The sequence below is a fragment of the Rhopalosiphum padi genome, chromosome 4 (assembly GCF_020882245.1).
Source record: "Rhopalosiphum padi isolate XX-2018 chromosome 4, ASM2088224v1, whole genome shotgun sequence".
NCBI classification, from domain to species: Eukaryota; Metazoa; Arthropoda; class Insecta; order Hemiptera; family Aphididae; genus Rhopalosiphum; species Rhopalosiphum padi.
The window spans coordinates 37,819,923-38,099,378 of NC_083600.1; the positions used below are offsets into that span (position 1 = coordinate 37,819,923).

Below are 279,456 nucleotides of genomic sequence, written 5' to 3' on the forward strand. Positions count from 1 at the left end.
AGATTATTAGTAGGTAGGTGTACCTACATATCGGTCTACATTAACTAATTAACTATGACCTAACTTGATAATTGTTTACATTTAAAAATGTTAAATGCATATTTCAGTACACTTATTGTAGTTTATATTAAGGATTATTTAAATTATATTATAATTTTTAAGGATTTTAAGCGAATTATTTGAGGTTTGAGAATGCATTAAATGTTTTGAGCTTTAATGTTACTATATTATTATTATTATGAGAAAACGGCTGTAATCGAATGAAATTATGATGAATATTGTTATAAACTTACTAAAATGTTGTATTATATAATATTATAATATACATATTATGTAGATTCGAGAGGTTTGACTTTATCATAAATACTATACTCAGAATTCGGACGGACGGTTCGTTCTCGAAGACGCAAATTCGCGTGAACTGAAAAAAATCACAATTTTGTACCAGGTTCGTAAGCACACAATATATTACATAATAAATTTATCATAATAAGTACTTATATACATATTTATATTATTATAATAATACTTCAAATATTGTTTTTGAAATCAAAAATAAACGTTGTGAGCGATAGACCTTGAACCCGCGATACCATGTACAAACGTTCGAAATGTAACATAAATATCATTAATATCTAATAACGATGAAATATAATATTATATTATACATATGATATAAACACATGTGCATCTACATAAAACCGGTATTTTGATAACATCGTATCAATCAAATATTTGTTAACTCAGTGATTGATTATACATGACTATAATAATTGGTGTGAAATTTTTTTGGGAGCGGAAGTAAATAAAGTCTAAACAAATAAAGCGATTAAAAGACAGTGCACGATGGAAAATACGAAATTGAACCTTAGATCTTATATCGTCATATGTCTGTGATTTTGCATCAAAAATGTAGGAAGGGATGCCTGCATCTGTAGTTTAGAACAAACTACATATACCACAATGCTGAAAATCGTCCGACAGAAAATGTAATTCTTAATTGTATTCTTGTTTAGCCAAATACATTTTTATTAATTGAAAAAAAAATGCAATGTAAAATATATTTAAAACAATTAACAAAGTAGCAGACTAATTTTAGCTAAGAAAAAAATTAAAAATAAAAGATAATTTATTGGAGAACAAAATAAATGAAAAAATCGAATAACCGTCAAGTTACGGTGAATGCATAAAAGTTGTTATGGTTGTGTGGTTTATGGACTCAAAAACTACCATACTGATTTTGATGAAAATTTCAGGGATATTTTAAAGATTGAGATACCAATAAGTTACTGAAAACACGCAGTTTAAGCCACGTCTGATAGGTGATACTAAATACATTTTTTTGTTGATTACATGTGCCGAATTATAAACTTTATTATTGATATAAATAAAAATAAAAAGTATTTTAAAATTGTCCATTTTAGCGGGTGAAGGTATATAAACTTTCCCGATTAGCTCATGGAGTCATTATACTTAAACCGAAATACATCAATTGCACATTATTCATTGACCATCCCAGTCAAATTTGTTATAGACATCAATATGCCCGTAAACTGAGGTAGGTTTAGGTACCTACACTAAAACCAAAATATACTGAGCTCCGTTTTTTATAATTATAACCGGACGAAATCAAGTATAACACAGTTAGTATATAGGTAATATATATAAAAAATTATACTTAAATATTCCAGTAGGTATTTAAAGTTATTATATTAAAATTAACTATACCTATCACATCACCTGTGGGTAAATTAATTGATACAATTTTTTTTTTTTTTGCTGTAATGTGGTTTGAAAACAAGTCAAAAATGTGTATCCCCTACTCTGAACATGCCATTGACTTGACTTTTATGATATACGCGTATAGTAATAAACCAATAAAATTGTAATGTGTGTTAGTTGATGATAATCGCGTTTAGATCGGCGAATAATTACAAGACTCGTGAGGTCACTATATTGCTATGTACAGGTTTATTTTAATAAATTCGCTACCAATATATTATAATATTATGAATTTATTATTATACGGCGCGTTATGCGCGACAGCTAGCCTGCTATAAAGTGGGTCGCGCGGGAGAATAATATTATGTTATTCTCATTAACAAACAATAATTTATACCGTCGTTTGTGTTCACAGCGCACACCGTCACCTGCAATGGAATTTGAGTATTCCACATACCTATTATAATAAATATTATTATATGACCTAAACCTACGCGCCGCCAGTGGCGTATACATGATTTTTTTTTATAGTTATTTATTTTCTTTCCCCGAACGCGTAAAAAACAAAAGTAATAATAATTCATTGATGCGCAAAACACGCGCGTCGCCTGTTTAAATATGCGAATTCGTCGTACACATTAAACACTGGTCGACGGACAATAATATTGCGCACGATTAAAATTACGACATTATCGGGGAAAGGTGCTATAATAATATTATATGTAGTGGTATATTGGTACGTATAAATTACACGCAAGTTGTTCGAAAACAAACATCAGTACATCACTATTTAATATTTATACAAATAAATGAGATTTTTTGGCGATTAGGCACGACAAACGAATATTATAGAGTTCAATATCAATGAAAATTATACAATATATTATATTATTATGTTAAAAATATGCAGTGTTTTAAATAGTATTTAGTAAATAAGCACATGTCTGTGTGATATAATTTACGATTATATGTCGTAGGTTGTATGAAAAATTCGTCTTTGCGAGAAGAGACTATAAAAAATGTCCATTGCAATGAAGCAGTCTGTTAGGGAGTTATTAGTTTTTTATCCAATAGATCGGCTTATTTTCAGGATCATTGCATAAAGACTGAAAGCCCTTACTGATGTTTTTGTGAACGTACTTACTGCCTTAAAACTTAGAAATTTAAATTTGATTCGAGTTTAATATACCAATATATTTATTATTTTACACTGATAAGCGTATATCATTGTACGCAGCGTCCTTCGATGTGTATTTTCTAAAAATTTTAAGCACACGTTGGGAAAATGGAAAGATTAATTAATAAAAGTTTACCAATTCATTTTGAAAAGCTGGGTAACTTAAAAAATTAGGATTATCAATATTATATTGAATGTGTCTAGTATTCTAGTATATCTCGTCATTGAGTAGATCATTAGGATAAGGAAAATTTAATTTGAATTCAAATTCAATCACTGAAAAATACGAAAAATCATTCTAGACCTATCAGCTTATATTTCTAAGTATATTTTATAACATATTTATATTTATTGTTCTTTTAGTAATACGAGGTAGGTTAAATTATTTTTTCCCAGCAAAAAATCGCATACATTGTAATTAAGCAATTATTATTATTATAATATTACTATTTGTTATTATCGTTCAAGTAAATACAGGTGCATCGTTGAATGATATGAATAAGTTCGTCGTATAAATAGGTTAAAATTAATATTAACATTTTGTAATTTATTACATATAATAAATAATATTGTATAGAGTGGTGAAAAGTTTCAAGTCCTTGTGAAAAATATTTTTTGATTCCAACAAGGCAACAAAATAACTAAAAGTGTTATATTTAATTTAAATATCTAATTTCGTTAAAATTTGAACTTGAAATGAATAAAAAAAAAATATGTGCTCAATATTGTTTATTTTTAATATTTTTTAATAGCAAAACTAATGACTAAAATAAATAATAAGAAATGATATCATACATAAATCGAAAATGAAATCTTTAAAAAGTTGAGCATTTAAATTTAAAATATCTAAACGTAACACACAATAGTATACAATATTATACATAACGATATATATATATTATTAATTAATATTATAACAAATCGTTGAATTAGAGCTTTTATAATATAATATATATTATAATGTACAGAGTGTTACTATAAAGTGGCCTAAAACAAAAATTGTTTAGTTTTATTTTCATTAATTCGACTAAAAATATAAAATAAAATATTTTTATTTTTATTCTTAAAATAACGACTATAAAAAAAAAAAATCTTATAGGTATTCATAACAAACGTCAAGCTTCGAATGTGAAACTATATATACAATATAATATGTCATATGATGTTTGCCCTATTTTGTCATTTGGTGCTGTAATGGAAAAGAATTTTTAGAACCATGCATAATAGGTATTGTTTTTCATCGTTCAATATAGACACCTGCAACAAGTGCTTGTTATTTATCAACATTTAGCAGTTGTTGACAGATATCGTTAGCAAGTACGATTAATGAAAACACTGTTATAGGTAGTAATTACAGTGGAAGTAATTTTATTTGTTTTTTTTTTGTCTAACATTGTTGACAAAAATCTTAGTTTTCTAGGTCAAAAAGCTTGCAAATATAATATAAAAGGTTTATGGGTTAATTATTCTCATATAATTAAAAATATTGAAAATACGTGGACACAAATTCAGTATAGGTAAATTGACATTTAAAGTTCAACATTCGAAAAAATTGTATAATAAAACGAAAAATAAGGATATTTTTTCTAACAGTTTTAGCTTTTTTTGTTGTTTTTTAAAAATATTAATCGTAAAGACTAGAGATTTATTTTTAAATTTATGAACATATTTTATTATTATTTCTTTATGTTAGGTACTTATGCAATTTTTAAAATATTTAGAATAATTTAGAACTTAAATCCTATTTACACCGTTTTAAAATTCATCTGTATTGGCTTATAAAGTTATAACTTATAGCAACAATATATAATAATTATTCAATATATGCGTAAGTTATACTAAGAGAACAAAATGTATACATAATAATTAATAGTGTTGCTACTTAATAAGTGTTCTTTTCAGTTCTGGTTTGCAAATCATATATTATCTCACATCGAAACAGTATTATAATGACATAATGTTATACTGTAGAGAGCTTAATATGTAAGGTTTAAATGATACGCACCTTAAGACAGTTCAAGCAGTCAATCTCATTCAGTATTCTGTGTTCAATACTGTGCTCTGTTCTATTGTTCACTGTTTACAAGAGTATGTGACGTGCAGTAATTTGTAACTTATTCTGTAAGTAAATTTAAAATCTACTAATATACAACATAATATGAGCGATAAAATGCACAGCTAAAGATGTATATCCCAGCTGTAGCGGATATGGATGAATAGTGAGCCTGCAGTTTTATATTCATCCGGAAGCCGATAGATGAAAAGTTTCGACGTTCGTTATATTTTCTTATTTTATTATAAGCTTTTTGTCGTTTCTATTCATGAGATATTAATTATTGATAAAAACCATTCCGTTGATTGTATGATATACGTTAAGGCGATGAGAACCTTAATGTATATATATATATATATATATATATATATAAATATATTTTGTTTATTTAATTGAGATAAAAAACAATAATATTACCTACATAAAATATTTGACAAGATCACATTAATTAATATTTTGTGCGATACCTACTTCCTTTAACCAAAGCTTGTATTGAAAGCAGGGAAATAATTTGTAATAATTATTAAATATTATATTATATTGTATATAAACCAATATAATTAATTATTTTATACCTTTTCAATTAAGGTTTCGTTTTTCTGAAAATGTCCGTCATTTTTTTTTTAAATTGTACTATTGGGCATTATAAAGTTCGTTGAATAAATAAGAATATCTTTAGAAATAGAGGTTGACGCCCTGTTCAGAATCATATTTTTCATATGCTATAATGACTTATTAAACATTTAATACATCCATATTTATAGCAATGACTATCCTGTATAATTAATAAGATGAACTTTATGGTATTTAAATTTTGTTAAAAATATTTTTAAAAAGTATTCAGAATACTTATAAATATTTCAAAAAGTATTTAAATACAAGAATATAATAATACTATTCTTAATACTATTAACCAAATACTTGTATTCGAATAATTTACAAGACTGATTATTTATATAATCTATGCATATTTTATGGATTGGAAATATTTCGTAGTAATTCTTATAGACATTTTCGGTAGAAACTCGTGACGAACGTCCGTTTTCGCGGTAGCAGTACAAACTCTACAGTCACTCGAATTTTTTCTGTACTTACCTACTTATATGAGTTTTTCTGTCCGGAATTGTATTTTGAATGCGTGAAGATTAATCATGGTTTTCAAATAATATTATATTATACAAAAGACGCTCGCCCCCTCCCTTGTCACTAGGCCTGTCTAACTTTTGGATTACTTACGTTATATGACGCGTATACGCAGGATGCCGGCGAATTATTAATACGGCGCGTTTCGATGTTGCACAATAAATTCGAGCCATGACAGTAATATTGCAATGTATATACATCATTGGGGTTGTTACGTTGTCCAGCTAGTACAGAATGATAACTCGTAAGTTTATCTTTTACGGTGATTAATTGCGCTGCACAACCATTGGTCATCGTCCGCGTTTTATTTTTATGACGATCAGAGACGTTCTTGGTCAACGGGTGCAATAACGATCACGATAACAGCGGACTTGGGCACCTATTAATCTATAGGTATCTTCCTTAGTCCTTACTATCGGCTACTGGAGGAAACGAGAAAAAGAGGCCAAAGGAAGAAAATCACAGAAAATAATTCATTAGTAAATTATATGACGTGTAACCTATTATAATATTATATTATACAGTAATAATGTAAACTTCTCGACGCTTATCATCATCATTACTGTTGTTACTGTTTACACAACAGTATAACACGCAGCACATATGGTACGCGTTTATATATATATATATACATAAACTAAATATTATATTAAAATTAAATAGTAGGTAGCTTAAAATGTTAATATATTATAGTGCAATACGATAATACTATTAAACAATATGTTAATCACATTTGCATTAGATTAATTTTGTAGGCTGTTCTCATTCATACATCGTACTATAATATTATACGAGTACGTAACCTACAGGAAAATTCACTAAACATGATCATCCTAATTTTTTCATTTAAAGATGAATTAATTTAAATCCTGATTTTTGCGATTTTTAATATACTAAGATATTATTTTCCATATTTTCTAATCCTCAACGTTTTTAGTATTAAATACTTACCTACTTAAGAAGTGTTCGGTGAAACAAATTTTTGTTTTTCAAGTGAGAAAAATCTCTTTTTTATAGTAAATTTTGTAGTAAACAATTTTTTTTTAAATCATTGAAGTTTACTAATTCTTCATTAGTAGTGTTTTTAAAATATTTATATTAAGGATTATAACCCTTAAAAATAGTCTTACAAAAATATTAAACAGATGTAATGTAGGATATAATATTTATTATACTTGGACAAATTTTACAAATTATAAGTGTTGCTGGATTAATATTAATTACTAAAATGGTTCATATTTAAGCATTACCTATTGTATCTTTACCAATTCTTCCAAACCCGATATCATGAATATATTATCCTTAGTAAACAAATTTTATTTTTATAGATACTAAGATAGCTCAACCTATTACAGTATATTAATAAAGTAAAAATATATTAACAAAGTTAAATGACTAAAAAATTACTCGTTTAAATTTTGATTTTGATACTCAAAATGCTGTAAAAATATACGTAGGAAATAAGGCTTCTCATTTAAAAAACAGAAGTTTGTATTTCCACAGAACAATCATTTTTAATAAATTACTAAAGAAAAAAAGGGGAAATGCTTGGTAAATCTCCTTACTTATATTATATTATATTTACATATATTAGTATCTATATACCTATATACATGCTCGTATTTAAACATGAGCATTTTAATATTTAAAATTTTGATATATCTACTTAATAATATTTTGCAATTTATATTTTAAAATAAAAAAGCACAAAAAAGAGTATGTATAAATGTATGTTAAATATTATTAAAGGGATTCATCTGTTGACTTTGTTTTTACTCGATTAAAAAAATAATTTTTATGTAAAAAACTCACCTAGCCTGTATAATTTAAAGAGCTCTTGTATGTAGACATATAAACCTTTTCTTAATATAATAATAAAGGTATTTAAATAATTGTTAAAAAAATATACTTCAATAAATATTTGGAATAAATTTCATATTATGTGTAATATATTGTCGTCCTGCTGCCACTATTTCAACAGTGCTTTACTTCAGTCACTGTAACTACCTGTACATCTAGCCTATATATACAAGTATTATATAAATATATAAATTATAATGTCGTTAAACCTAATATTTATATCATTAAAACATAATTAAGTCGTATACAAAAATATGAGACTCGTGTTAACAATCATTGACAGCGATGATATTTATATTATGTACCTAATACATTAATATACACATTATATTATTATATATTAAATATTAAATAGGTATTGGTCATTTATTTAATAATTTACTACAAATAATAGACACCTGATTTCATAGTTCACGGTACAATGTATCTATATTAAAATAAGCAAATGATAACGCGCAGAATCAAAATAAACGCTGAAAACCGAAAAACACATTTTCCCTTCACGATAAACATAGTAGATTAATTGTATATAATATAATATAATACTATGATATGCTACAAATAATATTGGTAGTGATTTCGTTTCAAATCGGTAAAATTTGTAAATCATTAAGTAATTTTGCGTTCAGTGTACAAACCGACTGTAAAATTTCATATAGCCATATAGGTAATGTAAATGTCGCATAAAATATCACGCACTAAGAATTTTATCCCGATGCAATTATGCGTTATCATAATATAAAAATATTTTACAGACCATCATCTTACGAATTTTAAAGAAACCACACCTAAAACATTGGATGATTATAATTGTATAACATATTATCATGTAGTATATTATACTACATAATTTCAATTATACGTCGATTTAATATTTTTAAAATTAAATATCTATTCGATTCTGCAGCGGCATTTGATTATTAAAAATAAGTACTCGTTTGTGTTTTTAATGATATTTTTAATTAAAAACAATTTCTAGTGTAGACATATATAACATCATACGGAAATACAACATAGAGTGATTATTTTAACAGTTAACACTAATTTTATTGAGTCTTAACGTGAATAATAATATGTATGTATTGTATTTTTTATACAATACATACATATTAACATTACATTTTTATACATAATTTAAAGTCATTATAAAATAAAATTTTTGAAAAATAATTGTTACTCAAAAAATTATAATACTTCATTATCGAAAATATGATAAAAAGATAGAAAATAGTAAAAATGTCTTATAATATAGTGAGTTAAAATTATTAAAGAAAAGATATGTTTAAAACGTTAATATTTTTTGGTATAATGAGTGTTTACTGTTTAAAAGAATCACGCAATTTAATATGTTGTACCTAAATGTAGTAAAAATAATTAGTTACATGAATAATTTATAATATAATTATCTTATATTGCAAGTACTATAAGTATTATCACATCACATAATACTCATAAAATGCGTTTCATTTATCTGGTAATTGGTACGATTGTATTTATTTTTCGATGCAAATCAATTTTTATACGCCAAAACTTCTTGTTTGTACCTACATAATATACCTTGTAGATTCTAAAACAGACGCTTTAGAAATTGTGTAACCTTCATGGAAGGCCAGTGCAAGAAAAAAACGAGACACAGCGGTGGCTTACTTTTTATTTAGGTCAGCATTTGTTGGATAAGTTGATTAGCAAAATATCATGTTATAAATTGTCTTTAATTTTCCAGTTTCTCGATTTCAAACTAGGTCCTTTAATAATTTTTGTATACAAATACTCAAAACTAATTACGCTCTGAATGTTTATGTAAATAGACGTATGAGGTAAGTTAATGATGCCCAAATTGATTTATTTAATTTTAACTCTGTTGAATCTTTTTGAAATTAAATTATTCAACTTTATGTGTGAATTATTTTTTATTATATTCAATATTTTTTTATTTTGATATTAATTATCTATCTCTTCTCTTTTAAATGCACCTTGTTATAGTATTTAGGTATATTAGCCTATTTAAATAAATAAATAAATATAATATTATGCAGTTACCCACATAAATATGTTAATATTGAACTAAACACTTTATTAATTATTTAGCTACAAGAAAATTAAAAACGTGTTATACAATAATAATAATTGAATCTACTTTTCAATTGTATATAATATCCGGTAATCATTTAAACAATACAGATTTGAGTTCTAAAATAGTTCAACAATGACAAAAAAAAAAAAACAGATAAATAAATTAAAACATCGGTAACAAATTGTTATTAAGTATTAACTGTGACTTAAATATATATTATTTAACTAGGTTTATATATAATAATGCATGTAACATGCGGTGTACTCGAGTGTGTCGCAACGTTGCTAATGATTTTTTAATTATCCTCGTGCTAGGAATAAAAAATACGTTAACCAAGAAAAAAAATTCAAATTATATATTACGTTTCCGATATCTATGCTGAAAATAAGTTATTACGCGTTGAGTTGGCCCCGAGCCGTTTTATTTTAGAGTGAGATATTATGTTTATTTTTTGTAAACGAATTTACTATTTAATATTGTACAAAATAATTCGACTCTCAAAGGTATATTACATCACTACCGTGTCGGTTAGAATTATCGAGGTTAATATTATTTACTCAATAGGTATTTAATAACGATTATCACGATAATATTCCACCGTAGTGAATTTTTGAAGATAGTATAATAGAAAAGAATCGCGTGTGGAAAGAACAGTATCTGTAATCTCGACGATGTTATGTCGAGCTCATCGCTGCTAGACCACAATGTAATTAATAATATACATAATATTATAGTAAAGTATTTATCTTTTCGTTTAGAATTCATAACACTTTCGTTTCGTGTACATATTGTTTTATAAAGCAATCAGACAAACAAACATAATGTATAATATATATATATTATATATATATATATATATATAATACAGGAGCACACTCGTTTACACGTACACACGCATATTTAAATATATAATCACTGTGTGCGTGCTCAGCGGAAACTGTGCGTTTTCCAAATCAGTATTTTGTACTTTCAAATAGATAAGAAGATTCTAACAACGAGCTAATCAAGGCACCTAAATTCCAATTATTACTATTCATAAAATTATACAAATTAAAAAAGAAAAATTAAATAATATTTCAATAACAAATATCATACTAAATCTATGTTGTACGTCATTTTCCTTATCGTCTAATTACGTAATCTAAACATGATTAGGTCTAACATAACATATTTTTGTAAAAAAAACAACAAAAATTTGTTAAAATGTTTTTGAAAAAAAGAGAACATCACAAGTTCATTGCGAAATTTGTACAATTCAATTACTCTCAGCCGTCAACTAGCTTATAAATTCATTTTAAATTAATACAAATCAAAATTATTATTATTAAGTATTCATTTATTTATTATAATTTTTTTTTCATATAAACGTAAAACTATTATCACAATCAGTCGATTTGCCCCTCATAATATTTGAAAAATAAACATCATAATATTATAATTAATTATATTTATTGTTAACTCCCGTGCAGTGGGTACGGGCATTATCTATACTGTGTAGGTGTACGCTGCGATGTACGGGGTCTCGCAGGTGGTCAAATCACGCGTATTACAAAATCAATAAAAAATATTATATTATTATTTATTATAATACCGATTTAAAGAAGCTAGAATAATGAATAGAGTGAACGAGACGAAAAAAATAGCGCAACGCCAAACTTTTCCGGAAAATTACAATTACGGTTAAAGAAATAATATCGCGTTCATTTTGAGATAAGAGGTGGCGTACCTACCTATATTTCTAGTATTTGTCTAATATATTATATATAAATATAAATATATAATATCACTATACTAAAACGTTCTGAACATATTATATTTTTATTATTACCTACTAAGACAGAGCTCATTTACACGTTCGATTAGAATGTATAATATTAAAAATGTATAGTAATCATTGATTGATACCAAACGTGGCAACAAAGAATTATCATAGTATGAGCATGGGAAAGAAAAATATTATAACATCAACGGAACAAATAGTGAATACGGTGTTGAAGATACTTGAATGTACGTTGCGAATGTTTTTCGAGTAGAGATTATTATGATATTAATGTATGGATTCCGAGTATGCGTTATCAGGTCGTAAATGTTGAACAAACATAAAATAAATAATCGAAATATGTATTAATATGTAATAACCGGCTGCTGTATTCGACTGAAGAGTCTAACACTCTTTTACTAAAAAAAAAAAAAAACACGATAACCTCGCCGACCTGGGGTTAGCTCACCCGAGTATAAGTTTACCGAAACATAATAATAGTAATAAAAATGAAAATAATAACGCGCTGGGATATTACAATGTTATACATTTATATATTTTAACTTAGTTTTAAAACGATACGAAAATTAACAAAATCACGATGAATTACAACATTATTGCTATATTATAGTGGACACGATATTATGTTATTATTATTATGATTATAACACGTTGTGGACATGTTTATATATTATATATCATAAGTAGTAGTATAATATATAAGTGACATATTAAACATTATGCACGTAGGAGAGACGAGACAGATTAAGTCATCGCGAAACGTACGTATTATAACGCCGTGTTTTAATAATAATAATAATATAACATAACAATACGTATACACGCGTTCAATAAATTATCACTAAGTTTTAACATGTAACATACTGTTATGATTATTACACTTGTAATAATCATATTACATAGTATTATATTATCTACAAAAATATTATTGCCCGCGTTTCCATTACACATTTTTTTCGAGACGAATATAAAACAAAACATAAAAAACCATTAACATACGCGTTGCTTATATAATACTATTATATATTATATTGTATTTTAATAATTGCCTATATAGTTATACAATAATAATAGTGTCTTAAACTCGACGCGCGTCAGGCAATCTTTTTCTCCTACAGAGTTTTCCGGTTGGAAAATATGATAGCCGTAGACTGTAGTACGTCACGCGCGCTCCGTATCCGTTTCCGCCGACGAATGCGAGTTCTCGAAATAATTTTCATCGACAACGATCTATATAGGTAATATTATTATAACTGCGCGGAACAAAACGGCTCCACACTTGAAAACTCTGTTTTTTCTGCGCTGCCTTCCTCCAATCACTGCTGTATATTATTAAAATATAATGTTATATAATGCGTGCCACGTTCGAGTGCGTTCTCCTCATCGTCGACCCTTTTTACACCCCTGTCGTGGACCATATCATAACATCGTCGTCTCGATAACGAAGAGCGGTAGAACCTCTATTTGTATAATGTACATAGTACATACAAAGATGTTCCTATCTACATACGATATAGCGCTGATAAAATTATGTTATAATAGTATACTATGCATGATTGCAGGAATTTTTTTTTTATTTATTAGAACGCGGTACTCGACCGTCGAGTGAATTCATCCCGTCGAAACGGCCACGTACAAAAATGTTATGCCACGTCCTTCGTTTTTTTGCACACAACCCCCCCGAACCCACAAATTCGAACTGAACAAAATGCGTCTACGGAAAGGTATGAAAACGGCGATCAGTCTTATATACGTATACACTATTCACCATCATATTATACGTACATATTATTATTATGAAACAAAAAAAGCGGTTGATTACATCATTACGTAAATTTTTTTCTCAAAATATAATTATCTCAAATAGCATCACAAAATATGTTTCATTTTTGTCCGTCTCTACATGTCATGAACTATTATAGAAATAATCGCTCGCGCGTTCGCATGTGTGTTAGTATAATATTATTTACACTATTTAGAAAAAAAATAAAGTTTTGTCAAAATGCATTTGCTATAAGGAAACAACGAAACAATGACGTATACACACAATATTTTCGGCGGTGGTATTATGGTTTTGAGATTTAGCACGATTTAATACGAAAATCATCTATCGGCCGACTGCCGCAGGAAGAGTAGACCGACGGTGACCAATATCACGGTCAAGGTGGCTCTGACGACCGTCGACTCGTTGACCTCGTTACACGGTTTTTCGCCTGCAATATTGAAATAATATACATTATAATAAAATAACATTGCAATAATAAAACATTACAAGTATAATATGGGTAGGTTGGATCACAATTAATAATATAATTATTTTGATGGCCTATAACGGCATAATTTTAAATATCGATAACGATGTCAAAAAATATCGACCTAATCAATCAATATAACTTTATACCTATGAAATATAGGTAATATCATGTGTGTTTAAACATTTTTTTTTTTTTGTAATAGCATGTACAATATGCTGAAACATTTTAATTTTTAATAAATAAAAAAAAAAAAAAACATTTTTTTTAAATTTCGTAATTTTTGAATACCTTAATAGTTATTTATTTTATTTATACATAAATATGAATAAGCCCAATTAACAATGGAGTAATCTGTCATCTGTGAACAGTTAATAAACAGGATAAATAGTATTTATTAGATAAAAATATTATAGTCCACGAAACCTATGAAATCGACAAAATAGTATTGAATTAATATAATATAATCTACCTATTATTATTATAAGACGGTATCAGTATGAAATATTTGTCACGATATCGTTTTTTTATTCGGTGAAGTTAAATAGATCGAGAATTTTACGACCTGAGTAAAATGAATAAAAATTACTTTTTATCACATTTTTGGGTAAACAAATACCTGGTGAATAAAACCGTCTCTGTTTTTAACGTCATGGAAAATCGTCGTAAGTCGTAATGTTATTAAAATATTATATATTAGCTAGTGGTTTAGAGCGGAAGCATAAAAGGTGATAATACTAGTACCTAATAATAATAGTAAAAAAAAAAAGAAGAGAGATAAGAGTTGCGACTAAAAAAAACGAAAAAAGAACGCCTCACGCAGGTTATTACACTCAGTGTAGCATATATGTACATACGACGAGAACGAGGAATAAGAATAATCGGCTTTGGGGTTTAAAACGGGATAATATAGGTCGTCGGGTCCAGCAAGAATTCACCATTCGTATATGTGGGCTATTTCAGTATAGTATATTATTATACGCGACGCGTGGTTAGGAGGTATCTATACTGTACTAAAACCGTAATGGATCCTTTTTTTCGTCTGGTTCTCTTCCCGAAAGGCGAAGATACGTGCGGTTACGAAACGACGGCTCTAGCCAACAGACAGCACGAGATTATTTGAATGAAAATATTATGGTACACCCACGGTATATAATATTATATCATAATATCTATAATAACCAACGTTGTGAATTGAAAAAAACCCATAAAGTATGCAAGCATTTTTGCATTAAAAAATAGGTAAATGTGTATCAAAGTTCTGAAATTTGCATCACACTCTTAAATAGAAATGTTTTTTTAAATTTGTAAACAATTATAAATTAATAAATTAAAAATATATCAATTTATATGTAAACTATTACAAATACACTTAAGCAATTTATTTATATTATATTATTATGAAGAAACAAAATATATAACCTTTAAAAAATGTATTAATAAAATGTTTGATACTTACTTAAAATTGTATTATTTATAAATTTTTTTATATTTAAATATTATATTTTAGTGTGAAATGCCAAATTCATAATTTTTAGCAGAGTAAGCAATAATAAAAAAAAACGTTATATAGATTTATAATTCTGTCTAAAATATGCAAAATACAATTTAATATTTAGAATATTATAAAATGTTTTAAATACAATTTGTATCTCACTTTTTTTAATTCATTGATGATAATATGCAAATTAACATCCTAGTCGATATTATCGTATAATCACACGTATAAAGATCTATTACCGTGTCTGAGTCAAGATATTTTATTAAATCATTCATTTTTTTCCTAATACAAATTAATGAGAGGAACAATTATTATTGTTAATTCATTTATTTTGGCATCTTGGTAATAAGTTTTTTCGATTAAAAAAGATAAAAAAGTGCAGCTTGACAGCACTTTTAAAAATAATATAAGAAATAATTATAGACAATGAAAACAAACGCCTTGCAGCGTATAAACTCTCATGCAGTTAATGTTATTTGGAATACGGTAATGTGACTGATATTTTAATAAATTATAATTATGTATAAAATGTTCTTTTAGAATATTTTCTGAAACATTATACGATAATGACGTGATAGTCTAATAATATACACAAACTGGACTTACCAGATGGTGATAATGAAATGTTAAATGACAAAAGGAGCCCTTCGTCGGGCCCAATTACCGTGGTACGGTTGTTGTTTGGGTTACAGTTATCTGCGTATACGAACACTTGCAGGCGGTCCGGAGGCCATTTGACGTACGCAAGGCAGTACAGCTTCTTCCAGCCGGCCGCCGACGGTAAGTCGCTGCTGATTATCTGGTACGTCGTGCTGTTATCTTTCCAACTCCCGTGACACTTGTAGGCTGTAAAGTAAGATATAAATGTTTTTAGAATAGGCATTCGTGAACGGCGTGAAACGTGTCTCGTTCCACTATTACAGAGGTCTTAAAACTTTTTAATTGAATATCATAACCAAATTAATAACTAATATTAAAACAAATATTAAATCATATTTATAATTTTTAGTTTTGTATAAAGTATAAATGCATTGCAAATAAGTACATGTTTTTAACGGTTACAAAATGTCGTTGTTTAGAAAGGTTTAAAACTTTAAAGAGTAATTTAAAAATTGTTTTCCACGAACTTGTAAAAATGTACTTGGGTTTTGTTAATATAGAATATTCATTGTTCATTTTTAGATTATTGCTTCACTAAAATAAATGGGCCAGTAAAAACTTGTCGTTTGATCGAATGCGTCCTACAGGCTATGGGTAGTAGCAGAATTCTGCACTATTTGATAGTACGGATAAATTATAGAAAATGAGAACAAAAGCATCCCCTCTTGCACCCTTAACCATTACTCTTTCTTTTTTGTCTTATCGCTACGAGATACCAGTTATAGCATTGTGTTTTGTAACGAAAATCCGTTCGACGGTGTACTACAATAACTTACACGATAACAGTAATTTAAGTAATTATTGTGTTCACATCGGATGAAAAGTTATTTAAGACGAATACGTATAAAAAGTATATGTGTACAATCATACAAATGTATACAATTTAACGATTATGGTATATTTTTTTAAGTATATAATTAATTAGTATATTACAGTAGAAATCAACTATATGATTGTTGTATACTTATAATATGTATGACCAATAAAACATGTGTATTATAAAATTATAAATTACAAATTAAATCAGGACCGATTTAAAATCATAATAAATTATGTTCCATAAAAAAAAAACCAATCATTTTTATAAAAGCAAATAATTTTATTAGTCAATATTAATGCATATGGTTGAACTGAATTAAAAAGATCTTTAATTTTTATTTTTGATATGTTTTTAGTGTTTAAATGAATATGATGATTTATCAAGCATGTTTATCTCATTTTATCATTTAATAATGCATTTATTGAAATTTTGATCTTTGAATTTTTAATATATACTTAAATACTATATTATTTTAAATACTTTTTTTTTAACGTTTAAGAAGTATCCTATTATTGTGAAGTTGATTAATTTAGAAAACTACTCGTTCAAATTTCAATTTGTATTCATAAACATTTAAATAAAAATCATCTCTTTAACAATTTATAATAAAAAAAATTCAATACCTATCAATATTGAGTAAGAGAAAGGGGTCTATTTTATTCATTTGTACCGCAAAGAGCCTGGACAGATTACGTAGAATTTCAGACTAGGAAATAGGATAGAGATGTTTAATCAGGGCGTATACCAAATGAATCGGCCATATCCATAATCGTTTAACCTTTAGAACTACAACTACTAAGCTTAGGTCAGTTCTATTATAACCGTAATACTCGTAAATATATTAAATTAGTTAAAACCATAAATAATACAAGAATTGATAGGACTTGTACTCATAATTTTAGTTTTAACGATAAATTAAAACTAAAACTATTTTAGCGTGGATAACTGAAAACTATTATACTGGATTGATAATTCGTTTTAGTTGACCTCGCTATCCCGGAAAATTTGTTTCACATGATATTAATATGAGAATGTCCTATCCATTCTTATATTGTCTATGGTTAATACTAAACTGAGCATAATAAGTCGAGAATGATAACCAAGTTTCAAAGGATAAAAATAATAAGATCACATTGATCAACATTCAATAGCTAATTATATATAGTTAAACATTATAATACAAATCAAAGAATCGATCTCAATTTCAATCTGCCTAAAAACTGTTATTGTATATGCCTACGTTTATTCAAACTTAATTAAGTGATAAATATCGTTCGTTTTTTTTCTCGCGATTACTGGTACAATTTTTTGATATGCCCTTTTCCGTTAGCCATTATTATATTATTTTTATTATTATCATATTATCGTCCAATTAGCTGACGACTCTGTAAGAGTACTGAAGAATTATATTGGTTTGCTTTGTGATCGGTAAAAATCCACATTAGTTTAAATTTGATTCGAAAGCATTTGATAGCATTATATTTTATAGAGTAGGTAGTTGAAACTTTATTGAGGTGTTGTACTGTAGATCATTTACCAAAAATTAAGCAAATATCGTTGTGACGTCATAGGATTCAATAACAATATAACACATTGTATTTTCTTAAAGTAGAGCTAGAAGATATTTTTTCCAGTGGAAATTCAAATGACAATAATATATGGGCTGTCTAAATTTTCGTTAATATAATACAATTATTTTTGGCGATCTTCATAAATTTAATACGTAATTATATGCGGTTCGTATGGTAGTATTATTTTAAATTTAGAATTTAGATTAACGATACCTATTAGTTACCATTATTATGGATGTTTTTAATTTTAGTTTAACTTTGTTTACTATTTAATTTATTCATAACAGTAGTAGGTATAATTTACAACCGTATAATAAATACAGAATTATGCATGAAGACGATATTTCGAAATATTTATACGAATCAAATATTACGACCATCCCAGGTTCTTTTGTCTGATACGATGACAATATGTGTAAATTATAAATGATTAACCCATGAATAGTACTTACTATTATTGAATAACATATTAAACTGATCACCAAACATCAATAATATAAGTAACATAGTTTATTCGTACGTAATATTTCATTAATTATATAGAGCATAAAATAGTAAAAACAATTACATGGTGAGAAAATACAATTTATTCATTCTGTATACATAATATATACAGCATACCTACGTCTTATAGTAATATAATAATTTATGAGCTCACAATTACCTATATAGAAATAACTAAACTTCTGACTCAGTTATAGAGTACCACAATGATAATAAATAATAATATTACGGCCGTCATAATGAGTTGGTTAAAATCACTTAAGATTCATTAATAAGTGATTGGTTGACAGTGTTCAATACATTTAACCACCTAAGATTCGTGGTAGACGCAGGTGTCTACCTGCATAGATATTATTATATTATAATATTATGTGCATACATATTTTATGGAGTCTGTAGGTAGTATAATTGTATAATATAGTAGGAGCTATAACGATGAGTACGTTGGCCGGGTGGAGGTTTGCAACTGCAAATGTCGATAAACTGTCTTTGCACGACCATCTCAAATAAATAGCGTTTATAAATTTCGCTAAGAAGCCCCAAATACCAAAACAATACCAATTCTGAAGTTTCGACCAATTTTCGTCGGGAACAAGAATGGATATACGACACGACAGTGCTGTAGTAATTTCGCAAAATCCCCTTATGTCCACATCTCGCTTAAAAAATCTGAATTCTGCGTGGTTTAACTTGAATACTGTTTTGTTTGAAATTGAGCTCCATAAAGCGACCACGTTGTCAAATATAAGTAGGTAGTTGTAGTAGTTATTATTTTAACAGGATGTCATATCGAAGTTGGTTCGTTTTGCCTGTGTTGTCCATATTATAATATATCGTACATTATATTTGCTTAATAACTAATAACGATACCTACCTACTGAGATTTTTGCAAATACCGCCGTGATAACCGTGAGAGTTATGTTTATTAAATATGAAATCGGTTAAAATTGGTTTTTAATTAAATCGGTACTACATGCCTACATTGCATACACAATTACAAAGTATCAACGTTTGATTGACTGGTTTGATTATTTAATGTTTTACACGTAATCGTGATAATAATAAATTAATTATTATTATTATAATATCCCGATGGCTGATTAAAATGATAACGAAAACCTATATCGTTAAGGTCATTTCGATACGTTGCAAAATATAAATCTGTTTAATAATAATGCTTATAATAATAGGCCAATTCATACGGCGATGGTAACCACTTACCAGACTAACGGGGAGGTTAATAATTGATGACAAATTATGTTTCAAACATTTTTGTAACTATAGGTTTGTATATAGATATATGTATAAAGTCCCTGCTACTATATCACACTAAACTACCTTAGTAAGGGTTTATCAAATAATATATTGAGTATATGTGTGCCTTATAGTATTATATTAGTATATTATAATAATATATATATACAGGGTGTAACAGATAGAATTGAATTTTGGAATAACTTTTGTTCAAATTAATATTTTCAGTTTTTTTTTTGTTATCATTAAGAGACCCTAGCGCTACATGTATTATTTAATTTTTTTTATGTTTATTTCTTAGTACTGATAATAAAAAAATTCAAATTTAATTCAAATTTTGTTGGATAAATTTAAAATAACCAATTTATGAATCTGATTATAAGAACAATTTTGATGGTAAAAAGATTTATCTAAGTCAAGTAGTTTATTTTTTTGAATTTTTTTAAAATATCAATATTTTTTGATTAAATTAATTTGGAACGTAGTAAGTTTTTTAAAAATATGATTTTTGACAATTTGCTGACATGAGTATATTTCTTTAATTATTTGCTCATCATATAATATTAACAATTTTTGTCATACGTTTAAATGGCATATTTTTTTTTTTTGTCAACTCTATCTGTTACACCCTGTATATATATATACATAAATATTACGTACACACGACACATGGGTATACCTAATTTAGGTATTGTATTACAAATTTTACTTGCAAGCAGAAAAGATAATACTCGTTAAACAAAATGAGTTTGTTTGCCAAAAGTGTCGATAAATTATTCAAAACGTTATGAAATTCTAACGACCGCGAGTAGCTCATTAAATCACACACAGTAAAAATGTAATATAATAATTTTTTTTCTGAAAACACATCAAATGTAATGAAATAACTATTTATTTAAACATCTTATTTTATTATTATTAAATCTATTGTTACGTTTTCATGTAATATATACAGGGTGATTGACTAAGTACAGTTTTATTTTTTAACTATGGATTATTTTATTTGAACACGGAATATTATGGACTTTTGAAATTTTTAAATAGATATACTAGATGACCATATTTTGTATGTCATATTCATATATCCTGTGTTCTATGATGATACAAAATTATTTTTTTTTTAAATGAGAACCTCCATTTTTTAAAACTTTGATGTATTTGTATTCAATTTTTAAGAATTATGCAAAACGCTTCTATACAAGTATAATATATTTATAATAATTTAAATAATTATTATTTATATTTTGTAAATAATAACAACAATGCGCATACTCTTATCCACCAATATTAAGTTAAACCACACATTTATAACGTAAGTCACTCATTTTCCCAGTCAATTTATGTATTTTTTTTTCAATAAATAAATTATAAAAATACTTTTTATTTATATTATTATTTGAAAAATATTTTATAATTCTACACATTTATAACATTCATAACAACAAAATATGTACTTAACGCAGTTTTATGATAGTGATTTTTACTTTTTCTTAAAAAAAAAAATATAAATAAAACTATTTTTGAAGTAAAATATTTTACTAAATGTTTTTATTTACAAAATATAATGTAAGCAATGTTAAAAGAACTATAGTAGTCGATTATTTATAAGCATTCAAAGTTTGGATAAGATGAGTGGAATTACATTATAATATCATATAGCTGGGGATATCCCACATATTTTTCCCCGCTTTATCATACTGCTCTAGTGCTCTTTTAAAAATATAAATGCCTTATAAATATTTAACTATTGCAGGTTCAATATTTATACATGGATGTTTTCAAAATATTACTGAATCAAAATAATATTTGTCGACGTTTACGAAAAATGTATAGACCCACGTAATCACCAAGGTATAAAATTCGAATATTTTTCGAAAAAACGTAGTTTAGATACTAAAAGACTGAAAATACTCCAAATAAGTAATAATCGTGCACAAATAAAATATTCTTTTGAAAACCTCAAAAGTCGACCGGGAAAATGAATGTGTTAAACTTAGACAGTGTAGAAAAATGAAAAAAAAATCCCCCTACTAGCTGTGTACATGGCTTACGCGTAATATAATAATAATGATAATGTATTTATGTATCTGTCGAAAATATTTTTCAATCGAACGTAGTCTGGTAAAATGTGACATAACTGTCAGCCATGATTGTTTTTATTCACACAGCCGAGACAGCCGTCATAAATACCTGATGACGTCCAAAGTGTGATTTCTCGTTTTTTGTTCACGCTCCGGGTGTCACCGTGACGACGATTTTGATTCCGTTCTTGATGGGTTTGTGGTTGTTGTGTGTGTGTATGTGTATGTGTATTTTTTTTGGCAAGAACACAAATTCGACGATTATCACAATATATATATATTATTATTATGGTATAATTACGAAAACCGTCAATGTTTACGTAACTGAACTCGAAACCCGCCACCGATGAGATTTATTTAAATACCACATTCATTTTTAAACGTGAAATTTTCACGAAATACCTACTCGTACGTCAATGACTGATTTTAAACATTTTTTTATTTTCCCCATTAAATATTTGTTGCAGTAAACTAGTAACATTATGCCAAGTGAAAAGTTGATAATAAATAATCCATCTGGTAATTAGTTGAAACTATAATTATTAAAAACGTCGATTAACAGTGGGACACACCAATAATAGTATTGTATACCTATTTAAAATTTACCGTTATTTCTTTATTATTAGCCGCTGAGCAGTTAATTATTTATTTATTCATTTTTTTTATTTTGTAATATTGGAAGTAATAAATTATTATTGTAAGAAGATAGTTAACAGTTCTACATAAATACGTTAAAATAGAAGAATTTTATTTCAAAACATCATCAACATATTTAAAAATTTAAAATTGTTTGACTAGACAGTCTTAAAATATAAATTATTATCTGTACGACAAAAATATGTCGATAACGTATTGCGTATAACCTAAAATATTTTTATCTTTAGATTCATCAATAAATTGTTTTGCTTATCAATGAACGTCTGCCAGCAAACTTTTGTATTCGCCACAGTTCAAAATTATCTATTATAATTTTTCGTTGACATTGTTATAGACGTTTCTAAAATTTAACTATACATTTTAGAAATTTATAAAGCAGAATAATAATGGAAAATAAACGAATATTGTTTGTTACTTATAGCATAATATTGATTTTGTTAGAAATCAATACATTTTTTTTTCTGTATTTTCAACTGAAACATAAAATGTGAAACTTAATTTTGTTATCGAAGAATTAATTGTATGTTTTTAACAGTAAATAATAAAAGATAAATAAACAAAATCACGTTATTTCTCTTCCTGAAATTGTCACAGTATAATAATACATAATTATTGTTTAAAGTTAAACGATTATAATTTAATGAATATGAAATGTTATCACTGCAGTGGTGTAATAATATTATTTATCGTAACTAAAACCATTCGATTTCAAGGACATACGAAATATACAACTATAAATCATTTATGAAATAATAATATATTCTTACCTCTCTGTCTAGAGACGGAAGAGAAAGCGTTTTTGTGGATATTTTCAAGAACGATATTACGTTAGTATCAAATATTTTTAAGGTTATAACGAACAGTATAAAATATATCAAGCACCTATTGTGTAAATTAAATACGAATATAAGTATTGCTGCCCCTAATCCCGTTCAAGGATGATAGCAGGTACAGAGCAAGCGATAAATTTGTAAATGTAATTTACATTTCTCCATTCCACAAAAAAAAAAAAATAAAAAATCAAACAAAACATTGTTATTCAAAACAATTTCTTTATTTTTATATGGCATTGTAACATCTCCATTTACTTTGAGTTAAAAAAATAAAATACCAAGGTCGGCGTTACTATAAAAGTGCAATAGTTTTTTTTTTTTTTTTTTTAATGGAAAACAACAAAATACTGCAGTTATTTTAATGTTTTACCGTGACCATTAATATCATCTAACACATAAAATACAACACTTTTATTAGTAGTTATTGTCAAAAGAGCAATTACTATATTTGGACGTATTAAATTGTTATGGTTTTTAATTTAAAACTTCCAATGTCGGCTATTAAATTCTCCGGTTTTGTTTATTATATGGACACTACAATCGCGTAGTTTTAATTGTTGCATAAACTATGTTACTCAAATACTATATATATATATATATATATATATATATATATAAGTATGTAAATGTATACATAATATAAATTAAGGAAAATCCACTTTTACATAATACCTAATACACTTATATTTATTGAGTAAAATCTTCAGGAAATCAATGAGAACTAGTACGCGTTTTGCGGTAATTCCAAAATGTATACAGACAAATAACGCAATTACTGAAATTGTAAAACATATATACTAAATAAATGAACGGAGATTGGATAAAATCATCAATGCCTTTAGATAGAAGAGTTGTTTGATAAAAAAAAAAAAACAGAACCTAGTACATGTGGCGTAAAATTATATTATAATATGACGTGTCTATTAAATAGTCACGTATAGTCTATATTGTATTGACAATAACAGTTAATGTTTTGTTTATGTTTGGTTTGGTTATTAATCATTATAGTAACATAAAGTATTAGTTATACATTTACAATAAATATGGAAAAGTGTTATTTAAGTGTAAAATAAATGTAAATTTTATTAAAATTTAAAGTTGGTGCATACATTCTTTTTTACAGCCTATAATTATTTTTACACTGTTTACTACACAATTATGTGCATTGATAAGCATAAAGAGATATAACGTAAAATATAATAATAATATAATATATGGATAATGGGAATAGTACAAATTATGTAGATATCTGTGATAAAAAAGTTATTTGAAATAGGTTAAGCTAAAAAATAAAATATCTTAATAATCTATCTATGAAATTATTATTATTATTATAGGCTCTTCTAATATATACATTTATACTGTTTATAATTTTGTAATTAGTATTTTATTCAAAAAGTAATTATAGAAGTAACTACATAACAAATAGTTTTTTATCATTGTTAATCTGGCTGTAAGTATCTATAAACATTTTTTAAGTATTTGTATATAACACGCGTATAGTAAAGTTAATTTTACAATGACAAGTGTGAGATTTTATTTTATATGAGTAAAGAACATAATTGATAAAATTAAAAAAACCTTCATTGTGATTTAGAGTTTATAACCATTATTATTTATTAGCTAATGTTCTAATAAACTATTCAATGAATACATCATATTTTTATGATTATGATAGACAATATAATTCGTATACAGTACCAAAAATTGATTTAATTTCATGTCTACGAGAAAATAATGCATAATGCATATTATATTGTATGTTTTACACATTTATATGTTATACTTATGTAATTTATTTATTTAAAGTGTATTTAAACAAATTTTGGTTTATGTTTATTGAAAATATTATTATTTTCTGATTAAAAAAAAAACAAACTATTATCATGGGATATTGCGTTTAGTATTGGCACTTATTCTCATCTACATAATCATTACGATTTTAGAATTTTATATTATCTTCACTGCAAGATATGTCAACTGATGACTGACGATCTTCACGCACATTTATTTAATACGTTTGTAAGATTATTATTTCAAAAAAAGAATAACAGTATTTGCATACAAATTTAATCCATCTTTTTGTTGAAAACTTTACGCTCGTTTCACACAAGTTTCGAGTAGATTACGAGAAAAAAATATATAACAAAACGAAAAAAGTGAATTTTTTGACATTTTTTTACAGACATGAACAGACAAACCCACGCATCTTTGTCGTAGTTCAATCGCCAAACAATCTGAGCGTTAAATCGATAGGCGAACGAAATATACATAATTTGAATACAAAACGAGCTGTGTTATTATTTTGGCGGTTTTTCGGTTGAATTGATCGTTCACTGAGCGTGTGCGTGGAAGGACACACATACACATACACTCACTTACGCTTAGTAATAGTCCCCAGACCCGGATCAACTCGTGTCACACGGTCCGTACGCAATTTCGACGTCACGACCAAGTTTTCCGTTATATATTTCTTCGTTTAACCCAGTAGGCCCTTCCCTCACTATTCGCGCAAGCCATGGGGTCACTTACCGGAAATTTCAAACGGACTTCCGGTATACGTCTCACCGGAGGGATAGCCCCCCACTCACTCACCATTAGCCCAAATGCTCCCTACGTCAGCCGACGCGGCATTGTTGCAGCTAGAAACTACAGTTTTACAACAATCACCTCTGAAACTGACCACCGTTCTAGGATGATATTAATAATAATAATAATAATGGAAAATATTTCGTAGAAATTAAACCATTCAATATGTATTGGTTTGTGCGGAATTAACAGTGAGTTATAAGCTTTCCAAAAATTTGTTTAAACGCCGCTCGTTTTTTTTACTTTTCCAAATCGTAATGCAGTATATTGTTATATAACATAGCGTGTTCAATGAGTACGGAAATTCGTGTTGTTTATACAGTTTTTCCTCCCTCGGAAAGTATGTATGTGACGTGGTCAGGAAGAAAAGTTTCAGTATTTTGCGCCAAACAATGACGTTAATATTTTTCAACTAAAAGTACCCTATACATAGCTACCCAGCAAAAACCCACCGTCTAATTCATAACATTTGAAACTTGATACTTGGAAAAAAAAGCTTATAAACCGGAGCGAATTAACGGGAAGTCGAAAAAATATTTATCGATACCAATTAATTTGAAAGCGTTTGACGTTTTTAACAAATTATGAGTTAGCACACAATAGTATGAAAACAATTATCCTGTTAATATATTTTAATATTTTAAAATAACACAGTTAATCCAAACAAAATTAAAAACAATATTTTTTTATTATTTAAGTAAAATCTGAAAATGAATTTTACATAACATTTTTTAATATTCCGTTAACAATTGAAATGGTAGTTACCAAGCAAAATAATTATTTTTATTTTTTCTAAGCTATAAAAAAAAAAATAGCATATAATAATAAAATATAACACTTAATTTATTTTTCAGAAAATACGTTTTAAAGCAACTGGCATTATGTTTTATATTCATGTAACATAATAATTATACTGGATTTTATTTTATAAAAAAAGTAACACGGGGTACTGTATCGGCAAATTTGATACACTACTGTCACCTGACAAAAATTAAGTGATGTTCATAATATTATTATTATTAGCTATTAAATAATAATTAATATTTCCAATTAATTATTTTTAAGGAATATACCTAAAAATACATTTATGTTATGTAATATTAACAAAAAATGTTTTCTAATATAAAATATAAGATATAAAGACATAGTGGCAACGAACATTCGTTTAGTGAATACAATTTTATGTTTAGTTATTTAGATTCTTTAATTAAGGATACTAAGAATATATATTTTGATGTGGCTATCACAGAAAAATATTATAATGCCAATTTTGGGTGTAAATGAATATTAATGTACAAAATTAGTTGCATAATAATTAGCTACGAATGGAACACTTTGGTATAATAACATATTTTTGTACACTATAATATTATAATTTACTATTTAGTGTTAATGATATAATATTTAAAATAACGGGTAGAATTATATAATCTAGTTAAATTTGTTTTTGTGAATTAGGTAAAAATAATTAAACACGGTATTTAAAAATAAAACATATCATAACTTAAAAATGATAAATAGTTGTATTGATTTGTATTTGTATAACTAAATAATAAATAAACTAAAAAAATTACATTTTACATAAACCACGTTTAAAAAAAATATATTCGTTGAAAAAAATTGTTTTTCAAAATGTCATAATTTATTACATACAAAAGATTCTAGTGTATTAAAATTAATTTATATTTATGAACATGAAATGTGATCACAGAGTACGGTAGAAAAAAATTATTTTACGTAAAAAATGTATTGTAAACTGAAAGTAGAAGAAAAATTTAAAATTGTATACATTTTACATCAGGGATAAGCTTCAGAGTCCGAATTAATCCTACTAAAATGAATAGCTTTGCCATTGCAAAGTACATTATGTATCATAATATGCATTTACGATTTTATGTATACGATTTCTGCGGGACTGATGATAACATGAAAAAGTTATATACGATTTTCGTCTACCAATTAAAACCATCAAAACCATAAACTTCGTTTGGAGAGTCATGAAAAAAAAAACATCTTGACATGACAAATAAAAGTAAAATTGTTGGTGAACAATACGGTTCGTTTTGTTCCGGCTTGTTTTTGTAACAAAATTATGCACTTATATTATTATATAATATATAGATAGAGTATCCGGTTAAAAAAAACTTTAAAAAAAAGTGTTAACATGTTTATTGTTTTAAGTTGTATTGTCTTTTGTTTGATTCTAAAAGTTATGTCATGATATGTTTTGTTAATGTAAATACTACTACAGACAAGGGTTTAAAAAAACAAAAATATTTATTGCTAAATTTATTTTAGATATAAATGCACAAAGAGCAACAGTAATTTTTGCGCATCTATTGAATGAATGAAATTATCTATAATAATTAACTAAATAAATTCGTTTAATATAATAAATGTATAAATAAAATTATATAAATAATTACATAATTAATTATATTTATTATTTTTTTTAGTTACATTGAATGATTTAAAAACTTTGGTAATTCAATTATTTTTCATTTTGATAAAAAATCGTTAATTTATTTATTGTTAAATTTACTATGTACTTCAACAATTTTTAAATATTATTATGTCGATTTAAAAAAAATGATAACTTCATTATTGTTTATTGATACTTATATAAAATGGATTAAATTATAAATTTTATTAATAAATAAGTGTTTTATGTTTTTTTTTTTTTTATAATCAAGACATTAATACATTTTATTTCAGTATAACTAATGACAATTTAACCTCTAAAAGTCTAAACAGTATTATAGATAAACATATTATTATTTTTTATAATTTAAATTTAGAAACTATGAAAAGTTGTATTGAATGCTAATAATTATAAATGCGTTTTATCAAGCGTATTCTAGTGGTAATAATAATTACAAAAACTGTAAGAGAAAAACTTTAATAACATTTCACTCTTGACCTCGTTGAAAATAAAATTAACAACATGGAAACTATAAAATTCAAGAGTAGTCTACATAAAATAAATAAATTATGGACATCACAATATTAAAAATAACAAAATTGTTATTAGTTATAAAGACGTTTGCCGCAACTATCAATTTATACAAATAAATTTAATAATGTATTATCAAGATAAGAATCATATAGTAGTATATTATATTATTGGAATATTTATTTTCTTGAATTTGAAATATTTTAAATACAACGTATCTATAAGCTATGTCTTGAAAAGTTATATTGATTAAAATGGACGTTTTACGAATTTAAAAAGCTATTTCTTTAGCGTTGAGAAGTACAGTTGAAGTTTATTAAACTATAATCAATAAATTACTTGAAAAGTTATCGCTAAGCTGAATTTCTTTTACAGAAATTGCAGATTTTACAGAATTATTTCATTGCTGTCAAATTACATGTTGATATAATAACTATTAATGCATTAAAATATAATATAATAAAAAAGGTTTATCTATAATCGAAATTTATGTTTATACACCATAAAACTAATTTACAGAAAATATGTTTATGCTTCAAGGAAATAAGTTTATTTGGTCGTTTATAAAACATAACAATTTTCAGATATTAAAAAACTTTAATCAAACATAAAATGTTTTAAATAGAAAAAAATAAAAACTTATTTAACCACGCTATAAAGAATAAATCAAAAAATAATTAAATCGAAAATTGTGTTTCTAGTACCTATCAGAGTTATATGCACTACGTTATTTATTTGGTATCATTTATATGTAACGTAGTACATTGGAATAAGTATAAATAAATGTGTACAAATACTCGTACCTTTGACTATTTTAGAATCTAAATTATCATGATTTTATACAGACTACGGTGAATTTAGTCACTAAACGCAGTGGATTTTAATATGGTTGTAGCTAATATAATATGTATACAATTATTTTTGTCAGTATAAAGAGCTGACATACTGATTTGTATCGTACCTAATAAAACACCTTTTAGATTGTAAAATAATAATCGATTTTATTATTGTTTTTTCCACATTTTTTAGATTTTTGATTAAAAAACATTGAATATAATTTATTTTCAATAAATTATTTTAATCTCAATTATTATTGAGTAGATCAAGATTAGCTGAAAATATTTGTTAGAATGATGTACTTCTTACGTTTAAATAGAACATAGTTATGCATTAAACTTCTATGCGCTTAAGCAATCGAATTAATACTTAAAACCTATAATAATTTTATATTTTAAAAAGAATCACACCGATCAGTTTTCCAAGATTTTTTTAATAGGTAAAAGCAAATTATGATATAAAATGATATTGTTGTAGTTCATCAAAAGATACAACAATAGATTTTGGTAAAATATAATTTAAAATATATTTTATTTCGATATTATAATTTGTTATATTAATTAACATTACATAATTAGACCACGGTCCATGGTAATGTAAACATTTTGTCTGAATATATTTTAGGGTTGTTTAAGTTTCCATTTACACTGATGTATAATAAATTAATAACTGATGTGTTTTAATTTTTCGTAAATATGATGTAAATTTAGATTTATCAGTATTAATTGAAACATTGGTATTTTGTTGAAAACCATGAAAGTAAATATAAATCTATAATTCATCTATATTCATATTTGAATATTTTGTAAAATAATAAAATAGGTATTACAGTTATTTGTTTATTACAATGTTTATCAATAAATCATAGTAATTGTGTATGCAAGTTATGTAAAGATATAAAGACAAAATTACCATGAACCACAAATAACAAATTATCAAACCTACGATTATGTATTAAATCTATACGAGAATGACCGATTGGAAGCTAATTAAATTAATATTACTTGTACCTGATCGTATGTGTGTCAATCGAGGACACTCTGCTACTAGTTCTATTGAGTCAGTAGATCCACAGGAGAACACAATCGAAGTCAAGTTCAATTTGCATTCTTCGTCGGCGATTGTTTTGCTGCTCAAAATCCGTCGGCCTTTTCTTTTAACTCTACGCAATATTGCCTCATCGTCATCGTCGTATTCTGATAGTCGTTCGAATTCCTTGCTTATGTTTTTTCTGGACCTCACAAGACTTGGTAAGTCGGGCTGTAATTTCTTGTACGTTACACTCCAATCGTCCGATGATTTCTCGTAGTGTTCGGATGAGTGACGTTTGGGCGAAGGCGGTGAAGTCGTAGTTAACACAATAGACGGATGATTGTCAGAAGTTAACAAGTCCACCGGTAACTAAAGTCAAATGTAGATATTTAATAGTAGTAATTAAAGAAATGCTAAAAATTTAGAGAAATATCTTTTTTTTTTTTATTTAAACACCCGAAAAATATGAAAAAATTACAGAATTTAAAAATTATAAAATTTCAAAAAACTTTGATTCTCAGAAAATTTAATAAGGAATTTTAAGAAATTAAAATAACTCATTTATACTTAAAATTATTTTAAAAGTATAAAAAGTCACAGTTAAAAAAAAAACAAAAACAAAATGTTATTTTAAATTAAAACAATTTTTAGTAATAAATTAAGCTAAATATGACCTATATAACTTGAAATTGCTTTAGCTTTAAAACTAACGCTGAGCGTTGAATTATGATTGCATTAACGTTTTCAGCATAAAAAAATACCCAAGCTAGAAAAAGAACCCATCACAAAAAAAGGTGTTCACTAAAGTAGAAAATTGAAATGTATTGGTATACTGTATAATATTATATTATGTGCCTATTCTTTTCTGTTCTTTCCTATTAAAATTCCATATCAATGGAATTATCAATACGAACAATTGTAATAAAAATATCTTGATTATATATTTCTCTCATTTTCTGTGTATTTATTTTTAATTGTTACTTAAATCGATACTAATGATAAATGCAGGTAATTTTTTTTCAGGACATTTATGTATACTTTAAACAAAATTTCTCATTTTTACCTGAAAAATCCCGATTTTCCTCATTTTGTTTAGGAAATGTTTATTTATGTCCCTATAACGTATATTGGCTGTTTATATTGTACTTACATTTAGATTTTTTTTACTCGGTAAAATTGAAGATGCATCGTTCCACGACATACTTTTACTGACTCTTTTTATCGTGTAAATTCCTTTATAAGGGCAATTTCGAAAGTCCGACTTGGAAGCTATAAACAAAATGTAATATACAGTTACGCAGTTTTAATACAGGAATAAAATGTAATAAAAAAAAATACATTCTCAAATAAACTTGGAAGTGTTTTTTTTTAAACCATTAAAAATAACTAATATTATTATATTAACATGGATAAAAAAACAATTTATATTGAGATTGGAAATTTGAGATTTACACGAAAATTGGACGTATATACAAGTAATATAAATATATTTAATATTATAGCAAAAATAATTAATTATTTTTATTTTGAATATACTACTAGAATGTAATTAATTAGATAAAAAAAACTCAACGTTACTTAATAAAATTATGTTTTATGTTATTTTTTTTTGTACAAAATAATATCATGTCCTATTAAATTTGTAAAAAATTCATTTTATCGGAAGCTGCTAAATAAATAACGTTATAACACGTCAAATCAGAGAAAACTTGGTAGAAAACAAACTGTTGTCTATTGTTTGTATAAAATTACTACTTTAAAAAATATAATAAAAATATTTATTTATTTCCACGTTATCACAATAGAATAACAACAGTATAAATAATGTTGAAATTAAATTCAAATACAGATGATTCGATTTAATATGTAATATTTATATACATAAATAAATGTTTAATACGATAGTTGAAACAGTTTGTTTTTAGAATATTAATACTAAGTAAAATAATAATATTAGAAAAAAAACAGTAGGTTAACTAGATTTTGAACTACGATGCTTGATATTCATCGTGCGTACTGTATTTGTAAACACCGCATTCCCTGCAGTCTATCAGTATTTGTTTTAGAAGGTTAACGTGAAATTGCACTCGGTCTCTCGGCAAACACTTGAAATATTTTTGCAATCAACGACTTACCCACTAGCGTAATTGAATCCGTAGCGTGTGCATCAAAGTTCGGAGAGTTACACGCGTCTTCGGGTCTCCTGCTTGGCTGGCCTGATTTTATACGAAAAAATAAAAATAAATACTGTATTATTATTATATTGTTATTGTGCCGACCCACATGTAACCGTGTCCGTAAGGGTGGCGGTGACTTACCCATTTGAAGTTCTGCCAAGTCATATGCTCTCCGGTGGAAGTCTAAACAAATATATCCGCTTTGGCTGCACATACGGAAAAAACCAAATAAAACAACAAAAACACGATTTACCGGTTGAACGTGAGAAACGTACGAATAACATGACAAAAAATTGAATATTATTAGCGATGATAAGTTATACCAAAATATTGTTTGTACATACAACATACATTTATAAAAAAAACGCTAAATAAATAAATATTTCTATACACATTATAAGAATGTAATTATATTTCTTAAGCGACTGGTAATGTTGAGAAATGGAAAAATTACTATCGATGTGTTTTTTTTTTAATTTACTAAAATATGTATTATCTTAAAAAATTAATAAAACGGATATTTAGCAAATTGAATTGTAAATAGAAGACACAAAAATAAATATGTATGTAAATCATCCTGATACTACATATCATCCCTAATATTATTATATTATTGTTTACCATCCAGTAACGTAGTGCGCCATCACCCTGAACTGGTGTGGTAACTCTTCTATTTCTTGCTGACAAGAGAATTTCATCTCGTGTCCGGGTAGAGGTGCCACCAATGGCTGATTGTAGAAGAATTGGTGTGAAGCCTGTATGGTCTGCGCAGCGAATACGCGATCCAACGAGCTGGACACCAGTTTTAGCGTGTTGTTGTTGTGGTGATGCAGGAACGTGAACGTTTTACCGTGATCCAACGTTCGCCACCTTTGGTTTTCAGTTAGCCATAATGGAAAGCTACATTTTGTCTCAAATATTTCTGCGTAAAAGTTAAAAAATAAATCGATTTTAGGTACAGAAAATTCTGTCAACGTGTTATGTTATCCACCGTTATCGTTACAATACTCCAACCAGAATAATTAAATTCATGCTATCTAATATCTAATTCATACTTAATATTAAAATTCTAAATATTGATAAGGACCTACCCTTTTTCAATATCATAGTCCTGGATCCTTCAAGGGGACTGAAAAGACCACTACATGTGGCGTCGCCAGACTGAGCCACTCTGTACTCGATGTCTCCAGAACCACCGGAACCTTTCAGTTGTCTCTGAGATGTCGTTCGTTCATATATGAAACACTTGAACCGGTCTTCAGTCGACATTGGTATCCCATTGCTATGGTGAACCCTACCCACGAGGAAACGGTATGATCCTTCTTTCCAACCGGCAATGCATTCAACTTCTTCGACTAAACATTTTTTGTATTATTTAATAATATGTGTTGAACTTTCACACATTTGTAACATATTATTATTTCTAAAAAATACTATCAATAAGTACCAATTCGAAGTTATTTTTTATATTTATTACTAGTTACCCGAACTTCCTCCGAAAGAAATTATTTTTTTATAATTTAATTTAAAAATATATGACTATTTTTGGCTAAACAAATAATATAATATAATTACATATTGTAATTATTGTTATTGCTAATAATTTCTGAAAAATCTATATCCTACATTTTGAATTCAACCACTCGAGTGGTAAATTTTATCCTTTTTATTATAGAATAAAGATAAGGTAGAAAAAAATGTAACAATAAATTATTTGTCCAATGGGCAATGAATAATATATATTTCGAATGGAAAAATGCAAGTGTAAACAAATAAATAATTAATAATAATAATAACAATAATAAATAAATAAACAAATAGAATATTTAGATTGAATTTCAATAAATTACAGAAGATAATATAGACAATAATAAAATTAATAATCAATGTCTTATTGTCTTCTACTAATAATTCTATTTTCTACTGCTTGACGTTCGAGATTTAATCTGATTTCATTAAATGTAAAAAAAAAAGACATACCGCTATCGGTGAATATATGAAAATAATTGATAATTAGGTAATCTATATATATAATAATTATCATTATGAGAGGAAGCGATAAACTCAGAGACGTTCAAAACCGGTTTCCTTCGTCTCCAAAATCAGGTTAGATTTTTATATATATATATAATATACTTATATAGTTACTATTTAATTTAACATATTTTGGAACCCTATTAAAAAATGTTTTCATTTATTGATTCATAAAACATATATATGTTATTATTATAAATTAATTAAGTTTAAATTTAACAAAAAATAACGTATTAAAATTAATAAGTGCATTATATTTGCTTTATATTATTTTAATAAATAAATATACATTTTTTTGAATGTGATATAATCACATTACAAAAATCTAAGAGAATTATTTAAAAAATCACATTTATGGGAAAATAATATATTGTTTGATTTTTAAAATATTCCTTTACATAATAATAATAGTCTTAAGGTATATTTAAATTATAAGAGTAGTAATTTAGCCCGTTGAGTCTTTATTAAAGACCTTAATATAGTAATCAAATACTTAAATTTAGTTCGCATTATTATAGTAGATTGTAGTAATATAGGAAGTCGATACTAAAAGTGGATTGCTACCTATCACGACATTGGCGGGGAAGTCTACATAATATTCAGAATTAAGTATAGTGGTCATTTGGTAATTATTAACATTTTTGAGGTTTTTGCCGTCATTAAAGCGTGGTTTCAGGTAATTTTCACGGAAACAATAATAATTATATAATAATGTTCAAGGAAATGAAAGTTCGTGAACACGTGGGTCCTGGAGTAGCAGGGTTAAAATGCTTCTTATGTCGTGTTTTTCTTGTGCGGTTTCAGAACCTAAACTCGCCACAAAACGCGGTAAGAGTGGTGACAAGTTAAAATATGCGAATAGTCTCAAAACTCAAAAGATAGAGCGAACAAGAGAAAATAATAATAATATAATAATAAAGTATAAATACTTGTTTAACCAAAATATAGCAAGTCTAGATACTTTACTTACTACCTTCGAGGCTATGAAGTGTGTTACGAGAAAATTTGAAAATTTGGACATTCTTGTTTAATTCGTGAAGTAATAAATTATACTTTAATATTCACTTTAATATTAATTAAATTTGAATTATTTTTAGAAATAAAATAATATTCTCTTTTTATATTATTCATCATAATATTATGTTTAGTTTTGTATGAAAAATGTTATCAAGGATAGGTGTCTATTATGAAAATATTGGTCAGTTGACATTTGATAGTACATAATAATTGTGTATGCAAATATTTTCGGTCAACGAAATTTGATGGTTTTGTGACAATGGCAATATCTTGTCAATTGAATTATTTGTAAACTATCTAAGAACATGATTTAATAAACTAATAAAGGTAATGAATTGCTGTAAAAGTTATAAATACATAAATATTTTATAATAAATAAAAATTGATAAAGCAGTAGAAGTTTTTGTTCACAAATGCCTCATATTCTATGGAATCAATATTATGAGAATTTAATAGAATAATATGTGATTCATGTAATACAACATTAATATAAATTTCAATTGCAAGTATAATATATTATATATATATAGGTGTATTATATAATTATAAAGTTTTATCTTTTTTGTTGTGTATACATTGATTTTCCTAGTTTTAAATATCTTGTTCATATTATTTCTACATTTACATTATAAATAGTTTTACTCGCTAAAGGTCAACAAAATAAAAGAAATAATCAGCAAGAAATATTTTTTTGTCAAATAATGTCCACCGTAAATGAACCAGTTATTACTTAAAAAGTTAAATCTTATATCGATAATATTTATTGTTTGAACAATTTTTGTTCAATAATTGACCATTGTAACTTGCTTCGATTATAGACATTGTTATTGTATTACTGTAAAATGTCATAATATCAAATTGTATTATAAATACTCACGAGCACTCTCCGATCCTTCAACATCTGGACACGCCTGGTACCGGATCAACAGCCTCGATTCTTGAGTACAAGCCTCTACTGTGGAAACGGGATTCTTGCAGTCACCGTGACCACGGTTGTACGTGAACGTGTACGGTGGCTTGAACGGACACGGCATGGGATTTCCGGACTCCCGGAACATAGAGTACAGGAGCGCGTCGCCGGTAATCAGTGGGCAGATGGTCTTCAGCGTTCCCATTTCGTTGCAAAAGGCTGTAAATCGTCATTGAACGTGCAATGAGATTGTAATAACTGCTATGTGTTTACTACACCCAAGCCAGTAGTTAAATATAGTGGAAAATGTCGGACGGTGTAAAGGACCCCCTCACTATAATTAAAGATTTTTTTTTACTTTTGACATCTTATAAATAGTCGATAAATTATCAAAAAACTTCATTCTTTATAACTAGTTTAAATGTCCATTGTTATAACTGTTCGTGATTAAAATTAGTAATTAGTAATTTCTATTTTAGTCGCGCTGTATATTGTTATTTCATCAATTTTTAAATTAAAAAATGTAAATTTTTTAACTTTATTTTTTTCCTAACTAATCATTATTTAAAAAAATTGAGTCAAACACAAAAAATCTGTTATGGTAAACGATTTTGTTCATTCTTTCTCTTTCTCTCTCTCTTTTTATTTATATACATGAATAATTACTAATAATTTATTAACACCGAATTGAGACAGCGATCTATAACGTTTTACAACGACAGTATTACCTTATGTGATTTATATAATTTCGTTCACATTAATACGTTCTCAAACATTTTTACCGGTTACCTCACAAACGCCCACCAAATATTGTATACATTTAGCCAATGCTACTCCTACTCGGTTTCTTCCCACCAAGATCCCTTCAGCCGCATCGCCTATAATCACAGCGATCGCGTACCCACAAATATAAATTGAATCGCTTGTCCGGTTTAACGGTCCAATAAACATTGTCTTCATTGATTGTTTCGCGTATATAATAAACACAGGGGCTAGTAAACCAAAACATATAATATATATTATAAACATATATAGATACCTACGGGACTAAACGGCCAGATTTTTCTTGGCAGCGATGTTTCCCCGGGACCACCTAAACCCGTCTCCTAGCCTCAAACAATACATATGTCAATATAATATCTCGGCGACTTACTTTCTTTGTATTGGAGAACGTTGTGATGTTTCTCGTGAATGACCACACACCGGTAACATGGCTTTTTCCTGTGAAAAACACAATAAACAGATAGCTTCAATATGTATTATATAATATTAAATGTATTATTGTTGTCGTGGGCTATATTTTTCGTCGTACCATATCGCACAATATAATCGCCGCGCACAATGACTATGTACTATGTATTATAGTCGTCCGTCATCCTACGATGCAATTCACAACGCGTAAATCGCTGGAATACGTATATGTTATAGGTACATTCTCGGGGATTGCGATAGCGTTCAATTGAAAAAGGAACAAGCAACATAATAGTTTGTTCTCGTAGTTTACGGCAGTATTATCTGATTTTCTCGCCGCACGGAATCATGAAATACTATTGTTTATTATAATATTATCATCATCGAATTGGTACGATATTTTCTCCAATGCATTTCATTGATAATAAACGTGTGTATAAAATAAGAACATCCACCAAAAAGCTTATAAAAAAATTCGATTTCGATCGGCTTTATAAGTATTAATAAAAATGCACTTATAGTGATTTTAAAATCAGTTTCAATCAAATGCCCACGGCGGCATGTATTCGATTTTAAAATCATTAACGCACGTGTACCCCGGAACAAACGTATCGGAATCGATGGATGGGATTTTTATAGCAGATTGAATTTTTATCGAGTGAAAAAGCAACATAAGGACCTTATACTAAAATCCCCTCCGCGTGTCTTACGATGACTACACGACGCACGTATATGCAATATGCATAATATCAATATGTTATATAAATATATATAGTTTTTATATGTATATAATAAAAATATACGGTGTAACTAAAATAACTGATAATATTGTGTGTTCTTATAATAATATATTTTGAAAAACAAAATGTTTTGCTCGTATTAATGATAATAATTAATATCTACTTAAACTAAAAAAGATAAGCTAGTGGGTACCGCTCTGCTGCACATAGTGGATCACTATTGCGGGTATGTTAAATTTGAATTCAATTATAAATCATTGTATATGAAAAACAATTCTGAATGGGGACGATCTGTCAGTCTATATTACTATTTATATTTTATGACATGGTTTTTTGATATAGCAATATTACGGCTGTTTATTTTACTTTAAGTAATTTAGATTATGAGCGAAGCGATGGATGTATGCGGTGTATCGATTTTACAATAATATGTGCTTTTATTTTTGTTTCTGTAAACATAATAAGTAATTGACAAAATGTTTAGATTTTTATCCTTGAAAGATTTTAGATAGAAAATAGGTTCTAGTTGATACATCTAGTCAAAATTAAAAATTCCCAGTATTTTTTCTAATAACTGGAAAGAACAATCAAAAAATTAAGGAAAAATAATAATTTTTAAGCAATTTGAATATTATTATTAATATATCTAACTATTTATACCATGGATTTGTTCAAAAGTTAATAACAATAATATAATAATTAATTATATATACAAATATATAATATATAATATATTCTATTTTAACTACATAAAAAAAACATATCATGCAATATTTTTAGTGATATAGGCTGTCTGACTGTGTCACCGCTCAAAATCGTTTTTCGTTTACAGTGATGTATCGTATTGAATTCGAATTAAACACACTTACATTGATAATAGTGAACCACTCGACACCTAATATACAGCTGAACGTTACCCACTTACCTACCTTTATAAGTATTAAACCATTATAATAATATATATTTATACCATATTATATCAATTTGTGTATATAAATAACAATATAAAAACATTTTTCTGTGAATATCGTAAAACAGTAAAAATAGATACCTAGTATAAATATAATACATAATAATATCTTAAATTAAATCAGAAATATCATTATGTTTAGTAAAATGTATAATTATATAATTAAAGTGAAAGTTTAAGGTTTCTATTAATGCTTTTAAATTATAACAAAATAATTAACATCGTTACTTATTGTTTAAATAACTTAAAATTGTATAAAAATAATTACCTTTATCATTCTTTAGATTTTATGGTTTTAGTATGAATTACTTAAAAATCTTGTAATAAATTTTCAAAACCTGAATATTAAAATTAAAGTTCTTATGCATTTATAAATATAAAAAAGTTTAATTTTTTTACGAAATCCGTGAACCTACCTAAATGCATATGATAAAAAATTATGCCCACGTATTCTTATGAATTTTGATAAAATTCTAACTTGTAACGCTTAAAATAAAATATTGTGAATATAGATCATTGAAATTTTTAATTTAGAGATTAACAACTTATGAGGAGCTTATTTGTATTACATTTTTAAGCATTTCTACCTATAGTAAATATGTTTTAACCTATATTTATAGAGATAAAACTAAATAGTTTCTCATGGCTATAAATAGCTCAGAAAATATGAAAAATTTATTGTAAATTGTAATTAGAAAATAATAATATTACATATAAAATTTTATGAAATGTCAAATATCTACTGTAATTAATTTTTGATTGAATAACAAAACAAAATACCTAATAAAATCGATTTTTTTAAAACTACATAAAAATTCTCATTTTTCCTTATTGTTTATTTTTTTGTTTTTCTTGATTATATAAAAAAACAATATTTGCAATTTTTCACCTCCCAAAGTACCAATTAGATCCAATTTTCAACCAGAAACCAGTCTTATTTTTAAAAATCAAAGTATTTTGAGTATCACAAAAGGTAATTATAGACAAAATAACACATAATAATGAGTCATGGTGTCCCAGGGTTCTAGTATCCTCAAATGTTTTTACCCCCGAGGGTAAAATTATTCGTAAGGGAGGTAAAAATATGACCCCTATGGCTCTGCTTAGAATCCAATAAAGTTTCAAAATATTGATTATAACTTATAAAATTAATTATTGATTATATTTCTAAATGTTTTCAGTTATATCCGTGATATACTCTATAATATTATAGGGTATTACAAGATTCAGATTTATATTATTATATTATATAAATGCAAATTCTTTTATTAAAATAAATTTATCACATTCGACTTAGTACGTTTCAAAATTATTATATACAAAGTACATTCAAATAATATTTCATAATAAATACAATACATGTTTTTCCATATTTCATTATTTCTCCACGTGTACAAAAATATTAAATGAAATGGTGTTTTCTATGTAAGTACAACGATATAAACACGAATTTTTCATATTTCAAATTATTATTTGTGGTGATTTTAACCCGCCTCCATATAATATTATACGACTAAACGAGTACATAGCAAAAGATTGTAAATCCATATTTGTTCTAATACTGTTTTTACGCTCGGCTAATAAATTGTTAAGTAGGTTGCAATTTACGATTTTATTTGATCTACTGTTGATATATTTTTATTTTTTAATAATAATAAAAATGTTATTTACATTTAGAGATTTTGAATTCGTCTAACTTAAGATTTTTTTTTCAATTTACCTAAATATTTCAACATTTTTATTACAGATTATTTATTTATGTATTTTGGATTTTTAATTGTATATACATCTGAGCTATACCTATATGGATATATATATATAGTACTACTATTATTATTTTAAGGTTAGATGAGGTAATCATATAAATATATATATATTACGTAGTTACGTGTTGGTGTATATATTTAAGGGCTAAAAAGTAACGATGGGACGGGAGACAATCCGTTTTACGATTATCGTTTTCCATACTCGACACGCCATGTACTGTGCGCAACCCGATTCATCTTATAACACTATTGACTTCTCCATAAATAATGTAATGCTCCAATGAACATAAAATCCTTTTGGCGTCAATCCACCTAAGTATATTATTTTTATTATTTTTTTTTTCAATAAAACCAAGCTTAGTATAATATTATATTTCAAGGGCCTTAACTCTCTACCGATTTAGCTTTAAAAATACTAAATAGTAAAAATTGGGTTAAAAATATATATTATTATTGTTAGTACTCAAGTTACATTTTATGACCATGTGTTTGTTTATTATTATTTCGCATTACAATATTCGCGTGATTATATAGAAATAACATAACTTTGTAATGTTTGTTCATAATTTATTATTATTTGTATTAAACTTAAACCCCCAAATGTGAATGTTTGCTAAAAGTCTCAAGTTGTGACAAATTAAAATCAGTATTTAAATAACAGGAATCTTTTAATCTCCGTGGATATATCCTTTCTATCAACAAATTGTAAACATAACTGTAATCCAATACCATATCCTTATAATATTGCGAAATGTGTGAACCAGTACCGCCAATATGGTGAATTACGAAAAATAATAGCCGCAGGGAAATTATCGATGTCTTGCCGGGACATATTCAACAAACAAGTTTTTGGTTACTGTGCTTGGATTTCGTTATGACAACAACTTTGAGTTCAAAAAAGTTAATACTGAGTACAGTAGTGCGCCTGTGGCACTTACGTACATATCTCGCCTGGTACAAAGGGAACTGTGTTCTTTGAATCCCTTACAAGTCAATAGATAAAGAAAACTTTATCGCCTTCGATGACATTTACGGAGAATATAACGAACACATTATATTAATATGGGACTTGGAGGTTTTCAAGAATGGTGCTTCAAGATACTTTGTACAAATATTTAATGAGAGCGTTTCACACTAAATCCTTAATATATTGGTGCTATTCTATAATTTGTTCGATTTAGAGAAAAGCGTCCTTGTTGTTAACATCAGAATAATACATTATTTTGTTTAAATGATCATAGCTATTATTATTAATACGATTAAATCTAATATTACACTATATTAAAGAGTTAAAAATTATTATAAATTACATCTATTGAGGGCATACATTATATAATAATAATATATCAGATTATAATATATACATTATGAAATTATTTAATTAATTTGCATACCTACAAATTTATATGCATATTGTATATTACTATAGTCATGTTAAGCATTAAGGTAATATTTGTTTTATAAATTTTCATGTTAAATATAATGGGTTTTTAATTGCTATAATAATATTTCAGTTTATAATATCGTTATAGCTATGGTATTTATAAAGAATTTTCATTGAATGTATATGATTTAAATTTGAATAAACTTATATAAAATTGTGATTACTTATTTTAACTATTAACTCGTTAAAATAAATGTGAGTTAGTTAAGCTTCAAAACATAAAGAAAATTACCAAAATAAAATTAATATACTCGTATATGCACAAAATATATACATATTTATATATCAATTTTTGAATTGAAAAATATAATATTTTATTATACAATAAATACAAATAAATAGATTAGATATAATGAAGGTACCAAGAATGTATTAATGATCTAAAAAAAATAAAATATTTATAGTTATAATAATTATTATGTTCTACATGTTTAATACATTTTGAATCAAAAATAGAAAATTTTAAACGTGTTTATAATAATTATTAGTGAACTACAAATTTTAATCGTGATTTAAATACAAATCGATTAAAACAAGTTTCATGTAATTTATATTTTCTTTTTAATTTTTTGTACATTTTATGAAGTTATAATCGAGATATATGACTATAGGTACTAGGTTAATAAAAATCACAGCACCACTATTAAAAAGTAAATACTATGAATTCAAATTGACCAAAGCGAAGAGCGTTAATAGCGCGATGAATCTATTTTGGAATAAAGTATGTTAATCTGTTATTGTAGATTTATCTATGTTCACTATTTTTACAGTTTGAAGTTAGTTTTTTTGTCCCCAAATAGTCAAGAGATGATTGATCAAAAAAATTACAGTTGTTAACAAATTATTACAATAATATTATGACTAGTTAAATTTTTCCGTTATACAGATAACATTGATTAACTACAGTTTTCGCGGTAACTTCATTTAGAAAGATTAAACGTTGACCTGATTCAATGAACAGATTTTAACTCAAATATTATAATATATATAACTAAGATTCAACACAAAAAAAAAATAAAATAAAATTGAGTGTGAGTATGATTGATATTTTTATAACTTTTTAAAATCTGCATTGTATTCTTATTTTGTTTTTAGTCTTAACTAATCTAATCTATCCAATCTTCTAACATTTTATTTTTATGTTTTCATAAAATAATTTAATCTGATTTATGATTACGCCCACGTCATATTTAACTAAATCAAAAATTATATCATCATATCATTCTGAAGCAGAATATCTTTTGAAGTAGTTTGATACATAAATATCAAAATCTGGATGAGTATTATATGAGATATTTATTATATTATAAGTTTTTAAAGATTAGGTGAACAGAATAATAGCAGTTCAACATGTTGCAGTATATCCCCTCGTACTACTCCACTCTGTCTACCAATAAATATTTTGTATTTAACCTAATTTAACCTTACTTTAAGTATTTATAATTCATAAACTACTAGTCCGAATTTCGATTTTTATGCGTTTAGAAATACTCCAAAAATATTCTATTTCAGAATATTAAATTAAAAATATATGTTGTCATTCAAAAAAGTTATGAAAAAAGTTATACGATTAAAATAATAACAAATAATAAATATATATATATATATTTTTTTTTTAAATGTTATTTTATTTAAACTAAACATTTTGTAAAAATAATATTCACAACGTTAATAAACTTTATATTTAATAATGATTGTTATTTGATAATAAGACCACCTATATAGTGGGAAATTTAGTAAAATAATAAAGGCCACTACTTAGAAGGTAAGAAAAATTTATAGGTGTATACATATGCTGAATTATATAAATTATATGATATGCTTATTACTATAAGTATTGCAAACAGTTATTTTTCATTCTTCGTTGTGGATTTGTAAATTGTCTACCATGCAATTAAATCCTCTATATTGTTAAACTATATTATTTTAATTTTTTATCATATTCTTTATTGGTGTGGTTGGTTTATCTTTATCTCTCTAAGTCTTATGTTAAAAATATTTACTATTTAGAGGTTATAGCTTCTGTCGTATGTTGTATTATAATGTGTATAATGTGTATTTTTCTGGATAATTTAGAATTGTTTACTTTTGAGAGCAATTTTTTCACAGCAAATTACTGTCTTATTATGAGTATAAAATAGACGTATCAAGTTATATCAGGTATTATAATATTTAAAAGTAGGTTTTGAATTTAATTTTTCTTTAAAACTATTAGTTTTAACGATTATTAAATATTTTTAATCGACCAATGACCACTATGGTTCTATGATTTAAACTGTAGCTTAATTTTTTCTTTGAAATATTTTTTTAAACATAATATATGATATTATTTTTAATTTATTATAATATGTAATAATTATATATTAAATAGGCACAGCGGGAAACTAGTAGGATAAGTACTTGGAATAGGTTTTTGATGAATATTATAGATACAGAAATCACGTAACTATTCGATAAAATGTGTACAATATCAAACAAATATTTGTATCACGTTATAATGGAATAATACAATTCATGATTGATAATTTCTTCATTTCTAGAATCTGTAACCTAAGTTATATAATATACTCAAATGATAATTTATATCTGACAGAGTACAACGGTTTTTATGTCAGTGTATTAACACGAGTAACAACACAAACATTATTATGGTTTAATAGTAATAAATAATAAAAGTTACATCATCACCGTCGTACAATAAAACAATAATAATAACAACTACAGCTACAGCAGCGGTACCTATGTATATAGTTTACCTAATTTATTATAACATGCATAATATTACGTAATATGAGCATTAAGTTTCTTGACTTACTCGTCCGAAAGTAGATACTTGTCACCGTCTGAGTCCACGCACTTGCCTTTGATGCTGAACCGGTTGGCCTGCACGACGATTGACTGTCGGATACCGGACTGGAACCATACACCCTCCCATTTGGGCGGGAACTTGCAACCCTCTACGAAACGCCATAGATTTTTAATTATAGATAGTTATATAATAATAATATTATATAAAGGAAGTTTTTGTTTTGTTATTTTTTATTTAATTAGCGTAATGGCAGCTTTGGGTCTACCACAGGTCGGTATCGCAGCGCACGCACAGCCCTTTCCCCATAGTCGCTGTCACTAAATCCCCCAAAAATGTATCTCGCCTGCTGTCATTTTTCCGAGGAAATTATTTCCGGATCTGTTTTTCCGTTTTTGGTGTGCATCTTTGAGTCGGGATAGGAATAAAGAGTATAAATGCAGGTGGCATCAATGACGATGGTCTATTAAAAGTTTTTGTGTCAGCGACTACATGCGCGATATTGAGGACACGTAAAATAGTTAAAAAATAATAGGAAAACCCACCCCATCTAAATAGAGTCACTAATGTCATTGAGTAGTCTTATCTGAAACAAACTGTCAAGAACACACGAGTCGTCCAGTGGCATTGAAAAAATACTCACTACCACCGTATCGCCATTGCAGTATACATGTATATATATATATATATTATATATATTTATATGTGTATTTGTATATATATTACATCATACACAATAAATTGAAACTTAATCTATATTTTATTATATGCTTTTATATAATACTATATTTATATATATATATATTATATATGTATTATTTCGGTGTTGGTTTTCTGGAGATTTTGGGTATACCTCATTCTTGTTCACGACTGTATCAGATAAGTAATTCAATTCAATAAAACTAATGGAAAAACTCCCCTCAATCGTATTCTCTTTTTGACTGACAGACCGACAGCCCCTTTTCGTGAACGGGTCACGTCCTGAATAGTCTTACCAGAAGAGAGTCTGTGTTAGGTTAAAAAAAAGTACCGCTAAAACCAATTGGCATTCCGTGCTCGCTATAATAACGACCGTTTCAGTAAAAATTTAAATTAATTTAATAAAATACGACCAAGTTATAAATGCTAAATATACTCCTTTGAGTTGTGTACAATTAAGCACACCACAACATTTGGATGAAGTTGAGTATATTTTAGGCATCGAAGATATTTTTCACATCTAAAGAAGAGCTATCTAGAAAAGGGTGCACGTTAGGCTATATTATATATCTCATTATTCGATGTAGGGGGTTGATTTTGTCTGTACGAATGTAGACGTGGGGTTCTTGTTGGATAAATCGGTATCTCAGCCGAATTTCATTAAAGAGGGTTGTATATTCCCTCGTCAACCTGATTGATCATAAGCTCCATGGGAAAGAGCATAAACCTTTTATATATGGTTTGACTACTTCTAAAAGTGGGCAGTTTATCACTGATTTCTAAACATTGCTTTCAAAAAATAAATAAACAACCTACACCGATGGGATATATTTCATATTTTTAAACACATTTGTAACACATATAACATATATAATATAAATATATATCAATATTTAAAGGGATTTTTTCCGAAAGCAAAATATATATTCAATACTTTTAGCTACATACTTTCTTTTATCTTCAAATTTTCAAAGGGAACTTTATAATGAAAATTGTATGTACGTTAAACTAACACAAGATCAATGGTTAAACGCAATTCAATCGTTTATTAATGATTAGAACTGTTTAATAGTTTATATTAGAGAAGTATAGAAGAGTAATGTGAGAATAGTATTGAAATTTATACCACTTCTCAATTCACCAAGTCTTTAAGCTACAAGATAAGAGGTAAGCTTCAAACATATATCGGTGTTCTGTATTTATTTTGTGGTTGAAAATCAATATTGTAATGTATCAAATGTCTTAAATATGTTTTATTTACTTAAAGTTATTTTATTAAATGTATAGCTGAGACCTCATAATTATATTATAAGTATTCTTAAATTGTTTAAATTGATGTTTAAATATTTATATTAAAAAAAAAAAAAATAATAAATATTTAAACCATTTATCGGAGGCGTAATATTTTTCATAATTTATTTAACAATTATATATCATATACATTATTTATTTATTTTAATGCTATATTACTATGGATATAACAGAATTTAAAAATTGGGTACGTATGTGATACAGATCCAAACTACTCCCAAAATTTAATCCCCACTACATTTTGAACTTAAATCATAATAGTACTTACTATTCTATATTATTATATTGTTTTCATTTATTTGCCTTTTTTTATGCCATTATTTAAGAATCCTTTAGCTAGCTGGCATACTAATACGATTCTCTTTTTATAATATATTCTGGGTTGAATAATTTTATTTTCATACATAATAAAGTACCCACTAACCTCTTCAAATTATAATTTCGTGTTCTCCACTTTTACTTATTATTTACAAAAATTACAACAATTACAACAATAAACATCATTGTTAATTATTCAAATTATACATATATTTTCAAGAAATTTGGGGGAAAAATTATTGATTTTTAACCTATTCTGATTGTAATAATTTTTTAAAACGCTATTTTCAATTTTTATTTTTTCAATAATATACATGCAAGACTTACAATATATTTTATAACAATGTTGCATTTTTAAAGTTTAACTAACTTAAAACTGGAATTGTGAAAGGTGAAATTACATTTTAAAAAGATATGATGATAGCATAACATAGTATGATTTAAGCAATTTTTGCCATTTATGGGATCAGAGATAAGAACAAAATATTGTTTATTTCTATGGATATTTTTATTTGTATCATGTAAGGTATAATAATACTAAATTACTAACAAGTAAAACAAATTTCTTAAATTATATTTATAAGTTTTTAGAAACAGTTATTTAATATGTGATGATAAACTATTTTCATGAGTAATGTAAAACTATTTTCTGTTTAAAATTGTTAGATAAAGTTAAGAAATTAAATAGTTAGGTATAGTAGCAAACAACAATAAAACAACGTATTTATCGATATATATTTAAATTATTTATTGTTTTCAAATTAATTAATGTTCTCATTTTTGGAATAACGCCAATGTTGGATTGTGCAAGTGCAATCTGTATACAAGATAAATATTAATATTATATGATTTATCAGTTTATTTATGTATTTATTATTTTAATTTATATCATCTTTTATTAATTTAATTAATTAAAATTAAAAGAAAAATCGTCTAACTTCAAAGCGTAGTCCTTAATGAAATCCAAAAATTAATGACGTTACAAAAAATTAATGAATAATAAGTTGCTAAATATTATTTACAGAAATTATGAATTATAATAATTTTGTTATCTTATAATATTAATTTCAAACATTAATTACTATAATATTTTTTTCTAACAAACTGTTGTGTATTATACTGTGATTCACCAAGTATGCTCAAAATTATTTTTATTTAATGACAAAATCCGTCATATTTTGATTGTTTTAAATTTTTAAATATATTTAAAAACCCTAATTTCAAATGCTTTATTATTAATTTTTACTCTTCACTTGAATTTTAATTTTTATAAAACAAAATACTCAGAAAAATTAGCGCTATATATTTAGTGTAACAAAAAGGGATTTATATGAAAAATGGAAGTTCATATCGTTACAAGGTACTTCTCAATCTGTATAAAAAAGTCTCAGGTATTTGAAACATTTCAAGTATATTAAAAATGTCTAAGTAATATTTGAAAAAAAAAATTATTATTAAATTAGAAAATGTAATAAGTATGCTATTGGTAAATCACCATTTAAATATAAATATTTAATGTTTCATAACTTAAACCATACATTTTATTAAGTACTGACTATATTTAACTAGATAAAATTGTATATAATATACATTTTGGTAATTTTATATTTTTAATTTAAAAGTAAAACAATATTATGTCCATTATATGACATAAAGAAAGTTTGCAGCTGCCTTAAAACATTATTTATAAAGATATATTATAGGAATCACCTGAACTATATTCAAAACCTCTGGTTGAAATTGCGTAGATTAGGTCTCTGCTCGCATAAACACATTTAAAAAATGTAATAGTGTTTGTACAAGGATTACTATACTATAGTCCGTCATTGCAGTTAATTCTGAATAAAACCCACGTTATATAATATTATAATATAACGTAAACAAAACGGACTTTAATCAAGGTTTACTAGGAAATGACCGAATTAAATTTATAAGTGAGCTTCAATAAATTTTTTTATATTTCTATACGAATATAATTTATAACATATCATATCATATACATGAGAAATAGAGATGAAAATATATGATTTCGTTATAATTTTAATTTTAATTCAATTTTATTATTTTGTCATTTTTACATAGAATTTATGGTAAATATTAGATTAAAATTTGTTTTAACTTTAAGTAAACAAATCATACGAAAAATTATACAGCGTAAATAATATATTTTTTTTTATTTTATAATAATTAAATCTGTTTTTTAAGGATTAAATTAAATCTATAAAATATATATATATATATATATATTATGAATTTATGTATTTCTCACAGACATGATAAAATCCTTTAAAGCAAAATATATACTTTGATGAGTAATTATACTTTATAAACGTATTGCAAAAAATTGTACGTGTTCGTTTAAATAGATGAAAGGAATAAAAAGCTTGTCTTTTGTTCGCGTTATCTTTCCAAGGTCTTGATCCTTATACTCCGTATATAAAAACTTAAGTAAAAGTATTCTTACATATTATATTACTACACATTATACTATACTATACTATACTAAATGTTTATGGTAATTGAAGTCAGTCTATTTTTACTCTTGACAAAGCAAAATAATAACAATACCACGAATTACTTATTTGGATAAATTTTTAGCAGGCGGTAGCTCAACATAATAAATGTATTTAAATGAAAAAAAACCAACTAATATTCATAACAATCATAACAATAATATATTAAATTATGTTGCATGTGGTTGGTCTTTCCCGAGACATTCTTCGCGCTCAGAACCTAATGCATTATGATACAAACACATAATTAACGTATGTAATATTTAATAGAATAACGCAACACTGTGTATTAAGGTGATTAAAATATTATGCTGCAGAGTAATTTTCCTATATAAATAAGGAAAATAAAGAAAAATGTATAGTTTATGCTTAAAAGTTGTAAAATATAATAATCGAAAATTATTTGCTATGTAATTTCCCTATATTTATCAAAAAATATTATTGAATATTTTAATGTATACCAATAATATAATATTTTATTCAATTTTTGGGCTTAAAAAAATTTGTTACAGAGTAGATCATGAATATACAACTTTATTTTTTACTAAAATTTAACTTTTATCATTTTATATTCTTAGTGATTTTTAATGTAAATTTGTTATTGACATTTTTTATTTTGTAAATCGAAGCAAAATTACTTTCTTAAACTGTTGATGCAGAATGATTGATATTTTACAATATTTAGTATTATATAATATTTTATTATTTTAACAAATTGTTTAATTATTAATTTTTAGTTTTTTAAGTTTAGATGGTTTGGGTAGCAAATTAAAAAAAAAAATGTTTTAATGTTTCCATTTATTAATGTAAATAATGTTTATCAATTTTGTATATTTATAGTGCCAACATAATACAAGTATTAAGTAGGTATAAGAGAATTTATTACCGTAAGATGATTTTTGATCAATAATACACTATAATATTAAATTATTATATTATCGTCGGCCTTGAAAGAAACGCACTCCAATAATGTATTATTTATAGGAATTAATACATAAATGTAACAGCTTACACGTCACGCGTTCAAGTGTCATTTCAATTGGGCTCTTAATTTCGGGCCATATATCAGTATAATATCACGCACATAAAAACGAATAAAACACACTCACGCTACCTACTGAGCGACAGTGGATAGTGTACCGAAGATAGATATTGCTCGGCCACGCGATGACATCAAACACCATCATACATATAATATTAATATTTTGTGAAATTTATATCATTGAGTCGTGTGTTGTTCTTGAGTCCCTTGTCTGGTGGTCACGTCACATAAACGTATTCTTAGGTACGGGAAGACTTTAGACTACACGACACACGAATATGTATACATCATATTGTTCCGACGACGACTTTAATAATCTTGTATTCACGAGTGTCAGACAATCTGAGAAGGGGTTTGTGGCGTCCCACCTATCCTTATTTTATGTCATATATATTATATGTATATAAGTTAAACACTTACTGTGGTGTCGTCTATACCACGCATATTATCATGATGAAGCCGAACGTGGGTTCGAAAGAATCGCGTTTACAAGATACGATAGGTATTTATGTTACAACTATAATGAATACATGTCATATGTGGCGAGTGTACATCACGATAATACTTATATATATATATATATATATACCTCAACTTCTATACGCATTTATAATATAATAATAGTTGTATAATTTATACTCGTGGAATATGCGATGGTGTAACTGGAAACCGTTGTTAACGAATAATAATAATAATAATAATAATAATAATAATAGTATAATCCCTTGGGGGGATAAGTGCGCCGGGACTTTGGACGGTGGCGGAGGATCCTGGGAATCGGATAGCGCCGTGCTACGTCTATACAAGGAAATTCAATTAACCGCGGCAAGACGTTTTAACGAACGAAAATGCCCGTCTAATTCGTCTTCGTCGATGATATTCGCAAGCGTATACCATATATGGGCACGTGCATGCATATATCGTTTAATTAGGTTTATATGCTATACCTGTGTGTGTGTGTGGATATATACATATATATTTATACATTATACGGGAAATTATTTCAAAGTTTGTTGCGCCCAGGTAATCTCATTAGACCCGTTGGGGGATGTGTATACCCACCTATATAACATAGGTAATAATAATATACTGCTGCGTAACATTAACCGTATAATGGTCCGGACGGATATTCTTGATAGGTACTAGCTTTTTGGCCGGTATTTTTACTGTGTATAGCGAGTGTTGTGTGTATGTGTAAGCGTGTCCTTCATCGCGTTGTCAACAAATCGTCCTTACAAATCGAACGGCCGTGCGTCCACGTGTCTTGACAAGGCTATTGTTTTTGGCTTTTATGGATGGCACCTTTTCCCCCTCTTTTTCTTTTTTTTTGTTAGAAAAGTCTGTGCATGTGTGAGTATGTATAGTAAACGGTCGTTTGCTATAGCGATGAGTGATGATGGAGAGGGTTGGGTTGATTTAGGAGAGGGCTGAGAGAGCGGCGTAAAAGAGCAAAAAAGTATAGACTAGCGGTGCCGCGGACGACGGCCCTTGAGAGAGAGAGATGGATGAGTTCTAATGATGAACTAGCGGTGGTGTAAAGCAGAAATTATTAGACGATGAGTCATCGTTATATATAAAAAAAAATCCCCGTATCACGAACTTGTGATACATTTAAAAATCCGTCATATTTACGCACACGAAATATATTGCTGAGTGCGCCATTTTTTTTCACTCACGTGATAATCGACGACCACTGACGTGCTATCTACGGATACTGTTATTTGATCACCGATTTCCGTAATCACAGTTGAGGGATGAAAATATTATATTAGAATTTCCTGCTTCTAACGTGAGAAATAGAGTAGACACGTACTTAGAATTTTTGTTTCTTGATATTAATTTTATTTTGCCTCTACCCAATATGGTAAATGTAAATATTACAGAACAAAATATAATTTATCGTTTAATAAAATAGTAAAACCAATTCAAAAAAAAAAAAAAAACATATTTTATTATCAAGAAACATTATTTTATTCATGAAATCGAAGCACGTTGCTTTTTAATTTGTCGTTACAATATGATCGGTGCATAATAATAACGATAAAATAAATTATGTATTCTAACAAGATTACAATGTTTGGTACAAAAAATTATAAATGCAAATATGAGAATGTAAAAAGTGTCGTCCAGCACAATAGCCTGCAGGGTGAACCCATCACCTCATCGCCCCCTCTTCATAAATACGTCTATGGCCTTCGTAATACGTATACAGATTAAAAACGATTTCTTAAGCATGCTCGACCAATTGTTATGCTTTCACACTGCGTAGATTCAAGATCTAATTTTTAACATTTTTAAGTACTTGCTATATTATGCAGTCAATTAAAAAAATAAAAACTTTTTTTATGGCACTTAAGGTTTAGCGATCACGCAACCATCTTTTCAAAGTTCTTAATTTTACAAACCTTCATAAGTTTACACTTAATTTAATAAAGTTTATTATGTGCAACTACCATAAATTCTATTTAACCATCGTAGATACATCCTAGTTGTAATAAGCTATACTGCGTTTTAGTGCGAAAAACCTATGAATAATATAGAATAATACAATATAATATGATGTAACCGGTGTATGACTTACTTAAACACCCAACAAACCGTTATTCTAGAGAAATAGGTATCACGTCGAATCGAAATATAAAACTAACTATAAATTCGTTTTGCCAGAATTTAATCGAACTCCTCGACATTTTAGTATTTTACGCACTCACCAACAGCGACGCAAAAACGATCGACTAAGCGGATATAATAGAAAAAAACAATTGACAATTGGCGACTATCGTTTTCTTTTAAGACCACTAGTTACCCAATACCAAGTAACTTAAACCATACGGACATTGATCACCTTGATTGTGGTATAATACTATTTACCGCATTAACCGTTGACCATATTGCATAATATGGTAAAATAATTATGAGTTGGTAACTGCGATATTTTCCATCGCCAGTGAGTCAGTCATGGAAAAAACGCAATCGCCGCTGTCTTTTTCCTCCACATCCACTGTGTTGTTTAATTCTCGATAAAACCATTTTTGTGTTATCATCCATGAGTGCGTATTTAATTATGGTATGCACATCGATGAAATTCCGAGGAAACGACTCTTGTTTGTATATTTAGAGTCATTTATGGTTAGAAAAACTACGTCATCCATTTTTCAGGAATTTAAACCGAAATCAGCACGTCAAGGTAAACGTTTTCACAATAATGTGATCTATACAATAGAATTATTTAAATGCCTCTTTTGTGGTTAGTTTATTAATCATACTCTTCTACGACCGTTAATTGCGCATTATAAATTATTTATAGTTTAATGTGTATTTCAATTTATAAACATAGTATATCTAGATAAGTTAGTAAAATACGAGTTAAATCTTATTTGTTATTATAATTATTATAGAAAAATATAAAATATCATATGTGTACCTACTTAATAAATTACGTTTTTTTTAGAGTATCGTCGTTTCGTTAATAGTGTTTACATATTTTAATAAATATGTGTACTATAAAGGTTAGTAACTTTGTAAAGTTCTATGGGAAATAATGGCGATATACACCATATGACGATTTTTAATGACTTCATAAAATAGTATTTAATAAATGTGTAGTTTAAGCATAAAATAGAGTGAGCGTGCTTAAATAATCATTCTATGTGTATTTATAAAAAGTATTATTATTTTAACCTTGTTAGAGTACATATGAAAAAATACATACCTATAGTACCCTGAAAATTACACATAAAGTTACCCAGAAAAACCCATGATAATTAGTAATAACCAGTGCTATATAAACGTATTCAGAATTTCTCTACCCCGGTGGCCTGGTTATGATTTTTTTAAAAAAAAGCAATTCACTGAAATATTTGTAATAGATTAACTTAATTATTTTTTTCTTCACAGGTTATATAATTTATCACCTAAATTATTTGCCTAAAGAGTATAATATACATATATATATATATATATATATTATATTATTATAAGCTTCCATAAGTAGATAATAATATGTTATGTAGATACATAGATACCTAAAATAAAAGTGTTGGTGCATTTTATAAATAATTACTTGATTATACAGACTATACCTAACCCAGGCAGAGTGATAAACAGTTCGCACTTCAATCAGAATTCTTAATCGAATGCTCGAGATAAAAACGAACTTTGGTTTTGTTTAGCTAATAAATTAGGTATTTTTAGTCCGTAATTTTTTTATGATTACCTATACCCTTCACCCGCCATCCAAAAATTTCGTGACGTAGGACGGCAGATTGGTATAATTTAATAACATACCGTCCTATACAATTTGGCGGCGGACCGTCGTTTTGCAACGTTACCGACAACGCCGTCGCCGTCGCCGTTGCCGCTGAGTTTACGTTTTAGCGGTTTGTCGGCGCAAACGACCGACCGCCCGTCAGCGAGTGTGTGGGTGTTTGCGCGGCCGCGCTATAGACAGAGAGAGAGGTGATCGATACGCGCGCGCGCGCCGCTCGTCGTCGTCATCGCCTCCGCCGTCGCTGTAGTCGCCTCGCGCCGCGAGTACACATAGACACCCATCGCCGCTGCTGCTGCCACCGAATCATACGTCTCTCGAACACAGCTAGTCGCTACCCTTAAGTCCGCGTTTAATTCTTATACATTATAATACATTCGTAAGCATATATAATATATATGCATCCCCTTCCAGCTCGAAAACCTTTTATTTGGGAGGGGGGGCGGAAATTAAATATTAATTCGGTTAGAACGCTCGAGCGGCCGCGCTAAAACGATTAATACGTTTCATTTAAGCCGATTAACAGCGGCGGTGGGGTGCCGGGTTTTTCTCGCCCCATCGCCACCGCTGCCGATGTCGTTGCTGCAGCCGTCTCCGCGTGGGGTCCACCGATAGCGCACGTCGATGGAGGTTGTGCTGGCGTGAGCGGAAGGACGTTCAGATTTTCGGCGAGCTATAGAGCGCGGACCCATCGCGATTTTCCTAGCCACGACTTCCGGTCGTAATCACGTAGTTCGGTCACCCCTCACGACAAGCCCCTGCCGACCCCCGATGATGACGACTTACGCACTGTACGTACAACTTTAACCCAGTACTAGGTGTAAAATGTAATATATATATATTCGAGTTATTATTACTGGTCTTATATTATATACGTATATATAATGATAATTTTTGTTATCATCGTTATCGTCATCGGTCATTGTCTCGAGCGTTATCCGACGTGTTAAGCACCGATCTGTTGGAATTTTTTAAAGCATTTATTTTTTTGGACGTGAGAGACCCTAACGGTTTCACCTATTTCTCCTCACTCATCCACCTTCGATAACCACTGCACTACATCCACATCTTACAATAATATTAATGGTTATCATCTTTATCCTGTTTCGTAATTTATTCTATGGTTCATAGTCAATTTTTCACTTAACCTAAAAAACCACCCTGTATAATGCGTGAAATGCGAAAAATGGCAGTACATACTACATAGTTTAATATAATAAGATAAGATTGAAAACGCCCACAAAACAAAATTTATCTGGTAAACAACTATTTTACAATAAAGACACCCATGGGTAAGGGCATATTATTATATTACCAGCATGAAAACTTTATAAAAAAAAAATGTATAGGTATTGATATGTAACTGTTATAATTTAAATTTTAGTTTAATAACGTATTAATTTTAAAGTTTATTGAAATCATGCTATTATAAATTATAAGTAAATAAAATTAACGTTTTCAGAGAACGCATTAAGAAATATTCGATAAAATGCTAATATGATATTAAAATAATACATTATCAAAAAATGTCCAATTATAAATATATTTTATATTTTCTTTTTTTATGAAATTTTTATAATTGATAAATTTGCTAAACTTCACAGCAGAGAACAATTTATTAAACACATTAATTAGAAAATTGTTGTTCAACACTTTCTCATTTCTAAAAGTGAAACGTCAAAGACGGACATGTTTACGTGTCCCCGAGTTCGTAGCTGAATTAATTAGAACAACTTTGAGATTCATTTCATAATTGTAACTAGAGAATATTATAGAAAATAATTATGCTTAAACATACATTTACGGTGTGCATTTTTATGTGAATTTATATATATATACATATTATTTCTTTAAAAAATTGCATTTTTAATTGTAACTATTAAACCGTATTTAAAACATGGAACTGTTTTCCGTTATTAAAATATATATATTACTTGCGTACCTATATAATACATATTTACTTTAACAGTAACGTTATTAAATATTACACTTTATTTTAGTTAATAATGAATGTTTATTTTTGTTAAAATGAGAATTTGACCTATATGTGCTTGTAAAAACTTCATAATATAGTTCTTGTTATACCTTTATTTTTTTATTAACTGTTTGTGTTTATTTTTACCTTAAAATACCATTTCTAAATAACAGTGGGAAGGAAGATCTATTCAAGACTAAATTCGTTATATTTAAAAAAAAATTGCTTGAACTATTGCACCGTGTGCTTTTAGAGAATTAGCTTTACTATATAACTGCACTTTAGTCGAATTAATTCGTCTGAATATTCCGTCTGGCATAATGAGTGTTCGAAAATATCTAGTATAGGTACCTACCTGCTTTCATTTTATGGAAAATTAAATTCCATTAAGGGGAAGATTTTAATGGGTCGTATAAAAATCGAATAATAAATGAACGAGTGAAATGAAGTCTTTTATTTGCTTATTTTCTTATTGAAGCGGCGTCTATACGCGGGTGATATAAATGCGTTCAAATTTGTAGAATGAATTTCAAGTAGATAAAAAGAGTACCGTGTAGGGCCATTAAACTCCGTACTACGCTGTCTATTAGCAGAATACAAAATAACAAGAATATGAATCAGTTTATACGATGCAAAGGAATATAACTTATACGAATATTATTATTATTTGCATAAAATACGACTTTTGGCATCGTCTCGGGAGGGCATCGGATATAAACACAAAATGGTAGAGTATATTATTATGCGAGTATATACCATAATTAAGTGCTGCGTTATGGATAGGGAAGTAATATAAACTTGTATAGGTAGTACAAGGTCGTATAAAAAACTGCAAACCCTTAAAAAGGTAATGCCACCAAAGTCCCTGTCATTTAAATAAATTAAGAGCTACGCTCCAATGAAATTAATTGGCATGAAAATTTGCAAAGACAACAAGAGTACAACTTTATTGTGAACTATATTAAGAACATCAAACCTACTATTTGTATGCCTTTCCCGTCTTCTTGAAACTAAATCTATAGCTCAAATTATCTAATAATATCTAATTATCTAATATTATCTAATTATCTAATCAAACAATAAAAATGTACACACTTTACATATTATAATGAATCTTAACTTTTTAATTTAGACGTCAGTAGTTAATGTATTTCCCCCAAAAAAATAGTTTATAATTTTTTATATTATTGTTTTTATAATTGTAAATGGGATACAAATAAATAATCATTTTGTTGTTAATAAGAGAGGTTAGCATGATAAAACAGTAAAGTATAAAATATTTACTAAAAATAATTTATTATTAAAAAAACAAACGTTTTAATTGAATATTTTGATTTGAAGGCAATTATAAGTATATTGATTAATGATTAAATAATAAAAATGATCTTAATTATTATAATGTATGATTATCATTTATCTTATATGTTTTTGGTACTGTCAAAATGGGTTTTTTGTCGAAAATATGATATAATCTGATTTTTAAACTAAATAATACTAAAAAACACTATTAATGTATATTGTAACAAAAATATAAATCTAAATTGATTTTCAAAAAACAAAACAAATTAAGTTACAATTTCCACTCTTTTTTTTCTACTAATTTATGACAAAGATTGAAATTTGTAACCAACCTGACTGTTATTGAGAAAATGACTGTTATATTTTTATTATATTCGAGAAACCTTTTAATTATTTAATGAACTCAGCTAGATATAATTACAAACATTAAAATTAAAATTATGAATTTTGTAATATGCAATAAAATGTATTGAATTATGTGAAAATTTTTTTGAGAATATTTAAGGTTCAAAAAAAAATACTATATATAGTTACTAGTTAGTATAGTTAGTATAATCAACATATAATGCCTGTTAGCCAACGGTTATAATAGAATAAGAATAAAAAAAAGCATTATAAAGCATTACTTTACTGTTTGAAATGAGATGGGTCAGCTTAATACACAAACGAATAAAAAAATATAGTGGATTATTTGACTAGCTAAGATTATTAAATTTTCTCAGATTACATTGTATTAAATTTAATATTGAAATAATCCGCACTTTTATTGTAAGTAACTACGCTGCTTCATACAAAGAATTAATTTTTAAGTATCTCAACAATAGTGATATAATATATAAATGAAAAAAAAAACATATTAATATTTGTATAACAATTAATTTAATTTATTTTATTGATACTCAGTTAAGATAAATATAAAAAATCAGTTAATTTAATGTATACATTTAATTTTTAGTTTTTTTAAAAAGTTATTCTGAGTTAAATGATAAAAAAGGGTGTTTTGATTTTTTTTGTGTTAGTAAAATAGTATAGTATACTATTGAAGTAAACTTCACAAATTTTTTGAGGCACTTTTTTAGATTTTTAAATAAATAATTATAATAAAATTGTATAAATAAATAAACAATATAAGTAAATTCAATGTTTTTTTTTGAAATACGCCAGAATCAAAAAATAAATAAATAAATGATAAAAAATAATCACATAAATTAAAAAAAAAATGTTGACCATTTTTTGGATAAAAGAATATATTATCTGTTTATTTATTCTGATTTCGTGATAATTTTATTACTTGCAACAAACCTAATATAATAGAACACCAGATAACATTTTTAATATTTCATTTTAATTTAATTAAAGTTTTAAATGTATAAGTTGTGTATACTGTTGTTATGTTTAAAAGTTAAAATATATATTTTAATTTTAATTTTGGGATGTCCAGATGAATGAATTTTAATATAATGAAATATTTGTTACAATCTCAGTAGTGGTGTAACTGCGATATCAACTTTTTAGTGAATAGGGTGGGAAAGGTAGTAAAATCGTCTCTTATCTCATTGTTCATTTTCATGTTAACGTTCTCTTTTCCCAAACATTAAACAACATTATATTACAGACTGCTTATTGTAAATTCAATTCCTATAGAAAAATATCAATAATATATTTAAATATTCGCAGCAGGTAAAAATAATGACTTTTAACTAAAAATAAAAATTAATAATTAATAATCATTTTCTAACTTGCCTATAAAATAATAAAATACTTTATCATCACTAATAAATATCATTAAAATAGAATATTTTAATATATTTAATATTATTAGATTATATTCAGGAGCAAGATAACGTGATGTAATCGTATTTTTGTCTCTACCTTAAACACAATAAATTAATATTAAACTTACATTGACCTATAGAGTTTTTATATAATTTCTATATGTACCTATTATTGTACATTTTTCTTTTATTAAAATGTATGTCAGGTACATTATTTATGTTCTTTAATAGTTATACAGCAAAAAAATTCTATTAAATAAGTATGAAAGCATAAAAGTTTTCTTAAAAGGTTGAAAAAACCAACAAGAAGATTATGTTTCCGTGTAGATAGTTGGCAATAGATTTAATTAACATTAAAAATAACAAAAATATTTATAGATGATTCTAAACGTTAGTCGTTAATCGATTACAACAGTATTCGTAAACATATAAGATGAGTAAAGATACTAAACATAGATGTCACGTCCTGTGAATAAAAACATACCTAATACATTTAGGTTTTTACATACAAATTTAAAAAATATGGTAAGTATAACCTCGGATTTTTTTTTAAACTTACAAGTATGCAATCTAACAAATTGTTTTTCTTAAATAAAAATTCTATTAATAATTATACGAATTGCAATTATTAATTAATCGTGTTAATTATGTATTGACGGAGAATATTATTGAAATTGATTAATAAAATTAAAATATTTTGTAATGAATTAAAAATGCTATTAGGTGCGTTGAAATATAACTTAAATCGCCAAGTTATGATGAAAAAAATGATTTCAATAATTACTATTAATATTTTTAAAAATGTTTATATCTATCTATTTATTATATGACGTTATGTTTGGAACTGAAATATATTATTGTTTAAAACCTTAAATAACGATGCAAATGTTATTATTTGGTCAGTAAACACAGAGGGCTTTAAGTCAGTAAAAACGGTCATTCACCCGGGTCCCCTAAGTATCGTTATAAACTATTGTTACTATAAATGCCCCATACAGAAGAGCAAAAGCTGCAGATGTTACTACCAGGTGTTGACCAAGTTAGTGAATAACCCTAAGTTTTTGAGTCCCTGATTTAAAATTAATTGACAATCTATATGGATTTTTGTGTGGTCAATGAAATTACAAACTTTATATTATTCAATTGTATACTTAGTAGATATTAAGTAAACAAATAACGTTCTATCAAAATGAGTTGACTATGGGTTTAGAATTTTAGATACCAATGTCAAATGGCCATCAGACGCAAATACATCAAATGAATAATCTTAGAAAACCGCAAGTTTGTAACCAGATTTCTTAATATTACATAGTGTTGTTTCATCACGTATTCATGGTATAGCTGGTAATTCTATTTCAGTCTTTTAATTTATTTAAAAAATAGAAATTTGTTTATTTCCTTAAAAATTATTTTACCCAATCAGCTTATTGTATAATATGTAGCGAAAAAAGGTATTTTAAGTGGGTGATTTCTGCGAAGAGTAAAATTTAATAACTTAGCAACTAAGCATTATATAACATAATAAAATGTAAAAGAAATGCTAAGGTATAAATTCAATTTTATAATCTTATAAAATTCATCTCTTAATATAATTTATGTCTCCCCGTACTAACAAATTCTTAACTCTTTTATTATATTTATTACATTTACAATATAATATAACTTGGGTGATTTTTTTAAGAATATTCTCTTTAATTTGGCCATGACTTGAAGGAAAATATCCACTTAATTTCCGTCATCTAACGACTAGATTCAAAGAATAAGGTTTACGAACGTTAATGTTATTCGGTAATTTTCCAATGAATTTTAACATTATTAATGTTTAGAGTTGCAATGCTTGTTGTTGACTGTATAAGGTATTGCTTAATACAAACTACAAATTATAAAAGTAAACGTATTATCATATTATATACATAAATATTATATGGTATACTTATAAGTTAAACGATGCGTTAGATAAAGTTACAATATTGATTTATATCCAATAAATATTGTATTGTAAATAAAAACCATCATACATTGTAAATTTTTATTAAAATAAAGGAAGTATAATATAAATGCATATTGATATATATTTCAAATTATGAATGTCCACATGAAAATTATAATACTCGTAATTTGTAATTGTATATGAATATATGTATATATATATATATATATATATATATTAAGATTTATAGTTATAGCTAATTATTTATAATCCAATTAAACTTGTAGGTGATGTTAATATTATATTGTATGAAAATAGATATTTTTTTCAAAATGTATATAATAATATTATGTTAATCTTAAATTTTACATTTTTATAAATAATTAATTTCTTGAAAAGTTTATCTTGAATGGAAAGTTATAATCTAAAAGAACATTTCTTATTTAAGGTCATTTAAAGCTACACTAACTAACCTCCATAATGTAAATATATTAATTTAATACATTGTATTTAACTTGATTAAAAAAAGAAAGTACTGCAAAAAATAATTACATTAAATAAATATAAATCCATCTCTGTTTACAGATATAAAAATTAGCGTTCAAACATAAAAATAAATATTCACACACTTACAAATTATGAAGTATAGGTACTTTACTCATTCCTTTGATTTTTTAGAACAACTTAATTTATAAAAAAAAATTTAAATATTTATAAGTTATATTGTAATATTATAATACGTTTTATTTATATTGTTTTCAGAAATAATAATATTTAGACACATATTTGCATTTCAATAATTAATTTATAAAATAATATAAAAACTAAAAACACTATACAATCAATTACTTATTTAATATCAGTTTCAATTATCGGAATTAAACATTATATACATAAAGTTTATTTTTATTTCTAGACATCAAGATGTCAAGTTTTTATTTTGTATCAAAAAATATTATAACTTCAGATAAAGATAACTATCAAGACTGTTACTCTTACAAAATTAAATAAAATTACTACATATTTTCAGTTTGGTAATAATTTAAATCCAGTGAATGAAATAAAAAAAACATAGGTATCAGTGGAAAAAATAACAAGTATAAACCATGTACTCTACTTTTTGTTTCTGTGGCAGACACATCACACATACATATAAATACGCCCTTGAGCGCCTATTGTTAATTGTTTTTTTTTCAGTTAAGTAAATTATTATTCTTTGATGATTATGAAATAATTCAAATTAAGAAAGTATTAAAATAAATGTAATTAAAGATTAAATACCAAGGTAAAACTATGTATATAACATTAAAAAATATTGGTAAAACTTGGAATTTTACAACAAAACATCGGATGATAGGTTTGAAAAAATATAGTTACATAAAACATATTATAAATAGTACCTAGTATACCTGCACATATTATGTTATTGATATCATTAAAACGTATATCATAATATTTAGAAGAAAATTCATTAAAAATAGAAATGATTATTTTGATAACTAGGGATTAATAAGTACTATACTGGGATAAAATACAGTAAATATAATTTAACTTAAATTGAACACATTAAATATATATCACCAACGTCCAACTCAATGGAAATATTTTTTAAAACTCTCCGAACAATAATACGGAAATATTTTATTTTACCCAATCACTAAATTGAAACAATTACTGGCATTTCAATTTAATTTCATTAAAATTAATAATTTTAAAAAAGGTCATTAATCAAAAAAAGAATGTTAAATTTAATAATAAACATTTTACAAAATACAATCAGTACGTGTGCCAACTATTTAACTACGGTTTATTTAAAAACTGAAAGGTTCAGAATATTATTATTAATAAATAAATTGATATACATATTAATATTAATTTATATATTTATTATTATCACCTTTTATTTTTATATTATTATTATTAAATTTAATATTATAGTTTTTATATCAGTGTTAGTAAAAATAATCTAATGATTTTATAGAATACAATTTATATATTTTTTAATTTTCCTTTTGTGACTTGAACACATTTGGTATAAAATAAGTTTTTCATTTATAATAAATTATTTTTATAGTTATAATCATTATCGTCAAGTACCTATACACTAAAGCACAACTGTACATTATTTAGTTCGGTAAGCAGTTCATATATATTCGCACGAAAGTGTTTCATCGAAAATTTATTTATTAACACTGTCGTTAATATGGCCATTAAAACGGTGACATTTTTACACTTTAAATGCGTTCATGATGTTAATTTAATACATTTTTGTGCATATTTTTAAAAAGATATATTTTAGCGTTTTGAAATTTACAGTTTCTCTAATAAACGAAAATAATATGTTTTATCCAAGATTTCTCTCCTTATTTTCTATTATAGTTTTCAGTAAAAATCTGCAGAATTAAAATAACTAATAATATTTATATTTAAAAAGTCAATTAATAATGATAGGATAAAATATTTTACAAGTAAGATAACAAATTATATATTTTGTTGAAAATTATGTATTTCATTATAATATGTATACCTATCAATTTAAAGTTAAAATTATTATCGCTTTTTGTATTATACATTAATTTAAGTGACTCATTGCAACCAACTAAGAATAATTAAGACTGTGTTAAAACCCCTACCAGTATATACTTATCTTATGATGTACTATAAATAAATCTAAGTCATCTATATTAGTGATTTAAAGCTTAGTTATTTGTTTTTAATATATTAACAAAAAACACTTCTGCATTAATTATACTTAGATTTTTTTTTACTATTAACAGATAATATAGAAATGATAATAATCATCATTACCTGACGAGACTGCAACAGGCCAGATGGACAGCATTAACATCAGCCAATACGTCATGCTTGTTTTTATATTTAACGTCGTTTGCTAGTCGTCTGTTTCGGTATCATTATCATAACGCTGTACCTGAAAGAAAAAAATTATAGGTACTTTAATTTATTTTTTTTTAAACTGAAAATTGTTTGCATTAGATATTATGTATTATTATGGATGCGATGATTCGATGAGCATTTACTTTCCGTGTCATCTAGTTTTACATTAACGTAAACAATAATTTTAAACTTATATTTTTTTCATCAAATGAATATACATTTTTATATACTCTGATGAACTGGTCGGTGTACGGTCCAGTTATTGTCGGTAAATATAGTAAGTAATTACGCGTTTTATTTTATATTAAAAAAAAAAATATTATAATATCGAGTTATGCCGCTTCCGTCTTGAAACAATGAAATTAATGAACAACAGACATCATCATCTGAACTAAATATATAGTTGCACGCAGTCTGCTGCAGCTGCCAGCAACTGTGAAAACTTCCCTCTGCTGGATCGAGACAATTAAAATAATATTTTATGCAAGAATTCTTGATCTTTTGATAGAAACTCGATTTAAAAAATTATTTTCTTCGATATAATATATTATTGTCGTTATAGCCGTTGTAGCCGAAGCAACTTTTAGCGAATCTGTTGCATCCGAATTAATATTAAGCCGATATACATAGTATAAAGAAACCAGCACCCCACTCCACCACCACCGAGTTGGTATAATTAATTTCAGTACATTTTTTGCTTTTCCCCTTCAACTTTTACCCCTTTGGTGTTTCTGACCAATCGACCAATCAACCGAATCGAAATTCATTTTACGAAATAATATTCTCCGGGTCCACGTTAATTGAGTTACACGAGCTTATATAAAGCCATATATAATATACACGCGCGCAGCGCATTACTCGCCGACAGCCACATAAAGAATAATCATCGGCCGCCGTTTTTGGCAAATGTTCGCGATCGTGTGTGTGCGTGTTCGAGAGTATTCGCGTATTATAGTCGTTGCCTTTTCCTTTACCCCGCTGCCGTCGTTATAAACGCCGCCAACACGCCTCGGGAATCCAATGGAATGTCAATTAAGCCGAATTAAACGTGGTAGACCGCTCGGCTGACGGGTCACGCACTACAGGCACATACACTCGACGCATTTACCCTCTCCGCTGGCATAAATTCAATGAAAGACAATACCGTCATGCAATGACTGACGAGCTCGATCGGAAGTGTGCACGCGGCTTTGGCGTATCTATATGCATTGGCAAATCTTGGATATATATTTAAGCAAAATTTATTATGATATTTTAATATTATATCGTATCATATCATTTTATTAACACATTATTTAGGATTTAATGTTAGGCCTTTAAAATATAATATAATGACTAAGTGGGGAGGGGCCCGAGGGCCTCCTCCTTGAATGCGCCATTGCGACACTACATTGTATAATATGAGTACAAGCATCTGTCGTAAACAGTAATAAACAATAATAATATGAACTATATACCTAGGTACGTCATTTATTAGGTTAAGGTGTGAATGGTGAAACATTTATTTTGATTACTCTAAAATACTCTCTTTGAATCAATCAAGTTTTTGAAAACATGTTTTCGTGTATAGTTCAGAATGCGTATTAATAAGCCATTCATTGTTTTCCTATATTTTATGTTTATATATGTACAATATACATCAATATTTTTGAATAAAATAAAATATGTTTGACCAAAATCATATTATTATCATTATGAAGATGTATGATCACGAATGAGTTGATTGAATTCAGGTTACAACCTGGTTTGTTCAGTGCGAAATGGTGGTGTAAACAATTTTTTGGCCAAACTGTAAAAGTTTAAGAAAAATAAAATTACGCGACAAAATGGATTTATAAATCTCTCATGTATGCTTAAGCACAAGAAGAGATCTTGGCAGTCAAATAAAGTAAGATAATATTGTATTGAACTGATTTATTTAATTAATAAAAGAGAAAAGGAACCCACCCTAATGTCACGTGGAAATAAAATATATAGGGTTCTAACACCCATGTTAATTTTACTCTATTTACACCCGTGATGGCTAAATCATTGTGGCAAAACTCGATGGAATATAATAACGCACTTCGTACGGAAATTAGTCTTGTGTGTCACTTGTATTATAGGATACATAATAGACTCGTCAATTATAGGTCGGTACGTCGCAGCAAAACGATAATTATTATCGGAAACGAGACAATCGTGGTTAATATACGAAATTCGTTTACGATGCAGAACGATATAGGCGGTATTTATTATAATATAATCAATCGCAACGATTGGTTTTTTTTCTAGACTGTCAACTACAGGTCTTATGTACAGTTATATACAGTTATATACAGTTATATATAAAATATCAATTATATCTATCAGATTTTTTTCGTTTGTAATGTTGGGTCGAAATTATTACATGAGATATATATTGTATGTATATTAACAGTCGGATTGGTGACGAGTTTTGAAAAATGAAAATTAATTCGCTACCCAATTATAGTATTATATAATATACAGTTGACGGTTACGTATTGTAGTGCATCTTATTATAAATGGAATTACTGTACAACAGACGAATTGTATATTGGAGTGGTATTAAAAAAAAAAAAAAAAAACATCGATCAAATTTATCATATTATATAGAGCATAACAAGGAAATAAATTAAAAAGGAACGGCGAAGACGATAGCGGTAATAATAAGTAATAAATCGAATGAAAATTGGTGAAATAGCCGCTTATTATTATTCATGATTAGTGAGGTGTAGTATGTAGATGACGCGCGCAGCGTAGTATTGTAATGCGAATATGGTAGGTGTTTGTGGTAGTATGGCGTAATATACAATATAATACATATTATGATATTATAAGAATTTCAGATTTTTTCTTATAATAAAATTTAAAATAGAGAACAGTTTACAATTAAAATTTAAAACGTAATAAATAATAATAAATTAGGTTAATTTTATACATGATTATTTTTTTTTTAGAGGGGGAGAGTAAGTTATTGAAAACCAAATGAGATATTTTTTAATAGATTTTGGTATTAAAAAACCATATTTTAACTGTTTGTTCATTACCTCATTATTCCAAAGCAAATAGCATGAGAGTTATACCAGACATTTAAATAAAACAATTATGTTTATATGTTGATAAAAAAGGTAGGTAAACAAATTGTTAATTTGAACAATAAATTATCAACCTTGTAATAAATTAATAACGCTAAACTACTTAGATACCTACAACCTACGTATATTTAATACAAATATATATATATATATATATATACATAAAATATACGTAAAATATATTTGGGGGGGGCTTGGGTGTGCTTAGCACCCCCAAGTTGTTTCATGTTAATTTAGATTTTAATAGTAACAGGTATCCATAACCTTAAGATGCTTAAGATAATATCATAAAAAAAGATAGAGAAGCTTCAGCATCCCCAGTATTTTCATTGAAATTGTACCCCTGTATATATAAATTGTAATTATTATTATGTATTTAAATATAATTGAATAATATATTCAGATATCTCAGTCACTGTTATTTTCTTATTAATTCTTCAGATTCCTTACTTCATTTTAACACCTGTAACCGGAGATATGCGTGGGTTATAACCCGTTGTTGTGTGATAAGTGCGATATATTTGTTCATTTAATATGTCTAATTACGAGATACATCAGCAGATGCGCACGGGCGAGAGACCGTGTCGTGCATGTGTGCAACAAGTCTTTCACTCAAAATGGCACTCAGATAGTGGCACATGAGTAGGCATAACCTGGTTGTGTCTTCAGTGTATGATTGAAAGACCGTATAAACGGAAGTTTAGTCAATTTATCGCTGTTAATATTGTAATTTATCGTTTATCAATAATATAATATATAATTATAAATGCTTTTCAATACCTGAGACAACAATGACGTTTTTTTAAAACATTTTTCTATTTAAATGATTTAATATTAACATTGTGTATTGAACAATTTAATAATACCATCAAGTTAAAAATGTTTGAAAGATCATTGCGCCGGAAGATATGATGTACGAGACGATGTTGTACGAAGCCACCGTTTCTAGAATGAACATTAACGTGTGACATAAATGCATTGTTTTTATGAATTTTTATATTTCATAGTATTGTATCCATATTGTATTTTATTCATGTAAATTTTTACCTATTTTGTCATTTTATTAAGCCTAAAATCGGATTATTTAATTTATTGGAATTAAAAAGAATGTTTATGACTCATATATTGAGCATATTTTAAAATAACGTCGAAACAATGAATCAACTGAAACATGTATGACTTAATGAATTGATTTTAAAATACATTTTTAACATTTTGATTTCTGTCAATAGTATATTATACACAAATAAAATATTTCCATAAATGTTTATTATTTTCGAGAATAAAAGAATCATTCTGTATACATATATAATATATATCATATACTGATATACTACTGGCAGATAGGGCCGTATAATAATAATTACTCCACGGAGGCTTTTCGTGTCAGCCGTGACAACCGTCGTAGTATTATTATACATAAATATAGCAGCAGCATACCTTCTTCTGCTGGTGGTTGGACCTCCAGAGGGACCATCTTCTGCATCATCCCACGCCCGCAGGCAGTAGTAGTGGTCTTGGAGTGGGTGGAAAGAGGGCCAAAGGCGAGATAAATAATTCATAGACACCTTTGAGTAGAGATGATGGCCTCAAGAGTTAGTATGAGTTACTACTATAACTATATGTATAATATACCTACTCGTATATATCAAAAACGTCACATGATTCGGTTGACGTGTGATTTGTGTTGAGATTACGGACTTGGTAAATCGATTAACAATCTACAAAAATGTTTGTTTTCAATTGGTCACGACCAGTGGATAATTACGTGAAATAAATTTACAACTGTAGAAAATAAAATAACTAAAAATATCACAATATACATTTTATTGGGGGTGATTATTATTACTTATTATTTTACCATAATTTGAATATAATTACTTATATAGTCCACACCATTTTGATACAGTGCAACGGTGCAACAAATTTGCGTTTAGGTTCATTATTATAAGTATACAACCATATGCTATATCCTATATTATAAAGTAAGTCAAAAATTATACTATTATAGTTAACTGAGGTAACTGAGATAGTGCCTTAGATAGTGATTATTTTCTGATGATACGGGCTAAGTTAAATTATAATTTCTACATTAGCCAGCCACCGGGTATTAAATCCATAAAATATATCAACCTGTTTGATGAATTGCATGATTAATAATACATTATTCAAAAAAATAATTTTGTCAAAAATTCGTAGATTATACTTTAGACTAGAATACTTCAACTATCGATATCAATAATAACATTTATTATTTTAAAAATACAAATAAGACAATAATAAATTGGTCATTGAAGTTACTGACTATACATACTTATAGAAATGTGTCTATAAAATATTATTATTATATTGTGGATTGTTACTTACAGATCATTTAATTTTAACTTATACAAGTTGTGTACGTATAACTCTCTATCACTCACACAAGTTTCCTTTACCTACGAAGTTAGATATTCTTATCTTAATCAATATTTCTTATACAATTATATCTGTAATTATTTTGCATGTAATGTTATCACGACAATATGTTTAATACAAAATATATATAATGAATATATCAGTATGTGTTTTTGTATTTTTGGTTTTATTGAACTAAATTGCATGGAACATTCTACATTTTAATTAAAAACATAATAATAATAATAATAATTATTATTATTATTATATTTTACAATGGAACACGTATTACATATAATATGGTAACTACCTACTTATAAGGTGAAATGTAAGCATTTAATAATTATATACATATATATATTTTAAATAATGAATAAATATATTTCAGAAATACCATAGATTAATTTGATTTATTGATCCAAACGTATACTTGCGTTGGTGCATCTTATTCATAAAAACATTATATTATGTTGTTAGAACATTAAAATTGTTTTTTGAAAACGAAAAATATTAATACTAGTTAATGGATAAGGCGTATGACATGCCATAATATTATTTATTGCTGATTTTATTACAATTATAAAACCCAATTATTATTATTTTTATTTTTTAATAATATATTTATTCGTAATATTATTTACTAAATAATGAAACGAAACTGAATCTCTTTTAAATACATTATTGAGATTTACGACATTGCATCGTGTAAAAATTATTATAAATTAATGTTACAATATTGATGTGTACATTTTATATAGTTTTTAATTTTTTATATTTACTACACAATTAAATATTGTAAACACACTATATTTTCACATCAATAATTATTAATGTATTTAATATCTAAAAAAAAATATGTATAAATATGTTTTTATATATAAACAAAACTTTAAATCAAATTCAGTTTTACAATAATTGACTAGTATAAAATCACTTTCACATGTAGGTCCAATGAAATATAAGACTGCAAGACTCTCAACATGTTTGGTGAAATAAATCGGATTAAGATTTCAAAGAAATAAAAACAGTGATACACCAAATGCCGTCAATAAAATAAGACGTGCAGACACGATTGGACTGTCAAATTTATTGAGACCGATTTCAATAAGCTTAATAATAATACATAACATTTCCCCCTTAACATGATTGACGTTCGTCAAATTGATTAGTCTGTAGACTGTACCAAAATACGTAATAATGATCGGGCTTTAGAAATGTTTAAACACAAGCGTTTAAATATTTATCGATACTAAACCAATAATGTAATTATTATTTATTATGCGCTACCGCATACTTATATGCACATAATATAGGAAATGTAAATATTGAAAGCACATACACAGAGGATAATGCAAGTGTAGCCAATTAAATATGTTTTATTTAACTAACTAACTAACTGTAGATAAAAACGTACAGAAATTTAAAAGTAAACAATATAATTATGTAATATCATAGTAGTACAAATTATTCAGTGATTTTCGTTACATAATTATTATTAGGTAATAAGAATGAATTTATTGCTTATTGATTTGATTTTGAAATAAAATTGATAATTACTATATTTTTAAGAAATAAAGGACGTTTATGTCTTTGAAATAATATTATATTATTTATATTTATATTTATTTATTTAGTTCTATGAGGAAATTCACATAGTGAATTAATTGTAATATTTTCTGCTTTATTGGGCGAATTTCAATACCTATTTTATTCAAAGAGCTATATAAAAATCGTTACTCGTTTAAAATTTGATAAAACGGATGGTAAAAAATCAAGTATCTACATCAATGATTAAGTATACCTAATCAATGACTACATAATATAATTTCTTTATGAAAATAAAATGTAATCAAATATTATTGTTTGCGTGCTAAAAACGGAGCACAAAAATTGTATTAATAGTGTTTTTTTTTTTTTTAATAATGCAATTAAAATTAAAATTTTTAAATATTCATTTTTCTTACATAACTATGTAAAAATAATATACTTATGAACATTAAATTCAAAACTAGTGACACGCCCAGGAATTTTCGATGGGGGGGAGGTATATGTTATAAGAAAAGGCCGGATTTAATTCCATTAAAAACACACAAAAATTGTATAATTATACCAAAAAATACATACAAATTGAATAATAAATTGCACTGTAAAAATACAAGTCATATAAAAAAACTTAATTATAATTCAATTAATTTAAAAAAAAAAATTTATGAATGTATTACTTTTTTGAATTAAAATTAATAATTAAATATATTTCCAAATTATGTTCATTAAAATTAAATCTTTTATTACTTAAAATATGTTTGTACAAAGAAAAAATACGTTCTACTTCTATTAAACTAGTTATTGGTGCATATTAAAAAACCTTAATAATTTAGGCGTTATATCTAAATAAATATCTGCTTTACACGACATGACTTCATAGTAAGATTTAATAATTTTATATCCTTTATTTTTTTTCAATTATATATACATACATTTGAAGGGCTACGGGGAAAAACGATTATAGTCAAAATAATTTTTTTTCTCATAAAATCTAAAATGTAAATTTAATATTTTTTTTGTTCATTGTATCCAAAATAAATATTGTTTAACTACAATAAATTTTTTTGAATTATTTCGTTCTCGATCTCTTGGTTGTTTTGAGATCTAAAATTTTAAAATTGCAACACTGAACATTTTAGGAATATTGACTATTATCGTTTTTCTCTGTAACCCTTCATTTATCTTTAGTTTTTTTTTGTCCATTTGGACCAGGAATATTTGTTAAAATATCTTCAGTTTTTCTAAACCTATTCATACTTTAAGTAACTCACTATACTATTTGATTTATCATTTAATATTATGTATTGCATAATTATTAATTACATATTATATATCTATAAATAGGAAATGGTAAAAACAAATAGTATAAACAAAATACACAATTTTTAATTATACTTATTTCTATGGAAAAAAAAAATTTTATCCAAGGATATTCATTCGTAAATGCATAATAGTTACTATATTTATTTTATTACTTCACATAAAAAAAATTTCATTGCAATTAACTTTATATTTAGATACAAGATTGTACAATACTACACGCAACTTATGTACAATATAATGACCTGTATACCATAGTATAACAGCTAGTGTACTCGTTTATTTACGTTTTTATTTGAAAAACATTCGTAATAAGAACTATCTATGGGATATTATTGTACTAATCAAACCCGATTGTAATAGTACATACGATTCACTTAATATGAACATAAAAACCATTAGGTACTTCCTATTTGATTTTTTTAACAGATGCTAAATTTATTCACCTATTTCTAAAGATTTTTTTTTATTGATCTAAAATTAACATCGGCAGCAGTGGCCATTAGTTTTTATATTGATTACAATATGACATGTCAGCACTTTATTTTACAATGAAAAACATAGTATAAGTTGAACTATTTTTTGATAAAAATAACCCATTATAATATTAATATATTAATATCTAATTTAGATATATTATTTTTTTTTTACTTATATAACTCACAAATTAATTTACAAAATATCAAATAGTAAAAATAGGTATAAATTAATCTTAATATTTAAAAAAACTTCTTTGTGTTCATAAAATGACAATTTAAATAATAGTGGAGTATTTTAAGTTTCTACGATTCATGTTTAATCAAACTACTTAAACAATAACATTTGATGAAAAATAAATTACCAATATATTTTCGGTATTTCGTTACTGTTAAAATGATTACTAATGAATAATAATAAGATTAAGAAGCATTTTGTATTTTTATCTAAAATCATAACAATTGTATTATTCTAAATCGAAAAAAAAATCTGAAACGTTCAATACCAATAAATAATTAAAAACAAAAAATTTAAATATTTTTAAAATTAGATCATATTTAGAAAATATTAAAATAAATATCTCTTAGAGTTTCTACTGTTATATTTTTTTTGCAACAAATAAAAAAATGAAATAGATTCTATCAAAAACTAATATTGGATAAATTGTCTCGTTTTCCCACTATTTTTCAATTGTACCTAGAGAAGTATACTATTAACTACCCTTAAATTTTAAGGTTTAAGCATTTTTTTCTGTTCCAAATACTCCAAAAATGTTACAAAAGACATAAGTACACGCTAATAAAATAACATCATTATTGTATTATAAACATAATCATTGATCTACTCAGCACCGACAGTACCTAAGATCCATCCCGATGCGGTTAAAATAACAATAGCATAGAAAATGACTTTTTAAATTGTTATATATTGGTTTATATCAAAAAGAAAAACGTTAAATTTTGTATTAATTTAATAATAATTAAAAATAAACATTTTTTTTATTATTATTAGTTTAATGGAAAGTCTACAACAATGGAGGATTTTAATTACAAAATTACAATATTAAAGAGTTAATACTATTAGTAAAATTATAAAAAGATATTTATACGATAATTATTAATAATTATCACAACAGACCTTTAAAAATAATATTTTGGAGTAAAAGATAAAAAAAATAGTTTATAAACAAAGCATGCTACCATTTATTAGATAAAGAATTGAATTATTATTACATAATTATTTTATAATAAGGTGAAAACCAATTAATTAATTTGCGTTCAATCTAATTATTAGTAGGTACAATCAATAAAGTTAAATTTCCAATGTAAACAATTTAATACTCAGCGTCAAACTTAAGATGTTTTTTTTTTAAATAATATATTTTTAAGTATTATGTATAATCACAACAATTGTCAATTGTATATTTGTATTAATTTATATTGTCAATTTTGATCCAGTATACTGTATTAAATTATATTTAAATTTTAATATAGTATATTATTGACTCTAAGCACTTAATGAATAACATTTAAAGCAATATTTATCTACTATTAGCTGTGCCATACAATAGATATTTCAAAATCTCATTATGTTTTTACAAAATAAAAATATCATCTTCTTTATATGTTTTTAAGAACGTAAATAATCGAATTACTTTTTAACATACGATTACTTCGAGTGCCTATGCAATTTTATATTATAGTGAATCGGAGTTAAATTAAATTGTAAATCACCTTAAAAATTAGGGAAATAGGAAAAAAATTAAAAATTAAAAATCTAATACGTAGTTGATTATTTTTTTGTAAGACACTTATTTAGCTTATTTTTCTTCTTATATAAATATTATCAAAATGTTGTTAATATATGTAAATTCTAAAATCCGAGCACTTGAATTTTAAGTATAGTTATTTAAACTAAATCATTGTTATTTTTCAAGTGATTTTTTAGATTGTATAGTGTTTGCCAATATATATTTCTATAAAATGAATTTTACTTCGACTGTTCTTTTTCTGTTTCTTTAATTTCATCTTCTTGAAAACCTTTCATTACCTTCTCTTTCTTCAACAAAAATTTATGTCAATACTGATAAAACTATTATCATATCGCTTTTGTCAACTATACCTAAATCTATATTGTTGAATGTTTAATTATTCTATTTTGTTATAATACATTATACATACATATATTTACGCTTACTGTTGTACCTATTATAGTGTTTAATATAATACGTCTTTTATTTTAAACATTTCACATTTAGTTATTTTCATTAATAAAATATGACAGTACTATATAATACTAAGATAAGTTTATTTTTATTATTCATTTAATTATAATACACGCCATTCATAAATAGCATACAAACATAAAATATAAATAAATTTATATTTATCAACTTTCAATAATGTTTCCATTGATGAAAATTTAGTTATACATTTAGGACCAGCCACTACAAATAGTTTCCGTTATTAAGAGAACGGTATACCTGCATGTGTTGTCTCTGTCTTACTAATGTAGATCATAGCAAATTTTCGTTCAGCAGAACACATTTTGTGATGTTAGCTTTAATATTAGAGCCAATTTACCTATTATCAAACTTAAACGTAATAATGTTATCTAGGGCACCTCATAGACTTTTATTGGTATTTTAATTTTTAAGCGAATTGCGAGCATTTTAAAGTTTTAATATTTTACATAACCATAACTCACTTAAAAATTAATAAATATCAATAAAAACCTATGAGATTCCCTAGATAATATTCTTACCTTTAAATTTAATAATAGGTAAATTTACTCTAATATTAAAGCTAACATCAGAAAATGTGTTTTGCTGAACGAAAATTTGTTAAGAATCATAAATTATGATCTACATTAGTAAGACAGAGACAACACATGCGGGTATAGCGTCCTCTTAAAAGGTTATATTATTTACATTACGTACTGTATGTGTATTCTTATGCAATTTAAAGTGTCTAACATTAAGAATATCTCTACTTTTTAGTGGTGTCCATTTATAGAAGTTTCGCTGTACTTATATTATGGTAAGCGACTTTAACTTAATGTAAAGCGTAGTGTGTACCGAAATAAATGTTCAAATGCCATGAACTTTACGTGAAGACTGCCATTCCATGAGACTTAAAAAAATATCGCTTTCAACGTTTCAGCGACACTCGGTTGCGAAAAGTATGTTCGACCGGAACGTGAAAGGGAGGAAAAAGAGTGTTATTATAGGTCACAACTGCCGTCGGTCGTATATGTATAGTATACCTATATATTATATAAAAAACAAAACGAAAATGAACAATAATAATAATAAATATCAACCGAAAATCGATAAATTATAAACGGCCGGTAGGGTATATATTTTCATCTCTTAATTCCGAATGGACGTTCGTGAGTCAAAAAGTATTGACTACGATTCGAAACAAAGCCAGTGGCGCGGCAACAAACGACAAAGAGCTAGTATCCATTATTATTGTTTGCAACTGCAGTATAGCTACTGTTGTGATGGTGGCGTTGAGGGAGGTTTAGAAGAGCATTTGTCTCCATAAATTAATGATTCAACTTGTTTTCAAAAGTGTGTGGAACGGATGGAAAATATATATATATTATAGAAATAAAGTAAAAATACCCTTTCTATATAATCACGTGGATACGACCTGGACACGAGTTTGGAAATACTCGTCTTTCCGCCGAGTTCCGACCGGAATTTTCACATAAATAAAACTTCTTGACCATCTGAATAAATTATACGGAATGTTTATATACATATAAATATTGCGAAAGGCTAGTGGGGGGAGGAAAAAAGTTTCCACGCTGATAATATATATATGTGTGTGTGTGCGTGAGAGAGAGAGAGACCATAAATCACTGTAAAGTGGACTTTTTTTCGTATTTATTATATATAATATATTACTCTTACTTTTTTGTTACAGACAGAGAAAATCCGTAGTTTCCGACGACGTATGAAACTATATCTAGTCGCGAAAGCGCCTATACGGACCGACTCGGACGTCTCGGCCCCGACCTACCGCTTAATGCTACGCGCTGCAGTCCGCCGATGTGCAAAATCGTGTGAAAAGTGTGAAGTGTGGGAAGTGCAAATATAAATCGAAGGAGATGGTATCGCAGGATTCCCGGGCAATTTCCTGTGCGACGGGAGAGAAAACAAAACCCGAGACAGTGTTCGCATAACTTAGTATCGGCGCAGATTTGGCGTGAGCGCGTGGAAAAAAAACGAACATTCAGTACGTATTTTATAATTTATATTATACTGTATGTAGCGAAGAGATAATGGAAGAAACGATTATTCGATCCCAGTAGAAAAATGCCATCGAAGGGCCATCGAAGGTGGATTCTGTCACCATAAAAGTTTTAAAGAATGACCGGGTAAGCATCCCCCCATGTCTCTCTAACAAATACGATGATTATTTATTGATATTTTTACTGCATAGATTATAAACAGTCCCACGCAGTTTATTCATGATTTCATATTATTAAATTATTGATGGTACTGGACGAAGATTTTGATTAATTAATTTGTGTACGTTCACATAACTGACTAGTGAATATAGCAGTGTTTCTCAACCGGTGTTCCGCGGTACATAAGTGTGCCGCGAACTAGCTGTAACTAGCGAGTCGCGGCCATGGTACACGCGTATAGTATTATTAGGTGTTAAAAACAGAAATTTTCCAGTACTTAATTTTCTTAGTTCTCCGTCAAAATGTATTGTTATAAAAAACGTGCCGTGAGCATAAAAAGGTTGAGAACTACTGGAATATAGAATTAAAAAAAAACGTCATTATTGCGCAGATTACCAATAACAACTTAACGTAATGTTACTTATGCTATTCATCACTGTGTGAAATATATTTTTAGAAATAAACGAATTGACAACATTAATATTTTTCAATAGTTCTCATTATAAATATTTCCCTTAACAAATAATTTATAAAGAACTTTCAAAACTTGACCACGTCAATTTTTAAATATTTGCAAGTGCAAATTTAAAATTTGTAAGACAATTCATTCTACGATTAAACAATTAATTAATTCAACGCATTTTTGCTAATCAATTTTGTATGCCTACATATTTAACTAATTTAAAATTAGCCAAAAGTTTTGATTAAACCAAAAGAATAAGGTAGATTTAGCTATATTAAATAGAAAATGAATACGTACGTACTTCATCTATTAAATATGTATGCATAATGCATATTCACCAAAAACCCGTTGTGAATTTGACAGCGTAACATTAGCAGACATAATTCCTACTCATCCAATAAATTTGTTGGTACATTGTTGTTTGGCATTGTTGAACAACTATAAAAATTGTCTAAACTTTATTTTCGCCAGTGGGCTAATTTGAACTTTTGCACTGCAAAGTTCACGATGCCATCGCAACTGTTTTCTAGAACATTTTTTTAAGCCATATAATATGTTGTTCGATTAAGTTTAAAAAAGCTCTATGAAGCATTTTTTTTATATAAATGAGAGAAAGGTGAATTATTTATTTTAAATTTATGCTTACAATTAATTCTACACATTTTGCACGAAATCTCAGCACAATTAATAACTTGAAAATTAAAAACCCCCGAGTATCAAACTAGTTTGTCGAAATATATACAAATTACCAATTTTTGTGCTTACAAATACATACAATAATTAATTAATGACTTAGTATAATTATTGAGAAAACTCAAATTAAAAAAATGTGAGCTGGGACCCTAAGCATCACTGCTGTACAGTAAATATAAAGTTGGATTCATTGTAATAAATGTATTGAATTCAGTGATATAGGTCTATAATTGTATACGAAAAATTATTTTGAACAGTTAAACTAAACTAAGTATAGTATACTTAGTATACTGTACTTAGTAATTCATAATATTTGTATTATATTATTGTTATTTTTTTTGACTCAATACTACTTCACGTTAAGACAGTATGAATAGGTTATGAATTAGGTTATAAATAGGTATAAATAGGTAATTTCTAAAAATTAAATATCTACATATTTTCAAAATTAAATTGAGAAAAAACGGTACTTCTCGGTTATCGCGACTACCGTTAAAATTATAAAAAAAACTATTATAAAATGGAAAAATTGTATAAAACTAGAAATAATTAATAATTCACTCTAGGAGGAAAATGCTCAGACATACAATTTAAAATTCCTATACATGGACTTTCATGCTTTTGACGCCACATGAATTCAACCAAATAACTATCCAAATGTTGACGAGCAGTGCCTCTATGTTTTTTGTTGCGCTATTTAGAGGATCCCCATAACCTTTCGATATTTTGTGAGTGAGCACCAGTTTGAGGATCCACAAAATTATAAGTGTGGTTAACGGTTAAATGCTGAAACCCAGCATTCTGTAGTTCATCTGTTTTATAACCACGCCAACAATCAGAATAAATAGTTGTACCTTGGTTTATATTATCTTTTATTGCTTGTAGCAGTGTAGACGCAGACCGATCTTTGACTTCAACTAAAAAACATTCCATCGTTTCCCGACAAATGCCTCCAAAAATCCATTGTTGAGGTAAAACTCTACCAGCATTATTTTTACGTCTTGTAAAAAGACTTTCGTCGATTTCTACTATTTTTCCTGGACCACCAATTTTCATGTTACGACTTTTTAGGCTTAAAACACATATTTCTCGCATTAATTAATCCTCACAGCAATGCTAATAATAACCACCATTGAATACGTCTCGCTAGGTAGTCGCGATAACCGATAAGTACCGAAAAACCTAATCATGATATATGTATTAGTAGTCTTAGGTCTAAAAATAATGTTTTTAAACTAAAACAAAATAATGAACATTATTCATGTAAATTATTCTTATTTTAACTTAAAATATCTATAAAAAATATATATGTTTAAATATTTTTTAGTTTGTATAATTATTATAGTATTAACTATAGCTGAAGATATTGGGTTAAATTTCAAACCATGGCAATAATTTTTAATGTCTATAAATACCTTAAAAACATTCAAAATATTTTTAAAACTGTATTATGTATAGAAAATGATAATATAAACATTTGGTAACAATTCAAGTACGGTTATTTGTTTTTGAATCATTTTTTTGAATGCTAGTTTTGCGTAAACATTCCTGTTTTTCTTTAATTTTTTTCTTGTATTTTCTGATTACTAAAAGTGCAGAACATTATTCCATTTTGACCTTTTATAGCACTCGTTATATTCAATTCTATTCTAGAAACAAACTCAAATTTTAAAATTATAGCACTTTTACTGCCCCAAAACCCCCGACTGAAAACATACATCGATATAAAATCAATACATTTATCGTTTTGTTAAGAATCTTAAAATGTAATTGAAAAACGGATTAGTTGTATTTTATAACTATCACAGTAATTAATTATTGATATATAAATATAATCAAGCTTATTATTTGTTTTTAATATAGTCAGACATACTAGTATGAATACACTTGTGTAAAAACTGTATAATATGCTTTATCCTTTGACCCATTAAGATGGTATTCTATTTCTATCTATAACCTGGTTTAAAACAAATTGTTCACAGATATTAAAATATATATGTACCTAAATTACCAGGTACGTATTACGTATATGGTTTTAAAGCTCAAATACTATACATTAAAATTGTTATTTTAAGAAGAACATTCGCAATCGTGAAAAATATATGTTGCACAAATATAACTGAAGTTATTAATTATTTATCTGATTAATGATGTGTGAACTAAATTGAAGTTTTGTTCAAAACGTGTTCCACGTAAACCAGAAGTTTGTAAAGAAAACGATGGGATCACTCATAATAATATATGTATTAGGATTAGGAAGTATATACACTTATACGTTACACGAAACAACTACTCAATTATATACTAATATGTATTTGAGGATTCTGAATCTACTTCTACATAGGAATAAAATTAATTTTACCTCTAAAGGCCCTCTATGTTAAGTACAATGATTATCACATACACTTGAAAGGAAATTATACGATTTTAGACTAACAATTTGTTCCGTACACAATAATATTTATCATGTATACATTTTGGTAAACCTTTTTGTAAACAGAATAAAATTATTTTTCAAGTTATATTATTGAATACAATTTAATGAAATAAAAACAAGAGCTAAAAGCCTAAAAAAATATGATTTTTAATCTTTTAATTATTGTTATTATTATTTTTTTTTTTTTTATCAATTGAAACATAAAAAAATTATATTTCTTTTCTATAGAAAAATGTATACAATATTCTACAATATCTATTATCAAACATTTTATACAGTTCAATATAAAACTTGATATATTTATATATTATAATTATTACCTAATTATGATCTCGCCAAATTGCATTCTATTATAACTTAAAAAATGATTTAGTCTTTATACAAAAAAAGGTTACAAAAATTGTGCGACCAAAAGTTTTTTTGTGTGAGTGACAAATTGCATTTGGTCAGGACCTGCGTAACGTTTCCCCGGAAATGTACAAGGTAATCGATGGACCTATAAGTGGAACTTTACTACGCGTAAAACTTTTTTTCATCTCTTCGTAAAAGTGGACTCAGAATCCCTGATTACACGTGTTCTATTATAATACTTAATACTATAATACACCATATTACATGTCTGTTATTGAATAAATGTAAAACGACTTGTAACACGAAAAATGATCGAGCCAATTATATCTTAAATGTTATTCGAATATATTTAAAGATAATATACAAATATCTCTAGGAATAAATTTTAGAATTATTATTATTTATTTTGATATAAAGCTGTTAGTTTACATACCACCAAAATTAATATAAAATACCTGTTCGTATATAAACAATTTTAAAAAACAGTCAATATAATATTTTACAGCCACATTCATTCTGCAGTTTTTGTTACTCGATGCTTATATTGTGAGTTAGTGTGTGTTAACCCACTGTAAATAATCAAATATACGTGAAAAGTTTAAACCTATATATTGTTTAAAAATAATTATGTATTCATAGCATTTCGTTAATAATAAAATTAATCATATTAGTATACGATATTACGATCATTATTTTAATTGAACACACAACTCATAACTCGGTCTTTCGTGAAGAGGTACTGACATCCACAATAATAGAGAGAATTTCACGCTCATAAAAATGTCTAATGCCCAATCGATTGACCGACAGTACACCGATGAAACTGCGTTCTGACCATGTTTTGGTAAGTGTTGGTCTGTATTTAAAAGCTGCGGGTATCATCTGGATGAGCATTGACGATGATTTGGTAAAAAACAATTCAGATAGCTAAACTTACAAAACTACTAAGAAACATAGCAATGTATCTGTCAAGTATTTGTTCTTCCTGTATAGCTCGTTTTCGATGTCCATATTCTGTTGGTGAAAGCTTTGTATTAGGTTTGACATTTTGTGGTTCTTCTCCGAAAACTCTATTCATCGCTGCATTTATCTTCATAGGCTACTAATCCGCAATTTAAAAATCGACCTGAAAAAATGGATCGAAGACACTAGGAGTCCCCATAGTGCGACTTATTCTTCTTATACTATTCCACAAAACATTGAAACGGCCTACCTCACACCACTTATACGTTATCACACGTTTTCACTCGTCTGTAGTATTAATGCGCTATTAAGACAATATTGCATATTTTTAAGTATTACTGTTGAGTGACTGAAACGACGGAAGAAAGAAAAAATATGGATAGATTTTCAGTATTATTTATATTATATGCATTAAAATAAAATATTGTTAATAAAACTTCTCCGATTTTATTATATTATTATAATATTATGTTGTTTTTATTATAACATATTATTGTATCCACGAAAAATTCAAAAATAAATACTGACTGATATTTTTATGATATAATAAAGTAATTATTCTAAAAGTAAACATACATTTTCCCGAAAAAGTATTAATATTTTGTAATTTAATCTAAATATTACATCTTTTTTTTTTATATTGAAATTCTCATAAAAATATTCTGTTTAAAAATATACAATTAAAAATATCTGTGATTATAGAAAAATGTAAACAACTTAATCAATTATAATGAAAATTATTTATGTTGTTTTGTAATGAATTAAAATTATTTAAACAAAAAATAACCATATTTTAAAACCATTTATTCTTTATGAAATAGCGAGTGCATTTACTGTTTAAAGGTTAAATATCGTAAAAATAAATAAGTGTTATAAGTGTGGTGATCAAAGATATACGTTTAAATATCAGAAAATCAATATTTATTATAACTACGATTGAATTGGCATATATTGTTTATTATTTATTTTTAGCTTCTATCGAAACTTAGTATTTAAATAATTAATAATCATATATTCGAACATTTTCGATAAAGCAATCAGTTGAATAAACATGCTTTAGTAATAGTCTAAACACACACACACTTACTAAACAGATTCCAGTATAGGGTTCCGACACGATGTGGTTTCAAGTATCGTTAGTCATACGGTACATATTTAGATAAAACAATATGTACATTGTCATTGGCCATCGTAATCACGTCACATATTATATTGTATATGTGTTTAATTTTGGCACAATTTAATATTATCAATTGCGCTGTTCAGTGGCACATTTTATAAAATTCAAATTCACGTACAGAGTGATTATCTGTGCTTGTTTAACCCCATTTTTCTCTCCGTTAACAAATTTATTAGAATTCTTTTTTTTTAATTGTCAAGTGTACTTACTCGATGAAATTCGTATTTTGTGTTTTGAGTTTTTCACCATTTATTTGAAAGTGACCTGTCGTGTTGCTAACTTATTACTTTTTTTTTGATAATGTGACGATCTATTTAAATCGAAATTCAAACGAATAGTTTTTGAGCGAATCACCCTGTATACATTACATATAATATATTGAAATAACGATTATTCATCAAGTGCAAATTTATGTACGTATAATATATAATATATATAGTATACAGCGTAGACGGCTGTGGAGTAATATATTACGTACATGATTAATGACACGGAATGGATTCGTTCAGAGTGTTTGGTTTTGACTTAAAACGACTTTATGTGCGCAGTAAATAATAGTTGTCTGCGATCTCGGCGATCGAACAGACTATATAATATTATTAGCATACGTTTTCAATGCATTTTTATTTTTTATACAAATATATTTTATTATTGTATAAGAGCAAAATTCGCATAAATGACAAAATCAAAAAATAATAATAATAATAATAATATTAATAATAATTGTGATGATAATTTAGTGAAAAAATATACGATTTACGATCGTTTTGGCTTAACATAACTTCAATGTATTATATTATTATATGCGCAACATGAGTAACATACTTTGGTTCCACCTGATGTCTGACAATTTTAGATTTAATTTAATGTAACGATGAAGATAATTAACAATAGCTATTAAAGAAAAATTATGAAGGAAAAACGTGTACAAGGATCATGGGAAATTTTTTATCTTCGATAAACATGAGGAAGAAACTTTATAGGACTAGGTACTCCTTATTTTTAAAGCACAGGTTTAGATAGATATCAGCATTTATAATGCCAAAAATGCCAAATGGTAAGCATACAACATTTTAAAGAATCATGAATTTACATACATAAAACTGTAAATGATTAAAAAAATATTTTATTGATCCTGTATCGTAAGTATATACACAGATTATTGAACAATTTTAGCGAATAATAATAAAAAAAACGTGACCAAAAATACTTATTATCTAGTCAACTTCGAGGGAAAATGGTGGCATCCTACTCAGACCAACGGAAAAACTATAATCTAAGATTATGGCCAAAAAATGTATTTTATATATAATATAAAAACGGTTTGAACATTATACAATCCATGGTGAGCTCGAAAATAAAATACATAAAGTTGGTAGATCATTGTAATGTATTTTGTAGATCACATATTGGATCACTACCAAAAATAATGTTCCTATTATATCAAGAAGATTTTCGTGTCAATTAGGTACAAACGCATTATATTATTGGTAGAGTACCTTTAATAACGGGTCGAAGCCGGTGGGATTATCATAACGAACGGTGGAAAATCCGAAAATGCGTGTGCGCTTGTTCAAATACCACGTGGAATAAGGTTTCGGACGGGGAGTTTGAAAAGTCAACATAGGTATATTAGGTTTTTTTCTTCTTGTTTTCGTGTAAAAGAGATAAACACGCAAACAACCAATTATTGTTATACGTTTACTTTGCCGTGCACTTTTTTTCCCATATTATAAAATAAACAGATATCCGTATTTATGAACGTCAAAAGGAACAACGAAAAACTCGACCATGCTGCTCATTATAATATCATGTATCGTATTATTATAATATTGTTTATTACGGTCATGATTACCTACAGTGATATTTATAATCCATTAGTCGTGGCAAAAGACATAATAATTCAGTAACACCGGAAGAATAATGCGACTAAACCGTGAAACGACGACGATTCACTTAATATATCATCCGACCACACATCATGATATTTGATTTAATTATAATTTGTGCCTGCTCTAAAAAATATAATATTATGTATTATAATAGACATGTCATCTCGTACAAACATAATAATATTGTGCCAAACATCAGTGATTTATCAATAACAAAATATATAATTCCTCATAATATTTGTATGATTAATATGCTAAAAAATAAATAAATTAGAAACGTGAACACTGAACATAAATACACTGCAATTAATCACACAATACCCAAGTAAAATTACTTAAATATCGAAAAAAACATATTCTACAATTATTTTATTTGTATCATAAATTCATAACTTTTAATTAGTTTAATATACTTTATTACCTCATGATATCAAACATTCTTTTTTTCAAAAAAAAGTGTATCATTAATATTTTAGTATTTTTTACATCACAAAGTTCTAGGAAATGAATTGGAATATAAAAAATTCCCGAGGGATGTATACTCTTATTTGTCAAGAACTTAAAATTGAAAATAGATATGTCAAACTCTAGATAGCATTGTTATTTACAATACTTTTGTAATATATTAAGTTTTTGCTCAAAAATAATTTTGGACAGATATTTTAATAATAATAATAAAAAGAGTAAGCATATTTTCACAATTAGTTTTTTTATATAATTTCTTTATCACACAAAAATACACAGATAACCGTATAGAAACAAACACTCATAAATCACTTTAAAAAAGCCTTATTTAAATAATTTTATAGGCAAGTTTTTATTTAATATTTAAAAATTTTAATAAAAACTTTTCTAAATTACCTACATTTAACTCCTTAGAGTCACGCTTGTGCTGAAATATTTTATTAAAATCTAAAACAACCAGTTGCAATAAAGTATATATTAGTTTAACACAATTATATTATTATAATATATCGTTTTTGTTGTTCAAATGTGTGTTCATAGGTATAATGCGTTAAGCTAACAGATTCGTAGATGATTGAGATGAGTTTAATCAGGAACAAAAAAAAAAACACGATTCCATATTTCGTATGTACACATTCATGGTGTAGTGTATAAGCTATTAAAAACAAATATAGACGACTCAAAGGAATGTGTCACACACCGGCAAAATATCGACTAAACGCAAGTTGACACATAATAATATGATATTACAAACACACACACACACACACACACACACAAGCACACTGTGCGTGTTCGCCGTCCTGCAATAATTCGTCTGACTAATAATATCGTTTTTGGACATTGTATATTATGTACATATAATAATATGTAACGTGGTGGCAGCGGGTGCGACTCATGAGTAGGAGTGGTTTGGGGGTGAAAAGACATCAAGCCCGCGTCGTTTGACACGGGTTTCTCTGCGGGTAGGGAAATATGACTTGTATTATAATGATAGATATATATACACGAGTGTATAATAATAATAATAATAAAATGTGAAAAGTATAATGCGATATTGCTATATATTAAAAAAAAACCGAAAATGGAAAAAAACGAACGGCGAAAGAAAGAAAGTCGAGCGCGTATGTACCTCCGTATTATAAATGATATAATAATATATTATATAAATATTACATACTATCGTTTCATTTTTTTGTGTTTTCTGAACGAGTCACCAAATACTAGGTCTGGCCCCGGGTCGGCGGGGGAGAGGAGAGTAGGATAAAACGGTACCCGCCGTGTCGCCCTGGTGAAAAATGACGTTATATCGCGCATGTGTATTACACGGATAGATGGTCGGGGGCGTACGAACATACATACATATTATTATTATTTATTTTCCCCCTTACCTCTCTAATGCGTTTTGCGGTGGCGGCGGAGACGCTATTTCCGTCGATTACCCTCCGCAGTTTGGCAGCGACGCGGCGGCTGCCGCTGTCATCGTCGTCACCACCGCCGCCGCCGTGTCAACCGTAAATGAGCAAAGTAATCCGTCTCGCACGGGTTGTTGGCACACACACTGATTATCGTCTATATATAAGCCTGTGTGAGAGTGAGATTGCGTATGTGTGTGTGTGTGTGTGGACTATATAGTTGCTATACAAAACGGCTGGAAACAACACAATTGTGTTGTAACAAAAAAAACATAGACGATGTTTCCGAAAGATGTACCTAATAATATTAAATACATTGTTATCAAGATAGCATGTTAGTTCGATGACTGGAAACATTAAGATTTTTTTCGATTCGAAATAATCAAAATTTGTTTCGATTGGTGTGTACTGATTTTAAACCATTTCCGATAAAATTATCGTGATATTAAAGAAAACATTAGAGTGTATTGATACGTGGATGATTCAATATGATGTTGAACATCCAAGAAGTTACGTCATGTGCGATATTCCGGCCTGTATCATACTTAGGCTTAGTAAGATTTGGTATTTAACTATATACTTCGTATCGATAGGCATTGCATTTTTCTTCTTGGAAATATTGATGTATATACGGCTTAACAAAAAATAAGCGTCTCACGAATATTGCATTATTTCAGATGGACACACTTAGTCTGTAGAAGACATATTCTCGTTTAAAAAAAAAAATAAAATAGAATTGGAACGTTCAAAACCATCAACGTGGAAAATGCCTTTATATACACTTAGAATTTTGGTTTCTAAATTAGTTTGTATTTCCGGTTCCAATATTACCAAATGTTTTTATCCAAGACCTGTGATCTCATCTGTACTCGATTTCTGTTAGTAATTTAGTATTACGATATTATCATGAGACGAATAAAATCTAGATTGAATGTCATCGTTGTCGAGACTTTCAAAGACAACTGCCGTTATTAAAGTTGACCGTGATACTCTGCGAATATTTTTAAAACGCTAGTAATAGTAGTTTTTTAAGACTTGTTGGATTAAAAACTGCATATTATATTTACGGTAATCAAGTTTACGGTATTTACGGTAAACAAAATAGTTTTACATTTGCTGAACAATTTACAAATAAAACATGAACTTTGTTTGCAGAAACACATAATAAACATTATAGAAAAATTACAAATTAATAATTATAGTTGTTGAAAATTATAAAATATAATTAATTTACCATCGATTTTATTAACAATTAACATACCATTAGTACACGACGTGTACTACACGTGTCAATAAACACAATATATTCAAATTATACTTATTAGAATTTATTATGTGGCTTTTAACGTGCATTTATTATTGACTTTACCTTAAATGATTCATCACAATCATTACACAGTGATTACATGCACCCGATATTGTTAAGTCATGTATTGGTCCCGAGCAATCTCCAGCGTTCTTGATGTAATTATAAGTCAATTAGTAGCCACCGACGATAAGTGATAAGACAAGTCATTTCCTATACGATTATTCAACTATGACGTAGCGTAAAAAAAGCGGAAGGAAATATTTCTAGAAAACTTTGGTCGAAAAAAAACTGTATTGTCTTTCCGGCTGAACAAGTTGGGAAGCAAGTATTCAAAATAAAACGAAAAAAACCGACCGTAATATGATATCATAAATCATTTCGATATATATTATAGTTGATAACTAAAAATATATTTATTATCATTTTACATCGTTTTCCCCCCACCGTTCGAGCAGTTTAAAGCCACGTCTTTATTGTATCGCTGTGCGGGAGAAGAAGCTTTAAGTTTGGATATAGTGTTATTATTTTTAGACGGTGAAAAAAAAATATTTTTTAAATAATTCATTCTGTTTTTACGACAAGGATTATAGATGATACCGCTGAACATTAAGATTATTCCTCGACGGCGATTAAAAGCCTGTGAAAGTTTATTTTTATTATTATTAATATTTTTTTTTTGTCAAAATAATTTTCTTCTCTTCGTAAAATATTGATTATATTCGGAGTTTTTGATATCAATTCGTTTCGCATTAAGGCGGAAATAGTTTAAAACAAAACTGTTTTAAAATTAAAATTGTTTTATGTTAAAACGTGGTTTCTGGCAAGGAACTTGAAACATCAGGAAGTCTTAGTAATCACCAATGAGACAATACAGCTTGGAAACACATATTATACAACTATAATATTAGAAAATAATCATTGTGTTATAATAATAGGTACAAATGTCGTATTACTGAGTATTATACGGTTTACTTAAAGATAATTATAACATAACTTTTACATTTGTCATTAAATTACTTTTAACGATTAAATTGAAGGCAAGTATAAATAATATGTGTGCCATAATTCAAATATAGTATGAACTTTTTTTTTTTACATTTTTATGCGAATTATATCGTGTATTGTCAGCTGACTTTATACATTTTTCGTAGATTAAAAATAACTTGCCTCTAAAAAAAAATTGATAAAATGGGTTGAATCACTTGAATCGAGTTAAAAATAATATATTAAATTGTATTGAAGAACGAGAACAAGTGTTTATTTATACTATGATTTTAATTTAATAAAGTATAATATGTTAAATTAATATTTTTACCGTGATGAAAATTGTATTGAAAGTCAGTTTTAGTTGTTTTATTTATAGATAAGTATATAATTTTGAATTCATAACGTAACGTATGCGATTATAGTGTTAATTATATATATTTTTTTATTTCACATCGTAAAATGATGTACCAACATTTGACAAATTCTTTCTTAAAATAATTTTATCAGTATATTTATATTATCTAAAGTTTGAAATTTACAGACCATACATTGCCATAATATTAAAAGAAAAGATTTTGTATGAGGTTCGAGTTTTATGCTACACACAATGTACCTATGTAAATTACGAATTTAAACACATCATTTAAAAAAATGTAATGTAATTTATAAACTTAATAAATAAAATTTGATCGCACACATAATAAATTAGTCTTCTATAAAATTATAAAAAAAATACATGTCTTAATAGGTACTAAATCTACAAATTATACTTATTATACAATAATAATAAAACTAAGACATTAATTATTGTATTATATTGAAATTTTATTAAATTTAATGGTATAGCAGATTAACAGCAATGCCGTTTAAGTTTTTATATTACACATCATAATAAATGTATTAAATTAATAACAAAAAAACCTTAATTATTTTAACTGTTGCTAATTTGATAAATTATAATTTATAAAAAATAATTATTTTAATGTGGAATAGAATACAGTGAAGTCTTTGCTATAATTTTTGACATCATAGATTATTATTTTTAATCCATAAGTGAACGAAAACTTTACGTATAAAAATATTGAAAAAGCATTAAACGTTCAAACATTTTTGTTTATAGTAATTATACAAAATGGAGTTTCTATAAATTTATACTTTTTTAACTTCTTCTAAAACATTTTATCGCACATACTTGAAAAACTAAACATTATGTATTTATGAAGTTTTTTTTTATATACTCTTATACCTGAAGTTTGTGTGTATAATGTATATGGATACATTTTCAATGGAAAAGGTTTTAAAAATATGTCCCTTTACAAACTCCACACAATATTACAATAGGATAAAAGTTTTTCAACAAGAGGATAATATCAACGAAGAAAATAATAAAATCCAAGTAATTTCATATAAGTAATGCAATCTAAAATGATTAAATTAAACTTCCACCGAGTGAAATTAAACGCATATATTATAATGATGTTCTTCCGGTTTATCAAAAGTCATTTTTGTCAAAATTGTTTTAAACAATTATTTCGACCACACAGTAGTTATTACCTCTGAAAAACATTCTTTGTTTAGTTTAACAAAAAAAAAAATAAGTTTTACGATAAAATATGCTACGTGTTCAAAGTACGAGATGCTGGGTTTAAAATTTAAATCTAAAATTTAATATTGCGAGATAGCCCTTTGCTAAAACCCGTATACCTCTATTGTGCACTACTTGGTTATTCAAACTTCATTTCCACGTCGTGGTTGTTCGTTTTAAACTCTGCCTCGTCCGTGGGCCGTCAAGAGAGAAGGGGGGGGGGGGGGTGAGAGTTTGGATATTTCTATTGCCGTTTTTGATTTATTTAAATTCGTTCGCTTTTTTCGCCGGTTTATATCCGTCCGAATATTATATAATATGTATTATATGTAGTCACGTTTATTTTCGACAAACCCATTTCAATACAGGAAAACGTAACGAATAAACAAATGAAAAAACAAAACAAAACGTAAACGTAAAAATAACACCATTATTATGTTGTAAGCACTAAACAAGTCATTTAAAAGTTCGAAACGATTTTACGCGTATTTTAATTGCCAACAAAACAAAAACGTACACGTTCGACTATTATATATTATACAAAATGCGAAGTGAATATTTAAATCGGTTTTGTACAATACATTTTCGATGTTATATTAATTTTATAACATTAACAATATTATCATCAATATTATTGCCTTGGTACATTATGTTTGTTGAATGTTTTAAAATGTACATAGTATAGCAAATAAGTGTAATAATATATAAATATATATAATATAATATAATATATAAACATTGAATAAACATAAATACAATGCATATTATATTATTATAAACAATACGAACAAAAAATAATACTTGTTTGCTATTTATTATTATCATATTAAAATAAATGTACTGATTAAACACATATTTCGTATTTATATGATGTGTGTTTTGTATGGTAAATTATATTATATTTGAGTTCCATAAAAAAATAACCGAACAAAAACAGTGACGTAAAATCCATATACGTGAATAACAAAATTACAAAAACAACTATATAATGAAATAATAGCGCAAGTAAATATAACGTCAGTTTTGTCGTGCAAATGTTTAATTATAAATAAATCAATAATGTCTATGTATATATCATATATGTATACGAATTTTAATGTTTATGGTATTATATTATTATATAAATTTAAAATGTTCGTATGAACTGTTATATCGCTGGTTTTTGACACACAATAAAACTGTGACACCGTCATGGGGTTCGATTTAGATTAAACACTATCCTCTGAATAGTGGTGCTGCGTGAAAGAATGATGTATATTCTTGCACAGCAATATTTTTAATCATTTTAATATTTTATTATGTACAATATTATGCTTTTTCTCGGTTTACAGGGTCAATGTTTTCTCTACGAATAAAGCCGTTATGCTCGACTAATGGTTTCCCCAAAACGGCTGTTCACATTATAACACGTAATGTATAACTGTCTAATACATATTATATGCCTATTGGTATTATATCCTGTTAATAGGTCGGTATACCTATACAATGCAGAGGGTACATCATGATTCGTTATTAATTAATTAAACACAAAAACCACACGTCAGACCCTGATACAATCAGCATCATAACATGCGTAACTATATGAAATTGAATTTAATCGTTTTGTGATATTCATGATAATAATTATTTTGTATAATAGTATAATATAGTAGTCCAATGATTTGTTCCTTTGTAATTTCATAAAACTTTGGGTTTTGTTAAATATATTGGTCATTTTTGTTCTACTTCACGTTTTAATAAATTGAACAGAACACTTTGTACTCACTACTCTTTTATAAACATATTATTTTAAGCCATATTACATAGTATTTCAAATGTTGACAATTTTAAAAATATAATTTACAAAATGTGGTATGCATACTATTAAACATTAAAATCCGTTAATAAATGATAAATAGTAAATACTATGACTATATGATTATGAATAAGCATTATTCAATTTAGGTTCATGTATTATAGATCAAATATTCATCTTATATATTTTAATATAGTTTTAATATTCTAGTTATTTTTAAATTAACCGAAAAAGTTAAGTTATTATAACGGCCAATTAATCTAGTTCAGTAATTGTAGGATATAGAATTAACTAGAACTAACTAATTAAGTTAAAAAGTTTGAAAAAAAAGTTTAAATTCACCTTTGAATTCATATTTAATTTAGAAAACTAGCGTAATAACGTGTAGGTTTTGTATTTATTATGATAATTAATAATTACGATTTCACTGTTAATACTAATATTTATTATTTTGTTGTACTATAATAATAATGTGCACATGATAGATTCAGGAAAATAGGGACTTAAATAATTTATAACACAAGTTTTTATATTTAAAATTAATGAGAAATATTTTATATTATATGCGTTTATTGCGTGACACATTACATAATGGTTTTGTATTAATCTTTTTAGTTTTTATACTTCCATTTCCAGAGATTGATTTTCTTAATATTTTCGTTTGATTATTTTCTTATTGTTAGCAATATCGATCTATAGTTTATCTGGACTTTTAATAAGAACGAAGCGGTGAATATAATCATAATCATTCGTTCGGCGACGAATATGGCGCGCGGACAATGGAATTTTGATGGTCGTACAAAATAAAATAACTGGATTATATATTATATTTTTATTTTTAATAAATAATATTCCATTTACCTAGTCATTTCATTCGTATGATCCAACCTGACGCCCAACTAAATTATCACCATTAAAACATTAAAAGGCTATGTTCATGTTGCTTTAACATTTGACTGATCTATCCCGAGAATATCAAGTAGAAAACCATCAGTATTAAGTAATATATTATGTTACAGACAATGATGATAATATTAAAAACTGTCATTAATAAATATAAGCAACAATTAATTTCCTTTTTATATAGCATTATTTTTATTTCTACTCCTTTTTGATAATGTCTAATAAATAAATTATTTAGGAAATTATACTTAAAATATGAATATTAATTAGGCAATATGATCAATGTCTAATGTTTCTTAAACATTACGTGATAATAAAGGTGCACATTTTTTTTATACAAAATAAATTCATGCAGGAAATATTATTATAGTTAAAATTAATTTTTACATAGCACATTATACTAAATATAGCATATTTTAAATTGTATATATTTTGCAATAAATTTTTTAAAATATTGTGATCATGCTGTGATACTATCTAAAACCGCTATTTCCAAAATAGTTATCCCATTTCGTACTAAACAAATATTTGCGTAAACATATTCATTGAATATCGAAATAGTTAAGAGATTACATAGAAACGTTGATAAAATTTGTTATATAATAGCAGAGGCTTTGACAATTTACATAATTCCTAGAAAATATTTATATTTTATAATATAATGATTCTTCCACAATATTGTAATAAATGTAAAATTATATATTTTTATCCTAACTCGAATAGGGCTAACGTCTCAGCCTTTCTAGACACTTTCCACGAAGAGTATTTATTTCCAAAATATTATCATCATTGGCGGTAAGATAACGATATATAATATCATATAAAACGTACGTAAATCTAACCCATGTGAACTTTAGATACCAGTAAATTGATTTTTCGATAGTATATTATTATGTACATATTTATAAATAAAATTAACCATAGATAAGATACTTAGAAAATGTTATTTCCGAGATTATTTAAATAAACAAACTACAATCAACGTTAAAGTTTTTACATTTTTCGTTTCCTTTGTTAAAAAAATTCTTAATAATCAGTTAACTATAACTGCATATACCTAAGTATTTTGTTAGACTTACCAATGGACACTACTCAGATTTACTTTTAATGATTAGTAATTAAACTTTATAGCCTAATGAGAAAAGTTTAAATTTATCGTTACGTTAATAAACAACAATATCAACAAAATCCAAAATTCGATTACAAATCTTTTGTTACTTAAAAAATAATATATATTATAATATGATACTATACCTGCATCATGTATTTAAAACAATATGAAAGTAATACCACTTTCAATGTTACAATATAATATAATGTCTCTTTGATCGATAACTTTTTATTATTAAAATGTTGACCATAACGTTTCTGTATTTTTATCCAACCAATAAATTACTAAATTATTTATTCGAATTTAATAAAAACAAAATTAAAACGAAATAGTAATCATATTCTTTGTTTTAAGTTCAAACGATTTTTAACAACGGCATATTTCAAGTTTTATTTCTCGTATTAAAATCCTGGGTACTTATAATACATGGTATATATGTCGTTTATGATGGCATTTGATATCTCGTAGAACAATTTTCCAATGGTTTGTGTTAAATTGCTATTGCGTGTTCACTATTCTTGCAGGGAAGATAAAACGCATTCTTTTTTATGACAACTTTATTACATATCCAGCATTATTTATTAAGCTTGTGAGTAAATACACCAAGAATAAAATAAAATTTCGGAGCTTTGATAATTCGATCACTTTAATATTATATTTTAATCACCAGTCACACTAACATTGAAACTAATTTCTAGAGTTTTTAAAATAAACTTCAACCGTCGACCAATCAACTAAGACATTTAAATTATAACGCGCTTAGCAAAATTAATATTATATCGAGTAGATTTATTCACGGTATTCATAATACCGTTTTTTTAATGTTTGAAATTAATCACACTTCAAGTATATAGTTTTTATTAAGGTTTTATTGAATTCATCTTAAAATGCTGTTAATAATTAAAACTAATTAACTAATAAACTAGTATACTTATAAGTCAAACGGCAACATCGTTCGTTGTTGGTTCATTTTTAATACTATACGTACAAAATAAATAATAAATTAATTCACAATTATATAGATATTTTTTAAATATGGCATACTATATTACTATGCTTAGATTAAAAACTAGCGATTTATAATACCTATTATATTTTGTAGTTGAAAATCATAAATTTAATTAAAAACACAGTGTGTCTTGTGAAGATTTACTGTGGTTTAAAACGGTGGATTAGTCACTTTATTCTACCACTTTATAGTTGATTTTATAATATATACCAGGGTAGTTTAATTTAACAATAAACGGGTTAAAGAAATAATTTTACCCGAAAAAAACATAACAGTATTTAGAGTAAATACAAAAGTTAAGATTTTCTTTTGGTAGTAAGTTTGTAATAATTGTTCGTTTGTATCGATTCATATTAAAACGAATTTTCTATGCACGCGTCTATAATAATTCAATGATGTAATTTATCTATGTGAAATCTACTCATTTATGAACAAATTACAAATATCATGGGCTCTGAGCCAAAAGGTGTTTTTGAATTTATAAAATTGTTCAGGGTAGAAATACAGTTAAAACTTCAAACAGTAATATTATATTATTTCCCAATGAATGATTTATAATGATATAAACATTAACAAAGTTGTTCTGCGTTGAGTATTAAAATTTATTTTTGTTTTGAAAAAAACTTAATTTAAAAGTAAAAGTAAAAATGTTAGCTAAGAACCAAAAAGTTCTATAGGTAGAACTTATAGTTGTTAATATATTGTATTCCCTTGGAATTTTTTTGTTCTGAATTAATAAAATTGTATGTTTATAGTATGACGAATACGTCAACTTTAAAATAATAATTTATACGGTACTGGCTACCGTTAATTATACTTATTTAAAATTTATAAATTATGAACCAAATATAGCATTTTTGTTTTTAGGTGGCAAATAAAACTATAAGTCTTCAACGTTATATGAAAAAAAATAGGTAAGTAATGAAGTAATAACTAATAAGTAAATTGTGAGAACTAAATGAAGATGTGAGTGATATGATGTTAAATGTTAAAATCAAATCATATTATAATTTATAGTACCTAGGTACTATTAATATTTATAAAATTTGTTACTTTGTTTATATATGTATTTTGATTAGTAATAACTAGTGTACTATCATATTATAAGTAGTGTATATGACACGGTCAATACGTAATAGTACTGTTTGGTTATCAATAATTTATTTTGTCTCTAAATAAAACTTTTCTGGTTTAACCGTATAGTTAGAACTAAAAGATGCTATTTAGCCACTAGATCAACAAGTTAGTAAATTGTATTAATTTAGCACGTTTTAGTTCTAACTATACGGTTAAACCAGAAAAGTTTTAGTTATAATTGGCTTACATACCTAGTTATTATTACTTGTTTGTGAGCTTGGATTATAGAGTATTGATAACTAAACCTATTAGATTTTAAAACCAATTAAGAATTTTTTTTTTTCTAGTTTTGATATTATTATAGCCTACGCCATGAATATATTATGCGTTTTAATAAATGTTACTGTGGTTAGTACGCGACAATGAAATTATAACGTGAAATAAGCCTTAAGATATCGATTTTTACACTCTTGCAACTTTTTTCACTCAACTTGCGGCGTGATATTTTTTACGGTACGTGGTAATTGTACCCACAACGTCAAGAAATTATTTATTGTGATTTTTTTTTTTTTTAATATAAAAATCTGGTATTTATTACAGCCCACTTGGTAAGGATTATATAAGTCCCAGGAGATTAGTACCAAGTATTTTGCTACTAAAATGAATTTATTTTGATTTATTGCTTTGAAAATATGTGCGAAGTATTATTAATAAACGTTTATAGCTGTTTAAAAAAAAACCCCATAAATTCTATCATTTCTATACATAGGTACACAATACCCGTACAGTATCTATATATAATAATATAGTATCGTTTTCGTCGAGGTAGCAAAACTCAAGTGATTAATTTTATAAATCATTTTTCAATGAAATCTTAAATTATTGTGATATTAATTGCTATAGTCCACTGATAACCTTGCAATTATTGTGTAGACTGTGTAGAGATTTCGGTTAAAATTGTCGGGAGTAAAAGAGGGTCGACTTTCATAATATTTATTACAATATTTTTAAACATTACACAATTTGTAATATATCAGTAAGTTATGTAAGTAATATATTATATTATAAAGATAATAGTGATTCTACACCGTCAATTATTACCGTTTTTGGCACGTAAAAATATTTATTTATTTATTTTTATTTTTGTTTTAAACCACTTAGTTATTAGTATACAATCATGATGATTGAAGACTAAATAAATAAATAAATAATAATTAGTGACCTACAAGGCACGGAATTTAGGACTTAAACGATTACAGAGAAATTCAAAATATGAAATTTTATTCAACAAATTTGAAAGACACATAATTGCAAATATTTAGTTAGAATGGGATGAATAATCGCCGAATATTTCTGTAAAGGAGTGGGGTCACGAACACTTTCTAAAACTTTTGGCTGGACGAAGTTCTCATAGCCAGACACCTCTCCCCCAACATCCCCGCGCCACCCGATAACCGCATACGGACAAGTCGCAATACGCGGTCACGTGTTTAGTATAATAATAATAATATATTATACCTGGTAATATTTTAATTCGATTTCAAACCGCGATGCCATCGATGGAACGCTAGCGTGTCCCTGTGCAGCAGACCGCGGAACGTCGAAACGTGTACCTAGTACTTACACCTACCTACCAACTACCCCCAAATATGCGCTCGCTTACGATCGTCGGTATAAATTATAGGAGATATTACAACAACAGTAATAATAATAATAATAATAATAATAATAATAACAATAATAATAATATACCGCAGTGTACGATATGCGTACACGTACACTAGTATACGTAGGTAATATACGTCTACCTCGGGCGCATAAACATTTCTCATAAATTAACGTATATTTCACGCTCGCGCGCGCGTGGTAGTCAAAATAAACAAGTTTAAATAATTAATACGTGTCCCGCCGAGAGCATAGATACAATAATAATATAATAGAAATAATAGAAATATAATACAATATCGTATTATCGTATGTGCTGAATTATTATATAGGTATCGTAGCCGTGATGATATCGTGACGTGTTTTCGTACCGGTAATGCCAGAAATTCGAAAAATTTGACAAATGAATCCCTCACGTATATATCATAATACAATCTCACATTATATTATAATATAATAGTAAAAAATAATAATAATATGTCGCCCCACGGGAAACGCGTAAATCTAAAACGAAAAAAAAACCTATTGTCATCGAGTCGCGTCCGTTCCAATTCGAAAAATATAATAACAATATTACTATAACATAATAATATATACGCGCATATAGGTATACCAATATATTATACGCAGAGTGTCGGATACCATTATGCGATATATTATTTTTATAATATAAAACACACATATACTTCGTGCGTTATTATTATTATTATTATTTTTTTTTTGTTGTTGTTCGTTCCCTTCTCGTTCACGTTTTGTTTTTCGGTCGTTTATTAATTGCACATAAGTACCAAACTCCCAAACATACATACATACATACATATATATATATTCATATACTATATAGGTACTGTATAATAATATAATATCTATATAACTGCGCGCGCTCACACACATATTATATTAAGTATGCGGGTAAAAAAAAGTATCAAAAAAAAAAAAAAGGTCGCATAACCGTTTTCCACGGGACGTTGGTCGCCAAATGGTTCGCCGTGTCGCCGTCGTCGTAGTCGTCGGTCCCGAGTCTTGAACCGTAAACCGTATTCAATTAGCGGTATTAAAAGCGCACGGGAAATAAAAGGGTCCGTCCCCGGCCAACTATAACGTGTGTGTATTGTGTGTGTGTATATATTTATATATATATGATATACATTCGCGTATATGACACACGCCTAAAATACGATTTCGGGGTGGAATTTAACACACACACACACACGATGTTTATTACGTACAATACGAGCTTTTAATTCGGACCGGCTGCTGCGGCGTACATGTTGGTATATTATGCCTAAGCTCTCCCGATCCATTCACGTCCTTTGTATAATAAATATCAGTGCGGAATGATTAATAATAATCTATAATAATGTGGGTAAACATGGTTTTTTGTTTTTCTTTCTCCTGCAAGTTGATTTTAAGTATTAATTTATTATTTTATATTAACCGATAATCATTTTTATTCAATAAAAAGATGGTTTTTTAACTATTGGGTATATTATAGTGATACTGTGATATGTATTAACATAACGAACTTTTGGATCTCAATGAAATTTATGGATTTAATGATTCTTCAAGTTGATAAAAATAATGGTAGAAATATTTCATTTCAACTTCATTGGTTAACATATACATATAGGTACAAGTGGTTGCCATAATACTTGTTTCACTTAAACAAAGAGGGTCTTGTAAAGGCTGTGTAATTTCTCAAAAAAAAAAATTAGCCGTTAAATTCATTGTAAAAATTGTGTTAAAAACATTCTTATTGAATAGTAAAAAAATAAATTATTAAGTTTAAGTATGGTAAGTAAATTTTTAAATTTTTTTAAAAAAATCATTCTATATACTTGTAAATTAGTAAAACGCTTAAAAATAATTTGATATGTTAATCATTAAACAATAAATAAGTTAAAATCTTGATAAATAATTGCATGATATAGTATAATTTCTATTATTATTATTATGAGACAAATTTTGTATTAATGTAGAAAAAAATATCGTGTAATATATACATCGTGTACTTATATGTATACTAATTGATTCTAATTTAGTACTTATTTACTATACTCTTATAGCTTCTATAGTTAACGTACATTTATATAATGATACTTTCTAAGTTTTCAATTATCTCCGCCCCTATTTAAAAATGCTGTCTACGCTTATCATATTATTCAATAAATTATTGTATAAACGATCTCTACTACAGAGTCTCAACGGCAGTTTAGAGAAACTAACGGTTCAAGTACTTATACAGACGGTCTCTTGACTGAATTTTTAATCGCTCTGGTCGGAGTTTCTCACCGGAAGTACGTTTTTCTAAATCTATGTGTTTGTTGTTCAAACTTTCCTCACCAGAAAATTTACAGAAGTCATCTCCGCAGGCAGAGGAGATTAAATGTTAAATATTATACACTCGCTATAGACACGTATATAACGCGCCTGCCATCAGAGAACGTCTTGTTAGCGAGGCACGTAAAAGTCGTAACATTTCGAATCTGGAGAACGGCCAAATGCTGATCCAAGTAGCGCTTGAAAAAAAACATCTTATGGTTAAATTTACAATCAATATATTTTCGCCTGAAATTAAATACTGATATTATATGAAACGCGAGATAGGTGGTGCAGTTTATATTATATCGAACTTTTTAATTTATTTTTTAACCCGACTTTGATTAAATGAAATAAATTATTTTCATTTTCCCCTCTAATATATTATTGCATAATTTTATATTATCATTGACGTAATGTAGAAATATTGTTTTATTGTTTAATTAAATACAATATTATGAATAATTATGATGAACGCTATTGTATTTAGAATGATAGAAGGTGAACAAATCTAGAATAAAATATTCATGGAAATAATATCGGTCTTCAAGGACGCTATATATTTCTTTATGCCCGTGTCTCACAACCTGAATGATGTAACCGTACTAAATTGACCTATAATTTATTTTTTCCAAATTTGTATTTACTTTTTATATAATTGTATAATTATATTTTTTAATTATTATATTATTTAATTATTGTACTCATACATATATATATTGTAAAAAAAAGTATATATAATAAAAACAACAAAACCGTTCTTTTTTTCAGAAATTTAAAATGTGAATTTAGTAATTTAAGAGTGTACGACTATTGTAGAGATAACGCATATTATAATCTGCAGTGGTTTCGTAATAATTATATTATAAATTATAATGTTTTGGTTTATAATATTCTCTGATATTTTTATATATAAAAATTTAACAAATGATTTATCACGTTCAGACAAACCGCATAAACTTGAAATATTCAAGACAACCAAGGCATTCACTCAAAAAATAACAAAAAAACATAATAAATTCGAGAAGATAGTGCAGTATAATATCTATAGAGTTTAATATAGACACGGTATCCACGAAAAACACTATTATTTATTGTTTTTACTTTTAAATTTAGCTTTAGTTTTTATGAAGACATTTTTTTTTTACACATCAAGAATCTCGACTTTTCCCATACATTTTATTGAGAAATATTAACAACAAGGTCGTTTTTTATGTCTTTTCGGAAAAATGTTTGTTATGCTCGAATCGTCGACAAAGTTTTTTTCTTAAAATAAAACTTTCAGTTCTATGTCCTATAAATTTTTTTCTACCAACGTATACTCAGAATAGTAAATTATAAGAAAACTATAACAAGTCATAATAACGTCCTTAAAATAACATCGAAACTAACTAATACAAATGATGATATACGGTTGGATTTAATTATTTTCAAAAATATTTTGAAACAAAAATCAGAAAAATAAAATGATTGTTTACTAAAATCTACTGAAGTTGGATTTGACTGAGGCGCAAATAAACTCGGAGTAATGAAATATTTATTTAACTCAAGTAATTTTATAATAACACGACTGATGGTTTTTTAGACCTTTTTAAGACACTGCAACAGCGAGTGTGACAGTTACACTTTCAATGACTTTATGCACTGCACGTGTTAAACAAATTCTCTCTGTTCGTCTTTGACGGCTTCGGGCAAGCTCCTAATGAGTTTGAATAATTCAAAATTCTGACGCTATTTTTCACCCTTTCATTCGAAGCGCATTCCGACGTCACCGTAGGGTGTTCGCTCTCGTTGACGAGCTTAAACAATGACCAATAACAATAATACCTCCCCTCCCTCTTGTCGTTCAGAGACTTGTTTCAGAACTGCGGACAGGCTAAATCAAATAAATTATACGAAAGTGGAGAATCTGACCTTTTCTGACGGCAATGATATAATAATACATGACTGCTGGGTTTTGTAAAGTATTCGAAATGTCAAATCGTTAGTTTCGATTACAAAGAGCACTTGGGTTTTTGTTCCACGTTATACATATTGTGCGAACATCATTTAAAAACTAACGGCTGATGGTTGTTTTTTCATAAAATATCCGTCCCTTCAGCTTGTTACGGTATGAAACACACGATTTGTGTCGAGTTAAAATTAAGTCGAACACGTGTCAGGGACTGATGTTCATAGGTGGACCCTTTTAAACCGACAATAATCATAATTTTATTGCATTGACATCAAAGGGACCGCGTAGTTTGGTAACATCGACCAATAGACTGTACAAAACGATACAAAAAAAAAAAAAAAAATTGCTAAAAATAATAAAACATACTATTATGCATAATATGTATATAATATTATAAAATTGAAACTATACTTGTAGGATGATTTAATTACACATCTAACCTTAATTAATTAATATTTATAAAAAGTACGAAAAATATTGAAATTAACTTATATATATTGAATTAAAAATAATATATAATATTCAAAAATGAATAAGTTTTCGTTTTACATTCATTTTAAAATCAGCACGTTTTAATAACCACGTCTTTTTTACAAACAATACATAATAAAATATTAACAAACAATAAAGGATTCAATGCTACTGAATAAAAATATAATTTTAATAATATAATGAAATAGTGTAATCTTTAAAGCTGGTTGCATTAACAGATAAAAATGTCTGTATGGAGTCTATCTACTTAAGTTGTTTTTATATAGTTGTTTCTTATTTATAAATAAGCTCAGGAAATTCAGCTTGGACTTAAGATGTGCGCATTAACTGAAGTGACGTATAAACGATTTCTACTGTATGGTGTATATAAAAGATGCATATCAACTTTTCGCTTCGGAAAACTGCACCATAATAGTGACGAAATAGACGTTGATGTCTGACTGCATGGATGACGATAGTGGTTTAAATAAAAAGTAGGTACTACTAAATCAAAAATGCAGCAATAAGTCGACAGGTAAAAATCTGCCAAGGATTAAAAACAATTATTTGGACCATTTGATTTTAATGGTTTTTTTCGTATTTCGATTACCGCAATACATAATAATAATACTCGTATATCACATTTATATGCATTATGAAAGTTTGAGCGCACATCTTTTTTTCACGGGGCGAGAGATGCGCGCAAACGACAGACGCTCTTAAGTTTTTTGCCTTAATAGTGTTCATTCGTTGTGGTACAATAAATACGCGAAGGCGACGATATAAACAGAATCTTTAAAGTTGTCATGTCCTAAATACGGGAAATTTATCTGGTGAAGCTGTTAAACTTTTTTCCGTCTATATTCTTGTGAAATTCAATCCCAGGTTATTTTCTAATCCTTAACATTTCAAAGTTATTATATATTATTATTATTAATGTATATGTGGTGCACATCATCGTTAATTTCACAGCAGTTTTCAGAGTATATCGATTTACAAAAACAGACGATGTTCCACTTGATTGTAGAAATCAACGTCGGAAACAAATCAAATGCTGGTCATGACGCAATCGCGCTGAGTGATGCATATATCGAAATCGTACAAAAGCAATAGTAAATACTTAAGCCGATTCTGTTAAACGATCTTGCCCCTTTGCACCCTTTGCTGCATTGGCATGTTTTGCTGGAAAACGGGGATTATCAAACAACAATCAAATCAAGTATAATATCTCAGAGGTCGAGATATGGTGCTCAAACATTCTTAAACTACACGCCATGGTAATGAAATTATGAAATTCTTTTGGTCTAACTTATTGTGGTTATTATATTAGTATAAATTCATAATATGTAACATTCAAATATATACTATACATAATACTGTGTACAGATTTATACAACTATATAAAAATAATATACTTGGAACATGAAAATATTTAAGAGGCCATCATTTGGTCTTCAATTGTAAAATATTATGTTGGAAGTTATTTTGGTTAAAATGTTAACTTCGAATGCGTATTTTCATCAAAATAGCAGTAAAATTATCAGCGACTTAAAATCATATACTTATACCTCAATAAATCATTAGCCTTCTTAAAATTGTAAATTCTCTTAACTCGTTAAAAAAAAATAAAATGTATATATATTGTATAATCCTTTAGCAGCGCCTATTTAAGGAAATTGAGCCACATATTAAGATTACAATTAAATTGTTTCAATCAAAATTCAAAAATAAATTCAAATGCTTAAGAACTTACCATCGACTTTGGAGGTAGCTCCAATTAAACAATATATTAATAAACTTTCAACAAATCATTCGACCGAATGAAACATGCAAACGTGTGAATCTCTATCATCTTTTAACAATAAGCTTACCCTTCATCAGCTCAAATTTAAACTCACAAGAAAAATGTATATACAAAATAAGAAAAAAGAAACTAATAGGTGTCAATCATTACTTCTATCGGATAACTTTTATTTTAATTTAATAATAATCATATTATGATTATTATAAGTAGTAGTATTAGTAGTTATAATAGTGTTATAATCTCAATTAATTACCCATTGATTATTATCATACAATAAATTTTGATGAGATAAGAAATATATTATTACATTCTATAACTAAATTTAGTTGACCAACTCTCGGAAACTTTAAATTTATGGTAACGAGAAAAAAAATCGTAATAAGGTTCAATAAATATGCATGAAAATTGGTAGTTCATAACTTAACTATAGACTCCATTCAATCATAATATTACTATTATATCAAATAATTATGTATAAGAATTCAAAAGAATACCTTCTAATATGTACCTGTTTTGCCTATATAATACGCCGCATTACTCATTAAGTTACCAAGTAAAACGAATTATTATGACGGTCGAACGAAAATTGACTACGCTTTTTGATAAATTTAAATAATGTACGTCGGTATAAGATGAATTTATTCTAGCCGTTTTTGGAATACATACATACCACGTCCCCAAAACTCTTGTCGACAAGCACTTCAGTTATTTCGACTCGAGTTATTGTGAATATATGAACTCACGCTTTCGACGACGATTGAAGACAAAAATGAATATTGCATTCGAAAGTACACCATCCGTAATATTATAATCATATTACTATTATGTGCCGGAGGAGTTTTAACTTCGTATGATTTGCACGGAAAAATAAGCCATACTAACATAATACATCCAACAAGGAATACCAGTTGACATATTTTCTCAAAACCTCCTAGGCATTTTTTCGGGACGACTATTATGAGCACGGCATACGCGTACATAATATTATTATTATATAATCTATAAGAATAAAAAATTTGATTATAATATACATATGAATATATGATCATAACAAAAAAGGGTTGTGAGTTAGTTTGGATACGTTTGTTGCTGTAAACTTTTAACGGTTTTAATCTCGCCGCGATTCAATCTCATAACATGATAGTATATTATATTTTTAAATAAGCGTGACATGTGTGGGTATTTTTGTTAATTTATGGTGTCATAAAATTCAAGAACTTTGAATGCTTACAAAAAAAAAAAATATGTGAATAGTCTTTCCTATATTTTTAAATAAATGTAAGTAAAACATACGAGGATCCATCAATTTTGAAAAGTTTCATTGTATAAGTATAACCTTTTTCCTACTGTTTTTCTTGGAATTTACAGATTTTTACCAATCCAAAGTAAAAACTAGATTGAATAGCGGAGTTCATTTTCCGTTACGAAATGTGATGACAAAACACACTACACACCATTGTAACACCTATACGTAACGGACTTACCGACTATAATAATAATGTATGATCATTACATTTTTGCTGAGTAATAAATATTATCACAATGTGTGTACGGTTTTGCTTCATTTATTTTTCTAATAACTTATAAAGCACTGAATAACTTTTAATGTTCAATAGATGAATTTCAATACAATAGTACAAAAATATTCGTATTCATTATTGGAATGTATATGGCGTTTGATTTTCTTTTTTTCATTATTTTTTGATACTAATATAAATATTACAGAACGAAAAAAATGTAATTTCAACAATTATTACTCTGGTTTTTATCTAATGGAAAATATTATCCGCTCCAATTCGAATCTTGTCTGATTGTAAACGGAATACATGGTCTACCAAAATATTGTAAATAACATAAATATTGAATAACAGAATGGAATCTATTATTATACGCACATATTGATCACTATTTGGATTTCAAATTATTATGTCTTTTTTTTTCTTTTGGCGTATTCGGAATAAACGCATATATAATATGTGGGATGCAAGCTTGTTTGTATTTTTGATCGGGAATCTATCGAATATAAAATTAAATATGACCATCGCATATATTATAGGTTCACATGCATGGAGTTCAATAAAATTCGAAATTGAGGAAAAACGTTTACATATTATTGGAAAGTGTTTTGTCTCATCATGCATACTAGCATACTATTTTAAAACAAATACTTTACTCTTATTATATATAACGCATGTCTTTCATAGTGATGCTAAAAGGTACCTAAAAAGTTATTTAATAAAATGGTCTTACAACAATAAATTATGATCGTAGTAAAAGAAAAATTATAAAAATTCGATATGTCAAAAGTGTAACAACTAACTCCGCTCTCCCTTATATGTCAATTTATTGAATATTTATAAATATAAATAATAATGTGATAATGTTTAAATAATAAATATATTATATTAATTTGAAATATTTAATAACGAAGTATATTGTACTAATGCTTTGTGAATTATTTAAAAAGAAACTATATTTTATAAAGTATTAAAATATAACTAAAGTTCTATGACTAATTTTTATTTGTTTTAAAATAATATTCGACGAAAAATGCATTCATCTGTGCTTTTCGTGAATATTTAAAAAAATACTAACTCTTTTAAAATTAACAGTTTTGGTTTTTGATTGAGGAAGTATTTTAAATTATAATATATTTACTGAAAATATAATATTTAGGCATAGAATTGTTAATATTGTTATTAGTTTTGGTATTTCATCAATTTTAGACATACTCGTAATACAATTCTGCATGTTATTCAGCGTTTTATACAATTTAATTATCTTAATTATATTATTTTATATTATATTAGCTATATTGTATACAATAGTTAATAGCACACTCTTTGATAAAATATATTTTAGTTACTTAAATAGCAGAGTCCATGGATTCGGTTTACTCGTCTTGGCCGAAATCCAAAAGTTAAATAATTATTTTTTTTTTTTTGTAATTTCAGCGTTCAGACTTAAATCAGTTATACGGGGACATACGACAACATTGGTTATTTTTCGTAAACTAAGTAAATTTATAATTTGTCTCCGATGTATTTATAGCAATATAAATTAATAATTTTTTTAATTATTATTGCGTCTTGTATTTTAATTTTTAACTAGTAATTCGACGAAGTGGAAGGAAAGAAGACATGCGATAGCTAAATGACTTGTTTAATATATTTTTTTTTAAACAAATAAATATACTCAAAATACCACAAGTTGTGTATCTATGTTATTATAAAAGTTATAATATCATTATCTGATATTTATGCTCATATCTTTAGAAATAAGCAACAAAATTATTTTTTGATTTGTCTTCAACTATAAAAGTGTTATTACAATGTTTGCAATATTCTTATTTCTCGATTTCATGTCACCTATATCAGTAAAATTATGGGTTTTAATCAACGTTTTCATTCTTAAAACTAAAGATATGAGGATATCTGTACTCCAATAACTGTGCACAGAATAAGAAGATCTTTTGTGTTTTTGTTATTGTTATGAAAACTCTCTCGGGGCAAATAATTCATTGGGACACGGTAGCGCACAAGACCTACTACATACAAAAAAACATACTCTCTCTACACACACACACACATACACACACATATATATATATTTAGGTATATATATTATATACATTATACAGATTCAACAAAGTGAGAAAATACGAGTGAGAAAGAAAGAAGAGAGCGCAGTAGAATAAGTAGCAAAAGCCGGATTTTGCACGAATTTGTTTCATGCACCATCTTTCTCCTCTCATTCACCCCCTTAACTAACCACCACCCGATGCTCCCTTCTGCCATCGATAAGAACGTAACGGTCAGATTTTATCCCTGGCCCCACCGCCCCCGAGGGTACTTCCCCCTTCCCAGACAACTTCATCCTACCTCTCGTCTCCTCGAAGTTCACTACCTCTTTTCCCTTACTCACTTCCAGCCATCCATAGTGTTGAACTTATTTTATGACTTTATCGATTCCACAAGCTCTCTGTGTGTCGTTTTGCGCCACACTCCACCGTTTCTTCTCTAGACCCCCCCCTCACCAACCCTTCACGATCTTCTCTCCTACGGATACAGCTTTATACTTCCATACACGATTACTTTCGACACACAATTGCACTTACACATACAATCACCCTTCTCTTCTACCCTATGACCATTCTATATTTTCGAAAGACGTTAATGGCCATCGTTTACAGAACGTGTGTAGACCAGAAAAAACAGAGAAACACCAGATTATGATCGGGCAAGATGATCTTTGGGAATAAATTCGTTCATATTGCTTGTTGTTTTTCGTTTCTATTGCTGAATTCTTATTTTTAATCTAAAAATACCAAGCTTATAATAATAATAATAATAATAATACCTTTATTAATGATACGTATAAATCAGATAGATTTTTTTTAACGAATCAAGATATTTTATGTTGACTAATATAAAGCTATTAAATTATAATGAACTTGTTAATCTAAAATTGAATATATATGGAGAGTTGAGAATTATTTTTCCCGGTGGCTACCATAAAATGAGAGCGTATTTAATAATTTAGACTTAATCGGGAAATATGTCTACACATATATTAAATTACTGAAACTTATTAACAGTATCGTATGCGTACAACTCAAAAATACTATATTATTATATTTTCTATTACCTATCGTTTACCGAATAAAATTAGCATAATCAAACGTAGGTAATTATACATTACTGTAGGTATTTATATACATTTATAATGTAATTATTTTATTCATTTGTCCTTTGCTTTGTATTATATTTCCTGAAAACTTTAGGAACATCAGATTTCCATAATTTATTGTTGTATGGATAAAGGCATGCTGAGATCATTCTAATTATATTTCACTCATATTAAAATATAACATATAATTGAGTTATAAACTATAGTATTATGTAATATGTAAAATATAATGTTATTGTAGTTGACAATATATGAAATTCGATTTTAATGAGTTGACTATAATGTATAATAATAATTGTATTTAATAAAAACATTTAAATTAAATAAAAAATAAATAATAAGAATATATCTGGGTTGTATGTATTTTATGATCATATTGTATCTTCTACATCATTTTCTATTATATTATTTTAATGTTTGTAATGTCAATATTTTATTATTTGTCGGTATAACGTCAGTCGGACATTTTACCTAAATAAATGAAAACATGATTTTAGTATACAGGTCATGCGTATATTGTCTAAACGAATCGTTTTTTGTAGTATAAAAAATTTGAAAGAGAAAAAGGAAGATCTTGATGGGAGAGAAAACCCATGGGTATAATTCAGTTGGAGAATATATACTTGGGAGACCACGCTCAAGTTCCCTACATTGGAGTACCTGCCAGGACTTATTTCACCAAATAGGCCCCATTTCTATTCCGTTCCAGACACTTAATGCTGTTCCTGGTCAGACTAGATATCTACTTTAGTACTCAGCTAGTACGGAATAATATATATTTGCAACGGTACCCGAAAAAAACGTATGCACAACACGTAGGATTAAACGATAAAACTCTTAACATTGAATTATATTTATAATTATCCGGAAAACAATTTGACGTACTATTTCAGGCAACTAAAATATTCGTTACTATTGTATATATAATCTTTTCAAAATTAAAACTCTATGTTATTCTTATAACTATTATTTCTATTAAATAATAATAATTCAATAATACCCCATTAAAATAGAATAAGTCTTTAAACAAATATCGAAATAAAAATAGTTTTTTGACTACCCTGTCATAAATGTCGAATTGGAAAAAAGTTTACTTAATCACAGTTTTAGAATAGATTTCCTTTTAAAATAATTCTCATGAAAAACTTAAAATAAGCGTGCCATTTAAAGTTTAATAATTAATCTTGCAATTTCACAATGATTAAATAATTTTAATCCATAATTTTAAATTTAAAACAAAATTTATAGTTTTTATACTATACACATATGGAGAATAAAAATATATGATATTATTTAATATTTAAAAATAGATAATATTATATTTGTAAAGTGATATTGAGTTGAAAAAAATACGTTTTTCTTTCTGAACAAATCAGCGTTACCTTTTAAATTAAGTTTATACTTTAATGCTTAAAAATCGAAGTAATATATTTAATGTGTACCAAACTTATCGGTTAGGTTAATTTAAAGCTAAGTTTTTTATTCATTATACTTAAATTGTATCCTAATATGTCTGGACAAAAATAAGTCACATTTATGGTTTTTTTGCTGTGTTATCGATAACCCAGTAAACACATCAATTGGAAATGTCTGATTGTAAATTATTTATGTACACTTATTTTTTATGAAAATACGTTGATAGTTAGTTATCGTGAAAAGTAAATACGTTTCGACATTTTTTTGTTGAAATGACTGAATACAATCTTTCAATAAGTGACTTTATCAAATCAAATTTCCGTATAATTTTTGTGTATCTCGACAGGATTACAAATAAATCCTATAGTACAGTTCTTTTTTTAAGCACGGTTTAATCCTTAATGTTTACTTCAGGGTTTTACTATCGTCAAATATTATGCATAGTCAACTTGAATTATATTGTTTAAATCATTTTCGCAATAATATTGTAAACTACGTATAATTTGTACTATTATATTGAGATAAAAAGAATATTGGAAACGGCATTTTTATTGAGACTTTGCCGTACAAAGTTATTTTTTTGTTAACATACACTAATATTATATATAATTTCGGGTGATCATAAATGATTCATGAATGAGATAAGTTCATTAAGATGTATAACTGCAGGTATGGTATGGATGATATAAAATACAATTTTAGTAACCAAACGCAATATTAATAATTAACTTATTATATTTTTTTATCTAAACCTACAGCCATTCGGAACGAAAAAAAAATAAATGATTTGTGAATCTGTCGCCTTGCCAGATCCGGGGACGAGGGCAATAAAATATCCTTTGGCAAAGCGCAATCTGGGTCGGCGTCATCGCCGCCACCTATGCCACCATATTATAACCGCCGAACCAAAAATCCATATCCACCGTCACCCGGTGCGTTGTATGTACTGGTGTGTTTTCATCTTTGTCCTAGTACCATCTGTGCACGAGCGGTAAAAATGGTAAAAAGAAATATACAAATTGCCAAAAATCAACATTTTGTTGTGAAATTCCGTGTATTATTGAAACGAATATGCATATGGACGATCAGCGAGCGAGTAAATGCAATAGTGTAAGTGTAGGTAGGAACTATTTCCCATTACTTCCCAGAAAAGTCAGGCATGCTGAATAAAATAATTTTGCAGGTATGCCGCAGTATAGTTTATGAGATTAAATGAAACATGTATTCACGTGGTTATTAAACATGTATTGTTGGTTTTTTAAATTAAAAAATAAGTTTTGTTATTATGCGTACAATTCGAGTAGATATTTAATAAATTTAACTTAGTAGTTATGTTTTGATTAAAACTGAATGTATATACTATATAGGTAGTAGGTACCCAATATTCTCGCGTAATGTATGTTTCATATGATTATATTATAATGAAATCTCAAACAACATACAAATTAGAGAAGTCATGAAAAATATCCATTGTAGCTACCTACTTATTTTTAAAGGTTAAATAAAAATATACCTAAAATACAAGCATACTTAACAATACCTTACATATTGGACAATGGATATTTCAATTTTAGCGATATGCAATTTTTAATAAGTATAACCATTTTATTTTATGTATTAAAAATTTAACCAATCCTATTGCCCATTTCAATCCATCTCATCAGTAAGCAAAATTTGAAATTTTTTTATAATGAAATATTTTTATAAATACTTAATAATTTAGTTTTGTATATTGTATTACATAAACTTACCTTACAAATAGTTCTTTTCGTAGTTCATAAAAATGTTCTAAAATTAAAATAAAAACATAATTATTAGTTTCAAATGTTACAAAATTTGCCATCAAGTGATAAAACAGAATCTTTGTATGCTAATTTAAAATAATAACTGTTATTATTATAATATAGTTAACACTTATAATAATATAATGAGTAATGACACACTCATATGTAACGCAACTAGTAATGGTGATTTGAAAATTATGTTCAGACTCTTTTTATAATGTATTCAATCTAATTATAATTTTAAGATTACTTTTCGCTGTTAACTATATAATACATTTTGAAAATTTTGACGAGTCCAAATCAAAATTCAAACGAGTAATTAAGTAACTTCTAAGTTATTAATGTATATGTGTTAAGTTTAATAGTTATTTATAAATTATAATGGATGTACATAAAATATAAAAAAAGACCCCTAAAACTATTTTATAACATATCATCCTTAGTATTAATATTTAATAAAATATTCCGTAGACCTATAATTTATATATTAACATTAACATTTTCAGCACACTCGTTAATATTTTATAATATAGGTACCTAATAAAAGGGTGGTTCTCAATCGAAACAAATGAAATAATGTATTTCTACAGAAAACGCATTAGATTATAGGAAAAATCTAAGTACTTGAAATTCCTTTGATATACTTCAAAATTCAAAAAAATTAAAGTTCATTTGAAAAATTCCATTGTTAATCGAATACAATATGGTGGTTTTCATATTTGGTAAATCACTGTGCATAGGCGTTATGATCTTATAATATTATACAATTATATATGTACATCAATAACACTTTAATCAGACTACGATGATAGTGATAACAAAAATCTATTTACTATTATTATTATTATCATGGAGAATTAAAATAATAAATAGGAACACAATAATATAATATGGAATACGTAGATATTTAGGTTGGATATCCAAAAAACTTTTTTTTTTAAACTGACTTATTAAATTTTGAATTTGAATTCTTTATACGGTTATTACTTCTCTAACCGTATTTTGACAGACAAAATAAATAATAATAATATAACATAGTAAATGTAATGTCCTATTGTCATTTGGAAAAATGGTTTTCTCATCTGCCACCGACTGGGAGTTTTCGAGTATAAGGTCGGGTCGATTTGAAATCGATCATGTATACATAAAACATAAATGCTATATACGTATAGTATATACAAATCAAAAATGTTGATATATTTTTTTTTTTTTTGAGAACCTTATTTGTATTTGATACCGGGAAAAAAAATATGGTAAAATATATAAAAACAAAAGTTTTTTTTTTATTTTCTCGTGCGATTATTATTGAAAACAATAAGAAACAACGAATAATATTAAAATACAATATATTTTCTACGAACTAAAACTGGATTTACAGATAACATTTGTTTCGTCAAGGCGATGAAGTTTTTCAACTTGTATATTATAGAAGCTATTATCTAAACAATAACTATTGCATTTCCCACGAGACTATTTGTACTTAAAATACTTATGTGTGTATTTAATAAATGTGTATCAAAAATTCAGACATTATTTTAGTATATTTTTTTTTTTTAGTCACGGGAAAAACTAGATTTGTTTAAATTAATATGATTTAGTTGGCTAATAATTATTCATCATTAAGTCTTTGCTAACTTTTTTTACAGAAAGGTGGAATATACACCTGTATCCGTGTGACATAATTATTATTAAAACGAGTAAAATTAATGTTTAAAGTATTAACAATTAACATTAAAAAGTTATAAACAGTAGATTGTCATTATAATTATTTATTATTAAGAAGTAGGTAGAAATTATATTATATCTTTTACAAAATGATATTTTAGTTTATGTTATACTAATCAATGATCACTCAATAAGATAAATGAATAGTTGACTTATTTTGGTCAACGTTTGGTTACTGTCCAGGAAAAATACAATATTATAAAGTAATAAGCTAAGAACCATTTACCAATAAATACAATTTTTAAAAACCGTTTTTCACATATTTACATTTTTCAATTATAAAAATGTTTAAAAAATACATTTAAAAAAAAAAAAACATAATTAACTTTTCAGCCAAGTAATGCATTTTCAATAGAATGATAATATTAAAGAAATTTCAGCAATTTATAGATCAAACATATTCATTCAATTGAATTATATTTTATACTAATGAGACACTTTGCCCGCTTTTATCCGTGTGCATATTATTTTTCATTCGTACCAGAAAACTTTTCAACAGATTGAATTTATCGAAACTGTCCGTGAGTCATGACATGAAGATTGGACCAAAGTATAAATAAGTTGAAAAAATCAATTCATTCGAAAAATAGAAAACGGCAGGTGCCGCAGTAAGAGGTTCGAAGTGGCAAATGTAATCAAAAAGGAAAATTACTTGAAGTCTGATCTGCAGCTATAGTATACAACAAGCCCGGCCGAATCTTAAACAGTCCCTTTCGGTTTTATTTTGTCAGTTGTATTCATATAGTATATATGGTTATCGATTACACTCGTGGCACACCCGTCCATCGACCATCTCATATTATTATAAAACTTCAATGTTACGAGTGTATAAATTATAGCCCATTTAAACGACGAAAATGTTTTATTTTTATATTTTCTTTACACACGATAATGCGATGCCTTCGACGATCATTCAGTATGGCGTGTCCGTGTACGGGCGTGAATTTTTTACGCGTAATTTTTATACTATACGTCGTATTATTGTAGTGTGTTATACAATAATATAATACCCGAACACTCGGAATAATAATATACAACAATATTAACGCGTGTCGTATGCAGATTTGGCCCGACGCGTACTTACCCACCCACAAACCCATCCACCACTAATACGAGCGACTTTTACGCAATAATCGTGAAACGCGATTCGGGTGCAATTTATACGATAATCGCTGTATACACCACCGAGTGAGTGCGAGAAAGGGAGAGAGAGAGAGAGAGAGAGAGAGACATTATCTCGCCCCATGTTGTTGTTATACTTAACCTTTTCCCGATGATTCCGGGTCAGCCTTGGGGTAGGTGGTCGGGGCACTATTTACCTGGACGCGAACATGCTACAGAGTTGGTTTTTATCCGTGTGCCCACTGCCCGCCGTTAAATTAAACGGTAATCAAGCAAGATGGATCGCTCACGGCAAGCAGTCATATATTATATTATATTATTATTATTATATACCTAATATATATATATATATTATATATGTATATGTGTATGTGTGTGGGCGTGCGCGCGCGCGCGTGTGTGTATGTGTATGTGTGTGTGCAAGTCCGGACACGCCCGCATAATGTCTTAATCGTTAAAAAGTCGCCTGGCCGCAAACTAACGCGTATTTGCACGCGCGCGGTCGGCTGCCCCAACGGTACATGCTATTATTACATGATATTATTATAAATAATACGCAGCACACGTATTGGATTATAATATTACAATATATTATGGTATAGGTGCGACGCCAACGCCGCCGCGTTGTATTATATCGGTCACACGCAATCAGATCGGCCGCGGCAAAGGAGTAGAAGAGCGTGCGGACTATGATGATGAAATATACGCGGTCACTCACCGTATAATAATAATAATATATTACAATACAATATAATGTGTGTGTGTGTGTGTGTGTGTGTGCACTCGGTATATATTTAAATTTCCGCACACCTATTACGACGACCGACGATGACGACGACGCATGTGTACAGGTATATTATGGTCACACGCCGGAGGTACGACCCTCGAACACACAGGCACGGGGGGCGTGGAGGTTTGGGTTGGAGGTGACGGGGGAGGAAAGCGTATATTATATACGTACACGAATGTATATGTATATGTATATTATAATGTATGTACGGTATGGCGTGACCGGAGGCGTGCGATTTATCATGTCCCGTTACACACTACCACCGCAGACCGCGATCACAGTGGTGCACGGTAGTGGCGGAGGTGGCGTGATGTGCGTGCGGCGCGGCAGCAGCGGCGGAGATATACGCGCGCGCGCTAGTTTTGTTCTTTTTTTCGAAAATTTTCCGGTTTTTCATAAACACACAAACATATATATATATATATATATATACTATTTATACGCGCACGAAAAACGGTGGGACGCGGGTGATAGTAATATTTTATGAGGGCCTAGGGTGGCGAATGAAAACGGTATAAAATAAAAAAAATAATAAAACCAGAACCCAATTCCACGCACATATTATTATTATTATTATTATATACCTAAACCTATACCACATAATACCTATCGTACACTCCTACTTACAATAATACTAATCATAATAATTACGATAACAACGACAACACGATATGAGCGTACCTATAAATATAACATCGTATTTTAATATTATAATGTGTATAATAGGATTCATGCGATCATCGTCTGCACCGCTGCCGCTGTGGGATTCCATCGAAAACGCCCCCACGGATTCATTAAGTTCACGCGGCCCGTTGTCGTACCATCGTATTGTTATTCCACCACGCCACGCCCTTACAAATCGTTCGTTCGCCTTTTGAATTATTACAACAGTATCGAGAATGACGAGTAAGAAGAGCTGTGCGTTTATGGCAGGGAATTTTTTTCGTCTTACCGCGGAGAAATCGCTCGCTGTCTCTGTCGTTGTAGTATCGCGGCTGGTTAGGCACTTGTCGAAAATATTCACGATGTATTATTACGAAATGGCATGTTTTGTTTTCGCGATGCGATAGCAATGACGATAACGTTGTCTCGCATAAACCGACCGGGGAATCGATATCATCCGGAAGTAACGAAATCCCGGTTACAAACTCATGGGCACCGCCGCCGCCACCACTGCCAAAACCGCCGAACGTAAACTGAGGTACACGAAGAGAGGTAATGCCGAATTTCGGGCTTTTATGTTAGATTCGGTAACGGTGGTAAACGGATCCCGAGCGAGTTATATAATAATGATATAATGCTATACGATGAGTTATTGTAATTAATATCAATTAAGTATTACCATCGGTTGACGATTTTGGCTGCTCTTAAAATAAATAATTTATTCACATATAATATTTATTTTTATTTTTTTTGTTTCATGTATAATTAATAATATTATAGTCGATGCGTTTTGACACTAAAGTAGTGATATATGTTTTACAATAGATATCCGAACGCACGTAAGCCAAAATTAAGTGTACGATAAAGGATTATCTTTTATACACAATAGTCAATAACGATAAAATGTCATTAAGTTGACCGACACAACGTATGTTTATATATTTTGTAAACATAACAAATTTGCATTCAGTAGAACCAATCTTGTGTTGTTACCTAGCTTTAACCTTATTTTAATCAATTGACCTGATATCAAGTTTGAAGATAAGAATATTATTAAAGCAAATTGAAGGATTTAATTGATATATTATAATATTAAAGTGATTCGTGAACATTTTTGTAATATTTAAAATATATTTAACTTTCTATGATCAAAATAATAAAAATATCAATAAAAGTTTACGATATGGGAACTTGGATAATTTTCTTACCTTTAAATTCGATAAAAGATTATTTGACTCTAATTCATCAGCTAATATCATAAAATTGATTCTATTGAACCAAAATTGTCTCTATTGTACGTTTGTATAAGATGGAAATAATACATCCCCATGCCGCTTTGTCTTTATTATTACGCACGCTGCTTTAATATCATGACGCTAAAAAAATTCAAATCAAGGTTAACATTAATAATTCATCGAATTCTTTGCTAATGATAATATCCATAAATTACCAAGTCAACATTACACAAAACGGTCGTATTGTATTTTATATATTAAAATAAAAATATATTAATTTTTTTTTATATATGTTTTTATATTTTTATTTTATTTTGTTTTAATCGGTTGTACGAACAACGGAAAAACAAAATATGTATCGATAACACTCTAGGTGACTGCCAGCTGAAAAAATAAAACAATTTTGCATCGGATCAATTTAAGCCATTTAAGGAAATCGATAACCAATAGTATTTTGTGAACAATTATTTTTAAGTCATGATAGTTCGTTTTTGTTTTTAAAACTTTTTCAACATATTCCATATCACCAATTAATAAGACAAAAACTGTCTAAAAATAATAACAATTTTATCGGAAAACATAAATTATTACCTTCGTTTCTAACACAACGCTTATTATTTAATATGAAATATCCGAGAATAGACTGTTGCGTGAATACTTAACGAAACAATATAGCATTACTGTATACTGAGAAATATCATAATACACTCATCGTGGAAATCGCATATATTTACGCATTATTGGGTTCAAATTCATAAATTTTAAGTAAATGAAAAATATTATTCCTATGACCTAAGATCAAATTTACAAAATCGAAACGACTACGATGATATCAAGACGTATTTTAATTTATAAAATTGTAATGTATATCATAATATTTACGTGTACAAGAAATTATGTTTTCTTTACTGTGTCATTTGTATACGCGGAATACAAAAATGTATAGAAAAATAAAAACGAACAATATTTATCTAATTATAATTTCGTCATTATAATGCAAATGGCATACATGGGGCATGTACACTAGGAAATATAATGTATTTTAGAATAATATATGATTTACCACAGTGTTTGATAGCTGCACGAAAATCTATGGGTTGGTCGGCCCAAACACCACCCCTATAATTTTCTCCGGGGAGGAAGTCACTGCTTCTTATCGCTGCAGCGCCCAGCGATCGTGTAGATTCGTATCACACACAAAAAAGTACTACTCACGTCGGCCAAATTATATACAAGAGCCTATACGTAATATGCGTGGCGTCCAATTTATTATATTTAACTTTAGTTAACAACTACTGTACGGCTGCCAGACAGCACATAATATACAGAGAATTAAAATTGCAATTCATTGAAACGGATTTTGTAAAACGTTCATGAAATAATCTTAAAATATTGTAGTATAGTGATCATCCAATACGAAAGTATTGAAAATTTAATACAACATAATTATAAACGAAAGTATTTCGAAAATAATATACAATATACGTGTCCCTTTAACATTTTTAAACAGATCATATTATAATATATAATTATAAATCTAAGCCCGAGAGGACGGTCTTAAACAAATGTAAAATATAACTTTTTGAGCACAACTTTATTACCCGTATGTTTATGCTATGCTTACAAAATCGATTGGAAATTTAAATTTGACTATTAATAGAATGTTATATTGACATTATTGGTAATTTTTTATTTTTATTTGAGGTATATCAGCGGTGACTACGAGGGTACAAGGAGGGATTTTGGTTACACAATATATTATAATAATATAAAGTAATCCGAAAATATAAAAATAATATACTATTATTTTAAAATACCAAAACAATTAATCCACGTTAATGTTAAGGCTATATTTTCTACCACATGATCGTATGATAAAAAAATAAAAATAAATATAGAAATCAAATCAGAAAAATAAATTAGTGATCGATCTAATGATAGAACTAAAACTTCATATCCAGACTCTAAATCAAATATTGATATTATACCCAGGGTAGTTTTTAGGGAATTAAAAGTTGTATAAAATAATAAAAGAATTTGAACATAATAAATTGATACGTATTTGTATACGCATAATATATTTTTTGTGTAAGTGTGGGTGTGTGTGTGTGTGTGTATGTGTGTGTTGTGTGTGTTTGTATCACACTTATATTATATGAATGACGACATTTTATCCACAATTTGTACACCATCCCCTTCCCATTTTAGGGCTTGTTATGTCTACGGAGATACAATATAAAGGTGGACACTTTAGTTTACAAATTTAATGAAAAAAGTATCATAATATGACTACAATACGATAGTAGTAAATATTAAATGTCTTAACACCATTAATCATAATAACAATGCGTTTCACCGTAGTGAAAAACTATTGCTTAAAATATTATTACGTTTTCATTTCACTTGCAGTCGTGATAATCGAATAGAAATACACACCGTCAATCATGTGTTGTATGGTTACACACAAATTGTTGTTGGAACGTGATTGAACTTGAAGTTTATTAGTTTCCCGGTTATTGTTATTATCACCGTTCATAAATCATTACGAGTATAACGATTAAAATAATAAAAGTAATCGTACATACCAAACCGTCGTGACAAAGGACCAGCCGCTGTCATACCAATACTATAATAATTTACGAAAACGACGATCGATTTACTTGTCTCCGCTATGATTATTTTGATAATTATTGTGTTAGAACTATAGCAGATGAAGCTAATTCATACAAGTTAATGATAGACGTTATTATACAATATCGTCACCTAAGTATGTACTCTAAGTATGAATTAAAACGATTTTGAGAAACAGACTTTTTGTTAGAAGTATAAATAAACATTAATCTCATAAACTTATTATAGTCTCATTTATATAAGTGTGTGGAGAGAAATGTATATATATACACACGGCTACGCTGTGAAAAAAGAATACGACAGATATAAAAAACTTGACGAAAACAAGAAGCTTTTTTCTTTACGCCTTTTGTTTTTTTGCGTTTCCTCTGCATCCGTGCCCAGTGCTACCAACGTATTTGTTAAATGTACCAACTACAATAGAAATAATGACATTTTTTTATAATATCTTAGAAATGTTCGAAGTATATTTTAATTGTCAAAAAAAAACTGATATCAATTGATATTTTTGAGTTTATAGTAAGAATCTGATTATAAAACTAATTTACACACAGCTTCACAGAAAAATGATAATCGATAAATAATATATATTGTAAAGTTATACGGACTTTTATAGTAATAATAATTGCTGTTTCACGATTTAGAAGTCGTGATTAAAAAAAAACTTTTTGAGTACCGTGATTTAAAAACAGAAATTCGATTTTATGTAGGTACAGAAAATAGAAGAATAATTGAAAGTATCCAACCTATACATAAAACGGAACGGATATCATTAAGATGGGGTGGACCGTGATTTGCGTATAACATTAAACTCACTGATTTAAACGAGACTAAAATGTTACGTGGTGCAAAATATACTGTGTAGAACGTGTAGGCACAACTCTGGTAAATGTAAATTGCGACGAAGGGGAAAAATTGAAAATCGTTCCCCAAAGATTACATGCTGTAAAAAGAGTAAAATATAGTGGCCGTAATTTCAGAGCAGGTACAAGAATATACGAATTATTTTTGGACGTAGTTAAAGTGTCCATTACAGCTATTACGAGCGATAAAAAACTTTAATTATGAAACTTGAAAATAATATTATAATATATAATACAAACTATGAAAGCCATTTAGGATACCCGCGGGATAATTACATAGCTTTCACTATTCTGAAAAATCACGGGATTTGGTAAGCTTCAATAAATAACTATGTAATGTACCTACATGTAATATGTAAAACATACATATGAATTTTAAATTATATATTTTTATTAATGTTTATAACGTGAAAAATATTTATTATAGATATTATACAGCTTAAAAAATATAAAAATAAATAATTGTGTTATTGTGTAATACAATTGAAATTGAAAAATTATTAATCATTATAACCGGATGCCAACTTGTATATATTGCCTAATAATTGTATTATAACTTAAATGTGATTGGAGCAAATTACTAAACAAATATTTCAGTCACAATGTGATGAACACTATTAATTCTGTTAAATTATGATATCGCATGTGCATAATATAGAAATTAAGGGTAAAATTGTAAGAGACAACTTACTGGAATTGACCGGTTATTCTCCCCTTTAAAGTAACTCCGACACAAATTGACACAATATCTCTCCAAATCTCGTTCGAATTTGGCAGTCAATTTAACAACCATTTTGGATAATAACTGTAAGCCCAGACCACAGTGACAAGGATCTACCGATTTAAAACTTTCAATGTATTTTAGCTATTGTTACAACTACCACTAAATTACTACCTCATTCAAACAGCGGGTGCATGGTAATCTGGACGCGCGTTGTTTGACTTTTCAGGTGTGATATAGCTATTATTTGTTGAATAGTATCGGCTGTTACGTAGCTTTTCTGAATACATATGGCTTTTCTTGTGCCATAAAAACGATTGTAAGTATTTTAGATTCACACCACTTCATACATATAATATTAATCACGTAGATCAATCGCTAATAATTTATGTCTATTTATATAGGTTTAGAATAATACGATTATTTTTTTGAGGCAGAACACTCGATGAAATAATAATATACAAACGTAGTTTTCTACATTTTTTTAATGGCTTTCCAATTAAAGTGTATAACTTCAAACAAACAATTTGAGGATTATTGGCTCACGAAAATTCGTTCATTTGAATAAAGTAAAAAAAAAAACTGATCATTAAATTTGAGTCAAAAGTTCAAAAACTATGTGAACTGATAAGTGCATATTCTATTTCATTACGAATAAGAAAAATAGACAGCATTTCACCAGGGTATGATATTTTTTTTTATTAATTGAATTATATTGAGATGTTGATTTTGAACTATAACAATAATTTATAAAGAAAACTAAATAATACGTAAATACAAGTCAATTCTTAGTAATAACTTACTATTCATGAATTACGTAAGTAGTTAATTAACTTTAAGTTAACCTAACCTAAGTATTAAGGATTAAGGTGTTTATACCATCATTTTGACAAAGTTATTATAAATTTTGATTATATAAATCGGTTTAAACATTATGTATTCGTCGTTAAGGACGTAGTAAAAACATAAAAAGCGCCATTTACCATCTATACTCTAAATAGTAATTTATTATAATATTATAGCATGTTTTGTTTTTAAATATTAATACTGTAGATCAGGAATTAGTTATATTATATTATGGTAAACAATTTTAAAGACGGGATCTGTCATCAGAAATGAAGGTACGATGAAATATTTGTCTTGATAAATACTAACGGGTAAATGATATAAACCTGTGATAGAAATTGATCACAAAAATAGATTTAATTTACACCAGCGGTCGTAATATTAGTGGAATGAATCTAGCGTATGCGCATACTCCACGTTATAGTTTATACAACAAAAGAAATCGTGGTTAATAATATTCTCCCCTAACGTGTATATGTTTGAATAAAAAAATCGAATTTTTCATTTTCAGAAAATAATAAAATAATGACAAACAATAATCTGATATTATAAATTATAATATATTATTTTTGTCCTGAAAATCATAATCTATAAACATTCACGGGGTGTGACTAATGCGAACGTATACATAGGAACCGATTTTTATTGTCCACCAAAAGTCGAACAATAGCTGATAATAGTATACAACGCGGCAATTGTGGCCAACCGACCAGCACGACTGGCAAAACTTTCAAAGGTCCAATATCATATAATTTGTTTTTTTTTTTTATTTACCTTCAGCGGCTTTCATATAAAAACCAATACGGCTGATATAAATATATAATAATATATAAATTCCATCTCTCTTGTACTATACTATGTATAATATATAGTATATATTATTGTGTACACGATTATTCTTTTAAATTATATTTTTATCGTTCACCCTTTAAAAAGGTCACGAACCTTTCGAATACATAACACTACTACAGCAGCAGTACAAAAGTTAATTGTGCCAAGGGATACATAGTGTATATTTTGTCAAAAACAGATAAATTATTTGCACTGGCTATACAATTCTACGTATACTGCAAACCATAGTTACATATTATAGTTATAGGCTTATAATATTATAACATGATAAATATTTTTTGTCACGAAAGAAAGGGTCGATAAAAAAATAAATTGACTAAATATTATAGAAACATATTTCAATTTGATTGTGTTTCCCAAACACAATTAAAATAATATTTTGGTATGATAAGTATTTGTGATGAGAGTAATAATTTTTATTCATTTCAGTCTATTCTAAAAACAGAAAAAACAAAATAAATTGTAATAATACATAATATTATTATAAGCGAGTCATAAAATGTTTTACAATTTATAAACATACGTATGCGTTGTCGTATGAACTTTTAAAATACCACCCACTACAATGTATTAAAATTAAAATAACAAAAACTGTGTTTATAAAATATTTTTATTTTCAAAATATGTTTTGAAAATATTCAAAATATTTTTAATACATAATTCTTATAGTAACACATACATAGATAAAATGATATATTATTTATGATCAGTTTCTTGTCGGTGTCTATTTATATCCAAAAGCTTTGAAAAAAAGTAATTGAAAAATACTTTCGTGGTCAAGACTTTTACTTGCTTACGATTTATTCAACAGTTCGCCGTTTTCTCAAAAAATACTCAGCGATTCAAGGAAAAAAAATACCTGTGCGTATTAAAGTACAATCTGCGTTCGATATTGTAAAATATATATTATATTGCGGAGGTACTGCATAATATAAAACTTTTGTACATCCTACGGCGAGAAAAAATAATAATATTTTCTACACTAGAAGAAAAAAATATGACTACAAATAATGGATAAAATAAAATTTCGATTGGGATCAGAATTATTATACATAGATTAACATAGACTTTCAATTTGGAACTCTGTTAGATATAATATCTACTGATTGATGATAATAATTTTTGTGGATAAATAAATGTTAATACCAAATTGTCGATTAATTCATCGTACTGAACTAAAATTCTGAGAACACGATTTGAACGTGCACAAAAACTAATGTGCGTAACGAGTGTTTCGACGCGGGTAAATATTTGCGTAACAATAATAATAATACATATCCAAACGCACAATATTATGATTCATTTCAACGTAATCGGCGATGATGGTAAACGAGATATAATTGTTGTGGTTAAATTTTAATTTCCCATCGGTTTTACCGTGTCGATGAGCTGTGGCAGTTTTAACGGCAAATAAAGAACAAATCGATTTAGTGCGATTCAAATATGTATAATATATACATAAATACATAATAGATAATATCATATTGTGCAAACAGTTATCGTAAAATATCGAGAGACATGACAGTCGTGGTACCATTATCAGCGTCGACAAGGGTGTTGTTGTGGACGGGTTATAAAACAATAGCAAATTGTCAGTGAAAATAATAATAATAATAACAAATCAGGGGGGGTTATGGTTGATTGAAGCCTTAAATACAATTTTAAAGATACTGTCTGCTGCTGCTTTATTGGTTAATTATAAAATTATGTGCGTAATACTTCATTTGTTAGCTTTCATTACCTAGCTACTTATCAGAATTTATATTATGTCCAATATGTTGATAGTTTATCATATTTTGTACTTGGATATGAAACATAATAATTATTTTTAAAACGCATTATTTTAAATTTTATCATTTTAGTTTAATATATTATATTATCGAAGTACTGTCGCTAGATGGTTTCTCCATCAACTGAACATGTATTTTAATTATTCTACTAACCCTCATACTTATTGTACATTCATAGTACATTCATATTTAATATATTCTATGTTTTAAAAAAATGTATTTATTATATTTAGCATCTATATTTTAGCTACTTCAGTTCATACTTTATAGTAATTTGTGATTTTATACTGGTATATTTTTATTATTAAAAAAAAAAGTATAAATAATCAAACGGAAATATCATGTTTCCTATATCTTATATAGTGTTGTAGTATAAATAAAATATATCGATCTGTTTTAATTTGGTCAATAGACAATAGTATATATATAAATCTATTCATATAATATCTAAACTACTCTATTTATTACTTTTTGGAAACTATATATCTCATATTACTGACACTATCAGTAACATAATATGGTCAGGACACTAATATGTATACTTATCTAGTCAACATACTTTATTAATTAGAAATAAATGTACATACCTTATATATGTCTCTTAATTTATGAACGTTCGTGACAGCAATAACATTCGACTATAACAATAAAAAATGCCAATAAAAATACAATTTGGTATCAATATAACGATGGATGTGCAAAAGAGAAACTATATACCATAGATAATAGTTTGTAATACATATATTATATCATCTATACGCCATATACACATTCAATACTATGACTCAACATGTGTTACAGTGTCAGCGACCGCATGACTGACAGTGGCTATACTAATATTATTGTAAATAATAATTATTATGATATGACTTAAAGGGGATCAGTACATTTTCCCGACATTTAATTGCCCGATACTACACTTGCCTGACTTAAAGGTGCATAATATTCTATGTAAAATTCTCTTTTTTTGTCGTTCCTAAAAACACCCATTGAAATAATAATAATATGCGATATTTTCGTAGGCCTACATTTTCAACCTACATTTTTGGGGGTAGTTATGACAATTGATTATTGCAATAATGATAAAAACCGCGTCATCTGCACCAACAAAGGTTTTCCAGAGACGTTTAATTGGAACCTGGCCATTAAACGTGCTGATAGTTGATGCGTGGGAGAATGAACGAGAATGAGATGTTCCGCATAATATGAAAAATTACATTTGAATAATACTAATCGGCCATCCCCGCGTATACGATGCCATTATTCGTGTTTTCCAATACTATAGTCGATTTATAATGTATTGTATTATTCGAGTGTTTTGATGTACCCACCTAACTGAGAAATATATTAATACAGTGTGCATGAAGTTGTATACAGATTTGTCGATAAAACTAAGTATATATATCATAGCCGGAAAGCTGTAAAGTAAAATGTATTATTAACAATATCGTAGTTGTCGTTCGCATATTTCTCGGGGCTGAATAATTACTATAATACATATTATATAGAATCTCTCTCATTGATCACAATTAATACTTCACGTATATATTATTATTATTATTATAAGGAAATACTCTGAGTAACAAATAATTTTTAACTATATACAATTTATACCTGAAGACCGACAGCATAGAAAACAAATATATAAATTTATTTTAAAATAATGAAAAAAATAATGACTCATACGCATGATCGTTTATAATTATTACTATATATATACTACCTAGCTGTTATCTGTTAATTTATAAAATCTAAAATATTTCATAATTTTATTTTTTATGAAATTTTTAACCACTAGTTATAAATTATTATGATTATGTTTATATAAATTTGAAATATAACAGGACGATATTTAATACAAAAAATAAATTTTAAATCTATGATCCTTCATAAATATAAAAATATCTATATGCCTATCCTTGTGGCTGACGAACAAATTTCACTAATACAAGTTTCTTTCCTACAATGCATTTTAACTTTCCCAATACGATTTTAATCGAATTTATCAATAGAAAAAGCAGTTTATAAAATACAAATTTTCATTAAAATAAAATGTGCTTTGTACTTAATTCATGTGTATTATGATCTACAAATTTTGGGGTGAAGTCTGCACACACTAGAGTACCTATGTAGTACGCATACACTGCGGTATGTTTACAGCACATTTAATGGAATTACGTAGCATTTTAATCTATGTGTAAATAAACTTTTAAATTTATTTTTTTTTTCAAATAAAATTATCTCAATGTTTTAGTTATACGCAGACAATATAACCATATAGGTGCATGCTGCCAAAAACGAAATTGAAAGTTTTCCTTATTTATATCTTTTCTCTTGATTATATTCTGTTTTAATACATATTAAAACTGAAATGTCTTAGTTTAATTTTTAATAATGATATAGAATACGTTGATACAATTATATGGTTTAATGACAATAGAAATGTATAGAGCACATAAAACAGAAAACATATTAGTAAGCACTATGACTGCGATATAATATGTAAAGATATATTATATGACGGTACACAATATAATATACTTTTAGGTTTCTTTATTATAAGCTCAAAACTGTGAAACAGGTAATATTTGAGTTCAGAATATTGTTCTACCACAGTTCATTACCTACCTACTGTGTATACGAATGCATGATCATCCGTAAACAACGATAGTATTAAATATTTACGCTTTAGTATGAATAGAATATATACTATGATATAATATATATCTCATAAGAACTCACATTTAACAACAACAAAAAAGTATACATTATACTTATAAAATTTCTACTTATAAAAATAAACGTTTAATAATTTATTCTTTACGAAAAGAATATTGATATTTGAGAAAAAAAAATCAACGGTTTTTGCTTAAGTTTTAACTATTATATACTCAATTATTAATACAGGAAAAAATATTTAAAAAAAAAATAATAGTAATAAACGTTTTTTAATCCTTATATCTATATGTTTATCGTTTCTAACTAACGTTATTTATAATTTCTATTTAAATAATAATTATTCTACCGCAAGAATATTCTCGAATTAGAGCCGATGATTCAATTTACTTATAAAAAGATAGGCTACATGTAATTTTTTAGTAGTACATACCTACCAAATTAATTTTCATTGATAATAATTGAACAATAGCGGTAAATTAACAGAAATTACATAACTATATATATATAGTATATACTTATAACTTATAGGTACATCCAAAAGTTTGATATTAATTTATATTCGTAATGTAACTCCAAGAACATGATAATATTATATTGAACATGACAATATATATTGACCCCATGTCAATGTCATTTATAGAGCGGTTTCTTGTCATTTCAGTTTGACCAATTATATGGCGAAGTTGATGATAAATAGAAGAAAAAAAAGATTAATTTTCTAAAATCCTCTATCTAAAACATTGTTAACTGCTTAATTTCCTATCAGCTGAGTTATAGCAGACTCTGACTGTAAAAATCGTTTTCCTGGAGTTATTTATTTAATTAGTATATTTTAAACAAAATATTTTTCCAATCAAAACTGTTATAGTTTTTAAATATAGATAGGCGAAAATGTAAAAAAATAATATGAATAGAAAATAAATTGCTTCTTTGCAATAAAACCAAAAATCTGTAACAATTATTTGAGCCAGACCAAAAAATAATATAAATAATATGTAATAATATAAAAAATCTATTTTACTTTAAAAACAATACAAATAATTTTAACTTCAATACATTATTTTTTTTTAAATACTTAATAATAAATTAAATGATATCTTTTTTTATCTTTCTGATAAATAGGTTTTGTTTATAAGTTATATTTCATCTTTAAAAATATAACTACCGGAATTTTTCGATTTATTCATTTTGTGAAATCGTTATTAGAATAATATGTTTTATTACAGTCAGAAATAAAATATTGGCCATTAATATATTGACACAATATTATAAATCATTCATGTTTATATATAAGTAAACTGCAATATTATAATAGCAATATATAGAAGACGCCGCTAATAAGACTCGCGGATTTAAGGTTCAGTCGCTTATTAGACCCAAAATCGTCTAGAACGGTCCGGACGTGTCCAAATACATTATATAAAACATTCGGTTATAAGACTCCCCACTTCTTTTATAAGACGTAAATTTCGTAAAAAAAAATGTTAAAAAATAAATATTGTTGGTTAAAATTTATAAATAAATTGGTTTTCAAAAATTACATATTTTTGGATTATTTCTGGTTTTGATTCATGCTTTATATAAATATAATGTGTATATGTACAACCAATTTATCGAATTTCACATTGTTTGCAATTATCGTATAAAATAGGTATGTAATAAATATTAAAGTAGATCAAAATTAAAGCAAAATATATAGTAAAATAAAATTCATAAATATGCAATTGAACAATTTTTTTCCTTATAAGATTCATTCGGTAATAAGACTCACTTTGTGCTGGTCCCAAAGTGAGTCTTATAAGCGGCGTTTACTGTATTCATAAACTACTACACTTTGTGACATTTATGCATGTAATAATCTCATACATAAACTCTCATACCATTAATTTTCAAAACGCTGTGTTTAATTCAACATAATTGTATTTTATTCTTGGTAAAGTAGACAATTGAAAATACAATTGAAAAAGTAAAATATTAAAAGCGTAGTTATGTACGACAAGTCCCATAAACCTATTTTTTATATTAAATTTTCTTAAGTATGGGCTTAGAATAGAAATATATTTTAATGATTATTAACGTGTCCATGATCAAATTTTTTGTATTGTCTAATACTTTTAAAGTTAAAAACAATTTCAAATTTCAAGTTATATACCATTAATATTTCCATCAAAATTTAAATTTAAAAAAAGCTAATCACCTGATAAAATATTGTAACCAAGTGTGGTGTGTAATTGAAAGGATTTCGGACGAATAAGTTAAAAAAATAAATAAATAAACGAAACAAAGCAAAAACTTCATAGAATAATAGATCAAGTAGTTTGGTGCTTTTATTAAAAATAAAAGATAAGGATTGTAACATTTACTTAATTTTCATGCGAATAAAGCATTAAAACTCAAATATTATACATAAATGCTAGCTGCAACCATTTCTAGAGTTTAATCAATTTTAAAGTATCGATATTATTATTTTATCATCGGGAATTAAGATACCAATCAGTAAATGATCTTGCAAACATAATTTTCAATTTAATAGCTTATCGAGTAATTAATAATAATAATATAGTGATTTCTATAATAATTTCTTATAGCTGGATTTTAAAATTAATAATATTCTAATACCTAACTAACATACTTTATAAAAATTATTGTAGCTTAGTTGGTCAAATAGTTTATTAATGCTGTTTCTCCATAGTGAATTAATTTAATATGTATGATGTTAGTACTTAGGCCATACAAATTAATTCAAACATGAATGTATAAAATACACAATTAAATAAATTATTATACTGCAAATTAAAAGGTTGAATTATCAAAAATAACAATATTTAAAGTAAATATGTAATATTATACTATATAGGTATTAGGTACAATAGTTTTTTTCAATCTAATATTTAATATACAATTTTTGAAAATTATCGTATATTATTTATAATTATAAATATCTAAAAATAAAAGTTATTATTTATGCATTTGTTTGGATATTCTATTAATTTGATTTAGATTTAAATTTATAACTAATAAATATGATTTATTATTTATTAGCATAAATTGTGTATTTCAGTGGTAAAATAAATTTACATGAAGAATTCTAATATTTTTACTTTCTTTATTTTTAATCAAGTAAGTATGGCAACTGAAATTAATGAAGTCTGAAAACTTCAAGAATTTTTGTTAAGTAGGAAAATGATAAAAATGTAACTCAGTTGTAAAGAGTAGGTGGATAATTAAACTAGCTCTAGCATAAAAATATATTAATGAGAAAGATCCGATATCACACCCAAGTGGTATAACGATTTGAATCAACAAAAGCGTCGGCGTGAACAGTCCCAAAATTTCTATTTTTAACTTTTTTCCAAAACTATTATAGCTAAAAAGTTGGTTGATAGCTCATTAAAAAGGGATTTTTAAGTTGGTACAAAATGTGAGATTAAAAATTTAAAAAAAAAATTATTTGATTTTTTACAGTTAAAAAAAAAGGTATTTTTAGCTAGATTTTCATTTAGCGTTGTAGATTACCGAAACTGGAGAACGGATTTTGTTATTTGGGGTCTTGTTAGATTCACATTGGCTAGGAGAAGTGCTGTGAAGATTTTCCAGAACTTTATCTACAATCATTAGCTCACTACAAAGCTATAAAGCTGAAAAATATAAAAAACGCCAAATAAAATGTGTTTTAATTTTTTTTGAAGCTTTGTAATAAATTAACTATAAAAGATAAAGTTCTGAAAATCTTCACTACACTTCTCCTAGCTAATGTGAATCTAAAAATATTCCAAACAACAAAATCCGCTCTTCGGTTTCAGAGATCTATCTCACTAAATGAAAATGAAAATAAAATACATTATACATACACATTGCATACAATTAATAAATTTCGAAAAATTGAAAATCAAGAAAGTCTACATGCCGATCTCTGACTTGGCAAGCGTTTTTAATTGAGTATTTAATATAAATTAATAATTATATTTTAGTGGTGGCCAACATGAATATTTTCACGAGCCACGTGGATAAATACTATGATAACAAGAGCCAATTTTCTTATAAAAAGGTACCTACATGTTTTTATATTTTGATTAATTTTTTAAAATGTATACTAACATTTTAAAATTAATAATAATAATAAATACATTTTTATTTTATAAATCAAACAATAGCCGTTAATTATTCCACCCTTGCTTTATTATATCAAAAAATTCCCTTATAATAATTGGAAAACAGGCTCCTCAAAACCAATACGTATATGTACATTTGTTTTTGATTTGTCTAGGATTCAGCTCGGAGTATGGAAGAAAATACTGCACACTAAGTACAATAAACTTTCTAAATAACATACAGACTTATTCTAACCTAATCTAATTTAACATAAGATAATATAAGTGCCAATGAAAACAATTATATTATATCTGGTAAAAATATTGCTTAGTGATCTTTATCACATTTTACCTTACAATACACGCATATGTAATGATCATAATAATATTATAGATGAGAATAAAATAAAAGATTTTATCACGGTGATGTATTATTTTTTTACCTACAAATTCGTTTCGTTATTGTATACTTTAATTTTTTGAAGCCAATTTCAGTCAAACTAAATCACCTGAAACGATTTTTCCGGTGAGTATTTATGAAACGTATTCTCGTAACGCATCGATTTTACAATAACCATAATAGCACTACTGTAGTATCAAACAATTTGTTTTTACAACGTTAATCCCATTTAACCGCAAATATTGTTTCACGCTTTAAAATAATATAAATATTTATTTGAAAAATAAACAACAACCATTAGCAGAAGATAATAGGCACGTAATGTCAGCGCCGTAAACGCAGTTCGGCCACACTCAATCGTAATGACGGGGTTGAGTCCGGGGGGGGGGGGGGTGAGTTCAAATCCATGGTCAACTATGGCCAAGACGGCAGCGATAGTAGTTAACAAAATATATAAACATAATATCATACTATGTATCATTATATGTAGGTACTTAAATTATAATACACAACAATACCAACATATATGTGTATGTAGGTGGTGTAGTATGGGGCACACCTTTAGCGGTATGGGATTTGTGAGTTGGTTAGAGGGAGGGGTAGGATGAAAACGCTATCTGCAGAACTTCAGCACGTTTCAGGGATTAAGGGATTATCACTATATTTCGTGTTCCGAGCGTTTATTGGTAGACAATTAGCATTCTTTGTGTCGAGGTCCGCAAAGCTAGAGCTGCCCTCGGAATCGTTATCCCTTATAACGTTTTCACTATACATAATAATAATAATAATAATAATAATAATGAAAATAACGATAATAAGATATAAACAACTCGGCGTAGGTGTATATAATGTGCATTTGCTTAGTACACCGCACACCAGTCGGTTTACGAATGTTTTCGAACACATAGAAAGGAGTGTATTGTATGCATCTTTTAGCGTCGTAATGCAACGCCTTTTAATACCGATGTCAACAGTGAAACGTAAATATTATATCGTTGTAAGCCGAATGTAAATACATATAATGTGTGATGGGTAGATTAAATCGAACGTTTAACAAACAACTCATACATTAGGCAATGCAGTTTATACTTAATTACTTATTAATAAAATTAGTAAGTAAATAGTATTCTTTGTTTAATTATTTAGTTATTGAAATCATTAGTATTATTATTTGTATAATTATGTCGCATTCGCAAAACATAAAATGAGTACACAACACATGATAACATTTAAACTGTTTAAAAAAACAAAATTAATACAATTTTAAGCCATAACTGATCGGTGTTAGCCATATCTATTAAAAATATTTTTTTGCTAGAAGTACAAGATCTGGTGAGATAAAATTTGAGATTTATATTATAAAAAAAAAAAATTAAGAAGTAACGACGTATACTTGTGAGTTGTAACATACAGTTATTGTGGAACGTGGTTATGAGATGAGTGAGTACTGAGTATAGTTGTCTTTGCAAAGCTAGTATTGTTTTGTTTTGTTCTATATTATTTTATTTTTAAGAAAAAAAAAGTAACCTCACGGTATTATTATTTTATTTTTGTGTCGCGTGTGAAAAAAACTTTTATGACTGAATACGTTGAGTTTGCGCAATCATTTATTCTAAAACTTGTTTTAAACGAAAAACTTCTACAGAAAAAATAAACTATGAATTTCCTCGCTAACAAACGTCATCGAGGTGACGACTTATTTACAGTTTTCTTAAAAAATTTTCTCATAAAATGCAACCAAGATTTTTATATATATAAAAAAAATTACTATGTAATATTTAAACTTTGTATCAAATTAATCTATTCGTTTTTTTGAACGAATTTATAAATTTGTTTGTTTAATTTATTAAAACTTTTAACAAGTTTATTAAATCATGATAAAATAAACTAGGACATTTTTCTTAATAAATGGAAAATAAATTAATAGATACTTTTTAAACAATTAAGTTAAAATATACTGTTTAATTCGTGATATAGTTAGGTAGTTATTTGTAAAATCCATTATTTACGATGAGTAAATTGTTTGCTTAAAATAATATATCAATTATTTATCACAAATGTGTAAAAAATTGCATATACAAATCATATGTTTATTCGATGAATGCAAATATTGAAAGCACTTCACAAAAAATTATAATATATTATATAAATAAATAAATAAATAAATAAAAATATAAAAAAAATTAAATAAAATACATTTATTTTAAATTAGTTATGAAAAAAAAAATCGTATATTACTATTAATAACGTAACGAAAGCAATACGCCGTGGGTATATCTACATCGAAATGTATCATTTGTTCGTCGTGTAATTCAAAATGATACCACGACTTCAAATAAATCCAATAAATAGCATTAAACCTTCACGTTGATTAGATTTACTTACATGTCTCGTTCTCCGCTTTTATATAAAATATTCAATTTAGATAATGTGTACGCTACTCTCATATAGGGTGTGTATTGGCAGACTCATATTACGATGTACAATATCCGACTATCGTATGCGGTTTTCCAAACATGTATAACTTCAAAGAGAATAACATGTTTCAAAAACCCGAAACCTGCTCATATACGAGGGTTGACGATCGACGCGCCCAAATTTATGCTTTTATATAATATACAATAATATTATAATATACGTTATTATTGTTCTTTACCAACGGGTAATCTGACACGCGAGCTATGTTGGAATAAAACCTAACCTCGAATATGGTGCAGATTTTATTATATTATATTTCGACGAACGCCGAAACTCGAGCAAAACCGCAGCACGCGCGGGTAAGTTTTCGCGAAGTCAGTACGAAAGCGTATAGTAACAAAGATGTCGGGTCGTCGATAATATCATGATACAATTCCCCGTGAGTCCGATAGTGCTGTCGTACCGCAATCGTAATTCACGCTCGTATCGCGGTTTTCGATCTGTCTCACGTGTTCCTCTACCGAGATTTTCGCCCTCGGGCGAGAAGAAAAGCCCTTTGACCGAATATGCGGTGTTCAAGTATAGTAATCGTGCGTGTGTGCACGGCTGGGTTTGTCCCGACGTCGTGTGATATCGATATTATTATGTTATACAATATTTTGATACTATAATACGCCGACACCGGCAGTACCGCGTTTCGTTGTGTAGACAGCGTTTGCAGAGCGACAATCCACACTTCTACAGAGTACCTACTGTATAGGGAATCATACGACAAGTTGCGACCTAAAACCACGTATTTATGTATACGGTACCTCTGGGTCCAATGATGATCGACGATGATAACGTGACGAATACACATTTGCATCGTAACTATGGGGGTCTTAAAATGATCACTTTAAATTGACGTAGAATCGTAAGAAATTGGACCTTAGTACACTTTGTTAAATATTTAATAATCTAGTGATATTTTAATGAAATATAACTGAGTATAATTATGTTGAAACTATTATATCCATGTATCTATGGTTGATATCTGTATCATTACTATTTTTTTTTAACAAAATAACTATATAATATTATTGTAATATTTTAAAGTATTATTATAGGTAAAGAGAAATTTAATTTTGGATGAGAGATGTGATGTAGTAACCGCCGCTAAGACGATCGCCAGACGTAAAATAATAATATGCATAGCGACAAACAGGAGTGTGTCGACGAAGACGACGATGACGATGACGGTTTACCACGTAAAATCCTTAACTCGAGGCGATGGCGCGTGCGTATATAACTTTGTGACTCTAATGAGCGCTCTGGCAGATGATTAATGGGTTATTTGCTCGCGTACTGATGCAGTGCAATCCTGCGAGACGTCACATATATGTATAATATACATTGTATATTGTATGTATAATACACACACACACATATACTTATATATACTATATGTTTATACGCATATATTGTAATGACGTATACATATTGTGTATATACTGTTAGACTTCTGGCAGTTATTGGACGAAACGAAGTTCACTGCATGGACGTTTTTGTTGCGTCCTTAGAAGAGGAAAAAAATAACAGTTTCATATTATGCAATATACGGTATAGTACCGCCTGTGGTTAATCTAGTGCACATGAATTACTTCTATGCCATGACTATTTAAATAAATTCATTAATTTTTTCAGGATTATGAGTATTTGATTCAGTTGGAAAAAAAATTAAAAATTGTAAAACATACCATACAATATTGTTCATACAATATAATAATCGTATTTATAAGATTATTTTTATTGATAGGTAATCAGTGGAGGTCAAATGATTTTGTAATAGGGAGGAAGGTGGTTGATTTTTTAATATGTACTACTTATAACTAATATCAATTTTTTAAATTAAGGTAAATTAGTACTTATTTATAACAAGTGAAAAGTGTGTTGTTATTGGATATTCATGATCATCCAGCGGGGAAATTCCCGTATATTATGTATAAGCAACTAAATATTAATAATAATAACAGCCTAGTTTCTAGAATTCTAAAATAAGTTTAGACTTTAGATAATAATAATATGTATACGCTCATAAGCGTTGTTTTGAGAAAAAAATAAAACTACATTTAATACATTAACATTATAGTACAACACACATAAATTTAATTGTTATAAATATTGAAGAAATAAAGTCACGGGAGTGATATATCCCCCCATATCCCCCGTTTGACCACCACTGTAGATAATCCTTATCATCAATTATTAAGTTAACTGTTAAGACCGGGAATTTTTATACTTAGTATTTTAACATAAGTATTTTTTATATATATAAATATATTTATAATGATAAAATATTTATAAATTGAGCGAAGAAAAAGTCAACAGACATAAAAGATTATTATATATTTTTTTTATTCAAAAAGAATATTTACAATCTATGCTACAACTTATAATAAGCAAATAAGAAAATGAAAAGAATACACAATGAAATACACGAGGAGAGAGATCATCCAGTCATAGAACCCAACGTTAATTTTTTTTTTCATAGTTATTATTTATTTAATTATTATACATTTTTTTAAGTATTTTTATATTTTTAAACACAACAACACAAAATAAGTAAGCACCAAACTACCTTATTTAAATAGTTACTTAAGAAATATGACCATTGATTATCTGTTTATTATAAAGATATTGATAATACGAAGTGACAATGAATATGAAAACTAATTGAAAAGTAAAACTTAATATTTATTTTTCACCGAGTTTTAATTTTTTTTTTTTACCAAGGCTTTATTTGGTTTTTCAAAACCTATACATCATATTAATATATTATACGTAAATGCATGTATTTATAATTTTTAAATAATAAATTGACGTAGAATCGTAAGAAATTGTTGATATTTAGTATTAACATGTAAATAATATTGTCGATACCTGATATGCATGATACTTTTACTAGTCGTTTCTATCGTTATTCTCAGTAAACGGGTACAATGTGTCGAATATGATAATATTAGGATAATAGGATCCTCGATCGAAATTTATTCATTTCATCAAAATTGTGTTGCCCTTCTCAACATTATAATATTATAAATACTTACTTAACTGTTAATATTCAGACGATGGCGCGAAAACGGTTTGTCAAGATTCACGGCTGATATTTCACCACACCGAACAACACTATTATAATATTCATACCTGCCTACGTTCTCACTATGGCAATTCCGAAAACAGTTAAATCGAAAATCGGACGCACAGAAAACGTTTTAACAAACATAATAACAAAATACAATGATCACCTGCAGCGAGTATAAACCATATAGTAAAATAGTATATGGTTTAAATAGTAAACATTGATATTACCGCAGTAGTGGTCGCCTCAGCAGAGCTTACCGTGGTTTTATATAATATCACTTTGGAATTTATTGGCTGACATGTTCGATTAACTAAAGAGGTTCTAAATCTATACATTATTAACCATGACCTATAGATGACCATATTTTGTATGGTATAATAATTATTATACTCTCGTTTAGTAGGAAACCATGATATTTTCTGTTAGTGTTAATCATTCTCATAAAATACTATATATTTTCATTGGATATTTGTTCTTACGAAAAATCATAACGGCCGTTTTATACGCGATTGTATCTACCATTCCATTTGTAATCACATATTTTCAAGAACCTTTTTTCAACTTAATTTTTGTGTGTATATTTCGTATGGTGTTGTACAGTGTGCGATAATATTTCGTGATACTTTGCACCTACATATTACTACCAATCGTTTTTCGTCACAGTTCGTGTGTACATATTATTACAGTGTTGCGCAATGGTAAGACAAGACTTAATCACCTTCAGCGGATGACAAGGCATGGCATCAGCTTCCCGAGTATATACAAGGTAGATATACTATGTCGCCTATATGGCTATATTATATAGTTCACTAAACTTTCTTGTAATATGCAGTTCCATATGAACGTTCATTAAAAATTATAATTTATTGCATTTACGTATACTGTTATAATAATATAATATATGAAAGAGTTCGGGGAAACCTATGAAAACCTTTGTAAAATAATCGCATAGTACGCTGTATGATGATTTTTAGCAAAGCGCATAATATATTAATACCAAGTAGTAAGGACTGTAGTTCATAAACGAACCGATGACACACATTTTGAATTTTTTACTCAAACGTGTAACGTAATTTATTATAATGCAAAAGTGTGTTCGATGTTTATGAGTCGTATGTTAGTGGCACAGCCAATCCAATAAACGTTGTTAAAATTGTGATGAACATCAAAGGATGTTTGATCGAGTATGTATTTCGCAAGTGTGTCTACCATAGACTCACGCACCCTAAATAACCCAACTACCAAGTGTGTCGAAAATATGATTAATCAATTAACGTTAAAAAATATTTGTGTTTATTAAATTAAACTCATTTTACAATTTACTACATATAACGTACAGCCATCTAGTACTTAGCTTTAAAGTAAGTTTCTATTTGAATTTATTTTTACTTTTGCTTAATAATAACGAGTGAGAATTTTTATAATAAATATAATTGTTATAAATTCTGATTAGAAAAATAACCGTAATTTCAAAAATGTATATATCGGTAGCAGTTAACAATGATATTTTTTCACCAACGATAAGAAAGTAGAAACGGCCAGTACACAGTTATACTTGTTTGATCCTGTTATATCGGGAGTAGTAAACATAAATAAAGTTAATTTGGCTCAGTTTTTGTAGAGAAGTCGTTTTTCTAAGTTATCAGAAAACGATCTAACCTGCGATTTATTAACCCTTAACGGTCATGCCATTCGAAATTTCATGCGTCCAATGTATTTTCTCAAAATAATTTATAATCATTATGTCACTCTCTCGTAATATAATAGAGTGACTTGAATAATGTTTGGCGGAAAAACATCGAACGCTGCTCAATTAATCCATTTATGTGAGACACTATTATAATACTACAATTTTTTCTTTAGTTGGACAATTAAAAAAAAATAGATGGATTATTAGTAATCTTGATTAAAATTTATAAACAATTTAAATAACATAATTTATTTTAAAAGTAAAATAAGAAATATTTTAAAATACTTGAAAATAGTGGAATAATATTTAGCGCATATCATTATTGTTGTTATTTTAATAAGTTTATTTAAAAATTTCCGATATTCTAAGAAATAATTAACTGCGGTGGGAAATTCATTTTTTTTTATTTTTTTTAACTTTAAACAAAAGAAAAATGTTGGATTACTGAGAAAACTGAACATGGCACGATTATAATACAGCATTATTACGGCGACAAGAAATACTCAACTTACGGGCAACTGCGCGTAATACAAAAAATAATATGCTTTAACAATGATACCGCCCTCAACTGACTCATTAGTAATTATATTATTGACTATAAGTACATGTTGTAACCTACTGTGAATTTTCAATTTAGTCTAAGTTTTTGCTGCTGGTCACAGCTATTTTCGTTATAATAAAAGTAACTTTAAAACAGTTGCAGCTCTTATTTGGATCAATTGAAAATATTATTTTTCTTAGAAATTATAAATCATCTAGTGACCTTCACCAGTCGCACCAGCGAAACTGTTTAGCTGATAAATTGCTGACATATTATACCGAGTTTTTTGTATCGTTATCATACCGCAGGTTATATTATCTGAACGCGTATGTGTGTTCGTTTTAGTATAATTATAAAACATTAAAAAAAAAAAAACCTCACGGATAAATCGGTACGTCTGTGCGCGGGATCTGCTCTGGTCTACCGGGAATACGCGTTATAATATATTTTCACGTCAATACAAAGGCAAAGGCAAAGGCGGTGCTTGCACATAATGTATACACATATTATGTAAGCGCATCGCAGGTCGTTACAAGACCCAAAAATGGGGTATCAGCATTCGGCATGGGTTAGCGAGCGGGTGGGACCGGTCATGATTATATTTTCTTGTTTGTTTTCCGCGCATCCGTGTATGCAGTTTGCCGTTTCGTTTTCGCGTGGAATTTATGTTGCGCGAAAAAGCAATCGAGAAATCTCTTAAGTGGCGACCGTATAATACGCGTTCATATTATAATATATATATATACTCACGTATGTATGTACAACGGGTATAATAGTATACGATAGCGGCAGGACCGTATACCGTATATACTATATACTATACGCTCACTACACATATTATTGTAAACACGCGCGGCCGCCGGCGGCGTGTACAGAGTGAACGTAGGTAGGTAGTAGTTGAAGTAAGGGAAAAGAGCGAGTAGGTACCCCAAGGAAAAAAATGCAAAGACGTGAGCTGCATCTGAATAAAATATAATACCGCGTGTCTATAACGCCTAGTGTTGGAGAGTAGTTTCTTTTCCACCACTCCTCTTATACCACCCCCACCACGATCGTCCATCTCTCATTCCGTCTCTATATGCGTATACATCATATTTTTATTCTCTTTTATTTTTATTTTTTTTTTCTCTCGGGGCTATTCGCTCTTTCGTTTATTTTCTTTTGCCGGCCGAAAAGTCCCGCAGGCGTCTTTCCACGCCAGAAACCGTTGGCATTAATTACCCGGGTAAATTCACCGAAAAACTCGAGACCGTCGCGTCGTTATTATATATACCAATATACCAGCTACTGCTCTGTGCACGCCGCGCCACCGCGTGTGCAAATGGTGTTGCACCCCACGAGTTTTATAACTATACACTTTATCGACCCCAGGAGTTTAATATAATCTTACGGAAAAACGGTGAGTGTGAGAGAGTGAGACAGAAAACGCTGAGTATACGAACGAGTCACACAAAAATTGTGTAGTTGATTTTACGACTATAACGTATAATATAGCGTTTTGCATACTATACTATGTGGTTTAAACCTATATTGCAGTGGGGTAGTATCTATTGTTGTACATAAGAACTTCGAAAATGATCAAACTATGTTATTACTTAATAGTTATTACTATGTCAGCGTGCGTGATGTCACCGTAGTCGGTAATTGTATTATTATTATATTATGAATGGAAACGTTCAGCTGCTGTCATTAATTACCAATCAAAGTCTTCGACATATTTATGATAGCTGCTGACGATGTGAGCGTACCCGAAGTGAAACTTTATTTAGGTGTACGTAAGGTTAAAGCTTAATAAATTCTTCCCAAAAATCACTTTTAAATATTATGCGAAATAAACAAATACATACACACAATATAGAATAAATAAATATATAATTAATTATGTGTCCTTAACTTGGTTTCAAAATGTATGATTTTAATGAGAATGTATAAGTGTTATAACTTGTATTTATATAATATACTAATATTGCTAAAATTCCACGAACAATAAAAAATGTATTAAGGAATATATTTCATAGAAACTCGTTAAAACAATATACATATTAAAAATACTATATTATGTTTAAATTTTAAAGTTACATTGTTTAAATTATTTTCTGGTAATCAAGTACCTAACGCATTTTGAATAATTGAAAACCGATGTTATTACAGATTAACAGCGGTCGATTTATTGTGTTTTATGTAATTATTATAAGCACTATATAATATATTATTTATGTGTAAAAATCAACTGTGTTTTTACGGACTCCGGTCAGACACGTTATTGTTTCATTGTTTTTATTATTACTTCGCGATGTATTCAAATATTATATTATTTTTAATTGATTATGATTGAGCATTCAATTGGATTACTGTACATACACGAGAACGATAATATGATTGTTGCATAGGCAAAAATTAATTTTTATTTTAAATACCTGTATAATAATATCCATCGTTTAAGCTAATACAATAAGGGAAATAAATAATAAAATAATAATAATAAAACAAAAAAAAGCAAGTAAGTAAAATTATTTATTGAATAGTAAATAAAAATGTAAGGATTCAAGATTGTTATAAACCACATATTATTATTTTTCTTTAACAATATTTAGTCAGTTGAAATACTCCCCGGAATTAGACAAAGACCAATAAAGACTAAAGTATATAGTATTATATAATATGTATAAGTGTATATCGTATATGTATTATAATATACATTAATAGTTAATCAATTCAAATACATGTTATTTTAAACAGACTACCGAGAAATATTATTTTTATTACTATATACATCAAACCATATATGTTTTCATACGGGCATTTTGAATGTATTTTTTTTTTAATAAAATATTTCTATTGACATAATATGTTTTCTTGTATGAGAATATATCGTTCTACACTGCAGTTTTTATTTATTTAAATAATAAAATAATTTTTTTTTTTAAATTACTTTTTTTTATAAGCTTCAATCAATTTCATACTTATTATAATAATTTGCTTGAAATAGACTATAGTTTATTTACAAACAAAAATATTAGACACAAAATATTAAGGTAATTGTGTTTTATTACATAAAGTACAACGAAAACAGTCATTGGAATAAATGATTTTTATGCCGAAGTTTATTTGGTTATTATTTTGAAAATGTATATATCAAGTAATCTGGACGAGCGATCGTGCTCAGAATAGTCGATACCGTGTGGAATAGGGCCGGCCAGATTATCATAATCATAACACGTATTCCTGCAATGACCATAAACTTTTCGAAAGAGCTTGAAATAATACAGACTGTAGTGAATTAAGTTATTAAAAGTTATATTGGTTTGAGACGTTTTCCTTAGATACTGTTATAGCTTTATATACTATTTGTATAAAATTTAATTTGTCTTTCCAGTATGTTTTATTTTATTTTTTATTTCGGCTATAGTTTATTCCCTCTAAAGCTCTAAACATGTATAGTTTATAATTAGTCGTTTGCCTGTAGCAACAGCAGCTGACTAATAACACATCGGTTGTAATTTTAGATTGTATAAAAACAATATTACTCAATATTAATAATTTTAAATTTAATATTCGTTTTTTTTAACTGTTATCACTTTTAACGTCAATATTATAAAATATAAGGTGTAAAATATGCAGCTATTTAAACTTAAGTTTTCATATTTCATTAATTTTATAAGTTCCTTCAGACACGTATTATGTGTCTCGTGTAGTTAATCAAATTAAAGGTATAGGAGTTTCAAATTTCAACATCAGTTTTTAATGTACTGGCGTTTGATACATTAAAAACAAGGATGTTTCTGTAAAAAATTTATAATTTTTAATACCTATTATATTTTCTACGAAAATTATTGTTAGGAACGGTGTAGGTACACTAAGATTAAGATTATTCAATATCTTATTAGAATCAGAATTATACAACGTTTTCTACAGGTTATCGGATTTTATAACAAAATTGGTTTATTTTTAAAAAACGTTTTTATTCATTAGACCTAAGAATATTTTATATTATAGTTAAATACGTTATTACTAACTAAGTAAGATGTTTAATTAAATACATTGATTCGTATATTTAAGAAATGTTTTTGTATACTAATTTGCGCTTCGTTTGTAACTTATACGCATACCTATATCGTCTAACCTTTTTTCTTCGTTTGATACCTCTCTCCTCTTTCTTGCTTAAATTTAAAATTATGACTATGATATATGTTTATACATAATACTATGAAGTATGGACTTTCGGGTGATAGACAGAATGGCGCTTGCTCTATATTAGGTTTGTGCACTTTGCTTGTGTCTCTTTCAGTCCGTTTTTCTCTGTTTCCGTCACTGTTCTTTTCTCTATCATACTCTTTGTATCTCTCTCTAGCAATTTGAAACATGAAACCAAAGTGAACGCGATATTAGCAATATCGAGAAGTGGAAAAACGATTCAAGTGCGATGTTCGCGTATATAGTATTTATATACATCACGTATACGATGGCATTGGTGGTGAAGACGAAATAATATTACAAATGGATAGCGGAGAGAATTATTACGGCTCTAAGTTTCTCAACAAGTTTGTTTATCTCAGTGATCATTAGACTGTTCAAATGTACTAATTTTCGTATACTCGTACTGCTATTTATGTAAAACGTATAATATATACTCCACGTCGTTGCCACTGCCGTAAACGTGATAATATAATATATATACTCGTTCGCAATAATTCCGCAGCGCTATATATTATTATCATTACTATTATAAGTATATATAACTTATCTTACTCCCGAGCCGAACCACCCGAATAATAATAATCAAGATGTATGCACCACACGAATTTGCAGTTAATATAGGTGTATATGTACGTATATACACCGAGTGTTTAAATTTTGGGAGGAGGCATTGACAGCACGCGCACACAAGGTCTTAAGACTTTTGGCAATGTATATAAAACATACACGTCAAATTATTGTACGAGTAGATAAACCCATTCGTTGCGTTTCGTTTTCATCTCCGCGAAACAATATTCCGACGGCCGGATTAACACCTCAAGTGATATTTTCGTCCGAAAATCGTCGGTTGGTGTTAAAGTCATCAGTCATACAACAGTGATGGCTGATATATATATTTTTTTAGGGTGCTATACTAGTAGGTAAAATGTTACATTCGTGTAAGACACCAATAATATAAAAAGGAAATTTAAATATTTTAAAAATTATTGAAATTTTTATGTTTTATTTGACTTAAAAATCGGTCGTAGGCTACAGGTTTGGTATCAGTGTGTACAATTGCCATAAATGTAATAGCTATAAGTTAGGTACGTGACGCGATGTGGTAATAAATAATTAATACTACGTTGCAGCTGCAACTGCATTGACATTGTACCTATGTAACAAGAATCAAATATAAGACCCTGTATCAGTATTATTAATATATTGTATTATATATTATTATTATTATTAATATTTATTATTGTACATAAAAAAATAATAAAATAGCTCCAACTATATAATTATAATTTATAATATATTGAGTGTGTGGATTATACAATGTAATCTATAATATTATGTTATCAACTACGGGTATTTTTTATTAATTAATTTAGACGAGCGGTTTAAAATGGTAAAAGACAATATATGGGATTTTAGCAAAAAATTTGCACATTTGTGGTTTATCATTAGAGTCTAATCTAAGCTTTATAAAATATTGTTTAATATAATTAATTATGATTATTTAATATTTTATATTATTAGCATCGATTATTTTAAGTAAAGGTATTCTACATTAAATTATGAAGTTTGAAAAATAGTTTTAGTAATAAAAACAAAATAAAAAGAAGAATATTTTTCCCTGTTGATATTTAAAGAAATTGATTTTTTCGTCCATAAATGAGTGTTATGAATTTACACGATAATACTTCAAAGTTCAAAACTTTAAACTATATTAAAAGGTTATTTTAACACAAACAATTTAATTGAAAAATTAGCGTAGCCAGTTAAATGGATTACTCCGTATCTAATAATATACGACCTGATACACATCGATGGACAGCATTGCAGTATGCTTGCACGCGTGTTTACATTATTGACGGAGTCACGGCCGCCGGTGCTTGTGGTAGGTTTAGGCGTCAGGATAGGTGGGTATACTGCGCGGAGTGCGTCGGCATGTATACGCTTTAATTTTATCGTACATTTATTTTTTATTTTTTCTTTCATTTAATTTTCAATATCACTTAACTATAAATTGGTCTCGACTTTCTCATTAGCCATACGGATTTTGCGTTGTGGTATCGATATATTATAACTATTAACGTATGGTTAATAGTAATAATATATCTAATGCGATCTAATAATATAAAATACCTGTATCTGTAGACCGTAGTATATAAAATTATAATGCATTATATTTATAATTATTTTATGTAAATAATAAGTTTAATATAATATCAACAATATAATAATTATAATAATAAGTGTGAAATGGTCTAAGAACAATACTTAATTATCTATACACTCGCTTATTGGAATAATTATTACGATCGATTTATTAACAGATATATACCAAATTCTTGCATAATATAATATATGAGATATCTTATAATCTTATTAAACTGTGTATTTTTTTAAGTTTTTCATGGGCATATTTAATCATAATTATTTTTATTTTGCGATATTTTATGATGTAATTGGTGAAAAATATTTAAAACATCGATTACTTTAAAAATTCTTAGAAAGTCTTCTAAAAATGGAACTAACACGAATTATAATACATAGCAAATGTATATATGTAGGCTATTATTTATACACAGCGAATCGATTAAACATTGAAGGCAATTTATAAGGTGTTGTTCTTATAGAATATTATATATATATATAAATAACTTCACGATGAGGCCAACATATGTGAGCGTGTTCATCTCCCGGTAATTTTTTAGAGTACATATTATAATATATGTATCACATATAATGTAGGTACATAATGTATATAAATATAATATAAATATATATATACTTTTATAGACATAGAAACTTTCAATAGCTTTGTCCGACTTCGTGGTTTAATCCAGCTCATGTTTTTTTTCAGTGCCAAAGTTGGTTTAACGTGGCCGAAAGAGTTGAATACAATTTTTATTTTCTATTGTTTAACTGTTCAACCCTGTTCCTCGAAGCCTCAGTGTAAAAATTCAAAATTTTTATTTTTATTCCACCCTTGGCCTATGATCACTTACTGATACTAAAACTCTGCAGACTGGACATATTTAATATCATACTTATTATAGCCTATATGTACATATTATACCTTTAGTAAGTATATTTAGTAACGTTGTCAAACGAACGTGAAAAACAAAACGTCACTCACTTTTTCTACCACGAGACATATTATATAAAATATTATACATAATACTTAAGTATAGCAAGAGTGTATACTTATATACTTAAAATCAGGTATGGGTGTGTACTGTGTATGTATTATATATATAAAGTTAATAAACATAATTCCAGCGACTGAACATATTATATAAAATATTCTCACAGACTTTTTTTATTTTGATCCCTGGGTGCTGCTGTTTTTAAATTCATCGGATTTTTACGATATCATATTTTTAAAAATAAACCAGTGGAAAACTCATTTCACAAACGATTAACCACGATCACCGTTCCGTAAAGATTATAATGTTTAACTCAACTATGTATTTTTGAAAACGTCAAAAAAAAAATTACCATCACGTGGTTCTCGGTGTATGCGGTGTTATCGATAAAAATTAATCCGATGCGTCAGCCATCTATAAAACACACGACGAGTATACTTTATACACCAGTTGGTCTGAAAACTAGTCAAACGCGATCGGATATAGTGCAACTATAATATGGTGCTATTCGGTTTAAAAAATATCCATTACTACCCGATAAGTGGTTTTTAATGACTGTGTTGTCGTACACAAGCCTTTCGATAAGGGGGAGGGAAAATGATAGTAGCAAAAATTGGGGCGGAAGATTGAAACATAATTGAATTATTTGCCCTCCACGTGTAATGATTATCTAAAATATTCTGAAGAGAGGAAAAAACGATATTTATTTGTCGGCTTAGGGCACCACGATGAGGGCCGTTCGCTCTAACCACTGGGGTGATTTTTTTTCATGTTTTTCCTGGGGCTTAAAATGACTCACTTTAAACTCTTATTTCAACATGATATGTCCCCCTGCTAAAAGAAAGAAAAAAATAAGTTCCCGTCATGCCAATAAATATAAGGTGAACACTGATAATAATTCGTTACAATCGTATTCCCTCTCCGTCCCCTTTATTATTTTGTAATTCAGTGTATTTAAAAATAATAAATAAAATAATAGAGTATCTACTAATCCACTAGGGAATATATTATCTTCTGTCTACACGCATTACTTTTTAATCTTATTTATTATGTCGACAGATGAAACGAATATTATATAATCATTTTACCAAGATGGTTTTTTTTAAAGAAAACAATTTCGAACAAAAACTTAAATATTTTAGACTCGCCGGGTGTGTAAAACGCATAGGTACATATAATATACTCAGCGTATAATAACACGCGAAAAAAGTAACAAGGGTGTAAAAAAAAGAAAAGAAATACACACATATACATGCACGCATTACCGGAATCCCGATGCTATACAGGGACCTAATAATTTTGGGGGTTTACGACGTGTAACTTTATGCGCCATGTACTACCGTCGTCGATATAATATACACAACAGACGTACATAATGTATATAATATATATATATATATATATATATGTACAATGTACATACATGCATACAACAATATATATACATATAAAGGATAAGGCGATTTACTGCAGGGTGGCAGTGGCGGCAGTGGCAGTGGTGGCGTCCGTCGTCGGTCGGAACAAAAGGCCACAATCGTAAATATCATTCGCGCGCATGTATATATAGTACTGAATTCCGACCGGAAATGCTTTCGGCGTGCGGCGAAAAGGAATAACGGGTTCCGGGCGTAGAGGTATAGTAATATACACGTGCATACATATATACATAATATATATATATATATATATATAATAGGACGAAATATCCTTATTGTAGTCGGTCGTTGTCGGTTACTCCGTCTTGTCTACGCAGACACTCGGAAAATTTGGCCGTCAATATAGCTAGTCACCGTGTACACCACCGCGTTCTGTATCATTATATTGATGTCCAATATAATATGATGTATACTGTAATAGCGAGTGATCAATACAATACACTCGATCGCCACTGAATTTCGAACGATGGCATCCGGCACTCTTATTATGAACGTATACCTATGTTATTTTATTTGACCATGTGCACGTGCCGCACGCATCGAACCTACAGATTCAATCCATATATGATATAGTCGCACAGTTAATCGGTTAATAAGCCATTTGGTTTTGTACACACCAGAAAAGAGGGGTTGAAATCGAAGCTCGGTCAATTAGTCGGTGTCGTTTGAGAAATATTTTAATCTCATTGACCAAAAGATAAACATGAATGTACTCGTACTTCATTTATTTTAATTTTATAAGCATATAATATAATTCTGTTTACACACAATTTTCATCCAAATCGATTCAAGTTAAAAAAAAATAGGTTAAATATTTTTGAAAATGATTATTAAGTAGGTATGCATTTTAACATTTCATATGACTAATAATGAAAAAGCCCCTTATAAAAGTGTACTATTGTTTGGATAAAGGTTAATCGCAAAATATTTCCATTTCTTTAGAAACTAGTTGCCACGTTATATATTTTAATGTTTTAAAAATAAAATATATAATATAAATATATAATTTATTTAAAATAATACATTTATTCAAGCTTGGTAACATATTTTTGCTACGATAAAGTCAAACTTTATATTTGTGGGCTGTTAGGTAATCTTTTCAATTCGTCAATGAGAATTAAAATGAATTCATTTTTGAAAATCATCCTTCATTAAACGCATGGGTAAATACGAACAAATCTATAATGTACCAATAAATACGTTTCAAAATCTTTAAAATATGCAAATCTACGCAAAATAAAATGTCATGTTAGAATAAATTGTGAATACTTTAAAACGTACTCAAATATGATATGACTCTGCTACGTTTTATTACATGTCTACTGAAAATACGGATATGCACTTGCTAGTTGCTATACATGTCATTTACCCTTGTTAAACTGCACTAAATTATAAAAAAAAAAAATCGAACTCTTTGTGACGTCTCGTTTAATAAGGGACCGTAGGAGCAACGAAATAATAATGTATATGTCAGACACAATACGATGACGCGTGCGACGTATGGTTCATAATAATGTATAATACATCACATTTATCGGTGGTCTTTGTCTTTTATTGATTCACGGTCCATTTTGATGATTAAAATTTTGTTGCTATCAATATTAGACTTATGATCGAATTAAAACGAAACTCAAAGAACAATACAATTGAAGGTATACTTTAAAGCTATTTTAATGTAGTAATAATAATTATTATAAGCTAACTATTGAAAATAATTTAAACAATTAACCATGGGAATAAAATATTGAAATACAATAACATACATTTAAGCAAAATTTTCCTTTCATCATATATTTTAAGATTTAACTTATTGAAAATATATACTTAGTCCATAATCCATACCCTATCGATTGGAGACCTCTGCTATAGTAATAAACTTCCTATAGTTTTATAATATGATGTATGTATCATACGCCACTACCCATTTTCGATGTAACTACATTACAGACGACGGATTTCATTTCCGCCGTTCCTTTGAAGACAATAACCGGCTGTGGCCGTTTCGGGAGAGGTAAAAAAACACTGCACACATGGGCACCGAAACTACACATCACGACCCCTTTTGACGCCCACTTTTTCAATTCGCGCCGCACACACATGGTGTTTTTTTCTGTACGTGCACAGAGATTACTGCAGGATAAACTTATTATACAACGCATTGTTGTTGTGCGCGCGCGTGAGCGTGCGTGTGGTTTATCGGGGTTTTCCCTCGCCACCACGGGGGGGCGCACTGCGGGCAGACAGGGCGAGTTCAGAAACTACTTAAAAACCAGCAACCAATCTTACTAACGCAATTTTTTTTTCCCCAATTCACACTTCTACACACCTAAGCCCATTATTATATTATTGCGTTTTATCGCTTAGGGCGTTCAAATGCGCGCGCTCCAATAATACGACGTTGTGTATGGGTACTATATGAGTATACAGTCAGGAAATGCGAAAAACGCAATAGGAGTTGACCTATATATTTCTGTATACATGCGCTCTACTAAAACAAATACGATGGAAAACAGTATTATTAATTTTCAAATTTTTATTATTATGTGTGTTATAGGTTACACTCTGCGTATGTGTACCGGTATACTATTGTAAGTAGTAAGTACTGACGTCGGTCGAGTGGCGATTTTGATATAGCTTATACTCTATTCTAATATGAAAACGATTTTTGTTGTACAATAATAATACAACAAACAATTCGAAAACTTTCTTTGTTCGAGATGGGGGATTATTTAAATTTAGTCAAAATGTATGTATACTTATAGGTTTTTTTTTTTGTTTTCAATTTTCTATACTTGAATATTATTTATTTAAGCCCGGGTTTCTTGTCATTGTCATCGTTGTCAATATACATTATACTTTAAAATCTTTTTCAATCGTTATCTCTTAACTGTGATGGTCGATAAATATTTAATCTAGTTACAGTTTCATAAATTCAACAGTATAAAACATTGTAAAATAAATACAAAATTCACATACGAGTTTTTATAATGCGATTGTCTATTGTTATTTATTTAAATTTTAAAAGAATTACTTTACAAAAATGTTGATATAAAACAAATTTTTATTCAATAAACAATAGGTTTATTAATTTATTTACATTAGCTAGTATTCACGACTATTGATTTTTGTAACAAATGCGAATTTTCATATAAATTAATATAAAAACAAAAATTCATGTTTTTTTTATTATTAAATTCGGTAATACATACATAATAGGAACGTAGGGCAATGCCGTGGCAGTAAAATGTTATTTACTAGGAGCGATTTAAGTGACGTATTACTGTTCTTAGGTCGGATACAGAGTTAGAAAGTTATCGAAGCAAAAAAGTAATTTATCTACCATAGTTGGTATAGTCATCGCGTAGCTTCCAGCAGCAATCTCATTTAAACTTTAATCAGTTATTGTGATACACTATCATTTGTTATAATAATAATAATAATAATAATAAAAATCCTTACATCTGGAATTTTATAATTGGACTATTATTAAATATTTAGCATAAACAAAATTGTAGTATGTCAATTTATATTATAATCGATAGAAGAGTTGCTTTTGCAGTTGCATAGATATAATAATTAAATTTTTATCACCCCAATAAACGCATAATGACAAAAAAAATGAATCATTCCGTCTTTGAAGAACCACCTGACATTTATTCCTAATTACTTTACAAAATCCCTGAATTTTTTTTTTTAAATACTGTAGGTTATTTTTTCTTCGAAGTAGTCCCAGCCATATCATTAAAAGTGTGCCCGTTTTTGTTTAAAAACAAGAGGTAAAAAAAAATTAAAATTAACCTACAAAGCCTCTGGAGGACGGGACCTTACGGATGATTGGAAGTTTTAAAAACTCGTTTCCCGTAATCAGATTATCCCATCCGGGCCATTAATCATTATAATCTGGCAAATACTTCGGAGCCACGCCGTTTTGGAAATGTTTTTCTACTTGCCAACACTGAAAGAAACGTCCGGAGATGAGTGTAAAAAGTTTGACATCAATTGCCGTGCCCTCGACCGTCACTGACGAATGAATGAACTATATATTATAAATAATATGGATGGGAATGTGTGAAAACAGCGGGTGGAGCACACACACGAAAACTTGGGGGAAACTTCCTGGATGGTTTTAAATGAAAGTCTGACAAATTGCAACGTGGTCAGTGTACGAAAATCGACCGTACACGGTCTTTTGTTCTTGTTTGGCGGGTGACTAATTTATCAAAATTTCCGAGTGTATAGTGTGCTAGTGGTAATTCGATTTAGACTTTTGCTGTCTGTAACCGACGTAAATCCAAGGGGTTCCGAAACACGAGAAAAAGTCCGAAGGGTAGGGATTTACCCCACAGAGCACAAGGTACCCATACAGACGCAACCGGCACTGAAGTAAAAGCCGAGTTCGGGGGAGATTAATACCATCAAAATATAAGTCTGTTTAGAATTTAATTTATTTTACTTGGATGAACATTTATTATCCGTTTAAAATAAATGCTATACTTTACGTAAGTAACTTTTATCTGAGAAAAATACAGTTCCAAAAATAAATAAATTTACTTTTTAATAATAAAAAAAAACAAATACTTACCTAAAATTATATCATATAAAATTAAATTATAATAGTGCCTGCAGCAAGCATATAAAACTGATGATGTATCATTTAATGTATATATAATTAATTTGAATTCTGTACTGACAAAATTTAAAATAGATTATTTTTGTCAATCTTACAATCATTCACTAATCTATTGATGCGCAAAGTACAATAAATCATCAATGTATTATCATTGTCATATCGAAAATTAAACGATTAACTGAAATCTCTTTAAGAAACAAAATTAAATTGATTTAATTTAAAAGAATGTTTAACGGTATCAATATAGATATATAATAAGATATAGAATTTGTTAATTATAATGTTAGTAATCAATTATATTCAATTGGTATTATTGGTAATGGTTTAACGTAACTATACGTTACTTGATAATTCGTGATTGTTTTAAATATTACTCCCTGGAATTTTTTTATTTACTTTATAAAACAAAAACATTCTTTTGTTATATAATCCCAGTAGATCTTTAAACTAACATTTACTATCCTGTTTAATATTATATGTAAACAGACTTATACGTTGAGTTAATGAAATTTATTATATCTAAATACTTTAATAAGACGTATTTATGAATTTTATTTAGTATTAAATTCATTCATGGACTTTTCATTCGAGTCCGTTTATTACATCTTTAATTGTGAAAAACTTAATAATTGTGAACTATATTTTTAAATATTTTGTTAGTAAATTTATTCTGTAAAAAAATTCTTCTATAGCATCGGATTTAGGTAATCCTAACCAAAACAATATTTCACAGTTCGACGTTATAACAATTTTATTATTCTGTGCATATAAAACGCACATCAAAATTTTATGTCATGGATATCTGATATTAAAAAAATGAACTTTATAAAATATTATCATTATTTTTGAGAAAATAAAAATTATCTACGTTAAGCACAAAAGTTAATATAAAAATCGTTGTGGTAATATTATGTGTGTATTCAGACAGGTGTCTATCAACGTTTATTATATTTGTTTATCTGTATTAAAGTTACAACACTGAGTTTGATTATATTATACCTACATAGACTCTTGATGGTTTCTAATTTTTAAAAGTGTTAACAATTCGTAGTTTGTGTTATTTTATAATTGGGTAACTCAGTGAATAAGTATACATGCCTTCTTGATTAAATACATAACTTCTACGCCTAAGCGTAGTACGTCATGTTAAATTAAGGTTTTTATATGCCTACATTTAGTACGAAAATCTTTGTTTTCATTTTAGAAGCTACCTATACGCTGCACTTAGTTTTAATTAAAAAAAAACATAGTCGGTTCAATATGATATTTATACACATTTCGAAACATATTTTAACAAAACGGTATTCCGGTAACTATGTTTTTAATTTCGAACGAATTCAGTCGTCTGGCGCATCAATTGAAACTTTACAGTGTTTATGAGACCTATGGGCTATAACTACTATTCGATTGGATTACTAGAACGGAAGTTTGAAAGATTTATAGACACGCGATGTCAGTTACACCACACTGCGGTTTTCAATAATAATAATAATAATAATAATAATACGATTATTATTATATACATAATGAATCATAATTCATAATTAGTTGTTGAAAATGAAGTATGCATTAAAAACGATCAGATTCTTCTCAATTACTTTTCCATAATACCATAATGGAGTACTTTTATTATTATTATTATTATTATTAGATATAAGACTGTTTACTACATTTTTAAAAGAAAAAGTTTAATATTAACGGTTGAGAAAATTGGAAATAATTTTATAAAGTAAAGTGCTTTGTATTATAATAATTAATAACCAGTTGTCGATACATTTTGTACATAGAATTCAGACGCACACACATATAAAACCAAAACACAAAATAAAATATTAAAAATTATAAAAACATTTTTCTATAGAGATTGTACATATTATTCAAATCTTACAACACCAAAAAAGACCATTATTTTTTTTATTTCTTATATAATATGATACCTAACCAAGTTGTTCTTGTTAACTAAAAACTATTCTTAGCTTATTATTATATACTGAAAAAGTAACTAAGGAATTAAATTCTTAATATTTTCATTATATTAAATACATCTTTTAACCAGGATTTTATTATTCTAATACTATTTATTATATTACAATCCTTGTTTCTAAATTAAGTTTTAGTTAATTTACGTTACATTTATAGACACAACAGAATGACACCATTAGGTTATACGACAAATAAAAATTAATATTCAGAAATATGGAGGAAAGACTATTTTACCAATGACAATTTTATTAATAATTTTAAATTGAATAAATTAATAATTTACAAATCAGCTAAGAAAAAAACATTTGTAATAATTACAACGACAAAATAATTATGAATTTCGTACAAATTCAATGTTATTTTAAACATGTCCCGATAAACCTGTTTTATGTTAATTATAATTCATGACACTAAATCCTACCGTGGACTTTATCATGATAATCTCCTCGTATATAGACTTACTACCCTATTTGTTATTGAACAAAGTACACAACTATAGTTTGTTTATATATATATATATACAACAAGTGAATTGTTATTGCGGTTCAAAAGAAGGTTACTTGCAAGATTCCCATACGAGCCCTAATAATAATAATAATAATAATAATAGTAATAATAAAAAAAACAAAAACCTTATGCCCAAAAGAATCTAAAAGAAAAATATTGTTTTCCGGCTTATGGCTAGGAGTCGCTCTCAGTTCGAATAAGCACTGTATCTGTGATGGGTCACGAGCAGCCGTGTTTCGTTTATTGTTCCCTTTTGCGTAAACGTGCACCCTCGACGTACAAGTTACACGTATAATACATTATACTGTTACACTTTTAATTTTATCACCGGCTACGAAGAGTTAAGCGCACGACAGCCGGTCCGTGAAGAAGGCTGCCACCGTGTTCAACCCTCGCCCGGCATATTTTGTTCTTTAACCAGGTCCGTTTTCTTTCGCACCCATCAGCAAGTTTTATGATACCGACGATAATGTGAAACAGTAAACACCCCGTGTCCTTCCCGTAAAACTACTAACCGTCCATCCGACCGAAAACGAGCGAGAACTGGGACCCGTTTTTCAGTTGTAATAGAAGGAGAATGTCGAGGGGAAGGGTAGAAAGTACCTCCGGCAATGGCGCCGCTACACCCTGCTGCACACACACACACACACACACACACACACACACATATTTATATGTATGTGTATGTGTGTATTATGTATGTATACATTATTGTGATAATCATTGTAATCATCATCATCGTCATTATCATTATCATCGTATTCCTCGCCACCATGGTTTAAGTGCAATAATATTTCGGAGCCAGGTCGAAGCAACAACTTGGCGACCCCAGGTCTCACATACAATTTATAATGTTATATAATGTACACCCGTGTTACGATTGTGCGTGGTGTATATAAAGCTTTGGCAATAATGATTTCGATAAACCCCGTCGGGCTCCTGAGGGATTATTCGCATATTTCTCCATTAAAAAGCCGACGCTCGCTGTCAGCGGGGAGACAGTGTGGCGGCGACGAAAACGAAGTGAAGTTCTTATATACACGTACACACGTAATCGCGATACAATGTTTATAATTCATATAATTTTAAAACGTATCTTATTTTCATCAATCGTCACCTGGGACGCTTATATAAGAGAAATTTGGAAAAATAGCATAATGATTCATACAAGGCATCGTGCAACGAGCAATTGTAAAAGTATATTATACTTCAATAACAGTAAGTCACTACGACGATGTTTATAGAATATGAGTTTTTACTATATTTTAAGACGATACCACCAATACCGTTCACAAGAGACAACATATTTACAGGTATTTGAAATACAATCAATGACAGTAAAAATTCTAAAGGTTTAATTTAGATTCGTACTTATTCTAGTAAATTGTGTCAAAAATTATCAGACAAACCGAACTTAATAAATTTCTCGATTTATATATCTGCAGATTTTTTTTTTATTTTACTTTATGAAATTTAACGACATAAAAAAATTCAATAATGTTATTCAAAAAACTTATGACTGTTGCCATTGAATCAAAAAACGCGATTTTTGTATAACTGATCTATGTCAATAGTATAATATAGTATGTATAAAACAACGTGCATTACACGACTCTGTACATACTACTTAGTATTAGAACGGTTAACAGATTTATACGATTTACCGCCGTCGAGCAGTGCTATTTTATTATTTATCAGTTAGCTAGAGATTGGCACGATATATGCAATTCCCACATGAATTGTTTGTAATTATACCGGATGATATGTTTACAAATGCCATTTGTATCCCAAACACTTTTCCAATCTTATCCAATGTGTTCACAGTAATAAGATGTAAGTATGAATTTTCGATATCACATTATTGGCTGATATTATGTGAAAAAATGAGTTATAATATTAAATATGCATGTTTTAAAATAAATAGGTACACCTACGTAAAGTGATTCACATTAATCCAAATCCCGTAAAACAAAATAAATGCAAACATTTACTTACCTATATGCAACGCGCATAATATTATTATTATTGTCGTTTATTTAACAACATCGATTTTAGCTGTTATTCAATTTTATGCTAATGTAGTCTGCCGTGTAATTAATATTAAAGTCTTAAACTTTTGAAGTTTATGAACTTATTGCTATTATTGCATTAATAATGCCAATACTCTGTATGTGGTTTATATTATAATATAGTAATATAAATCTATTAAGCATTGTTAATGCTTTAATATAGGTACAATTAAAACTAGTAAGCAAAGAAGAATCATTCAAACAAAAATCATCCCCGCTTGTTAAAATCATTTATTTTACAAGTACAACAATTATTTTAAATAATTGTTCATCTTTTTTTTATTAACAATACGATTATTATTATTGTTGTTATTATTATTATTATTATTATTTATTTTTTTAATTGCGTGAAGCAAGAAAACATTTTAGATAGTATTATCCTTTAAGAACAAATTTTAAAATAATAAAATTGAATTATAGGTATTAAAATATTTGCCGTAATACGATATTAAAAAGTTGGTGAGTACTCAGTACTTGGATAACCATTCTGTTGTACAGTAGAAGTAAAATGTATTTCGTCATTGAATAAGTCACTGTAATGAATGTGTAAATTTGAATTCAATGATAAATCATTGCATATGAAAACGATTTTAAGAGGAGACGATTTATTCACCTATATTATTAAGTATATTATTTTAAAACATATGTTTATTATTATTAAAGTATTAATATTGCTATAATATTAATATGATATAAACTATAAATAGTTAAAGTTTAAATATTTTGAAAATTTCATTGCGTAAAAACATTAAAATATAATGAATCATTAATAATATACCTAAAAATAGTCCTCGCAAATATTTATGAATTATAACAATTAACAAACTAACTAAAATCATTATACTTTCTTTAAAGTCCATTTGTATTAACATTTAAACTTCAAATATTTATAAAAAATTGTGCTTATATATTTATTCATTTTATAAATTTTAGTAAGGGCTATTTAAAAGGAACCTTATTTTACGTTTTTAAGTACAAGCTATAAAAATGGAATATTCTATAAGTTTTCAACTACAAAATAATTTTCAAATTTTTGTGATTTTGAAAAATGTTAAAGTATGAACTCTAAACGGTTAAAAAAAAATATGACTGTATTATTAATATTTTTTAACTGTTGCATATGGGATTTTTATTAAACTTTTTAGAATTTGTACCAACCCTAAATATTTTTATAAACACTAAAAAAAACTAAATAATTTCGAAAAAATATTTTACGTATATTATTATCACATAAAATAGAAATATTTAATTTGAATACCTACAAAAATAACTTTATAGTTAAGTTATTTATCGTAGTTACATCAACAATTTAACAAAAGTTATATTATTTTATGAAGACTTTGTTGAAAATAAAAACATAGAACCTATGTTGAAATATTAAAGTACTTAAGTACTTGAAGTAATTTCTCTTTAGGGAATAGCCCAGGTGGTAATCTACAAATTGGCTCCTATGTAATATATGGGGGAGAACCCTTGATTTCTGATATGACTATAATTCGCAATTTGCTAATTGTTTTTTAAGAGTAAATTTTGTGCAACAATATTAATTTTACAAAAAAAAAAAAAAATGCTTATTCTTCAAAAATTATTTGAAATATCTTCTGAATAAAGTACAGGTAAATTACAAAACTGTAAATTCAATGTAATTATTTAGATACATTATACAATATTAAGCTATGGTATTAATTAAAATTATCCTACAATCCGTTGAAATTTTGTGTATTCATTAATTATTCGAACAATGATAACAATATTACTATTATTCAAAAATAATTTGGAAAATATATAACATACAACTAAATACGATTGATGGAAATTAATATGAACAGTGTAATATAAGGAATTTTGGGTTGATAAAATATTTGTAATGTTATTAAATAATGTATAAGAAACGGTTAAATGTGAATAGCATACAAAATATTATTACAGCGTGCAAAAGCCACTGCAGTCAAACAACCACAGTGACGTTAGTGCCGGTGGTTAGGTTAGATATTTTAACGATTAATGACATAGCAAATTTGAAAACGATTTTTGGATACTATCCAATGCAATAGATTGGTGCCGCGATTCTATTAAGATAATCATATAACGATTCTATTATATCTTCGGCGTCTAGATTTGTTACATAAAAATATATATATCTGCCTTAAACCTATAATTTTAATTAGTGATACTATCGGTATGAAATCTAGCGATACATACCATTCCCATTAAACATTACAATAATTGTTGTATTTATACTGCCTAGTAGGTTATTTGATTAGTGACGGTGGTTTAATCTTCGTTAAACCGCAAACGCAGTAAAAACGAAAATTTTTTTTTAGTGATTCTTATTTAAAATAACGTACCTGTAGATAAAACGAACTAGTCGGCGACTATCATCATATTGAGGACCTCGGAGAACGTTGTTAATTGTTTAACGGGTTACAGAAAATTAATAACTTCGATGATAATGATAATAATTAGTACTATTTACGTCGGTAGGGTGATTGATGGAACGATAATAGTACTGGTGGTCGATATAAACGTAAGGAAAAACAAAACGCAAAAGTTAAACGAGAGGAAACTTAACCGTAACTGAGCGGTATCGACCACGACCGCGATAGATGACGAGAACGACGATGGTGTACACCGTCTGTACGCGTGCGACGCATAAAGCTCGACCGGAACAACTGAATACTGATAGCGTCGAAGGGAGCCAAGCCGCTTGGCACCCTCTGCCGCCCTGCTTCCAGCTGCCTCCACCATACCGCCGTTACCGCAAACGACAGCGGAGGCGGCGGCAGCAGCAGTCTTGCCCGCGCACAATAGTCGGACGACCGACCACGCTCCTCCGTCCACCACCGAACTGCAGTCCTAACCGCCGCCGAATCTTCTTTCACGCGCACGCACGACGTCCCACGCAGTCCTATTCTTATAATAATCAAAGTTTGGATGTCTTAACTGAATAGAAATCATTAAAAAAAATAATAAAAACGGAATCGAATTGCTAAATACACTGATAATTATATTTTCAAAAAACCAATAAAATTCCATTTGACGTTATCTATACGCCATAATGCAATATGCTTACTATTTTAAGTTATTCATTAAGCATTTATTGTAAGCTCAAAATTATAATATTTGTATAATAGATAATAATATAGTTGAATTTTAAAAAAGAAAAAAAGATTAATTATAAGTAAAAAAAATGCACAAAACTATACTGATATACTAGGTATAAGGTTATTTTTTTTACGCGTTTTGAATAAAATATGTTTAAATTAAAGCCATTTAATATAGTAAAATACGAGTACCTGTATAATTTATATCCTCCGCAGTATTGAAATTATACCTCAAATTTTTAATTGATAAAAAACTAGCAAAATTTACCAACATACCCAATCTTAAACAATAATTATGTATATTTATTATTTATATTATTGTTTTATTTTTCAGTAATTTATTATTATTTGATACCTATATATTATTTATGGTTGTTTACTGTATTATAGTCTACACTTCAAAAAATGAGATCCTATCTGAGGTAATGACAGAAGTTTTATACAAGGTGATTAACTAAGCACGCTTACTCCTTTTTTCCTTTCATAATAAATCTAAAAGCCATAATACTTTGAAATGCTTATATTTTATACTGTTTACATGGAATATCCTATAACAATACAAAATAATGTTTTCAAATAATAATTCATAAGTACCTATATTAATATTATAAATTTCCAAAAAATTGGATTTTGACTAAATTCATTATAAAATTAAAAAATAGGGTGAGCATTTATTAGATGTATGGACGTTTGCGATTGTCAACCACTGTCACGGAATATCTACAACTCAATTTGGACGTGTCGTTGTGACGACGATGGCTCTGCGAATCACTGCGTTTATAATTCCCGAAAAATCATTCACCAAATGAATTTCAGATTATACGACCCGGACCGACCGACCAGGACCCATTAGTCGCTCCACAACACGTCATGCTCCCACTAACGTCTGCTTTTTATCGTTGTTCAATATGCACGTATATGCATATTATACGCGTGTGTACGTGTTTACCGTCCCTTTCAGTTTTGATTTCGTGACTACCGCCAAAAATATCTATACATATATATCTGTATACGTATTTCATATATATATATAAATGTGTTCTTCCGCTAGATCGAATAATAAGATATCGGTCCATCCCCGCTCTTCACCCTCCTTTTAGTGGTTTGAACCCTCGCGGCGTACGTCGAATTATTTCGTCGATCGTCTCTCAATCTCTTCGCACCACATATATATGTGTACGTGCATATATATATACACGCATTATACATTATATACATAGGTATATATGACTGCGCCTCTACATATATATATATATATATATATGTATATACATATTTTTTTCCTCTCTCGACGAATTGGTAGACCGAAAAAAGCCGGAAATACCTGGTGTGCGTGTGTGTTGGTCGTCTTATAAGACTGGGAGGAACCTTAATAGTTTTTTCGGTTCCGGTTTCGGCTTATATAGGACTTATATTATAAAACTTAATTTTTTGGTTACTGATTTCGATTTTAGTTCTTAAAATCACAGAACAAAACTATTCCGTTTCAATAGTTTCAGTGAATACCGATAGTATATTTGAAATTATAGAATTGGGATTTTTAAAGTGTAAATTTGAGACAAAAAAAATTAGTATCGACCATCATAAATGTGTTATTAATTATTAAAATAATAAAATAAATGTTAACTTATACCTATTATAGAAATACTGTCATATTATAATTTAAATTTTTTTTTTTGTATTATTGTTATTCTATCGTATTTATCGTTATTTCAATTTAATTGTTAACTTTAATGTCTTGAAATATTATAATCTACATTGTTACCTGTACTGTTTACTCTAAAAAATTGTATTAAAAGGGGGAAACCCACATATTTTGTAATAAATAAATAATAAAAAATTTCCTGGAATACTAAATGTTGGAAATCCCCGGGAACTAATTCTCGTATATTCCGAGAAATTTGCAGGAATCATAAAACAACCACTGGAATGGACTTTAATTTACGCATTATTTGGCTCAATAATGATGTATTTAATTTCATTATTCAAATTTTGTTTTGCTAAATTTCAATTTAAACACACTTATACTGCTTAAAAAAAAAATTTATTCGTCATTGTCTATTTTATATAATATAATATTTAATCGTTTTTTATTTTTTTACGTCGTTGCCGGCAGAGACGCCGTTAGTGTATGTCAACTACGATATCGATTGGGCCGCCGTGTTATTTCTAAATTCTATAGACAAAAATTCAAAACGTCTGACAGTAATCCAAGACGCGTATTCCACGAAGGCAAACGGTGACTTCTCGTTAGCAAACCGCTCGCGTATTGGGCGCGCTTTGTATACGTACGCCATATTATATAATAAGGTTTTCGAATATACAGTACATAATATAATATAATACTACACGTTTTTGTTTATTTTTTTTATTTATTACACTGTTCACCACTACTACCAACGTTTCGTGTTTGACTAAAGTATATATACATTATATATATATATTATATTCAATTTTATGGGTGGTTTTTTCTCCATTATGTTTATCTTTCATAATTAGTACACTACTGTGCTTACTGCTTATAGTATAATTGTACCTATATTTATTATGTTTTAAGTATTCTTACGTCGTTTCGTAACGTTATATGAAATTTCTATTGGATATAATATTTTATAGAGTCTTACCTAATAGAATAATTGTCATGTTTCCGCTTCATTAAAACATACGGTCCTATTACTTCTATTTAGGTATATGTATATTAAACGAAATCGTATTGGGTTGTATTAAAAATGTATAACACAACATTTTATAATAATCGTTATATGTTAATAATATGTATTCATTGTATTATTGCATATTATCAATATAATAAAGTATTGTTTGAAACGAAGTGGTGTAGAGACTTACTTAAAACTAAAATAATACCACGTTGGATTCTTACTTATTCTGCTTCACTTTACTAGGATAGATTGTTTGTTTTTCTTAATAATATATATATTAATTACTATTTAAGTACCTATACCCACATTGTATGTTAACCAAAAATAAATTAATCATATTCTATGATAGGCATCATTGGAAAGGGCTTAATAGTAAAGCTAACAATGCTAATTTTTTTTTTAATTAAAAAATAGCCAACATTTTCCAGTGTCGACATTGTAGATTATATATATACCACAAAATTTACAATAGCTAAAATATTTTGAAAATTATACCATGTTTAAAAAATGTTAATTCAAATATTTGTTTGAAGTATCTATAGTAATAGACCTTTGAATCACAAAAAAAAAGAAAACAACCGGATGTCAAAAACTGGTTTTTGAAAAAATATTTACTTTTTCCAATAAATTTTTCCTTAATCTTTTTTTTTTTTTAAAGTATTGTGAAATTTTTACTTTTGATCCATTTTCTTCTACCAAATACAAAAATACAAATTAAATCCAATTTCTACCAGAAACCTCCCTCAATATATTAAAGATCAAAGCATGTTTTGGCTTTAAAAGACGATGAGCGATGACAGACAATCAAAAAAAAAAAAAAACCCCACACATCATTGCAAAATCAATACATTCATCTCTTTGCTCAGAATACAAAATTCCATTAAAAAAATAGAATGCAATAAATATCTTCTTAAATTTATAAAAATAAAAAAATAAACGAGGTAACTAACACAATTATATAGTTTAATAAAACATACAAATCAAATCATAATTTTTATTGTATATTAGATACCTAGTCTATATAATATAAGATCAAAACGTTATTTTGTGTCAACGTCTATATTTTTCCAATATTCCGAATTAATATTTGTTTTTTTAATTATTGTTTAGTTTTACATTTTTCTAAATATTTAAAGTTAACAATTTTGAATTATATAACATTGAAATATATTATATAGATAGGTAATATGTGTATGTCAATAGCACTAGTGGTTATCTGTATAGGTTATACGAATTTCAGTGAATTGAGATAAGAATTTCAAATATAATGACAGGTAACTGGTAACGTGCATTCGACACATCGCTGAACTGGATCTTACCTTTATTTTTTGTCTGTATATTATATGTATCTCAAACGTATTGATACGATTCAATTGGTTATTAGTTATAATACATATAATATCCCATAATAGATAAAAAAATTTTTTTTATGAAATACACGAATTTTAGTCTGTATACAGTGACATTAAATTTATGCTTACATTATCATTCCAAAATATTATTAGAAATAAACATAAATTTAAATTGCTAATATAGATAATGCGTAGCTGCTGCCTATTATAATTTTCTTTGTAGACGTAATTTAAAATATAAATAGATTGTTCGTTCTGAATAAGTGAAAATTTATTTAAGTGTAGTCTTTTATCGAATACAATTAAATTAAGATCTAAATACTATATAGACTTATGATAATATATTAATATAGGTAACAATATTGTTGATTATAATATTATGAAAAATAATGCAACAAGCTTATAAATTTATAAAATTATGTATATAGTTATTTCTTATAATTGCACCTCCTCCGCCCTATCATAAAAAATCTTGAGTACAACACTGAACCTAAGTAACATTATTATTTATTATCAAAAATGTAAAACCCAAATATTAATAAATTATTACAAGCCTTACTTTTGAAACATGGTTTTTAATTATTATGCAATGTTTAAAGCCTTAAATTTAAAAATAAAGAAAATATTTTCTTATTAATGTTAACATAACATTAATATATTATATTATATATGTGTCCTGTACAATTTGAATCCTAATCCATTTCTAGAATAGATAGCAATTTCATAATCCAGTTTACGAAACTGAACTATGTATGTATTTGTTTCCATATCGCGATAAAAAAAAAATTGTAAATATGAATAACTTTCACGATAATACGGATATTTGGTAATATGGAACTTATTCTGTAATCTTTCCCTATAGTTATCAACACATCTAAACAAATTTTAAAACACATAAACAAGTATATCAAAGGAAATATGTAAATTATATAGCAATATGACACATTCTAGTAAACTATTAAGTGATTTTACATAGTAAATTAGTAAATAATTATTAATAATGAAAAGGTAAATATATATGAGTGTGTGTGTAAAATTATGATTTATAACGTAAATACCATATAACTAAACGTATATTTAAAAAATAAAATGGTAACATTTTGAAATTTTTAAAATAGTGCAATATATATTGTAAGAATTTATCGTTTGTTTCCAAGTTTAAAATAGTTATTATTGTCAATAAGTTATGCAGTCAAATATGTACCCAACTAAATAAATTCATAATTATATAGCCTCCGGCGATCATAATAGGTACCTATATTTATTACATTATGTTCAATAATAGATGACGTATTATACGTAATATTACAAACATAATTTTATTCGCTGATAATTCGTTTTATACATCTAATGTTATCTGGGTTTCCAAAAGAATAACATAATGTAACGATCAATACAGTGTTATACTTTTATGCTTGGGACATAGCCATGTTTATACGAATTGGATATGTCGGTACGATGGTACAACATAATACACTAATGTGTTTATCGTAAAACATTAAATTTAAAACTCCAACACCAGTATTTAAGATTTAACCATTTTATGCTCGAATAAAACGTTCCCTAGCTGACATATTCTTATCGTCCGACTTCTATGACGTTGACAACTAGCATACTTATATAATATATGTACACTGCACATATGTATTCCACGTATTCATCTATATATATATATGTATTGAACAATATGTACAATTTGTGCGTTCAAAGTAAATGCACTTTTTTTTGTATACATATATAATATTATAAAATCCGAGGAAGCAACCCCATTTAAACGAGTATGAAACCCGTTGAACTATATAATTTATACTTTTCCACTTTTTCTTACAAGACTCTTCCTTTGAGCGTGAAAAAAATAATACCGAATGAGAGAAATACCATGTTATCTGAGTGTTGGTCGTATTTCATTTTCAAAACGTCTAAATGTCATAACAGAATCTTGCGTTTAGGATCTTATTATAAGATGACTGTGAAAAAAATATCGTATGAAAAAGTTCAACGAAATTGGCGCTTATGTATGATCAATTGTTAGAATCTACTTTACTTCAACATTTATATCTATATATTTAATATAATAACTCACAAGGGTTATTTTTTTTTTTTTGAAATCGACTATAAATCAAATGGAAGATTTGCTAATCACTTTAAAAATTTCTAACGAAATAAATATTCTGATGGTTATAGTCATATAATATTTTTTAGTTATAATATACTAGGTATATGTATATAAATAATATATAATATCTTGTTTGATTTTTATATTTTTAATTTTTTTTAAAGTGACTAATTATACTTATTTCTATTTGTTATTTATTTTCTATAATTTGTATATTTTTAATCAAGTTTTACTTGTAATATTCTAATAAATTAAGCAATTCATACGAATTTTTTGAGAGAGTTAAACATTTCACATCATTTTTATTTATACTCATACGTCCGTCAAAAACATATACTCTGTATAATTATTCTTCGATTTTTACCCTATATTTACAATTTATTTAATACAAATATGTTACTTGTGGAATATATTATAAGAAATAAATAGTATAATATTATCATCTTGAAAAATACAATATGTATTGTGTAGCGCTTAATGGCAATTTAATATAATATCTTTCATATTCATAATAATATATATTTAAAATTATATGGGAGTCATCACTCAGCTAAATTTAAACTGTCTAAATTTTATACAATGCTATCTGTAAATTATCAAAGTATCTCTCGGTGGCCACCTGTCTGATTCATAGTTTGGAACTCCTAAGGAAGAAAAATATAACCAACATTATTTTCTTCTTAATATAATATATAGGTACGTACAATTTACGACAGAAACTCTCGCACACACACACACACACACACACACACACACACACACACTCACACATAATATTACATACATATCACATATACTTACATAATATTTTATTTTGCGAATGAAAATTGTCAAGGCAGCATTACTGATTATAACATATTACTGCGACAATCGTTTTGTTTCACTTCAATTATAAAATGTACGCACAATTCATATTTTCGTGTACAACATATAACACAATATATAAATACGTATTATTTAAATTTATCTACACGCTGCTTAGTCCAATAATAAAAGTTGTATTTCCTAACTCATTTTGTATTACGAAAATGTGAAAAATAAGTTCTAACACTCGCTGCTAGACACGTCTTATATTATAGTCCTATTATATATGTATTTGTACGGCAAACAGGCCACACGCGGAAACGACGTTTAAATAGAAGTTTTTCAACTTCAAACGATAGGCGCGAAGAGACTAGCTAGAGTGAGGGTGTCGTTACAAGAAAAAATCTCATTTTAGTATCATATACATAACTACACTAGACAAAAAAAAAATAATAAAAAATAAACAAAAAAAACGACGTAAAGGAGAGAAAAAATAAAATCTCGTTTGTGAACATTGTATTATACTTTTTTTCACACACAGCACATATTATTATTATTATTATTATTATTATTTAAAAAAAATGAAACGTTTGTCCCAAATCAGATCTACATAATATAGGTATTTCTACATATATACAACACAGTATGCTTATAACATCGTTCCCTCGTATTTGGATCTCTTCAAACAAAAATATTATGCAATCGTGTGAAAACCGTTTGACTGCGGTATACGTTTTACAGGACTATATTTTTAATGATGAACGCTCATTCTTAGTTCATTCGTTTCGAAAATTATTCAATTTTAGTACGTTCTGTTTTTCAAATGATGACTAATATTTTTAATTTTACAAAATTATATAGAACATCACCAAACGTGTTTAAAAATAATTTTCTCTATCCGCATTATTAACAACATACCTATAGTTTAGAACTAAATAATATAAATACTTTTATTTTGTATAGTATTCTGCATCAACTGATTATAAAATAGTTAAGTAATATATAGCTCATTAAAAACTTAACTTAGATATTGACGGCATTTCATGAATAAATGCATATTAGGATGAAAAACAGAAGTATAAAATATATATAAAATTTAAATTTGTGTGTACTTTAAAAGTTAGTATAATGGTTTCAAAGAAAAACATTTTCAAAAAATTAGAATTAGACTTTTTTAACTAAATTTTTAGTATTTTATATTGTGATTGTCCAATTATGAATGCACTTAAAAATCACATAATATATCTGATATGATTCCGATTAATCGCATAATGGTAAAAATAATAAGTGTTATGGATTCCCGACAAATGAAACCAATGATATATTAAAATTTAAAAAAATAAATTATAATTAAACTATAATAATTATGACTACGAATTATTATTAAATTGTTGTTTCTATACATGTTTTGTATGTACTTATAATCATATTAAGTAATCTTTACTATTTTTTTATTAGATCATCTTTAGATATTGTTACATTATACAGATCACGTGACACTTGGAATTACACAATTCAGCAGATTCACTACACGCAAAGCAGTTTCAATATTATTGGTTTTAAACTTTGTTTCGCTGTGGCCTTTGGCATGTTATATAAGACCGCGTGATCCAGAAATGTTGTTAAGATCAGCTTTTTCCTAACAGTATTATTTTGTTTCCTTTCGAGTTGGTTGCAACAGTTTCAAATATAAAATATATTTTAATCTATCTGTACAAAATGTTTTCGTCCATCTACGTGGCGAACGTAATCCTATAAGTCTCAGTTCGACAGTCTTCGATTTGTCGGAGTTAGGTTAAGATAGAACATTTTCACAACACCTCACATGACTTAAGTTTTTTAATATCATTATTAAAATACTTTAAAAAATATTTTCGTTATCTAAGTTAGATTTGACTAATGCATTAGTAAAATGCATCCCTATTCATATGTTATTAATTCGATTAAAGTACTGGAAATCTGGTCAAGTGTATATCTGGACAGTGGACAGTTAATTTTAAATCGAAAATCGTTTAAATTCTTCTGCGTAACTGTTCGAAATATATATAATAATATAATTGATAATGTGAGCTATATACTGAATGCAGGGTTTGGTGTAAAACGAGATTCCTTTTTAAGTATAAATAACAAAATATATTGAAATATACAGTAAAATTTACATTTTATGGCATCACTTAAATACGAATATATATATTACAAAAATGTCGATTCAATATAACTATGAAGTGCCTAAGATTACCACATACGTCATTGGCAGTAGCACTGACGGAATTAGAGATGAACAAGGACTAGAGAAGACCTAGTTTTTGAGTTTTTTTTTTCTTTAATATATGATTATTTTTATTCTTTTAATTATAGATATACTTATTATTTTCTGTTATGTTTCTTATAGGTATTAAAAATTAATAATAAAGTAGTTTTATTTATTTTGAAAATGTTTTCTTAAAATGGTTCTAAATAAAATATTACCAAACATTTTCTATCAAACTTCTCAAATGTTGACCGAATGTCTATAGATAATACCGTCTGTCGTTAAACGACAGAAGACAGTATTGTAGGTGGTGGTGTCACACATCACAACGTGATGTTGCACGACAGAAAAACGACACGAACGATTTTTCGTAAATAAATTAAACAAAAACGTGCGTGAATCACTACCACAATAATATTACGATTTTGTTCAATGCGCACACTGTGATCGAGTGTAATAATTATAAGCTCACGTAAGACCGCTGTGGAGACGAAATCGCTTCCGCTGCCGCCGTGTGTGGGCCTTTTATGGTGAATAAAAAGTATGGTATGCTCGCCGGGTGTCTCTAGACTTATTTATAGGGGAAAAAACTAATAGATATAACTTCGCTCTTTGGTTTTAATATTATAATTTTAAATTGGTTATAGTTAAATATACATTAATTTATATATTATATTTATTTTTGTATATTGTTAGAGGACGATGTACCCTGCACGTCATGTAATCTCCACGACACCGTATAACTAGCGAATAACAATATTTTATTAGTTATTTATAATATTATATAGTGAGTTCACTAATTAATTGATTAATTATCATAACATTTGAAGATAAAAATATTATTTAAGACTCCCGTGTTCTCTTTTTTTGTTGATATTTTAATATTGAAACAAGTTTAGTGTATTTTAAAATTTTGTAAATTTAAACAGTTTACAATTTTAAAATATGAATGTCTTCTTCTGTTCTAAATTTAGTCTAATGATCCTCGATGTTGAAGCCTTTACTCTTGAAAAAAAAATATTAAAATACTTATTATTTATTTAAAAACTAAACTAACAAAAAAAAAATACTACATAGAGCCTAAAATAATATAATTAACTTTACATTTTATAAAAGATACAATAATTGTAGGCTGTTATAGAAAAAACCACAGAGTAAAACAGATTATCCTAAACTTCAAATATTTTATGTTAGCATTAGGTAAACAAAGAAATCTTGTGTGGCCACGTGGGTATGATTTATATGGTTATGGGTAGACAATTTTAATCACTTATTAAAACAATACATATTAATAGAAATGTATTAAAATGTTACCATTTATAACTTATTATTATTAGTATGTATAATGTATATAGAATTAGTATAATTATACTGTATTATATTTATGTAATAATCATATTTTATAATCAAACATTACTATAGTATAAATATGAATGTTACCACTAATCAGAAACAAGTTGAGTTACGAAAAAAACTAAGATATTTTTTAAAAAATTTTAAATTATGAGTGGCGACTGTCCCTTTTTAACACTCGTGTTGTACCCGTTGACGATGATATTACATATTCAAATGTAATTTAGGTATAAAATTGTGATATCTTTCAGATACACCATACATCCGCTAACCGCGATTGTGCATTTTTTTACGGTGAAATTCTAGCGTAGGTATAGTATATAGTGCTTGCTCGTATGTATATTATATAGTATGTACAACTCGAAAGTCGGTAAATCCTGCCATGGGGTTTGATGTGCAAATCCGGGTATCAATAAAACGCGTTAGGTCGGTATAGTCCATATTTCAATGTCGATAGTGTTTCGTACCGCGGGATAAAAACGTCGATTTTAATCCAGAATACTCACAAAAACACGAACAACTTCAGAACCATATATATTATTATAATGCGGTGGACGGAAGACGAATGCAGCGTTAATGTAAATTGTAAATGATAAATTATAGACATTTGCTGGCAGGTACAATATAGTTGTGTGATGCGATTGCTGATAGAACACGTGCGTTTCAGCGTTTATTTCACCCAGAATACCTAAGCACGTGGTAAATTATTTTTGAGTTAGAATGAGAGAAGTGAGAGGAGTATAATATAATTGCAAACATGAGGGGGATTAAGGGTTAAGCGTATACTCCCCTTCACAACTCCTCCAAATCCACAAAAATCGCGTCTTATTAAGCAAGTGCTAAGTAAATATGGTTTCACAATCGCTGTCTACAAAAACTGATTCCAATAAATATTATTGCTATTGTAATTTTCATAATACCACAGATACATAGACGCAATTTCAGTTTTAAATTTGAGGGGGGGCTATATAATTTGCATGTATGTAGTATGTACTGTGTGTATGCTCCCTGAGATATATAAAGGTGGAAGGGGATATGAACATACCATTTTTAGGGGACTACGATTGATTTTTTTTTTTTGGGGGGGAGGTGCTTTAGATATTTTATGTTAATAACTATAATTAGAGACTGCACTGATATTTTTTTTAATCAATCTTCAGTTAACCCCTCCCTTCCAAAAAAATATTCTATGAGTATAAAACTAAATATAAATATTATAGCGATGTATTACCAATATAAACTCACTTTTAGCAAACGAAGACTTAGAATATATATACATCAACGTATATATAAATAATAAAGAAATATAATCAATTATAATTAATATTAACCAATTTAATAGAACATTATATTATAGTTGACTGCGTTTAATTATAAAATAAAATGTAATGGATCGAACACTCAAAGATACAATTAATATTGCCTTATAGCGACGATAATTAATATTTGAAAATAGTAATAATGGAAACTAAATTTTTGTAGAACATATATATTTATGTATTTATATTATAAAACAATATGCGTGACCAGATTGACAACGGTTTTGACCACATTTCACTCGCTGAACAACTCCAACTCTAACCACCCGAGATAACACGACGATTATAATATAAAAAATTGTCCCGCTGAGTCCTAACCATATAAAATGTATATATAAACCTATAACCGACAATGCACACTTTACAAAACATAAAGTTTACGTGAACAGTATACAACGGCTATTTAAGATGTGAACCGACCGACAAAGCGTGCATGTAATGCAAAATATAACAGCAAACGGCACTATTCGTATAACAAACCCATAAAATAGACTGGCCGGTGGTGTTTTAGGCATCAAAATGGAAATTGTAAAATCATATCAAAAAAGTTTTAACTTTGAACGATGATTTTAAATTATGGTAACTGTTAGAGATAACTTACTAATATTATTATCCAAAATTGTGTCATTTAAAATAGGGCAACAATTTATTTTTATATAAATTGATATTCGATTATGAATTTATGATGAATGTGAAAAATGTTTAAATAACTTAAATATTAAAAGTACAGCTTTATTCTACAACCGGATAATTAATATAATACACAGTGATGAATTGCAATAAATCATAAACATATAATATATAATATTATGTTTATTGATATTGTGGTTGGTGCAACGAGTATACATTTAAGTTGTTAAACTTTCGAACAAATTTCACAGAGTTATGGTTTTTGAAGTTTTGATGAAGACTGGGCACGTAATGTTAATCATCAGCGTTACGAAAATGACACCAAATAATCGCGTCCGTTAACGTTATAATTATTGTAACCATTGCTACGAAAAACAAAGAAACGCTGCAACTTTAACAATAATATCATCGTAAAGCATTCGTTTAATGTATACAGTTACGGACTATATACAACATAACTAACTATATAATATTGTTAGGTTTATATTATATTGTGTATTATGTAGTCAAATTAAGTCTTTACGTTGTTTTGTATATTATGCGCGACTATATAGATTGGATGAAAATGTGTATAATATATATATGCTATACATAAAATGTAAACGGGACGATATAACGAGTGTGTTTTTATGTTAGTTTTATTGTACATTTTATTACCTTAGGTACGACGAAGGCTATTATTTGATATTATTGTGTTTCATTTTATGCAAACACGAATTTTTATTGGCCGACTGCTGCAATGCTTTGGCCCGCAAAATTCAAGGCAATAGTAATTATATCACAATATACAAAAAACATATACATATCACAATATCATATACCTTTGTAATATAATACACAGAGTTGGCAGTGGCATATTTGACAGAGGAGCGGTGCGAGACCTTTCCATCCCTCTCCTGACTATTTAAATCCTTTGGGAATTCGTTGAAAAAAATGTTTACGTATTTATATTATAATTGCATCTATTTGTAAATATTTTTATAGAATTGTCTAATGTTAATACAAAAAAATAAAAAATGTACTTATTTGTGTTAAAAAAATATTCAATAACGAGATTAGTACGTCGAGGGAGTGAGTTATCCGTATCAAGAGTAGCATTAAACAATTTTAATCACCCATCTCCTCTCGACTACTTTGTCGAGATTCTTCGGATAAGCCGCGGCGACCGGTGGGGTAGTATACGTGCTGACGCTATAGGATCGGTCACCGGAGAACATATTATTTTATACGAAAGTCGACGGCAATTATTTTCCCAACAGATATATCTATATACACGCAAACGACCAATTATTATTATTATTATCATTCCGTGTATATACATATATATATATATATATAAATGTAATACAAGTTGTAAATGTTTTAATAAAAACAAATGAATTCTGTGTACGCAGTGGAAAAATAATAAATGTACGCCGAAAAAGTGATTTGTTTTCGCAATCGCTGTGTAATATATATGTATAGTACACATATAATATATAGCTAGTGCGTATACTGTGTAGCTAGGTAAAGGTAAGAGGTATATGCCCACATCGTTCTAGAAACAAATATTTTTGCGGCACGCGATGAATTATTTAATGGATGCAACCGGACGAATAATGCAATTAAACCTTTCAGAATAAGAATAATATATACATAATAGATTATGCATAATATATTATTATATATTTATCGAACGAACTCAAATGTGATTTTAATTCACTTTTATTCCGACACACACACTATGCAGTCATTATAATATATTATTGTTATCGTTTTGTGTTAGTAGATTTATTATTACTCAAAGACATTAATTTAAACAAAAAAAATATATAAATCGTTGAACAGACCTGCAGAAATGTAAACACGAGACAATGAACAATTTATTGAAATTAATAAAACACAATACGTTAATGATTACTATTACTAAATAAAAGTAAGGAAAAATACGGTAGGTATGATATATAATATGATATAATGCTATCCAATTACTGTTTAGCACTCAGTATAACGTATATGTAATCAAACGAAATACGAATGGTTATTATGTGTTGTGTGTATGTAAAATCGAGACGAAAGAGTCTAAATTGCATTTTTAATGATTGCCACTTAGGACTTAATAAAATGTAAATGGCGTCGTTAGAATGTCCTAATGAATAATAAAGAGTGACGAGTGGGTACAAGTAGTAATTAATAATATATTATGATAAATTTTCGAGTTTGAAAATACGAGAAATTAATATTTTTTATAACCATCAGAGCAAATCTTATTCATTTTTCTTTGCAAATACGATATTTAAAATTTTAGATTATCAACAATTATTTTATAAAATTACACATTTTATGCGATTATAGTCAAGAAGATGAATATCTTACCATAAGTTCAATTAAAACTCATTAATATTCGTATTAGCTGATGGTATATCAAATTTCGATAACAGAAAACAATAATCAAGTCGCTTTAAATTTTAACTAGAGTGCTTTTTTGTGAAAACATTTTTCAGTCATTGTAATCTGATATAAGATTATTTTTACTTTCATTATACTGATATGACCGCTTACAAAACGTATTAAATAGATGGAATTGAAGTAAATAAAAACAATATCATATGTCAGGCATTAACGATATACACTGCAGGTTTAATAATAATACGCTAAGAAATTAAACTTATTATACTAATGATGAAATTCATAACAAAATAAATGTTTTGCACTTATGTACACAAATTTCTGACGTATAAGAACTTAAAGGTTTTTTAAATATGTTCAAAACAATTTTTTTTTATGATGAAATAATTTAAATAGGTTGGTAGGTCGCAATTGACAAAATACTTTTACGTGTTGTTCAATACGTCAACATTTTCAAAGGAGTACAGATTTTTTTTTCTTGCACGTAAAACTCCAGTTGAAATTTTGAAGAATAACAATTATTATATGCATTATTATTGTAATTCGGCTGTATACAAGGGAAAATAAATTACAATTTAAAAAAACCATTAACGTAAAAAAAAAATTTAACCAAATATTTCTAGGTTTTGATTACAGCACAAAACACGTGACGTATTAAACTAATTATAACTTTAATATAGTTTAAATTGTAAATACAATACTGGCATAAGATATTGTTTATGAATACAATTATTGAAAAATATTTAATAGCGTAAGATACCAGATATATAACATAATATTGCAGTTTAAATGCCAATCCTTATTAGACATTTAAATTATGTTTCATAAAAAAAGTGAATATTATGAATAAGTATAAATTGTATTGACTAAAATTTTTTAAATTGTGAATATTTTTCGTAGAAATAATTGTTTTTAGTCATAACACTCAAAACTTAAAATATAAAATAAAAATACATTATTAATATATTATAATTTATGTGTATGTATATAAATAACATTTATTTTACTACAGTAATAATATATATGAATAAACATATTTCAATAAATTGCAATACTATTATGATCGTCTTGGTCAACAACTATTGAAATTTGAATTAAATCGTAGTTTTATTTTGCAAAAGTCGATGAATTTTAGTTTTTAAATTCACTATATTTAAGTTTATAAAATATTGAAAAAGTCTGTTCGACGGAAGAGAATTCTCGGAATTTTTGGATATTTCCTCTTAACAATTTATACCTTAATATTACGATTTACGATTACGACTATAATAACAGTTATATAATTAAATTAAATACATTCAACATATTTTATTAAAATAAAACAATATAAATATTATACATTTTAATATTTGTGTTATTGGTTTATATAAATTCTTAACTAGGTATCGGTATATTATATTGAACCAATATTTTTTTTATTCATTTAAAGTATACAAAATAAACTAAATGGATAAATAAAGAAGGGACGATAGTTATAATGGTTTCAACTTTTCAACTATACATAATTACTTTTGGCTCTTATCATAAAAAGTTAAAATGATAAATTACAATACTAGTATCAATTCATAACATTTTCATAAAATTATTTCACATTTAGATTGCCTTTGCATATAAAAAGTTATTATAATTAATTTAAACAATTCAAAAATATTTTTTTAAAACAACAACATAAAATGTATCAATTATGCATGGCAAACTGGGAATTAAATTAAAGCAATTTATTAAAAATAAAATATACCTACCCTAAATTAAAAAAAAGGTCTTCTCGATCGGTATCTAGTCTTTAGAGTTGCAAAACAAACTAACAAACATATAATACCTATCAAACAAAAGTAAAGTCAAACCCAATGTTGTCTTGGTCGAGAGATTCTAATGCCGACTTCTTAGTTCTGCTTCCGGTATCAGCTGCATCCTTGTTTATTATTATATATTATATAAATAAAATGTATTAATTTGTTTAAAAAAAACTGTATCAAGATCAGAATGTATAATCAGACACGTAATTGATTGGTAATGAATTACGAGAATTTATTAATTATTTAAGGTATAAAATATATTATTATTAAAAAACGAATCGTTAATTATTTTTGTCAAACATATACCTATTTAACGTTGACTATTTCATTAACTCATTTTATAACTCCGTAGAAAAACTATTGTTTACGGATAAGTCATAAGATTTATGTCGTTGAGAGATTAAAATGAATATAAAGACATTACCCGAGATAACTCCCATTTAGTTCGTATCAACCTTAGCGGTAAGGTTTTTAATTACGAATAAATACCTTCAATATTATCGTATCCATTATAGTTTAATATAAAAATAAAACACCATATATACATTATTCTTTAATTGTCTGACTATAATTTAAAGTCTTGAATTGTAAACTAATAATATTAACAATAATAAAAAAATAAACTATTCCCTCATTGAAAATAAATTTTATATAGAATTTATTATTTATGCAAGTACACCTACCTACTTACTACAAATATTATTCTATATATTTTTCAGAAATTATGAAATTCAAATGATTTTATAATATGGAAAAAAAAGTATACCTTCAATAGAGATTTCGAAGTAACATCGACGTTTAAAAGTTATTTCTTATGGTAGATACTCGATGGAACTGCATATAGTTATAAGTTCATTATAAACCATCTCTATGAGATCGAAGAAAGATAATTTACTTGAAACTTTTCTTTGTTATTTTTTAATTTATCAAAACAGTAATATTCCATCTAAGTCTATAACTTTTATTTATATTTTCAGCGTGACTTGATAAGCAGAAACGATCCAATCTCTGCAATAAATAATAAAATGAATTACATTACGAAAGAAGCATTTATTTCATCAGCCTGAAACTCAAAACACAAAATTTCATATTAAATTTATAATGTATTAATGTTTCACTGGTGATGCATTGATAATATAATTATTGTGGATCACTAAACAGTAATTTACTCGGTAAAGTTTTATTTTTTAAAAATATTTTTTCATACATGATTTTAAGTCATCACAACATATCATAATATATATATATATATACATATTATTGCTATAATATCTTTAACTTCATTCCTCAAAACAGAATGTTTTTTTCTGTATTTTAGAATTTTAAAATAAGATATAATTTTTTGTAATTTAAGAAAGTGAGACATTTGAAAAATTACAATAGAATTGTAATAGTAAAAATAGTAAAGCATAATTTTCGAATACTATATATTGTGATGATTTCAAAACGTGTTTTTACGTTTTTACTATAAGAAGAAAAATCCACAACAGATGTTTACGGATATCAGATAATCATATGCCAAACTACTGCAAAATATCCAGGATACCGAAACCTTTTCATCAGAGGTAAAGATCAATATTAATATTTTTTTTTTCCGTTATTATCATTATATCATCATTCATTAATATTATTAAACTTATAATTATTTGCTATCATAACCATACTCGACATACTCATATCAAATAATATTAACATAGTTGAGTTAAAATAGTTTTATATTAGCACTTTATGTGCAGATGTACTAAGATATTTTGTAACTACAAAAAAAAATTGACGATTGATTAGTGATACAAAATATAATTGGCCAAATATTTTGGATTGCACAGTTACTGTGATTTTTTAACAATTATAGCATAATAAATTATTGCTACCGATAATGAAAATTATAACGTCAACATGAAATTGAAAATAATATTCTGAAAAGTTTCAAGTTTAAATTTATAAATATTGTGTATCAGCGAAAATTGTCCACTGCGACTTATAAAATGAACTTCCTGCTAACTGCAGCGACATATTTTTAAGTATCATTATTTCTGATCATAACATCACTTTCTAAATATATTATTTACACTCACCCTATCGCCCACCTACCTGGTTTTCATTCAATTAGAACGCCGTTGTAATAACTTTTAATTATGATTTTCATACTCCAGTGATGGTTATTATATTTTCCTTCGCCAAGAGCGTCGTTTTAATTTCGTCTTTTTTAAAACTCATATACTTTCTTTGGGCTCAGTGATGCGTCGCATAGAATATAGTTAGTAGTTGAAGGAATTTATCGATTCCACATTTCTACCCAAACATCATATTATTTTTATAAATTGTTTATTATTCTATTGACTCTGTCAGCTATTGATTCCGCTGACGTCTACTGTTTATAATATCTTCCAATGGATTTCACCAAGTCTCAGATTCATGAAAAATGGTAGAAAATAGCCGTAGGTTATACATTATGTTAATATTTTAATGAATTATTTATTAAAACGATTAATTGATGGAACTACCTTATTGTTAAATGTATAAATAGAAAATATAATGTACATTTTGTTTAACATACCTATTACTTATCTAGTCACGATATTTTGTATTATTATATCGATATAATATACAATGAATTTAAAATGTATAACAAAAGCATAAATCAAATTATTTGCATAATAATTTCCATTTATCTTCGTTTTTGCAAACTCGTCGATTATTTAATCGTAAGTTAATAACTTGGTCATTTTTAATAAATACTATATTGGAAATTAATTTATCATAATATCAGTTTTTACTCTTATAGCATAGAATTACGTTATTATATAAATATTATTAAAAACCTTTTTATTAGTCTCAAATTTTTTTTTTCGTGGATCACGTCTTATGATGCTAAAAAAAATTATATATCATAACTATTAAAATAAATATTCTTAAATTTAGATTTTACATGTGTTACAAAGCCTTTTAGTCACTTTTTTTAAACCCTAAGGATCTGTTGAGCAAAGTTTGAAAAACACGGTTTAAAACAAGAAAATACTCATTCTGTAAAACAATTCAATACTAGGGTTGAAATAAACAAATATTCAAAGATTTTTCGATAATAATACTATTTTTTTTTTAAATTCTAATTCTATGTAACTATATAATACGCATTTTGTACTTTTTTATTTTTCTAATTGATAGGTACTGTAATAATGAAATAACGTATTTATTTTAAAATTCGCCAAATCTAAAATTTAAAAAATAGTGTATGCAGTTGAACCTCACTATTTTTAATTCCGGAATTTTAAAGACTTACATGCTAATTTATTACGGTATGTTGAATTTTTCTAAAAGTCAAAGTTATTATCTGGTATCCACCGCTTATTACGATTCACTAATTCCAATATATGATAGATTAGATACAATGCACAAGCAATAAATACACGATAAATTACATATAGTTTATAGAACACTGTAATGGCGTATGATATTTTATGATCTTTACTCGCATAAACGTTACTACGTTAATATAAAATATATTTAAGCTCATAAAATAAATCATTATAAATCATAAGTATGATGTTTGTGGTTAATGAGCTCAGTGGATAGTTAGCTTACTATAACTACAAGTTTTAAGTACTTTATCTAAAATTATTTCAGATATATTTATTTAATTAATTCTAATTTCATCATTATATTTTTTCAATATTATGTTACATAATACTCATTAAAAATAAATTATTCTATTAATTCTTTAAAATGATCACGTTGAGTTTTTACTAACTCTATCAAGGAGTCGTTAAATTACATAATACAACAAACACCTAAACAAAATGTGTGCAGTGTTTTCAACAACAATTTAATCAAATAAATAAGAAATTTTAGAAAATTCCTTTATAAAAGTTGTTTCCAGTGGATTCATGTTTTTAAAAAGTCCACGGGGGCTTTATTTTTCGTTTTTGATTTCTAAAAAAACGACATATTTTAAACTAAAATTTACATTTGACACTAAAACTCCTACCTATGAGTTGAAGCAGTAAAACAATTGAACTACATATTACACGTTGATAAAAAGAAAAAGAATTTAATATTGTCTTTAATAATAAAATACTACTGAATGTGTTCCGATCAAATTAAGATAATGGACAGCACTCTAAAATGGGCAATTATTTATTTCTCAAGCTTGTAATCCAAAAGACTTGGAGTCGCGTACATAATTTATTAAATGTTCAAGATTTAAAGATTCTTATATAGATTTGACCAGTATTATCGTCAAGGAATATTTCATCTAAAATCGAGATGCCTTAGAATTGTACCTATTGATAATTCGTTGGAAAAACGTTCCTTAAATAAAATATTATGGTTAAAATTTTAAATAATTCAAATTTGGTAGTTATCTATTTGTTTTTTAGGTATACTTATCACTTATAGTTAAAAACTAGTTTTTTATTAGGTCGATTGTAAGAAAAAATTATTTTTCTAACCTTAAACCTTTGAGTAATATTTCAGATATGAGTGATAGCATCTTTTAGTAACTATGTCAGCAGATGCCTTATTCCGCTATGAATTTGAATTTTTCTTTGTCAGCTTCAAGGAAAATAATATAAAGGTGGATCAGTGGTTCGAATGTAGTGCATATTACAGTGTATTGCCTAACATTGTTTTTTTCGACAAAGGCAACGTTGAAAAATAAATCACAAAACAAAAAATTGAAAACAAGAATTGAAGAATATAATTTATATTATTATAAACGCTGAATATATGATGTTGATTAAAATCAGTCAGTAGACAATAAATTAAGTATTTTCGACAATTTTACGAAAAAAATGGCTACATTCAATACATCTTCTTTTGCAGATGTCTCATTTGACCATCATTATGAAGTGAACAAGATTTATCTTCTGTATGTGTTGAACAGTGCCTTATTAGTTGTCCACTATTAGCAAAAAATTTGTAGTAACGTTTTTTTCCTGCGTGCATTTGTCAGTGTGCTTCGTCAGATCGCAGTCAACAGCGAACGATATGTCGCATACATCATATGAGTACGAGTTTTTTCCGTATGAAAATGCTAAAAACTGGAAATCTTGAAAATTGTAAATTCGTGTCCCCGTTTACGACTTTTTTTACATTATTGATTCATATAAATTATGAGATGATGAAATTAGATATACCCACTAATATTTTATAACATTTTATAATTTCTAAAGTTTGTGGATTTAATTGAAACGTGACAGATGTTATTGAAATCTATAGCAGCGCAATATGAGTTTTTTATGATATTTTTCTAAGCCATTCCCACGAAATATTCGACGATTTATAACATATAAAGTATCCGCACAGAAAAAAAATATCCTAAAAATGTTTTCAACTCAATTTTAATAAATTTTCCCTAGTTTCAAAAACTTTTTAAATATTAAAACAATATCCATTTTAATAGAACATTTGTTTATACTCATTGTCACAGTATAAAATATTCATATAGCTATTTTTATTAAAATATTTTTTTCATATTTTTATTTTTATTGTATAAATAGCATTGCTTAATAGTATTATGGAAACGATTTATAAATTATAAATAATATATTTATGAATTAATTATATAATATATTTATATACAATATGAATAACAACAAAACACAACTTTTTTTTTCAATACAAAATATTGATAAAACAAAATTAAAAACCAAGTATAAGAAGTTGAAAATTATAAACATCATTTTTGATACTGAATGATTTGTTATTAAAAACAAAAACAATGAAGCAAATTAAAAAAAAATATATATATATTTTAAAGATGAAATGATTTTGTATTTGCTCTTTGGTTAAATCATCAACTAGAAATATAAACTTGAATAATAACAATAATATATTATTATTATAGTTCAAATTTTTTTAGGAATTCAATTTTTTAATATTTTAAATACCATATTTGACCTGTTCAATTTCCAAATTAATCCATAGCACTACTAAAATTAGTAGTTATAATTAAATATTTTTCAAAATATCTATACTGAGTTCACCACACTTGACCTTATTCGGTCAATTGAACACCAAAGTAGAATATTATTATTATTATTATTATTATCATCATTGTATTTAACGACCACTGCAAAGCTATATAATATAATGTGTTATAGTGGAAGGAACGTTTCTCTTTGCAAACATAACAATAATCGCAGAAAAACTTGAGTGTACCTACCTACTATATGAGTGCAATTTCAACGTGGTCGCTTTTCAGATTTTTACTTCACTATTTTGCAACGTCCGGTTCATATATAATACGTACAATCGTATGATTAATGCGCCTTCGTATAACAGTTCATTGTAAAAGCGTGAATTATAATATAATACATTTTTAAGATATATCGATGGATGGTCTAGATTTCTACGTGAAGTCGCACTGTAATATATTTCAGAATTATTCAAAGATTAACTAGTTAAAAATTCAAATCTAAGTTAAAAGGTTAAATTTCTTATTGAGTTAACTAGTAATTATTTTAAACGGTGAACTTAGTCATTGAGATAGTTTAGCGTTTTCCAGTTAGTAGTTTTTCATTAATAACGGTATAAATTATTAGTAATTAAATAACTCTTTTTTATTAAATCACGCTATAAGGGTGTACAATGTTTTTTTAAAAATTAAAATAACAAACTAATAAAAATTATGCCTTGATTTAATATTTAAGTCGACACACATGTGTTATTGTCTAAACCACTATACATCTAGTACAATAAGAAGAAATAGATAAGAAACATTTTTTAAATGTTCCATAATACTTATAGTTGTTATTTAAAACCATTAAAAGTTGCACGATAATTATACTATAGGTGTTGTCCAGATGACAATGAAAAAAATCGATTAAATTATTTTTAACAGAACTAAATTAACATTTGTATCCACATACATAGTACATACTCATTTAAACCTGATAGTAAGTTATTAGTTATTACAATAAAATATTTTAAATGGTAATAATTAAAATTCATAAAACAAACTCTAAAATGTCCCTCGTATTTTACAATAATTATTACTATTGTTTATTTTATCATTATTCGCCATTATTTCGCCTAAAATGAGGTTTATTTCGTCCACTTATATTTAATGTGACTATAATATGAAACATAACAATAATTTCGTTCAATACGATTAGAACGTTTGTGAACGATGATTTTTGAGATGTATAATTAGTGTGCATGAAAAGTTAAAAGTATATTTTATGTATTACGCATTTTATTTCTGTCAAAAGTCAATATTCGTTTGCTGATCGATTGAACATCTGTGGCGATCGATGTTTTGTGTAATAGCCAATAGGTCGAGTTTATGAAACCTCTAGGCCAGAGGTTCCCAAACTGTGGGTCGCGACCCAAAAGTGGGTCGCGATTATACTTTTGGTGGGTCGCGCTATTTTTTTAAATAATACAAAAATATAATCATCTATTACTTTTCGTTGATGTTCAAAGTTCAAATTCAGTTTTATCGTCAATCCTTATCTGTGAGTGTGACAATTACGAGTTTACCAGCGGCCGTGTCAAATCGACACAATCAGATTAATAAAGAATAGTTATTGTAAATATAACGATTTACCTATCTGAAACAAATTAGTAGATACGTGAATGTCGCTTGACGTTCAAAACTTTTGATTATTTTCAGTAACACGCGGCACATCGAATACGATACACGTACGCAGTTTTATATTAAATAGTACTTTTTGTTTTAAATAAATTCATTTTTTGTACTATGGACAATTGGTTAAACAAAAAGTCAATGAGTCAAAGTCAAGAAAAAATGGAGACAATATCTGTGTCAACAGTCAAAAAAAGAAAATTAAATTACGATGAGCCTTCAACAAGTTCTTCGGAATTAAAACAAAAAAAAACTTGCAGAAAATATTGTCCGGAATATTTGCAAATTGGATTTACGTGGAACGGAGACGAAGAAAATCCACGACCACAATGTGTTATTTGTGGATGTATACTTGCAAATGAGAGTATGCGACCAAACAAATTACATCGACATATCGATACGAACCATCCAGAAATGAAAGGTAAACCACTCGATTTTTATAAAAAAAAACTAGAATCTCTAAAAACATCCAAAAATAATATTTTTAATTTTACTGCAACTACCCAAAAAGCTACGTACGCTTCATATAAAATATGTTTACGAATTGCTCAAACTGGTAAGCCTCACACAATTGGTGAGTCTTTAATTTTACCAGCAATCAAAGACGCAGTCGGAATCTTGTTTGATCAAAAATGTTTAAAAGAAGTTGAAAAGTTATCGCTTTCAAATAATACAGTGTCGCGTAGAATCGATGAAATTTCTGAATGGGTAGAAAATAAACTGATTGAAAGAGTTAAATTGAGTAGATGGTTTTCATTACAGCTAGACGAGTCCACAGATATCCAAGGCTTATCTCAGATGATTGTTTTCGTACGTTACATATGGATGAATGAATCTCACGAGGATTTTTTGTGCTGTGAACCGATTATTCGAGGTACAAGTGATGAAATTTTTAATACTCTTAATACCTATATAACAGCGAAAGGAATTGAATGGACGAAATGTGTCGGGTTATGTACGGACGGCGCCCGAGCATTGTGTGGTAAGAACAGTAGTGTTATTACTAAAATTCGTGAAATTAACCCTAATGTGCCATGGATGCACTGCAATATCCATAGGGAGGCATTAGTATCAAAATCTTTGTCAGATGATTTTAGAAGTGTATTAAACACGTCTGTAAAAATAGTAAATTTTATTAAGGCAAGGCCGTTACAGTCCCGTTTATTTGAGAAGCTTTGCGAAGAAATGGGCAGTATTCACAAATCACTTCTCCTTCACACTGAGGTACGTTGGCTATCGAGGGGGAAAGTTCTTACAAGACTTGTCGAACTTCGCGAAGAAGTCACTTATTATTTGGACGAAAAAAATGATTACGTAAAATTCTTACGTGATGTGAAGTTTATTTTAAAGCTTACATACTTAGCAGATATATTTTCTAAATTAAATGAACTTAATTTATATTTGCAAGGTATAGGCGGAGATATATTTTCAGTTCACGACAAAATTCGAGCATTTATGAAAAAACTTTTGTTGTGGAAAAATAATATTGAAAACAAAATGTTTGACTGTTTTGAATCATTTTCTAATTTCATAATTGAAAATCAAATAGAAGTTGATGATAGCATTATTACATCTATTTCTGATCATTTACAAACACTAAAAGATAATTTTGATTCATATTTTCTGAGTGAAATGGAGAACTATCAACAAATGAAATGGATTTCAAATCCTTTTCAAGAACATGACATGACAAGTGGGTTATCAATAAGAGCTAAAGAAGAATTAATCGAACTATTTGAAGATAGTGTGTTTAAAATGAATTTCAATCGAAAAAAATTAATAAGTTTCTGGTTATCAGTTCAAGAAAATTATCCAACTGTTTCCAATGAAGCTGTAAAGATGCTACTCCCATTCATTTCATCATATAATTGTGAGGTTGGTTTTTCGGCAATGGTTGCTATTAAAACCAAATTACGGAGCAAATTGAAACTTTCAAACTCACTGCGTCTCAAGCTAACCAATGCTGAAGTGGATATCGATGATGTGATGAAAAAAAATAGGAAACAATTACATCCTTCACATTAAAATTATATACTTATTAAATTTTACTAATATATTATACTTATTATACTTTTTTTTCGTAATTACATAAAATTTTATAAAATAGTTTAATTTTCTGTTGTATGGTAAAAAAAAAAAAAGGTCATTCATTGATATTGTGGGTCGCCATATTTTAAAAAATTTTCAAAATGGGTCGTACAATAAAAAGTTTGGGAACCTCTGCTCTAGGCTCTAATGCGTTTGGGCGATATCTTTTATTGATATGGTGTACAACGTGAAAAGTTGCTGCACAATGCATAATTTTTCCCTCGCATTTGAATAGAACTAAGACTGAATCTATATAATATGAATATCACGAATAAGATTAATATATACAAGTGAATTAAATAAAAAGTATAATTAATATTCATTAATACATACTATACCTACAAAGTAAAAAAAAAAATGGTCTAAACAATGCGTTTATACGATCATATCGTTTTGAAATATCGAGTTTTTCTATAAAATTAATAACGCAATTTAAATATAATGTAATGCAAAACGTATCATAAAGTATAGTTTAACATTTTTATATTCAATTGTTTATTTATAGAAATGAAAAATATCAAAAAATGCGTAAAATTTCAAAACTTCCGTTTGCAACGAAATTGTAGCAGATCGCCTAGTTCAAGTTGAAATATTTGTGTACACGCTGTACACATTATATAGTCGTACGTTTTGTAACATCTGAAACTTTAAAGCATACACGGTTTTAACGCGATAAATAGTGTTTTTCACTCGACTTTAATTTATACAACTACTTAAGTATAATATTATTTTAGCGCTGTACGATAAATTCGTAATATTTTATAGATTGTAAGATACGTGTATATAAAGTTATTATTATGTAATATATAATAAATACATTCGTCGTTTATAATTTATGGTTGCACTGGGCGGCGTATCTATGTCCGGCAGTCTCCAAAAGTATTTACAAACTTTAATAATAAATAAAACTGCTTGTCGTGTACGTAATAATATATTATTAATAATAACAAACGATGACAAACTGCGGTGTCGTCGCGTGAACGTTTTCAGATCGTGAGTCAAATAAAAATTATATTGCTGCACACATATACATGCTGCAACCAAACGTCTTGTAATGTTTTGTATATTAACTCACGAAGAATTCACCCGCAAACGCTCCTCAAAAAGTCAAATCTAAAAATCAACAATACTTACTGGTAAGTGAGTTTATATTTGTTGTCGGCGATCATGAATACACAAAATATCTTTATGATAAAATCATAGACCTTTTTTTAGCATAAGGTCTACGGATAGAATCAATAAAAAAAGATAATAAATATTCATTCATTCATTCAAAAAAAAATATATATATGGAAAGTAATAATTGTATATTAATTACCTGAATATTTAATAATAATATTATTATTATTTTTTTATATTATTTCTAGTTTAATATTATCGTGTTTTTCGGCTGAATAATTGTAATATATCGAACATCGAACACACGCCGTTCGTTACAGTGAGTAATTTTGCAATCATTATATTATATTAAATTACAACTAGCCAAATCGAGGGTTGAAATCACCGTTTTTTCAACTAGGTATAAGCTATTACGATCCCATCCCTTCAGTTTGGTTTCTAATCGAGGAAATGCGTCTTAAGATCTCAAATAAAAATAGGTCAACCGACAACAAAAAAAAAAAAAACAACAAAATAAAGGTCGAGCGTATTAAGTGGATGATGGAAAATATACAAAATAAAAATCTTTTCATAATAAAATACACTAGAAGAAACAAATCTATAAATAGCTAATTTTTTTTTTAAACTCCTTTTTTATTTTTTAGTACCTAGTATAAGTTCAAAGAAATTTGATTTTTATTAGTTTACAATAAACGACAAGTTAGTCGTACTTTATAATTTTATTATATACTTATTGATTAAAATATTGTATCTATATAGTTTTTTAAATACAATATATAAATAAATGCTACATTTATAAACTTAATAATTACAATTTTTCTAATCTGTGTATTTTCTCAATGTCGATCATATTATTTTTACATTTAAACCACATGTACGGCGAAAAACTTATAATATTATTTTTATTAGATGAATAACATAATAATTTACAAAATATCAATTACAGAGTTTTCGAATATTTATGTTTTATTTTAGCTTATAAACGTCATAATCGATGGGTAAGTGGCTCAGAAAATGTTATAATTTAAAATATGTCAATAATCGTAATATAATATTTTTAATATCAAAAATAACAACGGCCCTAGATATCTCATCCGGGTTCACCGCACCCGCTTTGTCTACAGCTGCAGTTGAAGGATATTGGTATCGTCCACTTTAGTTTCGAAGCGACAGCCTTCTAATAATAATTTATAAAATACCCTTTAGCCTTGGCGGCACCGCATCTTGGAATAATATTAGTGGTAAATTGTAAATAATATTATAAAACATACAATGTGTTAGTGACAAAGATATTTTCTTTTCCTGTTATCATAAACAATATTACAACAATATTTTATTTTCATACATCAAAAAACTTAAACATGAAACTTTTGTTTACATTTTTTAATTTTTAAAGCTTTTTTATAATTTTAAGGGTATTTTTTTAATTTAAAAATCCGAAAATTTAAATCTGTGCCCTTACTATAATTTTTAAAATCTAAGATGCCATGCTTAATATTATATTAATGATTTAAATAATGAATATATTTTTTTAAACTCTAAAAATGTGTGTTCATGTATTTAGTAATAATGTCTAAATATATTTTTTGTTATGTTTTTACGTTTTTTAAAGTAAATATTGTGTCATTGATTATAATACCACGTAACCACTATAGTTCAAATATCCACGTGTATGTAACCATGTAATTTTGGTTGTGTGTGATATTTTATAGTTAATAATTTAATTGTTGGATAGAAATGCTTCGTTTTTAATTAACTCTAAAAAAAAAATTTAAAAATAAATAAATAATGCTCTTATAAAAAATCAAAACTGAGCGGTCGTGGGACGCCTGGCAGATGTGAAAAATCAACAATTTTCTTTTTGTAATAATGTTGAAAATTATTATTATTATTATTTATTATTATTATTTAATTATTATTTTTTTTTTAATTATTATTATTATTAATTTTTTGCCGAACTTCGGCGAATTGAGCCGACGAGCCACGAGTAGGGCGTCGCCAGGCTTCAGTCGGTCCCACTAGCGTACCGCGCCATTAGATGTTTCACATCAACAAATACTTGACAATTTGTGATCAGATATTTATTGCAGTTTCTGTTGTTTTAAAATTTAAGAAAAATTATGTGTCAGGTGACCAATGAGGTTTAATATTATATTCAAGAATGACACTTGACATAATAATATATTATAATATGGTGTTTAATAATAATATATTATAATATGGTGTTTAATAATTTTATTTATAAAATTAAAATCTATGTAACGAATGATATTTTCTCTCCCAATATAATTTATTTGAAAGTTTTTACAATAGTTAATAGGCGATAAATGAAATGAATATCATTTTGATCAGATAACATTAATATCGAACTTCTGCCGCTATAATAAGTATAAAAATAATAGTAACAATATTTTAACTCGTTTATTTTTCATCTATAATATTCATTTTGTCATGTATTTTGATGTAATAATCGGGGAAAATAAGTAATAACCATGAACATCAATCTGATTAAAAAGTATCGCGTAAACATCAAACGCTCGCGTAAGATAGAAAACACATGCCAATGAAAGTAGGTAATCGTAACATTTTTCTCCGAAGATCACAGAATATAACACAAGGTTTCCGCCAATAGAAACAACGCAATAACTATTTGCAACACCAACTTACAGTCTGCTTAAGATCAAATACTGAACAAAACTGCGAATACACTACACGTCACTACACAGGCTGCTACATTTATACTGTTCCTCGTTAGTTTTCAAAGTCAATTTTCATATTATTGAAAAACATAATATATGTTCTTATCTCATAGTTTTAAATAGTTAGTTATACAATAGTATCTTATATAACACTACATTTTAACAAAAGTTAAAAAAATGACTATTTTTTAGCATTGATTTTTTAATTTGTTTTCTCATGAAATCATATATTTTTAATTTAATACTCTGAAATAGAATAAGTAGGTACCTACATAAAAATTTCGAAAAAAAATTTGTGTAACCAATTAATTCTTAAACAGATTGACCCTCATTATCTCTATTCCCGATATAATTATTAATTTTTAAATAAATTTCTAATTTTAATTTCACACTTTGTACAACAATTTTTTCTGAATATTTAGGTATGAATATAAATATATTTATGCTCACAATTTTCAAAAAATATTAAAACAATCATTTAGTTTAAAATGTCATTCATTATAAAATTTAAAAAAATTGATTCCTGCCGTATAGAAAAGTAGTTATTTCCTTTTATTCTTTGTCTTTGTTAATTTTGCAATAGTATGATTCATATAGATTCATACTTTATAACTAGATGATCACACTGAGCTCAATTTTTTTTTAAATAAAACTGTTTTTAATGTATCTACTCCTGCAGTCTTCAATAAAATAAATGTTTTTTTGAGTAAGTAGTATTTTAATAATATGCTACAAATATGCAATGTAGATATTACCTAAACATATTAAAATATAAAATTAAATATTCTAATTATCCTATACATTTAAAATTTATGTTTATTTTTTATTAAAAACAATACTTATATAACTAATAGTTATACAAGCTATAGTATTAAGTATAATTATAACAATAGCTTAGAAAAGTGACATATTATATAATAATTATAAAATAACTATGAAATATTAATGTTTGAAATTTGTTTAATTTTGTCAACTGAATATGGTATATTATATTTTAATAATTTATCAAGTATTTAGCTGTATCCATTTAAAGAAAATTCTATCTTTCAGCTTTCTTCATATATTTTTTTCCATTAAGATGAAATATTTAAAAAAAAATGAAAATGAAAACTCTAAATTACAAATCGAATTTAGATCTAGTAGTTAATTATTTATAAGTATTTAGAGTTTTGAAGAGCAGTATAGTACATTACTGGAATACCCTAAAAACGTTGATTTACTACTCTGCTCATCCAAACTTTATGTATACTTATAAATTATAAATATTTTAAGTTTAAATAAACAGTTAATTATAAACTATAATAAACTGCTCATTTAAAATTCAATTTTTGTTCATCGAAATACATAAATAAATATATTGCTTTGAGATATTATACTAAAAATATAATAATATATTGTCGTTCAAAATGTAAAAAATTAAATTAAAAATTATAACAATAAAAAGATTGTAAGAAATGTATTTTTATTTTTAAATCAATGTTATGTAATTTATTACTTCAAAGACTGCAAAAAAAATTACTGTTTACACTTTGTATGATATCAAAATTATATCACCCTTTATAAACGTATTTAGTAGTTACTTTATGTCACTTACAAGAAACATACATTTGTTGGGTTTGGTTATAATATGACAGTACAGCAAAACAAAATAATTATAACAGAATTCTGTGACAAAATAGGTTTCGGAGTAAGTATATAATGTTACGTGAATCCGTCGTAGCGTTAAAGCGGCAGGTCTAAAGTTCTCTTTGAAATATAATAACATTATGTTTATACCTATTTATGGGTAATATGGATAATATTGTTTAAAACAATGAAAACCAATTATTAAAAAAAAATAATAATAATTGTGATAATTTTCGTTTAAATTCTGAAGTCTCGGAAACCCGAGTTTATTCGTATATTAACACGAAAAATATTTTGATCGCCGACATGTATTTTACAAGGTCGTTGCAACGTAATAAAATCACGAAACGGCTGTTAATAAAAAAAAAAAAAAACCAAAAGCTTTTATGGTAATGCGACTAACAAACCGTAGCGAGGCCATGTCATAGGATACCGTTGAATGTTGTGCTTCAATTAGATTACGGTTATACTCATAATAATATTATAGCTGCTTAGGACACGGAATGTGACTTTGTAATTAAAAAATTATAAACGTTTGATACTTATCCACTCATTTAACTAAATTGTAGCGCCGTCTCAGTCGACCGTCGCAAGTAAATAATAGTTAGTGAATAGAGAATAAAAATGTCATCCAAAATGTAAATAAATTGACGTTTCAAGTATTTATGGCATATTATTATTATACAATAATATGATGATTATTTTAAAAGTAAAACTTATGTACAAAACATATTGACGTTTTTTGGAACATTTGTTTACATGATTACAATTGACATTTTTATTATTTTTTTTATCATTATCATTTTTTACTTTTTTGATTTTTTGAATGATGCAGACATGCAGAACATACATTTTTAATTATATGCAAAATATTTTTCTTAGAAATCCTATTTACATAAATCGAAATTTGAACCATAGCATTTAATTAGTTATAACTTCTTTAAATATATTTAAGCTTTAGCTTGAACGAGCGGAACGTGGTAGACCAACATTCTGCCAAGTATCCCTGTACCACTCTACCCCGTGCATCGACACTTTAAACACTTATAACTAATAAACTTCTCTTCAAATTAGTATATTTAATTAGACACTAACAATTAATTAAGATTATATTTTATGCAATAAAATTCTTAGAAAAATATTCTGTTCATTTGGTATTTGAATAAATTATTTCCGTGAAGAATATCCAAAATAAATAAATCATAGTAATATACATAGACAGTGGAAAGACCTAATGAATAAAATATAATTAAATAAAATAATTTTAATTTTAACCGATAATGATAAAGATATAATGAATACAAATATTTTCCAAGTAACGTACTAACTTATAACTTATAACTCTCAAAATCAGTTTATTTTTGAAAAATTGAGCAAAAACAGTTTACATTTCTTAAATAGTTTTTAACAAAACTACCTACCGAGGAGGACGTCACGTCCGTATATTTTTTCTTTATTTTACGTACATACAACATATACAATTTGCGATCAGTAAAACCCATTATGCGTTGTCAGCTCTAATATAACTCTATAAGAACGTTTTAATTTACCTACTATCAAAGTTGGAAGTTAAAGCACAATCGATGATGTAGCGTTGAATTATTTTTGATATTATAATTTTAAAACTAGATATGTATTTTATAAAAAGCATTATAATTTGTAATATTTTCCATATCTGGCTTAAAAATTAAAATATAAAAAAAAATCGAAAGCCACATCATCGATAATTTTCTCACTTTTAACTTTGATAATATAGGTAAATTTACTACAATATTAAAGCTAACAACACGTGATTTGTTCTACTGAACGCAAATTTTCCATGTTGTAAATACATAAAACGGAGACAACGTATTATGCAAGTGTTCCATTTTATTCGCTTTTAATAAATTGCACTGTTGTGGACCACATCACTTGCCACCGTCCGTTCAACACTAAATTCTGCATGTACCATTGCATAATAAAATAAATATACATTTCATGATGGATTTTTATCGCGTAACTTTCGACTTGACAAAATACTGTATTAGTTTTCGTATACGAAGCCTAATAAAAAACATTTAGGCATAATTTGAAGTGTTCCGGTCTCAGTATCGAATAAAGATGATGACAAGTCTGCCTACGCTAAGTGAATCTTGCCTTTTAATTTGTTTTGATTATACTAACGTTATAATTATACATACGAGATTACAGTTAAGACGAAGCCACTTTTTGGCATGCTTTTTAAAAGAGGTTATTTAGATCATTTCTACAAAATAATTAGAACGATTAATACCAAGTAATTAGAATATAATGTTCCTAGGTACCTTCACTGGTTGGTTCTTCACTAAAGTCGCTCAAGCCACCACATAATAATTAACAAACATTCATTATTTATTCATTTTATTTATTCTTTATTATTTAAATTTATTCGAATTTAAAATCTTGAAATATATTATTGAAGAGTATCCTGTGTATGTACCAATTTAAAAATGGTTTTACAAAACTATAAACTAGCTGATGTAATAATAATTAATAATTAATCTAGTATCTTAGTATCTATTATACTCGGTCAATTTAAAAAAAAATTATATTAATATTATATCATATGGATACATTAAATATTAATTAGTAATTTCTATAATTTTCATATCATCATAGTCCCCACGTGTCTTCAAAACCTATTACCATGGAAACATGGAACTATCATCGCACAATTTTTAAAAATCAAAAAATACTCATTTAAATTTTTAATCATATAATATTTATAATATATTTACAAAAAAGCAATCTATTAAATAATATACAGAAAAAAAGGTGATTATCATTATAAAAATAATTAAACATTACCACTCTAAAATTATATACAAAACCCAAATAATTTTTAATATGGACCTTAAAATAAGCATACATAAACATTCCAAAAATTAGGGTTTAAAACGATTAAACTAATAAAATACTTTGTATAGTAAAGTGGGTACCATTATTGATTAATAAAAACATTACTATGAAATTATATAGAAAATCTAGTTTTTTTTTTTTATTTAATCTTATTATTATTTAATAATTATTAATACATGTTATCGTTATCATTAAGAAAAGATAATGTTTATAATATTAAAAATTGATGGCATTTGAACATTTTAAGTTATAAAAAAATGTTCTCTGCTCTGTTAACTACAATATTATATTATACACATTAACCTTGTCATTTATCTCATTTTAAAACTTGGTGTTTTTAATATATATATGTGACCTTTTGGTTTGTGTCTCGAGCAAAACAATTTTTCGTCTGAAAATAACGATGACAGTATGTGCCGTTTTCTTATTTATAAGATTGAAAAGTGTACCGTTAAACTAAACTCGTAATGTTATTGTACGAAATTTCGATAAAAAATAAACTGTAGAATTGTAAAATATAGTAATAAATAAATTTATGCTGTATAATATTAATGCATAATATATGTTGACTTCGCTTTTATTCAAATATATTGTAGTCGTGAGATTATTTTGTTGTTGTTCTTTTTAGAAGTCTCGAAACCCGTTGATCAAAAATACATTATATTCGTGAAATGACAACAAAATTGAACTTAATCTTTTTGCTGTTATTGTATAATTCTTACTAGAAGATTATTATTTTAATTTAAAAATGTATTCTGATTGCACCACAAAGGGAGGAATTTATAAGGACATTGATTCTTATTTTTGAATTTATTCTCCTCGTTATCCTTCGCGAACCTTGCAAAAATTTTTGTTCTGGCAGATCACAGATTAATTTTTTATTGTATTTGTTAAATCGAATTCAATGGCGGTTAGTTACTTAAGTATATGAAAAAAGCTTTTTAAGTAGGTATAGTTTTGAATGATAAAAAATTTGCTTTGTCTGCAAATAATACAATATAATAAAACATATTATTAATATTTCGATTTAAGTTAAGAAAAAAATGTTCGATAACTAAAATAAAAATATTTGCACTCTATATCTAATATAGAAAATAAGAAAACGACTACAGCTCACGGTAATATTATTATGCTGTCTAAAAATTATGAAACTTATTATTTTTTTTTGATTTTTTTCTATATTCAAATAAATGGTTTTTATTAGTTTGAAAATTATATGAAATTTAAAATGAACACATTTGTAATGAACAAAGTACATATTTCTACATAATAATATCGTAACATTATACTAAATTAAAGTTTTTAACGATTAAATTTTTATTCTATTTAGTAACTTGTTTAGCTTGTAACAGTTGTAACCAAGCACACTATTACATTTTGATAATTACAATTTTAAAGTTTTAAGTGAGATACTCTATTTCTATACAATATAATATAATTGTAATATTATACTGTAAAGTGTTATTATTGTTTATTATAATCAAATAGTAAATTAAAACTTTTAGTTCAGAAGGCTAAGCACTTATATTATTTATTATAATTATTAATTATTAATGCTTGATCAGTATAATAAATATTGGTCACTGACTAGCTATCATTTATACGTATCAATAAAGCCCCACATACATGAAAATAACAAATAAATTGCATTATATTTTACAAATAATTTTAAAAGGTTTTGAATAATGATTAAATTATTGAATTCGATTTATTTCGTTTGAATGCGATTAGTGCCTATAATTTTAATGTTCGAAAAACAGTTTAGATGTTACTGTATCATTTGGAAACTTAATTCTGTGATGAAAAACATTACGGAAAACTACACTAAAATTTTCCAATTTGAATCCTCAATTTTATCATATTGATCACTTATCATAATTTATATAATAAATTACAGATAATTATAAGCTCACGTATTATGCCACCATTTACTCGTTAAATATAATTTCGAATTAAATACACTTATAACGGTGTCTCTTCTGTAATCTAATATTCCAATTGAATTATATAACCACACTGTTAGCATCAGTGATAATTAATATTACAATATTACACACACATTATTATCGTGTGCTCGGACAATTATCACAATTATCACTGTAATTTTCGGATATGATACATTTACAAAAAACCAGACACTCGCGCAAGAGCATCAAGAGCAAATACCTCAGGCTTCGATGTTTAGTGCCTCCCTCATTACAAAAAAAAATATATATATAATATATAAATTACATTAAAATCACTGACCTGGTAATTACTGATTAAGTTATAGATTAGGTTATAACAAATAAAAATATTAATCTTAAACTACGGCTATCAACTTAAATAAATAATTCTTTATCAATATTCTCTGTGTAAAGTCGTAATAATAACTATATAATATATATGTATATATAAATACATCAAAATAATATGTATACATAATAATTTGTAAATGTATTCAAATTTTTTCAACTAGAGTGAAATTTTAGATTTATAAATATTTCAAATTCAGAACCCTAATTATTATACTTATATTTTTGTGATAGTCGTTATTATGGGTTTATTTTTAAATAAAAAATATATATTCATAACTACTTTTAGATTCTGAACGGAGTGATAAATGTATTGATTTTACAATGATGTGTGTTTTTTTTTATTTTTATTTTTTTTTTGTGTCTGTCATCACGTTTTGGAGTAGTAATAACGCTTTGATTTTTGACTTCAGCCCCTATTTGAATAGGAAAATTCATTTGGTTGGTACTTTGGGTGGTCAAAAGTAAAAAATTTCCAGTAATTTTCAAAAGCGTCGGGAAAAATTCTGAAAAAATAACGGAAAAACGGGAATTTTTACGCATAACCACTTTTTGAAAAAATCGATTTTTGGATTTTTCTGTAACTCAATAACGAATTATTTTAAATACTTGAAATTTACACCAAATGTTTATATTTTGGTTATCTATTTACGATTAAATTTTCAAAATATTTTGACATTTTTTAAGCTACCTATAGACAATTGAAATTTTCAACTTTTCTAAGTTTTTTTTCTTAAAATGCCGATAAAAAAAATTTGGCTATCCAAAAAATCTTTAAAATTTTATACAAGTTTTATTATAAGTTTTACTTATCGTAGTAAAAAAAAAAAAATCAAAAATCGTTAGTCACAAATTTTGTTTATAAGCATTTAAAGTTCAAATGTTTACGAAATATATCAAAATCACGAAATTTTGCAAGGAATTTTGAAGTTGAAAATTCATAAAATTATTGTATTTATACTTAAGGTTCAAAAATCCAATACAAGGTTATCCATAAGTTTTCCTTCAAATAACTGTAAAAAAAAAAATTCTATCGCCAATATAGAAAACATTTTATGAACGTATGAAATTTAATTTTTTACGAAATCGCGTAAATTAACGATATATATATTACAATTTAAATATAGGTAATAATATAATATATCCAATTAATTATCATTGACTGACAAATCATCTCTGTTCAGAATCGTTTTTCGTATGAAATGATACCCGTCATTGCATTCAAATTTAACACATCCATTTTAGTGACCAGTGACCTACTCTCCATCTCTACTATACAGCAGAGCGATACCTACTTGCTCACTTTTTTTTTTATACTTCTATTTCTAAATCTTTTTAAATCTTAAAAATTAGTTTGGATTTTGACTGCCTATATATAAACATAATATTAATAATTAATCTAAATAAATAATAGTTTTATTGTATATATATAATCTTCTATCATTATAATATAACATACAATATTTTATTTATAACTGATTAAAATGATTAACTTTCGATATGTTTATAATTTTGATTATTTTATTACGTTTTAAATACCATACATAAAATTGATACCTATATTGTACTTCTGAATCGTATTGTATAGTAAAGTAAAACGTTTTTGAAGTGGGCCGCGAGGAAAAAAATTGAACCCCCATTGATATCATGTATCCGGCTTTCTTTCAATTTAAATTGAAATAGCAGCGTTTCGGCCGGAGATTGCTTAAAATCGATGTTAACCGTGTCTGAATGTAAAGTATTTAAATATGTTAATATTAGATTAATTTTAAGAGAAAATATAATATTTTTATACATATTTCAGTACCTAGTCTAATATTTAATTCTCAAGCATATTTTTCATTTCAATGCGACAGATATTATTTAATTGAAAATTAATTCGTATAATATTATTTGTAGTATTAAGACAACAGACAATGCGCCTTACTCATAATTTTTTTCACCTTTGCAACTTTAATCCTCGGACGGGTTCGACGTTTTGAAGATTTTACATTTTAAGGAAATCCCTAGTGGCAGGTTGGGTACCAGGTGACTTTCTTCAAAAGTTCATCGCCGCGGCTTGACGCGCAGTTAGTTCAACGAACGACAAGACGAAGTTATATACGTTTTTTGTATACTTGAAAATGTTAGACCCGACCCGAAGGGTCTCTCGTGGAACTTTGACATGAAAAAATATAATATGAGCGCAACTCACGGTTTACGGACCGAGTTCTCATAATATATTACAGTAAAAAATGTGCCATTGTCGTCTTGCGCTTATTTTTAAAGATTTCTTCGAGGACGCATCCGCACCCCTTTTGCTTTCAACCCCAAACGCGATGACGTTCACGAGCTTTTTTTTTGTCCTTGATATAGTTTTTTTTAATTTTTCATTTCCGACTCGTTTTTTTATCGTCAACGAGCCAGATAAGGGATGTAGCCATCATCCTAGTAGTTTTTCGATACGTCAGACACGCTTATACATTATCATTACTACAATTACGCTTACCTAGTTATAATAGATACAAAAGACGACGTTACTCTTTTCACTTCTGTTTTTATTATTATTATTCTATTAACACGATAACACAGTCATCTCCCCCCTCAAAAAAATCTCGCGCGCGCGTGCGATAAACTATTTCCGAGAGGGCTAAATTAATGCGCACAGGGCATACACGCGCTTAAGCCGTTGAACGAATAAAAGCGAATTCATAACCCTTGAACCGCGTTTTACACGTTATACATGATACTTTATTTTCACGCACAACTGCAAAAACGCCCGACTGTGCGTAAATAAATGTTTCGCGGTTTTAATTCATCTAACATGTGCGTTAACGCGCTTTATTTTTATCCCCTCATTCGTGTTTGGGTGAGTTAATAAATTTACTTTGAACGTAACATGAAGTCGGCGAGTGAAAGACATAAGATACGAAATTGAAACGAATATCGAAAAACTAGTTTGCAATTTAAGGTTTTAACAGTTTTTGAAACAGGGACGACTTGTTATAGAATCATGTACTTGTACAGCATTTTATTTTATTGATAAAAATAACCACGTTTTAAAGTTTGCGCATTAAGATAAGGAACTATATATATATATATTATATATAAATACATGAACATAATTTTTTATCCGAAATGTTTAATGTAAACGAATGAAAAATGTATACCGAATGATATTCACGGGACCGCCGTGCTCGTCAACTGCACTTCTGGGAAATTATTTAAAACAACATTATTCATTAAAATAAACGATGAATAAATAATACAATTATAAACTTTACGTACGTCCACCGGTTTGTAGTTGTGAAATTGCTTAACATATTATAATAACATATTATAAAATCGCAATGGTATATTTTTAACAGTTGCGTTTATAATATACATGATTTAATCGTTACAATAACGTTAAGAAGACGATCAGAAAATAAATTATTGAAAGGAAAAAAGTTTTAAATAGCTGTTTAAAATGACAAGAATCAAAAGTTTAAATATATTAGGATTCGGCCAAAAACAAAATTACCGAGAAGTGTTTTAAATCGAAAAACGTCCGAGATGATGTATCTTCCCAATATTAATTTTTTTATGTTATACCTCGTCATAGTTTCCGCTGAACATTAAAACTGGTAAGCAACTTTAGTTACTTTCCACCTGACTAGTAAAAAAAAGTTGTACATCTGGTATACATGCATTCTTTGCTTAGTTGTCTGGTTTACCATCTTTATAAAATAAAAAAAAATACACTATTTAAACCTTTGGACGTTTTAAGTGTTAAACGGCCGGAACGTTTATCGTCGAACTTTCCATTAGCTCTGTCCGGGAATCCCTTTCTGTTTCGACGAAAAAACTTTTCATATTTTTTTGAAATACTCAGAACATTTAAAAAAAAAATAAAGATACCATGGTTTGGGACTTAACGTTGAACTGAAAACAAAATGCGGTTTCCCCCTTTTAATGTACACTATTCCGCACACTTTTTTGTCGCAGCACAGCACAGATGTGGCGCGGGAACTCTGCCGAATAACGACATTCAAAAGGATATTTGAAAACGGCTCAGTCGGGCGACGTTCGTTTTTAAAAATAACTACCCATATACGTTGAAAGTTTATGGATAAAGTTTTGTGAACCGAACGTTCGGCTGTGAATTCAATAGTCATAGAAAAACCATTTAAAACTAAAAACAGCCATTGAAACTCGAACCGAAATCGGTACGGTATATTATCATTATACTTCGTTAGCAATGATATATCATAATATTTAATAACATGTGATTTTTTTTTTTAATTTCAACGACAAGCCTTGCAGGCTTATTTACCGCTGCGAGTTAATACAAAGGTGTGAGTTTTGTTTTTATTAACGGTTTGAAATTGCATCAGAAAAAACGGCAAAATTATAGTGAACATAATATATAAATCACTATATTGATTTAAACGAAAACCAACAACGAAGACTTCGTATAAATGTTTAATTATCTGAACTGGCTGATTTGACTAAGTAGATAAATAATATTATAAAATTGAACGTTTTAAAGTTCGTTCCTAATTACCGATTTGGTTTCGATAAACTTTCATTATAATAATAATACTATGTTAAAATAAACTTAATATTCAACTTAAATGAAAAATTATTGTATATTTATTCAACTGTAGATATCAGTCTTCACATTTTAATATTTTACACACACATTTAGGGTAGATATAATATAATACATTTATAAGATAGAATGATATATATATAAGAGAAACAAGCTGCATACACGTTTTTAAATAATAATTAAATACTAAACAGGTACATCACAATATTATAGTCTACGACAGTGTTTCCCAACACTTTTTTACTCAACGCCCCTTTTAGATTTTAAAAATTTCATACCGCCACCCTAAAAAAAAATCGAAATATTGGTTTTTCAAAATATAAATGTTTTATTTTTTAATAAGCTATTTAATTAAAGAAAAAGTATAATTTAACATTTTAACGCTACAATTTATTTAATTTTAAATTAAATATATACTTAGTAGGAATACTAGGAATAAAAAATATAAATTAAAAAAAATTAAAAATTGATAATTAAAATAATAATATAATATTAATATGAATTATATAATTTGATTTCGAATTTACTAATACAACATAATAACACAAAAAATACTTATGTGACTAATGACTAACTGCCTGAGGTTTTGGTTTTTTGCTAACGAAATGATATCTGGCCAATATATGTCAGCATTAGTACGATAAGTGCGATAAGACAATAATAACGTCAAGTACCTACCTAGTACCTAGATTCTATAGTCTGATAAGATAATTATTTTGATGCTATTTAAGTATCCATAAATATTATATCTACTATCTACCTACATAATTCTGTATATTACATTTGGTATTTTAAATTAGTTTTTATTCTACGCAGTTATACATTTCATTGCAATCAGTTATAAACAATAAAAATGCAAATGAAAGATAAGCGCCTCTTTTAGCACCCCCTCCAAGAAAACGTACTTTCAAATTAAAAAATGCCCACAAAGGAGCGGCAGCGCCCACTTTGGGAATCTCTGGTGCGACTGGTCTACGACAATACAAAATAATTCGAAGTTAATCAAGTATAGAATGATAATAAAAATAATGTTTAGTACCTACAATTATTACAATGTATATTTTTTACAAATTATAAATTCGAAATTTGGCATTCGTTCAATTTTTTCATTGATTCACCAATAAACATTTCCTTTTCAGCGGTTTTCTTGACTTTAATTTAAGTGTACTCCTTTGTTTTAGATAATATGTTTCACGTTGGATTTCTTTTTCAATTAATTAAAATATATTCAGAATGAAATACAGAATTAGAATTTCTCTCAAACGATTCTCAACACTTTTTAGTTTGTTTAAAACTAGATAAAAGTACTATCCAAGTTAAAGTTTTCGATGGAAAATTATGACAGTCATCAGATCATTATAATATAACCTATTTCTACGTATAGGTATGGAAACCAATTTGAACAGTTACGTATATGATGACAAACAATTTTGACTCAGAAACCAATTTCGTATTTCCCATTAAAGGGTACACGTGCCAAATACTACCTACAAAATAAAAATGGGAAAACAGGTGAGTGTACCTTGTCATTGAATACCTTACTACAATGTATATGTGTTAAATTTGAACAAATTATTTATCGTTGAAAAACTGCTTAACGATTTCTGAGCGAATTACAAAGTATATTTTATAATATGTTTTTTAAAGCTTATATTTATTTTACAATTAGTGCGACAGAAAATTGATTTAATTTTAGCAAAAAATGTTACATTTATTATACCATTAATATTGGATTATTACACATAATATATAATATATTTATATAAATTATTAAAGTTGGTCTAAAAATAGGCAATCACTTAAAGCCAATTTAAATGTTTCGAAGATTTCGTTGTGTATATAAGTATATATAGCATATAAAAACATCCGGAAAACTTCCAAGGACTTGCCGACTTGGTATAAAATTTTCAAGCATTATGACCTAGTGAAAATTTTTTGTGGGCAATCATTAAAAAACAATCGAAAATTTAAAGCTTATAAAGAGGTCAAAGAGGTGTTAAAATATTTTAAATACTTTATAAAACTTTGATAACGATAAAATAAACATTTGGTAAACATTTCAAGTATCTACGGTATTTCGTGTTTGAATTACAACAAAATATCAACAATCGTTTGAAGAGAAAACAGTTACTTTAAAGATGGATAACCCAATGTCGTGAAAATTTGAACGCTCATAAAAATTAATTTGACTTTCCTATAAAAATATTTATCTAGTAAGTATGTCGATAAACCTATATCAAATTTTCAAATCTTCGATGCAAGCATTAGCATTTTTTTCACAAATTTCCTATTGCATTTAAAAATAATTTATAGAAAAATTAAATCTGTGAAATCGTGTACGATGTACATTAACGGTTATTAAAATCTACACGGTTCTGGAATTCGAATTATTTTTATGTATAAACGACTTCAAGATTTTACGGAATCCCGTTTCAGCACTAATAACAATATACCCATCTATGATCGACGAACAAAATATATGACTTGATCGTAACGATTCGTGCGCCCCGCGCTGAGCCGTCGTTATTTGGGTTCTACTCAAAACCGGAGCCCTACAATAAACGGTTGTAAGTGCTCGACCGCATTTTATCGGTCGCCGTGTATATATGCCGAACGTGCTTCTCACCTCCTCCGTCGGCTACAGCTGCTGGCGTGCCTGCGCTGTACATTATAACGTACGGAGACCTTTTAGGACGATAATTCAAATGACCGCAAAGGGGTCGCCGCGGGCTTTCCATAAGTCACGCGGGGCCGGGCTGAGTTTTGATTTTCAAAGAAAAAAGACCCGCTCGGCACAGTACTCGATTTTTCGGAAACGCGCGTTGGCCATTGTGTGGTGTAGGTACGCGACCGGGTCGAAACGAAAATACTACTCGGCGGGCGAGTGGCATCGGTGGCATCGGCAGCGGCGGTGGGGAAGAGCGCACGTGTCTCCCCGGAAAGAGGTGAATGCATTTTTAAAGCTTAGACGGCGACGTTACACACATATGGTTTACATTCAACGAGTGTTTCGTTTTAAAATATCGGTGCGATCGCGGTGACTTTATTATTATTGCACGCGTATACACACCTACATTAAACGCACGCGACCGTATGTATATACACCGCGATAATAATATACTGCAGCGATTTGCGCGGATTGGCTCGCGATACAATTTTCTTCCCTCGGGTTTCGTTTTGTTATATTATTACTTTTAGCGAAACGTTCAACTCACCAACCGCGATAACGCCGTGTGCGGCGGCGTAGGATCAAACCGATTCGGTGGTATTATTTTTTTTTACACACCCGCGCAATTACCGAACTCGTGAGTCGTGCTGATTCCAAACGTATATATCCTGCTATCATCTGATCGTGGCCGACGCTTAATTGGTTCGAGTATTAAATAGAGACGAGATATAATGACGATATAATATAACATGACGCTTTATAATACAGTGAAACTTCCGTTTTAATTCGAGCCAACACTCGATCAAAATTTATTCTCGGAAAATTATTTTTGAGGACCGTGACCTTTACCGTTATTATTATGAGTAAAAGGTTCTCTAAATAAGAGAGAACTTACTCGTATAATATAAGTATTTGGTGCACGGTGCAACAGCTCGAAATCACAACTATTGAATTTTTAGATAATCGACGCGAATGTCAGCAAATTTTTATGTGACCCCGATACTTTAAAATATTATTTAAGGATTAATGAAGATGGTAATGTTGATCATGAAATAACATTATTTATTAGTACTATAATCATAACCATTGGCTATTTTAATTGAAATTAAAAACATAAAATACAGTTATATAAAATACGATAGCAATAGTACACATTTATATTATGTAAAATTAATCGCCAATTACCAATGCCGTTGATAATTTTTTTTAAAAAATGCTCTATATTTAACCATTTTTTGTTTAGCAATACTTCGTGACGTAAAAGTTTTACTGTATAATATTACAGTGGATTCCGCTTAATGTGGACACGTTAGGGCCAACCCTGTTTGCCCACATTAAGCGGTGGCCTATAAAAACCGAAATTAGTTCAAAAAAAAATATTATAATATCAAAAAAAGTCAACAAAATCCCTTTCTGCGTGAATTTTTATTTTTTTCCAAAAAAATATACAATAATTATTATAAAAAAACACCAAGATAATGGAAAAAATATTCTAGTGAAACTACCCCTAAAATTTGATTAACATTGTTTGGTAACATAATGTAACATATTTATGATATATTTCAATAAGTAATATACTTAAAAATCTATAAGTACTTATTTTTAAAACATTCCGGACAAATAGTTATACAATGAAGTATTTTATTTTAACCTAAGATTGGTAGTATCATTAGTATCAAATTGTTATTATTGTAATAAACAAGTAACATAAAGTGGGTAGTTTTTCACTTTATACAACAATAATATTTTTAATTGTTTATTTTTTATCTGGAGTCTACAATTTTACCACTAGGTAGATGTACCCTGCATCAAAATTGTTCGCCTTTTTGTGCCGAATCTGGCCGTATATGCAATAATGTTGTAACTTTATTTTCAATAATAGAAACTACAAAAAACTAATTTGTGCCATTTTTGGTACAATATGCAGAAAGGAGTGGTAATGCTTTTTATTATTTTCAATAAACATGATCTCAAAGATACGACGAAACCCAATTTAATTAGGACGTAGCCCATTCGGCTCCCGTCAAAAAAGGTTTTACGAACAGGTAATTACCCAAACAGCTCCGATTTTTTACAATACATATTCTTTCCCACTTCATACAGATATAAGACTGTCTCAAAAGAGGTGTAGTTAAAATGTATTGGTGAATACTAAGTAAATTATAAAAAAAAATGTATAAAAAAGTACGTATTATTGTGTTACATTTTAAAGTTAAAAAAATATAAAAAAATGTATAAAAATTATATAAAAAAGCATATTATATTATTGCGTTATTACGAATTAAATAAAGAATAAGTTAAAAAAAAATGTAAAACGTATGTATATATAAAAATATTAAAAAAAATCAAAAATTTAAATTATTTGTAAATTTTTTTGGCACAATTTTTTTATAAACTCAATGCGTGTTATTTTGTTTAACGAAAACTCGTCGATTATTTGCGCAATGCTGAGCTTCTGTTTTTTTTTTTTTCATAAAATTCGTTTACTTACACCAAAGACTTAGAAAAGCTTAATTTCGTATACCGGTATTACCATTAGTAGTTTGGGAATTTTCCTGTTTGTAAATTTTTTTTCGATGGGAGCCGTTTAGGAATAAGCAAACAATGGATGCGAGCCGTTTGGGATGTGGCGTTTAATTAGTCGTTTTTAAATACATATATTTTAACACTATAATAAAATAAAAATTGCCCACATAAACCGAATCGAGTGCCCATATTACACGGTTTTTTTTAACCTTGTTAATATACATTTCTACTGGGGCCAGACCATTTTTACCACATTAGGCGGAATCCACTATAATATGATTGCATATTTTAAGATTAATTTAAAATTTCATGTTTTTAATAATATTACGACTTTTTAGGAACTCTCGATCACAAATATTGTCGATGTCCTTTGTTTCCGACCTAACTTTTAATAGATTATAATTACAAACATAATACTTAATATTAACAGTCTATATAATTAATCATATTATAATTATTTTATTATAATTATAAATTATATTTTTTTAGACCAAAAATATCGGTTTTAGACTCAAAATCGATGCCAAATGACGTCAGCTACCAGATACCCAAAAATAATTTCTAAGCAAATTTTTTTTCCACTTTTGATTTATCGACTTTGGCGAAACGACTGAAGAGATACGTTTTACAAATAGATCTCGTATCGTCCTCGTGTAGACAGGAAATTAACACATAAATCAGAAATATATATTTTCGTTTTTACGCAACACGTAACAATATTTTATTATATATAAATGACTGCTATCGATGACTTTAGTCCTGTCACATTTCTCTTACCCGAAGTTTTCATTTCGGTTCGTAATAAAATACCGTACGCGTCATTTACCCTGTAATAGATATATTTCGCATTCGATATAATATATTTTAAAAATACATAATATCTACTTAATATAAACAGGTAAAATATAGACCTCTCAACTTGAGTGTACATTTTTAGATTATTTAATATATATTTTTTTTTTTACTCGATTATTATTTATTTATTTTCGACATTTTAGTAATCATCCTTATCGAATAATAACTCTATTTGAGTCATCTGAAAATTTTCGGATTCAAATATGACAATAAATTAAACCGATTTCTTTGACTACGCATAATCGTATACAGGAACCGACTGTCCCACTATTTTTTTAGTCGAGGCGTCATTTTATTATTATTTAACCATAGTCAACGTTTAACTGATATTATACTTACATACAACCAATATACGAATAGTATTATATTATTTATTACTAAAGACTTTTTGCTCTAGACTATAGAAAAATAAGTTTATTCAACAACATCGTAGTCATGATATACTATGATGCACTAATGTAGAATACTGTGTATTTGACGGACGATTAATTGATGCAGTAGTATTTTATTTTTTTTATAATATTCCGTGCACCCCGTATATAAATGTATTTGGCTTTTGGATTGACTTATCATCATTGTGTTTGACTGTTTGAATTAAATTAGAATCAACAGAAAATTAACGAGCGTCTAAATATTTGAATACAAACCGTTTTGCATGGTAAGTTATAATTTGTATTTTAAACAAATAACAAACAGAGTTAAGTATGATGATTATCATTATTCTGATTTCCGATTGCAACTATACGACGTATTGAAATACATTATTCCCTTCGTTCGGAGATCTGAGACGCTCAATTTTATTTTGAGTTTTATAAACGAAGGTCGAGAGGTTATAAATATTCAGTATATTTAATTAGCATTAGTGTAGCCAAATAAAATTAATTAACATTGTTCAAGCGAAAAGGGTTGATATAATTAAAACGTATATTAACGAAAACTCCAATTGCACATTATAATATATATTATCTCATCTTTATTATTGTTTAAAAAAAAATAGTTTCCTCCATCACTACTCGCCAATAATACAAAGTTTATAACTGAGAAACCGTCTTAAATATTAATTTCCAATTATATGATAGATAATAATATAGCATCGATTTCGCCAGTACATGTAATTTTAAAACAACATGAGTATCGAATCAGGCACCTACCGATAATTACATATCATACTGAATACTTCTCAACTTAATAAATAAATTAAGCAATACATTTATATTTTATTTCATTATTTAACATAAAATATTCACCATACTATACAATATATCTCTAATAATGTACACAATCAGATACTCCAAAATTATATTATTTAAATATAAGTAATAGTGTAAATATTACCCGATTAATGGTGATCTTTGAAGGACTTTCTATCAAATCGATAAGTTTTTTTACAGCTGATTTGAAAAATGTTTAGTTATTTAATTATAAAACAATTTTGTTAATTATATTATTATTATCAATAGCGTCTTTGACTAATTGAAAACGATTGATGAAATTACAATTTTTAATCAATGACTTTTTTTCAGGAAGTTAATATTTTTCTAGTTTAATTATTTGGTGTTTTTTTTTTTATGGTACCTATGATAAACAGCAGCTCAATTTTGAAATTTTACAACTAAAAGTTTTCGGAATCGAGTGATTAATTAAGTACTGCCCTATGTGGTGGAATCGATGTATCTTTGGCCCTAATAAAAAAAATTCTGCTGAAATCTACGAATTTTACGAATTTTACGCGTGACCCAAACTTATGACCGGAACGGTCTTGGAAATTGTAGTAAAGTATACGAAAATAACAATATAATAATATTATTGTAGGCCATCGACGACGTTATTGATTTGTTTATAAAAAACAACATTCATAAAAAAAATAAAATACACAATGATTTATAAATTCGTTTTATACATAGTAAAAATTGTTTAAAATGTTATATTCAAGGGACTAAGGAAAATATGTCATAATAACTACGATAGACAAAATAATAAAAATTAAAAATAAAAATTATTATAATATAATATATTTTTTTCTTATTATTCTACTGATATGACTACCCTCTTTAGAGTCTAAGAGTTTACCATCATTACTACATGTATTTTGTCTCTATCTTAAACTGTCTTTATTTAGTTTTAAACTCTGAAACTTTTTAAACCACGTTAGTCTATTTATATCCCTATTCCCTAGGTTTTCTTTCTAATTTCCATTCCATTACTACCTAAACCGTTTCATTTTCTCTTATATCCTGATTGTGTGACCAAGCCATTAATTCTTTTAAACCTTAAAATAGCTTAATATTTCTAACACCACCGTTTTGCACAATTTCCTATTGTATCTTATTCGGTAGTTCCTCGTTGATTTATCAATGGCAAATCCATAAATTTATAATTTGAATTACAACATTTTAAATTTGATTATACATTACACATATTGTATACAATTAAAAATTAAAGAATATTTTCATTACATATTTTTATTACTTATGTTATATATGCAAAAAAAAATGTATTATTTTTGATTGCGTAAAATGATATTTCATACAAAAATCCTGTTATATTTACGTGTTATACTTTTTCAAAGTTTATGTTTAAACTTGTATTATTTATAGCCATATAATTTTATACTAATTATTTAATGTTTTACATTATCTTGATATTTATTCTTTTAATACAATGTCAATAATATAACCCATATTATTTTCTAAGGTCATTATGGATAAAATATTTGTCCGAATAGTAAATTCACCAAAAATAAACGTTATTACATCCGTTTAGACTTTAGTAATTACAAGAACGTCATAACAACTGTTACCAATTAGTATAAAAAACATGGGAGAGTTACCGGGTCCATTAACTTTGGGTCATTAAATCCGATGTCACTATAACCTTGATTATTATTAAAGATTTATATTGTAGGCATATATTATTTTTACTGTTTTGACGTACACGATGTTCTAAGAATTTAACAAACAAATTGTTTTTCAATAATATATTTATTTTAATATCATTCAAAAAATTTAACTGTTGGCATATTTGGGTTATGTTTTTATTATTATATTTGAATTCTTTAGATTATTTGAGTGGAAAAGATATCTTATTTTTTGATTCAAAACACTGAATCAATGCTAGAATAATAATATTATATTAATTACAAACATAACAACAATACTCATGCAGTGCGATATCTGAAAGGTTTTATCACTATGAATCCAGAAAATATTGTAACGTCGTCAGTGCAGTTATTGTCGTCGTCGTAATCAGCCGTACCCGCGAGGTCCATGCGTAATATGTATAGGGGAGTGAGCTTTTCCGCGACGATTAGAGGGGTGCTCGCGCCCCATAGCTGCAGATATTTATTTTACGCTGTTCGAAACGTTTATTGCCGGAATGCGAGGGTGCAAAATGTTTGCGAGAGACGCGCATTATTCAAACGTAACAATATTGAAAACAACATCGGAATATTATAATGAATCTCGCATCGCGTGCATATATTATAATATTATGTCCTCGCACAATGGCGCATTATTACGAATTATAATATATTTCATAAAATATTAAAATCAAAACGAGTAACGTTTATAATATATAAGTACATGTTAATTGGATTCGTGCGTAACTATATATATAACAGAGAACACTAACAGTGAGGATTTCAAAATGTCCGTATTACATATTACTATTATTATTATGTCTATGTAGCATAATGAAATACGATTATAATGAGGATCTTGCAAGATAATATAATACATTATATATTCATTATTCATATTAAAACATTAAAAAAAATATAAAAGGTGGTATATTATATATATATATATACCTATTATATAGAGTATCAACTATATGGTGCATAGGTAACAAAAATATGTTAAGTACAAAAGTAAATTTTTTTATTTAGAAATATTTACAATCTATATACATTTTGTATGATATAACAATATAACAGCAAGTGTAAGTGATGAATTAATGCACCTATTAAGACATACGTAGACGAGTAAAAAAAAAACTATCCTTTGACGGAACTCCTCAAGTTCATTAACATGAATATATAGAAGTTATATATACTTATATAAAAAGTGGTCTCTTGGCCATTTTCTTTTCAGGCGGCGACGTGGAGCGATGTGGACGACCGGCAAGATATTAATATAATGTGAATGTAGGTGAATACTATACGAATAATTAAACAACGAATGTTTTAATTATTCATAATTTAATTCATTTAATATTTTTAAACTAATTTTTAATTATCGAAATCTATTTGTATCGCAAATAAAAAAAATTAATTAAAAATTATGTCACTGGACAGGTTTACTCATAAATAAAAATAAAAATACTTAAACAGTATTTAATAGTGATACTGATATAAAAAATATAATATCGTTTAATTGAACATGAGGTGATTTTAATAATTAAAACGTGCGAAAGTATATTTTTTTAATAAATTTGTCATTCAATCTGACGTCATTCAGTTTAATTTCACATCAATTTATTTGACGCATTTATTTTCACTGAAAATTTTTCAGAACTTTTTAAAATGGCATTTTTTGCGTATGATATAAATTTAACAATTGTTATAAGATACTTTCTTACACTGAATTACTATTATTAATCAAAATATCAAACGTAATATATATATATATAATATTATATGTATATATCACGGTCTATTTTGTAGAAGGGGTTGATCACCTTATCGCTCCAAAGCACGAACTGACACTGATAATAATCAACACTTTTAATATATTAAGTTTTTCAAGAGTTTTAATTTTATATGAATAAAAAAGTTTTTAATGCATTCAGTGATTAATTAGTTGAGTGACAAGAATAATTAAAAATGTTCTTTTAATTTTAATTATTCACTTTTCACTTTAAATTTGAAATTAAGCCGTACGAGATACTATCCAGTATACCTCTTCGACAGAATTCAAATAATACCACAATCTTTTCATTTATAACTTAGTAAATATAAAATTTGTAAAAAATTTTCAATAAAAAATGTCTCTTTTTTTGTTATGAAAACACTAAAACAGCAACAACATAAAATACTAAAATACATGCTCGGAATTTTCACGTCTGAATATTAAAACTATTTCGAATTTTTCAGAATAGTCCAGAGATTTTCAAAACCATAAAAAAATCACTATCATTTTTAAAATCAGTTTGGTATTTTATTAGTCTTAAATATTTTAATGGAACACAATCAGCGTTAGATTAATCCAACAATCTATTATCCTTCTGTTTTTATTTGAAATAAATCATTGTAAAAAAAATATTCTCAAGTATCTATATTATATATATAATATATCGAGTTAATTAAAATGAACCATTTTTTTTTTAAGTATAAGATATTATGTCTAAAAGAAGCGAGTTCTTATTTTTATAATTTGTAACTTTATTTTTTAGAAATAATAAAGAAAGGTTTATAATTTTTTTTTCTTCATTAAATTCAATATAAAACAATGAAATAGAACTTTGGCACATAATATGGTTAGCCAACTCTGGCGTAGACAATAATACGTATACTTTGGAGCAATAATATTATAAAATATGTATAACTGCTCGACAGCACTACATATATTGCGTTATGTGCTCCAGGTGAGAGTTGGCAGCGTTTTGCGACATCCGTCCGGTGAAAATAGTAATGGCTAAGTGCTTCACGAAACGGTCGTGTAAGGCGACGTAACATGCATCATAACTTATAATAACCATGCCCTCGAAAACGACGTGTGTACCGTGACCAAACGGAATTAAGTAATAAGGAATAGATTTATCGTCGGCTCTCGTTCAATTAAACGCGTACCTTTCTATATGTATATATACAAGTGTGGAGGCTGTGAGCATAAAATGCGCTCTGTGTAATAGCTCACCGGGGGAAGCAAGATGAGGGAAGCAAACGATAAATCAATTCATATGTCCTTATAAGTTATGCACAAACGATGACTGTGATCAACGGACCGAAATGTCATCGGACACTTTACGGTTATAATATAGTACCTGGTACCCGACGAGTGCGTCATAATAAAATTATCATGATATTATTATAATTATGAGAAATCGATCGAGGATTGACCGATACTAAGTCTCCGGTTTTGTTGAAATTGATAAAGTTTAAAATGGGGAGTTAACCCCTTCAATATTAAACTTAACTCATAACTGACAATTTCAATGGTTTAAAATGGTTTAAGCCCCTCTGGTCTATCCTGAATATTGAAAAACAGTTGAAAAAGAGTATTGACAGAGAAGACATTATTGAAATAAATGTTGAAAATAATAGAGCTAACATTACTGTATCAACATTTTACTTGTATTTTAATTTAGCTGTACTTACTTGTAATATTTATGTTAAATGTTTTGATGTTAAATAAAAAAAATTGCTTACGGTATTTTCAATACTATAGCAAAAATACGTAAATAAACAAAAACTTATAAATAAATATTTGTCCGTAGCTATTTAATGAAATAATATTATTATTTAAACTTTTACGACATAGTAAAAAAGAAATTAATAATATAATACAAAATTATATTAGTTTTAGATTTTAAGTGGAACGATGAATGTATTGATTTTTTTGTTGATAATATGGAAGAGAGTGTAAAATTTTATCTCCCCCTCCATGAAATGTTATAGATTTTAGTCCATGAAAATAAGTAAATACATGCGAAAAAAAAATTTGTCATACGGTTCTATCAATTTTATTATTAAATTGGCGTTTATTTTTGAATACTTACACTATATTATAATACAGTAAATTATTACATAGCAAATATTAACTTCCATTGGCAAATCGAAAATATCAAAAAGTAACCGGTAAACTACATCTAAAATCAAAACGGCGGCAGAGGTAATCTGATTTTTGTACCATTCGTTACGATCAGTCGACCGCGGTCAGTCGTCGAATTTATAAATTATTTCGATAATAATGTCTTTTGGGCCGGTCTCTCTCGCCCATCCGGACGCGCTGTTTTTTTAAGCAGTATATTAGAAATTATATTACCTCGTCCTAAGCTGCAAAGGCCTCTAAGAGGAGTTCAATCCGCCGTACAGGGGTCAACCGTATTATATATAGGTTTAACTAATTTTTATACAAAGTTTCATCGTGACCCTCGGTAAAATGTCGTGAAATTAACCTACATGCAACGTTCAATTGACGTTTCGCATGCAACGATTTCAGTGGCTACAGGTAGCTTTATTTTGCATACAAAATTTCGCGATTTTGATAACAACAAAATAAAAGTATACGTCACGTTGGGTCGTACGTTATTTTATTGTTATAATATTATTCGTGACATTTGCAATCGCCGAACGCCGTTTCAAACGAAATTATATTATTATGTGCTGGCGGCCATCTCATCTTTTTTTTTCCAATCTAAAATGCTAATATAGTGTTTTAACAAAAAACATATTATACCACAACCGTATATCATGCAGCTGTGTAATATATTTTACAACAAATCGTTGTTGGTAACAGGTACATAACTTGCGGTATAATAATTTATTTGTGTTTATTGCCATCGGATTAGCTATACGTTTCGAAATAATATGCACCGGTAACGCTGGGTAGCCGGGCAAGTTGACAAATTGTTATTTCGACCCAACCGTGACAATTAATAGAAATTTCGTAAGGTATATCAACCAAGTTTAAACATCAAACTGACAAAATTAATGTCGAATAAACTTCAATTAATTTAATTTTGAAAAACACCAGATTCAATAATAATTGACAGTGACATTAAGTAGTATGCACCTACGACATATCATATAGGATGACTAACATTATATTCATCTCTTTAAAAAAAATTAAATTAAAATATTTAATAGCTTGAAAAGTCTGCAGCTAAATATAAAAACTATTTATTTGGTAACATACATTTTGAAATATTTGAAATTTGGGATAGTAGATTAGAACACTTAAAATAACAAGAAGTGGCCAATTTCCAATTTTAATTTATTTTAAGAGACGAAGAAATCTTATCGGAAGAAAACGATAGGCATAACACATTTTTATAAAACATATTTTTTTTTTTTATTATCTCATTTAGTACCTTTAATGTAGCTAAAATTATTTATTGAAAAATCATTCTATTGTATAGTTAGGCTTACTATAGGCCTACCTTTTTTATTGGGTATTTCGTCATTAAGTAGGTCACTGTATTTTAAATCTAACAATAAATCAGTGCACAAAAAGAACGATTCAAAATGTACACGGTGCGCGGTGTGTCAACCTAACCTAACCTCTATTCCAGAGGATATTTCATAATTTATTTATTAAATTACTATTAGTAATACGACGAAAACATATCGCATATATTATTATATATAATTATTATAATATCATACAGATTATGTGCCAACCGTATACTCCGACATTATTTCTGTTGTAAGCAAATTAATTACAATTCTTTTTTTTTAAATTTTTAAGTATACTTAAAGAAAATATTTTAAAATACTTAATTAGATATTTAGATTACTTAAGAAGATTCCTTGGGAATTTTTTTGGTTTAAATAAAAATCATTCTTTTTTCTTGTAAACTATATAACTACATTAAATTATTAAATACTTTGATGTACTTATTTACTTCGAAATTCAAACGAACTGTTTTTTTTTTAGTTTTTAACTCTGTGTACTTAGGATAATAGATTTATGGTAAAGTGTTTGGGAGATATGGGGGTTATGATGATTTTATAATATTATTATTATATTAATTATTAGTAATTTTATTAATATTAATCTATCAGAATTTTATAATCTTTAAAAGTTAGCCGAATATAATGAATAATAAATCCAAGACTATATGTTTTTAAAGCCATATAATATATCCTTACTTTTTAGTATACAGATCTATTAAAATAGAAACTACTCATCCGGATATTGATTTAGATACATCAACATAAAAAAAAAAATCGTCTGCTTAACAATATTTACAATAAACGTTCTCATTTAAAAGTTTATTTTTCAAAAATTGGATTTATGCATAAATAAAGACATGTCTTTGTTCTAATAATTGTCTCGTCGCTTTATGTTACTTTTGAAACGTGTTCAAATAAGCTTTATTGGTAACAACTCGAATATCGCACCAACAAATGGATATACATTTTAAATCAAATTTTTAAATCACCAATACATTGTCAGCCTCGGGTAACGCGAAATAAAGACGATGATACATTATAATAAATGTTTCTTCATAGTGATGACTATATAAAATTACTACAAAAACCGTGGTCGGTAGTCGGTACAGATATTATTTTCTTACGTTAAGCGCCGCCACTCAATTCGTAGATGGGTCTAGGTGTATTATTCTACGCAAACACGTGTAATACGACAACAGACAGAACGACGCGAAAACCGCGGCAAAATGATTAAACGTTAATATTTCACGATGTATAATAATATTATAGCAGGTAGGTAGGTAGGCCATATTGTTCCGAGACCGCACGAACACGTGTAAAATATAATATATTTAGGCCTGCCGCCGCGTGTAGAGTAATATGTTATGGTGTCACTTTCATATGTTCGACAAAACCGTTATTAATAATATAATAAGTTAATCGCGTATTTATACCGCGGGGCACTCTGTATGATAATATGTATTATGTGCAGTGACGTAAAAATACGATGGTTTATTTAATTTTTGTACTATACTACTATCCCATTTTATACGTTGAATAATATTACACGTATATTTTAAATTTTGTACTTAACCGTGCGCATTAAACGATAGCTAGTACAGTGTATTAGATTTATTTGTGTGTGTCGATCTTATAAATTATATAGTATTCGAAATTTCATTACAACAACATTTCTCGTGCAAATGGAAACACGTTAACATATTCTACTTATGACAAAAATAAAAGAAGACAGAGAATTTTGTGTTTAGTAAATATTTTTAGATAATATGTGCCAATTGCCTATATATAATATTTATATGTACTTTAAAAGTAACCAAGAAATTAACAAAGAAAATTTAAAAAAAATATTAAATTAATGATAATTTATTACATATTAAAAAAAAACATTAATAAATCAAAACCAATGACTGATGATGACCTACATATTATAATCATTATACTTGATTTTTTTTTCATTTTTTTTATAGAATATAATACATCTCAAAAAAAATTATTTATTTACCAGAATCATTTTTTATGTTTTTTTAATTAACATTTTAAACGATAATATACGTTTTTAATTTCATATTTAAGGCAAAATATATTTCAGAGAATTTATTTGGATAAAAATTGAATTTCAAACGATTGCATGGTTCGTTAATTAGTTTGACATAAATTATTTATATGAGCGCAGTATGATTGAAAAACAATATACCCAGTAAAATGATACCACAACGATAGTTAATCCACTACTCCACTCACTTGGACTTTAAATACTAAATTCTAAAAATTGACTATTCATTCAAAATTTGAGTGTTATGTATTTTTACTTTCTTTATTTTTAATAAAGTAAGTATGGTAATTGAAATGAAAAAAGTCTGAATTTTTAAAACTTCAAGAATTTTTTTTAAATAGGAAAATGATAAAAATGTAACTCATTTGTAATAAGTAGGTGGATAATTAAGCTAGCTTTAACATACAATATTAATGAGAAAGATCCGATATTACACCCAAGCGGTATAACAATTTGAATCAACAAAAGCGTCAGCGTAAACAGTCCCAAAATGTCTATTTTTAACTTTTTTCCAAAATTATTATAGCTAAAAAGTTGGTTGATAGCTCATTAAAAATGGATTATTATGTAGATACAAAATGTAAGATTAAAAGTTTTCAAAAAAAATTATTCTTTGCTAGATTTTCATTTAGCGTGGTAGATTACCGAAACTGGAGAACGGATTTTGTTAATTGGGGTCTTGTTAAATTCACATTGGCTAGAAGAAGTGCTGTGAAGATATTCAGAACTTTATTTTCAACTGTTAACTATAAAGTGTTAGCTATAAAGCTGAAAAACATAAAAAAAAACGTCCAATAAAATGTGTTTTAATTTTTTTTGAAGCTTTGTAATAAATTAACTATAAAAGATTAAAGTTCTGAAAATCTTCACTGCACTTCTCCTACCCAATGTGAATCTAACAAGACCCCAAAAACAAAATCCACTCTCTAGTTTTAGAGATCGGTTTCACTAAATGAAAATGCCGATCTCTGACTTAGCAAGCGTTTTTAATAATAAAATTATAAAGTTAAAATAACAAGAAAAATTGTAAGAGATATAAAATATGCAATTGTCAATAATATACTCGTATAAACATTTTGAGTAATGTAAAAATAAAATCAATATAAACACAGGAAGTGTTAACTGTTTAAAAAAAAAACAAAAAACGATAATATCGAACTGTACATATAATAATTGTGGTTTTATAGAGTAGGTGAGGAATGCGATCGAGATATTATGTTAAATTCTTACGAAATTTAAATTGTTAATATTAAAAAATAACAATTTATTGCAATAAATATTGTTATAAACAGTAATTTTATGAATATTATATCTACTTGATTTATCTATACTAAGTACCTAACAACTTTTGAATAGCCTCCGGCAAAAGGCCCCGCTTGGTGTTTTTTCGAAACAGCTACTGACGCGTGATGTTTTTTTTCTACATTTTTCCGGGTCCGTAAGCGTTCAAACAACTGACTGATGCATCACCTTCTTCATAAACCAAACACGCACCCCTATTTTGTCTCGTTTGCGTCGTTTGTATCGGACCTATTTTTTATTTTTTTATCGTATATTTCGTAATACGAACGTTTCTCGCTACGAATGCGTTTTGAACTATGTATGTACAATGTACATAATGTATTACAAACACCGTATAGGCACTGTATGTGTACATAAATATTAATATTTTATACAGCGATCGTTATTTTATTTCACTTTGGAATTATAGAGAAACGTGGACATCAGTCGGTATAAAAACGATTAGGTAAGAGAAAAAAAATTATAATAAAAAGCGATATTATTATTATGGCAAAAAAAACTTATTTAGTTGTATCGCTACAGTTATAGGTATGATAAAAACCGAATCGCGTGTCTTACAAGATCGCTTTATTATTTTAAAAGTCGTGTATTAATAATAGTATATATTATATACCTATAAATATAGAAATATGTCGTCTGAACCTTGGTGGTAATTCATCACTGACGCTGAAACACAAAAGGTTTCACGCATTAGTATACATTTTTTAAAAGGGTCATTCAAGAGGAAATAACAAATTATCATATTTTGAACAATATTATCGATTGAACACGAACGGCACGCTATAAATACGCGGTGTGTACACTCGCCGCACCATACTGCAGGCTACACGTTTAATCGTTTTTATATTTTACGCCTATTGAAATAACAATAATTATTATCGTTCGTAATGGGTTTAACTGTGCATAACGGTCGGAAAATTATTTTTAAAAAAAATACATTTAATAAGATAACCAATGAACTGTGTGAAACGAACTCTGCGCCAACCTTTTTTTTCCCCGAGATACATAAGCGAATTAAAAATTATTTGAAAGAACGAACCACGTTCACGCCGTTATTTTCACGAGAATATTTACGCGCGCATTCATTTCAATGGTGCTGTAATCATATAAATTAATAAATCACGTCTATGTACACGATCTACAAACAAATTGCATTGGTGATTTGTAGATATTATATATACAGTCACGAATTACGATCATATACAAAGCGCCATTTGTGTTGAATTTCAAACACGATGTTTCTGGTAAAATATATTTTAAAAACAAAGTCAATTACTTTTTTTATTTTCATTATTTTTAAAATAGGTTTTTAATGCAATAAATGGGTAAAATCAACTGCTTACTAGATTAGCTTTGTTAAAATCAGTTTTATAAAATGTATCTATTCATTTTAATTAACTATCAAATTGGTTTTACTTTTAAATCAATAGCTCATTTCAACATATTTATTAAACAAAACTAACCGAGTGTGCTGAATTCCAGGTTTCTAAACGTATTTTAAATAATATACGTCTAATTATGCGTATAATTTCATATAAATTATTATTATTATTTTATAAAAAAAAAATAGGAAGTCTAGTTCCTGGAAATGTATACTTGTGTGTATAGAAACCTAAATCAATTGTATATCTAAATTTGTAAATAACAGTCAGAACATTTTGAAAATTCTTAAAAAGTACCTATAATATTTTGGTGTTTAAATTTTAATATTGGCTAGGTAATTTAATTTGTGTAAATACTCAGGATTTAAGCTACGCGTTTAAAACATTTAATGGCAACATTGTGATGTATTGCTTTTATACTAATAATATTAAGTGAGCATTTTTATCGAGAAAATCTATTTTTATAAGTGTGTAATTAACTAATACTTACTATTAAAAAAATACTAATAAAACGATATTTTAAAAACACACTAAAAAAATGTTTAAAATACAATATTATTCAAATACAATTAAAATACATCACTGCAGTACTGCACGCAATCCTGGTGATAAACGAGACGTTGCACTATCAACGTCAATCGTCGACGAAACATTCGACGCACTTAAAATGTAGAACATGATCCTGGGAGATCAGATGTTATTATATATATGATGGATGTCTAAGTATTTTTTTTCTGTTGAAATGTTGTCTTTTGAAAAATGGTCTGTTACCAATTTAAAAACAACAAATCGTTGTGACACATGGACCAACGCTTTCTAGCGGTCTGCGTTGCAATAATAGTTGTTATACTTACTACCGTACTAGCTGAAACAATCACAGTATAATATTAATTATTAATCTGAAAATGAACTTTAATCGTGAGTAAGACATAATATATATTACACTCTCCCAACACCATTTAAACGATAAATAATTTCCACGCACAACGCCCCCAAGAACAATCACAATATCAACACCATCGTTTGCTTCATGCAGCGTGACCGCAATTATGATTACTCTAAATGTATGTAGATAAATAATCATATATTATTTTATATAGTTTTGTGTTTGTACTTGCGTTAAATAATTATAACTTTAAGCCAAAACGATTTCTATAAGTTCATCAGTTTACAAACCATATAATTATGTACATATTATACATACAATATATAGACTAGAAAATATCTCAAAAAATAAAATCTATTTTGAAATACCAATTTCAGTACTTAAAAATATATAATAAATAGAATTTTCTATTTTTTTCATCAAATTTTTATGCTTACCGAGATAGAAAAATGTAATATAATGTATTACATTTAATAAAATAAAAATATTTAACATAATCCATCTACGATAGAATTATCAACTTGTGAATAAGTGTATAATGTGGTCCAAATAAACGAAAGCTAAAATATACATTATTTTAATTTGGGAGTATAGTTAGAACGAATCTAAAAAGGATATTAAAAAATTCATATAAGAGATAAGTATATACAAGTTATGTGTGTATACTGTAACTATATAATATTTCTCATACGCATATAACATAAATACATAAATTTAATATCATAAGTTAAACAAAAAATAATAATTTTTCTTCTCGCTTCATTCAAACTTATTATGACTGACAAGTGACAACTATTATGTATTAGTGTATAGCTACAATTGTTGTCTTGAGTTTTTGTTACGTGCTAGAAAAATAACTTTTTAACCACAAGTTATTTTATATTAGTTTACCGGTTGCCTTTTTATTAATCATTTTTTTTTTATGAATGCATAGTACAAATAATACTATATTAATAATCCTAAACAATAAAACGAAATATTCTATATTATACTATATTATAATAAATGTATTTACAATTTATTTGTCGATAGGTATAACAATTATTCTACCACCTTGCGCATAATGATAAAAAAAATTTAACAATTATAATATTATATTCATATTACTATGAGAATACTAATACTTACTAAACAATTTTCCTGTTGATGATTATTTTTAAGAGGGCCTCATAAATTACGTATTAATTTTAAAGTAAGAACTTCTATAGCTTATTATTGTGTAGGAATTAACATATTATAAAAGTTTATAGCAACTCATGTGGAAATTTATCTTCAATATTAATTGTATTTTCGATTTTTCCACCTAAAAAAGTATAAAGTATATAAAGACACAATTTAATTTTTAATTTTCCAACGATGAGTTTATTTTTATAAAAACCGTAGCCATACAAAAACTATTTTTTTTATAAGTATAATACTTATGTAAATTATATTGATTTGCAGGGAAATGATTCATATGTAAACACCGATCGCGGTTTTTTGTACGACAAAGGGTTTAGCTCTCTATTCCCATTTCGTACTCGAAATTACAAGGTAGTATTATTGGTAATACGAATCGCCTCTATAAACTATTATATACGATTAATTTATGGTCGTATACTATTACGATATAATATGTACCATTCAAACGATCGGTTTGTTGGCGAATGAACGATAAAAAATCTGCAATAAGGTATATTATTATATTATTGCACATTTGCACACTCGCAAAATTAATTTAGTTTAAAAAAAAAATCCATTACTTTAGATTTTGAGTAAAGCCGTATACGTTAAAATCGTTACATAAGTTGACATTCATGAGTCTCTTTTTATACTTTTAATATTTCTCCAGTAAAATGATGATAATCCGAACTCTTTATGCTTACTCTTTATTATCGGTACAAAACGTGAGACACTTTTTTTTTCATTTGAACTAAGTTATTCATAGTTTTTTTATAATAAAAGTGTTAATTATTTTAAAATATTGATTGGCTTAACATTTTTTTTGTTTAAATAAAATAAGTTAAATATTTTACATACAAGTTATCAATTTTATTTTCACGATGTACTTAAGTTTAAAAAGTTTTATGACTAACTTTCCACATAATATTTACAATAAACAATATAATAACATAATATAATATAAAATAATTATATAATAATATGTTATCTTTTAGAAGACGTTTTGTAAGTTTGAGTAAGCCGATGAGAAGACGTATTAAGTATAATTAATTACGTAATTTCTTAAAGTAAATCACTACTTTGTAAATTAAGTGTTACGAGCAAAACAGCTTTAACGTTCTTAAAAACTTAATTTATTACCAAAACAAGTAAAAAAATCCAAGTAAACAAATATAGAAAAGTAAAACGAATAAATTATAATACGTTAGTTTGAGGAACCGGTCGCGGTAACATACTTTTGGTAACCGACTGTAACCGCGGTAACGATATTATTCTATGCGTTTGATATAGGTATAGTACAAAAACAGAAATGTGTCTGATGCTTGGGGGCGACATTTTCAAGAAACAAGGGTGTTCATTCACAACCTATAATATATAATCCCTATATTTTGATATTTTACAGATTTGTTATTGAAATTGAAAACGCAAATCATGAACTACTGCTCGGGGGCGTCATTTTCGAGAAGAAAGGATGTGTATTGGTAACACATATAATATAATGCTTCTTATATTTTAGTATTTTACAGATTTGTCATTGAAATTGAAAACTCAAACATGAACAACTAGTGAATTTATTCATGACACAAACAATAGTATGTATTAACATTTTAGACATTTTTAATGAGAAAAGTGATTATTATTTTAATTTAAATTCTCCTTATACATACTAAATACTTTACGAATGTAATATGACTAATATGTATTAACTACCTACCTTAAAGTTATATTTGAATTTGCGTTCGCATAATAATTTTCAGTCGATAATGATTATAAAAAATATTCAAATGCTATTTAATAATAATTTTTTAAATATAAAAGTATACCTAAATTGGCTATCTTGTGGGTGGCTTTAGTTATAGGTTAGCTATTGATAAATTTTATGCACCTAGAAATTCTGAAATCATGCCAATGACCTTCTACTGTGTTGATGATCGATCAATCAATAACCTAAAAACTTTGAAAATGTACAGAGACGTATAATACCTAATTTGTACCGATAACGCAAATTAATGATATATTTGTACGCGCGTATAGCAAAAACGTTTTTAATTTTTAACGGGATAGAAAAAATGGTTAAAAAAAAAAGGGGGATCAATTATTCCGGTCTCGGTCACTTATCTCGTTTCCCTAGCCACGTCCGAGATTAGTCTCGTAGGAATTTCGTTGTGGGTCGGTATTATATTATACTCGGACAACCGTTATAAATGAGTTGCCTTTTAAAATTTTAAAGTGATTACTCATTGTATTATTGTATTATATGTGTATTGTGTATATTGTGAATATTATATAAAATAAAAAAAAGGTTTCGAGTGGAAGTCGCTGCGCTGCAGAAGCTGCTGTGGGAGCTTTTAATTATAATTCTAATGGTTGTCGTGAAATAATGAAAATGAAGCGATTTCGACAAATCCGAAACACTATAAACGATAGCCAGCCCATGAGTATTTATTATTTTATTTACAGTGATATATTGCTATTCGAGTGTGACATATTTTAAACGCTGCTCTTTTATTGCCTTTTGTATATTTTGTCGGTATAGATATACAGATCAGTATATCCCGGTACATTTCCCGGTTAAATCGTGTAACAATCAGCTCGTATGTTTCGAATTTTATAAAAACTTAGATTTGTTCAATAATAGACAAATATTACGCATTGGGAATTAAAATCAATAATTTTGCATTTATTATATCCTTCTGCAAGCCCCCGGGAAAAATTATAGAAATATTCAAAGGGGAAATCATGATGAAACTCTCGTCAATAAAGTATAATATCGTAAGACTTATACAACTGAGAAAAATATATCAAATATTTCGTGCTCTGTACGAGAAAAACAACAAAATATTAAGTCACATTACTACATTAGTATTTACCTCCCCATATAACATATAATCGTGTCATAAAAATATCTACTGAATTTCTATTCCCATTGTATTTTTGTTGTTTTTTAATATTCATTTAATATCTTAAACATATCTCGGATGTATTTTTTAACAGTATAAGAATATAGTATAAATGTCTTATGTAACAACTTTTCTAAATAAATTCTCATTTTTCTTTTGACTATAAAATAAAGATAAATACGAACTGCGTGATATATAATATTAATCAATATACCATATCATGAACATTTACAATTATATTAGATAATTTATATACTAGCGGAAATACATTTTTGTTTTTAATAACTCAATATTATAAATAGTTTCATAATAGTACTCGTATCTAAATTATAATGTAGTTTTTATTTGCATTATACGGATATTATATGTCTTTGAAATCCGTTTAACGCTAAACTATAACACGATTGATGAACATAAGGTACGAAACAATCTATCTAGGGCTGGTGGTGTTCCAAATCACACTCACAGTTCTATATACTTATAGGTTAGGTTGGATTATATGGTATTTAAAAAATGTATTAAAGATTTTTAAATAACTCCTGTTTTTTTTAAAATCAAAACTAACTTAAGATTATAATATTCACAAGCACTGTAAAACCGAAACACATTTAACATTAATAATTTATTACTTGTTTAATTACTGTTGAATGTTTTAGGAATCATGGATCTTTCGTATTATAGCGTTTGCAGTAGAAAATATTTATTTATTTATTTTTAATTAACCATACGTTATTATATACACAACGATAAAAGTGATAAATTCTTATCATTTTTTAAGTACTAGTAGATGCGTGTTTATCATGTAGGTATACTTATAATGATAAACATAAATAAAAAAAATATTACGAATGGAATAGTAAACTTTTATTACATCTAATCTAAGTGAGTAAATACAACACAACTGCGTTCAATTTATTTCATATCATAATTCGTAACATGCCTATAATGTGAAAAGGTTCTACATAGTTTTCAACTTGTTGTTTTCTCGTTGAAGAAAATAATAGGTAAGGAATAAAAAGATAACGTTATATTAACAGCAGTCCTGTACAGTTGATGTTACTGTAGTTTACAAATAAGTAAGTATATATTATTATACCAAGAACATTAGTTAAGCTTATGAATAATAAACAACAAAAAATTTTAATTTAAATATTCAGTTAAATACTCGTCGTTCACAAAAGCAAAAAAAATGTATATATATATATAAGACTTTGAGCTTAAGCCCGTTTTAATGGGCTTAAAAATATATTATTCGTCATATATAAGTATATAAGTTTATATGAATGTATATACTATACAATATATATTATATATATTTATATAACAAATGTATATTTTATAATATCGTGAATGTTCTAAAAGTTTATAATGTTCTTTTTAATAAAAAGATAACGTGAAATACTTTAATACTTTTTAAACTTTCTTTTATTTTGTTGTGATTTAATTGCATTATTTTTTACACCAAATTAGTCTATCATAATATTATAATTCATTGAATTAGATTCGAATAAATAAAGTTTTTTTTTAAATTAAACGTGCTCATTGTTATAATATTGTTTAATTGAAAGTGAACTTTAGATTAGTAAAAGTCACGGAATACAAAAAAAGTACATAAATAAAATACACCAAATTTTCAGATTTAATAAATCAAATTACTTTTGTATACAGTATATATTTTGATATTTTCTGTATAAGCCGTGCGTTGTATAAAAATTATTTATTATAATAAACTTCCACAGTGCCACAACTGTTCTATAAATAAGACGAGTAAATAAAAATATTCACAGGAATTAATATTTTTATAAAGCGTTTTTCAAATAACCTAAATACCTAGGAAGTTGTTGAAAGTTATTTCTAAATATATAATATATATAATATATATATATTATATTATTATCAATTTAATTTAACTAAATTCATCAATTGTAGGTCAATAAAAATGCATACATAATAAGTAATAAGTAATGACAATAGTGCAAATTTTCATTAATTAAATATTTTCATATTTTTATATTATTAGATTTTTTCGGTAAACTTTACAACATAATAGCTTCAAATGAATAACAACAATTAAATATTTTATACTATATTTAAAAAAAATGTTTATTTATGCATATTGAAATTAAATTATATGCTACTTTCAAAGTTAAAAAAAGTTCTATAATAGTATTACAAAATATTCTAATAATACATTTTTTTTGACTATGCACACCTATCATTTTTCGATAAGCCAATATCAATTATATCGATCTTACCTAGTTATAAACTATCAAATTTATTTTAAATTACTTTTAAACTTAATAAATTAATAATTATTTGATAAACGATTTAACTCTGTACATTTTTTTTAAATAAATTTAAAAAAAATATTTGCATAATTGACGTTAGTAAATGAAATATTGTAATACTTTTTATGCATAAAAGTACGTGATATAATAGTAACTTATTTATAAAAATTTTATTTTTAAGTATTATTTATTATTGATTTTAGTCACAATTATGTTTCATTATTTGATTTACATTATAATATTACAGGAGATCTAACTACTGTAATATATACATAATCGTAATAATATTATATTTTTTCTTCAAAATAATGTAAGGAGAATATAACAATTAACTATGGTTACGTGGTTATAATTATTGTTTATGTTAAAACGCGTGATAATCGTTTTATTTTTTTTACAGTATTTTAATATCGATTGTATATTATTCTGCAATTGATTTTAGTCTTATTAAATATCCTAAATATTAACAAATTTTGTTTATTGTTTTCCAATGTATTATGTAATACATTATACTTGTTAGATTCATATCGGATGTGACTATATTTTCGTAGTTTTCCATTATGGCTTATTATTATAAATTTTATGAACTGGGAAAATATAGAAATATGGTGAGGGTGTATCGTATTTGTCTTTTAATATTAATAGTAGTCATTACATACTTATTTCGGCTGGTTTTATTTCTTAGTTAGTTGTTTGAAGTACATTTAATTAAATTTTTGTATCAATATATGCTTAATAAAAGTAATAATAATAATAATATTTTAATTATTTGCAACTTTTTATTATGTTGAAAGTGAACAAAAATAATATGTGCTATTGATTCCGTAGTAATATATATATATATATATATATATGTATGTGTGTATATTGTTTATTATTTATATCAAATCAATTAATATCCTATAACTGTATTGTATGTTTGAAAAGTTATTTTCAACTCGTGGACATTTTTTAATTTCTCATGTATATTTCTCACTTTAATATTCTCATTAGAAGTGTGATCGTTTTCTTTGTATAATTTATTTTGGTTATATTAAAATCTAAAATTTCTATTTCAAAATTAACACATTACTTAAAAATTTCACTCCTAATATTTTTGGTATTTTGTTTAAAGATAGCTTTACTTAAGAATTTTAAGTTTAATCTGGAAACTATAGTAATATTTATGTGGTGGCTGATAAGATTTGGATTTATTTGGTCTGGACTAATGCAATTATTTATGTTTTCTCCAGAATCTATGGTTAAGTTACTCTTATGTATTTAATGTAGTTTCTGGGTGGAACGACAAACGAATTGAGTATTTACAATGATCTTCGATATATTTATTTTTATTTTTGTATCGATTATAGGCTACAATTGACAATAGTAAAAATAATTCAATCTTCAAATTTTAAGTTGGAAGCAAATTAATTCTAGTACTGTTAGTGATTCAAAAATATAAAATAAATGAATAACCGTGACTATCTTAAAATTATACCAAATATCCTTATGAAAATTTCAAGACATGATGTAATTTTCAAAACATTTTGGTTCTTTTTAATCTATTTATAGACAATATCTATAAAATGCCCTTTTTACTTTTTTCCTATTTATACTGATAAAATATTTCTAAAAGTTCCTTATAAATTATTCCAAGATTTTAAAATATGTAATGTTAAAATATTTTTTGTTTCTAAGACAAAAAGTTTAAAAGTTTAATACAAGATTTCTCAAAAGTTTTTCTTACTAAAATTTAAAAAAATAAGTTTAGCGTAAAGCCACATACATGTTTTATGAGGATTTGAAGTAAAAAATTTGATGAAATTTCATACATAACGAAATATCTTCAAACGATTATTTTTATTACCATATTTCGTCTAAAAGTATAGTATAGTGAAAAAATATTTCGTAAAAACCATATTTTATCCGGAAAATATTATACAATAGATACATCTAATGTTACAATTCAAAGTTTTTTTGTTATAAGACTATCTTAATTTTAAAAATGTGATTTATTTTGCAACAAGGCATTTATAGTTGAGTAGGTGCCAATGTACAATAATTATTTTTTTCAATCATATTTTCTTTTGGTTTTATATTTAAAAAATGATTTTTTTACAATGGTGCATACTACTGATTCAGTAGTACTGATCATATTTTACTTAATTGTATAAATTTTAACTCTTTAGAAATAGGTACGTCGTAATAAATTATGTTTAATATTTTTGTTTAAGCTACCTTATTATTTAATAAATAATTTTGAACTATTATTAATGGTTAATTTCAAGATAAACAACTGTTATTAAAGAAATACTAATTTGTTTTAAACATACGTTTTACTTCTACCAATTTAATGTCAAATTTGCCTATAAATTGCACGTTTAAATTAAATAAAAAGTATAACATATGTCTATTTGTATATATTTGAGATACTTGTTATCATATATCTAAATTCATACCTTTCAAAATCATACTTATAGACAATATCAGTATTTGATAAGCAATTATATTAAAATGTATTACAATTCTGATAACCTTTCTATAAGTTCTGTAATAAAAAAGAATAATGGTTTCGTTTCAATAAATCATTATTTTAATACGATTAAATTACTGATATCTCTAGAAGGTGTTTCTCAAAAATTAAACTTCTGAAATAATAACTTGAACACAAAAAATATAGTTTGAATGCCTAATTATAAATTGCAATCAATATTATCATGTTAATCTTCAATGTTTTTCTTATTTCCTTTTTTTAGAATAACCTAATTTATAATAAAATTATTCTTACAAAAAAATATTTTTATTTTCTATCTTTAACCGGTCTAAATTAGCTACCTTAAAATAACATTCTGTGTAAAAAGAAAGACTTCTAAATTATAAATTCAAAATTATTTAAATGTCAAAGTTTAACTTAAATATTTTCTTTTTTTAAGTCTATAATATCATTACAACGAATATTTAAATAATGAATTGAACAAAGTTTGAATCGTATAAGTAGTATCGTTTTTTACGAGCACAACAAAGTGTACGAGGACAGCTAGCAATATAATAAATAAGTATTTCTAATAAAATAAATTTCAATTTCTCGGTACATTAGAAGAAATATTATTATGATATTAGTGATTTGGTTTGAGTTTATTTCCGTTTTAACAAATGGCACGGATTCTGTTAAGGTTTCCACCACAGGTGTACCGTGTACGCCATACATGCTCTCACAAACCCTACTCCTAGTCAATAAAAATATTCTCACCGCACGCCATATTCCGACAGGTATGAAAAGTCCTACTGTCTATATATACATTATATTATTATTAACTCGGGTCGGTATTTTATTGTTTGTACGGTGTGGACCGCGTATAGTTATGTGATTTATACCGACCACCCATGATAATTCACACACCATTCTCGAGTCACACGCTCATACATATCAATTACACTATATTGTATTATAATAACTATGGTGCGGATTTAAATACAAATTGCATTTTTTCCCCTAAAATATTGCTTCCCAAGCACAAAATTTGTTTTATATATCAAAGCACTTAAGAATAAAACTTTTATATTACAATTACACCATTAAACTTTTTTAATTTTTAAAGTATATTTTTATATTTTTAGTGCTTTATTTGTATATTTTTCAATCTAAATAATTATAGATTATAATATAATATATTTATTTATAAATAAACTTTATTAATAAAGTGCTAGATTAAAGGTATCTATACAATTTATATTTTATTACGATATGTCGATATAGGTTGTATTTGTGAAATTTTTAAAGTTACGATAAAATTGTTAAATTTGTATTTTTATTTTTTTATATAGATACAGAATTTTACATTTAAAAAAAATTTGACAAAACTAGTAATAATTTATTGTCTTTTAATAAATAGTAGCTATTTCTTAAGTCATTAAATCATTTTTTTCAGCAAATGTTTCTTATTTTTATAAGTATTTTAGTTGTCAGCTCCCAATAATAATATAATACTATTCTGACAAACGAAGCATATTCCGTTAACCACTGCAGTTGCAGGTGTGCGCTGAAAAATTATTATAAGTCATAAAAAGTATAAAAATATACTCGCCGTGCCTAAATTTAACCTATAGAATGATTCACAAAGTATACCCATTACCATATTTTTTTTTTGTAATACCATAATTTAAAATCTAATTTTTTTTTAATTTTTAAATATACTTAAAGATCATATTCTCTCGAGGAGTGTTTATACATATAAAATTCTATTTTTTCGAATGAGGACCCTCCCCCCACCCTATACTTATAATTATTCGGGAGAAAATTTATTTGAGAATATCGATATAATATCATCCATTAGAATCAAAATTCAAACAATTAGTTTCTGAGGTATTAAATATTATATTATGCTAACAGTTAATACGAGATTTGGAAAATATGAGAAATATGATGATACGAAAAATATAATATTATTATAAACCCATAAATATTTTTATAGCTTTTAAAAATTGTCCGATTGTAATATATTCAATATTAAGTACATAATATTCAAATTTATATGTATTATATATTTTTGTAAAAACCATTTTTAAGGACTATTATCATTAGGATATATATTATATTTTAATAACTCAAAAACTACTTGTTCAGATTTTTATTTAGATATCCTTATTCCGTACATCAAAAGTTACAAAAAAAATCATCTACTGAATAATTTAAAGTGAAAAAGGGAATTTCTAATTTTATAAACGGAAGTCTGTATATTGCCACAAGATATTTCTTAAGTATTACAAAAAATCTCAAGTATTCAGAAATATGATTTTTAAGTTCATTTACAAATTCAAAAAACACGGTTTTGAATAACTGCATTCTTAATGAAAATAAGGGGTTAAGCATGATTGGTGAATCACTCTGTATATTATAATTATACGACGCGGATGAAAAGTTCTGCTGTCCATATGCATAATATTATTATTATATTATTAACTCGGGTGAGTATTCTATTGTTTGTATGGTGGACCGCATGTTGCTGTATGATTTATACCGTAACACATAAACAGCGCACACGTTCCCAAGTCACGAGCGTACACATCATATATTATATTAAAATAATATTAAACTATATATTATATTTAATAATACAGTACATTAATACATTATCTATATCGATCACTATTGAACGCGCGAATAGTATATACATGGAAACGTACTATAAGTCATAATATTATAGTATATTATAATACCTTTGGATATAATATTCCACCGATTTTGACAATGGTTCAAATTTCGACTAACGACCTTTGACAAAAACAACGAGTCGGTATAATAGTAATAATATATTAATATTTATTTTGTGACTGACAGGTCGTGCTGTGGAATGTTGTTGTATACAGGGTAATTTTTTAAGCATACTCAGTGCTCACCTCCATTTTTTTTTTATTAATGAATTTGTACATATTTTTATTTTTGACATTTTAAGTACCTGTCTTATAAAAAATACCATATTTCCAATCATTTAGATTTTTTTATACTAATTAAGAAGTGTTCTGTAGCTATAAAACTTATATTTTTCAAATGAGAACTATAAACTTGTTTAATGAAAATTATTAAAAGGACGTCATACCCACATGTGTTGTCTCTGTCTTACTAACGTACATCATAACAAATTTTCGTTCAGCAGAATACATTTTGTGATGTTTGCTTTAATATTAGAGTAAATTTACCAATTATCAAATTTAAAGGTAAGAATATTATCTAGACAATGACATATGCTTTTAATGACATTATTATTTTAAAGCACGGATATAGATACTATGGTTGCACGACGGCCTATATTGGATCACGGCGTTGTGCGGCGCAGAATGTTTTTATAAAATCTGACAAAAAGTCGCGTACTACTAGTGCCCTCTATAGTCATTATTATAGAAATTTTGTACCATTTTACCACAGACTACATTTAGTTTGTGGTGTTACCATAACTAATAACAATAATAGAGGCTATAGAGAGCGCTAGTATGACGCGATTTTCTATTCATTCTTGATAGGAACATTCAGAGCCGTCATATCTGTGCTCGTTGTGCAACCATAGTATCTATATCCGTGTTTTAAAGTGAGTTATGAACATTTTAAAGTCGTTATATTTTATATAGCTGTAACTCACTTTAAAATGATAATATCAATAAAATCGTATTTCATTGTCTAGATAATATTCTTACCTTTAAATTTGATAATAGGTAAATTTACCCTAATGTTAAAGCTAACATCACAAAATGTATTCTACTGAACGAAAATTTGTTGATATACGTTAGTAAGACAGAGATAACACATGCGGGAATGGCGTCCTCTTAAGCAAATAATATTTTAAAAATTGTTATGCATCTAAATCAAAACTCGAATGAATAGTTCCCGAGTTATATACTATACAAATAATAATAATCAATTATTGTTTTTAAAAATTATTTCACCAAAATATTTAACAAAGAGTAATATTACTAATATTGGATAAAATATTAAACTCGTCGTTTTTAGAAATTATAAAATGATCTATAACATTTATTAATAATATGATGATTACTTACATTTTTAAATCATTTTAGCCCACATAACATACTCCAAACCCCTTACCATGAAGCTATATTATCCTTAGTGAACAAAATTAAATAACTCAAAAAATACTCCTTCGAAAATAGGGGTACCCTATATTTAAAAGTTCTAAAAATCTGAATTCGAATAAATTCATTATTGTTAAATGAAAAAAAGTAGACAAGTCACTTTAATGAATGTGTTCAATTTGAGTTCAATAGGATCACATAGAAATAACGATTCTAAGTAGAGACGGTCTGTCAGCCTATATCACTAAGTATATAAATGAATGATGTGTTTTTTAAATATCTATTAAATTATTTTATTTTTAGTATTACGGTTAATTTACCTTTTTTCGAAAATATTGCATTTTTTATATAATTAGCATTTAATTACTAAAATATCATAGCATAAAACACTGTGAATAGGTTCATGGTATAAATAGATAAAATCTTAAAATTAAACTACATATTTTGAAAATTTCATTGCGTATAGTAAGATTTATAATAATATACAAAAAAGTTTCAAGTCACGACAAAGAATGTTTTTGAATTATAACAAAATAATTAACTTTTTTATCAATCGTTAAAATACATAATTTGATCCAAATTTTTGAACCAGTTATGAGAAAAATTATATTACAGTTTCATATCTTAGCTATATAAACTAAAGTTATACATTTTTTACTAAAAAAATACTTGTAATTTATAAATTTTTGTGATTTTGACGAATTTTATAAACATTTGAACTCCAAATATATATAAAATAAAATTGTGCTTATAATGTATTTTTAATAGTTTTATACAAATAAAAAAATAACAACTCATGTGGGATCTTTTATTATATTGTCAAGTATTTTGCTCCAGGAAATATTTTTTATTGACATTTAAAGCAAATAAGAACTGATAAAATAATCGAAAATTTTTCATACCTTTAAATAGTTCAACATAAGTTAAAATAATAATTTAAAAATTATACCATATATAGAAAATATTAATATAAACATTTGGTGAAAATTTCAATAGTTTCTATAGTTATTTGTTTTTTAATTACATAAAAATAAAGAAATCTATTAACTGGAGAACTAAAGAATTTTCATTTTTTATTTTTGTCTTTTATTAAAAGAAAAAACTCGAAATTTTTACTTTTTCTCCCTCCAGAGTATCGACTAAATCCAATTTGTCATCAAAAATCACCCTCATTTAATTTCCTAAAAGGTGATGACAGGCAGAAAAAACACACACCACTGTAAAATCAATACATTCATCGCTCCGCTCAGAATCTAAAACGATGGAAGGGGGTGGAACAAGTCCGGCGAATCATCCTGTGCAGTGTACGCGTGTTATTTTCGCGGAAGGGACTCTAGAGCACCGCCATGATTTCCTAACGGTAATTCAATACCACGTTTATCTTAAAAATATATCATAGTGTTGTATAATTACGATATAATATTTACGTCTGCAAACGCGTTGTTTTATGCACCAGCCCGATCAGTACAATGCCGAATAGATTTGCCAGAGCGCCCACACACGCACACTCTATACGCTGTACACACACACACACGGCTGCAAACAAGCGACGAAAATCCATTTTTATGTTTAATTTATATACACGCCCACCCCACTACACACCCACCCGCCGACCGCTCCTGTCCGACGTGTGGTTTTGTGTGCCCATTTTTACTCTACCGTATTTTATGCATATATACTTTTATCCCGACGTGATAATTCGTGACCTACCCCCTACCCCCTTAACCGCTACGCCGTATCATCACCATCCACTGCCTGCGCACCACTCGATCCTCGCCGTAATTTCTTGCTTGCGTTATAGGATTTTCACTGCAAATGAGCATATAGTTTATCAACCATGACCGGACAGACTCTCTCTGCGCAAAAGAGACTCACTGTGGCGAATTTATAATATTATACACGATTACGTAACCGTTAAACTTGCACACCAAGCTAGTCGAGCGCTATAACTTGAATACGGTTTTTTTTTCGCGACACGTGAAAGTTATTATACGGTTATAATGACATCCAAAGAATTTTGTATCGGTAAATCGCGAATATCGTTTAATGGCCACTCTTTGTATAATGTATAGTCGATGGCTAAAAAGAAGAGTTATCGTCAGAATTTTACTATATAGTAATAGTAATATCATATCGCTATATAATTATATAGTCACACAAATGCCTACATTACAATGTAGACATCTTCTGCAATGGTTATAAATATTGTGATGTTCTTATATATAAACAGACTATCCTTGCCACTCAGCCCGTATCATCGACCGGATCTCAATAACCACGTTCTTCCTGCGTATGCCTCCGACTATGGTCATGTGTAACGAGTGTTGTAATCCATTGTTGAATTTTTTATTTTCAAATAATAGAAATAATCGTTTAAGTATTTTCAATGCATTAAGTGTGTTCTCAATTAATATTAAATTATAAATATATTAATATTAAACCTGTTCTTACTCCTTGGTTCAGCTAATAACTCAGAGTAATAATAAATGGTAAGCCTCCAATTTTGATTGAGGTAAGTTACCATATCATAGTTACCATAGTATTACCATATAATTAAATTCTCATCATGTACATACATATGTACTTACATGCGTATACACGTTTATACATGAAAAGATAGTAAACTAGAGTGTATACGTAGTGTATATAAACAATGAAAGATTAATTATGTATGATTACAAAAGGTAAATACGTATGTATATTACGCACGCGCTCATTTATTTTTACATTACTAAAATATACTGTTCAGCTGTTATAGACACTAGAGCACGATTTTAATCTAAGCAATTGACCACCATAGAATATTTGAATAATTGTAAATCCAAGACCTATAATCTAAACTCTAAAGGACGGACCGAATAGTACTTGTCACGTTGGGATTTATGGTTTAGAAATCCGCAAGTCCCACATGCGAAACTGTAAATGTAACAAGACCGGTGGTTAACTGCAGACACCGGTACTGTAAGACACGATGACAGGACACCATATTATATTAGGGAGTTCGAAGTACAATACATTATACAGATGTGCCATAAATGTTAAGTCTCGAGCACCTTCACTTCTATAATATAGTACTTGCTTTTTAGAATATTTAAATAGTTTTTTCTGGTTTTCCCAAAATGTCAAAAAGCATAAATAAAAATGATTAGTTTACTTGTGTATCTCTAAATTTCAAGATAATATTTAAAAAGATAATAAAGAAAAATCGAATGATTTTTGTTGAAATGCTTCTAATTAAAAATAATAATATTCTCCCATACGAGTTTTATTTATTTTCAATAAAATAGACTAACGCAACATTATATTATACCAAGTAATAATAAAGTATTGATCGTCAAAAAAAACATAAATATAACATGATATTATAATTTAAATATTTATTTTATATTATAATCACCAAATGGCTTTAATTATAAATATATAATATACAATTATAAAACAATTTAATGTTAATAATTAAATGAATTAGAATGACATTTTTTTATAATGAATCTAGACGGATTAAATGGCAAAGAGGATTTTCCCTTTTTTAATTTTTGGTAAAAAATTTACCTGAAAAATTAAGTTGTTAATTCTACTATACTAGAATCTCTATAATGAGGTCATCAAATCAACGTCCGAACTCGATGTATTTACAGTTTTTTATTGTGTTATTATTTTTTAAAGAAATTTGATTCAATTTTACCAATAGATTAATATTTTATTCAGTCAATAGTTTTATTTAAATGTATCGTTATATTTTCAACAATTTTATAGACAAGATTTTATGATTTTTAAATTTTGTAGGTATAAATTGCATATTATTATTCATTTTAAGTCAAAATTATTTTTTTTAACACATAATTTTGTTAAATCTAAAAACGTGTTCGAAAAGAAGTTTCAACGTGGCATAATATGTTCTTTACATTTTATTTAAAGATTTTTAGGTCATGAATATTGCTGAGCACTTACTTATACAGTGTATTGTAATAATATTATATTATATTATATTATTGTATTGTAATAATATATTATATGATATTATTACAATGGAACCTCAATAAGTCGAAATTTAAGGGAAATGCAATTTGTTCGACTTGCTAAGATTTCAAGTTACCAAGGTTTTAGAAAAAAATTCCCCTTAAGAGTTTACAAAATGTATGTAGGTATGTATATCGGTATGTATGTAGGTATTTATGTATTAAAGTTTTTAATTATTGTACATTATGTAAAAAATGTGTTTAAATAGTTTATTTAAATAAAAAAAATAATCACGAAAACACCATACACATGTAACCGATCGATATACCAAATTACCAAATGAAAAATACATAGATACGATTAAAAACTCAATAAACGCGATAACATAAAATTATCGGAACGAACAAGCCGATTAAACAAAATGTTTAAACAATTATCCGTTATTATCCATCTATATTCAGAACAAAGAATGTTCAAGTTATCTATTATTTTTTTTTCGAGTAATCGAGGTCTTCGCAAAGGAACGGAATTTTTTTCGACTTATCAAGGTTACACTGAATATTGAAAAAAAAAAATTATTTTTACATCGTGGAGTAACCATATCATTTGTTATAGGTGACGGACATATGTGCAAGTACACTATAAGCTTTACTAAATAATTTTTTTTTTTTGGTAGATTTTTTCGTTCAATTCCAGATGAAATTCTGAAGGTGGGTTAGTCAAGACAAAAATAAAAATAAAAGCTCGATTCAAAATGCGGAGAAGAAGACGCGATCGGAGTGTGGCAATGGTATCGGTCGGAAGGGCTTTAACATGACAGCTTTTTGCGTACTTTGCGCAGGGCTGGCGAGGGTATGTGAGCGCTCGATAGTTAAGTATGTGGCCGAGAGAGTTATGGAACTGCGCACCGCACTGCCCATTGTATACACTGCATATTGTGCACGTGTGTATGGGGGGGGGGGTGTAGGTGTGGGCGAGAGAGTGTATTATACAAGGTGATCCATTTAAGTGTACACACAAATATTTTGAAGTTTCGACTTTTTTTTAAATATTATTTTTACAAAATTTTATTTCGTTGTAAAACAGTATTTTTTGAAGAAAAAAATAATATTTATTTTTATTTTTATCAATCATCTTTTTTATGTTTTTCCCTTTTTGATGACGTCATTCTCACATTTTTAATTTCGTATTCCTAGATAAAATTAATCGAAGCAGCGAACTAACATTTTGTGGGATACGTATCACCGTGTCACCACTCCACTCGTTTAAAATTGAAATATTTATAACTAATAACCTACTCATCGTTTGAAACTCAAATTATATTTTTTATTATATACCCCAAAAAATACTATGATTTGGAATGTGAAATTAAAAATGAATGCAGTCATTCAAAAAAGTAAAAAAAAAAAATGATCACGATAAAAAAAATTGTAAGAAATATAAATTTCGTTTTCCATTGACATCATATTATGCTAAGAACAAAAAATATTTAACAAAATACAAGACTTTTTGGAAGAATGAGTGTAGACCCTTGAATGGATCACCTTATATGTGGGTGTACATACTTATTATTGTATACTTGTGTAGTCGTATGTACGCGTGAAACTGTCACTGTCGTGACTTTTGCGCTAATAAAAATGTACGGTTATTAATATTTATTATTTAGGGACAGAATAACGATATCATAGTATAAATACATGTAAGTATATATAAGTAGTTACCAAAGTTGAAATAACCAGTAACTATACGACGGTGTGATGTGTACATTTGCGGTTGTAGTCGGGTCGTGATTGTGTTCAGCCGGAAGTAATTGACTGACCCATCTATTGGGGCTGTGCAGGGACTTGTGATTTGTGGAGGGGGGAGTCGAAATGACTGGAACGTCGAATAAGACATTATTAGATAATTTACAGCGCTAAAAGCGAAAAAATAATACACTGAAACAGTCGTGACTTAAAAGTTAAAAGTGAAAAATTACTCGTTACTCAATAGTTTATAGTTTATTTTTTAATCATTAATAACAAGCAACAACACAAATAAAAATTTAACAGTTCACGAAAAGAAAATTATTCATCGTCTGCAAGATATTGCTTGTGCTGAGGTATTGAGTTCAGTTTACAAAGTATTCGTCGAATCTTAATAATACAATTTAAAATAAGTACAAAATATAATACGAATAATGACAATATAGGTACTTATTTTTTAAGTTATTAGTAATAAACTAATAACTTACTACATTGTTGGCTTGTGAACAAAATATCGATTAGTATTGCAGTGGGCATATAGTTAAGTTACATTTATCGTATTATAAAATATAAATCGTAATGACATCGTGTACGTTTATATATTTATACTCAATGCACTCTGTGGCCACTGATCGGTATCAGAAATATATATGGTGTGTGTATTATCTTCTTACATTAGTTATATTCTTCTTTTATATTCGTATATATATATATATATATATATATATTATTATCTTTGTTCTTTTCCATTATGAAATAGGAAGTATAGAAATACTTACGGACGATACGGGCCTCGAACTTATAAATCTGTACGCATTAATATAAAGTGATCCGTTCAAAAGGTATTTATATATATTTAAAATAATACTTTTTATAAAGCTTACAATTTATTTTTTATTACAAGTCATGGATATAAAATCTGAATCTTTTAATTAGTAATCACCCACAAATTGAAAATTAAAGGTTAGGTTAGAATTATTTTTAAGTTTAAATTGTTAAAATAATATAATTATATGCATATTTAGAAATAAAGTTATCCTTGTATCCATGTAATACAGCTAATTACATGTAAAAAAAAATCAAAAGTACACATAAAATAGTCTAAAATAAAATTAGTGAAATGTTATATTATTGTGTATACAAAATTATAATTATTTTAGTAACAGTGGATTATGTTTCTTATTTCTAGTATTACTAAAATCAATATTTTTTTAATAACGACAAAAATAACAAACATAGTTTAAGGAAAAATCGTTATTTTATATTAATTTTATCAAAATTTGAAGTTCTAAAACTCATAAAAAAACTATTAATGTGGCTTTTTTATTTTCAGTAAGAACAACTTATATTACTTATGATTTATGGCTTTATGGGGAAGCTTGTATTACAATTTCAAGCTTTTTGACTTTAAAAATGTCGTGAACATATAAAATACAAAATTAAAATTATATATTCTGAATTGTTGTACAATGAAACAAATTTATATCTTATGCACTATGCAGTACATACTTTCAAAACAATGCAAGAGTCATTAAAATCTTATTTCTATATGAAGTCATAATGATAGAACAATATTACGATTTACGACATAAATAGTATGCAAATCAATACTCAAATCCTGATTTTTTTTTTTGGAGCGCACGCACGCGCGCGTGTGTGTTAGTGTGTGTGCGTTTGTGTGTGAAATTTTGTTAAGATTGGGCAAGATTATAAGACTTTAAGTTTTTTATGTATAGATAAGTAATAAAAACAAATTAAATTAGGTTTAAATCATTTTAGTTATTTTATTTTATAGCTGTCTATACACAATTTGGTTAGTGTAATATATTTTTTTCTAATTTATTCAAAGCTCTTCCCGAAGTTGTCAGAAACATTTGGATATTACGTTTTTTATATAGTTTTGGTCTATAAATCTCTATCGCACTTGAAACAACTTTCAATCCTACACACAATTCAACGTCTCCAATAGGTATAGAAAAACTTGGTTTAAGATAAACACCAAAAATAATATTACAAAGAGTTTTTAAACGGAAAATTGAATTTTTATACAAGTACTACTTATGGGTTTAAATGCTACGAATTCGTTCAGATAAACAAAAATCATACAATATTAAGTGCTTTAGTACTTTACGCGCGTTAAACGACTTAAGAAAGTGAACAAGAAAAAGATGATAAATAAGTTAGACTTAGCTTTCACAATGAGCAAGCAAGAGAATATTTACATTTTTTATATCAAGCCAAATCTGTGTACTCGAAATATATATCCCTGAGGTCCACTTGACATTTCTGTGGTACTGCATCGTAAGGCATAATTTCGTCCAAGTAATTATTAAACATTGGAAACTACGCAGTACTCTCATTTTATATTTTGCAAAAAAATCTTTTAAAATAATGTAAATAAGACTTTATTGTACATCGCAATATTAAGCAGTTTAACATGATTTGAAAATAATATTCAACATTATATTGAAAAGAAATGGAATAGGTGTTCACTATTACTATAATAAATTATCATTTATATTATAATTAATGTTAAATAAATTAATGGATAGCACTTCCTAATCGTTTTATTTATAGAAAAAGTAAAATAGATAATTTAGTGACGTTTGAATAATAAGTTTCTAAGATAGTTCTAAAAATAAAACTTATATTATTGTTTCATATTTCTAACTAATTAAAATATACATGACATTATGTATTTTTAACAAGTGGTCATATTATGAGTTATAAATTATTTTTATTTTACTGATGTTAATTTATGCATTTATATCAATATAATATAGTCTTTTACCGCAAAAAATATTATAAACTAGATTTAATTTGGTCTGAAATAATATAATAATATAATATAATATAATAATAATCGTTGTTCTTAAAAATAAAAAAGCAAAATAAAATAGCCTATTATTAAAGTTATAAAAATATGATTTTTATTTTAACATACTTTATTAATCAGAGGGCACTAGAAAAAATGTTACAGTGTGTTAAAGGTAATTTTCATTAGGAATATTGATAACAAAAATCAAAAATTGTACGTTTTGTATGTTCCTTGATGTGGCAAATCGTACGTTGAATAATTTACGAAATATTGTCAATTTAGACGCCGGTAACTAAACTACCGTTATTGAAATGTTTTTGAAAGCTTTCAGTAAAATAAATGTGATATCTTATATTTTAAATCCATCTATTCATAGACGGCTGCAGTTGAGATGGAAACATAATAAAAAAGAAGAATTTGGAGTAGATACACGAACGTTATATAATGATTTTAAATTATCTTTACACACGAACGTATTGAAAGTTTTACGTTTTAGTGACATTCTCGCGTGATGTGCTCTATCGCAAGACTTAAAGTGATTGTGGTTAGGGTCGTATGGGAAAAAGCATGACCTATTTATTATATTGAAATATTGTTGATGATCATCATTCAACACTAATCTTTAGTCATAAACTATGATGTAGTTTGATTTTTTTTTTTTTCAAACATTTAACCTACATGTTATTATAAATAGACTAAGTGAACAAAACGTATAATATTGTTTATTTTTTTTTTTTACATCGGTACTCAAAATAAGAGAATTCGTTTTATTATTATTATCATTTTTTTGTCCCGTGATCAACGTAATATACAGTCAATATATTTTCTTTTGCACCCCTCACCGGTTTCCTTAAATATACGTATTATAGTCATCTAACTCTTAAGTCAAATCTCTAAGCCACGTTTAATTGTGTAACATCGGTCCATGAAAACTTATTTGGCCTGTATCCTTAAAAATTACAACTTACAACCAACTATTATACTTGAAACTTTTAGCGTTTGTTTTCGCTTAAACGTGTAATGAAATCGTACTGAACCAAAATAATAATGGCGATATACAATACATTTATCGTATCGATCGTAGTCTGGGGTAATAATTTTAATAGCATATACATATTCAATCAATCATTCATTTCATCATTAATAGTTATGACTCTTATATCTGTACGCGAATATAATGTCGTTTATAAAACGGCATCACCTATCATTTCCTGTATATTATAATAATAGATTATAGGATAAAGCAATGTTCATAAATATGTACATATTAACATATTATATCTTCAAAGTAATAATACCGTTCCTGCTATAATAATATGTGGTCGAAATAAATCAGATACAGAAACCATAATTGTGAATATGTAACGTAATTAAAAAATTTTAATTTTAGAACCCGATACGTACATCAAATATATTACGAGTATGTGTATTATATACATATTTAGTACAGGCAGTACAATAGACAATATTTTGCAAAGGTTATAAATATGAGGTTTACTCTAATATGATCCTTGAGAAGAGTTATTATTGGACTTTTTATGACATAACATTTTTAACTTTGATATTCAATTTATCATATTAGTTAATTAAATATGTTTTAGAACATTTCGTAAACACACAAAAAAGGATTTATATAAATACAGCTATTTTTAAATATTTATAAAAAAAACCATTATTTTATTATTAGTATTATTATTATTAAATATCAATTATCAAATTGAGTAATTCAGTCATGCTTGTTTGATGCTATATAAATGTTTATTTAATAAAATGTAAATTGTAGTGTATAATATAAATCACATGCTATATAATAATATGCTATATATAATTATTATGAAGTAAATTTCAAATTGAACGAATATTATTTTCTCCAAACAAAACTATCAGTACTTAACGAAAAACAAAACAATTTTAAATAAACCTCAATTATTATTTTTTTTTTTTAATTTTAATCAATAATATTAATAAAAAAAAGGTATTTATTTAATAATTCCATTAACATTTTACTGTTCTACTAATCATTAAAAATGAACTTGTAAAGTATTCAATGCACAATTAAAACTTATTATTCACATAGCCTGAGAATTTATTCATGTCTCACATCGATACGTACTTATATACGATTATAAAATAAAATCTATAGCTAAATAACATTTTTGGTTTTATAAAGATTTATAAAGAAAATCCTAAACTTTGATCTTAGTTTCAATAAAATATGGTTTATGAACAAGTTTTGAAGTTTTATTCTTATTTGCCCATTAATTAATTTCGATAATAATATAAAGTTTTATGAAATCGTTCTAATTTGAACTTTGAAAATTAGGCCTTCAAATCCAGATAGATTAATAAATAATAAAATACAATAACCACTAAATAACAATAAATTTTAATTTTTTTTAATTTTATAAAATATAACTATAAGACATCGTCTTATATTATAACCTTATTAAAACTATAGCCGAGTAGTGCATTTATTTTTTTTCTGTGATTATTGAATTTTGTGTCATGCAATAAAATTATATTAGCGATAATTTATTTTTTAAGATTATAATATATAAACCTTATTTTAATGTATTAATTCTCGGTGCATTATTTCAGCAACCAGTGCAATATGATTCCAGTACACAGTGATTCCATTAGCAGATAAACTGTAACATTAATTTAAATATATATTTATTCAATTTCATTTAATAATCAATTTTAATGTAAATTTCTGTAATAAACATTTTCCATAGTATTCGGATACCAGTTAAATTTGATATTCACTACAGACTCACCTATGTATATTACATTTTCAACGTTAACATAAAATAAATTTAATAGTACTCTATTTCTAGTATAAACGAATTTTTAATTTTGCATATTTTGTATACATTTCAGGGACGGAAAAACTCGCTTAAATATTTAGGAAACTATTGAATAACTCAACCCTCGAAGCAATGTTAGATACTATTTTCAAATTTATACACCAACCCATGACTAAAACTGTTTCATTATTATAATTAATACTATGTTTTGAGACTTTTAAACTTGTCAAACGCTTAACATAAACGTGTATACATGTATAACGGTGTGTAATAGTGAATAAAATGATAGTACTTACATACTAATAAAATAAATTACTATATTTAAGTTTCAAACTTGCCACAACCTACACAATTCTAATTTAATAGAAGTGTATTATTATTACTATATTTTGGCATTACAGATCCAACTCAAGTGTTTTCACATAACTTGACGACTTGATATGTAAATTTAAAATCATTATTTTATAAAAAAAAAATCACTTTTACGTCGTCCGATAGCCAACGTTATATGATCAAATCAAAGATATCCGCAAGTTCAATATTTTTCTATTGCATGAGTGCATGACTGTATTAAGCCACAGAGTTAGTGAAACCGATTACATACATTTATTAATGAATTTACAGTAATATTATACAATTAAAATGTTATACGTAGCAAAATAAACTATGTCACATGGTATTATGAAATCAAAACAAAAACGCACCGTTAGTCGTAAGAAAATATCATAATTATTTCTTTTTTTTTATATTTAGAAACTATATGCGAATTTCAATAAACACACACTCTACCAATATAGACTATTATATTTTTCAATAGCCATACACGCACAGAAGAAAACGAACGATTCAACAGTGCTATTCATATATATATATTTATTATATATATATATATATATATGTGTGTGTGTGTGTGTGCGTATGTGGTATGTCTAGTGATGAAAGACGTAAAGGAGGTAGAGGTAAAAGCCATTCGGGCGAACCAACCTCAATTAGATGGGCTCGCATTTTTTGTTTTTTCACACCCATAATCTTCGTCTGTCCGTCAGTTATAATTTATGTTGCATACGTTTTTCATCTCCTCCGCTTCTCTTATACACCTCGTCTGGGCTTCTCGTAAACCTTCCGGTAAAGCCGTTAAAAGCATTAGGAAGAAAAAAAATGCCATTTTCCCGTAAGCTGTTGTCCGCATAGTATTTCGCCAAAAACGACTGAACAATATTCTTGAACCAGCTCGTGAGTGCGTTTTTCAATTAACTCGACTTTAAAAAAAAAAAAAACAAACGGAAAAGTCGTCGGGGGAAAATCTGATTTTAAAAAACCATAACAATATTATGTACACGTATAAGTAAGTGTATAGGAGCAAATTAATAACGTTCGTTCGGTATGCGACGACAGAGAAAAATACGGCCGAAATCAAAAATAATAATATGCAAGTTGCGATCGACATACCTACTCGTATATATATAAAAAAAATCCACGAAAAATGATGCGGGTCTTTGAATATTATTATAGTTCAAACAATTCTATAATATTATTATAAATGAATTATAAATGGCGTTTAAAGTTAGACAGAATCACATTGAATTTATTTTGCCCGTGCGCTACGAAAACCGTACTGCTTACATAACACACGTCATCGTCGACCGTCGTACGATAATATAATTTTCTTGGAAACTCTCGAGCACCGTCATAACAACAACGCGAGCGCTTTGAGCGTGTGCGCGTATACATCATCACCGCTTAAAATTTGGTTTCTGCGATGTTTGTATTATATTTTATAAGTCGAAATAAGCCAAGAACAATTGCATATACGAGCGGGACTCGAGCATGACATCGTTATTAACATAACATAATCAACTCTTATTACGAGACTTAATACGCGGAGATTAAAATCTCGTATTACCGTCATTATTATGATAATTATTATTATCATCACGATTATTGTGTATTAAATTAACGATAAATTCGTTTGTGCGCACTCGACGTACGAATTGTCGAGTGTTTGACCATGTCACTTTTCTCAAAAGTAGTAAACTCGTAAGTCAGCTTAGAATTACCACGGCGTACATCATCACGTCTTGCAGTTTTCTGAAAACCTATTCGTATAATTTGCAAACTAAATGAAATAATTTCGGCACTGTAACAGTTTTCAGTTTTTTACATTTCTAAAAAATGTTATAACGACATACCGTTTTTAGTTTCGGTATAATTTTACACGACTTCCGATGGAGTATCTAAATGGAAGGTGGTTGGCAACTCGGGAATGTCGATCACTGCAGGTTATCTCGATACTATTTGACTTAGTGACTCACTGACCAAATCAAAAATTGCTTATTTCTGTGTGTGAGACTTCGAGTACAAATTTCCCAACAAGTATAAAATTCATAATATTTTATATATTACAAGAAAAAATTGCACGAAATACAATCCAATACGGTAATAATAATTAAATTAAATTTATCTAGGGCACACTGTAGAAAAATATAGCAGGAAAATAAAAGTAAAATGTTGTATATTATCTATAGTATTTATACTCTGGTATTGGTATTAATGCATTATCAAACTATCTTAAAGACAGAGTACAGTCAGTGAAATATTGCCAAAAATATCCGTAAATAAATATTCTGAACGTATAGTAAATACTATCTGCAGCTTTTTCACGTATATAGCCATTTAGATAGGTGCCAGGTGGTGACGACGGTTTCTTTATCATAGAAACAATATAATTATTGTTCTCGTTCAATCATAATAATCGAGGTATCTAGTGGATATTTTCAACTTTGGTTTGGTCATCATTGGATCAAATTTAAAAAGATAAAAATATAATTTTTTCTATTAAGTAAGGTTCCTGACACTTATAAAAGGACCGTTGATCGGTCATACATTATGCTCATGGTACTTAAAATTTTAATACATTAATTCTTAAATTTACACTTTCAATGATAAATGCATTTTAATTATTACAAGACAATATTATATAATAATATAGTTGTACCTTATACCGTCATTTCGTCGCGGTAATTTGGTCTCGCGACAATTCGCCACTTATCGATATTGGCAATAATTATTTATCTATATATAATTGTATGAGGTACATTTATGTGTTATCGACACAAAACGTAATAAGAATATTTAAAATAAATACATTAGAATTGTAATTTGAAGGTATATTTTCAAAAGATTGTATTAGATTTTGAGCGTATATGAATGTATTGATTTTACAATTATGTGTGTCCATAGACACTTTTTATAATAGAAAAAGTGCTTTTGTCATAAACTTTTATGGAAGTTTCTTGTAGAAAATTGGATCTAGTTAGTAGTTTTAGAAAGACAAAATTTAAAATAATTGAGAAAAAACAAAAAAAAAATACGATAATTTATTAAAATAACTGTTAGGTAATCACCTTCGTTCAGAAACGGTTTTCGTCGTATACAATAATTTATCATTGAATTCAAATTTAGCACATCATCCATCATTACAGTAGTGCCTATACTTTATGACGAGGTGCACTCGACTCCCGCTGAACAGTAGAACGGTTACATACTTTCCCACTTATTTAAATTTATAGGCATCGTATTTTGTTAATTTAATCTCAACAGACATATAGGACTGAGAATAAAACGACAATTTAAGGCTCAAGCATTTATAATAGTATGTACTCGCACTGTGCAATTTACATAGTATAAAACTATGAAAACATAATATCCATTCTATACTTTTATTCATTATAATCATATTATACATACAACACACATAATACACCTACATATATACGCTCGTCGTGCGTTGTTTTATTTTTACCTTTATGCGTTGCGTTGTGTGTCCGACGTAGATAATACTACATTTAAATTAATCCTGGCAACTATGTAACACGGATAATGAAAGCATATTTCTAAAAATATACCTATACAGGAACATAATAATATAGTAGGTATATTAGTATATAGTATATGTATATTATATACCATCATACGAGAAAACATTCACGTTGGCTTATCTTTTAATTCGTCGTCCTCTATAGTATTGTGTACTGTAGGTACCTTACCTGTTACCAACCACCCAAAAAAATTGTGTACCGGAAACATGCGGAAAAATTCAATTAGGGGTGATAGTATTATATAGATAGACGGTGGTTTGTAAAAAAAAAACACGTCATATTTATATTGAGATATCGATTTATAGTGTTAGTCGTTTTTGGGTTAATTATTTTTTCTTTTGCAACTTTATTCGATAGAATATTAATATAGGTAATACATGTGCATCTACGTACATCCGTTTTTAGTATACTATAGGTATAGTTTTGCATTCAATATTTTATTACTCATTCTATTTTGTGCTATTACTCAACCTATAGATATTATGAAAATAGATATTTTATATCATGCTGAGTAAATATTTTTTACATACACCACTGTGATAATCCGTATGACGCTCTAGATACCGTGTGATGACTGCTGCACGCGATTAGTGTAGTAGTATTTAATTTCCGACTATTCAACACTATCGATAAGTACGTCATGATTGGTGGTATTATCTTCGTGGGGGCGATTACAATCAAACAAAGGTTACCCCTCTCCTTCACCGCCTAAATGTTAAATTAAATAATACACTTCTATTTCAAATGGTAAGACAAGAGAATCTGTAGTATGAAGATTTTGAGAGGGGTAAATATTTTTCCATTATACATGTAGAATATATATATATTAATAAATAAATGTGAAAATAACACATGTGTGGATTTTCGATGTGAATAATCTCGGAAACCACTTATCCGATTGTCTTGCGGATTTTTTTTAATGAAAGAGCCCACTACGGACCAAGTTATAAACATAGTTTTATGAACTCAATTCTCGTCCACGAAATATTGAACGATAAAACAGGAATAGGTATATCAGTGGCGTCTTCTGCCGGGGAAAATAAAATTTAAATTTAATACAAAAAATTGTAAAACTTTTTCCGTAGCAAAGTCAAACTTTATACAACTAGAATAATTGTCAATATTATATTAAATTACATTTTAGATTCTGAACGAAGTGAGGAATGTATTGATTTTATTTACAATGATGTATGTTTTTTTTAAATTTTTTTTTGTGTGTCTGTCATCACATTTTGGAGTAAAAATAATGAAAATAATATAATATCATAATAATAATTTATAATATTTATTATTTTTATAATGTAAGTATAAATGACAAATGACAATTATTGACAATGTTAAATGCAGATTTCCAGCTATACTTATAAATATGTTAAAAAAGTGTTACACAGATAAAAATATATAATGATTATATTTTATTATGTAAATCATAATAAAATAACAAATAATGTATTAAGTTGGTACGGGGCTTTTTTTCATAGATTCAATTAGATGGTACTGTTCAAATGAAATAAATTTATATTGCACAAAATTATTATTACCTATTTAAACGTATAACTATTAATATATACATAAATTTAATACATTAAACAGATTTCTTCCCGACCACGAGTATTATATGTACCTAAATACGCAATTCATATTATTTTTTCGTGTATACAGTTTTAGCTTTTATATAGACTATACATACTATATTCAATATGCATTTGTCCCTAATGAGTTTATGACGTATCATCATGTCTATATTTAAGACAACAGTATTTTGTTGATTGATACCATACGAAACATGTATCACTGTACACATATTATAACCTTTGTTTATTATCGATTGGTAATTGAATTATTAATTGAAATTTCTCAATATCAATAAACGGTTCACGTGACCGCGCGTGATCGAGTACAATATTTGCCGTTGACAATTGTTTGAGCCGGTCAAACAGTCTGTAACAAATAATCGTATGCGCGTATTACAACGTAATGTATTGTCTGCGTGCAAACGTTTATTGCATTACGGCGTTCATAATATGATTACGATCCGAAATGTGAGCGGACAAAATATGACATAATAAAGTAGTTAAAAAACTGACAATCCGAACAGTTCAAGATTCAGGAAACGGCGATGACAAGGATCGTAGTAAACGCGTGACAGGAGCATGACATCATTGTTATAATGATTCCAGGCTCGACCACTCACTCTGCCAATAATATCTAAAAACGTCGTTTCTACCGTGTAAAAAACATACACCGATAGAATCGTTATGGTTGCTGTATTGAAATACCTACGTACACAATTTAACTGCATATTTTTGTGGTCGCCGTTTTATTTATGAACGAGTAGAAATAATAACGCGAGGTAAATAAAAAATTGTAGACATTCTAATACTTAGTAAACATTATGATTTAGATTCCAGATATAATTTCCATAAAAATAATAATAATCATAGAAAGCAAGAATAAAATTAGATAGGTATTCAACAAAATTTGAAGAAAAAAATGAATAATTAGACATCAGAAGTGAAGATAAGAATGGAGCGTTGTCCTATCACGAGTAACATCGTCGTAGAACGTTTTTTCTATTACTGTGATTACTGGTTTGCATCAAGGTATATTGTCTATAGCGCAAAATTTAAAGAAAGTGATGTTTATTTAGATAGCAATCAACCTCTTCTTATTAATATTAGTTTTCTACTTAACTTTCACTCCCAACTATACGGGATCAGGCCACCCTATTCCTACGCGACTCCAATGACTCCATTGGGCTTTATTTCCCGCCTCTTCTTTACACTATACCATCTATTTTCATGTCGTCTCAATGATCATGTGATTATGTTATCAATTTATCATAATGATAAGGAAGATGAACTATATATGTGTGATGAGCTTTGTTAAAACTCACCGGGTTTATCATAAAGCGACGGTTTTTCGGTGTAAAATATTTCTCATCGGAACAAAACCGCAGCAGTTGTCTGTGCCTTTTCATGCTAATTGTATACCCGTATGGCATGTACCGAACACAAAGGTCCGTCCGTTGTTGTTCCGAATCGAATGCAAATCGCATTATTTCAAAACGTCAACAGTCCAAAGGAAGTTAATTTATAGAATACAATAAAATACATCGTTTTGCGGGGCTGATGAAAGAGAATATAACAACGCGGACTGTTTCTGCTCTATTAAATACCACAGTATAAACTGACCACTTTTGCGCATCACCCTCCACCGTGCTTAAATAAAACCGTATTAGGGTCCAGCAAATGGAAAACGTAATACTTACGTAATATACTTTGCAGAAATGGTTGTTTAAAATTCAATGACAAGACAAATCTAATTTAAATGCAAGATAAATGTACTAAAACGTGATTTGGCTCTTCTACAGAAAGAAAGAACTACACATTTTCTGATACAATAAATATGTAATATACATATTGTTTTCTATAAAACTTTATCATCTAATTAAATGAACCGGTAAATATCATTCAAATTAGACGTATAGCTATAAAACTTATATTATACAATATTACCTATTTATAAACCTAATAAATGATGACAATATATACGCGTATGCGCTATATACAACTGTACTTAAGTATGAAACCCATTTAGGAGTATATAAAACACAATAATACAATGTACTCGTGTACTCTGTACCCGTAAAATAACGATTTCGATATTGTGTTCCACAGCGTATACACGGGCTTAAACTAATTTTTTAGGTCAATTTTTATGTTTCCACCATTCCGTACAATTTTAAATATTACTTATCGTAACCATATTTTATCATAAGGATTTTTTAATTTTAAAAGTTTCTTATGTTTTTTATTTTACAATTAGAAACAAAATACTTTTTTGAAATTGTTGATCTATTATAGTATTCAATTTTTAATGTATTTTTTTTTTTTTATTATTTATTCAAAATTAGAACCTACAAGGAAAAAATATTTATTAACTAATTTGTACAGTAAGTTTTCTATTCTCCTTTTAGTAGGTGTATATAATATTTCATAGATAATACATGATTGTATTAAGCATACGTATTTAACCTATGAATACTGACTATATATATTATCTATATACAAATATATGTTTAAAAAAAAAACTAAAATATACAATTATAGTAACGCAATTTAAATGGACCCTACGCCGCGGTGTATCAACGCACACCGCACGTACAATATAATATAGATATATGTATAATTATAAATCCGCAGTACGACCAAATGTGGGTAGGTATTGCACACTATATCGTTGGTCGGTTCGTACTACGACCTCGGAAACCTTTACGTCTATAAATCGTCGCGATAAACACGCCGCGCCAGAGATAACCAGCTGATTTACGTTTTGAAAAGTTTCTCGTCAAACATTTCCATCGAAATAACGGTTTGTAAACAAAGCGCGTGCCGTGAACACGGTGTGCGGGTGCAGTACGCATATACACATCAAAATAAAATATAGATACCCGCGAATTCGCGCTGCTGCAACGGACAGGTGCGCGGGTCCACCGAAACGCTAATTTCGTGCCCGGGCGAGTCGTTTTTTGCACTAGATACGTTCCGTTTCCACGATCGGATCGGATGGGCTGGAAAACTTTTGCCGGCCACTTACCCTTGATTAGTGAATACGCGGAAATCGGCAGTCGTAATAACAACAACAACAACAACAGTAATAATATGGAAACTTTGTCCGAAACGATCGATTGTCCGCGTCAAACGCACGCTGCGCAGATTTGTCCGGTGGTTTTGAGCGTTTTTCCTCGTCGCCGTCGTCGACGTCGGTAAAACGGGCGTTGATTAGATTTGTCCGATTGACGGTATAAACCGATGATTAAACGCCAGCCGACCTCTCCCCCGCCGCCGCCGTCCACCCCGACCGGATATATATTGCGACAAGAATTCGACAAACGGACGTTTCATTTGTGAGCAAACGTCGAGGTCAATACCGATATACGTACAGTACAGTACATCGTTATACGTATACGTATATATCATATATACACGACCTGCATCGTTCGACAATCGGACGGGATCGGCGAAACGTCCTGCGGATACGGATAGGATTTGGCCCTTATTTAATTATCTATTTTATTTCCATACGTTCCGTCCGTGTGCGGTTATCTGCGTCGACAAACCGCACACAATGTCAAATAGGGTGAAAATCGTATATTATATACCGTGACAATACAGAGCGCTGAATAATATTGCACGGCAAATAAACCCCGGTTAGGTTATAGGCCATGACGACTGCGTGGAAATCGCCTGTCCCGTTTGACGACATGATAAATGAGGATCACGGTTGTCTTATCGGAAGTACCGATAGTTATTTTCAGTTTTTTTTTCCTACCAAAATCGTAGTGCCTAACGGTTTGTTAGAGAGAACTGTACAGAACATTCCGTACCTAAACCAAAATAAAATTTTGATTGATCCGTTTAATTTATTCATTATTATAAACGGGCAAAACCGTTTAGTATATGTTTCAGTAATTGTGTACAATTTAAGAATTTAACTTAATAACTAAAATAAATAAATTTAAGAACATTATAACACCATATTTTATCATGTAACTGATTCAAAAATTAAATAAAAACATAATAAATACATATTTTTGTATTGTTATTTGGAAATCAGTGGGTAGTAGTACTTACACTGTACATATTATGATATTAAAAAACTAATTATACCTCAAACCATTGACAAATATTAGCTAATAGGTTATAATATATGATGCTAAATAAATAATTATATAAAAGTACAAACATTTTTGTATAAAAATAAAATATGAAATATGATATATAACATTCAAGCTATTCAGTATAACGCATAAAAAATGTATTATATTATTCAACAAATTAATTAGTGATTAAATTGTCGGGGAAACAATATATCTTCTCACAATATGAAATAACGGGGAAGCAACTACTCCCCCGCGCAGCGTATGCCTATAGATGAAGTATTAGACAGTCGGAGAAAAGATTGGATAGTGCTAAAGGTAAATGAATCTTTTGATATTTGTCCTTTGGGAACATTTAGGAACTAGAAAAAATAGCCAGTTATTCAGTAAACAATAATTTACTTGATATTACTTGCAAGTTGAGTAACAGTTTAAAAATAAATGAAAAATATACTATAATATTGTGAAGTTAAACCGTGTTATAAATATTATATAAATTGAATAATATTTTAAAAGGTAACCTAAGAGTTATCTACATTTATCAGCAAAACTACAGTGTCGCGTAATGTGCCAGAGAGAAGACATGCCTACAGTAAATACTCAGAAAACGAAAAGTTTGTAGTAGTTAACTGCAGTCAACTTGGTTGAATCAACTACAATTTAATCATATATCATTTCGTTTTAGAACTTTGAATCGTGACTTATGATAAGTTCATCATGCTGCAGTTGTTTTAGAGTCGAGCTTAAAACCTAACCATAATTTGTAATTGGTATTTATCTTACTCACACATGAGTGCATGACGCAAAGCAAATTTACTTACAGTTTAAGTAGATTAGTTTTTTAAAGTATATAATATTATAATATCGATATGTTACATTTAATACGAAGTAAAAATATTTGAATGTACATGAATTTTTTCTTTTAAAATCTTAATTATTTCAATCAATAATAGCATTAAATAATTATTTTTATCAGTACATGTACTGAAAAATTACTTTTTCCAAAAACCATATAACTTTAAAAAAATTTATTGAAAAAAAGAAATTTATGCCCGGGGGATTCCTACACTGTTTATTTCTTACAGATATATGATATTTAATTTACAAAAATTGTGTATAAATATAACAATTTTAGGGACAATATAAATTAATAACAGCATAAGAATAAATTTGTATATATTATGTGTATATAAAATAAATGTATATATAATTAAATGAATTAGTATGAATAATGATAATAAATATTTATACACAATACATGATTTGGTAACATTATAAAATTAGATTAAACCAAATATTTGTTTTTAATATGATTACTACTACAATAAAATATGTCTAAATTATCAGAGTTACCCAAACGCATTTACATATTTCAATATTTGCTGGTGAATTAATTCAATTATATTAGAACGTATGTTTTGTAAGAAAAATAAATAATTATCTATAGGATATTTTTGATAATTTTTGAAAATTAAGTTTAACTAATAATGAATTACAAACTATTTCATTACTAAATATTTTAAATATATATTTAAGGAAGTCATATCAAAAAACTCTAGATCTTCATCATAACCAGTATGAAGTAGTTATTTTTCTACTTAGCATTTAAAATAAAGGAGTTTTCTAGTAGTTAAGGCCGTTTTAACTTAAATAATTACATAATATAAAAGCAAATTAAATTAAATAAATTTTATTTTATAGTATATTTATCTATATTTAATGTTGTGGAAACATCGTTTTGGGCTATGGGTAAATAAGCTAGCATCAAATTTTTACAATATTAGACAGTGTTTTTGTATACCTTACTATACATAATATTATATTCAAAAAATAGTTTTTGCGTTTTAACATTATACTTCAATACAAAACTGTTTTATATGTTTAATCGATTGTTTCGGAATAATTTCTATTACATTCTAGTATAACTCTACCTTAAACAAAATTTTAAATTATCGTTTCAATATAATATAACGGAATATAGGTAACTTCTTCGAAATAAAAGTTTAGCAAAAGGATCAAGTGCAGCGAGAATAAGTTTTTAGAACTTAAACTATAATTCGTAAGAATAACAAATTTAAGTACTATGTAGTATGTATAATATTGTACTTATTGTACGTGTTTTGAATATTACGTTTTGAGAAATTCACAGGTATTAAAAATGTATCAAAGATAGTTTCTAAGACATACGAGTTTATAAGCACCTAGTAAACGTCTAAATTGTATTCAATTTCCCAAAAACTTTTTACTTTAATTTGTCCGTATGACGTACATCGCAAATAGCCCGTCAAATAAACGATTCAATGTACCTATTTATTAGTTTTGTAAAATTAAATCATTTAATAAATATAATTCTACCAATACAGTCAATTAATCCCAACGAGTATCTAATATCATACTACAAGAAAAACATTTACAATCATTATTTTTAATCATTGTAAACTACATACTTTGTTAGCATTTAATAGGCCATTAAACATTTTTTAAAGCTATTTATTGTTACAAATTTATTTTTCAGATGAATGGTTTTCATAAATATCATGTGAAAAATGTACAGGTTTATATTATGATTAATATTCATTGAAATATGTTTAAAATTGTTTTTTGTTTTAATCGCTTTTGTTTAACGTACATTATTATACATAACTATATATATTGTATTGAGTACTATAAATTAACTATTTTACTAGGAATAACTATAAAATCGTTATTAAAATAATCGATCACAAATAACGACCATGTTTATTTAATATCTAGTTAATATTAATTATGTATGTAATAAGTAAATTGTTTTTTCACCGCAACAACAACTGACAAGATTTAATCATAAATTTCCCACCAGTTTATTTCCATAAATATAATTATATTTCTTTGAAAAAATTAACCGTACCTTTTTGCTTCTGATTGTAGCATTGTTTTTAGATTATGTATTTCGCAACAATATTTACGTCTAAAATAAACGCGCGCAGCATGTGGGAGCTTAAGAGTGATGGTCTCTCTGTAAACATTCTTTGTATGAAAACTTCCAAAATAATTGCGTTTGTCGTGAGGAGAAATGAAGCTGAGAAACCTGAGCTATAATCGTGTAGCGAATTATATTGGTTCCGAGTACAAGAAACGGTGACTTGCAGCAAAAACAGAGATAAAATAAAACTGAAAAGAAGACATTTTTTAAGTGCAGTGTATAAAAAAACCCAGCGTGGACTAGAATAGTTTATAAACAAAAGACTAGCACGGCATAACTTTCAAAAATTCGAGACGAAAATGTATAGTTTATATAGTATAAAGTTGAAAACTGTACACTCCAAAATCATAACGTTTTAACAAAACGTTACTTTTGAACGATTTATTATGTATTATTTCTATACTCTGTTAATAAATGTATTAATCGGTTTATTTTATATTACATTTATAACTCATTGAACGCTGAAAAACAGAGTGAAACTTTTTTCGTGACAGCTTGGACACTGCATTATTTATTATTCTGGATAACCACCAAAGCGTGTAACTTATACTTAAATGCGTACCAACTTGAAAAAATTGCAATTCATGCAATTATTATAATATTTTATTATCAAAAATGTTTTAAACAAAGGTATAATATAATATTAAAGTTAATTCGCTTACATAAAATCGCACATCTTATAAAAACAATGCTTTTTAGAACAACAGAGTTGAAAGAATAATGATCTTATTATTACTTTATTTTATTTATTTATTTTTATTTTTTTGCAATTCAGCCAACTAAAACCGGTAGAAAAACCACGTAGCGTTTTGTGGTTCTATAGTGTATAGTGATGTATTACGTAAAAAAAACATTTCTCAGGAAATAGGAAAATAACATACGAACGGTGAAAAAAAAGAATAAGTGAGAGAGAGAGAGAGAGGGAGAAACAAGAGAATAGAAAGCACGCGAGCGTTTTAGTAGTAATCCTTTTTGGCCGGCATTGTCAGGGATTAAGTGAGCTTTACAGAATTCCGATACCCTGCTTCACCTTAATATGACCCTGTGATTTCATCTTTTGACCCAAGTCCCTATCCCGAGCAGTAGAGAAATATAATGAATATACAGGGTCTATATCGTGATGACTTATGGAGCGTATACCGTGAAAACCTCCTCTTTGTTCAGCCAGAGGATGCACATAGCAATATCTATACTTTTTTAGAGCTGTCAACATAATATTTCAACTCTATACATCGATATCAATCTAAAAAATACACATTAAACGATAATATTGATTTATGATTCTTCTAAACATTTGGAAACCACATGAAATATTTAGTAATTTTACCGGTAAAAATACATTATTTATACTTGATTTTTTTTTTTAATTTAATTTTTGTTTTATTCAACCAAGCATGCTCACGGCTCACCCTAATTTTTTCCTTAAATAATAAATATATTAAAATTCTAATTTTTGAATTTATTAAGTATAAGAATTATATTTAATTTTAATAGATTTCTATACCATTTAAAAGTGTTCTGTTGCGGTAACAACTTTCTTTTTTTAAATTAGAATCGTCCTTTTTTTATAAATTATTAAACAAAAAGCTTTATGAAAATATATTATAAAAATTAAAATTTGAAGGAGTAGTTTTTGAGCCATTTTATTATGTATACTTAGGATAATATAAGTCTTTGATAATGGATTCAAAATATATGGGGTCTATGTTTATTTTAACACTATATAGTAATCAATATTATTAATCTTTCGATATTTCATCATACAATTAATATATTCAGTATACAATTTATTTGAATATAATAAGTACTAAAGTAAACTAGAGTAAATATCACATATATTTTATACATTTCTAAGACTATTTTTAAGGACAGTAAATATAAGTAGTTTTTACTGTTTACATTTTAGTTACACGTTCGAATTTTGACTTAGATACATAAAAAATGTCAAAAAAAAAAATCATCTTCTTGAAATTTATAGTAAAAAATGTTTGATCTCATTTGAAAACAATAAGTTTGAATATTCAACGGATACCTCTTGGATGTGTTTCGATAGTATACAAAAAACTAAAAAAATAAAATATGATTCTTGAATAAATATTATAAATGTTCCAAAAATCTGAATTTGAATACATTTATTATTATTAAAGGAAAACATAGGAGTGAGTATTCTTGGTAAATAACCTTGTATAAACTCATCAATATATATAAATTATATTGTATACGATGTGTTCCTATGTTTACAATTTATTATTCTGTATTATAATGTTATAATCGAATAAATCGGACGGCGAATGCCAATTCACATGCAATTTATTTTGTAATCAATATACACGTTTATTTCAAATGTTTCAGATAGTGGTTGAATTAGGGAGAATTTATTTGTTAATAAAATACAGTTTAATTTATATTTCCAATATTATTAAAACTATCGTCAGACTTGCTGAATTCGTTGAAATATATTTGCAGTGTAATCCAGAAATAATTATTAATAATTTAAAAACTAAAAATTAAATGTCATAATATTCACTGAAAATAAGCAATACGTGGGCTTATATACATTATATTGAAAGATATGTAAGTAAAAAAACCGCAAGTTCCTTTTCGAGTGTCTAGTTTTTCATTAAATCATTAAAATGAGTAGATTGTAATTTACGTATTTCAGCTAAAATTAGAATTGAAAATGAAAAATGTTAATTTCTGTTTGATTTTTTAACTATAACTAGTGCTAGGTTCCTTCTAAAACCAAAAGGCATACGGTATAATTTTGCCCGTAATGTTCCGTGTATTTATAATAAATAAAAAATAATAAATACAAAAGAAAAGGAAAAAATCATTACAAATATTATATTCAATATAAATACCTTAATAGCAATAATAAAATTACTAAACCAAAAATCGATGTTGTATTATAAATTTATAAGCTTCTGAATTTCTACAAAACTAGTTAGATTTAATTTCAAATATTAAATAAAACACTTTCATCAATACAATCATAAAAATATTTGTATACCCATAAATATCTTAAATAAATTATGTTGTTACTTTTACTTACTTAAGAAATATAATGTAAATTCAAAATAACCATAAACGTTCTAGATTGATCAGGTATTCACGCCGTTTGATACAAACGAAGACAAAATTGTTTAGCTTATGATAGCGGTAATGAATTTCAATCATTTATAAAAGAGAGCGAAAAATTAAATGCTTCGGTTATATTTATTTAGTTAGTACTTGAAAAAATCAACAATTATACCGATGTTCATTAATGTAATTTAAATAAAAGGTAAATACAATTAAATAAATAAACACCGAGGACTGAATAGCATTAGGCTTATCAAGAACATCACGGTCACAGAATAATTTTTTTTCAACACCTTTCTCATAAAGTGTGATAGTAAAATATATTCTATTCAATTATTATTATATTTAACATTTCGACGGTAAATTTTTGTACACGCGGCGATATAGATAGGCAAAACCACTACACCACTGCTTGCGGCTGTCGAGTCAATTTTTCCAGTAGCTGCCAACACGCCGCCTACTACACACAAAACAAATATATCGGCTGTTACTGTGCACGCTACACAGGCGTTATAAACGATTAAACGCTCTAAAACTATCAGCGAAATACCCGTATATGACGGCCATAATATTATATTATTATGTCTGATGGCTGTAAACCTTGGATCTTTTTTTTTACAAAAGAAAATCGTTAATTCGCTTAAACGAAACAACAGTAGTCATAATAAATAAAATAGATTGTTACAAGTATACCGCTGTATACCGGCGGACTCTCGCAACTCTCGTTTTATCTTTATTTATCTGTACAGCACAAGACAAACTATCATATTTTTTTTTACGAACAATGGACGAATATTGTTATTATAAAGTGCAAACATTTTATTTTATGATCTAAAATATGTATTTATTTATCTGTATACGCTACCCCCGATAACCAACACTCGCCGTCGCTCAAATCGCAAAAGCTGAATTCCGCTTGATAAAAAAAAAAAATTATAAAATGACGTATTTTCAACTGATTTAACGCCTTTGTACGGATCGTCGAATAAAAAAATAATAAAAATCTAAGTTCATTATCACAATAAGGCGCCAATTATATATACGAGCATATTGATTTGTGCCCCCGAACTGTTATTTCTTGCACCGTATATATAGCCACTGCTGCAGTATTCAATTATTATTATTATTATTATTAACGGTATAATGTTTACATTATGTTTTATTTGCAATGGTTTATGTAGGTATATACGAAACGTTTCACCGTAATTACGCTTAATTTATGGACTTGGTATGGACTGGTTAGGTATACCTATACCTCCTACCTATATACTCTTGAATAATAACTTATTAATCTACATCGAAAATACGAGAAACCGTCTGAGGGAGAATTTTTGACTAATATATTAATCAGGTCTTCCGCGTCGGTTTTGGTTGATTTAATTGCGGAAAGTTTTGAAATTTACACTGAAAGTTATAATAATCGACATGACGACATTTCATAAAACACGGTAAATACCGACACTATTATTTACTCCTGTCAAATAAACTTCAGAGTCAGGCACTTAAAATATGTGCAGCGCTTATACATAATTCGTGTACATAGTACTGCGGACCGACCGCCGCCGCAATAATATAGTTTAACATCAAATATGTATTGTATAGACTTCTGCAGTCGGTTCTAATCTAATCGGTTTGTGCGAGGCAATTGGGACCGAAATTTACACACCGTTCCCTTCCGAGTTGTGCCGAATAAAACCTAAAGGCCTCGGTGAAACACAAACTACAAATTACAAAATTCAAACAAACGCGCGACAATAATATTACACGCCGTAACGTGGTGTATTGTAATATATTTTGTCGACTGTTTTTATACGACTACATTGACCGTTTCTCGTTTCGTCGGGAAGATTTTAATGGCATTAAGTACAACTTTTCTCGACAGACTCCTGTCTCTTGGTGAACTATAAAGTAGAAACATAATATAAACATACATATTTATGTGTATGTATATTGCCATATTGGGAATTAACGACGAGTTAAAAACTTAAAGTTAATATTTTACATACATATAGTTACTTTTTCTAAAAAAAACAACTTCTAACCCGTTTTATTACGCGGGTTTCTATTATGCGTATTATACATATTTAATGTATACTGTCCATAAAATCCTATTTTAGGCTAAATATTATTGTTATCACACGAGTACGGTAATACGCAAGTTTCGAACCGGAACACAAACGAAAGTTTCAAAACGAAAACGGTAACGTCACGGAACTGCGAGTTATATTATTTTTAACTAAACACTGCGCACAAAATAGGTACACCGCCCGTTTTGGCGTGTTACATAATACTATATATGTAATGCGTTAGTGATACGTTTACGTGATAATATTACAAATATGTATACAGAGCTATTCTTTTATTTCGTACTAGCTTTTTAAATTATTATGTTATTCTATAGGTAGTATTGCGGTTTAAGTGCGGGTCAAGGTTCCTATTCGTTTCTGACGAAAACAATAATTCACCAGTATTTTATGACTTATATACGCACGTCGTTCGATGTTATTACAAATTGATTTCTCGTTGATTTAATAATGATTATGATGTGGAAATAATTTAAAATTAAAAACGATCATTAATCACTTTCAAATTAACATATTAAATTTAAAAAAAAACGTATAAGATTCACTTGATTTAATTCTTATTTTTTTTTAATTTATAACAGATCAATTAACTCTTATGTAACAGATAGATAATTGGATATTATACATATCGTGCAATGTTACTGAGCTACGCGTTTATTGGGCAGTAGTTTTTTTAAGTATAACTGTTTTTATGACTATTTTGACGTTTTCGTTGTAAATATAAATTAAAACATTACAGTTCACTGAGCCGACGACATTGTGGCATATAATTTTTTATACGTGAATTTAAATTATTTAATCTATTCACCACTATATAATATTTTTACCAGACTTTATTACAATCACGATATTACTATATTGATTTTTATAAAACATTAAGTATTTAAAAACACGAACTCAACAGTCAACATTTAAAAAGTGTTTACATTTTAACACGCGGATGCTCTATATATTCTATAGCAGTGCTAACCAACTACGGCCTGCGATCATTTTTTAGCCAGCCTAACAGTATTAAATTCAATCAAAATTGAAAAAAAAATTAATTAGATTTACTAAAAACGGAACGTGTGAAGGTAAAATTTAATATAAATAAATATTTCCCATTTCTTATCGTTAATTACTTTTTTAATCAGACATGACCTTGTGTCGCAGCCTTATCGTTGTACGTTGTCTAAATATAAATAAAATCGTATTAACCATTTGCATAAACACTTGGTCATTATATCCATCACTATTTCACAAATATCAATTCATTGTTATTGCAGTGTTGTATGGTTGCAGACGTTGCAGTTCATAATGTTAGAAAAAACGGAAAATCGACTCCGAGCGTGTTTTTCAAAATAAATGAAAAAACGATTACTTAGCCGCCAAGAAATATTTTTTATGCCTTGGTAAAAAAAAAGGTTAGTCACCACTGGTCTATATAGTATATAGCATGATTCGATCACATATAATATAATACATTTAAAAAATTTTAATGTCGTATATTGATAATTTTGCAATAAGCAACAACTATATAACTTGGAGTTACCCTAAGTAGAGTACAATTTTATTTTATAATTTTCGTCAAACATTTTTATAAATCATAATAGTTTCAAGATAATAACAACAATTTTTTTCATATTTCTAAATAATTTATGTTTGTATTTTTTTAAATTTAATAATTATTGTATATTGAAGTGAAATTTAACTATGTACTGTTTTCAAATTTTCAAAACCTAATGATGATGTTAAATAATGTTTAATCATTTAGAAAATTCTAATAATACATTTTTTTTACCACGAAACTATTTTTTTCGGTTAACTTATATAAATCGTATCGTTTCTAACGTAAAGTGAATTTTCTTGTTTTTAATCTTCTCGAGCAATTTGCCTAAAAAAAATTATTTTACATTATTTACCTAATTAAGTTGCAGTTACACATTTTGTAAATTATTTTTACGTTATTTGCGAAACGTTTTACCTATGACGTATTATTAGAATACTTTTGGTGCATAATAATCCGTACTCTAATCATTATAATATATATAATTTAAACATAAATGTCGTGCAATCCAAAAACCTGACAGTAAAATATTTATTTGACACGTGAAAATAAAACACTGGTTTTTTTCTAAATTTCGGAAAATGCGCACAGTCGAATGTCCGCCGAATGTCGTGCAACATAATAATCGCTCTATTATATTATAACATTATCATACGAATTATACGTATAATTTAAATTGTCGGTAAACTCAAACTTGAGTACCTATATATGTATTGCATAAAACGGTTTTGTTCAGACTATTAAATAGTTTTTAAAGCACATACACACATGCACGCACAATCCATACACACATATGCGGACGGTACGCGAATATTTGACAAATCGGTTGTCACGGGACACGATTTCAAAAATGGCACACTATAACCAGCTCGGTAATGTGCGCGCGTTCAATCAGTTTGCACAGCGATGTTTTTGGATCATTTGACGCGTATAATATTGGTACGATGTTGGTAGTGATATTGATATATGACGTGCGTGTGCGCGCATGTTTGGACCAAAAGTTAAACGAGCGTTAAAATCACATAAATCGCAACTCACGTCCGATTGGCCAGGAACAAAATAAAAACGTATAATAATAATTAATAATGAATGGGCCCGTCGCTGACGTATTTGTCTCGTTGTCGTTTCGATTAATCTATAACCGATATTATATAAAAAAAAATTAACCGTGCGAGATATCGTCGTACTCGATATATTTACTTCTGTTGCCGAAATAAGATCGCTATATTTATATGTATATATAACAGTTGGTCGCGAACTTGAATTGTGGATGCGTGAAATCATTATTTACAAAGCAACTATATATTACGTCATAATTTTCACAGTTTTTTAAGAAAAAATGATATTAATAAAGATAATATAGGGAATGTGTTTTTCGTAATTATTATCATTATTTCTTTGTTGGCAGACAACACTCCAATTAAAAAACAATTATTATTTTAATGTTCGAATTATTTTTATTTTAATTCTAATTGGATATCATTATCACTAGTAAAAAAAAATAATATAATAAAAGTATTAATATAAAACATAAAAGTATCCCTAGGTTTTTACAGATTATTTTAGCGTTTCTAGAAGTTGATGTTTGCGTATAAATTCGTCATATTGTCGGCATTCGAGAAGTATGCTTGACCGAGAAGAGGGTACTGTAATCTGAGGTGGATCTTCCTAAGCCATTAAGTGTCCGTGTGTGATATAAGCGAGGTGAAGAGATAATCGAGAGCCGGCCGATTCTATGTTTTTGGTGGTAGGGGGTAGCCACAAATAATAATTTAGTATCAAATAGTATTTTATAATTTACTACGATAGATAATTAAAAGTAAATGCCTTTGTTAAGTTTTAAATTTGTGGAATATTAGACTATAGCCTCGGGAAATTTAGTGTAAAAGCTCTATTCTCAATTCGATTATTTTATGAATTAAATATTGGTTTGGCATTCAATAATAAAAATTTGATTAAATATAATAACGAATTCTTTATCGAAAATAACAGCGTCCCGATCAACCATAGAGTATTTTACCGAACACGATCAATCCTTCTGGTGATAATGGTGCATGGGGGACGCATCAATACATCGTCCTTAAATAACGCATTTATTCAACTTCTAGTTTTAGGCATTTTTAAATATAGGTACTTAAAATCAATATTTTTTAATACATAGATTTTTTTATACCATTGAAATAGCTTTCCTGTGGCAATGGAATTTTAATTTTTTTTTTTAATGACGATTTAAAAACTGTCGTTGTTTGTAGAGTTTTTTTAATCGCCGAGTTTTCGTCGAATGTACATTATTAAATATCTCCATGTTGAATTTACATCGACTCGGGAAATTTCAAGCGACACATTTACATCGGTCACATATATTACGTGAGCTGTCGCTGTGTCCGGATCGTGTGAAAATGTCGTCAACCCACGCTCGCAATAATTGGCACAGAGACGGTTGTACAAAACTCTTAATTGAAGAGAAAACGGTCAGTTGACTATACGTCCGTCAGCCTACGAGGGTCGTATTGCGGTTTTAGACCATCACTATATATATATAACACACGTACAATCCCCGAGAGGAATAAAAATATATATATACAGTTAGTTTGACTCAATTTCGGTTTCTGTAAAGACCAAATTTAATATAATACGAAATTATTATCAGCACTTTAATACGTCATATTAATATTATATAATTATCATCTATAATCCGACGGTTTTTAACCTTTTATGAAAAGTGATCCGCTATTTTTTTTTCTTGTATTCAAACAATTTTTAATAGAATATTATTAATTCTTTCTAAATGCCATCTATAAACAGTGATATTATAGGTATATTAGTATATTAGTATAATATTCATATTCTTGAGTTGAAAATGTAATATAATTCATATTTTTTTATTATTATTATTACCTAAGTAATAATTTTAATAACTACAATTTATCCGTGATATAAACTTTTGTGTATAACTAAAAACGGCTGAACTTACAAACTACTTGTGTGTGACTGTATAAAGCTTACAAATTAATTGTTATAATATTATTAAGAAAACTTGAACTAGGGATATTGTGTGCCAATTAATTTTTACTATCATGTGAATATATATATATACCTATTGTATAACCCAATTAAAATATTATAAACATCATGAAATCGTAACATGAAAGCGAAATAAGTTTCAACGACAATCCCATGTCGTGAGGTATGATCATTACTATACACGATACTGTAGCACAATAAACCAATATAGAGAGAAGATATATAATACCTCCAAGCAATTACCAACTATTATGTCTATCTGTTTATAATATACGTAATATTATGTATATATATTATATTATATGTTATTGCATAGTTATATATATATATATATACAGGGTGATTCATTTATCACTTTATTGAGCTCAACACTCGTTGCCTCGAGAAAAATATATTAGTTTTTGAAAATATCTTTTTACCTATTAGGTAGGTGCAGTAATAGAAATCGTTTATAATGACGCTGATTATAGTATAAATAAAACTCATTAAAAAAATTATATTATTTACTATATTATCTAAGAGTTTTTAAACATTTTTAAACGAAGTAGGTAGTGCACAAAATATGAAATTAAATAGGTGACCACGAGTGTTCTTTGTCACTGAAGAATAAATCACTATTTATACTCGTATATGTGTTAAATTTGAATTAAATGGCAATTAAAATGTTATTTTTAAGAGCATTAGCGATTTTTTACTTTTTACGCCTTATCTCTCCCCCCCCCAAAGTACCAACTATATATTCTGATTCGTTATTAGAAATCAGTCTTAATGTTGAGAATTGAAGCATATTTACTAAATACCCCAAAAGGTGATGATAGACACAACAATTAATAAAAACACGCACTATTGCAAAATCAATACATTCATTGTTCAGTTGAGAATTTAAAATGTATACTGTCATTGATAAAACAACAAATTTAAAAAAATTTTCAATAATTTTCAAAATGTTTCACAATTATGACTTAAAATCAAGTGAAAAAAAATATTTCAAAAACAATTATACTTATATCTTCATAATATATTAATTGGATTTACAATTAAAAAATCACTCAGTGTAGCTATATAAAATAATACAGTAATATATTATAACCATATCAACTGAGTCTTGTCGCACGGCATGGTGCTCATAACCTTTGTACAGCAACGGTGTATATTATATAACATATATATATATATATATATTGTATAGGACAGTCCAACCACCCCACGTTTTTGTGCGGACACCCGCGTGGTGAGGCCCCTAAAGATAAGCTCAAATGTCATTTGTCATTTTACACTGTTTCTCTTGTTCAGTATAGCGTACATGGTACATGTATAAGCCGTATAGGTACGTGACCATTAAGCCACACAGGACGCACGATGTATAACATTTACCGGACGGGAAAAAAACGGTCTCTGAAGGGAATTTTTTTTTTTGCATTTCGCGTTTTTCCCGACCCAGACCGAAAAGCGATTAGATAATAATTAAGACCGATGCATACTAATCGAGTCGCATACCTGTACGAGGAAAAAGTACTACACTAATAATTGAGTCCCGGTATAAACGAAAAATGTCAGTATATTTTTTGTTTATATCGAGTCCGCGCTTAAAAAACGAAAAATATTTATTAATTATGTACGCCCTTGGAAAAGGCAAAATACATCAATGGAGTCCGTTGATTTTTTTGTGTTGTGAATTATTTTAGTTCCATCTGGTCGAAAATACCAAAATACCGTCGCGTTAAAACTATAGTTTATCGGCGTAACCTTAATTAAATTTTAGGTGTCTCCTTTTATTTTCAATAAAATAACCAATAATAAATATTCGTTGTTATTCGGCGCGTATTCTAAACTGTAATTGGTAACAATAACTCTAAAAATATTTCCTCTATTTTCTAAATTTTATATTATATAATTAAATATTTTAAGTACCCGTTAGTGCAAACCAGGAGTACTCGACAGATTCGGCTCACGACTAAAACTATATTTTTTTTTTCTTTGAACGGGCAGACAACAACTCGGACCATCCAAAACTAGTGTCCAGCGTTCGGCCGTAACACCCGGATGGCCGGGTCGCTATACAATATACACGTACCTATTTAATCGTAAGAAAATAAATTATAAATCGATTGGCCATTAATAAAACGTCGGGCGCGGACGACGTCACGGGAGCACGTCATGTTATTTGATAATAATTTAAATTTGAAAACGCGCACGCCTCGATGCCTCGTTTTATGCGACGGGCGTAAAATAATCCGCGACGTTTGTTCCTGTACGATATGTACCTGTACGCGTATAATAAAATAGGTAATCGCGTTTACCGTAAACCGTTTCTAAACTGTAGACAGACACGGCATTTATGTAGGTACTGGCTATAATAATATAAGGTTTATATAGATACCTACTACTCCGACGTATAATATATTAATACCGTGTATTATATTAACGAATTAACATCCGCATTATATTTTTGAGGTTACGTAATAAGATTGTATGGGCGCGAGACTCGCCGCCGGGCCGCTGCCGGAAAACGATTCTCTCGCACGCCCTCGCGGGAATTCACCGCCCTGTGACCTTTTAACGGCCTCGGCGATCCCATTTTCCGCCAAATTAACCTAAAAGCTCCGCAAGAATATGCGCACATATTATTTAGCCCTCCGCGGCTAGTCGGATCCATAAAAGAAAAAAAACCATTGCGATTTGCAGTCAACAGATATACCGTTTGTTTTTAGTGTTTTCAAGCAGATATCTGTTCCAAATCGGTTTTCTATAATCGGTTCTGTGTCGTAATATTTATGACGAAATTTCTGTCTGACTATATTTTTTTTCGCGGAATCGCCAATTTAGGTATTATAAAGGTATGTTAGGTGCACTATAAGAGTTTTTTCATTCGTTTAATAACTGCAATCGAACACGTTTGTACGACGAATAAGTGAACAAAAGTTTTAAAAAAGTTTTTAATACTCTCACTCCCCAAAAAAAAACAAAATATATAACTAGGTAACTATTTTTCCAATTCACAAAAAATTATTAGCGTTACCATTAGAAATCGACCGACGCTTACTTTTCATTTCCCAATTTCCCAATTGGTATAAAACAGTGACGGAACCAATCTAACTGGCCTTTTAAAGTTTTTTTTTCTTTTTTGTATGTTTTTCTCCACAAACATGAAGTAAGTCGACTCCAATTCCTTCCACGACGGAAACTGTCGATGGAAACAAAAATCGTCCGTAATTGCACTGAAATAACAAAATCAACCGTCTATATGTTTTTCATTTTTTTTTCCTATTTCTTTAGTTTTTTCGTTCATTGTTATCGAATATTATATATGTAACGCGTTCTTTCGGTAAATACCGTTGTAAGTAAATAATTCAATGTAAAGAATGAATTTTATTGTTTCACCGCGTTTACCGTTTCATTCTATTTGTCTATTATACATTAATATATTATAGTCGTGTGGAATCATTTTTCATACTCCTAAACAATATAATTAAGTAGTATAATATACCCAAATCAAAATATTTAACTATATACAACAGTACTGTTGTAAACTCGTAAGTGTAATATTCGAAGACACGACGGAACTTCCGACAAAATAGTCAATTTTTTGTTTTATTATTTAAATTGATCCGTTTACGTATACGTTTAAGTTTTAACACCAAATCTGTCTACTGTAATTTTGCTTAATATTACGTTCAAACACATTAAACAATCTAACTATCAACTCTTTAGTCGACATCTTTTTATTATATTATGTAACCATCAACAACAGTAATAATGAACCATTACATCGTTATCACTATTCACCGTATACGCGGCTTTGTTGTAGTTTTAACATGCTATTATTAATATTAACGAGATATTTTGATTAATTAACTCGAGCTTTAATTTGACCTCGTGAAATATTTACAACACAAACAGCATAATGTATTAATATGTATTATTACCAGGTATAGATCGTGGAGTGATGATACAAAAAAAAAACGTTAATTATAGTAGAAATTAATAGCATTGATACTACGAATACCTAAATATCACAAAAAAATGATGTAGTTGTTTCTTATATTTTTTATAATATTATTATACAAGAATCCTTTGCATGACATGAAAACATTATACACGATAAATTCTATACTCTACCTAAGTGGTTATTTACCTATAACGGTTAATGGGAAACTTTATTTCACCACAAATAATATGCATAGCTAAATACATGTAGTAATATATGTATATACTAATAATACGCATAGTGTAACTATTTAATAGCGTTTACGTCTTATAGATAGACAGCGCGTATAAATTACGTAGGGTTACTCATTTCCTCGGGTCATTATATTCGTGTCGATATCGATGGTCGAGTATTATGTATAGTGTTTATACTAATTAAAAAAGAAAAAACATATTTTTTTAAACTATTTTTTAATATTTTTTATTAACAACAATTTTTTAATTGCTTTGGTATAACTTTCGATGTAAAAAAGAACGATAATGCTAACATACATTCAAATTAAAACTTAAAATAAATTTTTGAAAAAAAAAATGAAAGTTACAATATATATAATATATATAGGTATTAAACTGCATTTTGTGTTTTGCATATTACTCAACTGCTTATCTTATTTTCTGAATGCATATAATATTACCGTTTGCCAAATGCCAAGTATTAGGTATTGTCCATTTAATCACTAAATAAATTTAATATATTAGTAGGTACTATATTAAATACTAAAATAGTGCCTAATCTATAATAATAACTTAATTCTCGTACTGCTGAACGTTGATGGCTCACTTCGTTATTCCAATTACACAGAGTGATTCACCAAGCATACTCACCCTCTTTTTTCTTAATAAAACAGTAATCCAAAATGATTTTTTGAATTATTAAATAATAAATATACGAAGACCATATTTTCAAATACTTGAGATTTTTTTGTACCATTCAAGGAGTGTCTTCTATCTATACAAATGTCTGTTTCTTAAATGAAAGCCTCCTTTTACTACTTTAAATAATAATATTTTTCTGAATACAGCAGATAACTTTTTTGAATATTTTTAATTATCTAAATTAAAATTTGAATGAATTGTTCCTGACTTATTACACAATACACGCAAAAACTATAAATATATGGGTGTGTGTGTAACATATAATTACACAATACAGTATACACACAAGCAATCGGGTATTCCACATAATTTACAATATAAATTGTTCCATTCGTCATCCAAACAGTATGTAGAGTAATTTTAAGATGATTTTTTTTCTTAAGAAGACTGTGAGGCTTAAATTGTAAATCAACAAACTCTATTTTTGGCAATAACTTAAGTATAGTAAACGAGTATAATATATAATATAGGTATAGGTACAAACTGCAAACTCCAATTGTCCATAAAAATTGATTATTTTTTCTTATGAGAAAAGTTTTACTCGAAGTGTTATCATGCAATTTTAAAATATTATAAAGATTGTTTTCTTTGAACAAATATATCTCTACTAAAAGAATATCCATTTATTGTAAGTCCTAACTCAGCTAACTCTATATACATCTATATTATATGTCTATATTTATAATTAATGATAATATATCATTTGAAAATGACTTGCTAATAGTTTAAGACTTCAATGTAGAAATAAAATGTTGGAACACCATCATGTATTGAAATTTTTAACATTCATAGATAAATCGATAAAAACACTATAAAACAAGCGTTTAAAATTAAAATTATTATACTAAAATTCAGTAATATTAAATGTGTATCATATCCACTTATGATCAAATCCGTGGTTTTTATGTGCAACAATATAAAAACGTATAATATTATTACTTATTACTTATAAATAGGAAAATAATAATTTTTATTTTTAATTCAAACATGTTAGTCTGTTAAAAATAATAGTTAATACAACGATACCAATGCACGAATATTATTATATATTTTTTTAGTAGTATATTTATTACCAGAAGGAACTTATTTATTTTAATATTGTTGTTATTGGGTATAAGTTCAATAACAGTAAAGTTCACGGCGCAGGTTATCTATCTCTTTTCAATGAGGACGAGCTGATTGATCGAGATAGACAGATCTCTCATTAAACTCAGTGGCAGTCATTTGTTCGATTCGCGTGACAGCGTGAATGTTGCACACACTCGACAGAAAAAATAATTAAAAAACTTCTATCGTGCGCCTATTCAAAGTTGTTTGTGCGAAATAACATATTGCAGTGATAGTAATATATTATGCATTATACACGCCGCTGATAAACAAAAAAGGGTAAAGGCCAGAGGGTATGAAAGACTTTGGAGTAGGTATTTAGTTTTACTATACAAACATAGATGATATCCTACTCACGCAGGACGTTCCTGACACTATTGCGATGACGTACCTTTTAGGGGTCGTCCACTGTCAAATAATGAATGCGTAACCGCAATAACAATATGTGTACCAAGCAACGATGTACCCATAATCTACGTATGGTCCATTATTGGTATGTTGGCCAACGGTACATTTTTTTTATCATAGATATTATATACTTAATTATTATTTTTCCGATATAATATCATGATATCCCTATAGATAACTAATTTCATTCTTATATGGGTTTAAGTGATTAAAGGCAATTTGAACGACGACCCTCGATAGTTTATTATATTGGTAGATAACTATAATGACTTGCATAAGAAATTGTACACGTCACAATATGTTTACGGAAGACAACGATTTTAATTCTTTATAACACCCCTAAAGTCTTTAAAACCGTTGTCTTTTCTACTCTGGATAGTTTTCCATCAATACGTACAACACAATAAAATACCTGAAAAATTATATGGAATGGTATCCAACTACGCGATCACAGCTGTTTATCTTGACGAATTTGGACTTGTTATTATTAGTGTACAAACTTCGGTTTTAATCCGTTATAATAAAACGATGCAGATCTGCAAAACTGTATCATCTTATCCATACTACACACTATATTCAAACAATACTGCGTACCTATATGCAATATACAT

General features: G+C 27.5%; 2 protein-coding genes across 6 annotated transcripts; one reads left to right on the forward strand and one right to left on the reverse strand.

The window, feature by feature from the left end:
* Positions 1–10,008: 10,008 nt before the first annotated feature.
* On the reverse strand, positions 10,009–164,245 carry LOC132928856 (uncharacterized). Of its 5 annotated transcripts, XM_060993773.1 has the most exons (15): positions 163,911–164,245; positions 129,251–129,301; positions 115,393–115,429; positions 66,346–66,466; positions 46,418–46,559; positions 38,645–38,712; positions 37,459–37,710; positions 34,622–34,885; positions 34,152–34,452; positions 33,672–33,736; positions 33,489–33,569; positions 32,504–32,622; positions 31,332–31,722; positions 16,169–16,408; positions 10,009–14,022 (listed from the first exon to the last, which is right to left on the reverse strand). In XM_060993773.1, the coding sequence occupies exons 4-15, from the start codon at positions 66,398–66,400 to the stop codon at positions 13,913–13,915; spliced, it is 2,088 nt and encodes a 695-aa protein (XP_060849756.1). In that variant the 5' UTR covers positions 66,401–66,466; positions 115,393–115,429; positions 129,251–129,301; positions 163,911–164,245; the 3' UTR covers positions 10,009–13,912. The 5 variants fall into 5 exon arrangements, with proteins under 5 accessions (XP_060849756.1, XP_060849759.1, XP_060849758.1 ...); XM_060993776.1 differs by lacking the exon at positions 129,251–129,301; XM_060993775.1 differs by lacking the exon at positions 115,393–115,429.
* Positions 164,246–188,641: 24,396 nt separating this feature from the next.
* Positions 188,642–191,027, forward strand: LOC132930766 (zinc finger BED domain-containing protein 5-like). The gene has a single exon (XM_060996809.1). It carries the CDS (start codon positions 189,038–189,040, stop codon positions 190,946–190,948), a length of 1,911 nt encoding a protein of 636 aa, XP_060852792.1. The 5' UTR covers positions 188,642–189,037; the 3' UTR covers positions 190,949–191,027.
* Positions 191,028–279,456: the final 88,429 nt, after the last annotated feature.

Excerpts from the sequence above, each read along its gene's own strand:
- LOC132930766 (XM_060996809.1), top strand. The coding sequence starts at position 189,038 with ATGGACAATTGGTTAAACAAAAAGTCAATGAGTCAAAGTCAAGAAAAA.
- LOC132928856 (XM_060993776.1), bottom strand. The coding sequence starts at position 66,400 with ATGACGTATTGGCTGATGTTAATGCTGTCCATCTGGCCTGTTGCAGTC. Across the intron at positions 37,711-38,644 it reads CGTTCTCCAATACAAAGAAA|CCTTTTGCAACGAAATGGGA; the intron begins GTAAGTCGCCGA and ends GACGATTTACAG. Across the intron at positions 16,409-31,331 it reads ATTGACACACATACGATCAG|CCTACAAGTGTCACGGGAGT; the intron begins GTACAAGTAATA and ends CTTACTTTACAG.